The 212308-nt window shown below is 44.5% G+C and overlaps 11 protein-coding genes, 2 non-coding genes and 2 pseudogenes across 25 annotated transcripts; 10 read left to right on the forward strand and 5 right to left on the reverse strand.

Moving 5' to 3' along the window:
• Window positions 1-10631: 10631 nt before the first annotated feature.
• Window positions 10632-10703, forward strand: TRNAQ-CUG. Its single transcript has one exon. It is a non-coding gene; the product is annotated as a tRNA-Gln (tRNA).
• A 1278-nt stretch (window positions 10704-11981) lies between these two features.
• LOC122901350 lies at window positions 11982-12145 on the reverse strand. Its single transcript, XR_006383450.1, has one exon. It is a non-coding gene; the product is annotated as a U1 spliceosomal RNA (small nuclear RNA).
• Window positions 12146-24943: 12798 nt separating this feature from the next.
• Window positions 24944-25302, forward strand: LOC122898831 (annotated as a pseudogene).
• A 4709-nt stretch (window positions 25303-30011) lies between these two features.
• On the forward strand, window positions 30012-49286 carry CTXND2 (cortexin domain containing 2). Its single transcript, XM_044239182.1, has 2 exons — window positions 30012-30071; window positions 48084-49286. The coding sequence occupies exon 2, from the start codon at window positions 48157-48159 to the stop codon at window positions 48322-48324; it is 168 nt and encodes a 55-aa protein (XP_044095117.1). The 5' UTR covers window positions 30012-30071; window positions 48084-48156; the 3' UTR covers window positions 48325-49286.
• LOC122901573 lies at window positions 34179-34277 on the reverse strand (annotated as a pseudogene).
• A 7208-nt stretch (window positions 49287-56494) lies between the features above and the next one.
• SETDB1 (SET domain bifurcated histone lysine methyltransferase 1) lies at window positions 56495-88854 on the forward strand. Of its 6 annotated transcripts, none has more exons than XM_044239175.1 (22): window positions 56495-56600; window positions 57659-57929; window positions 58735-58886; window positions 70403-70437; window positions 71269-71368; window positions 72479-72604; window positions 72773-72974; window positions 73480-73553; window positions 74603-74793; window positions 75937-76066; window positions 76720-76894; window positions 76978-77136; window positions 78619-79245; window positions 79680-79796; window positions 84045-84214; window positions 85058-85686; window positions 86532-86560; window positions 86669-86801; window positions 87031-87196; window positions 87584-87795; window positions 88058-88146; window positions 88295-88854. In XM_044239175.1, the coding sequence occupies exons 2-22, from the start codon at window positions 57670-57672 to the stop codon at window positions 88410-88412; spliced, it is 3894 nt and encodes a 1297-aa protein (XP_044095110.1). In that variant the 5' UTR covers window positions 56495-56600; window positions 57659-57669; the 3' UTR covers window positions 88413-88854. The 6 variants fall into 6 exon arrangements, with proteins under 6 accessions (XP_044095110.1, XP_044095109.1, XP_044095113.1 ...); XM_044239174.1 differs by lacking the exon at window positions 56495-56600 and adding an exon at window positions 56615-56797; XM_044239178.1 differs by lacking the exon at window positions 56495-56600 and adding an exon at window positions 56615-56797 and having other exon boundaries at window positions 76981-77136.
• Window positions 88855-89036: 182 nt separating this feature from the next.
• CERS2 (ceramide synthase 2) lies at window positions 89037-98063 on the reverse strand. Its single transcript, XM_044239180.1, has 11 exons — window positions 97952-98063; window positions 92818-92991; window positions 92280-92397; window positions 91964-92082; window positions 91685-91742; window positions 91528-91578; window positions 91208-91300; window positions 90885-91013; window positions 90572-90678; window positions 90287-90440; window positions 89037-90103 (listed from the first exon to the last, which is right to left on the reverse strand). The coding sequence occupies exons 2-11, from the start codon at window positions 92988-92990 to the stop codon at window positions 89963-89965; spliced, it is 1143 nt and encodes a 380-aa protein (XP_044095115.1). The 5' UTR covers window position 92991; window positions 97952-98063; the 3' UTR covers window positions 89037-89962.
• A 6513-nt stretch (window positions 98064-104576) lies between these two features.
• On the forward strand, window positions 104577-112266 carry ANXA9 (annexin A9). Its single transcript, XM_044239184.1, has 12 exons — window positions 104577-104651; window positions 104834-104930; window positions 105679-105773; window positions 105937-106050; window positions 106261-106351; window positions 107316-107395; window positions 107605-107664; window positions 108209-108293; window positions 108424-108519; window positions 108604-108662; window positions 111754-111876; window positions 112108-112266. Exons 1-12 carry the CDS (start codon window positions 104577-104579, stop codon window positions 112168-112170), a joined length of 1038 nt encoding a protein of 345 aa, XP_044095119.1. The 3' UTR covers window positions 112171-112266.
• An 803-nt stretch (window positions 112267-113069) lies between these two features.
• MINDY1 (MINDY lysine 48 deubiquitinase 1) lies at window positions 113070-123069 on the reverse strand. Its single transcript, XM_044239183.1, has 11 exons — window positions 122234-123069; window positions 118612-118714; window positions 117896-118463; window positions 117453-117510; window positions 116981-117045; window positions 116409-116567; window positions 115958-116060; window positions 115276-115418; window positions 114292-114483; window positions 113824-113967; window positions 113070-113597 (listed from the first exon to the last, which is right to left on the reverse strand). The coding sequence occupies exons 3-11, from the start codon at window positions 118346-118348 to the stop codon at window positions 113517-113519; spliced, it is 1398 nt and encodes a 465-aa protein (XP_044095118.1). The 5' UTR covers window positions 118349-118463; window positions 118612-118714; window positions 122234-123069; the 3' UTR covers window positions 113070-113516.
• A 1067-nt stretch (window positions 123070-124136) lies between these two features.
• On the forward strand, window positions 124137-145148 carry PRUNE1 (prune exopolyphosphatase 1). Its single transcript, XM_044239185.1, has 8 exons — window positions 124137-124302; window positions 132715-132807; window positions 133357-133559; window positions 134921-135105; window positions 135745-135903; window positions 137383-137477; window positions 140978-141136; window positions 143233-145148. Exons 1-8 carry the CDS (start codon window positions 124264-124266, stop codon window positions 143632-143634), a joined length of 1335 nt encoding a protein of 444 aa, XP_044095120.1. The 5' UTR covers window positions 124137-124263; the 3' UTR covers window positions 143635-145148.
• An 87-nt stretch (window positions 145149-145235) lies between these two features.
• Window positions 145236-154078, forward strand: BNIPL (BCL2 interacting protein like). Its single transcript, XM_044239186.1, has 10 exons — window positions 145236-145832; window positions 146663-146758; window positions 147190-147254; window positions 147713-147937; window positions 150974-151156; window positions 151329-151431; window positions 151713-151844; window positions 152621-152707; window positions 152892-152990; window positions 153452-154078. The coding sequence occupies exons 1-10, from the start codon at window positions 145717-145719 to the stop codon at window positions 153486-153488; spliced, it is 1143 nt and encodes a 380-aa protein (XP_044095121.1). The 5' UTR covers window positions 145236-145716; the 3' UTR covers window positions 153489-154078.
• Window positions 154079-154377: 299 nt separating this feature from the next.
• C2H1orf56 (chromosome 2 C1orf56 homolog) lies at window positions 154378-156433 on the forward strand. The gene is made up of 2 exons (XM_044236513.1): window positions 154378-155394; window positions 156138-156433. Exons 1-2 carry the CDS (start codon window positions 154378-154380, stop codon window positions 156156-156158), a joined length of 1038 nt encoding a protein of 345 aa, XP_044092448.1. The 3' UTR covers window positions 156159-156433.
• A 266-nt stretch (window positions 156434-156699) lies between these two features.
• On the reverse strand, window positions 156700-164751 carry CDC42SE1 (CDC42 small effector 1). The gene is made up of 5 exons (XM_044239187.1): window positions 164599-164751; window positions 160934-161245; window positions 160287-160397; window positions 159284-159372; window positions 156700-158993 (listed from the first exon to the last, which is right to left on the reverse strand). Exons 2-4 carry the CDS (start codon window positions 160985-160987, stop codon window positions 159298-159300), a joined length of 240 nt encoding a protein of 79 aa, XP_044095122.1. The 5' UTR covers window positions 160988-161245; window positions 164599-164751; the 3' UTR covers window positions 156700-158993; window positions 159284-159297.
• A 777-nt stretch (window positions 164752-165528) lies between these two features.
• MLLT11 (MLLT11 transcription factor 7 cofactor) lies at window positions 165529-171599 on the forward strand. 2 transcript variants are annotated; one of them, XM_044239189.1, is made up of 2 exons: window positions 165529-165719; window positions 170280-171599. In XM_044239189.1, the coding sequence occupies exon 2, from the start codon at window positions 170286-170288 to the stop codon at window positions 170553-170555; it is 270 nt and encodes an 89-aa protein (XP_044095124.1). In that variant the 5' UTR covers window positions 165529-165719; window positions 170280-170285; the 3' UTR covers window positions 170556-171599. The 2 variants fall into 2 exon arrangements, with proteins under 2 accessions (XP_044095124.1, XP_044095123.1); XM_044239188.1 differs by having other exon boundaries at window positions 165534-165765.
• A 1158-nt stretch (window positions 171600-172757) lies between these two features.
• On the forward strand, window positions 172758-202389 carry GABPB2 (GA binding protein transcription factor subunit beta 2). 7 transcript variants are annotated; one of them, XM_044239190.1, is made up of 9 exons: window positions 172758-172927; window positions 179095-179234; window positions 181141-181308; window positions 181847-182041; window positions 183854-183992; window positions 191356-191472; window positions 193798-193983; window positions 200423-200550; window positions 200708-202389. In XM_044239190.1, exons 2-9 carry the CDS (start codon window positions 179127-179129, stop codon window positions 201005-201007), a joined length of 1341 nt encoding a protein of 446 aa, XP_044095125.1. In that variant the 5' UTR covers window positions 172758-172927; window positions 179095-179126; the 3' UTR covers window positions 201008-202389. The 7 variants fall into 7 exon arrangements, with proteins under 7 accessions (XP_044095125.1, XP_044095126.1, XP_044095127.1 ...); XM_044239191.1 differs by having other exon boundaries at window positions 191359-191472; XM_044239192.1 differs by lacking the exon at window positions 191356-191472.
• Window positions 202390-212308: the final 9919 nt, after the last annotated feature.

Below are 212308 nucleotides of genomic sequence, written 5' to 3' on the forward strand. Positions count from 1 at the left end.
GGAATTCAAGAGAGTGCAAAAGCTAACAGTCTCTACCAGGCTAGGAATTAGCCTAACCCTATCGGAGACAATAAATCAATGGTAAAACTCCCAGTACCTTTTCCAAAAGTAAACAAGACCCTATATTCCTTACCAGAGATAAGGAGCCCTAGACCCCACCCAGCATGCCCAGAGCCCCTCTCCTCCCTGGCCAACTATCTCTGCTTCATCAAAGTGTTATTCGCGGCCCCAGGAGGAGCATCAGCCTCATTAACATTAACATTAGACGCACCTTAGAGGCCTGTTTTCTAAGTGCGATGCAACATTCTGTCTGCCTTTACAGTCTATGACCAAATCCCCTTTTTCTGAGAATTCATCCTAATCCTAGGTAAAAAGAACCTGCTGACCCCTACCTGGGGAGCCGCAGCTTTAGAATTTATTCCCCCTCCCCTTCCCCATGATGTCCTTATTTGCGACAAAGTTTCCTTTGTGCGGCAACTCCACTTGGTCAAGTCTCTACCTGTCACTCACCAAGGAGGGAAGTCATGTTAGTTTGGTTACAACTCATGCTTGGACCTCCTGAACTCATCCCTCTTTTCCTGAACTAAATGTCTGGGGGTTTTTTTGCTTGTTTGCTTGGTTTTTTGTTTTGTTTTGTTTTTTTTTTTTTTTTTTTTTTTTAAGATTTCATCTATTTATTTGACAGAGAGAGAGAGAGAGAGATCACAAGACGACAGAGAGGCAGACAGAGAAGGGGAAGCAGGCCCCTCCCCCCTGAGCGGAGAACCCGATGCGGGGCTCGATGGTGGGATGATGACCTGAGCCGAAGGCAGAGTTTTAACCCACTGAGCCACCCAGGCGCCCCTAAATGTCTGTTTTTGACTTCCTTGCTTTTACTTTGGTTTCTAGCAAGTGTTCTGGAGGTCAACTTCCCAATCTGATTGAACCTGTGAATGTCAAAGAAAGAATCAACGGAAGCTACAGAGAACTACAAAGTGGTAAAGCGAGAGTGGCACTAGTGCCTTAAGTTGTTGTTGTTTTTAATTACATCTCTCGGTTAAATTGACTTTGATCCAAAGAAGGGGCATTGTTAAAAAGCAAACTGCAGACCCAGAATGGCTTCACTTAGATTAAGATGCCAAGTCAGGAGAGGAGGAGGACTTAATAAGCTAACTGACGTTTCACACTGTCCCGTCAGGGATGTAATCTTGAACCAGTCACCATGGACTTTCCTGGTCAATACTAGGAAGTGGTTTGTTTGTTTGTTTTTAAGATTTTTATTTATTTGTTAGAGAGAGAGAGATACAGAGCGCAAACACAGGCAGACAGAGTGGCGGGCTAGAGGCAGAGGGAGAAGCAGGCTCCCTGCCGAGCAAGGAGCCCGATGTGGGACTTGATCCCAGGACTCTGGGACCATGACCCGAGCCGAAGGCAGCCGCTTAACCAACTGAGCCACCCGGGCGTCCCACTAGGAAGTTTTCTGATAGATCCCCCTTTTTCTCCCCTTGCCTAACATTACATTCCTTGTTAATGATTAATTCCCTCCTCCTCCTCCTCCTCGTCTCCCCCACTCCCTTCCCTTCTTTAATGCCCTCTCTCCTCCTCTGAAACCTTTTTGTTTCAACTCAGTGGAGCTCTCCTCTACTTGCTAGGTGGAATGCTGCCCTATTTGTGAATTTTTAATAATAAAGCTAATTAGGTTTTTAAATGTACTTGGTTGAATTTTTAAATTTTTATTTTAACATGTACTTGACCGCAGAGAGAGGGAACATAAGCAGGGGGAGTGGGAGACGCAGACTCCCCACAGAGCAGAGATCGGGACAGACGTGGGCCTCCATCCCTGGGACCTGGGAGCATGACCTGAGCCAAAAGCAGACACTTCATGACTGAGCCACCCAATGCCTCTGAATTCGGTTTTTAAACAGGTATTAGGGTCAAGTTTGCCTCCTAGAATTAGTCAGGGAAAGTTCTGTCTTCTATTTTCTGAAAGATATTGTAGAGAACTCGTATTGTTTCCTTAAATGTTTGGTAGAATTCAGCAGTGAAACTAGGTCTGGTTTTGTTTTCAGAAGCTTATTGAGTCAATTAGGCCTTATTCCTCCCTGTGAGAGTCTGCGTAAATTGTGTCTTTCAAGGATCTGGTTCATTTCATCTAAGTCATCAAATCTGAGAGCAGTTGTTCCTTATAGTCCTTTACGGTAATTTAATGTACGCGCGATCGTACTAAGGGTCTTCCATTTCTGGTATGACTAATTTCTATCTTCTCTATTTCTCGTTTAGTTTGGCTAGAGGTTCATCAATTTGATTCATCATTCCAAACAAACTAGCTTTTGATTTCACTGATTTTTCTCTATTGTTTCTAATTTTTATTGCTTTCTGCTCATTTTTATTTTCTTCTCATCTTACTTTGTTTTTTGAATTTCCCGAAGTGAAATCTTAGATTATTGATTTTAGATCTTCTTTGCTAACACACGCACTTCCACGAACGAACTACTCTTGCTACATCCCACACGTTTTTTAAAAAGGTTTTGAGAGAGGGGGAGAGCAAGCAAGCAAGCCAGTGTACACCCTGTGGGGAGGAGTGGCAGAGGGGGAGAGAGAAGCTCCATCCAAGGACCTCAGGATCATGACCTGAGCTGGAGGCAGACACGTAACTGAGCTACCCAGGTGCTCTCATCCCAGGCATTTTTTTTTTTTTTTTAAGATTTTATTTATCTGACAGAGAGAGAGAGAGAGAGAGAATGTGAGCGAGCTAGAGCATGCACAAGCAGGCAGAGCAGCAGGCAGAGAGAGAGGGGGAAGCAGGCTCCCTGCCCGGCAGAGAGCCTGACTCGGGGCTCAATCCCAGGACCCTGAGATCGTGACCTGAGCAGAAGGCAGAGGCTTTAACCCACCCAGGCGCCGCCCAGACACTTTTATAAGCAGTATTTTCATTTTCATTTAGCTCATAATAATTTCTCGAGAATTTCTCATGTAGCATTCAAAGTGTGTTTTATAATCTCCAAATTGGGGTTTTCCAGCTGTTACTGATTTCCAGTTTTGTTCCATTGTGGTCTGAGAGCGTGCATTGTATTTCTAGTTGGAAAATCTTCAACTCCAATCACTAGTGAATCTGTTTATTTCTCCTTACAGTTTCTATCAGTTTTTGCCTCATGTATTCTGTTCTTAGGCACTTATTCATCGAGTATTATTATACCGTCTGGATAACTGACCCCTTTATTATGTAACACCACTTTTTATTCCTTGTAGTTTTTCTTGCTCTTAAGTATATTCTGTCTGAAATCAATATAACCACTCCAGTTTTCTTTTAATTAGTATCAGTATGGTATACTTTCGCTGTCTCTCTTAATTTACCTGTGTTTGTAAGTTGCTTTTTAAAATGTTTTGAGACCGAGAACGAGAGAGAGATCAGGAGCAGGGGGGCAGGGGTAGAGGAAGAAAGAGTCTGATGTGGGACCCTACGTTCCTAACCTGAGCCCAAGGCAGACGTTTAACTCACTGAGCCGCCCAGGCATCCTAAACTAAGCTTCTTACAGGCAACATCGAGTTGGGTCCTGTTTACCACTCTGATGGTCTGTTTTTTAACTGATGTATTTAGACCATTTAAAGTGATTACTGACATAGCTGAACTAGTATCTTCCCTATCTGCAACCGTTTCTATTCACTGCCTTTGTTCATTGTTCCTTTTCTCTTCCATTCTTTTTCAGCCTTCTATGGTCTTCGGTGAGCATTTTACAGGATTCTCTTTTCTCATCTCTTAGAATATCAATTCTGTTTCTTTTTAAAATGTTTGAGTGACTGCCCTGTAGTTTGCAATATACATTTCCAAGCAATCTGGGTCAACTTGCAAGTAACACTGCAACCCTTCACAGACAGGGCAGGCGGGTCCTTGTAACAGAGCATTTCCAAATTCCCTCCACTGCCCTTTGGAATGTTGCTGTTTGAGCACTTAATTTCTCTACAAGCTATAATCATCTAAGACACACACACACACACACACATTCTTTTTAAAAGATTTTATGAGAGAAGAGAGCGAGCGCTCGAGCCTGAGCAGGATGGGGGCCAGAGGGAGCAGCAGACTCCCTCCTGAGCAGGGAGCCAGATGTAGGGCTTGATCCCAGGAATCTGATATCATGACCTGAGCCGAAGAGAGCCACTCAACCTGCCGAGCCACCCCAGCGCCCAATATAATTATCTAATATAGTTTTGCTATATTATCATTCTGAACAAATTGTTATCTGTTAGCTCAGTTAGTAAGATTTTATTTTCATTTATTCTCCTTTTGTTTAGTTGGTGGGGATTTTCTTACAGCACTTTAAATATTTCACTGGACTCTCTCTTCTTGATTGTATGGTTTCTGCAGAGAATTCTGATGTAATACTTAATCCTTGTTATTCTATAACCAGGATGTTTTTTTCTTCAGGCTTCTTTCAAGATGTGCTCTGTGTCTTTGATTTTGTGCACTTCAAGTATTATATGCTGTGATGGTTAATCTTATGGGTCAACCTGACTGGACCATGGTGTCCAAGTATGTGGTCAAACGTTATTCTGGATGTTTTCTGTGAAGGGAGTTTTTTGGATGGGAATAACGTTTCAATCAGTGGATTTTAACTAAAGCAGAATACTCCCTATACTGCTGCCAGGTCTCCTCCAGTAGGTTGAAGGCTTCCCCAGAACAAGCGAGGAGGAGCTCAGCCAGCAGACTGCCGTTAGACACCAGCTCTATCTAGCCCTTCTCTGAGTCTCCAGCCGGCCGAGCTCTCTCATCACATGGGACTCATCAAGCCTCCACAGTCCCATAAGCCATTTTGGTACCAGGAGCTGCTCTAGAGGAACAGAATCTTCAGAATGTCTTTTAATGGGTCCGGGGTTTCTGGAATTGGCTCTCTGATCTGATTCGATTGAAAGACACTAAAAACTCTACTTCCAGTAGCAAAAACAGTACTGCTAGTCCATGGTATAACGTGGCAATAGAGATATGCAAAGTATCACTGGATACTCCTGCACAAGCACCTAGAAAAGGCAGGGATTTGGGGGACTATGTACATGATACTTGAACATTTTGGTCAAACTAACGAAGGAGACTGGCTCACTCCATCATCAAATAGAAATGGTACATACGAAATAGGGCCCAAGCAGGCCCTGAAGGAAGGTACAAGAAAGTTACATGAAGAAGGGGCACAAATGCCCATGGTCCCCATTCCTGCTACACGACCCCTCTCACGGCCTGCACCGTGAGAAGTGCCTCATGGGGCATTCCCTACAATTCACATAGAAAGAGAAGACTGGAGCCCCATTTGCATATGGTTCTGCCTGATATACAGGCACTGCCCAAAGGGGGACAGCCTTAGGATGACAGCTCTTTCTGGGACAGCCCTGAAGGACAGTGGTGAAGGGCAACCCTTCCCGTGAGTGGAACTCTCAGTAGTATACCTGGCGTTTCATCTTACTCAGAAGGGACATGTTGATCATGTTGATTGGTGACAAGGGAGCCCGGGGAAGAAGTATGTGGATCGACTTCTCAGAATGAGCGCAGACACGAGGATGTGAATAATCGTGTGGGTAAGAGGACCTGTTCTGTGGATACCAGTCTGCTTCTTTCTCCAGCCACCCACTCTGGCATCACCCAATGGGCTCCTGAACAAAGCAGTCATGGTGACAAGGATGGAGGTTATGGGCAGGTTCAGCAACATGGACCTCTACTCACCAAGGCTGGCCTGTCTACAGCTACTGCTGAGTGCCCAGTCTGCCAGGAGCACAGACCAGTCACCAAGACAGCACCATTCCCTGGTCAAATACGGACAACTCCCTAGCGGCAGATCCGTGACATCGGGCCACTTCCATCATAGATGGCACAGTCTTTCTTCTCACTGGAACACTCTGAGCACAGGTTTGCCTTCCCTGCCCGCAACGCTTCTACCAAAACTCCTGTCCATGCACTTGCAAAATGCCTTATCCACCCCTACAGCATGCCACACAGCATTATTTCTGGTTACGAACTGGATTTTGCCTCCCCGGCCACCAAACTCATAGGTGTGTGCCTGACTCCCAATGTGCCTGCTTGGAGATAGGGCCTTTAAGGAGGTAACTCAGGTTATGAGGTTCAGTGGGGCCCTTAATCCAATGGGACTGGTGTCCTTCTAAGAAGTGGAAGAGGCATCCGAGCTAGCAGGGTGTGTGTGTGTGTGTGTGTGTGTACATGCACACACGCCCGCACACGTACACCTAAGCACAGAGGAAAGGCCATATGAGGACACAGAGAAAAGGCAGCTCAGGAAAAGAGTCTTCACCCAAAAAAAGGCTAGCACCATGGTGTTGGACTTCTCACCTCCAGAACTCTGAAATAATTGTTGTTGTTTAAGCTATGGTATCTCGTTATGACCGCCCAAGCAGACTATAAACTCCTTCTGCTCAGGGAAGTCACCTCACAGAATACCAAGTGCAGGAGCCCACGCTTGTGGAATTCACGAGTCTGACCATGATCCCCACCATCCGGAAGCAGCTAACGGGAGAAACCAGTGGGACGGCCTCCTGAAGACTTAGTTGCAGTGCCAACTGCCACCTGGGTTGCCAACACCTCGAAGGGCTGAGCGAGATTCTCCAGGAGGCCGCATATATGCTCTGCGTTGGTGTCCAAGACGTGGTGCTGTTTCTCCCACGGCCGGGATGCATGGGTCCAGGCCTCCAACGGTAGAAACAGGAGTGATATCGTTCACTAGGACCTCTAGTGACCCTAGCAAAACCTTTGCTTCCCGTCCCTGCAGCCTTTTGCTCTCTTGTTTGACCTACGCTTTTTCCTGTATGGCCACGCTTTCCAGCTCAGGTGTGCTCTTCTAATCCTAGAACCGGCAGGATCAGCAGCCTTGCTAACGTTAACTTAGCCCCGTCACCAGGCAAGTGTCACAGGATTTGACAGGTCAAGAATCACAGGACTGTCCCTGTTGTTTGGTGTTAGGGACTGAACTGTGCTCCCTACCCTCACCCCGAATTCTTATGTTGAATCCTAACGCTCCATGTGACTGTGTTTGGAGGTAAGGCCTTTAAGGAAGTAATAATCGTTAAATGAGGTTAATAAGATGGGGCCCTGATCTAACAGAACTGGTGTCCATACAAGAGGAGGAGGAGGCACCAAAGCTCTCTCCTGTTCACAGAGAAAAGGCCATTCAGGGACAGAGTGAGAAGGCAGCCTTCTCCAAATGCCAGAAAGAAGTCTCATCAGAAGCTAACTCTAGTCTTCTGGCCTCCGAAATGGTGAGATTATGTCTGTTGTTTAAGCCACCCAACCTGCAGTACCTCGTTATTGAAGCCCAAGCAGGATGCATGTAATCAGGATGCATTCACGGACTCCGGCTATGTAACTGGAAGTCAAAGTATGTTTTGGAATAAGCACTGTCCAATTTCACGGTCTGCATATCGTGTCTTTTGCACTGATAGTGCCTTCCTTAGTTACACGTATATTGAAGCCCCAGGCAAGGACCACAGAAACGGGCAAAATGGTGGGGCGGGGGGTAATAATGGAAGGGGGGAAAGATACGAAGTTTCATGACTGCATCCTCTCATCACCTTACAGATCGACGTCTGCACTTTAGGTACCCTCAGATTCAATCTGAATACACAATCATTTAAGCAACTGAGCCAGTTTTTCCAACTTGCTCCTCACATGCTTGGAGAAACAAGTACTTCATTTACCACTGAGAGCACCAGTCTAAGGGTTATAAAGCTGTGGTGTAACATTATGTCACATGTAAGGGTGATAAGGAGATGTAATATTATGTCTCTTTGCCTTTTTTTTTTTCTATATCCAGAATCTCCTCTTCATTCTGCTAGCCCTGATCTGACCACAAACTGGAATCCCAACCATTCTTAACTGCCTCTGAAAAATCTGACCTAATTATAAACCCCCATCTCCAACTAGTACAGAGATTAAGTGTGGTGGCTAAGGAGTTAAGAGCCCCATTACAAAAACTCACCTATAGCTGCGGATGGTGGTTACAAGTTCCCACAGGCCTATCCCGAGGTTTCTGTTCAGCACCAAATGCACAGGCATTTGGTGCTAATTTGCCTAGCTCCTCAAGGTGCTCATCTGCGCCACCTAAAGGCCCCATGAGAAGTTGTCTTCCGTTAAAGGAATTAAAACAGTACTGAAGGGAAGTTAGTCCAGACACACATGAAAAGATACAGATTTCATAAAACCGAAGTGCAATTCCACATGTGCTTAAGAGACAGGAAGCTGTAAGAGGAAGGAGTTTCCACTCGGACAAGAGAAAGCTGGATGATCTACCGAATCATTCCTCTTTTGAGCTCAACAGAGAGCTGAGATTCCAAGACCACTGGGTAGACTGAAGTCCAAAAGCCCAGTAACGCTCTCCAGGGAACCATTTCCTGCCTGGCAGAGAGTGAAAAGGAAAGATGGCAGCCATAAAAGTTTGAAGGAGAAAAGGACTGCAATTTTAACCATTTCTTACAAGCCAAAGCTATCGCGACAGTTTACAATCCCAGAGGCTCCTGTGTAAAGTGGGGTTTTGCCTGTCTTTCAGGATTTTTTTCTTTTCCAAGATTTTATTGATTTACTTGAGAAAGAGACGGGGAGAGGGACGGAGGAGATGCAGACTCTACGCTGAGGAGGGCCCCCAACGTGGGGCTCGAACCCAGGACTCTTGGGATCATGACCGGAGTCAAAGGCAGATTACTTAACCGACTGAGCCACCCGGGCACTCCATCAACTCTTTTTCCTCAGGCTTCTGCCAAGGGATCTGACCTAATATAACCCCCAACTCTAACTAGAACAGGGCACAGCAAGGACTCTGGGGTGCCTCAGTGGTGTGGGCACAGAGACCAGGATCAGCTACCGCAGGCACAAAACCCAGTCACTTCTCTCATTTGTAAGAAAAGTCACCTATCACTGATGTTAGAGCGAGAAACCCTGCCAACCCTTGCTTCCAAGTATAGGTCAGCCTCAATAAAGGGGTGAAACGGGCTGGGGAAAGGGGCTGAGGAGAGAGAGCTGAGGAAGCTGGGGAGAGATGAGAGGTGCAGCAGCAGAATGGGAGGAGAAACAGAGGGAGGATGAGGAGGCCTTACATTTCTGGGGCCCTTCTGTTCAGGACAGCCCCCCACCACCACCACCACATCCCCATCTCTCACCTTGGGCTCTCAGACCCCACAAGGACACTCTCTTCACCCATCGCAGTTTCCAACCTCATTGCTCTCTCTTCCCCGCTCCTCCTCAGAGCCTGGTTCTCTGGCTTTCCCGGCCTTTCTGTGATCTCTTAATATCCTTTCAACAGACTTCTTTCCTTTTGAAATCAGTCACAGCCCATTTCTGTTCCTTGCAGTCATAAAGCCTGACTCACTTCAAGCTTTCCTGGAGGAATACTTGGTGATGTTACGGCTCAACTTTTTCGTTTTCCAGAAGGCACTTTCATCTTCTCCTCAGACTTTGAGGAGAACATCTTCTTCTTCATAACAAAGTAGACCCTTTGCCTTCTGCCTCCATTCAAGCCTCACCCAGTCTCGAGGAACAAAATACCTCTTCCAGAGCACCGGGCATCTTTCGTTGTTTTTCAGGCAGCGGCTTTTTTCTTTCAATGTCCATTTTTTTTCTCTTCTGTGTACTGAGTAAGGGAAGGAATGGCTTTGGGATAAAATGAGGAGGTAAAGGGGAAATTAAGTACACAGATGGCTATTTTGAATGTAATATGGATTTACATCTATTATGTGCATATTCAGTGTGGTGGTATTTTGTGTACCTAAGTCACGTGCACACTCTAAGACACCTTGGGTACACATACCCTGTGGCCCAGTCCTGGGTGCTCTTGGGTACATGGATATTATGTTCGTTGTTTTGTTTTGTTTTGTTTTTTAAGCGTGCAGTTTCCAGGTTATGATATATTGAGAAACTGGAATGGAGCGGACTTGGCCAGACTCTCCGAAAACAGTCTTCAGAGTCAGAGCCCTGCCTTGTGGCTTTAATGGTATGCTGTTGATTCTGAGTCAACGCAAGCCAAGTTTGGTTTGGTTTGTCAGAGTGTTTGATGTTAATGTTAAACACGGCTGATTACTTTGTATTGTAGGTCTAACAAATACAGAAGCAGAAACAGAAGAAAAGCTTACAACAACAGCAACAACAAAACCCAGAAATGTGGGGGGGGGGGAATCCCCCTGCCTCCCAGTCCCACTCCACTGCTGACACACCTTTACCTATTGCATGTAGGAGTCAGTTGGTGGCTTTGGAGGGTGAGGGTGCTTTGTGACCAAGGGACCCAGGAAGTCCCAAGTCTTGCCTTTTCTCTGGGCAACGGGAAAAGTGTGAAGGCAAGGAAAAGTCAAGTCACTGTACTCTTCACAGAAATTTCACCTCTGGACAGAAAACTGGATAAAACTGGGGTAGAATCTGTGGTTTATGAACTCTTCCCTAACCCTAAGCCCAGAGTGGATTTTCCTTATTTTCTGAGGTGGAAGAGACATGATAGAAGTCAATCAAAGGAGTCAGACAGAGGGAAAGCAAGGTGGATGAGCACCGACGCGGGCCAACTGTAGTCTAGTCTAGTCCCGCCAGTACAGAGAACAGACTTGGGATTGCCGACAGGCCTGTGGATGCTGGATCAGTATTTAGGCACCTCTGGCGAGGGACAGCACACCACTTCTGTAGGGGTTCCATGGTGTAATGGTGAGCACTCTGGACTCTGAATCCAGCGATCCGAGTTCAAATCTCGGTGGGACCTTTCCCTTTAAGGGGACAGGGTGGTTTTTTTTGTTTTTTGGTTTTTTTTTAACTCTTCAAGGGGGACAAGTGCCTTCCCGCTCCTCACCCGCTCCTCACCCCGCCCCAATCCCGCGGAGGGAAACCCCGGGCACGTCGCCCCCCCACCCCACGCCTGGACCCCACGCAGCCGCGTCCCTCCGCGCTCCGCAGCCTCCTCAGGAACCGGGAACCCAGAAACTCGCATCTCAGAGTGGCCCTGGCTCTCATCCCCACTCCCACCCGGCGCCACGGACACTGCAGCCACGGGGGGGGGGGGGGCTCCGGGCCACTGCGGCCTCTCATCCCCCACCGCCCCTCGGGCCTCGAGTAAAACCCGGCGGCTGTGACCACTAAATGCTGTGACCCCGAGGGCGTCTCGCCGCGCGACTTGTCGTTGCACCACTTGTCTTGTCAGGCAGGTTTTGCTGGAGGGTGCTCTGGTTTTGATGGTTCATAGACCTCAACCGGAAGTGCACTGGCCTGTTTTTGAAGCAAGGCCTTGAATCCTCATTCCGCTTTTACCGAGCCGGTCGGCTGAGCTAATGTATTAACTCTGAGATGCTTCCAGCCCAGGAGATTAGAGTCATTCTGACCACAGAAAGCGTTACTTCACTGTCCCTGGGGGGCGGGGGCGGTGTCCACAGCCACTGAACAATGATCCCTGGTGTAACTTTAATAAAATCCGTTTTCATTACGTCCAGTGTCTCTGCAGTGTTGCGCCCCAAATATCTTGGGTCCCAGGCCCAATCTACAAATGTAAATGTGCTACTCACTGACTCCTTCGACAGGCCCATCTCATACCATAGTCCTCCTTTCCTATAAAATAGAACACTGAGATAAGGAGAGGAGAGAGTAGGTAATCTGTGCAGTCACTCTGGACACTTGAGCGAGAGGGATTTGAAAGCAGAAAATTGAACCGAAGACAGCCGGGCTCCAGAAGAGAGGCTCAGAACCACTGGGTTCAAAGTTCCCTTCACTTAGAAAAAAGAATAGCATTGCTAGACAGGAAACTAAGGCTGTGTACTTTTTCTTTTTTTTTCCTTCTCGGACAAAAGACCTAGGAAGATTCAGACCAATAGCAAAAACTATCCTACATGGCACAGCCACCCTTCCTAGCTAAAGCCACAAACTCGGGAAAGGAAGAATCGTTCACGCTTGTTAAACAGACGCACACGCGTGGCCCTCTCCACGAGCAGCTACTATAAGCACCGCCCTAGCAAATCAAAAGCCCCGGTCCTGTTTTTCAACAAGGAAAAACCAGGGGAAAGCGCGAACGCAGTCCCCCACTACCACAAATTATGCAGTCGAGTTTCCCACATTTGGGGAAATCGCAGGGGTCAGCACATCCGGAGTGCAATGGATAAGCCTCGCCCTGGGAAAACCACCTTCGTGATCATGGTATCTCCCCTGCCAGGTAAGTATGACTTCCAGACCCTCCGCCCCACACCAGCTACACACGCCTTGCACTCTTCACACACGGCCACTTCGCTCCCCAACACTCTTGAGCCCCCCGACGCCTTCCACGCACGCAGCACAACGAACCTCCGTCAACCGCCCCGCACTGCTTCCCGTAGCCCCGGAGATCCCATTGTATTTAGGCGGCAGGGGTCGAAATCATCAGTCCCTGCGCTTCCATATTTACATAGACACGCCCTCTGTGTGGCGTCACAGGAGCACCTCCCTCCGGCGCACAGCCCCGCCCCTGTCCTTGTCCCCTCTTTCCTGCCCACCTCGAAACCGTGGGGAGGCGGGCGTGGGGTCTGAACCTCTGGCCTGCGGGGAACCTGTCTGGCAGGTTCTTCATACCTCTATACCTTTCTTCAAATATAATGCCTTTCGGTGCGTAAAACAAAGCAAAGGGAAGAGGCTCCTTTTAGATCCAGTCAGTTTTAACTTTGTGATCCAGGATTTCAATTTCAATTTAAGTTTGTCCAGAGGCGCCTGGGTGGTCCAGTTAAGCACTGGATTCTTGGTTTCACCTCAGGTCTGGATCTGGGTGGGGATGGTGGAGTCAACCCCGAGCGGACTCGCGGCTCACCGCAGTCGGCTGAGACTGTCTCCCGGTCTACCCCTGCGCTCCGCGCCTTCCACCCCCCCCCTCCCCGCGCATGCGCACTCTCCAATAGATAAATTTTTTAAAAAATTAAAGCTATTCAGTATCCGAAAGCAGCTGAATTTATGAAACTATAGAGACAACAGGTGACTGAAAAACAACGCTTCTGGGTTTTTGTGTTGTTTTGACAGAGACAGAGAGCAAGGGAGGGGAACACACGCAGGGAGAGGTGGGGACAGGAGGAGGAGAAGCAGGCTTCCCGCCAAGCACGGAGCGCGATATGGGGCTCGATTCCAGGACCCTGAGACCATAACCCGAGCCAAAGGCACACAGACGCCACCCAGGCGTCCCCCCCCACACACACCCCGCCTTCCGTTTTCACCGCTAGTGGCGCTCCGGCCTGGGAAACCCAACTGAAAGGCTCTTTATTTTAACATTAAAAGTAGATTCTGTACTGTTGCTCCGGTCACAATGTATTCATTGAAGGATTCTCCTCTGGAGACGGTAAAGCAAGCGGTAAAGAAGTGTCTCTGGCCAGTCAGGCCAGGAGAGGACTCGGTAACAGGGATTAGGTGACAATGGAGCCAGTGAATGTGAATGCTTGATCCAAGCCCCATTCCTTGAATCCTGGCAGCCAGACGCATTGTCCAGGCGGCAGTGAGGAATACCTCCTGGGGAATCTGACCAGCCTCGTAACAGAAAGGGCATGTCTTCCTCTGTATTGCTTCTATTTCCTTGCTGCTATGACCTATACCGTCAGAATATTGGCTTGCGTAGCTCTGCTTGTAGGCATCTGACAGCTAAGTTTTGCAAAGACTGCTTTTTACCTGACATCCACCTCACCTGAGAAGGTAAGAAGTAGGTACAGAAATGGCTATGCTATGTTTAAAGATTTACAGGATCAACACGACCAGATTCCTGGACGCAAAGATCAGCTGACCAGGGACAAAAAACTTAACAGGACCTTCCTCAAATGCCACACACACACACACACACACACACACACACACACATCATCATCATCATCATCATCATCATCCAGCTCTTGACCCCCTCTCGCTTTCCTCTTTGGTAACATAAAAGAAACCTGAATTTCTTGCCAAGAGGAAATAGTTCTTTGGGTTAACAGTCTACCATCTCTGGGGCGCCTGGGTGGCTCAGTGGGTTAAAGCCTCTGCCTTCTGCTCGGGTCATGATTGAGCCCCGCATCGGGCTCTCTGCTTGGTGGGAAGCCTGCTCCCCCATCTCTCTGCCTGCCTCTCTGCCTACTTGTGATCTCTGTCAGTCAAACGAAAAATTTTTAAAATCTTTAAAAAAAAAAAAAAAAAAAGTCTACCGTCTCCTTGGTTTGCTGGCTTTCTGTATGCAGTCCCTTTCCCTGCCCCAACATCTTGCCTCTTTACTGGCCTGGCATGGGGAGGAAACGAGAGGAGCTTGGACTTGCTATCAGCCTGAGTGGAAAGACCTGGCGTGGTCCTGTCAGAGAATGTGCAGGCACTTGTTAAAAATGCAAGGCCGATTTTTTGCTTTAGCTACTGCAGTAGGGGAGAGACTTCAGTATAAACCTGATGGCAACTCCCAAATACAGCAAAGACAACTGTGGGTCAGTGATTGGAAAATTACTCACAGAAACTTGGGTTAGACATCAACAGTGAGGGGCTTCTTGCTAGGACTGGGCCTGGAGGGCCGAGGACTAGGACCAATGGAGGAGGGCTGAGGAGTCCAAGTAAAGGAAAGCGGATGCTACTTATTCAGAGCTTGCAGCTTGTGGTTTTGCAGAGACTGAAAGGAAGGCAGAGGAGTCGGAGAGCCTTCTAGCAGAAAATGGGAAGGCTTCGTGTGCGCCGTGACTGGAGGCCGATAGCACGGGTAAGCTACAGGCAGGTGTTAACTTTAAAAATAAGTTATTTTCCCAGCAAAAATGGGCTTATTTGGAAACAGCAGAGAATTGCAAATTCACGATATGCATGTTGTGGCAAAACCACAGGCAGGCTGAGTAAACAAAGGAGGGGAATGTCCTCTTATGGAGGAGGAAGAAGTTGGGAGGGGTTGTTTTGAACAAAAATCCACTGGAGAAAAAGCACGAGTTCAGGGTGATGACGGCTTCTCACAGGCTGAGTTGGTGGGGGGGTAGTCAGTTTTAGGTAGGAGATACAATCCACATTTTTTCCTTTTGGGACCTGTCACTGTGAATTCTTTCCTGTTGAGAATTCTTCTGTTGGGGAGTCTCCAACTGACAATGCTTCCTGTAATTGATGCTGGTGGTATGGCTCCCCCTTCTGGCCTCTATTTTAGTGAGGTTTCCCTTTATTATTTTTCACACCAACTGAATTTAGGCATCCTGTGAGATTGGTTGGGGCACACCGCTCATCTGGCTCTCTCTGGTGGATCCCACATGGGAAGCAGGAACGAGAACCACGGAAATTGTCAACTACCAAGTCCTGGCATCCCGGATGGGTTTCTTAATATGCTCACACTGTTATCACGAAACACGGCGGCCTGGGTGGCTTAAACAATAAAAGCAACTTATTTCTCCCAGTTCTGGGTGTTGGAAGTCCCAGATTCAGGCGCCACCAATGTAGGGGTGGCCTAATAGGGCACCCCAAAATATGCCACTCTGGCATAAGGATTATTTTGAGCTAAAGACATACTTGAAAAAGAGCAGACTCAAGAAGGGTGCTCTGACCGACCTCCTCCTTCCTAAGCAGAGGAAGATAAAGCTCCCCTGTGAAAGATGCTCTCCCCTCTACCAGGAGCTAAGAAACATTCTTGTTACCAGAGACAGGAAGTTGAGGCCGAGAGAAATCTCTGCAAATGGACCTTGTTAAATTAACTCTTATCTGTCTTTTGCCTCCTCCTGTGTTTTGGTTACTTTTTCAAAATTTCTACTATTGCTAAACCTCCTACGCAAGCACGTAGGCCTTAGCACTTTTGGGGTCTTTATTCTTCCTTGACAGCTTCCACATAGTGTAAAATACCTCCGTGCTTTTCTCCTGTCAAAGTCTGTTTTAGGGCGCCTGGGTGGCTCAATGGGTTAAAGCCTCTGCCTTCAGCTCGGGTCATGATCTCAGGGTCCTGGGATCCAGTGCCACATCGGGCTCTGCTCAGCGGGGAGCCTGCTTCTCTCTCTCTCTCTCTCTCTCTGCCTGCCTCTCTGCCTACTTGTGATCTCTGTCTGTCAAATAAATAAATAAAATCTTTTAAAAAAAATAAATAAAGTCAAGTCTGTTTTACAGCCAACTTAATTCTCAGGCCCAGTCAGAGACCCTAAAGGAGACCCAGGAAGAGTTTCACCTCTTCCGCCGCTTCCTTCTCAGGCGTTCTGTCTTGGCTTACATCAGCCCCCATCTCTCGCTGTGTGCTCGCTCACGGGGCCTCTTTTTAGGAAGGGGGGGGGGCGGGGACGATGTTGAAAAAATATCCTGGCTTTTAACTTCCCCAAGTGTCAATCCAGGTTTAGTAGGGGGTGTGGCCACAGCACAGACCCGTCTTTCTGCAGCTGGAAGAGGATGGAGGGCTATTTCATTATCCAGAACAATGGTGGCCAGAGATTTTACCAATCTTTGCCTAGCAGCTACTGCGTCAGCAGCAGATTCTGTAATAACTTCAAGAAATTAAGAAGTTCCTGATCATCGCCTTATTTACTTTTATCCCTTACCAGGAAGAAGGGATCCGCCAACAGGAGTGAATCCCGAATCACAAAAGCCTCCTGGTAGGTCCTCTCTCTCAATGTAAATAGCGATTCCACCAATGAGGTGCCTGCCTTCTTTTGCTTATGAAAAGCTGGGGGCAGAATTACGGGGTTGGGTGGAGTCACTCCCCACCCCCACCTCAGCCCGCCTGCTCTGAGAAACTGACCAATGAAAATGCCAAGAGGTTGGGCTAGCCACTGTGCCCGCCGGTCCATTGGAGGAGGGCGGGCAAAAAAAGAAGTCCAGCTGTCTCTCTAATCCCGCCTCCTGTGCGTCAAAGGTCAGTGATCGAGTGACGTAAGTGAAAAAAATTTTACTAAAAATCTCAGGTAGGTGGTGGATTCCCCCGGCTAACAACTAACTGTGCGGACGAGTAAATCCTCTTTAGGTGCTCTAATGCTTCAACTTTACACAGTGATTTGTAATCCTTTCTAGAATCTGGTCTTCCTTTCAGGACCTTTGTCCCTGGTGAAAAAAAACTCAATAACTAATTTTTGAGTGCCTGGTATGGAATTCAGTCGTGGAAAACAATCTGGGCGCTTAAGGTGAGGGAGATACCGACAGCCAAAACAGAAGGCAATGTATGAAGCAGGTATTTTGATGAAGAGTGGGATGACTTCCTTTGGTCAATGATAGGGACATAATGATGGGTTTTTAGTAGGGAATTGATAAGATGAGGACTGAACAGATTTTTTAATAATAGGAAGCACTAAGCATTCGAGCCGGACGCTACCCAAACTGTCTTTTGTGTTTACTCATTTAATCGTCACAACACGTAATGTAGATTCTATTACTATTCCCATTTTGCAGATAAGAAAACAAAGAGATTAAGCAAGTGATAACTGGTAAGTAATGGCCTGCGATGCAAAATGAAGAACTCTGACTCTAGGAACAAGTTTTAACACTACAAGATACTGCCACCTTTACATGTATTTCTCAAATTATTTAATATAAATTTAAATCGAATTTTAACAAATTCCATTACACTATTGAGCATATTCACATTCTTATAGGTTACATATGGACTACAAAGATTACATTGATCCTTTTCTCTCATTATTTAACAGTACAATTTATCTCTACTGAGGTATTTTAACATAATTTTGTATATTATTGTTTACATTGTTAAAATTATTTTGCACTTTGTTGCTATTTTGTTGTGTTGTATTTCCTGTTCATCAAAAAAGAAAAATTATCCACTCAAAAGAAGTTTGCTGGGGCACCTGGGTGGCTCAGTGGGTTAAGCCTCTGCCTTTGGCTCAAGTCATAATCTCAGGGTCCTAGGCAGAGAGCCTGCTTCCCTTCCTCTCTGGCTGCCTGCCTATGCCTACTTGTGATCTCTGTCTGTCAGATGAATAAATAAAATCTTTAAAAAAAAAAAAAGGAGTAAACTGACACATAAGGAGTAGTGATGAAAAAAGTAACAAATAATTTCAATTCAAAATTGTGTGGTAAAGGTAGCTAGCTATTAAACAAGACTACAGTTCAGATATAGACTGCAAGTTTTGTGCCTTTACATAAGTTCGACCAAGCAGTGATAAATAAATGAATAAATAAAAATGTAAATAGAAAATACAACTATGACTGTGGGACACCTGGATAACTTCGTTGGTTAAGCAGTTAAGCGTCTTCCTTTCTGCTCAGGTCATGATCTCAGGGTCCTGGGATCAAGCCTCATGTTAGGCTCCCTGCTCAGTGGAGAGCCTGCATCTCCTTCTCTCTCTGCCTCTCCCTGGCTCATGCTGCTCTCTTTCTATCTCAGGTAAATAAATAAAATCCAAAAAAAATAAAAAAGGGAAGAAAAAAAATACAACTATGGACATCTAAAAATTGGATTTTATTGGACCAGTAATCTATCTGTTCACTGCCCACTACACCTTGGCTGTTAGGAACTTTTGCCAAACAGTGACTCAAAAAGCCATCAAAGCTTACAAGTCATTTTTGAACTAAACATAATAACCTCATTGCCTTGTAAAATGTATTTTTCCAGAACGAATGTAAAATAATGTTTTCCAGTATGAAATGAATGAATTTTTGGATTAAAAAAAATCAAGTAACATCCCTGGTTAAAAAAATGGCAAAACTCATTTTTTGTTTCAGTGATGCTTGTATAACTAGCTACAGATGTTTTGCTTGGAGAAAGTATAACAAGCTACTGGCAAAAATCCCTGATCAAATACCACATAAAATCATGCATAGTATGCAACACAAAAAGGCAATATTAGCCCTGTACTTCCGAACAGTTGGACACCACTGAGGCACATAATATGAATCATTTCATAGCATATATGCAGTACATAAGGAAAAATGCCCAGAAACTTCTTGTTTGGTTTATCATTCAAAACTGAAGCTACACTAATTCTAAAAGATATATACACTTCTGTGTTTAATGCAGTATTATTTGCAATAGCCAAGATACAGAAGCAACTCAAATATTCAACAACAGATGAATGGATAAAGATGTGGTATACAATGGAATATTACTCACCTTTAAAAAAGAATGAAATCTTGCCATTTGCATAGGTGGATCTAGAGGGTAAAATTCTAAATGAAATAAAATAAGTCAGTCAAAGACAAATACTATATGATTTCACTCATGTGGAATTTAAGAAACAAATGAACAATGAAAAAAGAGGCAAAAAAACCAGACTCTTAAAATATACAGAACAAACTGGTGGTTGCCAGAAGGGAGGTTGGGGTGGAAGGTAGAGGAATGAGTGAAATAGGTGAAGAGGATTAAAAGTACACTTACTGTGGTGATCACTACCACAGTGAGATACCAACTCACACCAGTCGGAAGGGCTAAAATTAATATGCCAGGAAATTACAGATGTTGACGAGATGTTATTCAGGATGCAGAAAAAGGGGAACCCTCTTAAACTGTTGGTGGGAATGCAAGATGGTGCAGCCACTCTGGAAAACAGCATGGAGGTTCCTCAAAAAGTTGAAAATAGAGTTACCCTATGACCTAGCAATTGCACTACTTGGGTATTTACCCCAAAGATACAAATGTAATCCAAAGGGGCACCTACATCCCAATGTTTATAGTAGCAAAGTCCACAATAGCCGAACTATGGAAAGAGCCCAGATGTCCATCAACAGATAAATGGATAAAGAAGATATGGGGTATGCATGCGTGTGTGTGTGTGTGCGCGCGCACAGTGCATGCGTATGAGTATTATGCAGCCACCAAGAAAAATTGTAATCTTGCATTTACAATGACGTGCATGGAACTAGAGGGTATTATGCTAAGCGAAATAAGTCAGTCAGAGAAAGACAATTATCTTATGATCTCACTGAACATGGAATTTGAGAAACAAGGCGGAGGATCATAGGGGAAGAGAGGAAAAAATGAAGAAGAAACCAGAGAGGGAGACAAACCATAAGAGACTCTTAATCTCAGGAAACAAACTGAGGGTTGCTGCAGTGGAGGGCGATGGGGGGGTTGAAGGGATGGGGTGGCTGGGTGATGGACATTGGGGAGGATATGTTGTTATGGTGAGTGCTGTGTATTTTGTAAGACTGATGAATCACAGACCTGTACCCCTGAAACAAATAATACATTATATGTTAATAGAAATAAAGTAAAAAAATGACTAAAATATTCTATTAATATGTATATACTTTTAAAAAGGACTGCTTTAGGGGGCCTGGGTGGCTCAGTGGGTTAAGCCGCTGCCTTCAGCTCAGGTCATGATCTCAGGGTCCTGGGATCGAGTCCCATATCAGGCTCTCTGCTCGGCGGGGAGCCTGCTTCCCTTCCTCTCGCTCTGCCTGCCTCTCTGTCTACTTGTGACCTCTCTCTGTCAAATAAATAAATAAAAATCTAAAAAAAAAAAAAAAAAGGACTGCTTTAGAGGAACTCACTATATAAGATATGCAAAAATTGGAAAATTTTAACTCAACTTGTTTTAACAAAAAATGCAGTTGTGACCAATTCAGAATTGTTATTCATTTTTCCTTTCTTGTGTTACTGTTTAATTGTTCTGATTGTCTATGCTACTTAAGTATTTATTCTTAAACTCTTTTTTGCTAGAAAATGGTGTACAAGAAAATGATGTGTCAAACCTTAAAAAAAAGAATTGTTGAATCACTATCTTATACACCTGAAATATAGTGGAATTCAAAAATAAATAAAAATTTGTTTAAAAATAAAGTAAAAGTCTATTGCTATAGTATGATATATGTCATAATAAAGATAAGAAAAAAAACTTTTGGAAGGATACACAGAAAGCCATTACCTACACTTAGTTCTGAGGCAACAAATTGGAGTCTAAATGGGAAAAACACTTACTTTCCACTAAGATTTTTTTGATATTTGAAAAGGTAAAAATTATATGTAGGTTGGGAGAATGCTAAGAGAAATAAAAATATTGACACAGTAAAAAAAAATTGAAGTTGCAGAACAGGACATTTTCATTCATTAAAAAATTCATTTAAAAAATAATTATTTTGAGGGGCACCTGGGTGGCTCAGTGGGTTAAAGCCTCTGCCTTCAGCTCAGGTCATGATCCCAGAATCCTGGGATCAAGTCCCACATTGGGCTCTCTGCTCTGCGGGGAAACTGCTCCCTCCTCTCTCTCTGCCTGCCTCTCTGCCTATCTCTGTCAAATAAATAAATAAAATATTTAAAAAATAAAAACATAATAATAATAAATAATTCTTTTGGGGAGGTGGCTGGGTGGCTCAGTGGGTTAAGCCTCTGCCTTCGGCTCAGGTCATGATCTCTGGGTCCTGGGATCAAGCCCCACATCAGGCTGTCTGCTCAGCAGAGAGCCTGCCTCTCCCCTCTCTCTGCCTGCCACTTTGCCTATTTGTGGTCTCTCTCTGTCAAATAAACAAATAAAATCTTTAAAAATAAATAAATAAAAATAAAAAAGAATTATTTTGTGAGGTATGAGAAAGTCTGAAAAAGATATCTTGGGATCAGCACTGAAGGAGTTGTAACCTTCAGTGTAGAAAGGTCATTATTCCTATAATAAACAAAATGTCAGTCCTCTTTCTGTTTTATTCAAAGAACAGTTGTTAGCCAAATAGCATTCCTCCTGATTCTGATAAAGCATAGAACAAGTTAATACAAACTGTAAATATAGTAAAATAATAGCCAATAAGCATAATGTCTGAGAAGAAATAGGTAAATATTAGAAGAGAGCTTTTTCTGTAGTGAAGTGAGATAAGTAATGTGGAAGATGTTTTCACAAATTTTTGAATAATGACTGAAGTAAAAGATGCCCTTTCAGGATGCTCAGGTCATGATCCCAGCATCCTAGGATCAAGTCCTGCATGGGACTCCTTGCTCAGTGGGGAGCCTGCTTCTCCCTCTGCCTACCACTCCCACTGCTTGTGCCCTCTCTCTTTCTCTCTCTGACAAATACATAAATAAAATATTTTTTTAAAAAGATCCCTTTTCTCCCATAAGATAATACTAACAAAAACCATTTTTTCAACTACGTTTATCTGAGCCCTGTTTTCATTATTTTTATTAGCTTGAATTTATTACTTCAAGTTCTAAGTGACCTGATTTTTTTTTTGTTTCCAAATGAATACTTTATCAGATCATTTGAACATTAAATTTATCCTCCTTTACAATCCAAAATAGTTCCCTGAAGTTTGTTCTATGTGCTTACTTTGCTTATTTGTTTTCTAAACTCTTTGGCACAATTTCTGGGGGTTCAGACCGCCATGATACAGGTCAGGAGAGAACTTTTCTTTTGGGCTGCCAATTCTGATAAATGCCACAATTTTTAATCTTAAGAACAAAGTATCAGGATTTTGTAAGAAAACCAGACTATTATGCAAATGCCTTGACTGCCAAGAGTTTATTATTTCTCAATACACGATAATTTTGTTTCTTCATCAGAAGAAAAAAAAGGCATGACACATTATTGAACGTATTTTGGACCACATCAAATTGTTACAGTCGAATGGGGAAAAAATGCTTTCAGAGTTGAATGCAACCCTTGCAACAGCATACAATGCCTGCTCTCTCCCACGTTGAAACATTCAACTTTAAAGGTTGCTGTATGCCCTCTGCATAAGATCTAACAAACTACTGAAAGCCACCTTCAATTAAAAACTCTCTATAGGGGCGCCTGGGTGGCTCAGTGGGTTAGGCCCCTGCCTTCAGCTCAGGTCATGATCTCAGGGTCCTGGGATTGAGCCCCGCATCAGGCTCTCTGCTCAGCAGGGAGCCTGCTTCCTCCTCTCTCTCTGCCTGCCTCTCTGCCTACTTGTGATCTCTCTCTGTCAAATAAATAAATAAAATCTTTAAAAATAAAAAAAAATAAAAACTCTCTATAATTCTAGGTCCATGTTAGATCCAACTCTTCAGAAATGATCTGAGTGAGTGGTAGCCATCACCCATTGCAATACCTGACAAACCCACTGCGAATTCAGATTTTCTAATTTTAATAGAAATGAAAATTTAAAAGTTGGTTAAGAAATGACCTACTGTGGGTCACCTGGGTGGCTCAGTCGGTTGAGCATCTACCTTCAGCATGACCTCAGGTCATGACCTAAGCTGAAGGTAGATGCTCAACCGACTGAGCCACCCAGGTGGCTCCCTACCAAGCACGGAGCCTGATGCAGGGCTCCATCCCAGGATGACGCTGGGGTCACAATCTGAGCTAAAGGCAGACACTTGACGACTGAGCCACCCAGGCGCCCCCCACATCAAGCTTCTTGCCCAGCGAGGCACCTACTTCTCCTTCTGCCTGCCTCTCTCTCACTTTCTCTATCTCTGACAAATAAATAAATCTTAAAAAAAAAAATACACACACAAAAACAGGCTGGCCAGTCAACTTAAACTTAAGATAAATAACAAATGACTTTTTTAGTATAAGTATGCTCTAAATGTTGCATAGGAAATATTTATATTTTTTAAAAAGTCATCTTTTGGGACGCCTGAATGGCTTAGTTGGTTAAGCATCCGCCTTGGGCTCAGATCATGATGCCAGAACCCTGGGATAGAGCCCTGCATTAGGCTCTCTGCTCAATGGAGAGCCTGTTTCTCCCTCTGCCTAATGCTCCCCTGCTTTTGCTCTCTCTCTCTCACTCTCGCTCTATCTCATAAATAAAATATTTAAAAATTTTTTAAAAATTAAAAGATCATCTTTTATCTGGAAACCCTATTCCTGGAGGTTAAAATTTTAAGGAAGAGTAATCCAGATTATTTGGGAGGTGGGCAGAGACTAGAAACAGAAAATCCACTTAGGTAAATAACTACTGCAGAAATCCAGGGGAGGGGCCCCTGGGTGGCTCAGTGGGTTCAGCCTCTGCCTTCGGCTCAGGTTGTGATCTCGGGGTCCTGGGATAGAGCCCTGCGTGGGGCTCTCTGCTCAGCAGGGAGCCTGCTTCCCCCACCACCCCCTCCCGCCTCTCTGCCTACTTGTGATCTCTTTCAAATAAATAAATAAAATCTTAAAAAAAAAAAAAAAAAGAAATCCAGGGAAACAATTACAAGGATCAGACATAGGTCAGTGAAGCTGAAAAGATAATGATTGCCATAAATACTGTTGTGACAAAATAAGGTTTGCCATGGGATTCTATGCATAGGGAGTGAAAGGAAGTGGTGATGTCAAAGAAAGCTTTTGGATGATATCAATATCAGAGACTGGTGATGCAGGAAACAGAGGCAGAAGAAAAGTTATTAAATTTTCTTATTGCCTACAGCCCATTGACAAGTCCTTGAAATAGAGTGACTTTATGCTAGGAACTCAGCTGCCTCCATGCTAATACTTTGCTAATACTTTACTAATAGTTTGCTAAGGGCGAAAGGCCATCTTAGCCCAACCCCCAAGACCCTGTAAGTCTACCTTAACATATAAAAATTACTGTGGAAACTTCCTTTATCTCTACCCGCCAAGATACATGTTGGCAATCATCCCCCAAGTATATGACCCACAAATACACATCTGAAGGGTCTCATGACTTGGGTTTTACTAGACAGTAAAAAATGACCTTTTCCAAACAATAGCTAGCCCCCTAAAAGTCCTGGAAACCTTCCTTCCAAAATTCTTTAGAGACTCACATTCTCCCTAACCCCCTCCCAGTGTGAAAGTTTATAATAGGCCACTCCTCATGACCCTGGTGCAGCTTTTTCTGCCCACAGGTCCTATCCCCATGGTTTAATAAAATCACCTTTTCCACCAAAGACGTCTCAAGAACTCTTTCTTAGCCATCGGCTTTAAACCCTAATGTCTTTTCCTAACTGGAAGTTCAGGTTTCTTTGGTTGAAATTTATTTGTTGGATTGGTTGGTGGGACTTTCAGGTAAAAATGCTTATTAAGCATATGAAATCATAGGGCATCTGCCCAAAAGAGAGATTGGGATCTAGACCTAAAGTTATGCATTAGTGCAAGAGACTATAGTTGCAGAAAATGACAGCACCTTAGTTAAAAGAGATAAGCAAAAGGACGCAAAGAATGCTTCATGAAATACCTGTTTCAGGCGTCTGAGAAAATTCAACTATTTAAGATGGAAGCAGAGATCAATAAGATGGAACTTATGTTCCAGAAAGCTGACTCTGATCTGGATTATATTCAGTACAGACTGGAATATGAAATCAAGACTAATCATCCTGATTCAACAGGCAAGAAAAATCCCGTTATACTCTTAAAAGAATTGTTAGCAATAAAGTCTCAATATCAAGCTTTGCAAGCACACGTTAAACCAATTGCTGTCAAGCAGAAAGAGACTAAGAGCTGTGTTTGTGCTTCTGTTCTTAATGACCATAACACAACACTACAAGGCAACCAGACCTGGGGCTATCACCATGGACTAAAGAAGAGAAAACTGTAGCAGAGCAATTAAAGTCTCACACATCAGACTTATGAAGAATAGACTTGCAAAAGAGAACTCTCATGGAGAAGAGATCCATTCCAGAAAAATTTAGGAAGGTGTCTTGTTAGCACTTAATGACTAGAGGTGGGGGGATGGCAAAGGAGAAGGGGATTTGGCTTGAGTGATTAGGTAGTTGATACCTTTCACAAAAGAGAGCAGTATAGAAAGGGAAGATATTAATTAATAAAGTTCAGCCAAAAGGATGGAATGGGAATCAAGGGATTTTTAAAATATATGCACACATACTTAGTCTTATAATTTCAGGCAAGGAAGTTTCTTAACACTATTTTGCATCTGTTTTTGTGTAACTGGGATAACATAGATGTTCTGATCTATTGTAAAAGAATATTTATGTACTATCAGTCAGTCAAATGTGAATGGACATGCTTCGGAAATTAAAGGATAGAAAAAAAAGAGAGAGAGAAACATCTGTTTCAGATGATGGGAGAAAGAAGACGCAGTCTGGAAAGAGCAGGACAATATAAGCCAATAGAGTTTCAAGATAAAAGAGTTTGGGCAGCAGCACATGTTCAGAGATGAGAAACAAATCTAAGGAGAGTAGATGAAATGGAAACCATGGTTCAAGTGAGTGAGGAACGTATAGAAAGTGAGTAAATATAGGCAGATAGTTAGCATACGACACTTTTTCAAGAAACATGGCAATGAAGAAAAACTAATCAAATGGTACCTGGGATGCGAGGTAGGATGGGGTAGGAATAGAAAATTATGTCTTGTGAAAGTTGCAAATTAAAGATGAAGAAAATATATATGCCCAAGAAAACAAGTAAGACTGGTGCTGGGGGAGACAAGGAAACAAGTTAGGGCTGTGTGTGGAAGTATTACTCTCGGAAAAATCAAGGCACCTTTTTAGAGAAAATGTGTATAGACATTTTGAAGTGGAAGAGGGAGAAGCTGACAACTCACGTGCAGTGGCTTTGATTCTCAATGAATAATAATAAGTCAAACTGCTACAAACAAGAGGTAGAGATGGTGTTGGTTCTAGCTTTAGAGATGTGGGTAATTTGGGGAAGTGTGTGACTAAAATTGTATGAAGAAAAAGACTGTCTAATGCTCTGAGACCCCAGAGTGAGAAGGTATAAATGTTCATGAAACTACGGAGCATTTCTCTGCCAACACCCAGAAGCTAGAGGAAAGAAAGTAAGCAGAGGAATTACCCAGAATTGGAGTACCAATTGACAAATTAGATCAGTATCTTGAGATGGAAGATTCTAGAGCCCCAGAAGAAGGAGATGAGACAGGGAAACAAGAGAAGCTAGAAGGAGTTTGTTGGGCTGAGGAGAGAGGTTAAATTCTGGAAGCTGATGTTGACAGCAGCTTCAAAAGTGAAGGAGTGGGAGTAGCAAAGGATGGGCAATGAGAATATGTATCCAAAAAAATTATAAGTAAAAATATATTGTTGGGACGCCTTTGTGGCTCAGTCGGTTAAGTGTCTGCCTTCCACTCAGGACATGATCTTAGAGTCCTGGGATCAAGTCCCACATTGGGCTCCCTGCTCAGCAGGAAGCCTGTTTCTCCCTTTCCCTCTGCCCCTCCCCCGGCTTGTGCTCTCTCTCAAATAACTAAATAAAATCTTTTAAAAACAAACAAACAAATAAAAGATGAAAAGCCCTATGAATATTAGGCATAGTATAGGTATAGGAAATCTGAGTAAGATGTACAAACAATAAAATCTCAAATACCATAGCAATTAGGGAAATGCAAGTTCTTAAAAACTGAGATGTTATTTTTGCCTACTAACTGGACAAATACTTTAAAGATTGAGAGTAACGTATTGGCGGCACTATGAAAAAACAGGCACTTTCATACCTAGTTTGCACATTGCAGTAACCTTTTCAGTGTGTAATTTAGCAGTACCTATGAAAATTCTACCTGTTTATATCCTACAACCCAGCATTTATATTTTTAATATTCTGAGGCATTTATGTCACAAAAACTTTTTCACAAATGCTCAGAGAAATATGTGCAAGGTTAGCCATTGCAATGTTGGTACACTATTAAGAAATTTTAAACAACCCAAATGCAGATTAATAGTGAAAATAAATCAGGGATATGTACGTAATGGAGAACTTGCATACTTAGCAGCCATTAAAATGAATGAAGCGGATCTAAAGGTATTAAAATGGGATGATGTCCAAGGTATACTATTAAATGAAAAAAGCATAAAATAAGTATTGTCTGGAGCACCTGGGTGGCTCAGTGGGTTAAGCCTCTGCCTTTGGCTCAGGTCATGATCTCAGGGTCCTGGGATCGAGCCCCCGCATCAGGCTCTCTCCTCAGCAGGGAGCCTGCTTCCCCCTCTCTTCCTCTCTGCCTGCCTCTCTGCCTACTTGTGATCTCTCTCTCTGTGTGTCAAATAAATAAATAAAATCTTTTTTAAAAATAAGTATTATCTTATAAATAATAATAATTATACTAAATATACAAATTAGAGTTGGAGAAATCTACCGAACTGTTAATAGTTTATCTCTGAAGAGTGGGATTACTAGGAGATTTCTACCTTTTCATAGTTCTGTAATTTTAATGTGCTATGACTTTGTATTACCTCTATAATTATGTAAAACAGAAATATAAAACACACACAAAAAAAGAAATATAAAACAATTTTGTTTTAAAATTCATCACTAAACAAACAGTAGCTGTTATAATGGGCCCCAAAGCCTGGTTTTGCTTCAGACTTTAGTTTTCCCTACCATGGAATTTGTGATTGTATGCTCAGGGGCAAGAGAAATTTAGAAATTAAGAAACTGAAAATATATTTAAATTGCTACTTTCGTATTATTTGGGAAGATGAAAGTGAGAACTGGGACCATACTTCATTCTCCATTCTGTCCCCAGCATCTAGTACAGTGACATATAACAGGCATGAGGTAAAATTTATTATTTTTTTAAAGATTTTTATTTATTTATTTATTTGACAGACAGAGATCACAAGTAGGCAGAGTAGCCGGCAGAGAGAGAGGGGGAAGCAGGCTCCCTGCTTAGCAGAGAGCCCGATGTGGGGCTCAATCCCAGGACTCTGGGATCATGACCTGAGCCGAAGGCAGAGGCTTAACCCACTGAGCCACCCAGGCGCCCCATCATGAGGTAAAATTTATTAAATATAGAACCTCTTTCAGGAGAGTTACTTTTTAAAAGTGTGATAATATTTTGAAAATGTATCTAAATTCAAAAAAATGTTTTGAGTAGTTAATATGTACACGGTATAGTTTGAGACACTCAATTCCCCATCTTAGAGCCCTGGGTTATATCTCTCCAGAACTATTTTGTATATTTATAAAACCTATGTACGTACAGAGAGAAAAGAGTGTGTGTGCACCTACCTTGGCATGCAGGTGTCCTGTAGAATTTTTTGGGGGGGGGGAACTGCATAAAACCTTAGTGGATGGGCATCTGGTTGGCTCAGTAGGTTAAGCTTCTGCGTTTGGCTCGGATCATGATCTTGGGGTCCTGGGATCAAGCCAGGAGCTTGACTTCGAGCTCTTTGCTCACCAGGAGTCTGCTTCTTCTTCCCACTCTCCCTCTATGCTCTCCCAATGTCTCTCTCATAATAAATAAATGAAATCCTTTAAAAACAAAAACAAAAAAACCTTAGAGGAAATGGTGATAAGTTTTGCATTCAAGGTATATGTGAGCATGTATAATACCTAATACTAAGTGAAATAGTTTTGACTTTTCTGATTCAAATGTTCTAAGTAAACTCTTTTTTTAATTTATTTTTTAATTTCTATTTATTTATTTATTTTTAAAGATTTCATTTATTTATTTGACAGACAGAGATCACAAGTAGGCAGAGAGAGGCAGGCAGAGAGAGAGGAAGGAGGAAGCAGGCTCCCCGCTAAGCAGAGAGCCCAACACAGGGCTCCATCCCAGGATCCTGGGATCCGAGCCGAAGGCAGAGGCTTTAACCCACTGACCCACCCAGGTGCCCCTATTTTTTTAAATTTTTTAAAATATTTTTATTTAGTTATTTGGGAGAGAGAAAGAGAAAGCAGGAGAGGAGAGAAGGTCAGAGGAAGATGCAAATTCCCCACGGAGCAGGAGCCCTATGCGGGACTCGATTCCAGAACTCAGGGATCATGACCTGAGCCGAAAGCAGTCACTTAACCAACTGAGCCACCCAGGCACCCCTAAATAAATTTAAGATTTTTTCCAGGAAAAGAGATTTTAGAGCTTCACTGATCTTGTTGACAAATAGTTCTCAAATTTGAGCATACATCACAGTCCCCTAGAGGGGCTGGTTAAAGCACAGATATGCAAACACCTCCAAAGTTTCAGATTCATTAAGGCAGGAACCCAGGTCCAAGAATTAGCATTTCTAACAATTTTCCATGTGATGCCACTAATCCAGAGAACCACTGCATAGACCAAAAAACTGGCTCGTGACCCATCTTCTCCCACTCATGTGATCCACTTACAAGGTATTACTTGAGCCATTAACCTTGGCTGCCCCAGTCCTGGCAGAGCTGTGGAAATATTCTTCTACTGACCTGGGCTCCAATTTAATCTAGTGGGATCATTTTCTCACTCACTATGGGAGTGTCTGAAACTTGATCCTGTTTTAGCTGAAGTATTCATGAAGCTTCTTAGTTCAGCGTGAGAGTGGGGAAGGATCAGAGCTACCAACCACTTGCCTTTTTGTAAGAGTGGGTTGATAAAAAGGGGAGAGGCTGCCAAGAGATGGGCTTGAGTAGGAGGAGACTGGCCTGCCAACAGCCAGCCTTGGATATCACTCTCTCAAAAGGTAAATAACTGTCCGTATTGTCTTTCTGGTGAAGTTTTTCTGGGAATAATTCCAATAATTCTTCTGAGTTTCATAACACTTCTCTACAAGCCTGGGGAGTACTTCGGGAAATTACTGGGGGAAGTAAAGAAATTTTTCTTTCCTCAGAGCTTTTTTGGAAAAGTGAAACTTTAGGTAAGAGGCACAGTGTGGTTTTGAGGCAAACTGGGGGAACCTCTGTTGGTCTCATCGCCTAGAGGATGTCTTTGATTTTAGGGATTATAGGAAGAGAGCTTCATTTTTCTATTTCCTCACAATCGCCTCTCCTTATTTTGTCTTTTAAGATTGTATTTATTTTATTTGATACAGAGATAGAGTGAGAGCACAAGCAGAGGGCAGAGGGAGAAGCAGGCTCCCCATTGAACAGGGAGCCTGATGTGGGGCTCGATCCCGGGACCCCGGGACCATGACCTGAGCTGAAAGCAGACAGTTCACCAACTGAGCCACCCAGGGATCCCAACCTCTCCCTTTAGAGTAAACTTATGTCAATGAGAGAAAAGTTGTATCTTTTTAGGTAGTTTTGTTGTTGTCTTCTTTTGTTTTTTTGTTTGTTTGTTTGTCTTTAAGAAATATAGGGCAACAGATGGGGAAAATGAAGTGATTTGGAAAGGAAGGAAGGATTGGCAGGGGCAAAGGAAAGAAGGAAAAGAATAGAAGAGGGACTGATCTTTCCAGGAAGTGTTAAGTGAAAAGGGACAAACTTCTGCTGCAGATTTATAAAAGCTGTTATTCTGCTTCCTACTTTAGCAGTTTCAGATTTTATATAAACCCATAAATTCATGCCCTTCCTCCTTTTCCCTATTATAGTTCCAAGCAGTACTCCTGCTCATCTCAAACAAAACAGGAACCCTTTTTCTTAAAATATTTATTTATTTATTTATTTGAGAGAGAGAGTACAAGCAGGGGGAGAGGTAAAAGCAGAGGGAGAAGGAGAAGCAGACTTCCTGCTGAGCTGAGAGCTGGAAGCGGGATTGGATTCCAGGACCTGGAGATCACGACCCAAGTGGAAGGCAGACACTTAACCATCTGAGCCACCCAGGAGCCCCAGGAACCTTTTATTTTTTAAGATCTTATTTATGGGGGTGCCTGGGTGGCTCAGTGGGTTAGGGTCCTGGGATCGAGTTCCGCATCGGGCTCTCTGCTCGGTAGGGAGCCTGCTTCCTCCTCTCTCTCTCTGCCTGCCTCTCTGCCTGCCTCTCTGCCTACTTGTAATCTCTCTCTGTGAAATAAATAAATAAAATCTTTAAAAAAAAAAAGATCTTATTTATGTATTTGTCAGAAAGAGAGGGAGCACAAGCAGATTCCCCTGCTTGTGAAGAGGCCGAGGAAGGACCCCAGGGCAGGACTTAATCCCAGGACCTTGGGATCATGAACTGAGCTGAAGCCAGATGCCTAACCAACTGAGCCACCCAGGTGTCCCTAAAACAGGAACCTTAAGAACAATTAAAAAAATTCTAGGCCCGGTCTTCACTTTAGAAAACAGATTTTAGATTTACCATGGTATCTGTCACTTGAATCTGTCAAGAAAAGTGATTTTGCCTAAGAGGTCTTAGAAGAAAGGAAACTGGATATCCAAGGCTACAATAATTTGTGATTTTTTTAAAAAGATTTTATTTATTTATTTGACAGAGAGAAATCACAAGTAGACGGAGAGGCAGGCAGAGAGAGAGAGAGAGGGAAGCAGGCTCCCCGCCAAGCAGAGAGCCCGATGCAGGACTCGATCCCAGGACCCTGAGATCATGACCTGAGCCCAAGGCAGCGGCTTAACCCACTGAGCCACCCAGGCGCCCCTGTGATTTTTTTTATTTTAAAGAAACTTTTTAGCTAATTTTGTGTTCAAAATCTTGCATTCCTTTTCTGAAAAAGAGATCTCCAACTTGGATAAATTTTTGGACCTATAAAACCTAGATCTGATCCCTGCATATGAAAATAAGAGCCAAAAACATACAAGACATACTTGGAACCAAAACAACAGCAGTCTTCCTCTTTTCTTTTTCCTTTTTTTTTTTTTAAGATTTATTTATTTATTTATTTATTTGACAGAGTGTGAAATCACAAATAGAAGTAGGCAGAGAGGCAGGCAAATAGAGAGGGAGAAACAGGCTCCCTGCTGAGCAGAGAGCCCGATGCGGGGCTCGATCCCAGGACCCAGGGATCATGATCTGAGCTGAAGGCAGAGGCTTAACCCACTGAGCCACCCAGTCACCTCTATTTTTTTTCAACAAGAAAGTATTTTACTTTTTGGTGTGGAGAGAGGAAAGATACCAGCCTAACCATAGCAAAATTAGCTTACTGGAATTTGGCAGTAATGAGTGAGAGGTTTAAATAAGTAAACTAGAGACCTTTCATTCAAAGTTCAGGAATTCAGGGGCGCCTGGGTGGCTCAGTGGGTTAAGCCGCTGCCTTTGGCTCGGGTCATGATGTCCTGCATCGGGCTCTCTGCTCAGCAGGGAGCCTGCTTCCCTCTCTCTCTCTCTCTCTCTGCCTGCCTCTCCATCTACTTGTGATTTCTCTCTGTCAAACAAATAAATAAAATCTTTAAAAAAAAAAAAGTTCAGGAATTCAGATTTAATTAGATAAGGAGAAGAAGAATCACAGATGACCTGATGTTTTCCAATTTCCAGATGCTGAAGGTTTCCATCTCTCTATAGCATCTGAGACTGTTGACAATACCCCTCCTTGAAATTCTCTCATCTGTTCAATTTCATGACTCTACACTCTTCAGCTTTTCCTACTTCTAACTATTCCATCTGTGGTTTCTTGATCTCTTTCCAATGGCATAAAAGTAGACATTCCCTTGTTTTGAATTCTCCTTTGGCCACCTCATCTACGTCTACGATTTCAACTACCCTGCACTTAGGTGACTCAGCTCTAAAGATCTTGCTTTTCTTTACTTCTAAACTTCAGTCCCACATTTCTGCCTCCTGAGCATATCATACCAGTACCTTTAAATTCAACCTACTCCAATCTTAATTCATCAGAGTCCCTTAAAATATCTGCTAATTCCTAAAATAAATAATTCTACGAATGACAACATTTCAGCCATCCAAATTCAAACCCCAGAGTTTTATCATTTTCTTCTTCCTCCCACTATATGTCCATTTAACTTATATATCATGTAAAATCCTCTTTCTCATCCATTCCTTCCTTCTTGTAACTGTCATCCTAGTTTATACTTTTGTTGCCTTTTACCAAGACGGCTAAAACTCCTAATTGTTTTTCACTGTATCGTGTATATTTCCTGTATCCAATATTTTTTGTATACTGTTGCTAGTTATCTTCCTAAAGTATGGCTTTGATGATTTACCTTTCTTCAATAAACATGAATTGTGATTGCTTAATATGCCAGGTACTGATCTAGATATTAATTTATTTATGTAGGTAGACTGAACACCTCCAATGTGCCAGCCCTGCACTAAGTGCTGAAGCTATGCCTCCATGGGACACAGACTTAAGGTTTAGAGCTCATATTCCAGTTAGAGTCAGTGGAATGTACAGTAAGATATGGCCGCCACTCTCATTTATCTGCTCAAATTCCTTCAGTGGTTCCCCCATGCCTGGAAGAATAAAATTCGAATTCTTTTTTTTTTTTTTAAGATTTTAGTTATTTATGACAGAGAGATCACAAGTAGGCAGAGAGGCAGGCAGAGAGAGAGAGGGAAGCAGGCTCCCTGCCAAGCAGAGAGCCTGATGTTGGGCTCGATCCCAGGATCCGTAGATCATGACCTGAGCTGAAGGCAGAGGCTTAACCCACTGAGCCACCCAGGCGCCCCATCGAATTCTTTTTTTTTTTTAAGATTTTATTTATTTTAGAGAGAGAGAAAGAGAGAGAGAATGAGAGCATGAGTGGGGTGAGGGGCATAGGGAGAAGAAGACTCCCAGCTGAGCAGGGAGCAGAGCATGAGTGGGGCTCAGTCCTGGGACTCCAGAATCATGACCTGAGCTGAAGGGAGTCACTTAACCAACTGAGCCAACTAGACACCCCTAAAACTCAAATTCTTTATGCTGACTTTCAAGGATCATTATGATTTTTTTTCTTCAGAGTTTTTAGTTAAATTCCAGTTAGTTAAAAATATGGAATGATTCATGAATTTGTGTGTAATCTTTGTGCAAGGGTCATGCTAATCTTCTGTTATTCCAGCTTTAGCACAAGGCTCATTGTGATCTTATCTCAAGCAATAGAAGTATAGTACCTAGATGAATAATCTTAAGTTCACGTGGGTCTTCTATTCTGCATTGGGCGCCGCATTTTATTTTATTTTATTTTAAATATTTTATTTATTTATTTATTTGACAGATGAGATCACAGGTAGGCAGAGAGGCAGGCAGAGAGAAAGGAGAAGCAGGTTCCCCACTGAGCAGAGAGCCCGATGTGGGGCTGCATCCCAGGACCCTGAGATCATAACCTGAGCAGAAGGCAGAAGCTTAACCCACTGAGTCACCCAGGCACCCCTGGGCACCGCATTTTAAAGTGGGATGTAAACACACGAGAGTATTTTCAGTGGAAAAGGGCTAGAGTGATAGAAAGACCATGTCCTCTGAGAAATTATTAAATCATGAAATGATTGAAGAAATGAGTTAACAAGTATTTGAAAGGTGTCTCACATCCTGAAAATCTTGTGTGTGGAAGAGATATGTGTACCCTATATGGTCCTAAATTAAAAGTGGAGCATGCTAAGGAGACCGATTTGGCTCAATGTAAAGAACTATTTTTATTACTGTAGCATTATTTACAATATCCAAGATATGGAAGCAACCCAAGTGTTGGATAAATAAAGAATATCTATATATTTATACAGATGCATTATATAGATATGAAGAATATAAGTATACACAAATATAGATATATAATCAAATATTACTCAACCATGAACAATAATGAAATCTTGCCATTTGCCACAACATAGATAGACTTAGAAGATACTATGTGGAGTGAAGTAAGTCACAGAAAGACAAACACCATATCATTTTTATGTGGGACCTAAAAAACAAAACAAACAAAAAGCAGAAACAGAATAAGAATAAACTGGTAGTTGCCAGAGGAAAGGGAGGTGAGGGAATGGGCAAAATGGGTGAAGGGGAATGGGAGGTCCAGACTTCCAGTTATGAATGAATAAGTCATGGGGATGAAAGGCACAGCACGGGGAATATGGTCAATTGTATTATAATAGTGTTGGATGGTGACAGATGGCAGATACACTCGTGGTGGGCATAGCATACACAGAGAATTGTTGAATCACACTACATTGTCTACCTAAAACTAATAACGTTGTGTGTCAGCTATATTTCAATTTAAGAAAAGGAAAAGAAAAGAAAAAATAAGTACTTTTAAAGAATGGGCCACCTTGGAAGATAGGCACTTCTGACCCCTAAAGGCCCAGGAGGAACTTACTCAATAATCAAAGCACAGACTTTGCAGAAATGATTAGAAGGCTAATGCCACAACATGACTTTTAAAGGTTCCTTCCACTATGAGATTCTATGATTTTATACCTTTCATTTTCATGCATTTTGAGCTTTACCATACTGTATTAAGCAGTACTTCCCCCGAAGTTACCATGCTTTTTTGACTCCATCACTCTTCCTTGATTGAAGTGTTCTTTCCTTATCCCAGATTGAGCTCAGGCATCACTTTTAGAAAGAGTCCTATGACTAATATTATCCCATCTGAGTTTGTTCATCAGACAAAGGTCAAATTGTACATTCTCTACACCCATGAGAAGCAGTGTTCCTTCTGACACTGGTCTCCACATCAACAAACATTTCCTACTGAGTGCAAGCACTATGCTAATCTAAGCTGTGAGAAGTTTAAAAAATCAAAACGTGTAGATTTTTGCCCTCTGAAAACGGCAGAGAACAAGAATTCCTGTCTCCTCGGAGGTCCTTCTAGCTGGACTAAGAGTCAAAATGCTATTTGTTATGCATAACAAATAGCATGGAGGACAAGGGGCATTAGAGAGGAGTAGGGAATTTGGGTAAATTGGAAGGGGAGGTGAACCATGAGAGACTATGGACTCTGAAAAACAGTCTGAGGGGTTTGAAGTGGCGGGGGAGTGGGAGGTTGGGGTACCAGGTGGTGGGTATTATAGAGGGCACGGCTTGCATGGAGCACTGGGTGTGGTGAAAAAATAATGAATACTGTTTTTCTGAAAATAAATAAATTGGAAAAAAAAAGAATAAGCATTTATTAAACAAACAAAAAAAAGAGTCAAAATGACATGAGACAGTATATAACAGGAGAAAATCAAATTTAGTAAGTGTATATAGGGAACTCCCCATAGACATGGATTTCCAAAGGCAGGCAAGATGAGATATCTAGGTCATTCTGAACTACAGAGAAGGGGGTAGGGATCTGGGATTTCAGAGGAAAAGAATGCACTTCAAAGGGTGATAAGAAGAGCAGAGGACTCTTATTTTGGGAAAGACCCTCAATTTAGATTTTTCTTTGTGGTTGAGAGAGACAAAAGTTTCTCTTGAGCCCACAGAGTTTCAAGTGCCTTCAGCTCTGAATGATCCACTTGCCAAAGTGACACAGTAGGAGGAGGGAGCTGTCCTGAATCCCTTCAAAGCTTGTATTTATGGAAGAATATCAGGTTAGTTGTTGTCTCCTGTATCCTCCACATTCCTACCAGTCTGATATTTCTAACACAAATATCTAATGGTGTAATTTCCTTATTTAAAAACTTTCCAGGGACTCCCCACTGATTGCGAAGTTGAGTCCAGAGTTTTTAATGTGCCACGTAAGGGCCTAGGCTATGGTTCCTGCCTGTTCTTCAATAGAATACAATCCCAGTTCTAAACTGAATACTCACTGTTTCTCAAACATACTATGCTGTCCTCCCTGAAGCCCTCATGTTTGTACTTGAAATATCTTCTCCAGCTTCTCCTCTTTCCCACCTTTATCTGCTTGGTTAACTCCACTCTTTCTCAGGCCTCAGTGTAGTCCAAGTGTTTGCCTCTTCAGTAAAACCTTCCTTGAGTCTTCCCTTTGGGTTCCTTCCCCACTTCTACCAGCAGATTGCTATAGGACTATTTGTTTTCATTCAAAAAGTACATATTTTTGTTTATTCTTTTCTGCAACTTAATATAAAATCAAGACAGTTTACATGGTATAAAATCATACCTAGAAACCTATCTTAAAGAGAATATAAGAAAGAAAATTGAAGAAAGATACAAGTCTCTTAAAATGTACTAATTAAGAGAAGTTGAAAAATCAATGAAATATTCAGGCTATAAGGGGTCTAGTGTGATATGTAGATGCCAGCATGAAATAATATGGTCTTTTTAAGAAAGTGTAGTAATGAATAAAGGGAAGAGATGTGCTGGCATATTTAATGAGATATTAAAGTGATATATCCAGGGAACCTGGGTGGCTCAGTTGGTTAAGCATCTGGTTTGGGTTCAGGTCATGATCTCAGGGTTCTGGGATCGAATCCTACCTCAGGATCCTTGTTCAGTGGGGAGCCTGCTTCTCCTTCTGCCCGTCTCCCCCCCCCCTACTTGTGCCCAATCTCTCTCTCCAACAAATAAATAAAATCTTAAAAAAAAAAGAAATATATCCAGAAAGTGGCTTCTGATGTGTACACAAATGGATAAATCCAGAAGCAGGATATTAAAATTGCAATGAAATTCCTTTTCTCATTACAACTCAATTGTCAGCAAATATGTATTAAACACCTAGTATGGCCCAGGCTGTTTCCCATTCCAGTTACAAAAATTCAAGAGAAGACCTTCAGCCTAACTTTTTCCTACCCCAGACCATTGAACTGTGGCAGCCAGCATGGTGGGGATAAAGTCAGAATATGGCAGCTTCCGCAGTAGCCGTATGGGTGGACAGGAAGGGAAGTATGGGGCAGAGGATTTCAGAGCAATTCACTACATTCTGTTTTGACACTTAGCACTTTATACCTACTTCATAGTTATGTGGACATGTCATCTCCCATACCAGACTATAAGCTTCCTAAAGACAGAAGAAACCAGACCTTATGTATTGTGTTATGACTATAGGACCTAGTTTTTGTATTGTACTATTTAAATGGTAAATGGTGCATTCGAATTAAATTAAAGTTGGTAGAGTTCAAATAGTGTTAGAGGGAGAGCTATTTGTAATCTCCATTTCCCAAACCACACGGGAATGTAGGTAAAATAAAATGACAACAGCAACTATGAAGGAGTATTTACTGATCACCCTGGGACTCAGGTTTCTGAGAGCCCAGGGGAGGTGGGTCAAACACCGCCTCACAGACACATAATAGTATTAGCAGGATATTTCCTCAACTCAGACCCCAGCCAGACCCAGGAACCCAGACTACATTTTCACTTGGGGCAAATTTTTCATCAAGAAAATTTCTAGTTAGGGGGCGCCTGGGTGGCTCAGTGAGTTAAAGCCTCTGCCTTCAGCTAGGGACATGATCCCAGGGTTCTGGGATTGAGCCCCGCATCAGGCTCTCTGCTCAGCAGGGGGCCTGCTTACTCCTCTCTCTGCCTGCCTCTCTGCCTACTTGTGATCTCTGTCTGTCAAATAAATAAATAAAATCTTAAAAAAAAAAAATTCTAGTTAGAGGGACGCCTGGGTGGTTCAGCCAGTTAAGCATCTGCCTTCAGCTCAGGTCATGATCCCAAGGTCCTAGGTCCAAGTCCCACATTGGGCTCCTTGCTCAGCAGGGAACTTGCTTCTCCCTCGCCTCCCCACCCCCGCCTGCTCGCGCTCGCGCTCTCTCTCTCTCTCTCTCTCTCCCTCTGTGACAAATAAATAAATAAAATCTTTTTTAAAAAAAGAAAGAAAAAGGGGCACCTGGGTGGCTCAGTGGGTTAAGCCTCTGCCTTCAGCTCAGGTCGTATCTCAGGGTCCTGGGATCCAGCCCCACATCGGGCTCTCTGCTCGGCGGGGAGCCTGCTTCCTCCTGTCTCTCTGCCTCCTCTCTGCCTGCTTGTGATCTGTCTGTCAAATAAATGAACAAAATCTTAAAAAAGAAAGAAAGAAAATCTCCAGTTAGAAATAAACCAAATGGCTGCAAGACCCATTTCCTACTATTATAAAGACTTGCTTTGAGAGTTAAATTCTGGGACACACAAAACCTAAGCTCAACTTGGAATTCTCTCTTCAGGTTATACCATACATTGGATAGCTATTCCATTCCTAGCACCAAATGAACTGAAATTTGGAGTACTTGTCAATGCTTTGAACTACAGATTCCAGGCCTTTTTACCCTCCCTTCTCTGTTGATGTGAGACACTTTGAATTCTGCACAACTGTGACACGTGAGAATATGCTCTGGAACTCCACCTAAATGAAAAATTAAAACAACATTGACTTCCAGGCACTCCATAGCAAGAGAAAAATTGCAAATCCAAGAAGGATAATAATAGCAAACATTTAACACAGCAGTTGTTGTGTACAAGGCTCTGTTCTATGTGTTCTACATGCATTTAATTCTTTTACCTCAACATCTATGTAACAGGATTTTTCTATTATCTTAATTTTACAGATGGGGAAAGCAAGTCTCCAAAAAGTAAAGTAACTTGCTTAGGATCACCTAGTTCTTTTTTTTTTTTTTTAAGATTTTTTTTATTTATTTGAGAGAGAGAGACCAAGTGAGAGAGAGCATGAAAGGGGAGGTCAGAGAGAGAAGCAGATTCCCCATGGAGTTGGGAGCCGGATGCAGGACTCCATCCCAGGACTCTGGGATTATGACCTGAGCCGAAGACAGTCACTTAACTAACTGAGCCACTCAGGTGTCCCAGGATCACCAAGTTTTATTAGAGTCAGAAAGATTGGCTCTAGAATCCATGTTCTCCACCACCGTGCTATATTTAGTGATTGCCATTGCATTATTCTCTTTGGGGGTTAACTTATCTGGAAGGAATGTCCTTTGCCCTTTGTTTATCCTTGGGTTTGTCCACAAAAAAAAAAAACAAGAATTGTGTGGATGAGCAAGAGTTTCCAATGAGCTCTCCCTAAGCTGTTTCTTCTTGGGCTCTTTATTGGACACCCCTCCCGTGCCCCCCATCCCCACTATACACACAGAAACACACAGTGATCTCTGGAGTCAATGAGCCTTGTATCCGAGTAACTTTTTTTTTTTTCAAGATTTTATTTTCAATTAATCTCTGCACCCAACGTGGGGCTCAAACTCACAACCCCAAGATGAAGTCTCATGCTCCACTGACTGAGCCAGCCAGGCGTCCCCCCAATGAACTTTTTGATCTCTGATAAAATATTTGCAGTGCAGGAACTTTTCCCTGCCTCCCTTAAACCTAATTCTGTTTTTAAAAAATGTTGTAATATTTGGTAATTCGAAAGAAGTTATACAGCATGTTTAAGTTATGAAACACAGGAAGAAATAAGCCGCTATGATTCCATGACACAATTTAGGAAGTACACACTTGCCATTATTTTTTTAAAGATTTATTTATTTTGGCAAGGGAGCACACATGCACAATTGCAAGTGGAGGAGGAGGAGAGGGAGAGAATTTGAAGCAGACTGCTGAGGGTGGAGCCCAATGTGGGGCTCAATACCACAACCCCAAGTTCATGACTGGAGTCAAACCAAAAATCAGATGCTTAACCCACCTAGCCACCCAGGTGCCCCTATCAGGATACCATTATTATTTTTTTTCTCTGTCTATATATTTTTAATTAGATCAAAAATGCATTTATTATTGCATGTATTATTTTCACAAAGTGTTCTATTAGAAAACATGCACAAAAATTTTTAAATTAGATTTTACAAAGAGAAATAAAAGTTTTTGTATTTTTAAAAAATCTTAATGGATCACTGTTCTCCTACAGGCTGCCTTGGAAACCCCAAATAAGAACTATCATTTACTTTTAGAAATATCTGATTTTTTTTTAATTTCTTTTCAGCATAACAGAATTCATTGTTATGCACCACACCCAGTGCTCCATGCAACATGTGCCCTCCATAATACCTACCACCTGGATCCCCCAACCTCCCACCCCGACCCCTTCAAAACCCTCAGATATTATTATTTTTAAGATTTTACTTATGTGACAGAGAGAGAGAGCACCAGCAGGGGGAGCAGTAGTCAGAGGGAGAAGCAAACTCCCTGTTGAACAAGGAGCCTGATGCAGAGCTGATAGAAGAAAAAAATTAAAAAGAAGCAGCCTGGTCCTGGGACCCTGGGATCACGACATGAGCCAAAGGCAGATGCTTAACCGGCTGAGCCATTCACCCACCCTACCATCAACATTAGCATATACCTCTGTGCTCATTCCTTTAGATCATCCTCCTGCCTCTCTCCCAGAAGTAACCATTACCATTGAATTTTTTGCATCACACCTTTGTTTCTCAAAAAATAGATTTGTCACATATGTATGTACCTCTAAATAACTTACATTGTTTTGAGATTTATAAAAATAATAATGTATACAATTTTCTGTAATTTGCTTTTTTCACTTAATGACATATTTCCAAAGTTCACCCATGTTCTCAGATGCAAACTCTAGTTTGTTCATTCTTTTTTTTTTTTTTTTTTTTTTGCTGCTTATAATATTCAGCTGTGGACTATGTCACAATTTATATATAATTCTCCAGAGAGTAGTCATTTGAGTTGTCTGTTTTTTGCTTGCACATATGATGGTACAATAGCATTGTTTCTTTTTAAAGATGTATTTATTTATTTGAGAAAGAGAGGGAGAGAGAATGTGCACGAGAGCACGTGCTGGCAGGGAAAAGGGCAGAGCGAGATGGAGAGAAGCAGACTCAGCTAGGTGTAGAGCCCAATGTGGGGCTCCATCTCATGGCCCTAAGATCATGATCTGAGCCAAAATCTAGAGTCTGATGCTAAACTGGCTGAGCCACTACCCAGGCGCCCTCACAATAGCATTGTTTTACATTTCTCCTGGTATATGTGCAGAAGTGGAATTCCTGGGTGACGGAGAATATGTAAATTAAACTTTACCAAGTAATGCTAAAGGGCTTTCCACAGGGGATTTTACCAATTTATACTCCTGTATTGCTGGTAGGCTACATGTAAGAGTTTCAAGGGCACTTGGGTGACTCAGTTGGTTAAGCATCTGCCTTTGCCCCAGGTCATGATCTCAGTGTCCTGGGATCTGGCCTGAGTGCGGCTCCCTACTTCGTGGGGAGTCTGCTTCCCCTACTCCCTCTGTGGCCCCCACTACACATGCTCTCTCCCTCTCTCAAATAAATAAAGAAAATCTTTTTAAAAATTTTAAAAGAATTTCAGATGACTCACATTCTTTTTTTTTTTTTAAGATGTTATTTATTTATTTATTTATTTATTTATTTGAGAAAGAGAGAGAGTAAGCTGGGGGGGGGAGGGAAAGGAAGAGGGAGAACCCTTAGGCAGAATTCCCGCTGAGCTTGGAGTTGGAGATGGGGCTCAGTTCCCTGGATCCCAAGATCACGACCAGAGCCAAAATCAAGAGTCACCCAACCAACTGGCTAAGCCACCAAGGCACCCCAATACTCAAATTCTTGCCAACATTTTTTGTTATCAGACTTCATAATTTTTAGCAATCTAGTGGATAAAAAATTGATATCTGTATTTTTATGATACTAGTGAAATTGAACACCTTTTCATGTATTTATGTACCACTTACAATTCTTTTTTTGTGGAATGCCAGTTCATGTATTTTGCTAATTTTCCTGTTGAGTTATTCATGTTTTTAAAATTAAGTTGAATGAGTTTTCTTCTAATTTTGGATACTAATCCTTTCTTAGAAACATGTCTGGCAAATATCTTCTCCAAGTTAGTGATTTGTATTTTTTCTTACTTTACAGTGTCTGTGGTGATCAGTGTGGTGGTGATCAGAAGTTCTTAACTATAAAATTGGTCAACTTTTTTAATATATGTTGTATTATTTGTGTCTTGTTTAAGAGATCTTTTCCTACATTTTCTTCTAAAGGTTTTTAAGTTTGCTTTTGACATATAACTATAAACTCGTTTTTTTTTTTTTTAAGGATAGCTATTTCCCAGTATCACTTACAAAATAGTCTGTTCTTTTCCTGTAATCAACAGTGCCCTTTCTGTTATGATTCAAATTTCCCCAAATGTGTGATTGTTTCCAGGCTCTTTCTAGTCTGCCAAACGGCTTATTATGTATGTCTACACATAAACTCCACCGTCAAAAATACTATGGATCTATAATAAACTTTAATAACTGATATGGGAAATGTCCCCACCCTATACTTTTTTTTTTCAGAATGTCTTCTTTATTTTTTGGCCTGTGAGTTCCCATACACACTTCAGAAAATTAGTTTGTCAGTTTTCTCAAAAAAACCCTGATGGGATTTTGGTGAAATTGCATTATATCTGAAGATCAACTTGGGGAGAATTAACAATTTTACCATATTGAATCCATAAACATGGTATATCCCTTCATTGATCTAGGTGATCTCTTAATGCCTTTTAGTAAAGTTTGATAATTTCTTCCACACATGTCCTGTTAAAATTTTCTTAGATTTATTTTTAAGCACTTTGTGTATTTTATGTCATTGTAAATAATGGCTTTTCTGAAACTACATTTTCATATTGTTTGTTGTTGGCATTTATAAGTGCAATTGACTTGTGTGTCTTATCCAGATTCTTGTGCTTATTTTTCATATTTTCCTTCGAGTATCTATAGACAATGATAACTGTGTATAATGGGTTATTTTTTCCTTTTAATTATGCTTTTTTAATTTTTAAAAAACTTTTTTAAAGATTTTATTTATTTATTTGACAGAGAGAGAGGACAAACAGAGGGAGTGGCAGGCATAGGGAGAGAAAGAAGCAGGCTCCCCACTGAGCAGGGAGTCTGATGCAGGGCTTGATCCCAGGAGCCTGGGAATGTGACCTGAGCAGAAGGCAGATGCTTAAAGAAGTGAGCCACCCAGGCGCCCCCTAAATCTTTATGCTTTAAAAAAAAACAAAAAAACAAAAAACAAAAAAACTTATTTTACTCTGCTGGCTAGAATGATGTTGAATAAAAGTGAAGAATGTTTTTGTCTTATTACTGATTTTTTTTTTGTCTTATTCTTGATTTTAAAAGAAATCTTTCAGGGCACCTGGGTGGCTCAGTCCATTAAGCATCTGACTTCAGCTCAGGTCATGATCTCAAGGTCCTGGGATCAGCCCTGAGTTAGGCTCACTGCTCAGTAGGGATTCAGTCTTCTTTTCCCTTTGCCCCTCCCCTGACTTGTGCTCTTGCTCGCTCTCTCTCTCTCTCTCTCTTTGTCTCTTATAAATAAATAAATGATCTTGGGCACCCAGATCAATTGGTTATGTGTCTGCCTTCGGCTCAGATCATGATCCCAGGATCTTGGGATTGGGTCCCTCATTGGGCTCCCTGCTCACCTGGAAGTCTGCTTCTCCCTCTTCCTCTGCTGTGCTTGTTCATGTTCTCTCTATCTTAACTTGTGTCAAATAAATCAAATTTCTTTTAAAAAGTAAAAAAATACTCTTTAAAATAAATAAATGAATGAATGAATGAGTGAATAAATAAATAAATGAAATCTTTCAACATTTGGCCGTTAAGTAGAATGATTGCTATACATTTTTGGTTAATACCCTTTATCTGGTTAAAGGTGTTCCATTTTATCCTTCTTTTGCTAATATTAATATGGGTATTTTACATTAGTATTGAATTTTGACTTTTATCCAATGCTTTTTTACAACCACTGAGATATTTATATGGTTCCTTTATCACATATATATGATATATATGATGTCATTTATAGATTTTCTAACATTAATTACACTTGCGCACCTGTGATAACTCAAACTCAACTTGCTATTTGTATCCAGCAAGGTTTATATCAGAGAACAGAAACCATTCTAGGTTTTTCAAGTAGAAATAGATTTAATACACAGAATTAGGATTCCTTTAGTATTACATGACCAAAGGCCCAAAAAAACTCAATTCAAATGGGATTAAGCAATACATGCAAAAATACAGATTTGGGATGCCTGAGTGATTCAGCCAGTTAAGCAGCTGCTTTCAGCTCACATCATGATCATAAGGTCCTGGTATCTGAGTTTCACTTCAGGCTTCTTGCTCAACGGGGAGCCCACTTTTCCCTCTTCCTGACATTCCCCCTGCTTGTGCTCACTCTATCTCTCTCTCTTTGATTAAAAAATTAAAAAAAAAATACAAGGATCAACTTTAAAAAAGTATAGATTTGCTAAGTGTTGGGTGCAGAGTTCTATAGATGTTCAATAAATCAAGTTTGTTATTTGTATTATTCAAATATTCCTTATCTTCACCGATTTTTGCCTGGTTAACCTAGTAATAATTGAGAAAGATGTGTTGATTATTGGGGTGCCTGGGTGGCTCAATAGGTTAAAGCCTCTGCCTTCTGCTCAGGTCATAATCCCAGGGTCCTGGGATCAAGCCCTTCATTGGGCTCTCTGCCCAGCAGGGAGCCTGCTTCCCCCCTGCTCCCGCCTGCCTGTCTGCCTACTTGTGATCTCTGTCTATCAAATAAATAAATAAAATCTTTTTAAAAATGTCATTATAGTGAATAACTAACACATCTTTTTTTTTAAAGATTTTATTTATTTATTTGACAGAGATCACAAGTAGGCAGAGAAGCAGGAAGAGAGAGAGGAGGAAGCAGGCTCTCTACCTCTATGAATGCTTTCTTTTTTTTATGATTATTTATTTATTTGAGAGAGAATGTGTGCAGGCAGGCACGGGGCAGGGGGGTGGGGAGAGGCAGAGGGAGAGGGAGAGAGAGAACTTCAAGCAGATTCCCTGCTGAGCACAGAGCCTGACTCCAGATTGTCACTTGACTCCCAGGACCCAAAGATCATGACCTGAGCTGAAACCAAGAGTCAGACACTTAACTGACTGAGCAACACCTCACCCTCAGAATGTTTTCTATCTTAAGGTCTATTTTGTCTTATATTAATACAAGGTCTCAGTTTTCTTTGGGTTATTATTTACCTAGTATACTTTTTTGTATACCTTTTACCTTCAATATTTCCATGCCTTTAAATTTTAGATGAGTCTCATATGCAGCATATAGCTGGATTGGGGTCACAATCCAAAAATAGATATTTATCATTTTTTTCTCTACCCAAATCAAAAAATGCTCTTATTTGAAGAAAATCTTCCTTTATGTGAGTCAGTAAGAGACAGAACCTTATTCCCACTATAGACGCTCCCCTGGTGGTTAAGGTGCTGGTACATAACTCAGCCTTGACCAGTCAGATGCACCAGCCAAGGGACTGGAATATTGAGTGATGCAAAGGTGACTCAGTTTATAGTTCAAGCAGGGCAGAAGCAGTGACTTCCAATGACACTAGCAGTGGTGCTCAGCAAAATCGTCCAGTACCAGCAGTGCCCTTAACCAGATTTTTTCTGTGCTGACCTTGGCTGTGGTTTCCAATGCCTCCTCTCTCTTGATTTCTGCTGATAAGACCAGTTCTCCTTCATTCTGGATGGGACCTGGTCTCTTTGCAATAAATACTTTTATGCTTAGGTGAGGGAGATTGTCTCTGTTGCTTGCAAACAAGAATCTTGACTAATACAATAGTATTCTTTCTTCCTTTGGAATCGGGAGGAGGAGATACTGTGAAGAGGGCATATGAGAGGTAGGGATTTGTTGGAGCCATTCTTGCTACTTCTTGCTAGGGAAGTCAGCCTGTATAGAAAACCAGCACAGAAAAAGGTGAAAGTGGTAGACATATAAAATCAGAACCCTGATAACAACTTGAATCTCTGGATCTAATGATAGCTAAAGTTAGCCTTACTCTGGACTTCTGCCTCATAAGTTAATAAATTCTACATATTGTTTACTATCACTTACGTGGACTTTTCTGTCCCTTACAACCAGATGCATCCTACCTGATTCCTTTTCATTCTGCCTTTGAAATGGAATCCTTGGGACATCTGGGTGACTTCACTGGTTAAGTGGCTCCCTTCTGCTCAGGTCATGATCCTAGGTTCTGGGGGGATCAAGTCCGGCATTGGGAGTCTGGTTCTCTACCTGCCGCTCCCCCTGCTTGTGCTCTCTCTATCTCTCTGACAAATAAATAAGTACAACCTTTTTTAAAAAAAAAAAATGGAATCCGGGGCACCTGGGTGGCTCAGTGGGTTAAGCCGCTGCCTTCTGCTCAGGTCATGATCTCAGAGTCCTGGGATGGAGCCCCAAATCGGGCTCTCTGCTCAGCAGGGAGCCTGCTTTCTCCTTTCTCTCTGCCTGCCTCTGTGATCTCCGTCTGTCAAATAAATAAATAAAATCTTTTAAAAAAGTTAAAAAATGGAATCCTTTGCTAGATTCTGCAATAGGCTCTTAACTGCTCTTTGACTTCTCTTCTTTCTTTCCTAGTTGAACTTCTTATAAATGACTTAAAATTTTAGTGTCTTCGTTTTCTCACTGTCCTTTCCTGCTCTATCCACTGAGAGAGAGAGAGAGAGAGAGAGAGAGCGCATAAGCAGAGGGAGCGGCAGACGGGCAGGCCGAGGGAGAGGGAGAAGGAGGGTCCCTCTACTTGTGCTCTCTCTCTCTCTCACTATCTCTCTCTCTGTCAAATAAATAAATAAAATACTTTAAAAAAGTAATAAAAAAAGAAAAAAGGAAAATAATTTTACGTTTATATAGTCTTTATGTTAAGACTCCAGAACAAGTTAATTATAATAAGTACTCAGAATTTGAAAAAATCATAGAGAGGGATTTGGACTTAACACAGAACTGGGATATTTAAGACAGTTTTACCTGGATCTTACAGGGCCAGGAAGTCCCAGCTGATGTCTGAGTTATACATGTTTGCTCATGTTCTGCTTTGGAGTAATTTTCCAACAATTTTGTGCTTTATGTGTGTATATATTTTGAAAATCCCTCATACTAACTTCATTAGTTTCATAAGCGCTTCTTAAATAAATCTTGCTATTTTGTTTTTGTTTTTCTAATCCCTCTTTGGTTTTGACATAGTGTTATTAAGAAAACACATACATACACATGCAAACCAATAAACTTTGTTTTGACCCCTTTTGTCCAGGAATATGACAAACCTGAAGCTATACCTGAGGAGGTAGCTACAGCTGAACCAGGGTAAAGAGGCGTGTGTTCCCATGGATGATTCAACCCTGTCTAGCAGTGTTGATGTAGACAAAGGCTTTGCCATTGCCTTTGTTGTCCTTCTATTTCTGTTCCTAATTGTGATGATTTTTCGGTGTGCCAAGTTGGTGAAGAATCCCTATGAGGCCAGCTCCCCAACCACGGAACCATCTCTGAGCTGAACTATGAAAAAGCCTGATAGACTCTCCATCCCAGGAGATTTGAAATCTACTGTACAGATATTTAGGACCCAGACTTTATATTATTTCACCTCTCTATGTGTCAGCCTTCTCATTCTTGCATTCCACAATAGGCACATGAGGGTGAGTTGAAAATCACAAAAAGGATGAAACACGAGCCAATTTATATTGTTCCTTTTCAGGGAAATGGTTACAAAATAGGATCGAGACAGGCTGAACTCATTGATTAAAATAAGGCCATGGGTTTCAACTCTCCAGTATCAAGTGTCCTAAGATACAATAGTTGGACATAACTGTATGATGTAATGTAATACAATGATACTTGGTGAGTCCTACCGAAAGCCAGAACTCCTAAAGGCAGTATTAGGAGATGATCCCTTTAGCTTAGCAAATATAAAGCCAGCAGGAATCAATTGTCCTATGATAAGAGTCTAAAACGACCTTTAAAAAAATTTTTTTAATTTATGCATTTCTTTGAGAGAGAAAGAGAGAGAGAGAGAGATGAGTGGGGCAGGAGCAGAGGGGAAGGAGAAAGAATCCCGAGCAAACTCGTGCTGAGCACGCAGCCCTACTCTGGTCTCAGGCTCCATAAGGGGCTCAATTCCACGACGCTGAGATCATGATCCCAGCCGAAACCAAGAGTCAGAGGCCTACCGACTGATCCACCCAGGTGCCCTTAATAGGAGGAGCTTTTTAGTGTGTATGGTTTTGTAAAATCTGCTGCCTTTCTCAAGTGGGTAGAGCTCTGTGACAGAGGGGGAGGTAAAAGAGATTTACCTTTAGTGAATCCCTCATTCTTTTTCACCCCACAACCCTTCATCTATAAAATAACATCTAGGAGATTGAAAAGGGGCCCTCCAAAAGATACAACCATGTCCTTACCCTTGAAACCTATGAAAGTGACCTTATTTGGTAAAAGGATCTTTTTTTTTAAATTTTATTTATTTGACAGAGAAAGAGACCACAAATAGGCAGAGAGGCAGGCAGAGAGAGAGGGGGAAGCAAGCTCCCTGCTGAGCAGAGAGCCCAATGAGGGGCTCAATCCCAGGACCCTGAGATCATGACCTGAGCTGAGGGGAGAGGCTTAACCCACTGAGCCACTCAGGTGCCACTGATAAAAGGATCTTTACAGATATAATTAAGGATCTCAAGATAAACATCCTGGATTATCTGGGTGAGCCTTAAGACCAAAGACAAATGCCTTTTATAAAAGACAGCAGAGAAGATACGGAAAGACAGAGGAAAACGCCATGTGAAGATGGAGGCAGCGACTGGAATCACACAACTACAAACTAAAGAACCGTTGGCTGGATCCACCAGATGCTGGAAGAAACAAGGGACTATTTGCCTCGGAGGCTTTGGAGGGAACTCAGCCCCGCCAACACCTTGATTTTATTTTTCTTTGAGATTTTATTTATCTGTTTGAGAAAGCGTGAGAGAGAGCATGAGAGGGGAGAAGGTCAGAGGGAGAAGCAGACTCCCTCTGGAGTCTGGAGCTGGGAACCTGATGCAGGACTGGATCCTGGGACTCCGGAATCATGACCTGAGCTAAAGGCAGTCACTTAATCAACTGAGCAGGTGCCCAATACCTTGATTTTAGATTGCTAGCCTCCAGAACTGTGAGAGAATAAATTTCTGTTGTTTTAAGCAAATGAGTCTGTTGTAATTCATTATGGGAATCGCAGGCAACATGTACATAACACATGATGATGATGGTAGTGGTTATTATCATCATCATCCCAGGGATCTTTTAAAAGAAAAGGAAAGGAAATCATAGTCTGTACTCTCCAAAGTCTGAAGTTAGGGAAATTTGATATAGTAGACTATGGCCAACTGACAGGAAAGTCTGTAAGAGAATTCACTGGAAGAAAGAGGGCAGTGAGGCCATGGACCAAGGCCCAACACAGGTCTGGCTGAAGAAGATTGAGTCTGGCCCAGTAAGTAATAGGTATAGTGATTGTAAAAGCTCTCAGGCTCAGCCATGCTGGGGCCAAATGTTCTGGGCAACAGGGACCTAGCACGTGACTGCAAATTCAGAGAGCCCTAACCTTGGAATCTAAGTGTGGGGCATCACTTGTGTTTGTGCAGGGACTTGGACTGGCATGCAGTCATTTCAGAGGTGACATGTTTCTCATGGACCACGCTGAACCAGGCTTTAACACCCATACTGAATGGTATGGAGACATAAACCTACCATAAGCACTGTTAGTAGAGACTTGATCATTGACTCTGTTTCTGACTCCTGGAAACAGGATTGCCCACTCCTTGGCCTGAGTAAGTCCCCAGGGTTATTTGAAAATGGAGACAGGGGAACCGCAGGTTGGCAATGTGGTACTAGACTTTGCCTTCACAAGAACTCTCTTCTGGTGCTATATTGGTTAAACAAGGAAAGAGAGAGAGCAAGGGAGGGGGAGAGAGATGATTTGTACACTGTTTCAATAAAAAGAAATTCAGGACAAAATGCAGAACAGAGTCAAAGGCAAGCAGATTAAGATTGATGTCAGTGCATGAAGGCTCCCATGTATCCCCTCCAGGAGCTCAGGGGGAGCTCACCTTTCCCCCACCTTCTAAAATAAAATGCAAGCATGATTAATGAGAGCATCAATATGTAGCTGCAAGAGAATCACAGGTTTTAGTTTTTACAGTAACCTGTCTAAGAAAAAAAATGCAGCAGCCAGAAGTGAATTATCTGTGGAAGAAAAGAAAGGAGGACTAACCCAAGGCCAACTCACAGGTCTAATGTGCATGCTGTTCAGGGGAAAGAGCAGATTAGCCACTGGTCAGTAGAGCGTTTCCAGTCTCTATGGCTAGATCGTCCTTGTTGTGTGGATTCAGGGAGTTGCAATCCACATACTTTTGGTTTCTGTGTTTTGTTTTGTTTTGTTTTAATTGTTGTTGTTGCTGTTTTTGCTCAGGGGTGGGGGGGCAGGGTATCTCTCTGGTTTTATTGCTCATATTATCTCTGTTAATCTGATGTCCTTAAACATTCCTTTCGCTCACTTTAAACTGACAGCTTACAGGTGTAATCAGTCTGGGAAATTTTATTGGCCACTTTCCAGTGTTTAAAACCTACAAAATGTGTGTCTGTGTGTTTTGGGAGTCCCAGGATCATTCAAGACCCAAATCAGACTCCTTACTCAGTAGGGAGTCTGCTTCCCCCTCTGACCTTCACCCTGCTCATGTTCTCTTTCTTGCTCTCTCTCTCTCAAATGAGTAAGTGAAATATTTAAAAACAACAACAATAACAGCAAAAACATTACTGAAGGGTAAAAAATGCAGGAAGTTCCTAGATGCTGTCATGTTTCCCAATCCTTCTATCCTAAGGTAACTGCTGTTAAGGTAGCTTGTTTTTGCACACATGAGGGTGTATCTTTCCAGGCATGTTCCTTTCCTTTTAATTTTTTTTTTAAAGATTTTATTTATTTATTTGACAGAGAGAGATTACAAGTGGGCAGAGAGGCAGGCAGAGAGAGAGAGGAGGAAGCAGGCTCCCTGCTGAGCAGAGAGCCCGACGCGGGACTCGATCCCAGGACCCTGAGATCATGACCTGAGCCGAAGGCAGCGGCTTAACCCACTGAGCCACCCAGGCGCCCGTTCCTTTTAATTTTTAATGTAATAATATTGAATGAACTATCTATTTTCATGCTTCAAAATTCAAAAGGTATAAAACAGTGTACTGTGAAAACCCTTACTCCCATTTTTGTCTGCCACCTTCCATTTGCCTTCTTCTCAGTGAGTATTAATCTCTTATGTATCCTTCCAGGGATCTTTTATGTATACATAAGAAAAAAATGGTTTTTTAAAAATTTTATTTATTTGTTTGAGAGAGAGAGAAAAAGAGAGAGCATGAGCAGGGGGAAGGGCAGAGGGAGAAAGAAAAGCAGCCTCCCCGCTGAGCCGGGAGCCTATCCCAGGACCCTGAGATCCATGACCTGAGCTGAAGGCAGGTGCTTAATGGACTGAGCCACCCAGGTGCCCCAAGAAAAAAATTGTTTGAAATTTATTATTTACACAAGTATATATACCATGTTCTACATCTGCTCTCCTCACTTAGTAATTTTTTTTTTAAGATTTTATTCATTTATTTGATGGAGAGAGTCAGCATGAGTCCGCAGAGCAGCAGGCAGAGAGAAGCTGACTCCCCACTGAGCAGGAAGTCGGTGACTTGGGGCTCCATTCCAGAACCTTGGGATCATGACCTGAGCTGAAGGCAGACCCTTAAACAACAGTGCTACACAGGCACCTGACTTATTTATTTTAAAACTAGAAGTTCATGCCTCTTTTTTTTTTTAAAGTCTACTTATTTAAGTCATCTCTACACCCAATATGGGGCCCAAACTCACAACCCTGAGATGAAGAGTCACACACTCTCAACTGAGCCAGTTGGGCACACTGTGAAGATCTTACTTCTAAAACCCCTTCACCTGTTTTGCCCATAGCCCCCCAGTGCCTCCCATCTGGCAACCACCAGTTTGTTCTCTGTACTTACTAGTCTGCTTCTGTTCTTCATTTGATTTTTAGATTGTACATGTAGGTGAGTCCATATAATACGTGTTTCTTAAGTTCTGGTCCCCTTACCCGTAGCACAGGCATTACTAGGAAAATGTTAGTTATGCAAATTCTCAGACTCCACCCAAATCTACTCCAAGGGTGGGTTGGGGATGGCAATCTGTGGTTTAACAAACCCTCCAGGCGATTCTGATACACAATAAAATTTGACAACTGCTGGTCTATTAAAACTTCACAGAGGAGACATTTGAGTTGGACCTTAAAGAATTCATATTACAGCAGACAGGAAGAGAAGGGGCAATTCAGAAGACAGACCACAATGAACAAAGGTATGGAGGTGTAAAAGTGAAATGTGTAATCCTGGGGAAATAGCACTTAACCCGGAGTATAAAGGGAAAAATTGGAAATATGGCCAGAGAGCTAAGTCAGTAACAAATTCTGAAGAGCCTCAAATATTGTACTGGGAAGTTTGTACTTTATTTTATAGATGTAAAGAAAACAGTTTTAAAGCAGGGGAGTGACATGATCAGAACTGTATTTTAAAGCTCTGTGTGGGGGCACCTCGGTGGCTCAGTTGGTTAAGCAACTGCCTTCGGCTCAGGTCATGATCCTGGAGTCCCAGAATCAAGTCCTGCATCAGGATCCCCGCTCAGCAGGGAGTCTGCTTCTCCCTCTGGCCCTCACGCCTCACCGCGCACTCTCTCTCTCATTCTCTCTCAAATAAATAAATAAAATCTTTTTAAAAATAAATAAAAAAGCTCTATGGGCAGTCCTACAAGAAGGCTACCAATTAGAAGGCTATTCTGTCCTGGGAAGATATGAGAACCAAACAAGAACAGTAAAATTAAAAAAGAAAGGAGGAAAAATATACAATAAACATCTCCAAACTAGGATAAGCAAACTGTATTGCATAATGGTTTAAGACCATAAGCTCTAGGGCCAAACTGCCTAGCTCTGAGACTTAATGTAATTATATGTTTCAGTTTTTCTCATTCATAAAAAAGAGGCAATAATAGTTTTTCCCTTATAGGACTGTTGTGAGGATTAAATAAATTAATAATTGTTAAGTGCTTAGAACGGTGCCTGGTAGGAAGTAAACATTCAATAAATATAGTATGTGTGTGCATGTGTCTTTTTTTTTAAAGATTTTATTTATTATTTATTAGACAGAGATCATAAGTAGGCAGAGAGGCAGGCAGAGAGAAAGGGAAGCAGACTCCCTGCTGAGCAGAGAGCCTGATGTGGGGCTTGATCCTAGGACCAGCGGGACCATGACCTGAGCCGAAGGCAAAGGCTTTAACTCACTGAGCCACCCAGGCACCCCATGCATGTGTCTTTTATAGGGAGTGGTATATCTAAAATTTCTAGCTCACATTAGAAAATAATACAATAAGATGAGTTAGGAAGATGCTGAATTTGTAATATCTAGAGGACACTTTCATGTCTCTGTACCTCAATTCCTAGTGTCTTAACAACTGGAAATAGGGACTTAACAGGAAACTGGTGGACAGGTGAAATGAGCACAGATAAAATGTGGTCACAAGGAGAGGATTTCCAGGCTGCCTGGCCCTGTTTCCATTATTACACAGATGGTTCTGGTTTATACCTTTTAAATGAAGTTAGGTGTGGGTAGTATAAAGATAGTGAACAAATTAAAGCAATAATGAAATTATGTAGTAGTCAATAGTGCTGGTTCATCAAATACACCCCATTCTCTCCCCTTCCAGATATGAGACATGACTGTTCTTCCTGGCCGGCCCCCTTGTGATTGGGTAGGGCCTTATGACTCAGTCAGAACAACTGAGTTATTAACAAAAGTGTCCTGAATCTCTTTAACTGCCAATGTGAGACCATTCGCGGTCTCTCCCTCTGGCCTGACTTACTCATCAGCCTGAGTTCCTGAATAGATAATCTAGCAGAGGTAGCAGAGCTCCAATGTCGGCTTACTAGAGATGATTATGCAGCGTGAACAAGAAATACCTGGTTTTTGTTGTAAGCCTTTGGAATTGTTTGTTTCCACAACAGAACTTAGTCTACCCTGATGCAGCTATTATTTTAAGACCTATCAAATGCTTAAAAATTAAATAGTTAACATCCAATCTTAATGAGGGTGTGGGGAAACATACTTTCAGAGATTTGCTAGTGGGAGTAAAAACTGTTTCAACCTTTTTGAATAGTAATTTGACAGTAGATCGTATTAAAATGAAAAAAGTATGTGTATGTATGTGTATGTGTATGTATATGCATTCTTTTTATTTAGATTCCATTTGGGGGAATCTTCAACAAAAATAAAACTACTACTTCAAATAGTACAACTTGTTGTACAACTTATTGTTGTACTATTTGTAGTAGCTAAAAACTAAGAACATGTTTCTTTTTTTTTTTTTAAGATTTTATTCATTTATTTGACAGAGATCACAAGTAGGCAGAGAGGCAGGCAGAGAGTGGGGGGGGGCAGGGAGCAGGCTCCTGGCTGAGCAGAGAGCCCTATGCAGGGTAAATGTGGGGCTCATGCGGGGCTTGATCCCAAGACCCTGGGATCATGATCTGAGCCGAAAGTAGAAGCTTTACCCCACTGAGCCACCCAGGCGCCCCTGAGAACATCTTTCTAAATATGATTTAGCCACACTATAAGGTATTATCCAATTGTCAAAAAGACAAATATTACAGTTTTTATTGACTTCAAGTGATGTCCACATGTGAAATAAAAGCAAAATAAAACAAAATCCACATTCAGGGATGCCTGACTGGCCCAGCTGGCAGAGGATGCAACTCTTTTTTTAAGGATTTTATTTATTTATTTGACAGTGAGAGAGGGAACACAAGCAGGGGGAAGTGGGAGAAAGAGAAGTAGGCCTCCCCATGAGCACAGAGCCCTGGGATCATGACCTGAGCAGGAGGCAGACATTCAACAACTGAGCCACCCAGGCACACTGAGCACACAACTCTTGATCTCAGGGTTGTGAGTTCAAGCCCCACATGGGGTCAAACAATTACTTAAAAATAAAATCTTTAAAAAACCAAAAACCCAGGGGCGCCTGGGTGGCTCAGTGGGTTAAGCCGCTGCCTTCGGCTCAGTAAAAAAAAAAAAATCCATATTCATGATCTTGTGCACACAAGCCTAGAAAACTAAACTCAAAGAACCAGAAATAAGTGATGGAGGGAGGAGAGGATATTATCACATTTTTCCTATGACATCTTTTTTTTTTTAAAAGATTTTATTTATTTATTTGACAGAGAGAAATCACAAGTAGATGGAGAGGCAGGCAGAAAGAGAGAGAGAGGGAAGCAGGCTCCCTGCTGAGCAGAGAGCCCGATGCGGGACTCGATCCCAGGACCCTGAGATCATGACCTGAGCCGAAGGCAGCGGCTTAACCCACTGAGCCACCCAGGCGCCCCTTCCTATGACATCTTAATATTCCTCCACTTGTTACAATTTGTAGCACCTGTGTAAGAAAACCAATGGGTGAGAAAAAGAAATCTAAACCTAAGTGTTTGCCTACTGAGTCTTGATACAATAAACTTAATATTGCTGCCATTACTTGGGGGTGGCGGAAGAGGCGGAGCTTCTACAATATACTCCATGCCACGCCTACTTTACCCGGCCAGTTGCCTCCCACGTGCGCCCCGGACGGCTCTGCTTTAACGCATGCGTACTTGGCTGAGTTTTCCTGGCCTTGAGGGGCGTCTGAGGCTTTTGGGTTTGACCCCGTCAGGCTACCGTCTTGGCGACCGGAACAGCACCTGAGGTTTGCTTCCGGGCGTCTGTTTCGCTTCCCTTTCCCTCCCTCCCTCACGCTTCTTCCCCTCCCCCTGCTCCCTTTCGTTTACGGTTTCGTACTCTCCCATCGAGGCCGACCCCTGAGTCTCGAGTGTGGGGTTTGGCTGGTGAAAAAGGATTGTTGTAGCTGGAAGCAGGGAGGTGTGGGAAATACTGTTAATTGAGGTATTTGGAGACCAGGGGCCTGTATGGAATGTTTGTGGGAGGAGGTTGGGCGAGGGTGGAAGGAAGTCTTCCCCGAGAGGCGAGCGGGGGCGGGGTTGCCCTGGGTTTGCGGGGGTGGGTGGGACGCACCCCCAAAAACGATAGCGCGGGGGTGGGGCGCTGTGCGGGCGAAGGAAAAATGGAGGCGGTGAGAAGTGGCCCTGGGGTCGCACGGCATTCTGGCATCAGTTTTGCTTTAACCGTTTGATTTAAAAAAAAAAAAAAAAGGCAGTTAACTCCAGTTATTTGTATTTTTTAGGTAGCCACGTTTTATTCCCAGATTGCTTTAATTTCCCTTTACTTGGGGGAAACCTCTTCGCTTTAGTATGCCTAAAGTGTTAGTAGACTTTAAAAAAAGTAAATTTCCACTTAGAAGCTAAGTAACATAAGGCGAACAAGTAGTTAAAGAGGAGACAACCAGTTAGTGAGTTATAGACCAACCGCTCCCCTCCAGCTGGAGATAAGTGTTCAGACTGGCATAGCCTGCAAACAAGATTGATCTCTTTAGTGAGTTAAGGAATACAGGTAACAGAAATACCTTCCTCAGTAAATTGGTTCTCTTCCGTTTCCTAAAACATTTTCGGTAGCTCCCTGTTGCATAATATGTGTTCTCCATCCCCTCCAACCTTTAAATCTTAGGCCCATAGTCTATAGGATAAGAATGCTGCAAAATTTTAGCGTCAGATACAGGAGAATGGAGAGAACATAGAATCAAACTTAACTGTATTTGAATAACTAGTAGTGTAGGAATGAGTTTTATTAGGGTACTGAAATTTGGTGATTATGACTCCAAAGGTAATCTTAGTTTTCTGTTCCTTTTAGAGGACAACAGCATGTCCTCCCTTCCTGGGTGCATTGGTTTGGATGCAGCAACAGCTGCAGTGGAGTCTGAAGAGATTGCAGAACTGCAGCAAGCAGTGGTTGAGGAGCTGGGTATCTCAATGGAGGAACTTCGGCAGTTCATCGATGAAGAACTAGAAAAGATGGACTGTGTACAGCAGCGTAAGAAGCAACTAGCAGAGTTGGAAACGTGGGTAATACAGAAGGAATCTGAGGTGGCCCATGTTGACCAGCTCTTTGATGATGCATCCAGGTGAGGACTACATGGGAAATAGGAAATCTCCCTTTGGGCAGACATTTTAGAAGTATAATTGTTCATGTTATTGTGCCAAGCATTTTCTACTTTACAAGGTACAAATGTGTAGAACCTTCCCCTTCTTTATAGGTTAGGGTCCAAAATCTGACCTCACAACCACCCATATATAGAATATTCATCTATCAGATGCTAATGTATGGTCAGCAATAGAGGAGTCCAGATCTTGAGTCCCTACTTCTTCTTTCTCCTCTACTCTGCTTCCAAATAATTGCTTTGTTTTCTTAGTAGGATGATCTAGGGAGTGAGGATTGTAAAGTGTTGCTGTCTTATGTAACGGTGGAGCATGAGCCCTGTATCTGCTCCTAAATACCCAGAAGATTTGTGTCTGGTACCTTAGTTGTCACTTAGGACACATTTTCAGTTAACAAGGTAAATGGTGAGATGTGGTAGACAGGACTATACTCAGGGCTTCTTTTGTATTTTTGAGGAACTACTCCAGAAACCACGATTTAAACATTTTTCTATGAGAAAAGCATTTTAAATTCTAAATGGACGGTGTCTGGGTGGCTCAGTTGGTTAAGCGTCCGACTCTTGACTTTGGTTCAGGTCTTGATCTCAGGGTGGTGAGTTCAAGCTCCGCATTGGGCGTAGAGCCTACTTAAAAAATAAAAATGAATTCTAAACAGAAACACTTGGCCTATTTAAATTGAGGCTTGTGTATTTTTAAATATATATAAATTCTGTTGACTTTTACACCTATTTTTGCTGGCTTTGACCTTTTCTACATGTGTTCCAATATTAGGGCAGTGACTAACTGTGAGTCTTTGGTGAAGGACTTTTATTCCAAACTGGGCCTACAATACCGAGACAGTAGCTCTGAGGATGAAGCTTCCCGGCCTACAGAAATAATTGAGATTCCTGATGAAGATGATGATGTCCTCAGTATTGATTCAGGTAAGAGATAAGGTTCCAGGTAGAAAGTCTCAGGATAGAAATTGAAAGACAAGAAGTTAGGCAAATAAAAGAAGAAAGGAGAAACCATTGTCACTGACTACATATTCCAAACTGTTGGGCTTGTCTGTTACCAAAAGAAATAGAACATTATTAGTATCATAGATGTCCTCTATATACTACTTCCTGATTGAGTGACCTTCCTTTTCCCATTCTGTGTAACCTCTATTCTGGACTCCCTTCCTTTTCTTTATAGGTGGCTTTAGCACCTATGCATATATCTCAAAATGGTAGATTGTTTGGTTTTGTCTATTTTTGAGGGTTTTTTTTTTTAAGTATAATTTACATACTATAAAATTCACCCACTTTTAAGTGTATAGTTTGAGTTTTAGTACATTTATACAGTAGTGCAGTCTTCACGGTCTTTGGGGAAACATCTACTCAAATCTTTAGTCTTCTCATTTTTTTAATTGGGTTGTCTTTTTATTATTGACTTAAAGAACTTAGGGTCTAGATACAATTCATTTATTAGGTATATTTTACACTTTCAGATGTGGTCTTTTCATATTCTTAATGGTGTCTTTTAAGAGTAAAACTTCTCAAGGTAAGGGTTGAGTGTGGTTTATTTATTTTGCTTATGGCTATCCAGTTGTTCCACCACCTTTTGTTGAAAAGACTATCCTTTTGGTACTCTTGTCAAAAATCAACCAGCCATGTATATGAGGGTCTGTTCCGGGTTCTTTTTTGTCACATTGATCTGAAATTTCTCTTTATACCAGCACCACATGCTTGTATTACTGTAACTTTATGGTACATTTTAAAATCACTTAACGAGGGGCGCTGAGTGGCTCAGTGGTTTAAAGCCTCTGCCTCTGCCTTCAGCTCAGGTCATGATCCTGGGATCCAGCCCCACATCGGGCTCTCTGCTCAGCAGGGAGCCTGCTTCCCCTTCTCTCTCTCTGCCTACTTGTGATCTCTGTCTGTCAAACAAATAAAAAATGTTTAAAATCACTTAACGAGACTACTCCAGACTTACTTGTATTTCATATAACTTCCAAATAAATTTTGGAATCAACTTGTCAGTTTCTATCAAAAATGGTTTTTTAAACCTGTTAGGATTTAAAAACAAAAGAAAACAAAAACCTGTTAGGATTTTTAATAGGAACTTTATTGAATCTAAAGGTCAATTTGGGGAGTATTACCTTTCAACATTCAGTCTTCTAATGCATTAATATGGTACATCTCTCATAAGTGTTTCTTTTTTTTTTAAAGATTTATTTATTTGACAGACAGAGATGGCAAGTAGACAGAGGCAGGCAGAGAGAGAGGAGGAAGCAGGTTCCCCGCTGAGCAGAGAGCCCGATGCTGGCTCGATCCCAGGACCCTGAGATCATGACCCAAGCTGAAGGCAGAGGCTTTAACCCACTGAGTCACCCAGGCGCCCCACGTGTTTCATTTTTAATGCTAACATGAATGAGATTATTAACTTCCCTTTAGGATAGTTTGTTGCTAGGATATGAAAATTTAGTTGATTTTTATGGATTACTTTTGTAGCCAGTGACCTTATTAAGTTTACTATTAGTTCTAGAAGCTTTTTGTGGACCCTTTGGGATTTTCTATATCCCTCATGCTGTCTGCAAATAAAGTCAGTTTTACTTCTTCCTTTCTAATCTAGATGTCTTTTATTTCTTTTTCTTGCCTTATTGTACTCTCTAGAACCTCCAGTACAATGTTGAATAAATGTTTTGAGAGCAGACATCTTTTCTTTGCTCCTGATCTCAGGGGGAAAGCATTTGGTCTTTAGGCATTAATTGTAATGTGAGCTGTAGGGTCTTTGTAGATACCCTTTGTTGGGTTGAAGGAAGGTGATTCTGTTCCTAGTTTGCTGAGAGTTTTTTATCATGGCTCAGTGGGATTTTAGGTTTTGTCAGCTACTTTTTCTGTATCATCCTCAGATAAGCTTACAGGTTTTTGGGGGGCACCTGAGTGACTCAGTCGTTAAGCATCTGCCTTCGGCTCTGGTCGTGGTCCCAGGGTGCTGGGATCAAGCCCCACATCTGGTTCCCTGCTCAGCAGGGAGCCTTCTTCTCCCTCTCCCACTCCCCCTGCTTGTATTCCCTCTCTCATGGTCTCTCTCTGTCAAATAAATAAGTAAAATCTTTTAAAAAAAAAAATCATTGAGGGTGCCTGGGTGGCTCAGTGGTTAAGCTCCTCCTTCAGCTCGGGTCATGATCCCAGGGTCCTGGGATTGAGCTCTGCATCGGATTCCCTACTTAGCGGGAAGCCTACTTCACCCTCTCATACTTCTCCCGCTTGTGTTTCCTCTCTCACTGTGTCTCTCTCTGTCAAATAAAATAAAAATCTTTTTAAAAAATCATCGTTTTTTTACTTTTTCTTATTAATAAGGAGCATAACAATAGTGATTTTTTTGGATGTTAATCCAGCTTTATATTTCTGGGATAACCACCCCACCCCACCCCTGCCTCTTTGTCTTAGTGTATAATCCTTTTTATATGTTTCTGGATTAGATTTGCTAAAATTTTGTTAAGAATTTTTGCACCTGTGTTCATGAGAGCTGTTGTACTTTTATTGTGATGTGGTTTTTTGTTTTTTTTTTTTTGCTTGGCATTAAAGTATTATGGGCCTTAACGATGAGTTGGTAAATGTTCCGTTCTCTGAGTTTGTATGAAATAGTATTATTCTTCCTTAAATGTTTGATAAATTGAGCAGTGAGGCCATCTTAACCTGGATTTTTCTTTGTGGATACTTTTTTTTTTTTAATAAGCTTATTAGTTTGGAATAGTTTTATATTTTTGTATAAATTATAAAGATAATACAGAGAGTTCTTGCATACTTTTCATCAGTTTTTTCTAATATTAGTATTTTATGTTACCTTGGTACATTGGTCAAAACTAAGAACCAAATATGGATACTTTACTTTTACCTAATCTCTAGACTTTGATTTCTGGGCTTTTTCCATTACAGGATACCACTTTGAATTTATTGTGGGAAAGTTTTTAATTACTAATTACGTTTTTTACCTAATAAGTCCATTTGGATTTTCTATTCCTTCTCAAGTCCTTTTTGTTAATTTGTATCTTTATAGAAATTTTTCCATTTCATCTAAGTTGTCTGGATTATTGCCATAAAGCTCATAGTATTCCCTTAGGATTCTTTTGAATTTCTTTATGTTCTGTAGTAATGTCTCTTCTTCTTTCATTCCTTATATTGGTTATTTGGATCTCCTCTTTTTTTTTGCTTGGTTAATCTAGCTAATAGATTGTCCTTTTGTTTGTTTGTTTGTTTGTTTTTTTCAAGGAACCAATTTTTGGGTTCATTAATTTATTTTTCTCTACTGTTTTCCTGCTTTCAATTAACTGATTTCTACTCTGACCTTTATTCCTTCCATGTACTTGGGTTTGATTTGTTCTTCTTTTTCTAGTTTCTTAAAATTAAAATTTTAGATTATTGGTTATTGATTTGATTTTAGAACTCTTCTTGCTAATGTAAACATTTAAACCTGTAAATGTCCCTTTATCGTTGCTTTACTGGATCTCATATATTTCTGTGTGTTCTATTTTTTTTTAAGATTTTATTTATTAATTTGACAGAGAGAGATCACAGGCAGAGAGGCAGGCAGAGAGAGCGAAGGAAGCAGGCTCCCCATTGAGCAGAGAGCCCGATGTGGGGCTCGATCCTAGGACACTGGGATCCTGACCTGAGCCGAAGGCAGCGGCTCAACCCACTGAGCCACCCAGGCGCCCTTAAAAAAATTTTTTTAAGATTTTATTTATTTGACTGAGAGAGATCACAAGTAGGCAGAGAGGCAGGCAGAGAGAGAGGAAGGAAGCAAGCTCCCCGCTGAGCAGAGAGCCCGATGCAGGGCTCAGTCCCAAGACCCTGAGATCATGACCTGAGCTGAAGGTAGCAGCTTAACCCACTGAGTCACCCAGGCGCCCCTACTTAAATGTTTTTTAATAGGCCTAGTGTATCGTCCATCTTGGAGAATGATCCATATGTGCTTAAAAAGAATTTGTATTCTACTGCTTTTGGGTGGAGTATTTTATAAATGTTGGTTAGGTTACGTTGGCTGAGAAATTGTTAATTTTCTGTCTAGTTTTAACAGTTACTTGGAAAGGAGTTTTGAAATCTTGAACTAAAATTGTTGAATTATTTGTCCTTTCAATTAACTTTAGTTTTTGCTTCCTGTATTCTGGAGTCTGTTATATATACATTTATAGTTGATTTTTTATTATTAAAAGATATTTCTGTGTGTCAAATGATACTCCTTTTCTTGAATTCTGTTTTATCAAATATTAATCATTTTTATTATGGTTACTGTTTGCATGTTGTGTCTTTTCCTGTCATTATTTCTTAAAATCTGTTTCTGTCTTTGAATTTCGTGTATCTCTTACAGGCAATATATAGTTAGATCTTGTGTTTTTTTTAAATCCAGTCTCACAGTTTTTGGCTTTTAGTTAGTGTTGAGTCCATTCATAGTTCATGTGAATCCATATGGGTGGATTTACATCGATCATTTTGCTCTTCCCCCCATATTTTTTGTATTTATCTGTTTTTTTACTGCCTTCTTTGTGTCAGATAAATATTTCAATAAATCATTTTAATTCCACTGATTTTTTCTTTTTAGATCTTTAGAAAGTGCTTGCATAGTTATCTGATTCTTATCTACTACAAGTTAATACTGACTAAATTCTGGTAAAATATAGCAACTTTGTACCGGGTTAGCTCCATTGTCACTCTCTTCTTGGGAGATACTGTTGTCAAATAAATTGCATTTACATATATTTAAAGCCAGCAGTTTAGTGTTGTAATTATTGCAAGGACCAATCTTATTTTTAAAGAAGTTACGGGAAGAAAAGAGAAAAATACATATTTACCTAGATGTTTACATTTCCACTGCTCTTCATCACTGCTAAGGATCTAAGTCTTATCCATTGTCCTCTTTTTTCAGCCAGAAAGCTTTCCTTTAATATTTCTGGTAGTTCTGCTAAAAGTGGATTCTCTGCCTTTGTTTACCTGAAATACAGAATTATTTTAAAGATTTATTTGTATTTACTTTTAGAGTTGGGGGGAGAGAGCCAGCATGAGCGAGCACATGCACAAGTTGGGGGGCAGAGGAGGAAGGAGAGTATCTCAAGCAGACTCTGCATCGAGTATAGAGCCTGACACACAGCTTGATCTCACAACCCTGTGATCATGACTTGAGCCAAAACTAAGAGTCGGACTCTTAACTGACTGTGCCATCCAGGCACCCTTGGGATATAGAATTCTTATTTTTTTTTCCTTTAAGATTTTATTATTTACTTGACAGAGGGAACACAAGCAGGAGGAGCAGTAGGCAGAGGGAGAGGGAGAAGTAGGCTCCCTACGGAGCAAGGAGCCCAATGTGGGCCTTGATCCCAGGACCCTGGGATCGTGACCTGAGCTGAAGGCAGACGCCCAACCAACTAAGCCACCCTGGCATCCCATGGGATATAGAATTCTTGATTGACTGTTTTCTTTTGACACTTCAAATATGCCATTCCAGTGTCTTCTGGTCTCCGTGATTTCTGATGGAAAGTCAGATGAAAATGTTTGTATCCTGGATATGAGTCATTTTTGTCTTAACTGCTTTTAAGATTGTCTCTTTTGATTTTAGTAGGATGTGTCTATGTGCAGTTCTCTCTATATTAGTCCTACTTGAGAGTCACTGAATTTGGACTGTCGGTTGAAGTTTTTCATCAAATTTAGAAGTATTTCAGTCATTATTTCTTTGAAATATATATGTATTCTTAAGATTTTATTTTTAAGTACATTGTGGGGCTCGAACTTACGACTCCGAGATCGAGTTGCTCACTCTACCAACTGAGCCACCCAGTTGTGCCAGCCAGTAAGTTTTTCAGAGGTGTGGGGAATGCATTCAGAGTACTTCTAGTTCTCAAGTCTCCATTGACTCTCCTGGGTCTTCTCTGCATGTGGATAGTTTAATAGTTACTCAGGAATGTATAGAGAATTTATTTAAGCCTGTCCATGGCTCTCTCATTTTCAGGATCTCCTTGTTAGTCTTCTAACTGGTTTGCGGCTCACTCTAAACAAGATCTGCAACCTCAGAGTAACAGCGCTGCTCCTTGTCAGGCTAGCACCTCAGTGATAAAGCTGTAGTTTCCACTCATCCAGCTAGAGGTGGAATAGGTAGGGATGGGAGCTGCCCCAGGCAAGAGGTCCACAAGCTTAACCTTCCTTGACAGAATTTTAGCAGTTTTTCAAGAACAAATACTTACCAATTTGTTGTTTGTTTTTGGTCAGTTTCCAGTGCCCTGAATTGATTGTTTCTAACAACTTTTTCTGGTTTTAAACTTGTTTTCTGCGTAGGGGAATCACTCTTTTCATATCACTATTACCACTGCTACAGTTTTGCCTGTTTTTTAACTGTATAAATGGATTCTTAGTATATGCATTTTTCAATAATTTCTTTAACATCATGCCAATGTGTGATGCTTAGTTCAATAACTACTACAGTATACTGTTCTATCTTATGAATATGACACAATATATCTATTCTCCTTCCAGTTGACATTTCATTTGTTTTCATTTCAAATAATGCTCTGAATATTCTTACACATGACTCCTGATCCATTTTCTATTAATTTATTTATTATTTTTTAATTTAAGTTCTTTTTAGTTAACAGATAGTGCAGTACTGATTTCTGGAGTAGAATTCAGTGCTTCATCACTTAAAACACCCAGTGCTCATCACAGGTGCCTTCTTTAATACCCATCACCCATCTAGCCCATCCCCTACCCATGTCCCTCCATCAGCCATTGGTTTGTTCTCTGTCAAGAGTGTTTTGTGGTGGGGTGCCTGGGTGGCCAGTCATTAAGCATCTGCCTTTGGCTCAGATCATGATGCCAGGGTCCTGGGATGGAGCTCCACATTGGGCTTCCTGCTTGGCGGGAAGCCTGCTTCTCCCTCTCCCACTCCCCCTGCTTGTGTTCCCTCTCTCGCTGTGTCTCTCTCTGTCAAATGAATAAATAAAATCTTAAAAAAAAAAAAAAAAGAGTGTCTTATGATGTGGAAGAATCTTTCTATTTTGGCAGTCTTACTAAATTTTTAGGATATATATACTTCTAAGAGAGGAGTTGCTAGTTCTTAGGATACGGAAATTCTTTATTTATTTATTTATTTATTTATTTGTCAGAGACGGAGAGAAAGCAAGTGAGCACAGGCGGACAAAGAGGCAGACAGAGGCAGAGGGAGAAGCAGGCTACCTGCCAAGCAAGGACCCCGATGTGGGACTCGATCCCAGGACCTGGGATCATGACCTGAGCCGAAGGCAGCTGCTTAACCAACTGAGCCACCCAGGCATCCCAGGATACAGAAATTCTAATATTACTGGATAAATAACGAATAGCTTTCCAAAGCAATTGTACCATTTTATGTTTATAACTGCCCATGGAATAATGTGTCCTGTGCTCCACATCCTTGACAACACTTGGTATTGCAGTTTTAAAATTTTATTTTATTTTTTAGGGCCACCTGGGTGGCTCAGTGGGTTAAAGCCTCTGCCTTCGGCTCAGGTCATGATCTCAGGGTCCTGACGGGGATCGAGCCCCACATCGGGCTCTCTACTCAGCAGGGAGCCTGCTTCCCCCTCTCTCTCTGCCTGCCTCTTTGCCTACTTGTGGTCTCTCTCTGTCACATAAATAAATAATCTTTTTAAAAAATTTATTTTATTTTTTAAAGATTTTATTTATTTATTAGAGCACGCACCAGCAAGGGGAGCAGCAGGCAGAGGGAGAGGGGAGCCATCCAGGTGCCCCTTGTGCCCCTTGCAATTTTTCTTTGAAATCTGTTCATATTTCTTGTTTGTTTGCTCAATGATCATTTGTCTTTTTCTTGATTCATAGGAAGTCTTTATACGTAACAAATACTAATCCTTTGTAGTTACGAATTGGAAATACCGTTCCCAGCTTATGATTTATCTTTACTTTTCATGTTCTTCGTTGATAAACAGAAGTTATAATTTTAGCATTTCCTTTTATGGTGATTGGTTTTTATAGCCCTTCTGCCCTGATGCTTTATGTTGCCTTTGAAAGTTTCATAGTTCTGCTTTTAATCCAACTGAAGTTTATTTTTTATGTAATATTTGAGGTAAAGATCTGAATTTTGTGTGTGTATAGTTATTAATGTTCCAGTGCCACTTACTGAAATGAGCCCCTTCTTACTGAAATATCTGCTTGTCATAAATTATTTCCATGTATTTGTGGATTTATTTCTGGACTTTCTATTATGTTTCATTGCTCTGTCATTTTTTCTTAATTCTATATTGTGTATAACTGAGCTTTGCAAGTTTCTACATCTGTTAACTCCAGTAACCTCACTTTGGTTTTCCTCACTTTCATTTTCTTCACAATGTCTTGGCTCGTTTTACCTGTCATGCTTTTATATATACTTGAGAATCAGCCTGTCATGTTCCTCACTCACCTCTCCCCCAAAAAACTATTGATAATATTAAAGAGCAATATAGGGATAGCTAATAATTTCATGCTATTTAGTGCTTCTACACAAAAACAATTTATTTAGGCCTTAACATTTTTAAGTAAAGTTGTTGGCTTACACAATGATATCAATATACTTAATACTATGAACTGTTTGCTTAAAAATGGTTAAGGACTATGCAGCCATCAAAAGAAATGGAATCTTGCCATTTGTAACGACATGGATGGAACTAGAGGGTATTATGCTTAGCGAAATATGTCAGTCAGAGAAAGACAACTATCATATGATCTCCCTGATATGAGGAAGTGGAGATGCAACGTGGGGGGCTTGGGGGGTAGGAAAAGAATAAATAAAACAAGATGTGATCGGGAGGGAGACAAACCATAAGAGACTCTTAATCTCAGAAAACAAACTGAGGGTTGCTAGAGGGAGGGGGATCGGGAGAGGGTGGTGGGGTTATGGACATTGGGGAGGGTATGTGCTATGGTGAGTGCTGTGAAGTGTGCAAACCTGGTGATTCACAGACCTGTACCCCTGGGGCTAATAATACATTATATGTTTATTAAAAAATTTTTTTAAAAATTAGTAATTAAAGGGCGCTTGGCTGGTTCAGTCAGTAGAACATGTGACTCTTGATCTCATGGTTGTGAGTTTGAGCCCCATGTTGTGTGTAGACCTTCCTAAAAAAATAATAAAGAATGAGGGACGCCTGGGTGGCGCAGTTGGTTGGACGACTGCCTTCGGCTCAGGGCGTGATCCTGGAGTCCCGGGATCGAGTCCCACATCAGGCTCCCAGCTCCATGGGGAGTCTGCTTCGCTCTCTGACCTTCTCCTCGCTCATGCTCTCTCTCACTGTCTCTCTCTCAAATAAATAAATAAAATCTTTAAAAAAAAAAAAAAAAAAAAAGAATGAACGCCTGGGTGACTCAGTGGGTTAAGCCTCTGCCTTTAGCCCGGGTCATGATCCCAGAGTCCTGGGATCGAGTCCCGCATCGGGCTCTCTGCTCGGCGGGGAGCCTGCTTCCCTATCTCTCTCTCTGCCTGCCTCTCCGTCTACTTGTGATTTCTCTCTGTCAAATAAATAAATAAAATCTTTTTTAAAAAAATAATAATAATAAAGAAAAAGGAGTATTTAAAAATTAGTAATTAAGAGTCAAGGGCAAAAATCTGTCCTGATGTCTCAAAAGATCTCAGCTAACCTATATGTAAAATTAAGTTGGTAGTCAACACGATCTTCCTTTTAATAGTCTTTAGAAAGATTAGGGAAATGGGCCCTCAGATATAAAAGTGAATTAAAACATGTACCTATTCTTCTACATAATGAACAAACCAAATAAAATGCTAATTACATTTTAAGTGTATGAGGTAATTTGAGGTTATGATGTCCAGTTCTTTATCAGAAGAGCTGGTGATCTGAATGATGGTAAGTGTAAAAGATCCAAAGCTGTTATATCCTTAATCTGTATACAGTGTTTCTCTCACTTGAAAATCTCAAATTATATGTTTATAAATCAGTCTCTAGTAAAAACTTTAATATTCAATTTTCTCATTTTTTCTAACTTTTCTTAAATATGCAAAATCTGGCTGAACCTACCATGTAAATTTTTAATAAACTTTGTACATACCTCTCTAACAAAAAAAAAAGGTTAAGGAGATACATTTTATGTTATGTGTATTTTACCACAATAAAAAAAATTGAGGGAAAAGAAAGATTTATAGATACTGAGAGGGAATACTGAGATAAAAAGCAACATCAAAACTGCATGTTGAGGGGCGCCTGGGTGGCTCAGTGGGTTAAGCTGCTGCCTTCGGCTCAGGTCATGATCTCAGGGTCCTGGGATCGAGTCCCGCATCGGGCTCTCTGCTCAGCAGGGAGCCTGCTTCCCTCTCTCTCTCTCTGCCTGCCTCTCTGCCTACTTGTGATTTCTCTCTGTCAAATAAATAAATAAAATCTTAAAAAAAAAAAATTAAAAAAAAAACCTGCATGTTGAATATGAGTAAAAGGATGGAGAGGGGAAAGAGTACATATGTACATTTACAGAATATCTGGCTGCAGAAGAAACTGATATATTGGTTGCTTCTAAGGAGAGTAACTAGAAGCAGGAATATGAGGGAGGTCTGTTTTATTTTGTGTCCTTTTATAATGTTTTAGTTTTTTACCACATGAATATTTTTACTTTTTAAAAGGCACTTTCAGGGGCGCCTGGGTGGCTCAGTCATTAAGCATCTGCCTTCTGCTCTGGTCATGATCCCCAGACCCCGCCCTGCATCAGTCTCCCTGCTTGGCGGGAAGGTTGTTTCTCCCTCTCCCATGCCCCCTGCTTGTGTTCCCTCTTTCACTGTGTCTCTCTCTGTCGAATAAATAAATAAAATCTTAAAAAAAAAAAAAAGATAATGTAAATGCCACTAAGTATATGGAAAAAATGCTTGACATCATTAGTCATTAAGGAAATGCAAATCAGAATCACTTTATATTAATTAGGATGGCTGTAATCAAAAAGAGAGACTATATCTATCACAGCTGGAAGTTCTGTTGGACAGCGCTACTCAAGAATAAACATTTTTGCTTCATTCACTGACCACATTTCATTTTTCAAATCATTCACATAGTCTCTAGGCAAATTGTTGTTATAAAAACTTAAATATACAGGGTACTTGGGTGGCTCAGTCAGTTAAGTGTCTGACTTCAGCTCAGATCCTGATCCTGGGGTCCTTGGATCAAGACCCATGCTGAGCAGGGAGCATTCTCCCTCTCGTCCCCTTCTGGACCGTTTAGTACTTTTACATACATATTTACATGTGGTTGTCAATAGTTGTTAGGAATAGTTCCATGATAATATTTTTAAGTAGTTTATAATATAATACATGGATACAATGTAATATATAATACAATACAATATAATATAATACATGGAAATAGAATGCCTCAATGAAAAAAAAAAGTAGCTTAGTTAATTGATTTCTTGGAAATTCTTATGTGTAAGGATCTTACACTCATTAGAGCTTCTCTCATCCATAGGTGATGCTGGGAGCAGAACTCCCAAAGACCAGAAGGTGAGTTGGGATGGGGAAAGTAAACTGAAAGATAAGGATATGAAGATGTTGGGGCGCCTGGGTGGCTCAGTGTGTTAAAGCCTCTCTGGCTTTGGCTCAGGTCATGATCCCAGGGTCCTAGGATAGAGACTGGCATTGGGCTCTCTGCTCAGCAGGGAACCTCCTTCCCCCTCTCTCTCTGCCTGCCTCTCTGCCTACTTGTGATCACTGTCTGTGAAATAAATGAATAAAATCTTTAAAAAACGAAAAAAGAATATGAAGATGGGAGAAACTTCTGGCCTGATCATTCCATCACTTCAGCCATCAAGATAATCAGCCCTGTGGGTTCCAGTCCCCTAATAGGTGTTCTGAGGATGCAGCAGAGGTTCCTTAGAGATGCATGCACTAAGTGCTGTATAAATGTAGAATTTAGCAGCAATCCACTAGGTGAGATTAATCAAGGAAGGTTTCTAAAGCTGATTTCTGAACCAGATTTATAAGGGCAATTTTGCCTAGTAAAGTAACCATACCTTCTCAACCGTAACTCATTCTATTCGGTTTTTTGAAAGACAAAGTTCTGGGGTGCCTGGATGGCTCAGTCGGTTAAGCATCTGCCTTCAGCTTAGGTCGCGATAACGAGGGTCCTGGGATCAAGCCCCACATCAGGTGCCCTGCTTGGCAGGGATCCTGCTTCTCCCTCTCCTGCTCCCCCTGCTTGTGTGCTCTGTCTTCCTCCCTCTCTGTCAAATAAAATCTTTGGGGGGAGAAAAAGAATTTTGAAAGACGAGTTCTTACTCTCAGGGCTAAGCCATGCTATTTTAAACCTTGTTTCCCTCATCACCTTTCTTACAGCTCCGTGAAGCTATGGCTGCCTTAAGAAAGTCTGCTCAGGATGTCCAGAAGTTCATGGATGCTGTCAACAAGAAGAGCAGTTCCCAGGATCTACATAAAGGTTAGGGTCTGGAGTTATCTCAGCATAGAGAGTGGGGGCAGAGATGGGAAGTGAATTCCTACAGAGATTTCATGGGTAACTGGCTCTGTTTTAGCATCAGAATTCTCTTCCACCTATGTGGGGTTCTTTAAACACCACAGGTTTTCCTTGTCTTGCTTAAGTCTTGTCTGCTGATTTTCTAATGTGTGGTGGCTTTATCCAAATATTTTCTTAGCTCTGTGCTCATGACCACTTCTAGATGGCATTTAGAAGAGAGGAACTCAAGGGCGCCTGGGTGGCTCAGTGGGTTAAGCCGCTGCCTTCGGCTCAGGTCATGATCTCAGGGTCCTGGGATCGAGTCCCGCATCAGGCTCTCTGCTCAGCCAGCAGCCTGCTTCCTCCTCTCTCTCTCTCTGCCTACTTGTGATGCCTCTCAGTCAAATAAATAAATAAATAATCTTTTAAAAAAAAAAAAAAGAAGAAGAGAGGAACTCAAACTCTCTCTTTTTTTTTTTTTTTTTAAGATTTTATTTATTTGCCAGAGAGAGAGTGCACATGCACAAGAAGGGGGAGTGGCAGGCAGAGAGAAAGGAAGAAGCAGGCTCACCACTGAGCAAGGAGCCTGATGCAGGACTCAGTCCTAGGACCATGGGATTGTGACCTAAACCAAAGGCAGGCATTTAACCAGTTGAGCCACCCAGGCCTCCCGCAACTCAAGATCTTAAAAAGAGATCTAAGGGAAACTTTGTCCAATAGGGCTGTTGATAGCTCTCCAATGGAAAATTGTTTTATAAATACTACTTAGCACTTAATGAGTGTAATTAATATTGTTAAAAAGGAGTTGGAGATACTTGGTTAAAGTGAGATGTTCTTGAATTACATGTGAATTGCAATTATGCAAGTATTTCCTGTTAGCAAAAATAGTTGAGTGCTCGCTTCGGCAGCACATATACTAAAAAAAATAGTTGAGTCAGCTATGCTTTTTGTCTGCTCGAGAGAGCAGCAAAAGTGACTAAGGATCAGTGATTACCTCCATTTTCATCAGTTACTATATTACACTCTCTTTACTTTCCCATTTACTTCCCATATCTATGTCATATTTTTTTAGAACATCTTTGCTTTCTTTTGTAGGAACCTTAAGTCAGATGTCTGGCGAACTGAGCAAAGATGGTGACCTTATAGTTAGCATGCGCATCCTGGGCAAGAAGAGAACTAAGACATGGCACAAAGGCACCCTTATCGCTATCCAGACGGTTGGTATGTTCAAGCTAGAAGAAGTGCTAATGAAAGGCAACCTGCAGGTCTCCATTGCTGATCATTTCTTTTCCCCACAGCCTTGCCTTTTGTCTCTCATGTAGCAGTCAGGATTTACACAGAAACTGATGGTTTTTAAAAATTTTTGTTCATTTTTTTCCCTTTACTCAGGACCAGGAAAGAAGTACAAGGTGAAATTTGACAACAAAGGGAAGAGTCTCCTGTCGGGGAACCATATTGCCTATGATTACCACCCTCCTGCTGACAAGCTCTTTGTGGGCAGTCGAGTGGTGGCCAAGTACAAGGATGGGAATCAGGTCTGGCTCTATGCTGGCATTGTAGCTGAGACACCAAACGTCAAAAACAAGCTCAGGTACCTGAACAGAGGATTGTAAAGAGAGTGGAGACCAGTAGCAAAGCACCTGCCCTATTCAAACCATAGTCCATATTTCACAATTAGCTTTTGTGACCAGAAGCCCTTGCTTTTTTTTTTTTTTTCTTTTTTTGCAACAGAGGTCATGTGGGTGATTCTTCCTCTTTTTTTCTCAAGAAAAACTTGGAGGTAAAACTAGGAGGAGAGTCATTAAGATTGTTTAATGGCTGTTAGGGGAATAGGAAGGAAGGGGAAACTAAATGGTTTTAGCAAAATAGGAGTCTGATAGTGAAACAAGAATGAGTAGGTTTTGGAAAAGTGGAGGTAAATTGGTTAGATTGAGGGAGAATTCCTAACTCTTGGAAGAGTAATAGGAAGGAAGTAGTACACCAGAACATTTTCCCAGGAGTATGTCCTATTGTGATCAAGAGTAGGAGCTATGAAATTTCTGTAGGTCGTGTTAAATATAACCCCTGATCTTTCTGCTATCGCTCTTTACTTACAGGTTTCTCATTTTCTTTGATGATGGTTATGCTTCCTATGTCACACAGTCTGAACTATATCCCATTTGCCGGCCACGTGAGTGTCCCTCCTTCCTTTCTGAGTTTTATCCATTTCCTGTTCTACCTTACATTTCTTCTTAAGATAATCAGTTGAAAAGCCCTGAAAGGAAAAGAAAAGAAAATGGAGGGAGGAAGGCAGGCCCTGATATTTGTGGTGCTTCCATCTCAAAGGGTGTAAGTTTGATTAATGTCTTTTGGGAGATAACAGTTCTGTTTGCTTGTCTCTAGTGCTGGATCTTTGTAGTTGAAGAGTGGGATACTAGGAAATCATGACTGACCTTGGGTGGATTCTCATATTGTAGTTGTGTTTTGATTTTGTTTCTGAGTGATTTAGGTTTAAGGAGATGTTGTTTCTTTCCTAGTCTTGTCCTTCATCTAACATTTGTATAAATCTGTAGCTGCATAGTGCTCTCTGCAGAAGCTGAGTTAGATGGAGTTTTCATAGTGCCTTCCATACTTGTGTCTCTGGCTTGGGAACAGACTCTACAAAGCAGTTGTTTTTAATTACAAAAGAGTTAACTAACACTGATCCCTTTCCATATAACAGGGCGGTAAATACATTCTGGGTCCCTTAAAAGTAGCCTGATATAGAATGAGAAGGAAGGACAATTTTTTTTAATCAATTTCATGATGCCACCTGATCTTTTTTATTTATCTCTAGTCTTATATCAGGTTAGCAAGAATTTTCACTTGAATTTTCCTAAACAAAACATCCATTTTTATGAAATAAGTGACTCACCTATATTTGCATATTGCATATTGCTTAGTTAGTATTGATTTGGTTTTGCTTCTCAGGTTATGTTTTCTTTCTTTATTTTTCTCTCCCTCCCAACTTGAAAAATGGCCAGCATCTCCTTGCCAACCATTTGTTTTTTTCCTATCAAGATAAGCCTTGGGGCGCCTGGCTGGCAAAAATGGTAGAGCATGCAACTCTTAATCTTGGTTTCATGAGTTCAAGCCCCACATTAAGCACAGAGATTACTTTAAACAAAAAAAAAAAAGAGAGAGAGAAAGAGAGGCCTGCTCCACTTGCCCTCTCTCAGCCCTCCTTCTTCCTTGGGACAGTGAAAAAGACTTGGGAGGACATAGAAGACATCTCCTGCCGGGACTTCATAGAGGAGTATATCACGGCTTATCCCAACCGCCCCATGGTACTGCTCAAGAGTGGCCAGCTTATCAAGACTGAATGGGAAGGCACATGGTGGAAGTCCCGCGTCGAGGAGGTGGATGGCAGCCTAGTCAGGATCCTCTTCCTGGTACTGTTCTTCCCGGAGTTTTGGACACAAGGCTCAGAGTGGGATGGGGGCGCATAAGAGGCAGTAATGAGGATGATTTTGTAGTCCTCCATAATTTTCCCTTTTCTTATGCTATCTGTTTTCACTGTTTGGGGGCAAATTTTACTTTATCTTTTTGTTTCTCTCTGGTGGTTATTGAAAATTCCTGGGGCACCTAGGGTGGCTCAGTCCATTAAGCTCAGGTCTTAATCTTGGGGTCCTGGGAGCAAGCCCCACATAAGGTTCCCTGCTCAGCAGAGAGTCTGCTGCTTGCTCTTCCTGTGCCTCCCCCTTGCTTCCCTACTCGTGTGCACACATGCTTGCTCTCTTTTAAGAAAATCTTAAAAAAAAAAAATCCCAAATTTAACTGTGAGCTAATTTGCATATTGGTTTGTTTTTCTCTCTCTCAGAATATTTACATTGCATATAGGCATAGAGAAGACAGTTCCAATTGTCCAGGATCAGGGTTTTGGTAGCATAGTGAGACAAAAAGGAGGCATCAAAGAATTAGAGGTCCTGATGATCTTTTTTTTTTTTTTTTTTTAGGATTTTATTTATTTGAGAGAGAGCGTACAAGCAGGAGTTGGGGAGGAGTGGAGGGAAAGGGAGAAGCAGACTCCCCACTGAGCAGGGACCCTCCCCACCACCCATGCAGGGCTCCATCCTGGGACTTTGCGATCATGACCTGATTGAAAGGCAGATGCCTAATTGACAGCCACCCAGGCTCCCCCTGATGATCTTTCAAGGCCCAGTTTAACTCTTGGATCTTCTGTACCTGTCCTCTTCTCCCCTTTCATGCCTTTCTTAGAGTTCCAGTCTTTGAGCTATCCTCAGTCTTTTGTTCCTTAAGGCCTTAATGATCTGTGTCACACCACTTATACTCAATATAAACATCTGTCTCTCCTGTAATTTTTTAAGTGAAGAATATGTGATTTTCTTTTTCATTTTCCTGATGGCTGTCATGGAAACTGGAACATAAGTTTATTGAGTAGTTAGGGAATTTGGCATTCATCAGGGAGATTTCTTTCAAGGAGCACATGGAGGCATATTCTGCACAGATGGCAGGATATAGATTCTAACCTTTGCTTCATTTCCCTCCAACCTTCCTTCCTCCCAATCCCCCAGGATGACAAAAGATGTGAATGGATCTATCGAGGCTCTACGCGGCTAGAGCCCATGTTCAGTATGAAGACATCCTCAGCCTCTGCACTGGAGAAGAAGCAAGGAGGACAGCTCAGGACACGTCCAAATATGGGTATGTCTTGAAAGACACCGAACGGGAGGAAAGAAACAGGCAAAGCAGCAAAGGAGAGTGTGTACAATAGCTATCCTTTGTTTACCAGGATGACACCACTGACTCATTGGAAACAGGAGGTGTGTCCTGAGTAGTTTCCAGTAGTACGTGGTGCCTCCACTTAGTGCAATGGCTCTGATTCATTCTAAATGACCCCATAAAAATCTGAAACAACTGGCTTAGGGGTGGATGTGGTAGTATAGTTACCTCTGTTATCCACATGAGAATTATCTGCTTTGTATGTGATTCATTGTCAGTTCTTTTAAAAGCCTGGACAGCTTTTGTTTTTATATGTTCCTGGCCTACTTTTTGGTTGATTTTTCCTGATATCATTAGTTGATCAAAGAATTTTTTTTAAAATTTTTCACCAAAGAATAATCTAATTACCAGCATAAACTGTGTTTGAGGCAGAAAGATAAAGCCTTACTGGGTTGAAGCCAGCCTGTGCCAGTGTTTTCACTCATTGGTTTAAATAATGGAACGACAGTCTTGACACTTACTCAAAATGTTTCCATTGCTGCTTGTGTATATTATGTAAATTGATGATTGGGTATGTGCATGAGTATACATGACACAGCTGTCATCTTCAGTGGTCAGTTTCCTCTTTTCTCTAGGTGCCGTGAGGAGCAAAGGCCCTGTGGTCCAGTACACCCAGGATCTGACCAGTACTGGGACACAGTTCAAGCCAATGGAGCCCCTGCAGCCTACAGCCCCTCCTACCCCCCCTGTCCCTCCTGTCCCACCTGCCCCACCTGCACCCCCTCTGTCCCCACAGGCAGGTGACAATGAGTGAGTGATATTCTTTCTTATTTACTAATTTCTTTCACATTGCATTTTCTGTATTCTTTACTGTATGATGTTTAATCTCTTAGCAGCTTAGAAAGTCAGCTTGCCCAATCTCGGAAGCAGGTAGCCAAAAAGAGCACATCCTTCCGGCCAGGATCTGTGGGCTCTGGTCATTCCTCCCCTACATCTCCAGCACTCAGTGAAAATGTCCCTGCTGGGAAGCCTGGTAGCAACCAGACATACAGGTGAGAAACTCCCAGGCTTTCTGTGGGGAGGTGGCAGCATGGACTAAATACTCACTGGGGACATTCTTGGTTCCAAGGGGCTTAGTTAAGGCTATGATGGTGAGGAGTTGGACTTGAAAGCTTTCTTGTTTTTTGGTTTTTGTTTTTGCCTTTTTTTTTTTTTTTTTTTTAAGATTGATTTATTTGAGGGCACCTGGGTGGCTCAGTGGGTTAAGCCTCTGCCTTCAGCTCACGTTATGATCTCAGGGTCCTGGGATCAAGTCCCACATCGGGCTCACTGCTCGACAGGGAGCCTGCTTCCTCTCTCTCTCTCTCTCTCTGCCTGCCTCTCTGCCTACCTGTGATCTCTCTATGTCAAATAAATAAATAAAATCTTTAAAAAAAAAAGAGAGAGATTGATTGATTTGAGAGAGTACACCCATGTAAGTGTGGGGAAGGGCAGAGAGAATCTCAAGCACACTCCACACGTGTGGAGTCTGATACAGGGCTTGATCTCAGGATGCTGAGATCATGACCAGAGCCAAAATAAAGTCAGACATTTAATACTCACTGAGCCACCCAGGTGATCAGAAAAGAAAGCTTTAACTTGGGAAGTTTCCAACAAACAGGGTGTGAAAATAATTAGAAATGAGGTGCCTGTGGGGCACCTGGGTGGCTCAGTGGGTTAAGCCTCTGCCTTCAGCTCAGGTCATATCCCAGAGTCCTGGGATTGAGCCCTCCATCGGACTCTCTGCTCAGCAGAGAGCTGCTTCCTCCTCTCTCTTTCTCTGCCTGCCTCTCTGCCTACTTGTGATCTCTGTCTGTCAAATAAATAAATAAAATCTTAAAAAAAAAAAAAAAAGGTGCCTAGAAATACGGAATCACTAAAAGTCATTTATTTAAAACTTTTCATTGAACGTGGTGTCATAATTGGTTCAGTAGAAAGGGATTACTCCTGCCTCTTTCCTTGAATCACAGTCTGTAGGACACATAAAAGGGGGAAAATACTGGTAGTAAACTGGACTGTATGTCTGTAACTCACAGGCAAAAAAAATTTAGGAAAAGGTATACTGTTGTGGCGCCTGGGTGCCTTGGTTGAGTGTCTTCCTTCAATTCGGGTCATGATCCAGGGTCTTGAGATCAAGCCCCAAGTTGGGCTTCCTGCTCAGCGGGAAGCCTGCTTCTCCCTCTCCCACTCCCTTTGCTTGTATTCCCTCTCACACTGTCTCTCTCTCTGTGTCAGATAAATAAATAAAATCTTAAAAAAATAATAATAATAAGGTATACTGATGAGGTGGAGATATTTTCATTCAGTGAAGAGTAACCAGGACCTCTTAGTGTCCAAGTTTGTTAAAGCAAGGGAAAACGTGACTTCCTTGTGTCATCTGTGGCTTCCCGGGCACAGCTGTTTGAAAGATGAGTGAGCTAGCCAGCTGCAGGGGGCCTTCTGCAGCAGAAGGGTCCTCTTGCCCTCTTACCTGATCTCTCACGTGTCTTTTGCAGACCACCATTAGGCTCAACAGCCTCTGCCCCAGCAGCACCCCCAGCACCCCCAGCACCTCCCGCCTTCCACGGCATGCTGGAGCGGGCCCCAGCAGAGCCCTCCTACCGAGCCCCCATGGAGAAGCTCTTCTACTTACCTCATGTGTGCAGCTACACCTGTCTGTCCCGAGTCAGACCTATGAGAAGTGCGCAGTACCGGGGCAAGAATCCTCTGCTGGTCCCACTACTCTATGACTTCCGGCGGATGACAGCCCGCCGCCGAGTTAACCGCAAGATGGGCTTTCATGTTATCTATAAGACACCCTGTGGCCTCTGCCTTCGGACAATGCAGGAGATCGAGCGCTATCTTTTTGAGACTGGCTGTGACTTCCTCTTCCTGGAGATGTTCTGTTTGGATCCTTATGTTCTTGTGGACCGCAAGTTTCAGCCCTATAAACCTTTTTACTATATTTTGGACATCACTTACGGGAAGGAAGATGTTCCCCTATCCTGTGTCAATGAGATTGACACAACCCCCCCACCCCAGGTGGCCTACAGTAAGGAACGAATCCCGGGCAAGGGTGTTTTCATTAACACGGGCCCAGAATTTCTGGTCGGTTGTGACTGCAAGGATGGGTGCCGTGACAAGTGAGTTGGTAGGGTAATTGCTGGCCCTGCCTCCAACTTTGTTATCCTTGTCTTTCCTTTACCTTGTTTCTCCATTTGTTTCCTATTTACATCCTCCCTCAGCTGGAGCTCCTGCCATAAGGCCTCCAATGAAGCAGTGAGAGAGGCTTGGGTCTGACATGTACCCCACTGCATGACCCTGGGTACACATGCCCTGTGTTTGTTTTTCTCTGATTCTCCCCCTTTTTCCTTTGTGTCCCTCCATTGTGCTTTCAGTTGCCACTTGGTTTCATTCTGTCTTCCTTGTGGTCTGTCATGTTCTTACTGTCTTTTCCCTTCTCATTTACATGTATGACAAGAAAAATTTCACTGTTCTCCCTATTCTTTTGTAGTACTTCCTACCTCTAAAGAAAGTCTCACAGCTCTAGCCGTCATACCCTTCTGTCTTAATTCAGGTCCAGATGTGCCTGTCATCAACTAACTATCCAGGCCACAGCCTGCACCCCGGGCGGCCAGATCAACCCTAACTCTGGCTACCAGTACAAGAGACTAGAAGAGTGTCTGCCCACAGGGTAAGTAGGGGAAAGTGAAGCACTTCACAGACAGAGTTCTAAAAATTGGAACCAAAAATAGAGTAACCGAAACCAAGTGTTTTATCATTTAAATCTTACTGAATTTCCAGCACATGTTTCTTTTTTGGGCTTTCTTTTAAATGAAGACTTCTAATGATTGAATAGGATCTAGCAGTTGCAGTTAAAAGTGTTCTCCATTACATAGTTGTATGTATATCTTAACAGACTGCAGTTATGGTGGCAAGGGAGATGTGTTCAGAGAGAAGCATGCAGGGACCTGATTATATAGGACTTAGTAAACGAGAATAAAAATTAGAAACAGGGGTGCCTGGGTGGCTCAGTGGGTTAAAGCCTCTGCCTTCAGCAAAGGTCATGATCCCAGGGTCCTGGGATCGAGCCCCGCATCGGGCCCTCTGCTCAGCGGGAAGCCTGCTTCCTCCTCTCTCTCTGCCTGCTTCTCTGCCTACTTGTGATCTCTGTCTGTCAAATAAATAAATAAAATCTTTAAAAAAAAAATTAGAAACAAATCATGGTGCAATAGGAAACTGTTATAGAATTTCAAGCAGGCAAATGATGCCATCTACTTTTTGAAGGTTACCATGGCTTTGTGGAGACTGGGTCTTAGGGCAGCAAAAGTAAAACTGGGAAATCCACTTAGGAGATTAGGCAAGAGGTGGTGGTTGCTGGGCCTTGTTCTAGAATGCACACAGCAAGTAGAGCTGAAAGAGGGTAGAGTTGGGCTTCATTTGGAGGTAGAGCTGCAGAACTTGATTGATGGAGTGGGAGGGAAGCAGCAGAATCAAGGTCAAGTCCTCTGAATTTTATACTTCAGCAATAAAGTGGGTGTTGGTGCTTTTTACTGAGATGGAGGTCTGGAGGAGTTGCAGGTCTGGAAGAAACTCAGCTTTTTCTCTGGCCATATTATGTTTGAGGTCCCTCCTAGGCACTCCAAGGAGAAATATCAAGAAGGCAGTGAGACTTCTGGAGAGAAGTATAAGGACTGGACATAAGGAATTAGGAACCCTGAACACAAGTAAGAGGCAGTATTTAAAGCCTGGATGAGTTTACCTAGAGAAAATATTGATACTAGATAAGAAAAGGGGCCCTAGCAGTCATCCCTGTGTTCTCCAATCAGAGACTGGGCAGAGGAGGTGAAACCAGTATATAAGATTGAAAAAGGCAGGCAAAGACTCAGACAATGAAAGAGGGGGATATAAAACTTGGTAAAATGGTTATATACAAACATGGAAACAAACCTGGTACTCAAGATACATAATTAGCAGAGAGAACAGAAGAAGAGAAAAACATCAATGAAATAATGCAGAAATTTTCCTATAATTGAAGAAGGGTCTGTTTCCAAATGAAAAATGCCAGTCATGTCCCAGCATAACAGATGAAAATAGATCACCACTAAAAAATATTATAATAAAATGAATTCATTGTGTCCACAGAACACTGAAGACAAACTATAAATCCTAAAAGCTTCTAGAGAAGAGAAATAGAACAAAAAAATAAAGACTCAATGTCTTTGGCCTTCTCAAAATGACATGGGAAGCTAGATGGAAATTAAGGACCCTATTCAGAATTCTGAGGAGAAATTACTTATAACCCAGAGTTCTAAACCCCAGACAATGAGTTTTAAGTGTTAAACTAAAGACATTTTTTAGACATGAAACACTTCAAAATTGTCAATTTAGTTTCCTTCCCAGAGAAAGTTAATTGGAGGGGCACCTGGGTGGCTCAATTGGTTAAGCACCTGCCTTTGACTCAGGTCATGATCCCAGGGTCCTGGGATGGAGCCCCATGTTGGGCTCTCTGCTCAGCGGGGAGCCTGCTTCTCCCTCTCCCTGCCGCTCCCCCTGCTTATACTCTCCTCTCCTCTCTGTCAAATACGTAAATAAAATCTTAAAAAAAAAAAAAGAAAAGAAAGTTAACTGGAATTATTTGCCATAAGGGGAAAAGTCAAGAGAGGGGAAGACATTCTGATCTAGGAAATAGCAGCTCCAACACAAAAAGAGGATTGAGGGAGAACCCTGGAGGTGGTGGGGTGAAGGGGACTTGGCTGACAGCCACACACCAGATGGGACAGCCAGTGTGCGAGCAGTGCAGATCCAGCTGCAAGAGAAGCTCCGGAAGAACAGGCTTAGTAGAAAACCTGTATGTCTGAGGATCTTCACAAGAGATGAAGGATGCCAGGGAAGTCAGGAGATGAATTTGTGCTGAAAGCAAATTGAAAGCTAAGCAAAGGGAAAGACAGTTACTGGCTTCAGCTGCATCACTGTGTCATTTATGTTTTAATTATAATAAAACTTGAGTCTTGTAACAACATCCAGATTTGCTAATTCTGGGCAGTAGATGAATGTCCATTATGTCCTTTTTCGTGTTTGAAATGTTTCATAGAAATATTTTCAAAGAATCACAAATAATATGTCACTTCCTTGCCTAAAACTCTAATAGCTTCCCACTGCATTTTGGATTTCATTCTAACTCTTAATCTTGGGCCACAAGACACTGCTTATCTGGCCCCTTCCTATCTCTCTCCCTCCAAAACTGTTCTAACCACGCTGATATTCTTCAGTTACTGAATCTAGTTTGCCTGGTGTTAGCCAGTCTACCTCAGGGGCCTTCGTACATGCTGTGCCCTCTGCTTGGCGTCCGTCCAGTGTTCGTTGCATGGTTATCTTCTTTAACCTTGAGCTCTCAGCTTTAATCTTACCTCCTCAGAGAGACCTTTCCTGACGCTAAAACTAGGTCATTTTCACTCCCTTAATGCTCTCATTGAGCAGTCCTTTTGTGTTTTTTATAGGATCTGGAGCAGCTTGAATTTATATGTTGACTTGCTTTTGTTCTTGCTTTTGTTTTTGCTTTTCCATTAGCGCATAAGCTCCATGGGGATGGGAACCTGTCTTGCTCACCGTGGTATGACCGGCATCTAACTGACCCAGTACCTGGCACATAGGAAGCATTGTTGAATGAATGAGTGATACAGTATACCTACTGTGAAAGGTTCCTTTGGTGGTGATTAGACCTAAATTCAAATTCTGACTTCATCCATTCTAAGCTGATCTTGTATTTTAGCTGTAAACAGGAGAATTGAACAGAACAGCCCCATTGAGGCTTTAGGGGACCTAACGAAGTTGCTTCTTGAGATGGTGCTGGTTACATGGTGTGTTCAGTTTGTGAAAATTCATTGAGCTGTAGACATGTATATGTTCTTTCCACTGTGTACATTATGCTTTCATTGTTTTATTTTTAAGGAATCTCTACACTCAGTGTAGGGCTCCAACTCAGGACCCCCGTGCCTAAGTCGCATGCTCTACCCACTTAGCCAGATGGGCCCCCTAGTTTCCATGTTTTTTTGAGGTTAAAAAAAAATCCTGTAGGGCTGCTCCGAGGTTAGAATAGAGAACATATATGAAGCATATTGGCATAATGCCAAACACAAAGTATATGTTCAGCAGGTAGGAGCTGCTTTAATAATCTTTGTCCAAAAGGATAGGACCAGTGTCATCAACTCTCTAATTATACTGGTGTCCTCTTTCCAGAAGTAGATGTCTCCCAAATCTCCGTGTCAGGAAACTTAAAGTGAAATCCCAATACTGAACAAAGTAGATGGAGCAGAAATATTGATGCCTGAGAAGATGGCAGTTTTCTCCGTAAAACTATTTGCTAGATAACTTTGATAGTTTATTTTTTAAATACTTAATCTATGCAGTCCTTAAACTTAATAGATCGTTGAACTCCCTGAGAGGAAACGTTATGAGTTCCAGTATGTAGAAAGCCCTGGGTGGTTAGTAAATGTTCACAGAGTGAAAGAGTGAAAGTCTGCTATGCCAGAACTTTTGTTCCAATTCCTCCTCTTTCCATATCTATTATATTGGCTTCTGCCTGTCCCACTCATCTTTATTTTATATATCTCTTTCTATAAATTGATGTAGTCTGTCTACATATTCTAACAGCTCTTAATCTTTATTCACATCAGTTTGCTCGCTTTCCTCCAGGTGTTTGGCGTTCTGCTATTCACTGTTAACTAGTGTGATAAATACCTCCATGAATCACTTTTCCCCCTTCTGAGTTATTTCCTTGGGCTCTATTTCCAAATGAATCAAAGAGCATGGACAGTTCAGTACATTGACTCGCTTAGATCACTACCTATTAAATGATGATACCTTAAGAATTGTTACAGTTCTGTGGGCGGAACGGATCTAGTAATCATGTTATGATTGAGTTTATTGTCCCTCCTCCCAGAGTCTATGAGTGTAACAAACGCTGCAAATGTGACCCAAACATGTGCACAAACCGGCTGGTGCAGCACGGACTCCAGGTTCGGCTACAGCTGTTCAAGACACAGAACAAGGGCTGGGGTATCCGCTGCTTGGATGACATTGCCAAAGGCTCCTTTGTCTGTATTTATGCAGGTTGGTGATGAAATGAAAGAGTGGCCTCTGGGGTTAGGACATGGTAGGGAATTGAATCAGAAGCTAAACAGAAGAATGAAATGCTTGACATGTGAACTTGGGAGAAAGAGGAGGCCAGGATGTTCTTATGTAAAGAACAGGACAAGTGATGTGCCTGTCTGGGTAGACTAGGAAGGGACAGAGAGCTTTATAAGAACAAGAAGGAAAAGGGATGAAAGTGGACATGAGGATTTTTTTTTTATTATTAACATATAATGTATTATTTGCCCCAGAGGTACAGGTGTGTGAACCATCAGGCTTACACATTGCACAGCACTTGCCATAGCACAAACCCTTCCCAATTGGACGTGAGGATTTTTCAGACGAGGGACATGGGAGCAGGGCCTGGTGTGTCATTTCCTCCCACGTCTCTCCACCCAGAGGCTTTTAGCATAGCTGCAGACACCCTTTTGGTAAACCAAGTGAAGAGGAAGACGGGATGGCAGAAAGGGCAAGATTTAAAACTAGAGTTAAGGGGCGCCTGGGTGGCTCAGTGGGTTAAGCCTCTGTCTTAGGCTCGGGTCATGATCCCAGGGTCCTGGGATTGAGCCCCACGTAGGGCTCTCTGCTCAGCAGGGAGCCTGCTTCCTCCTCTCTCTGCCTACCTGTGGTCTCTGTCTGTCAAATAAATAAATAAAATCTTTAACAAAAAACTAGAGTTAAGACACTGAGGTGACAAGGGAGAGCCTGTAATAGAGGTGTCTTGACTGCGTGTCAGTGTCTGGGTATTGCTGGAAGGACCCCTATACTTTATAAAAGATCCTCATAACCATGGAATATGCCTTTAATTCTCTTCATTCCCAGGCAAGATCCTGACAGATGACTTTGCAGACAAGGAGGGCCTGGAGATGGGTGATGAGTACTTTGCCAATCTGGACCACATCGAGAGCGTGGAGAACTTCAAGGAAGGCTATGAGAGTGATGCTCCCTGTTCCTCTGATAGCAGCGGGGTGGACTTGAAAGACCAGGAGGATGGCAACAGTGGTACAGAGGATCCCGAAGAGTCCAATGATGACAGCTCTGATGATAACTTCTGTAAAGATGAGGACTTCAGCACCAGCTCTGTGTGGCGCAGCTATGCTACCCGGCGGCAGACCCGGGGCCAAAAGGAGAACGGACTTTCTGAGACCGCTTCCAAGGACTCCCGCCCCCCAGACCTTGGCCCCCCACATATTCCTGTCCCTCCAGCAATTCCTGTAGGTGGCTGCAATCCGCCTTCCTCTGAAGAGACACCCAAAAACAAGGTGGCCTCGTGGTTGAGCTGCAATAGTGTCAGTGAAGGTGGCTTTGCTGACTCTGATAGCCGTTCATCCTTTAAGACTAGCGAAGGCGGGGAAGGCCGGGCTGGGGGAGGCAAAGGGGACGCTGAGAAGGCCTCTACCTCAGGGCTGGGCTTCAAGGATGAGGGAGACATCAAGCAGCCCAAGAAAGAGGTAAGTGGTGGCAGGAGACTCAAGAGCAGTGGCTTTTGTGTAACTGGTATAGTAATGTAATGTAACTTACTTTCACTCTTCATTCATTTTACTGGGTGGATATTTCTGTGGCAAACTGGATTATCGCCCCGGCCACCTGACCACTCAGCACATTCCTAGTGCTTAAAGAACCAAATTATTTTAAAAATCAACTTTGGGAAGAAGCATCTGGTTCATTCCAAAGTAAAGGATTTATAAGTAGTTTTTTAAAATTAAATGTTATATTTCAGGTTATCTGCAGCATTGATTCAAATTATCTGCAGCATTGCTGTCTTTTGTTATACTTAAAAACCAAGAATCGAGGGGGTTTTGGTGGTTCAGTTAGGCATCCAACTCTTGATTTCGGCTCCGGGCGTGATCTCAGGGTCATGAGATTGCGCCCTATGTTGGGCTCAAGTCAGCTTGAGAGTCTCTCCCTCTCTCCCTCTGCTTGCATGCTCTACCTCCATCCTGCCCCCCCCACAATAAATAAATCCTTAACGGGGAAAAAAAATGTTGATTCTAGATGTATTTTTATTGATGTTGGAACTTAGCACATTATGGGTGGTGAATTGTGTCCCTGTCCTTGTAAGATTCTACCCACAGTATTTGCCTTGAGCATCTTACGTCTATCATTGGAAAGTGTTAGAAACTCCCTTTTAGGTGTTGTGATGAGAGTATCACTGTTACTGTCAAGCTGCAGAACAGTCTCTAGCTAGCATACTTTTTTCTCACTAGCTGAGATCTTTGGGATCAAGTCTGATTGCTGGATTTGTTACCCAGGACCACTGAAAACACTTTTTAACCTTTCACTTGCTCTCTTCCAGGACCCTGATGACCGAAACAAGATGTCAATGTAAGAGCCTCTCTTTCTGACCTGTTTCCAAATCTGCCTTGTTTCAAGCCTATAAAAGACACCGTCATCTGACTCCCTCTCATCTCTCATTCCTTCCCCTTCCATTAGAGTTACTGAAAGCTCTCGAAATTATGGTTACAATCCTTCTCCCATGAAGCTTGAAGGACTTCGCCGCCCACCTAGTAAGACTAGTATGCATCAGAGCCGACGACTCATGGCCTCTGCTCAGTCCAATGCTGATGTAAGTGGCCTTCTCCCTCAAGCTGTACCTCACCTCTTCAGGGCCTTACTGTTAATTACCAATAAATGCCTTGGTTCTTTGGCTGTGACTTCTTGCTTCCTTTAACTTCAGCAAGCGTCTCATCTTTCTCTTGCTGTACTTAGTTTCTTCCTACCTAACTGTAGAAAGAGCAAGAACTTGAATGGGTCCTCTCCATTTATTCGTTTCTTCTCACCTTTGTGTTTCCCAGGATGTGTTAACATTGTCTAGCAGCACAGAAAGTGAGGGGGAAAGTGGGACCAGCCGGAAGCCCACCACTGGTCAGACTTCAGCCACAGCAATGGATAGCGATGATATCCAGACCATCTCCTCTGGCTCCGAAGCGGATGACTTTGAGGACAAGAAGAACATGTCTGGTATTCTGGAAGAATGTTGGGGGTAGTAGGAAGGAACGGTAGGAAAGCTGGGATAGGGGCTTTTTTAGGGAAGCTAAAGAAGTTAGAAAACATTCAGATCTTAAAGAGTTGATGTATGTATGTCTGGGAGGGTTCTCTGATTCCCAACTCAACTGCTAATGTTCAGCACATCCCCTTCTCTCTCCTTTCCATTTCCCCACTCTTTTGCCTCAGCTCCTTTACCCAGCAGATCTAATCCTGCTTGAAAAAAACTGCCAGTTAGAATCTTTGCTTTCAGGGTCATGGCTAATCAGTATTCCTACAGTGCAATGAGTGGGATGGAAATGGAAGTAGAGGATCCAGTCGTGACGTGGGATGGTGCCTAACCCTGTTCTCCTTCCTGTCCAGGTCCAACAAAGCGCCAGGTGGCAGTAAAATCAACCAGAGGTTTTGCTCTGAAGTCCACTCATGGGATTGCCATTAAGTCCACCAACATGGCATCTGTGGAAAAGGGGGAGAGTGCACCTGTTCGTAAGAACACACGCCAGTTCTATGATGGGGAAGAGTCTTGCTACATCATTGATGCCAAGCTAGAAGGCAACCTCGGTCGCTACCTCAATGTGAGACCCCTCTCCCTCCACTCTAAATGCTGAATTATCACACTGTCCTCAAATTTCTAGTTCTTTTAACACAACTATGTAAACCTACCTTTACTCGTTAGAAATTCTTGATCTGTAGGATCTTAAAGACGTAGCTTTCTTTTAGAACTTCTCTATGATGGGGAGGATCAAAGGGCATTGTTTTTTGTCCAACTTACACTCACCCCCACAAAGCTGGGTTCTGTTTTCTCTGTTCTTATGGGTCCTGTCCTTAAACCCACAGCATAGCTGCAGCCCCAACCTGTTTGTCCAGAATGTCTTCGTGGACACTCACGATCTTCGATTCCCTTGGGTGGCCTTCTTTGCCAGCAAGTAAGAGGGGGTCAGGGAGAGGGGGAAGGTTGGGTAAGAGCACCAGCCAGGGTTAAAGAGGGGGGAAGGCCCCCACCTTTTGCCCCAGCTCTGCTCACACCTGGTGGCATGCTGCCTTCACCACCCCCATCCCTGTCTTCCTGTCCAGGAGGATCCGGGCTGGGACAGAGCTCACTTGGGACTACAACTACGAGGTGGGCAGCGTGGAAGGCAAGGAGCTGCTCTGCTGCTGCGGGGCCATCGAATGCAGAGGGCGTCTTCTTTAAAGGATAGCCGCCTTCTGAACTTTCCGAACCCTCCCTGAACCATCCTTTCCTCAGGAACTGGGTCTTCCTGACTGTTAAACTCTGACCCCCACGTCTCCAGTCTAGCTCTTCCCCCAGCTCTTAGTAGATAGAAATGGGAACTCTGGATCAGGAGATCCTTTCCCATGTGGTGCTAGCAGGCAGGGTCCCTCCTCCCACCTCCTAAAGCATGGAGGCAGGGAGAGGTTGCCACACTGACCTGGGCCTGATATCCCTTGGTCCTCCTGTGACCCCTCCCTCCCAGCCTATATTTGTTCAAGTGTTCGTGCTTCTGACAGACTGTATTCCTGGAATGAGTGCTGCATATCTACTATCCTTGATTTGTATGGATTCTTTTTTTTTTTTTTTTTTTTTTGATTTGTATGGATTCTTGAACGTCTTTTTAACAAGATGTTAAAACGAAGATTGTGATTTGGTTCATCTTCCTCAGCCCCCATTCTCCCAGTTCTGGGTCTTCCAGGGACAGAGCTGTTTCCACCCCTTATCTTTCCCAAGGGGCAGCTGTCATTAATCTCACACCTTCTCTACCTTTGCTGTTTCTTAATTGCCATGTGAAATTTTAAAAAAGAAAACATTACATAACCATGAGGAAGACTAACTTAGTTTATTTAGTTGATCTCCCTTCTCAGTTCCTATTAGTCTCAGACACTTATTGCCATGTTTTACTTAATCTTTAATATATTTTAATTAAAAAAAAAACCCATTAACAGTACATTTTGGTCTGAAGTGGTCCCTCTGCTGAAATGCCAGGTGCTAGCTGTAATTCTGGCTTTAAACCAAAACACCGAATGTTTAATAAATAAAAATTAGAACTAGTTGCCATTCTATTCCAAACCAGCTAGCCTAGGGGATGAGGCCAGAGGAAGGAGGCAGTTAAGATCTCGGACCTGTGACAACAGAGAGCTGGCAGAGAAATAACACGTAGACCACCTGAGCAGTCCCAGTATGCGCCCCCCCCCCTTTTTGGCAGAGGTAGGGGTCATATGTACCCTCCTACACTCAAATCATTTGTGTCTCAGGAGGGGAAAAAGTTAAAGCTCAGCTTTGGTTTCTGGCCCAAGTTAGGGAGCCTAGAAAGGTGAGCCTTGGTCCGTCTTTGGCAGAATGAGGCCCACAGATGGGATAATAAGGCACAACCCTGGCTCTGGAGGTCAGGGAGTCTGAGGCAAACAGCTAGGGCCAAATTCTGAAGAATAAGGAATGTGAGTTGTAATTGCCTCCCCCAGAGCTGAGGCAGGCCTCCAAAGCAATAGAAAGGACAACTCAGAATAACAGAGGGAAAATAAGTCCATCCCCCCTCTAACAAAGGATATACCAACCTCCCCTCTACCTGGGGATAGGCTGGTTAGAGTTTGGTTAAAGGCAACTGGGTGACAAAGAAGCAGGAGGTTGGGACATAGAAGAACTCTCTCCTTGCTTGCTTTCTCCCCAGGGCTTAAGTGGTCCTCTGGGGAGGACAGGCTAGTTCCTTGGCTTTATGCGTTAATCTGAGGGGCAGCAGGGACAATGGTTCAGTCATTCTTACGATGGTTGTTACTGAGGACAGGGTGGCCGTTGGCTAGGGGCCGGCTCTTTGCTCCTCCCCCGGCTACAGCCTCCTCCCCCTCTGAGCTCTCGGTTTCTTCCCGGTCACTGCGTTCATCCTCTACCAGCTGTGGAAAGGGAAAAGAAGGGTTACATGCTATCCTCAAATGCTTAAGGAATGCCTCTCTCAGCAGGCTTGTCTTGCTGTACCCAGGGCCCCACAGTAGTTTCTTAGCAGGATGCCTGCTCATATGGGAGGGAGTCTGGGCTGTTTCTAGAGTTGAAGGGTGTAGGGCCTACAGAGCAGTCACCTTTCCAGTTATGAACTTGTGGGCCATGCGCAGAATGAGGTAGGCCCAGAAGATATGCAGCAGCTGTAGCACTCCCATCATGGAATTGAAGAAGTAGTAGCCGAAGAAAGCAGGATAGAGCTCCAAGGGGTAGACCACCGTGCAGTGCAAGATCCTGCATCAGGAAAGGAGGGACAGAACTGGAAACACAGAGGAGGTGGAGGAGGCAGCGGGGATGAGAACAGCTAAGGGGAGAGGCAAGGCTCCTGATTCCTTGAGGAGAGGAGTATAGACTGGCCTACTCACCAGAAGGGCAGGATGACCAGTCGGGTAATGATGAAGACGATGGCGAAGACGATGAAGATGTTGTTGCAGGTGTTTTTCCATCCCGCATAGTTAAACATCTTGGCTGACTGTACAGATAGCCCCCATCCATCATAATGGGCTCCTGACTCTCCCATATACATTTATATATACACTGGCTCTGTGCCCCCACCGCCTTGGTCCCAGGAAGGTCAGCACCCCCCACACCACCACCACCCCCCCCAAAAAAGGGAGAGGGACAGGAGAACCTGCACCGGAGTCTCTTAGGTTTGAAGAAATGCCCAGCGAGCCTGACCTCTAGCAGGTAGTCGGAAGAGTCATGCAGAGCCATGATCAAAGTCCCTGCTCGGATGTAATTGGCAAACCAGGAGAAGCTGATGAGAATGATGGTTGCCACGTGGTGGATGATCTGTTCCTTAAAATCCTGCAAAGAAGATGCAGGCTCCAGGGGACTTTTCATGTTCCCCAGCCCCCACTCTAATCCTACTTCTTTGCCCTTCCACCTAGTTCCCCTTAACCCACAGTTCCATCCAAATACCCATAAATCAAAGAGAAAGGCTCTCCATCCCAGGGCTTTGTTTTGGCTCCTAGGCTTAGGGGCACAGCTCCCTGACCTACCTTTCGCTTGACATCAGAGGCAATGCTGAAGAGCAGCGACCAGTAAAAAGAAAGTTCAATCATGTAGTACCAATACTGGGAAGGGATGGTGCTCTGGGAGAGAGGAGAGAAACGGAAAGGTGAGGGACCCTGAACAACAGGACCCGAGGGTCTCGCCTGTCCAACCCAGCCCTTCTAGCCCTTGTTTAGCACCGTGACTACAGTGCCTTCTGCCATGTGTCCCAGAGATGATCTCTTCACACAGGTGTACATGTCCTAGTCCTGTCCTACCTTGATTCTCTTAATCATCCCAGATAAGGAGTCAGGACCCCATCTCATACCTGTATGGGATATCCCTCCCAAACCTTCTTCATGTCATAGAACCAGGGTTTCTGCAGAGAGACAGCGAGAGGTTAAAAGAGGAGGGGCCCACGCTCTATGGCTTCACACCACCTTGACAGAAAACCTACTCCCACCTCCCAGGAACCCCGCACTCACATCCACGATGACAGCCATGCCAGCAATGAACGCAACCAGGTAAAAGGTGAATCTCCAGCTGGAAGAGGAAGCAGAAAGGATGAGGAGAGTGGCTGGGAGAGTGGCACAGCCCTCCAACCACTCCCAAGTGCTCGAAGATCTCCCTCTCAAGAGTATCACTGATATCCAAATTCGCCTCCTCACCAGGGCACAACCTCTCCCTGCACACAGCCCACCCCTCCAAGCAGGACATCAGACCTTCCTCTGCCACCCAGCTTCTCCGGCCCCAACCTCCCCTACCTGGCTTCTCGGAACTTCTTGAGGAGACTGGGCCGATCCTGGTTGCGGCGGCGGCGGAACCAGCGCTCTACCTGGCGGCCAGAGAGCCCACTCTGCCGCGACAGGAGCTCTACTTCTGCCTGGGTGTCGTGAAGAAGCCCAGTATGTTCAACTGTGGAACTCGACAGCACCCCCATCCTCCCGCCACCGCCTCCCAGCAAGAACCTGGATCAGTACCACTGCCCTCTCCTCTCGTCGCCTGCCCACATGGCGTTGCAACCTGCGCCCTCCCCCAGCAGCACCCAGCAACTCCCAGAGCAGGGCCTGCGGCTCACACCTGTTTGGGCTGCTTGCCACTGGTTAGGTAGAAGTGCTCCAAGGTGGGGTTGGCTGGTGCCCGCAGCCGAGTTTTCTCCTTTACGTTCAGGAGGGCGGCCAGTGGTGTAGCCACATAACTGAGGAAGGGAGAGCGTGAAAAGGGTCTGTCTCCTTTAAAGCACCTCAGTTTCTTGGTAGCCCCTAAGCTGGGAGGGGAAAGGGCTGCAAGCTCAGGCAACTTTATCCTGGGCCTCAGTTTCCCGGCAACTCCCTCTTTGGCCTGCTTCCGCTGCCCAAAGCTGACAAAGCTGCCTGTGTTCACGAGTGACCAGGCGGAGTGGAGAGGGAGAACAAATAACCATTGAAGGAAAGGGCCTGGGGGTGCTGAGCCCTCAGGAAGACAATACTGCGTTCAGTGGGGGGCACACAGTAGGCAGGGATCTGGGTGGCCAGAACAGGGGGGTCTGGGACCAATTAAACAGCAAGAGACAAACTTGAAGTGTGAGAAACTGTGGCTGGCAGCCAAGGCAGGCATGGGGGAAGGCTGGTATGCTCACAGCTCAAAGTAGTATCGAACGATGAGGAAGAGCAAGGCCAGGGGTAGTGTGATGTAGAGGTCTGAGGCTTTGGCGTAGACACGTCCATCCCGGTCTTCTAGATCAGCCCAAGTTAAGTTCACAGGCAGCCACAGCCGTTCCCACCAGAAGTAGTCATACAAGGTCTGGAGCATCCTGAGTGAGGAGGGGGGAAGTCAGAGGGCATCACAGGGGGCAGCTATGGGGGAAGAGAAAGATGACAGACTCAAGCCCTGGAGTCTAGTCCCAGCCACATGGTGTTGGGCAAATCAGTTTCCTTGTCTGTAATATGGTGGCTTTCCAGTTCTAACATTTACCATTTACTGCAACTGAAAATGCTGCTGATGACCCCCAGGAGTCCCAGTCCTCTAGAACTAAAAACCTTGGGGTCTCCCCATCACTTTGCTACCCCAACAGGAAAGACAGGCAGGATCTGGCCCTGGAAGATGTAACAATCTGAGTAAAACCGGAGGCACCTTCTCCTCCCCTGCCCCCACGCTCCAGCTACCCCTCTATCCCTCAAGCCAACCCACAGTTAAAAGCCTCCATGCGAAGGAAGCCCAAAAACAGATTGCAGGGCTAAAGCAAACCCTACCTCCTTCCCTACAATCCTTCTGGGCCAGCAGGTCCCTGGGGAAAATTAAAGAGGCCAGAGTAAAGCAAAATTATGTCCCTAAAAGATGCTGAGCTCCAGGACAATCTGAACATCAAACTATTCCACCTGAGATTAACACCCCATGCCAAGCCATCCAATTCCTGCACATAAGGTAGAAGAACTATCTGAAGCATCTTTTCAAAAACAAAGTGAAGGCAAGGCTGTAAAGTATTAGGGATGGGGGGAGGGGTGCCTCAGTGGCTCAGTCATTAAGTGTCTGCCTTCGGCTCACGTCATGATCCCAAGGTCCTGGGACTGAGCCCTGCATGGGGCTCCTTGCTCAGCGGGAAGCCTGTTCTCCCTCTCCCACTCCTCCTGCTTGTGTTCCCTCTCTTGATGTGTCTGTCTCTGTCAAAAAAATAAAATCTTAAAAAAAAAAAAAAAGGATTAGGGATTCATGGACAGACAATGGAATCAGAAAGCCAAAACATCTGGTGGAAGTAAGAGCTATTTATTAAGGCTCATCCATAAAATAGTAACTAGTCTGCAGGGGAACACCCATCCCAAGGACTCAGGGAAAAGCTGTTACTTCCCATCTCCCTCCTCCTCCCCAGGGTCCACTGGGAGGCAGTGACCAACCCCTGGCCACTTGGATACTGGAATGAGGGAGGGTACAGACCTCCTTTGAGGTTCCCTCTAAAGGCATTGTCCAGTGCTCCTGAGGGGGAGAGCAGTTGCTGGGAGCTGAGAGCAGCAGCAAGATGGTCCTATGGAGTCAGTGATGCCAATACCAACAGAATGCCTGGCAGTCCTGGGACTCAGAACGCCAGTGGGATGACAAGGGCAGAAGTTTCTGGGCCACCTAGCCCTCATCCTCACAGGAGGGAAGAGAGGTGCTGGTATTCAGGCTGGCATGGAACTAAAAGCTGACGCAGAAGGTGGTCTCCTCCCACCCGGAGGGAAGAGAGTGGGAAGACTGTTCTCACCAGGAGACCAGTTGGTGCCACTGGCTGAAGGCTGATCAGATCCCAGCTGAGCTGGGCCGGTCCACAGCCTGCTCTTCCCATGGCTCCGCCCACACCCACCACAGTACTTGCGAAATCCCTCTCAGAAATCCCTCTCAGCCTGTTACGGGTCAGTATTCCAGCTCAAGGACTTTACCCTCTTGTCCCCACTCCTGGTCACTGCTCTCAGATGAAGTCAGAGGTCAGCACTGACAATAAAGGAGCTTCAGCTCCACCTTCCCCTAGTAACACTCATTCACACACACACATACTCTAGGCTCAGCTCCTGAGGGCACTGCCCCTTCCCCCTCTACCTTAGCCAGAATAAATATTTAATTAGTTAAAGAGATGGAAGCCTTTTGAAAAGAACAAAATTAAATATACTTCTTCACGGTGGAACTTTCCCCACACAACCAAGTGCACAACACACTTTCATAGAGAAAAGATCAAGAAAGTCTAGCAGAGAAGGAAAATACAGAATGCCTCGATGTGCTAGCATGCCTCCTGCCTCTGGCTCATCCTTCCCACCTTTCAGCTTAGCTAGATTGGGGGTGGGGAAAGATATCTGATGTGTCTCCTGGGCTCCACATCTCTTGGAGACCACATTGTCCTCTACTGAGATCTAAAGCAAAAGTATACAGACAGGCCTGGATGTCAGGCCCCATCCCCACCCTGGTCAGTGGAAACTGGCAGGAAGCTTCTCTGTCAGGGACATTTTTAGGATTAAAGATTCAGAGGGCTGGCTGGGGTCCCAGAGGGTGTGAGTGGGGCCCCGCTCCCTGACTCCTGGAACCCAGGACTGTCTTCTGCCGGTCTAAACCTACAAAGAAGGTGAGGAGCTGGGGAAGTTAGCAGAAAAAGGGTCAGAGAGTGGTCGAGGGCAAGCACCAGGATAGGGCCATTATCTCAACCCCAAGACAAGATGACACCTGTCTACCCTTCCCATTGCAAGCAGGGAGAGCCAGAGAACGTGGTGTGTCTGCAGATCAGAAATGCAGATTAATGGGGGCTTTCTCATACCTGGGTTGCAGGCTTTCTGTGGCCACAGCCCTCTCTTGCTGCCCTGTACTTCCATTAGCAGAGCAAAGCTACCCCATCCCTGCCCACTGTACCCCACCCCCAGGGCCTAGCCCAGCAGGGAGAGGCACCAGATTCAGCACCGTCAGGGCTTCTGACTCAACATGGGGTGGGGGGCAGGGTCAGGGAGGACAACAGAGGGTCCCAGCAGCCTCACTTACACAGCCCCACAGAACCAACAGGTTTGCTCCTGAGGCAGCTCTCGTGGCTTCTTGGCACCAGCGCACCAAGCCAAGCACGGGATCCCATAAACAAAAGGCTGGGGCAAGAAGAGGAGATGTGAACTGGGCATAGAGAAGACAACCCTGCTTTTCTGGCCAGTCGGCCCTCAGGGTAGGTATTTGATTTTCTGATGGAGAAATCACACCAACAGATATTTTCCCACTCACAGAATGTACTCACCCCACACATGGAGAGACAACAGAGTGTGTGTGTCTTGTGTGTGTCTCTCCCTCCTCTCTCACACACACACACCTGCCTCAGAGACACAGACACCACTCTGAGGCACAGGCTGGACAGGGGCCAAGAAAGCAGGGATTTCATGGGCATTGCATTACCAGGAACTTGACTAGGGCTCTGCCCAGCCCCCACTCTCCACTCCATCTCTTGACTGACCCCTCCCAACCCCTCAGAGCGGGATGTAAAGGGGGCAGAGCCCTTTACAAGGCTCTGGGGGCTTGTAAACCCAGAATGCTGAGAGAGCAGAGGTCTGAGTCCGTGAGGAAGGGATCTCACAGACTCAACACGAAAATAGTCCTGCGGGTCTCTGATTTACTGAAGAAATAATTGAGAAAACCAGGATCAGCAAAGGAGGAGAGACGGACAAACACAGGGTCCCACAGGCTTCCTAGCTGCCACTGAAGCCTCAGAGACTACAAAAAAAGGGGGAGGATCCGAGTAGTCTTCTTGTTGAAAACTTTCTTTTGGCAACAGCACAGAAGCAACTAGAAGGCTGCAGCACGGTTTAGACAACAGGAGGTGTGTCATTGCTCTAGGCAGCCGTGTAGGTCCCCAAATTTAGCATGTCTGGGCTGCCCCACTAGAGGCCCCAACACACCCAAATACTGAGTGTGACTAGAGCCTCCAGGGGCAGGGAGAGGCCGGCAGGTTAAAGAGGCAGTGCGGGGACAGTGCTGAAGAGCACAGTAAAGTATCCGCAGGCCTGCGGCTCCTGGCCAGTGACAGGGAGGCGAGGAGGCCCTGCCTCCAGGAGGAAAGCTGGCCAGAGGCCCCAGTGAAGGGAGTGGGCTATGGGGTACCAAGGGAGACAAGGAATTCCCCTTAGGACAGAGAATCTGTGCAGGTCACTTTATGATTAGGGCCAGAGAGACAAGGCTATGACAAGTCCTTATCCCTAGGAGCCCCATTACAAGTGCAGTCAACCACCCACATTTAGACCCAGTCACCTGGACTTTGGTATTGGGCAGAGACCCCTCCAACACAGACGTGGGAGTGACTGCCTGTTGGAGGCCTTTCCAGATTCATTTCCCTGTGAAGAAGGCATCATTCCTTGGGATCCTCAGAACCCCCTGCGTACTGAGTCTAGGAACTCAGGTAACTAAGCCCAGGTTGTGATGCCAGGAGCCTGGCTCCGGGAGACAGAGAAACCCCCAAGCTGAGGCCAAATATTAGTGCCACACACCTGCAATTAACCTACTTGCCAGAGAGCCTCCGGGCCGGTAATTAACAAGCTGTGGCCCAGAAAACCAGTTTCACCAGCAGCTTCCCCCCTCTTCGCCCCAGCCACACACACCCCATAACGGTATAGGAGCCTTAGCCTTGGGGGGCCGGGGCAGACAGAGACGCTCCTTCCTGTTTCCCGTTAAGCACATGGACGCTCTGACCTCGCTCCTGGAGTGGGCACAGTGGGCCGGTCCGAAGAAAAAGCGGCAGGACCCTCCCCACCATCCTACTCCAGCCATGGGACCCGTGCAGGCCAGGAGCGACGCCGCGGGCCCACTGCCAGGCTGGGGCTCTCGCGCAAATGGTCACCAAGCTCCTCTCCCCAACAAAGGGGGCGCCTGTGGCTCGGGCCCTCCGCGAGCAGCCCCGGGCCCCTACCTGTTGCCAGCAGGGCTTGCCTCGCCGGGCTGGGGCGGCGCGCCCCACAATGCCGAGGCGCCCGGCCAGCGTGCCCTCGGGCGGCACTGGGGGCCCGGCCGCTCCCGCGAGGCGCTCCGGCCCGCCCTCCCCCAGGCCCGCCGCCATGAGCGCGCCGGGCACAGGCCCCCGAGCCCGCGGCCGCCGCCCCCCGCCCGGCCGCCCCGAGCCCGCGCCCCGCTCCCTCTGCCCTTGTCGCCCCCCACTCGCTCCGCAGCCAGGGCCCTCTCCGCGGAGCCGCGTCGGAGCCGCCCCCACTTCTCCCAACTTTTCCGCTGCCGCTCCCCGCCCCACCCCTGCGCGCAGCGCCCGCGGCTCCCAAGCTGGGGTCCCGACTCACTCGGCGGCGGCGGCGTCGCGGACCTGGCCGGGCCGGGAGCCGCTGCTCCGTCTCTCCAGGCGTCCGCGGAGCTCCGGCTCCCCCCCGCTCCGGACTGGCTAGGCTCGCTCCTCTCCTCCCCCTTCCGCCCGCCCGCCCGCCCGCTCCCTCCCTCCTTCCTCCTCCGCCCGCCGAGCCCAGCCGAGCCGCGTCCGAGCCCAGCCCGGGAGAGCAAGGCCGCGAGCGGGGCAGGAACCGGGAGGCTGGGCGTGGGCCTGCGGCCCGGCGACGACAGGGAAGAGGAGAAAGAGCAGCGGGGCCCGGGCCTCTGCGCTGGGCAGCCGCGCCCAGCCCCCGCTCCCCGCCCCCCGCCCCTTTCCGGGCTCTGGGACCCGAGCCCTCGCTGGTCAGCCCCGCGGCCGCGCCCACTGTAATCTCAGCACCTGGAGAAGCCCCCGAGGAGGGAAGGCAGTGCCGGAGCCCCGCGGCCACTCTGGGCTCTCCGCGGCCCTCGGGGACAGACCCCCGAGATGCCTGGCGAAGAGCGGCCGAGCGCCTGCCGCACTCTCCCGCCCCCAACTGCGGTCGGCGACTTCAGCCCTGCTGCGGCCCCCAGTTCCCCCCGCCCGACCGATTGCCACACTTCCCACCTCTAGCCCCACGGAGCGGCGGAGGGAGGACGGCGCCCAGGCTTCGGACGAGCGAAGCCTGGGGGAGACCTTTCCGAGTGCGGTGCGCCCAGGCCAAGCTCCTCTCCCGGCCTGACCCAGGCAGTGGACCCTCATTCCCTTGCCCTTCCCTGCGCAGAGCCTGCGGCCCCTGCGAGGTCCCCCACTCCATCCCCAACACAAAACCCTCGTTTCCACCCAAGAATGTAAAACCTTCCCGCAGCGGCACTTCTAACCCGCCATAGTTCTATGAAAGAGTCGACTGCCAACTTTTGTTTTGTAAAATGTATCTGAGTTTGCCATCTACACTGTTTTTCCCTCTTCTAATTCATAGTTTTAAGATGTCTTTTGTAAAACTGGCGTTTCGGCAAGATGCGACATTGTCCTAGAAAACCGACCTGGAATCCTAGCACGGACGGAATGCGGCTAGAATGTGTTTGAAAGTTTGTTTAGAAAGAGAGCTGGCGTTTACTCCACTTAGGGGTAACTTCGTTTTTTACCTCGATGAAATGTTGGTATTTTTGTCCTGTCACAGTTAGAATCTCGGACAGTAGCTTCTTTCATGGTTTATCTGGTCAAGTTCAGGTGTTTTGATAGCTCTCAGGAAGGAGAGCGACCTCCCCACTATGCCAATTGAGAGCTTGGCCCTCACCTAAGGCTCTTTCTGCAAAGGTAGAGAAGCAGAAGCTGACTGATATCCAAGCTATTTGTTCGTTTGCTCTCTGTAGCAGAACCCTCACCCCATTCATTCCTACCCGTAGAGAAATGAGAACTACTGGCCCAACCCCTGGCCCATCTCCACCCAGACCAGCCATCTTTTTTAGCCCCACCTGCCCGATTTTACAATTCTCTGCAAGCCCTCCAGCTCTGTTTTCATTTGCCCCAGGCTGAATTCCTCCCTGATTAGCACTGCTTACATCTTTTTACCTCTGTGTAACCCTCTTCTGCCTTCCAATCCAAAGTTCCCTCTACCTTTCTTGAGAGTCCTCCCCAGATTCCTCTCTGCTACGTACCCACACATCCTTTTCCAGAAGGGTTGTGTCTCTGCTTAGAGCTCCAGCTAACCTTTGGGTCCCTCTCTAATTCCTCATGCCTCTGTACTGTTTGGTTCTTTTCCTTTAGCTTCAGAGCCCTTTTCCCAAGAAGTTTTCCTAGATGCCAAGTTTCTCCAAGGTGCCCACAAGACTTTTTAAATAATTCCTTAGAGGACTGAAGACTGTTCAACTTACTTTTAAGATAGTAGTGGGCAGGGGAAGTTTGGGGACAGAAGTCGGATAGTCAAGGCCTGAGAAATAAAGATAAGAGGGGGTACCCCTCCCCCAGGAGACAAAAGAGAAGGTGGCTGGAGAAAGGGAAGTGCCTTTAGGCAGCATTAGAATGATGCTACTAGTTCTGTCAACATACTTAGGACAGTAGCTCGGGTCTGCGCGCCACACACACACACACACACACACACACACACACTCCCCACCTCAACTGGACCAGGGGATTTTGATCACCACCTTTCTGACCCATCCCCCAGTGCCCTGGGCAGGCATGGCCACGCCCACGGTGCCCCAAGCTGCCTGCCTTGCTGTGACTCACTTCCTCTGTAAGGGCTGCTGAGGTGGCCTGAGGCAGAGGACACCATCAGCCTTCAAGCTGGGATTTAAGTATCTGGGCAGGCTTCTAGGACAGCAAAAGACATGGACCCCAGCTGAGGAAATTCTGGGTGGCTTGTGCAATGCAGAGGCCTGTTTGGGTAAAGGACTAGAGCATGGCTACTACGTGAGCAGAGGAACTCAGGTGCCAGGAGCTCTGGGGAGAAACGGTTTCATAAAAAGAGAAAAATACCCAGGAGGAATTTCTATGCGTTCAGAAAGCATGCAGTGCGAGATTTTGCAGAAGAGCAATATGGAGTTGGAGTTGAAACCTTATTCATGAGTCAACAGCTGAGGCTGTATTTTTTATGCCTGTCCCCTATATCCTCCACTCAGACCCCAAATCAGCTATGCCCTCATCCAAGTAATGAAGAAAACACAGGAGAAGTTAGGAGACCTGGATCTGCTTCACTCCGCTTCCTGAGTCAGTAATAAGAGGGTGGCAGACCAGTCATCTCCAAGAACCCCTCCTACTCTGAAATTCTAAAATATAGAGCATGGGGGTGAAAGGTGATTAGTAAATTGGAAAACAACCTCAATCTGGCCCTGGAGTTGAACAAAACAAAACACCGGGGCAAAAGGAGTGAGATTCCACCAAGTTTCAGTGAAGCAGCTGTAAACGCATATTACATTCTCCCTTCTCACGCTCCTGGACCCCAATGATTATTCTTCTGCCCTGTGGTTGCGGTTCAGCGTGCCGCCTTCAAACTCGGGATTCAGCCCTGCTGATCTGCCAGGAGTCCCTCACAGAAGTTTGGACTGAGAAAATAAGAGCCCTCTCTCTTTCCCTTCATTTCCCTCTAAACCTAATTGGAACGTGTGCCCAAAATGGACTCTAAAGGGCAGAGAAGGCCAAAGGCATGGGACTGGGGCTGCGAAGACACTCTGTTGGGGTAACCCAGCCTAGGAAGTCTCCTGCAAGTGTCTTGAGGTCTCGGGGGTGGGAGTGGGGGGACCCTTGAGTAGGTGTCTCCTTGGGGGCTCTTTTGCTGACCATGCCTGCCCGCCTACTCCACCTAGAACCTGACGTTCTCCGGAGACTGCACTTTCTAACAAGTGCGCAAAAGGAGCCCGGGGACATCTGTGGGTGGAGCCAGAGCCTTGAAGACTTCAAGTGGCCACTAGGGGGCTCTCGGCTCTCGGTGGCTTCTAATGCCCTCCTGTGGCCAGATTGAAGATTGGCAAGATAGAAGTTGCAGAACAGAGCCAAAACTGGACTCCACAGGGAGACAAGTTAACAGTAACAGTTATCATTATAAAATAACATTATATCAATATTTATTGTTACATATAAGTTAATATTTTGAAATGTGGACCTGCTAGTCTGTGCAGAGCACTTTTCTAACTGGTTGCCTGGGTGGCTCAGACCATTAACTGGTTGGTTAACTGGTTGGTTAACCATCTGCTTTTGGCTCAGGTCATGATTCTGGATCCTGGGTCCTGGGTTCCGGCCCCACATCGGACTCCCCGCTTGGAGGGGAGCCTGCCTTTCTCTCTCCCACTCCCTCTGCTTGTGTTCCTTCTATCGCTGTGTCTTTCTCTGTCAAATAAATAAATTAAAATCTTTTGAAAAATAAAAAAAAGTGCTCTACATGTATCAATTTATTTAATTCTCACAATAGCTTATAATATAAACACTATTATTACCTTTGCTTTGAAGATGAGGAAATTGAGTATGGAAAGGTTGAGGGAGGGATAACTGGGTAGCTCAATTGGTTAAGTATCTGCCTTTGGCTCAGGTCATGGTCCCAGGGTCCTGGGATCGAGCCCCACATCAGACTCTTTCTACTCAGTGGGGAGTCAGCTTTGCCCTCTGCTGCTCCCCCTGCTTGTTCTCTCTTTCTCTCTCTCTGTCTGATCGATAAATAAAATATAAAATAATATATAAAATATATTTAAAATTTTTTAAAAGAAGAAGAAGAAAGAAAAGTTGAGATAATTGCTAAGGTCACATAGCAGACCAGAATTCTGAGTTCAAGAAGTCTGGCTCCAGAACCTTTGCTTTTAATCACCATGCTGAAACTGAGTCCCATCTTCCAAGTTGCCAGGTAAATTACAGGATGCTCAGTTAAATCACAGTTTCAGATAAACAACAAATGATTGCTATCCTAAGTATATCCCATGAAAAAGTTGGGTCATACTTAATACCAACAAATCATTTGTTGCTTACCTGAAATTCTAATTTAACTGGGTGCCCTATATTTTTATTTATTAAATCTAGCAGACTTATTTTCAAAGACATTTTTCTCTGCCAAATGCAGTCACATATATTTCATAATTCAGTCCGCCCAGGATGCCCTCTCCACACACTTCAGCCTCTTCAGCCTCTCCCAACAGTCCCATTTTTTCTCAGGTAAAGAAACAGACACAGAGACCTGAAATGACTAGCTGGGATTACAGAACAGAAAAAGCTGCAGAACTGGGCCTTGAACCCATATTCTCATGGTAAAAATTGGTGGATGTTTTCCACTTTAACAGGACACAAAGTGAGAAGCAGTGACTGCCACCCAGGAAATTTCCCTTCATGCATTCTGAGGTCTGGTCTGCTCTGTGGAAGAGAGGCAGATCCCTCCTCAGGGATGTAAGAGAACCAACAAGGGCCTTCCTTGGCGGGGAGAGGGACAGAGGAGTGGGAACAGCCCTCCAGCTTCTGTGCCCAGTCCCCACCCAACCTCTCTAAGGAAGCAGGAAGGAGACAGCTTCTAGGTCCCAGGGAGCTGGCTGTAGGGATCAAGTGACTGCCTGCTCAGGGGCTCCCTGGGCTCCCCAGGGCTGTTCAGCTGCTACTCTGTGCACCGACAGCCCCAAACCTAGCTGCTGCGGTTGCGTCGCAGCCAAAAGGCACCAGAAGGAATCTAAGACACAGGAACCCAGGGAGCCTCTCCCATCTGCCTGTCGCCTTTTGGGACCATGATGCTTCTGTCCACAAGGAACACCCTTTGCATTTTTCTCTCGTGACTCTGCTGATCTGCTCCCACTCTCAAATACCTGCTCTCTTTCTTCTTCACAGATCCAAACAGTCCCCCTGCCCTTCCCACCCAGGCTGGCTGGCTCTGATAAGTTAATAGGGAGTTTGGGGGTTAGGACCCCTCTGGGGTGTGCAGGCTGGGGTGTCCCGCTGGTATGTGCCCCAACAGGTTTTTCTCTATCAGCCTCTAAATCAGCCTGGAGCCTGTCTGACCTGTCCCCCCAGGGAGCTGGGGCCAGAGGCAGAGCCAGGTCAGAAGCTGGACTCGAAGACTGGGCTTCTGTGGTCCCACCTGGCCCCACGGGGAAAGCGACGCACAAAGCCCCTTGTGTCCCGCTGAGCGCCCAAAGGCTTAGGAAAATTCTCTCCAGGGTCTGAGGCCCGGCTCCTGGAAGGAAAGATGCTTGGGAGGGGTTTGCCTGTGGGACCAGGTATGGCCTGGTCCTCTCCCACATTTGGGAGGGGCTGGCGGCGGGAGCTGACAGCTGGGCGGGGCTGCTAGAGCGGTCATCTGACTGGCTGCCCAGCCCAGGCTGCACACGCCCCCTCTCCTCTAGCAGACCACACAGAAGCTGGTGCCCACACCGGCAACTGCCAGGCTGTGACAGCGGCCACCTCGCCCCCAGCACCTCTGGGTAAGCGTTGGCCCTGGGCCCTCGTGGGGGAAGGGAGGAGGGAAAGCTTGTGGATCCCTTGGGAGAGGGAGAAAGGAGTTTTCTTTTTCTAAGGTGAGGGCTTGCTCCCTTGTCAGGCACCTGTGCACCCATAGGAACACGTACATCAGCCCCGGAGTCCCACCTGCTGAGCTGAAGGTCACTGTCAGAGACTCTGAAGGGGAAAGGCCAGCAACAGGTAGGCAGCCTGGTGGGCAGGGTGACAGGAGCTTACTTACTTCTGGGCTGGGGCTGAAGGGGGGTGGGTGTTTTCGGAGTTATTATCTCCCACCCCACACACTTCATCCAGCCACATCACCTCACCTCCCCTACACCGCCTCAGGAATCCCTAGCCAGAACACCAGAAGGAAGGGATGTGGATCTCAGAAGGGGGTCATCTCCCTGAGATCAAAGTTTGGAAGCCTTGAGATCCACCCTGGAGTCAGGGAGGGTTTGTTTGGTGCTTATTCTAGCAGCATTCCTGATCAATCCTTCCTGAAGGAGGGGTAAGAGGTAGGGAAGATGGGGACTTCCATTTATCCCTCTATTTGGGCTCCCAAACCGGCCAAGCTGGTCGATATTTTCTTTCTGCAACATGGGAAAGGAACAGCATGGGACATGGGCCTCAGGGGTCTGGGGGTCATAAAGAGGCCCAAAGGGCCAGGAAATTCTCCACAGTTTGCTCCTGTTTCCCTCCTTGGGACAGCCAGTCATACCATGTCTGTAACCAGTGGGAAGACAAAACCATCCCTGACCCAGGAGATCCTCAGCCACCTGGGCCTGGCCAACAAGGTAGGGACTGTGATCATCAGAATCATTGTTACTATATCAACTCCAGGGCTGTGAGAGAATAGGGGATGGGAAAAGGGAGAGCGGGCCCTGAGACCAGGCCAAGGGCCCTGCTGAGGCACTGGGGCAGGCATGTGCAGACATGTGACGCTCCCCCCAACCCCCCACCCCTCATGTTCTTACAGACTGCAGCTTGGGGAACCCTGGGCACCCTCAGGACCTTCTTGAGCTTCAGCGTGGACAAGGACGTGCAAAGGCTGCTGAGGGCCATTGCAGGCCAAGGTGAGCCCTTTTCCCTCTGCCCCTGGGGATCCACCTTTTAGAAACCAGTCTGCAGACCAAGAAGGAAGGAGGAAGTGATGTTGTTCAGTAAATGTTTGTGGAATGCCTTAATTCTTGTATGTCAAGTACCATGGTAGGTATGTCATTCCCATTCTCAGGACACCCTTGTGAGGTAAGTCTTATTTCCATTTTACAGGTGAGGAGACAGGCTTGGTGAGGCAAAGAGGCTGGCCCAAGGTCACACAGCTCATAATGGCAGGGCTGGGGTTCTAATCTAAGTCTATGATCACCAAGCCATTTCTCCCCCACCACACCAGGTCAACTTCACCTAATTTTGGATCAGGTTCACATGCCATTTTGGCATCTTATTTGGGTCTTCTTTTTTAATTCTTTTTTTTTTTTTTTTTTTTTTTGAGAGGGAGAGAGAGAAAATGCTCAGGAGCGGTGAAGTGAGGGGCAGAGGGGGAGAATCTTAAGCAGACTTCTGCTGAGCACAGAGCCCATGACCCTAAGACTGTGACCTGAGCTGAAATCAAGAGTTCTAGCTGAGACCCCCAGGCAGCCCTGCATCTTCTTTTGAGGCCAAATGGAAGTGGAGTTGTCACAACCCCTGCTGTTCACAGCCCTTTCCTGGATCGCCTTCTCTCCTCCTCAGGAGGCTTCGAGTCTGGGAAGAAGGAGATCCCTGCCCTGTATAGATTCTGTTGGCTTCTGCCCAGCTGATAGTCCAGCCCTCATCTCTGTTCAGGTGTGGACCACAGTGCCATCGTGGGTGTACTGACCAACAGGAGCAGAGAGCAAAGGCAGCTCATCTCTCGAGCCTTCCAGGAGCGCACCCAACAGGTGAGGCCACTGGCTTCCCAGGAGCAGCAGACTGGGGTGAGCAGCCCCCTAGAAGACGTGGAGTAAGCCAACAGCAGCCCACCAGATCTCCCCAGAGATCCCCACACATCCGGGGCCCTCCCCATGGTTTCCACTCCTCTGCTACGGGGACCATTTATTGTAGGACCTACGGAAGTCCCTGCAGGCGGCACTCTCTGGCAGCCTCGAGAGGATCGTGATGGCTTTGCTGCAGCCTGCTGCTCAGTTCGATGCCCAGGAATTGAGGACAGCCTTGAAGGTACCAGGAGTGGAAGCTCGCTAGCCATCAAGGAAGTGAGGACACCAATGAGGGGAGGAGAGGGTTGACCAACTTGCCTTTGCCTGCTCCAGAAGGTCAACTTGGCAGGGGTCCCCTTTACACAGCCCACACTGACAGGTGGTCAGCCTCTGCTCTCTACCATCCTCATGGCATGGCCCAGTGTCAAAGTGGTCTCCCAATTTCTTGTAGAGCTCTGGGTCTCCTGAGGATGTGGCTGTGGAAATTTTTGCCACCCGAAGCCCAGCCCAGCTGCAGGAGTGCCTGATGGTCTACAAACATAGTAAGAGCATAGGAGGAGGGGGGAAAGGGATGGCAGGACAGCCCCTGCTCTCCCACCCTCGCTACAGGCAAGGCTTCTGGGAACCTGTTTGCCCCAGCGCTATTCCCTTGGGGTCTTTTCCCCCCACTCACCCTTGCCAGTATTCAGTCTCCCAGGGGCAAGAGCCAGATGTGATCATTAAAGAAAGAGAAGCAATGATTAGCCATCTTAGTCGGGGGCTCCGGGGCAGATTCCAAGGTAATGACAACGTTGGGCACTGTGACAGTCCTGAGGGTACCCATGTCATCTTCCCAGCCCCTTCCTGATTTTGCCCTCACACCACATCCCAGGCTGAATGGAACCTTGCTGCATCCCGGGGGGAGGGTGGGGGAACCTGCTCTCTAAGTTATCGGTACTCCCCCTCAGGCCCCTGCTTGACTGCCACATGCCTCAGCCACTAATTGCTTACTGGCCTTCTCTCCTCCGCATCTGAACACCCCCCCTCTTTTTTTTTCTTTCCCCAGTTTTCCTTTGTGTCCATTCTCAGCCTGTCTTAATCTATCTCCTACCTCTCACTTCTTGCTTCTGGTTTTCTTTTCCTTCTTCTTTTTCTTTCACTTCTTCACATCCTTCCACGTCACTTCTCCTTGCCTCAGTGAAGGGGTCAGGCCCTAGCCATCTGGCCTCACACTGGAGGTGTCCCTGTCCCCGCTGACTGCCTGCCTACCACTCAAATAACAAAGGCCTCCTTCCCCAAGCAGGTTGTCCCCGCTTGATGCATGACCCTACAACGCTTGCTTTACTCGTGGCTTCGGGTTGTTTTCAGGGTGGCCATGATGGTGCTTCTGCCTTCCATCCCGGGAACTGGCAGCCATCAAACTACCCCCAGCCAGAGATGACAGTGTAGGCAGTGGGCTGGGCATATGACAGGGAATAGCTACACTGGGAAAAATCAGACTTCAGAGAGCTCCTAACCCTACCCCAGATTTCCAGGTTGAGGCTGAGGAGGACATCAAATCTGAGACCAGCGGCATCTTGCAGGAACTGCTCCTGGCCCTGGCCAAGGTGAAGAGGACTGGCCTGTGGGGGAGCGGGCAGCATTGCTTGGGGTTATTATCTCCCACCCCACACACTTCATCCAGCCACATCACCTCACCTCCCCTACACCGCCTCAGTAATTAGCAAGAGAAGGTTTTGAGGGGAGGAGTGTGGTTGGTTGTCCTGGAGGTAAAAAGCTCCCCCTCAGAGAGTTCTCCTGAGAGAGTTTCTTCTAGGGGGGTCGCGAGAGCTACTCTGGAATCATCGACTATAACCTGGTGGAACAGGATGTCCAGGTGAGCAGGGGCAAGGAGCTTGCCTGGCCGTGCACATAAGACACCCTCCTCCAGTGGCTCCTAGAGCCAGGGACAGGTGTACCCGCTTGTCCTACAAACCTCTCTTTGCCTTGGGGAAGGAGTCCTCAGGGACAGGTAAGGACATGAAGTGTCAATTAGTGACCATTTGAAGCCCGTTCACTTACTTAGCCTCTGATTCCTGAACTCACAGGAAGTGAGCTCCTCAACTGGCACAGTATCCTCTCAGGGGCATCTGGGTGGGGGAACCCTCCTCAGATTTTCCCTTGGAGATTATTTAATTCATTGAGTGCCAGGATTTCCCCACATTGGTGAATTGAGCTGTGAGGGCAGAGTCCCTATCTTAGCCCTATTCCTTTTTTGTTTGTCTGTTTTAATCATAAATAGAAGCAATAGCTTCACAGGTCCCATTAAGCTTTTCCACTCTGAATCCCATTTCCACCACCATGATGATGGATTCTGGGAACATCACAACTGTGGCTCCTTTACCCCCAACCAATGATCCCGGTTTACTCCTCCTTCCCAGGCATTAAAGCAGGCTGAAGGGCCCAGCACAGAGGGCACATGGGTCCTAATCTTCACCCAGCGAAATCCTGAACACCTTGTCCGAGGTACACACAAGACTTCTTGTCTTCCCAGCTTACTGTAATGATGAGTTTGGGCCAAGGGCTTATCCTTCTCTGTGATTATCAATCTCCGCTCCCATTTATCTTTCTAACTACCTCCCACACCTACCACAAGTGTTCGATCAGTACCAGCGGTGTACTGGGCACGAGCTAGAGAAGACCGTCCACCACATCTTCCACGGAGATGCTCAGAAGGCCCTGCTCAGCCTAGGTAGGGCCTGCTGAGCACATGTGGGGTAGGGCTCTCGCCTGGCTCGGAAGCCTGCTCTCTCCATCTCTCCCTCTCTGCTTCCAGTCTCGGTGATCAGGAACACACCGCTGTACTTTGCCGATAAACTTCATCAAGCTCTCCAGGTGAGAGGGAGGTTTCTTTTCCCTCCCCTTGGAACAAAAACTGGGGGGAGACATCTTCTAGGCAAGAAAGAGGAAGTTTCATGCTGTTGATCATGTGACAACCTTCTATTTAGCTTATAAACATAGTGCAGCTCTCTTTTCCTAGGCTTGTTAACTGTCTTGTGAAGAAGAGAGGCAGGTGTGGACTGTGGTTAAAACTAAATGAGTTTAACTCAAAAGGGCACTGATGCCAAAATTTGGGCCTAATTGATGGCTAGGTGGCCAGCTATAGGTATGAATTTGCTCTGGAGGACAGCACCATGTCCAATTTCACCAATTATCACCAGAGTAATAATGGTGTCAATGCTAACAAGAATTATGACAAGAGCCAGCATTTCTTGGATGCTCATTGTGTCCCAGGGCCTATGCTGGGCTTGTTATACACATTCCAATTAATAGATGAAAAAACTGAGGTACAGAGGTTAAGTTCTTTGCCCAAGGTCATATACAGCTAATAAATAATATAGGCCTCCCATAAAACATATAATGGCTATTATAACATGATATGTTATTTATGCTGGAATTTAAAAATAATTAAAAACCACACACACATAATGGTCCTATAGGACACTGAACTGCCACGTGTCAACTCCTGGTCTGTACCATAGGTGTTGGTCTATACTATAAACTATACCATTAGAGTCCTAGCACCCAGGACCACCTTCCTCCACAATAGTTGGACTTTGTCCCATATTATCCACACTTAAATTGGTGACGTTGGTTTTAAGTAATTCCATACACAGAATCTAGTCATTCTATTCATTGGGCGAGGCCTCCTAACATCTGTCCCCCAACATCTATAAATAAAAAAACTCATCCAAATTGTAAAGATAAAAGTAGTTATCATTTTGGTAGGTGGCATAGCTTCTTGTGTACTGATGAGAAATCACCATGCCTTATTGGCAATTATTCAAAAGATAGTACATATATGTCCGTATTTTATCATCAATGGAGATTTCAACTTTGACAGTAGAAAAATATTTTACGGGGCGCCTGGGTGGCTCAGTGGGTTAAGCCGCTGCCTTCGGCTCAGGTCATGATCTCAGGGTCCTGGGATCGAGTCCCGCATCAGGCTCTCTGCTCAGCAGGGAGCCTGCTTCCCTCTCTCTCTTTGCCTGCCTCTCCATCTACTTGTGATTTCTCTCTGTCAAATAAATAAATAAAATCTTTAAAAATTATAAAAAAAAAAATATTTTACTTCCCCAATAATGTCTGTACTGTTACACCAAGCCAACACTAAGACTGGTTTGAAGAGTTGTGGTTATCTGTCTAGATTCCTGTCATCAATAAACTTATATCCCAGCAGTAAGTGATTATAATATAATTGGATTGTAGGACCCACGCTCTTGGCTGTAAATGCCAGGTTTATCCTAGAAGTAGGAGTCAAAAAATAATATAGGTCTATTTTTCTGAAAACTTCTTTTAAAAAGGAAAAACTCAATAATATGCTTCAGTTTTATCCTCTCATGAGAAATATATGAAAACATACGTTGTGACAAATATTTATTCAGAAAAATGACCTTCAAAAAAAAAATGACCTTTAGTGAAAGCCTATCTAGGAAAATTTAGACCAGTCTGAACCAGAGAATGAATGCTTATTAAAAGTTCCCAGGGAAGTATAAGATGCCAAGCACATTCTCAAGGAACAAGGCAAGAATTATGTTTAATGTAGGCTTGCTAGAAAGGGTACTTATGCATCAGTAAGAACATTCAGTTGGGGTGTCTGTGTGGCTCAGTGGGTTAAAGCCTCTGCCTTCGGCTCAGGTCATGATCCCAGAGTCCTGGGATCGAGCCCTGCATCGGGGCTCTCTGCTCAGCAGGGAGCCTGCTTCCTCCTTTCTCTCTGCCTGCCTCTCAGCCTACTTGTAATCTCTGCCTGTCAAATAAATAAAATCTTAAAAAAAAAAAAAGTATATTCAGTTAGTGAGGACATTGCCCCAATTCTATGACTTTGAAGTAATAAGAGTTGGAAGAAGGGAAAGAATGGAATATTGGGGAGCCATCAATAATCTTTATCACAATTCAAAATTGATAATACATGAAATTTAAGATAAAGCAGACATCAGCGCAGACAATGAGGTAATGATTCCAAATGAAATACAGCATCCTGTTGTTACTTCCTCATTTTTCTTTTTTTTTTTTTTAATGGGAATTTATGATCTGTGTAGATGCCAGAAGTGTGGGTATCAGGCAGTTCTGGGAAGGGTCTCGTGAGTCTAGTAACAGGAAACACTGGGAAAGAAGCTATTAGGAAATTGTGACAGTGCCAGCACCCAGCCCATGACATAAATAGAATTTTTGCAACCAACGTTTTTATTTAGAAATCTCTCATGATAACACATTTATTATGATCCATTAGCATTCATGATTTGATCTAATCAATTATAATTCATGATTTATAATTATATTCACATATTATACCTCTATTATTTCTAAGCCAAACCCTGCATTACCTTCTTTAACCAAAAGGCGGGAGGCTTGGTGCAGGTTTAGGAGGAAGACAGTGATGTTGGACCCCAGGGGTCAAACCAGGAGAAACTGGTTTATACAGATGGGGCCATGGGGTGGCCCTGGTAGGTCAGGCTCAGAACCATAAATCACATGACCCTGCACCCTCTCAGAGCTCCATCAGCTCAGTGTGGGGATAGGCTGGGTATATCGTCCCTGGACTTGGAAGTTAAAAACTTCCTGGCTTTCATGCTGGAAGTCTTTATAGGTAGCAAGTTTCTCCTATCCTTTTTGTGAGTAGCTGACTTTGGAGCCGCCCAAGATCTGGAGGAATGAGGCTCTAAGCTAGTGGCATGGCCAGGAAAGACACGAGGCCAGAGGGAGAGCTACCCCAGCTGCTCCCAGAGACTGGTCTTTCCCACTTATCACCTTCCATTAGGGTGGACAAGGATAAATTTTCCTCTTACATAAAGTACACTTCTCTTTTGCCAGGACTCTCCCCTCACTTCCCCTTTCTAGAGTAATTTACCATGCTGCCCTGTCTCCACTCTGTGAGAATCTAACTACTATCACCCTTTCCCCCTTCTGTTTCTCCCTCTACCAGAACCTCAAGCCCAATTACCAAGTCCTGATGCGTATCCTTATCTCCCGAAGTGAGACTGACCTTCTAAGCATCCGAGCTGAGTTCAAAAAGAAATTTGGCAAGTCCCTCTACTCTTCTCTCCAGGTGAGACTTGGCTAGTTCTTAACCAAGAGCCCCAGAACTTCACCGATCAACTCCACTCTACCCTCCGTGCACACCACCTAACATATTCATGCCTTGGAGAACTCATGAGTCTTTGGTTAATTTCATACACAACTCTTGACATCAGATAGTTGTGGACCAGCACAATGGAGGAAACAGAATGCCTGGGCCATGGTGGTAGTGGGATCGAACACTTGACCCTTTTTTCTGCAGGAAGCAGTGAAAGGGGACTGCCGGTCAGCCCTACTAGCCCTGTGCAGGGCCGAAGACCTCTGAGGCCTCCCTGGGCTCCTACCCTTCCTACCACGCCATGACATCCAAGGATCTGAGAGCCCTGTGTTTGGCTGAGCCTGCAGGAAATCAGCTGGACCTCCAAATAGGATAACCCCTCACTGAGCACCACATGCTCCAGCTTCTTGTTGAGGCTAGAATCTTAATTTTTTTTTCAATCCCTTAGTTTCCTCATCTCAAAGTGATCCCTGCACCAGGGTACCCCATCTCTGTCTTGGGTATAGACAGCTCTTTGATGGTTTCTTCCCTACTCATCCTTCCCATACCCAGACCAGAACATCTCCTGATTTCTTTAATTCTTTTGGCAAACTTCACTGTTGTTTGTGTTCCCTGATTGAAGTTTGGGTGGAGCAGGACATGGGCTGGGAGGAGACCTTGAAGCTGAAGGTGCTTTGATATTCACTTGGATATTCCGCAGGGATCCTGTTTGAGGTTCTAGGGCTGCAATAAGTGCCCCCCTCAAGGTTCTCCCCACCTCTCAATTATTCTCTCTTCCCCAGGAAATTTCTGGCAAAGTAACTGAGAAACAGGAGCCAGAATAAGGTCAGAAATAGAGGTAGCAAAGGACCATCTGATCAATCTGCCCTCCCCTGCCTGGGAAGTCTTAGGTTAGCAGGGAGCACAACCCCCAAACTGCATCTGTCCAAAGCAGGGACTTGGAAACTCACCTCCCAAACCAGATTACCATTTCGAAGACCTACCAAAAACTAGTAAAAAGAGACATAAAAGAAAAGAGGCAGGCTTTGGTTTCCCCTGCTGGCCCTATTAGGAATGACATGCAAAGACCCCCTGCGGGCCTCTGTAACCTCCCCCACCTTTTTGTATTCCTTAATTGGGTCAAATACTTAACCCCAAGAGCCACAGGGCAAGGCAAACAACAGATCTCAGGAACAAAGTTTTATTTCCAAACCCCTAGGAAAGCATTACAAATAATGGAGATAGAAACCCAAACCAAACCCTGAAACAACTGGAGACAGGCCAGTAGGATCGGCAGGAGGGCCTGGCCAGGGGAGGTGCATTCTAGACAAGGACCTCGCCCTGGAGCCTGAGTCCGTCTGTGGGTGTGACTGTTCTAGGAAAGGTGAGCTGGCAACCAGAAATCCACACCCCACCAACCCCAGTGTTGCCCTGGACGACTGGGAGGCAGAGAAGGCAGCAGCATAGGAGGGCAAGATGTTACCAAATCTGACCTTGGCATTGACCACCTGCTTGGATCCCCCACAGTCCATAAATAAGTTACCCTGCATATCTCAGGGGTGGAGCTGGGGGAAGCAAGCAGCACAGCCATGGCCTCCAAGAAAGAGGCAGGGCAGCCCCAGCACTGGGCAAAGCTATAGGAGGACACAGTCTGACTCTTGTTTGGGCCTCTGTCGACGCTCCCCGACTGGGCGACCAGATGTGGCTCCTCTCCCCTGTATGAGATTTAACAGTGGGTCACTTGTCAGCCCAGAAGAGTACAAGGACAGAGGTTCTAGAAGGTCCTGGGGGCCGGATCAGGAGGGTTGGTGGGGAGAGAGAAGAGGGGGCCCTGGGGGGAGGAACCCCTTAAAGAGACAAGTGCAGGATTTGCAAGGACAAGTGTTGGCACTGCGGGAAGAAGCAGAGTGGGGTTCAGGGCCTTTGGGGGCAGCTGCTCACCTGTGGTGAGGCCCGCACCGGCGTGGGCAACATGGCTGCTTGCTGCTGGTACTCCTCTTGCTGAAGCTGCTGGGCCAGCTCCAAGTCGCTAAGACCCAGCGTGCCCTGCGGCTGCTGCTGCAGGGACAAGGCGATCAGGTAGTCCTAGAAAGAGGCGGAGAGAACAGGAGCAGTGAGGTGGCCGTGGCTTGGGGGACTTTCAACCTGGCTTTAGGTTTCCAAACCCGTCTTGCTTCTCCTTCACATTCACCAGCTCCCCCTCCAGGGCAAGACCCACAGCCAAGTACATCATCTGTGGGGACTGAGAACACACTGCTCCAAGTGCGGAGGTGGTCCGGAGGTGACAGTAAGTGGGCACGGGTATCGTGGGTCGTGACATCTACAGGAGGAATCGCATCTTACTCGCCTCCAGCAAAGAGCTCGTGAGCAGACTAGCTCTCCGCACCCCTTCCCAAAGAGCCCACATACCTGGTCTACCTGGCGCTGCTTTTCAGGGGAGCCCCCGCCACCCCCTGCTCCAGGCTCCCTGCCGAGGTAGTGATTCAGGTGGAAGTCAGAGTCGCAGAAGCAGCTGTCTCCGTCGACGGTGTGCAGGCTCTCCCACACCACCTGCTCCTCCTGCAGAAAGCCCTGGTCAGTGACCAGGAGGTACAAGTGACTCTGCAGAGAAAAGGACGAACTCGTTGGCGGGAGAGCCGACCCAGAGGCACTTTACTACCAGGAATCAGCTGAGATGCAAAGACCATTTGACTCGTCTGGTGTGCTAGTTAGATCGTGTCGCTGTGAGCACACGCATCCTTCACACGTGTGGCTGCGGGGAGAAGGCCCAGATGTCTGTGCATGTGCCATCGGCTTGTTGGGGGGGGGGCGTGGAGTGTGGCAGTCCCTGTGGTCCAAGTGTGAGACCTCGGTGCTGGGGTCCCACACAAGATGTTGCTGTCTACCCTACTTCCAGTGGCTCTCGGGGCTGGCCTGATGGCTCTGAGGAGAAATCCTTTGCGAGCCAAAGACCTCTCCATCTTCCATGTACTTCCATTCCCTTCTGGGGAGAGGACTTTACTTTGCTGTCCTGTCGAGGGCAGGCTGATTTCTTAGGGCTTGCTGTGTCCAGTGAGAAGGTAGCAGAAACGAAACGTGTTGTCTCTAGACAGAAGCGTTAAAAGTGGGTGCACGATGTCCCTCCCCCTCTCTTCCCTCCCATATTCCAGATTAAGGCTGTTTTGTCAGCCTGGGTCCCAGAGCGAAGACAATGTGGGACAGAATGGCAGCCAATCCACAATGGCCATCCAGCATGAAGAATAACTTTGGCTGTGGTAAAGCACAGGGATTTTGGGGGTGATTTGTCACCTGAATTTAATCTACCCTATCCTGTCTGACACACTGACCCGGAAGAAGAAACCACGAGGCAGTGACAGCACTCTACCCCCACCCCCATCTCCAAAGCCTCATCACCTTGTGCTTAGTCATGGTGCTGAAGTGATTGTTTCGGAAAAAGACACCAAGTTCACCCTCCTTGGCAGCTGCTGTTAGCTCACACAGTCCGTGGTAGGTCAGCTGTGCTGCAGTGGTCTCCAGGAACTGCTCCGCAATCAGGCCTGTCAGAAGGGCATAAGGTTGGGGGACGAGGGGCTTGGCTTCAATCCAAAGTCCCCAGTAGGAAGAAGGATCACCCAGAGAGTCCCTGTCAGAGCTCTGCGGATAGTCCCACTTTCTGAAATCCCTTGAAGCCTGGCTGTATTCATTCATTCAACAAATAGTTACTGAGCGACCACCTTGCGTTACGTCCTGAACGCAACAGACAATTCCCCAACTCTCTCTCTCTTTTTTTTTTTAGATTTTATTTATTTATTTGGCAGAGAGAGAGAAAACACACAAGCGGGGGTGGGGTGGGGGGGAGGGGAAAGCAGGCTTCCTGCTGTGCAGGGAGCCCCAGGCAGGGCTCAATCCCATAATCCTGGGATCCTGACCTCAGCTAAAAGGAGACATCTGACCACCCAGGTCCCCCTCCCAAACTCTCTCATGGGGTTTCCACTCTAGGGTGAGGCGGTGGGGGGAGACAGATGATAAACAATAAACGTAGGCAGCCATCATTCCCTCCACCTAAGACCCACAGAAGAGAGAGCAGGGCCGTCACCTTCTGTCACAAGGTTGGTGTCTCTAGAGTGCTTGCAGGTAATGATCTTCTCCACCAGCTGGTTGTAACTCAGTTTCCCAACTGCGCTCACAGCCTCAGGACTCTGCACCAGTGGTGGCAAGGGGTGGTACCAAAACAATGAAGATCTTTTTAGGAAGGAAATGAAGCCCGCCCACAGGATTGCAACCCTACAACCAAAGGTTCCTGAAACTTTCCATTTCTGAAGAACTGACCTACTTGCATACAGTTTGCCTGCATTTGAATGTTCACCCCCCCCCACACACAAAAAGGTTAAAATTCAAGGAATTCTGCACTGGGTTCAGCCTCTGAAGCCTATTCCATTCCCAAGCCAATCTAACCCCTAACTCCCTAACACCCACCCCGTAAAATTTTGCTTTTCTATCTCGCTTTGAGCTGGATGCGAGTCTCATTTGAGCCATCCCACCCTCACCTGTGGGTCAACAAGCCAGCCATGGTACAGAGGTATGCCCAGGAGGTCAAAGATGCTGCACTCAGGAGTGTACTCAAAGTCAGAGACCCCTGTGAATCGTACGTTGACATCCAGACCCGTGGCCAGTTTAGGCAACACTGTCATTGCATCGTCCACGTTCTGGGGTTAGAAAAGAAAATGATGCCTGTATCACATCAAAACGTTATATGCACCTTCAGCTTCCACAGTCTTATATGCCAGTTATATCCCAATAAAGCTGGTGGGGGGGGGATAAAATGATGGCTACTCTAGCCTCCCGTCCTGACTCCTAGCTCCACAAATAAAAAAAATTAATCCTGTTGCCTCTTTTCCCTGGTTCTCTTACAGGCCATGCCATTCCTCCCTTGCCTCAACTCTTCTTTATCTTATATAAGGGAACATATTTTCTAGGACAGAGATATATCCTCCTCCTCCTGCAGAAAGAAATCATAGTTAAGGGGCCTTCTTGAGAAGTAAAAGAAAGGCTTCTCCTTGTAGCCTACGTGTCCCCTTACAAACCTGCAAATTCCTGTGCCCCGAGACCTTTGCCTCACCTGCTGAAAATTAAGCTGAAGTCCCTCTGACTTCTCCTGGGGCTTGATGGACAGGAGGCAGTCTCCTACAAGATAGGATCCCCTCATCAGCTTTCCCCAATTGTCCCAAAAGCTGCTTCCTTTTCTGGAGAATGGTCATGGACCACAGACTTTCAGAGCTGGAAAGAGCCTCAGAATCTAATCCAGACCTTTCACTTCTCAGAGGAAGAAGTAGACTGACGAAGGTGAAAGGCCCACCCAAGGTCACATCGAAATCTCAGGGCAGAAGTAGGGTTATAATCCCCGACTCCTGATGCCTTGATTTTTGCTTTTCATTCCCCAGCCTTGCACAGAAGCCCTGTAGACCTTCACCCTCCTTGCCACATCAGAGCCCCAAATGGGAAGTCCCTCAATATTCTGGATTTCTGGCTGAGTGTAAAGGGTAAGCTCTTGAACCTTCTGTGTAATTCCTCTCCAAGACCCAATCACTCACCAAGATGGGCCATGAGCTCATCTGACGTGATCACTTCCTTCTGAGGGGGCAGCTTCACCTGGAGGCAGAAGTGGTGACCAAAGGGTTAGGCATGTGTGTGTTTTCTTTCACAGATCACTGGAGGAGAAACACACAGAAGGACAGGGGGAAGGGGAGGGCGTGGTGGAAAAGAAGGCTTGCAACTGCAGTGAGGGAATGAATGTGAAGGATTGCGAGACATTCCCATTTGCGAGACAGTAGAAGATTCGAGAGTAGGACAGAGAATTGTTTTGTTTTGTCTTGTTTTTATGAATTCTTATCTCACTTGTTCAAGCTAAAGAAATACAGAGAATAATCTGGAAAGTTTTGCCTGGTCTGAGAACAGCAGAATGATCAAGGAGGTGGGTCACAGAAGAGGACTTTCCTCAGCAATTTCTGAGCCCCTCATCCAAATTCTCTCTTACCTTCCACTGAAGAAAGAGGATGTTCATGATGGCAAGGAGAGGGCAAGGGCCGTTAGTGCTCTGCATGATGATAGGTGTCCGTTCCCCCTTCCAGGGGATCCACTTTACACAGTAGAAATCCAGCTCAGGCTGTCGGGCCCTGAGGGGTAGGGGGAGCTCCTGGGGCCTGGAGCAGGCCCCCACTGTTTCTACCTCGGGCTGTATCCCAGGGGCCAGCTCCAGTTGGCTTGAACTCATATCAGGTGGAGGAAACTCAAGGTTATCCTGGCCCTGGGCCAGCAGCGAAGCTTGGCCTACAGGCTCCTGTTCTTCAGCTGTCCCATCAGCATCTCCAGCATCCTTGTCTTGGGGCCGCTCCTCTGGTTGTGAGAGGACCTCCTGGTTCTCAGAGCTGACTGCTTCTGGAATCTTGGCCTCACCAGAGTCTGGAAGCTCAGCTTGATGGTGTTCCATGGTCAGAAGAGGTCAATTGAGGGGCACCAAAGGACTTTCCTGCCCTCGGGGAGTTGCCTAATGTAGGCTTGGTATGGAAAAAAGAGACTGATCCACTAAGAAGGAAGTCATTGGGCTGGAAAGCAAATGAACCCAGAAAAGTCTTATTAAAGGACTATAGTATGGAAGGCTAGATAGCATCTACACAGTCACTCCTGGTTATAGGGAATGCATGTCTTTCTTAGCTGGGTGAACAGAAGGGCCCCAGCCTGACCTCCCCTCACCTCTCACAGGCTGTGACCACATGGGACCAACGAGAGTACAGGGCTTTCAGGTTGGGAGGGAGGATTCTGGTGGGACTGAAGTCATTGGATGGAGTCAGCTTCCCTGAAATGATAAGGACAAGGAATGGAAAAAAGATGGAGAAAAAGAGGAAAATAAAGTAGAAAGACAGAAAGAAAAAAGAGAAAGAAATGTTAAAACAGTACAGTTGATCCTTAAACAACAGGGGTTTGAACCACGCAGGTTCACTCTACATGGATTTTTTTTTTTCAGTAAATTTTTTTTCTTTTGTAAATGTAAATGTATTTTCCTTACGATGTTCTTCTTTTTTCTTTGAAGTATAGTTGACATACAATTTACATTAGTTTCAGGTGTATTCCTTATGATTTTATTTTTTTTTAAAGATTTTATTTATTTATTTGACAGAGATCACAAGTAGGCAGAGAGGCAGGCAGAGAGAGAGAGGAGGAAGCAGGCTTCCTGCTAAGCAGAGAGCCCGACCTGAGCTGAAGGCAGAGGCTTTAACCCACTGAGCCACCAAGGCGCCCCTGATTTTCTTAATAACATTTTCTTTTCTCTAGTTTACTTTATTGGAAGAATATAGTGGAAGAATATATATGATATGTCTAACACACAAAATGTGTATCAATTGACTGTGTTTTGGGTACGGCTTCCAGTCAACAATAGGTGATTAGTTCAGTTTGGGGGGAGTCAAAAGTTATACATGGATTTTCAACTGTATGAATGGTCAGCGTCCCTAACCCCTATGTTGTTCAAGGGTTAGCTGTACAAATCGTTATTAACTCAGTGGTCTTTAGCTCACCCTGTAACAGGCGTCATCCATCCTAGCCATGATGGTAGTCACTCCCACTACCCTACACCAAACCACACCCCCCAAGCTGTTCAGGGGCCATCCAGAGCTCAAACAGGTATCCTTAGGGTTCCCTTTTCTCCACTCTACCCCAAGGATGACAAGATTAACAGTCACGGAGTGCTCAGGGTGAAGAGCGGAGATACAGATAAGACAGAGTCATGTCCCGAAAGATAAAACACCAGTGAGAAAGAAGTCTTTCTCCTCACAGGTCTCTACTGAACTTTACACAATCCCAAACCACAGCAAAAAAGATTTGGGAGGGACTTCCTGTGGGCCCGAGAGGGGAAATGTAGGCCATGGGGACCTGGGTCAGAGACTGGCTCTGGTAAATAACTACGGCACAAAAACCAGTCCTCCAACAAATTCTGTCAGTAAACTTTCCACATCTGGAGTTGAGGCAGCAACTTCTCTTCAGTTCCTCTCTGCTCCCCAAATCAACTAAACCCAGAGATACTCTCTTGCCCACTCTTTATATGGAATGTGACAGTGCTGATTACTGATTTACATAAGAAATACTCACTCACAGGGGTCCCTGGGTGGCTCAGTTGGTTGGGCTGTCCACTCTTTTTTTTTTTTTTTAAGATCTTATTTATTTATTTGTCAGAGAGAGAGAGAGAGAGCACAAGCAGGCAGAGCGGCAAGCAGAGGCAGAGAGAGAAGCAGGGTCCTCACTGGGCAAGGAGCCTGATGTGGGACTTGATCCCAGGATACTACGATCATGACCTGAGCCAAAGGCATCGGCTTAACCAACTGAGCCACCCAGGTGTCCCTGGGCTGCCCACTCGTAATGGTGGACTCGACTTCGGCTCAGGTCACCATCTCAGTGTTGTGAGATCGAGCCTGTGTGTGTCTGTGTTGGGCTCCATGCTCAGGGAGAGTCTGCTTAGGGATTCTCTCTCCCTCTCCCTCTGCCCCTTCCCTCCACTCGCCTTCTCTCTTTCTAAAATAAATAAGAAAACCTTTAAAAAAAAAAAAGAAAGAAAGGTATAGAAATACTCCCTCATGATGAGCACTGGGTGATGTATGGAAGTGCTGAACTGCTATACAACACAGCTGAAACTAACATAGTACTGTATGTTAACTAACAGGAATCAAAATAAAAACTTAAAAAAAAAAAAAAAAGTAAATACTCCCTCTACGGTCATCTCCCTACCCCTCCGTATGTTCTTTCTGTCTAGTCCCACCTAGGTCATCTTAGATGTAACCCTGGACCTGTTTAACCTGCTCTCTATCAGCACTAAGCATCGAGTCCAGCACAGACATTTAATTAAGGCTATAGATAACAAACAGTAAAAAGCCATAAACTCTGTCCTCTGGGAAATATCCTCCTTCAACCTCCTAGCTCCCCTCCCTGCCTTACTCGGGGTGAGAAAAGGGGAGAAATTAGACGTTAGAAATCTTGTCTTCTCCCCAGAGTCCTACTAACCTGATACTATGCTTCCTTCTTATAAAGTGGCAGGAATTCAGGACTAGGTTAAGGCCTGGGAGGTGAAGTTGAAAGATAGAAATTTGGGGTGTCTGGGGGACTCAGTTATTTGGGCGTTTGCCTTCGGCTCTGGTCATGATCTCAGGGTCCTGGGATTGGGCTCCCTGTTCAGTGGAGTCTGCTTCTCCCTCTCCATCTGCCCCTCCTCCTGACTGTGCGCACGCACTCTCTCTCTTTCTCTCACTGTCAATAAATAAATAAAATCTTTAAGGAAAAAGAAAGAAAAGTTACCAAAAGAAGGCTGGTCACCCAAATTGATCCTCTTTTTGCTTCAAATATAATTTATGCTAGCTGTGTCTCATTTACATGTTGTTCACTTAGAATCAGACTAGCCAAAATTGCCTGCACACCTTACACTTTTTTTTTCACTCTCTCACCTCCTTTTCCCCCTCCGCTCCCAAATGACAGTTAGGCTGAGCCTTCAAGCAGAGCCTGAGAAAGTTAAAAGAGCTTGGAGAAAAGCAGCATTCATTTCTTATCTTTTCTGTCCAACGCTAGAAATGATCAATAATTAAGTGGGGGTTAGGCGGCTAGCTGGTGAGGGGGTGAGTCAAAAGAAACCAGGGGCTAGAAACCGGAGGGAGCTGGGTGTCAGAGAAATTGGGCAAAGCCCAGTGGGCTAAGTCTTAAGAGATGGAATGGAGGATTTCCACTCTACAAGGTGCACTCCTGGTGGGGTGGGCACGAGTGTGTCAGAGCAGGAAAGGATGAGGGGGAGGGCACTCAAACAAATCAGGATTTCATTATCTTCCTCTTTTTTTCTTAAGTCCCACGCATTCTCTCCTGCCGGAATTATCCTCTGGCGGTGGGCGAGGCAGTTAAAATAGCCCTCGCCCCTCCCTCGCATGGGCAGTAAATAGCCAAAAGTTGGACGAAGCATAGAAAATGGGCAGGTACTTCAATAACACATGCACACCCCCACGAACTTTCCCACCCCAATCTCCTTCTCAGTATGACCCAAATCTTCATGCAACTCCTGGTTTAAAATTTTGCCCCCAAATAAGTCCATCACCTCTACCATGCCCTGTCTATTTGCTTGCAAGCAACAGAGGGAAGTTTTCATTAAATGAAGGAAATGAAGGGACAAGCTAGTCGCTTTTACATATCCCTCCTGCCTTAGCTCCTCTCAAAATCTAGACTTGTAGGCACCAAAAAAGTGGTGAGACATTCCATGACATCTCCCCAGAGCTGCAGAGGAAAACGAACCCGGGTCGAGGTGGGGGGAGGGGTGGCATAAAGGAAATGGTTAAAACAAAGTTTTTACCTCAAAGAAGTGGGTGCTGTTCCTGGATAGAGCAAGAGGGTCCAGTAGTGGCAATTCGATGAGGAAGGTGGACCCAAGGAGGGGTGTTTCCACAGTCCCAGCTGCCTTCCAAGCTGTCAAGGCCAGAGCTTATCCAGGTCTACACAGGTTTATGAGCGGCTGTCCAGGCTTGGTGGTGGCTACTTCCGGACTCACGCCCACAACTGGGGTCACCAGAGGAGGGTGCGGGCAGGCAGAAGGGCAGCCCAGGTGCTCCCAGGTTGCTCAGAGCGTCTTCGGGATTCCTGAGTTGCAGAGTCTAGGGCATACGCTCCAGGCCCCGACTACAAGCTGATTTTCAAAGGAAGTTTGTGGTTTTTCTTTTTTATGTCTCTCTCTCTCTTTTTCCCATCGGGACAAAGAAAAATTAGTCAAGGACAAGCTCCCTGGAGGAGCAAGGGCCCGCCCAGCCCTGGAGAATTTCCATCAGGGCTTTCTGACCTGGTCAGCAGCTTGGTGATCGGCAGTGAGGGAGAGAGAAACAACGAGAGAAAAACAACAGACCCTTTCTCTTCCCTCCGCCTGCCGCTGGAAGGGACGGTGCGCTTGTGCCTCTCTGGTGAGAATAGGGAAGAGCAAGTGCCCTTGCGGAGCGTGGGGAGGAGCAGGGCTGGACAGCAGCGGCTGGGTGGATTTGCGCTTTTTCGGTGGCTATGGCAAGCTTTTGCTCTGGATCCACAGAAGCAGGGCCAAAGAGCATGATATTTACATATTCACCCATTTAAAGTTTAAAAAAAAATCCTGCTACTTTCCAAGCCCTTACTGTATCTCGTCCTCCTCCTCCTCCTCCTCCTCCTTCTTCTTCTTCTTCTGTTCTAGAAATGGATCTGGTCGGGCAGAACTGCCCCTTGTGGTGCAGAAAGTTTGGAAGACTCCTCAGGCTCTGGGAAGAGAGGCAGCAGGGAGAGAACTAGCTGAATAAGCAGGAGATCCCAAACCCTTCTGCTCTGGTCCTTGTTCCCACCAGCACAGGCCTGCTTCCCATCTGTCACCTCCTTCTAGTTCTTGCGGCAGGAGAGAGGGGAGCCAGAAAAGCTGGCAGTAAGAAATAAAGGGATGGATCAATAAGAGAGGGGGCATTTAATGATGACAGCACACTTCTTTTCACTACTCTGCACTACCGTGGGGCTGGAAGCTGGCAGTTAAGGGAGGTTGGAACCCAGCTCTACATTCTGAAGGGCCCTCCTAACTTGACTTACAGGGCTGCGGCAGGATGAAACTTCAAGCAACTCTGAAGGCTGAAAGGGCAGTTTGAGCAAAAAACCCCAGGTTACAATGGTCCGGGAAAAAGGAAAAGAGATTTGCCGGGGCTATAGACAAACAGGCTACTGAGTTGTAAAGGAAGTAGCAGCAATAATTGGCCAGAGACCGTTAAGTATTAGGTAAAGAAGAGGAGTCAAAGATTATTCTAATGTTTTTATAACATGGTCAGCAAAAAATTGGGGGCAATGAGTCAGTATGGTAAAAGAGAGAATTCGAGAAAGGAAGACTAAGAACTATTTCTGCCTTTTGTAATTTAAGATGCCAACCAGATGCTCGATGTACTTTACAGAAAGATGCTATACTTAACCTAACTCGAGAGTGAAAGTTCAGATGCCACAAACACAGGTTACTGTGACACATATATATTTCTCTGTCAAATGAGTAATCTCAAAAAATTCTCCTTCCCTCCACTCTTGGGGCCTTTTCGGAACTCCTGGACTACGTTTCCCAGGACACCCTGCGCCAAGCCCCTCTTCGCGCGTCTGGGAAGGGGGTCCCGTGAGTCTTTGGGCGCAGAGCTCCGCCTCCGCCAATGCGGGCGGGGCGACGTCGCACTCCAGGAGTGCCGGATTACGCACTTCCTCCGGGGGGTTGGGACAGAATAGCTGTGTGACGGGTTCGAGTCCCGCCTCCTGACTTTCGCCCCTAGCCCCTGAGTCCCCGGGCGGGGCGCATTCGCCTGGTAACCTCTCTACGGCCAGGGGCGGTGGCACACCCGGGACTTCACCATGGAGGACTACCTGCAGGGTTGTCGAGCCGCTCTGCAGGTAACGAATCCCAGTCTGTGATCGTAAGGAATGAAGCATGAGGTCTAGAAAGAAAATACGGAATCTGGGGAGCCCCGATGGTGTGTAGGGAGGGAACACCGCATTGTGGGGTGGGGGCTTGGGATCAGATCAGGCTTGGGGTCGGGGGAGTGAGGCAAGAGAACCTAGCTGAGGGGAATGCTGCTCAGTCTCCCCGTTTTTGGCTTCTGCCTTTGGGGTCTCTCCTAGAGCTGGGAGGAGGAATCGTGGATCTGGGACCTGTGTCTGAGCCTCTGCTCGCGGTCGCCTGGTCAGTTCCGTCAAAAGGTGGAGGGCCGTGCCACCGCCTGTCGTGCCGCGCTAGGTTTATTTATCCTTTTCTCCCCGCCCCTCTTTCAGTTCGCCGCTTACCCGCCCTCTTTGGCCCTTTGGCCTCCAGGTGAGACCCGGGGGTGCGAGAGAACCTTTGCCCACGGCCTTACTACCTCAGAAGAGCTGTTTCCGTCCGGCGGGCCGAACTCCTTCTAGATTAGAAAATCATGATGTTTTACTTTAAATCTATTTTTAAGCTAAACATGCTCAGTATTGCAGGCATACCTATTGTTGACCCCAAACTTGCATTCCTTTGCCTCCAGTTTTCTTCCTTGGCCTTAACGCACTTAAATTATGTAAGAATCCCCTGCCTGGAAAGGATAAGCGCGAAGTGTGTTTGGAATCAAAACTATAAGCTTAAAAACAAAACAAAACAAAACTATAAGCTTGACTTATTTTGGGTACTTATTTTGGCTTATTTTTGGTACTGTAAGCTAGTTGGAATCTCCCAGCCATGCGGACTGATCAGGCATTAGGCTCTTTACAGTTAGCAGCAAAAAGCTGACCAGAGCGAGGCTCTAGGAGGTCACCTGGCCCTCTACTTCAAGTGACACTGCCCATGTGGAGACCTAGACAAATGGTTGACTATGCTTTCCTTTTGAAGTGGCTTTTTTTTTTTTAAAGATTTTATTTATTTATTTATTTATTTATTTGACACACAGAGAGAGATCACAAGTAGGCAGAGAGGCGGGCAGAGAGGGGGAAGCAGACTCCCCACTGAGCAGGGAGCCCATGCAGGCTCGATCTCAGGACCCTGAGATCATGACCTGAGCGAGAGGCAGAGGTTTTAACAACCAAGCCACCCAGGTGCTCCCTTTTGAAGTGTCTTAAACCCTGCAAATTACCCTGGTGGATAAATCCTGGTCTTTAACAAATCCTAGGGGCGCCTGGGTGGGCAAAGGACCATTTTAATATTACCAGTTGCACCGAATTTTTCCTTATGAGATGCAGTTTTGGGGAACATTGATTTAATGCATAGGGCAATTTGTTTTGTTTTTAAAGGTTTTTAAAAATTTATTTGACATAGAGTGACAGTGAGAGAGGGAATACAGACAGGAGGAGTGGGAGAGGGAGAGCCAGATGCAGGGATGGATCATGACTTGAGCCGAAGGTGGGGGTTTAACGACTGAGCCACCCAGGCACCCCAGCATAGAGCAATTTGGAGCCAGTTTGTTTCATTACCTGTGATTTCCACTGTAGGGAGGTCATTGAAGGACCAGTGTAGATTCTTTGTGGCAGTCTTCTGAGTGCTAAGCAGTGGAATTCCCCCCCTCCCAACAGTAACCCAAATGATGGGTCTCCTTTCCACCATTTGGTAAAGAGCCCTTGGACCCAAAACCTCACCAAATAGCCTTTCATTGCATGCATCCATCCTTCAGCATCTACGCTTTTGAGTCCCTCCAGGCTAATAGCATATCTCCTACAGCAGTCTGAAGCTGAAAAATACTGGGTTTTTCCAGTATTGGTGGTATCCTGACCCCCCCCCTTTTTTTTGGCCGAATTCATCTCCTAAGGAGCAAAATCTAGATATTTCTTTAAACACTTTTTTTTAAAATTTTTTTATTGATTTATTTGACAGACAGAGATCACAAGTAGGCAGAGAGGCAGGCAGAGAGAGAGGAGGAAGCAGGCTCCCCGCTGAGCAGAGAGCCCGATGCGGGGCTCGATCCCAGGACCCTGAGATCATGACCTGAGCTGAAGGCAGAGGCTTTAACCCACTGAGCCACCCAGGCGCCCCTAGATATTTCTTTTTTCCAAATTTGTGATGGTGAAGTTGTATCTTGGAGATCTTTTCACACGGCCTAGGTAGGGCTGGGAGAAATAAGAAAATCGAACTCTAGGACTGTTAGTAGAGGAACTGGTGGCAAGACATACAGGCGATGGCCAACGATTTAGCTAGCTTTTAATTGTAGAAATGGTAAATACACACAGTGAAAAAACTTAAATACAAAGAAGATCCGAAATTAAAAAGAACAAGATCTTTTTTTCTTCTCCTCATCCAGTCCCCAGAGGCTGTACTGTTGTTTCTTGTGTAAAGAAAGACAGTTGTTTCTTGTGTAAAGAAAGACACAATTTAGACAGAGACTCTGTTAAAAGTTTGAGTGTTTCCGTTAAGCTATGTTAAACTTTTCGGGAAATGTGGGTGCTTGACTTTTACACAGGATAGAGACAGCTTATAACCAGCCAACTCTCCTGTTGATATATTTTTTTCCTCTGGCATCTGATACCAGATAAATTTTCCACAGCCTCTGCCATAAAGATAGTAGGATGTTCCATTTAGAAGAAATCCTGTTTAACTAAATGTCCTATTCATGGTGACTCATCTTTCACTACTAGTGGGGGAAAACCTTTGCTTCAGGGTGGAGCCGCCTTCAAATGTAGGCAAAGCGTTCATCCAGCAGCCCTCAGATAATCTGTGTTGTCTACACTGCTCAATGCAGAAGGCAGGCAGAAGGCAGGAATCAGGAGTGGCTGGCTCTTCTTCAGACACCACAGTCCTTTCCATTTTCTGTGCTGGGAGGGCTTCTCTGGTTCTGGCTCCCTGTCTCCTTTTTTCCCCTCTCTCATTAACTATTTCGTAGAAGAGGCACAAGATCATATTCGGCTTCAGAAGGCAAGTGGAGCCCATCCTCACTCCCCGCACTGAGATCACAAAGAGCCTTAGGATCTAGTCATTGTGACTAGGGGGTTTGGGTGTATTTTTTTGTTTGTTGGTTTCTTTGTTCGTTAGGCAGAAAAGTTTATATTTACTTGGGGCTCTCAGATTGTATTTCTTCCATTGGCAGCTCAGGTTTCCTCATGCTCTAAGTATAGCTGGATCTGCCCTCCGCTCTTCCTCTGACAGTAAAAAAAAAAAAGCGAGGCTGTTTGGTTTGTGCTGTCAGCTGGTGGAGGATAGGGTGGGGGTGGGGTTTAAGAGTTAACCTGTGTTCTTCCTACATGAAGAGGAGAAGGGTATTTTATAAGTGGGCAGCCCAGGAGAGTTTCAGTTTGTTCACGCATAACGGATAATTGCACCCCTTTTCATTCGCAAAGTGTCCCTCTTTGAGCAGCAGAGTGTTCAGTCACCAGAGTCATAAACTATGTTTAAAGATTAAGACACATGCCCACGAAAAGATAGCGAGTTCCATATGAGAGCCACAAGTGCTGGCAGCTGGAGGTCTGGAGGAAGAGGATTGCTATGGTGCGGGTGGTCAGGGAAGGCAACACAGAGTCAGGGGCTTTAGGTGGCATGCATGGACCAGGAGGGACAGGTAGAGAAAGAAGATGGAAGCTAGCTCATCTTTCCAACCACAGAGTAGGCACTTCTGGGTTATCACATTTAATCCTCAGAACAACTTCATGAAATTGGTTACAGTACGACCATTTTTTTTTTAAAGATTTTATTTATTTATCTGACAGAGAGAAATCACAAGTAGGCAGAGAGGCAGGCAGAGAGAGAGAGAGGGAAGCAGGCTCCCCGCCGAGCAGAGAGCCCGATGCGGGACTCCATCCCAGGACCCTGAGATCATGACCTGAGCCGAAGGCAGCGGCTTAACCCACTGAGCCACCCAGGCGCCCAGTACGACCATTTTTTTTTTTTTAAGATTTTATTTATTTATTTGACAGATCACAAGTAGGCAGAGAGGCAGGCAGAGAGAGAGAGGAGGAAGCAGGCTCCCCGCTGAGCAGAGAGCCCGACGCGGGACTCGATCCCAGGACCCCGAGATCACGACCCAAGCCGAAGGCAGCGGCTCAACCCACTGAGCCACCCAGGCGCCCCAGTACGACCATTTTTAAAACCAAAAATGATGGGGTGCCTGGGTGGCTCAGTGGGTTAAGCCTCTGCCTTCGGCTCAGGTCATGATCTCAGGGTCCTGGGATCAAGCCCTGCCTCCAGCTCTCTGCTCAGCGGGGAGCCTGCTCCCCCCCCCCACCTGCCTCTCTGACTACTTGTGATCTCTCTCTGTCAAATAAATAAAAAAAATCTTAAAAAAAAATAAAAAGAATAATAAATTTAAAAATAAAACCAAAAAATGAAGCTTAGAGAGGCCCAAATCCCACAGCAAGTAAGAAGCAGAGCTGGACGTGGGGGGAGCAGTGTGGACCTGGGTGGCTCTGTCATTTGGGTGTCTGCACGGGTCATGATCCCAGTGTTCCGGGATCGAGCCCTGAATTGGGCTCCCTGCTCAATGGGGAGTGTGCTTTTCCCTCCCCCTCTGCCACTCCCCACTGCTTGTGTTTTCTCTCTCTCTCTGTCAAATAAATACATGAAATCTTTAGAAGCAGTAGCAGCAGCAGCAGCAGAGCCAGGATTCAACCCTAGTCTGTGATATCTTCAAATGACAGTTCTGCTGCTTTCTGACAGAAGAACAAAGAGCTTGAAGGGCAGAGCTGGGGATCTGCACAGCATGTCTTGTGGGTGATGCATAGACTGGACAGACTGGGGTGACGGTGGACCCTGATGGCGAAAGGAAGGCCACCACAGTCACCTGCTCAGTCCTCTTCCAAGATGTGGCAAAAGTGCCAGAGGATTCCTCTTGTATTCATTTCTTTTGGCTGTTCTCTTGGCTTGCCTGAGCAAGGGGTTAGTTGTTCACCTTCCCATGGATTCCCTTTCTCCTCAGAGTTGGTTGTCTGTGGTCCCTTCTTTCTGCTTTTCTGCTTAGCCTTCTCTCTGTGCTGGGCATCTGACTTGTCCTGATTCAGCTGAACCAGCCCTAATGGGAGTGAGTTTTGGAAAGTTCCTTTGGGGGTCTAGCACTAGGTCTGTCCCGCTTGCTCGGCCTTCCCGCCGTTCCACATCCCTTTCTTCTCCAGAGTCAGAACCGTATGGCCACGCGTGTCTATAATACGGTTCCCTTTCTAGGGACCATGGTGCCCGTCTTACCACTTCAGTGAGCTCCTTATCTCTGCAGCCACTCACCTCAACTGCTTTGTTGTCCCTTGGGTCCATAGACATCTGGGCAGTTCTTGATATCCAGGGAATGGGGGGGCGGGGGCTGCTTTCTCTTGTACCAGAAGGAGGACTTGTGAGTTAGTGGAGTTACCATAGGACTGAATTCTCATATTATATAGGAAAAGAGTTTAATGTTGGGGAAGAACCTCTGCTCTCCCCTCCTGTTCAGTATGAGTGAGTGTGGGCTACCACTTATGAGGTGCCTTGGAGAAATGGGTGCAGGGAAGAACCAAAGGACACACTTTCCCCAGAGGTCCTTTCAGCAAAACCTCAACAGGTAACCTCTGCATTTCGTACTTCTCTGGGGTGTTGGGAGTCAGAGACGCGCAAAAGGTAGCTTAAAACAAAAAAACTTGGGGTGCGTGGCTGGCAGAGTTGAAGTGCCTCTCACTCTTGATCTCTGGGTTGTGAGTTTGAGCACCATGTTGGGTATATAAATTACTTAAATAAATAAAGCTTAAAAAAAAAACCTGTCTAGTCACTAGATAGGGCAATTTATGTCACCAGAGGTCTTGTAAAATTATCCCTTTCTGGCTGTAGCTTTCTGGGGGAGGGAGAGGAGTGGGTAACAGCCAAATAGGCAAAATGATTCTAGGTTCGCTTAGATTCCCTTTCCTCCTATAGCACATTACTTGATAACCATTCATTGCTGTTTTGCTCCCCTGAACCCCTTTCCTACTTTTTGAAACTCTTGCTTCTAGCAAATCTTTCCTGATTGAAGCAGAGTGTTTGGATTTTCACCTGTCTGTAACCCAGTAGTGTTCAGCTGGTAGTGATTTTTGCCTGCCCCTCCCCCTCCACCCCTGGAATATTTGGCAAATATGGAGACATTTTTTATTGTCATGCCTGAGATTGCTCCTGGCATCTAGTGGGTAGAATCGGGATGCTGCCAAACACCCTCGCTTGCACAGGGCAGCCCCCACCCGCAGCAAAGGATGATCCAGTCCAAAATGCCAATAGTACTAAAATTAGGAGACTCTGCTATAACTGGTATGTCTCATTTTGTCTCTTACCCCTTCTTTTGTCAGAGGGCGGCTGAAATAGAAGTTCGAAAGTAAGAGAGAATTCTTGTGCCCTAAGCTGAGCCATGGACTTTATGGTCTCATTGTATCTGGCAGAACGCTCATTCCTGGAATGAAATAATAATTCCTTTTTTTTTTTTTTTAAGATTTGTATTTATTTCTTTGTCAGAGAGAGTTGAGCACAAGCGGAGGAAGCAACAGGCAGAGGGAGAGGCAGACTCACCACTGAGCAGGGAGCCCAATGTGGGTCTCAATCCCTGAGATCAAGACCTGAGCCGAAGGTAGACGGCCAACCGACTGAACCACCCAGGCCTCCCTGAAATAATAATTCATATATATATATATATTTATTTATTTATTTTTGACACAGAGAGAGAGATGATCACAAGTAGGCAGAGAGGCAGGCAGAGAGAGAGGGGGAAGCAGGCTCCCCGCTGAGCAGAGAGCCCCATGTGGGGCTCAATCCCAGGAACCAGATATCACAACCTGAGCCGAAGGCAGAGGCTTAACCCACTGACCCAGGCTTAACCCACCCACCCAGGTGCCCCTAAAGAGATATATATTTTTTTAAGATTTTATTTATTTATTTGATAGAGAGAGAGAGAGAGAAAGCAAGAGCAGGAACACAAGCAGGGGAGTGCAAGAGGGAGAAGCAGGCTTCCCGCTGAAGAGGGGAGCCTGATGTGGAGCTTGATCCCAGTATCCTGGGACCATAACCTGAGCTGAAGGCAGACACTTAATGACTGAGCCACCCAGCCGCCCCCTGAAATAATAATTCTTAAAAGTATCTACCTTAGGCCTCTGCCTTCAGTTCAGGTCATGATCTCAGGGTCCTGGGATTGAGCCCCACATGGGGCTCTCTGCTCAGCAGGGAGCCTGCTTCCTCCTGACTCTCTGCCTGCCTCTCTGCCTACTTGTGATCTCTCTCTCTGTCAAGTGGATAAATAAAATCTTAAAATAAATAAATAAATAAATGCCCTTTAAAAAATAAATAAATACTACTTGTTGATCTCTGTCTGTCAAATAAATAAATCTTTTAAAAATAAATAAATAAAAGTTCCAGCACTAGCAAGTGTTCTTGTTCTGTTCTGTTTTGTTTTGTTTTGTTTTGTTTGTTTTTAAGATTTTATTTAATCATTCGACAGACAGAGATCACAAGTAGGCAGAGAGAGAGGAAGGGAAGCAGGCTCCCCACTGAGCAGATAGCCTGACTCGGGGCTCTCTCCCAGGACCCTGAGATCATGACCTGAGCCGAAGGTAGAGGCTTTAACCCACTGAGCCACCCAGGCTCCCCAAGTGTTCTTATTTTAATCTGAACCTGCTGGGGAAAAGTGTCTGGGTTCTGGGTAGTGAGAGTGTTGGTTGTATCTGGTTGTTATCAGTGTGGCTTCTCTGGGTTGGGGGAGTTTTCATGGGCTAGATGACTAGACTAGATTTTATTTTTACCTTTATTTTCAAGAGCTCTTCACCTCTTAGGATTCAGAACTATAAGGATGCTTTTCCCTATTTTGAAAATGTCAGGGGTTGGGGAACAAAAAACAAATTGGGTTGTTAATGGCTTGAATACGTCAGCTACCTCAACTGCTCTACCTTTGAGTTCTCCAGTGCCCAAAGAAGCGTAAGAAGTTAGAGAATTATTTATTGCTGTTCTTTTTTTAAGTTGACAATCAAGGAGACGGTGTAGTAGAAGAAAGGGCACTCTTCTACTTATGGGGTGCAGGTGGAATGCTTAAACTTAGCTGAACTTGGCTGTCCTCTCAGCTAGTCAATATCCTCATCCATGAAATGAGGACCTGTAAGATTATCTGGTCTACCTCCTCTGTGAGGATCAGTGAGAAGAGGTGTGTGGGGCATCTGGGTGGCTCAGTGGGTTCAGGTCATGATCCCAGGGTCCTGGGATTGAGCCCTACATCAAGCTCTCTGCTCAGCTGGGAGCCTGCTTCCCCTTCTCTCTCTCTGCCTGCCTTTGCCTACTTGTGATCTCTGTCTGTCAAATAAATAAATTAATTAAAAAAAAAAAAAGGTGTGTGAAGCCCTGCTCTCATGTAAGGTAAATGGAAATAGAGATGCTTCTAGTGTCCCATTCTCTTTCCTCACCAGGAGTCCCGGCCGCTACACGTTGTGCTGGGAAATGAAGCCTGTGATTTGGACTCCATGGTGTCAGCTCTTGCCCTGGCTTTTTACCTGGCAAAGGTGAGTCCTTAGTGACAGAGTCCCTTAGAATGAAAAGATCTGGATACAAGACCCAACTCTGCGACTTAACACTATTTAGTCTTGGGTCAGTTAAATTCCTTAACTTTGTGGAGTCTTAGGTTACCATCTGTAGAAACTGAAATGATACTATTTTGCAGTGTTGCTAGGAGGATCAAATGAATAGAAGTATTTTGAAGAATTTATAAATCATAAAGCAATATTCAGCAGTTGATTATTGAATTCTTCTGGGTACCAGTGATGTCATGCCCAGGTCAGGTCTCGAAGACTGATAATCCCTTCTCTGCAACATCTAGAACTAGGTCTTTTCCATGAGTTTTCTTGTTGACCTTCATGTTATGCTAAGAAGGAGAGAGGGCAAGAGTTGTCCTTTTATTTTTATCAACTGGGTAATTGTGGCTTTGAAAAAGGCAGTGACTTACCCAAGATCACATCTCCTTTAGTCCCAATAATCTTGTTATTTTTCCCATTTACCCCCAAACATTTTTCCTGTTTATCCCCAAACGTGTTCTTTTCACTTTCCTTATCCAGACGACAGAGGCTGAGGAAGTCTTTGTGCCAGTCTTAAATATAAATCGTGCTGAGCTACCTCTACGTGGTGACAATGTCTTCTTCCTTCAGAAGATTAACATTCCAGAGTCCCTCTTGATTTTCCGGGATGAGATCGACCTCCATGCCTTGCACCAAGCTGGCCAACTCACCCTTATCCTTGTTGACCATCATGTCTTACCCAAGTAAGTAGAAGGAAGTTAAGCCGATATTTATCATGTGCCATGTTGAGTTCTGATGAGTAAGAAATAAAGAGAGGAAGAAAGAATTTCTTCTCTTGGGGATCTCGCAGGCTACTTGTGATTGCTAGGTCATATCAGATACAGAAAATACTGTTAGTTCTTCAGTTATGCAAGTAAACAAAAAGAAATAGAAACATGGAGAGGTCAAACTGAAGGAGAACTCAAATCATTTAAATCTGCCTTTGGTATCATTATTTTGTGGCAGATTTATTGTAGTAGAAGCCTTTGAATAATGCCTGCAACTCTATTTTTAATTTTTTAATTATTTCCTACATAAGGCAATATCTCATTAGTTGTATTGTGATGGGTATTAGAGGTGTATGATAACCGACACTATAGAGGACAAGAGGTGCATGAAGGATGGGGTAGTTAAATGTACTCAAGGGGAGTGGAGGGTGTGAGGAAAGGTTTCCTAAGAGAATTGACCCTTGATCTCATTCTTGAGTGTTTGCTCCTGGAGTGGGGAGGCAAAGTAGTTAGGAAGAGCATCCAGGCGGAGAAAGGAATTAATATGAGCAAAGCCAGGCAGGCATGAAATAGCATAGTGAATGGGAGAACTGGAATTTGTTTTGCCTGACTGGAGCATAAAATGTGACAGAGAAGTAGGATAGATGAAGAGGTGAGACCAGTGAGGTCAGTGGGGACCAGATGGTGGAGACCCTGTAGGCCCTGCCAAGGAGACTAGACTTGGTGTTAGGGTAGTGGGGGACTATTGTGAGTTATATTTATTCCAGATCCTAACAGAATCAAATCTGCATTTTTTAAATGATCATTCAGCTGCTTTGTGGCCAAGCAGCTTCAGCTGCTTTGTGGCCAAGGGCGGGTGTCCAAGATTGGGAGTAGGTCTTTGGTTAGGAAAACTATTGGAATATCTGGGTGAGAGATATTGAGGGTCTAGAATAAGGCAGTAGCAGAGCCATGGTGGGGGGATGGGGATAGAAGCCATAGAATCTGGTGAACTGTATGGAATTTGGGTATTAAGTGAATTGAGATGACAGGAGAGATTTAAATGAGAGATTGGATGTCAAGGGTGTCAGTCAGAAAGAAAACTGCGAAGGGCATCAGATACATGGATAAGATACTTGTGGCTGATACTTCACCAAATTCACTTACACACTATTTAAAGATGACTTCAGTTACAGCATGAAAGAAAAGAATTGAGATCAGTGAGGCAGAGGTGGAAGTGCCCAAAGTTCCCTGTGGTTTGCCCAAGATGTGCATTTTCCTTCATGGGTGAGGTGGAGATTTGGTTAGAACCGGCTGGAGTGCCCCTACCTATCTTTCTTTCTCTTTCCCCCCCACAGAAGTGATGCAGCCCTAGAGGAGGCAGTGGTAGAGGTGCTAGACCATCGGCCCATCGAGCAGAAACACTGCCCTCCCTGCCACGTTTGCGTTGAGCTGGTGGGGTCCTGCGCTACCCTGGTGACTGAGAGAATCCTGCAGGGGGCGCCAGAGATTTTGGACGGGCAAACTGCAGCCCTTCTGCATGGTGAGGGTGGCTTTTGGTTTAGGAGAGTAGAAAGGCCTATTTTCTTTTTTTTTTTTTTAAAGTCTGGATCCTCATTCATTCATTCTTTCTTTCTTTTTAAAGATTTTATTTATTTATTTATTTAATCTCTGCTGAGCCGAGAGCCCAATGCGGGGCTCAATCCCAGGACCCTGGGATCATGACCTGAGCTGAAGGCAGAGGCTTTAACCCACTGAGCCACCCAGGTGCCCCCTTTTTAAAGATTTTATTTGTCAGAGAGAGCACAAGCAAGGGGAGAGGGAGAAGTAGACTCTCCACTGAGCAGGGAGCCTGATGTGAGACTCTATTCCAACTTCTAAGTTTCTTTAATGGAATTTGGCCTACAGAAGGGAGGTCATCTCTCTCTGACTTGGTTTCAAGATCTCCAATTATTGGGACCCTAAAAGGCACCCTTTCTGCCTTTTCACCGTTTTCCTGCTTACATTTTAGTTTGGATTTGGGAAGTCTTACTCAAGACATAGTCCCAGTTTCTTGTTTCATTTTCAGTGAGTTTGCCACATGGTCTTCTCTGTATTATGTCCATCTGGTTCGAGGGTTATGTGTGTTCTAGAGGTCGTGAATGGAAGGCCATAGGATTTGAGTTCTGTCTTGTCTCTACAGGAACAATCATCCTGGACTGTGTCAACATGGACGTGAAAGTTGGAAAGGCAACCCCAAAAGACAGCAAATATGTGGAGAAACTGGAGGCCCTCTTCCCAGATCTGCCCAAGAGAAATGACATCTTTGACTCTCTACAAAAGGCAAAGTTTGATGTATCAGGTGTGAAACAGTAAACTGACTTCTCTCCCTTCCACGTGAGAAAACAGATGGGCAAGACTTGTTCATTGTACTTTTTTAAAGATTTTATTTATTTATTTGACAGATATCACAAGTAGGCAGAGAGAGAGGAAGGGAAGCAGGTGCCCTGCTGAGCAGAGAGCCAGATGCGGCCCACTATCCCAGGACCATGGGATCATGACCTGAGCCAAAGGCAGAGGCTTTAACCCACTGAGCTACCCAGGCACCCCCATTGTACTTTTTTTTTAGAGAGACAGAGAGCATGCAGAGTTGGCAGGGAGCGGCACAGAGGGAAAGAGAAAATCCTGAGCAGGCTCCATGCTCAGCACAGAGCCCAACATGGGCTCAATCTCATGACCCTGAGATCATGACCTAAGCCAGAATCCAGAGTCTGCTGCTTAACCAACTGAGCCACCCAGGCACCCTGATTGTTCATTGTATTCTTGAACACCATTGAAACAATTCCAGAGTATGCATAATGATTTAAGCTTTATGGCAGAGAGAACCAAGGTAGTATGTAAGTCTGATCATGAACTTACCAATCATTTACTAGGTTGTTCTATCCTGGGTAGGAATAGGAGGAATATATAAGATTGTCAGGTTTTGGGGCTCCTGGGTGGCTTAGTGGGTTAAAACCTCTGCATTCAGCTCAGGTCATGATCCCAAGGTCCTGGGATAGAGCCGCACATCGGGCTCTCTGCTCAGCGGGGAGCCTGTTTCCCCCTCTCTCTCTGCCTGCCTCTCTGCCTACTTGTGATCTCTGTCTTTTAAATAAATAAATAAAATCTTCAAAAAAAAAAAGATTGTCAGGTTTCTAGTCTAATCAGGGAATATAGGTATATAAGTAAAATCTGCTGAAGGAATACTAAATTATCTGAATGAGATCTAGATGATTGTTTAGGGAAGTAGAAGAAACATTGAGGGTGAATATACAAAGGACAAAGGAGGAGAACAAAAAAACTTTTTTTTTGCCCAGATACCACCTGTTGACATAAAAAAAAAAAAAAAGTACCACATGTACTTGTAGAAAGTTAAAACTGTGAAGAAAGGGGAAACAGCAACTATTGTGACTTAGTTATTTAAAATAATTTTTTTAAAAGATTTTATTTATTTATTTGTCAGAGAGAGAGGGAGAGCGAGCGAGCACAGGCAGACAGAGTCGCAGGCAGAGGCAGAGGGAGAAGCAGGCTCCCCGCCGAGCAAGGAGCCCGATGTGGGACTCGATACCAGGATGCTGGGATCATGACCTGAGCCGAAGGCAGCTGCTTAACCAACTGAGCCACCCAGGCGTCCCTAAAATAATTTTTTATTATGTAATTTACATTCTTGGTTATCTTCCTATTGCCTCCAAAAAGGGGCTATGTTTTTCCTCATCCTTGACCCAACTTGGTGTCCTCACCTTCCTGGTCAGGGGATCCTGGGCTCTCTTATTTGACCTCTGGTCTCACATCCATTGTCTAGGACTGACCACTGAGCAGATGCTGAGAAAGGACCAGAAGACCATCTTCCGACAAGGCACCAAGGTGGCCATTAGTGCAATATATATGGATTTGGAGGTAAGAGCAAGGTGGAGGTGTGGGTGGGGAGAGAAAGCCCTCAATTATATGTGCAACCTTGCCCCTCACTCCTGGCTCTCCTCCGTAATGTATCTCATACCTGTGTACCTTTTGTCATGTCTGCTGTCACTCCAACAGTCCATGACCCCTCACTACACCATCGTGATAGGCTGCATAGTGATTTTTCTGCTTTTGCACCCTGCAAACCATGTTCCCCACAGCAGCCAGAGTGATCTCTATAAGATGTAAGTCCAAAAAAAAAAACCAAACACAAAATAAAAAAGATGTAAGTCAGTTAAATCAGCCCTCTCCCTCTGCTGCCTTTTCATTGCATTCCTTTTTTTTTTTTTTTTTAAAGATTATTTATTTATTTATTTATTTATGAGAGAGAGAGAAAGAGCACACACAGTCGGGGAGCAGCAGGCAGAGAGGGAGGGAGAAGCAGGCTTCCTGCTGAGCAGGGAGCCCGATGTGGGACTCAATCCCAGGACTCTGGGATTATGACCTGAGCTGAAGGCAGATGCTTAGCTTAACGACTGAGCCACCTCGGCATCCCTCTTTGCATTCCAAATAGAGTCTAAAGGCACTGGTATGGTTTACGGGGCCCTCCTTGTTCTGGCCTTCATCTCTCTCTCTGTCCTCATCTCCTTCCAGCCCCACTCCTGCACTCACAGTGCTGCAGCCACACTAATTTTCTTTCTGTGCCCTGGAACCGTTAAGCTCATTCCCATTTCAGGGCCTTTGCACTGGCTCTTCCCTTTGCAGAGCTGGCTCTTTCTTATCACTCAGATCTTAATTCAGATGTCCCCTCTTTTAAGAAGTTTTTCCTGGGGCGCCTGGGTGGCTTAGTGGGTTAAAGCCTCTGCCTTTGGCTCAGGTCATGGTCCCAGGGTCCTGGGATCGAGCCCCGCATCGGGCTCTCTGCTCAGTGGGGAGCCTGCTTCCTCCTCTCTCTCTGCCTGCCTCTCTGCCTGCTTGTGATCTCTATCAAATAAATAAATAAAATCTTTAAAAGAAAAAAAGAAAAAAAAAGTTGTTTAAAAAAAAAAAGAAGAAGAAGTTTTTCCTGACTGCTATTACTGACATAATATCCTCTGTGCTCAAAAATCTCTTAATTTCTGGGGCGCCTGGGTGGCTCAGTGGGTTAAGCCGCTGCCTTCAGCTCAGGTCATGATCCCAGGGTCCTGGGATCGAGTCCCGCATGGGGCTCTCTGCTGAGCGGAGAGCCTTCTTTCCTCTCTCTCTCTCTCTCTCTGCCTGCCTCTCTGCCTACTTGTGATCTCTGTCTGTCAAATAAATAAATAAAAAATCTTTAAAAAAAAAAAATCTCTTAATTTCTGAATTTTGTTCATAGCATTTAATGGACTGAAGTAATCAATTTTGTGGTTTCCTTGTTTATTACTTATATTCCTCTGGTAGTTTATCAGCTCCACCAGAGGTGGGACCCTGTCTCTTTTGTTTCTGCTGTATCTCTAGCACCTTTGACAGTACCTGGCAACAGTGGGTGCTCAGTAAATTTTGTTGAATGGGTGACTGAATATAACTTTGATAATGGTATTTTATTGCTGGTTCTATGTCATATTGATTTAAATCATTTGACAACCTGATCTGAACACATTCCTTCATCATCTGTACAGCTTTCTACTAAAAACTATGTAAAAATACTAAATAAATTCAATAAGACAAGAAAGCCAGGTCTCTTCCCTTGCTGCCTCATTTGAGAAACAAACATAAGAACAGAAAAGGCTTGGGATGCCTGGGTGGCTCAGTTGGTTAAGCAGCTGCCTTCGGCTCAGGTCATGGTCCTGGCGTCATGGGATCGAGTCCCACATCGGGCTCCTTGCTTGTCGGGGAGCCTGCTTCTCCCTCTGCCTCAGCCTCTGCCTGCCATTCTGTCTGCCTGTGCTTGCTCTCTCCCCTCTCTCTCTGACAAATAAATAAATGAAATCTTTAAAAAAAAAAAGAACAGAAAAGGCTTGCTAAATAAATTGACACAGTACAAATCAACACAAATCAACACATTAGAAATGTGTCAGCAGGGAGCCTGGGTGGCTCAGTGGTTGAGTCGCTGCCTTCGGCTCAGGTCATGATCTCGGGTCCTGGGATCGAGTCCCGCATCGGGCTCTCTGCTCAGCGGAGAGCCTGCTTCCCTCTCTCTGTCTGCCTCTCTACCTACTTGTGATCTCGGTCTGTCAAATAAATAAAATCTTTAAAAAAAAAAAAAAGAGTGTCAGCAGGGGCACCTGGGTGGCTCAGTGGATTAAGCCTCTGCCTTTGGCTCAGGTCATGATCTCAGGGTCCTGGGATCAAGCCCCATATCCGGCTCTCTGCTTAGCATGGAGCCTGCTTCCCCCTCTCTCTCTCTGCCTGGCCTCTCTGCCTACTTATGATCTCTCTGTGTCAAATAAATAAGTAAAATCTTAAAAAAAAAAAAAAAATGTGTCAGCAAAGCCCGGTCTGAAATAGCTGATGGTAGTATCCAGTAGAGAAAATACTACCTGAGACTTTGCGAAAGAGTCGAGATTGGCAAAGAAGGAAGAGTCAAGGACACAGCTGGCCGGTCTGTTGTTATTTGTATGCCCCATTGTTCTGTCTTAGAATAAAAATACCTCTGAGACAAAGGCCTTGCTTGTTTGATGGCAAGAGCAGGAGAACCTTGTACATGCTAGGCATGTTCCACACGTGATTGTGCTTTAAGTTTTAAAACAAGCACTTTTTTTTTTAATATTTATATAATTTTTTATTTTTTTATTAACATATAATGTATTATTAGCCCCAAAGGTACAGGTCTGTGAATCTCCAGGTTTACACACTTCACAGCACTCACTCCCCCATGTCCATAACCCAACCACCCTCTCCCTACCCCCCTTCCCCTTGGCAACCCTCAGTTTATTTTGTGAGATTAAGAGTCTCTTATGGTTTGTCTCCCTCTCGATCCCATCTTGTTCCAAATGAATATATTTAAATGTGAAAAATTTTAAGTGGTAAAATTATCAACATTGCCTAATATCCTTTTGCTGTTCCAAGATCCCATCCAGGATACCATATTACATTTAATCATCATATCTCCTTAGGTTTCTCTTGGCTAGGAGGGCACGGATTGCATGGAGCACTGGGTGTGGTGAAAAAATAATGAATATTGTTATGCTGAAAAAAATCACTTTTTAAAAAAATAAATAAAACAATCACTTTTAATAACGGTTTAATCCTCATTTTACAAATGAAGAAACTCAAGGCCGAGGTGCTTAAAGAAACTCCTTGAGCATATAGCTAATGGTCATAGAACTGAGTTTCAAACCAACTCTATCTGAACCCAAAACCTATATTCTCCCTGTCCTACCTATTGCTTTGATAACACAGAGTAAATATGAGATGCCTTTCTTAAGGAGTATAAGCCATAGGTTAAAATGGGAAGAAACCCTTTGTGAGCATATTTTGTTGCTGATGACAAGGAGGGTCCTGCTGTAGCCCTTATCGCTGCCCTGTTTGTTTTCTTTCAGGCCTTTCTGCAGAGGTCTGGCCTCATTGCAGATCTCCATGCTTTCTGCCAGGCTCACAGCTGTGATGTCTTGGTCACCATGACTATCTTTTTCAACACTCATAATGAGCCAGTGCGGCAGCTGGCTATTTTCTGTCCCCATGCATCACTCCGAATGACGGTGAGTCTGTCTCTTCTCCAGCCTGAGGTTTGTATAGAGAGCTCTGCTTGTAAGCACCACCCTGTGCTATAAAAACCTGTCCTTGGGAAGCGCCTCGGTGGCCAGGTCTGTTGAGTGTGTTGTATGACTATTGATTTCCACTCAAGTCATGATCTCATGGGTTGTAGGATGGAGCCCCTCATGGGTCGGGGGGTGTGGGGGGGTTTGGTCAGTGCTCAGTGGGGGGTCTGCTTGAGATTCTCCCTCCTGCCCCCCTCTCCATGCATGTGCACTCACGCGCTCACTTGCTCTCTCTCTCTCTCAAATAAATAAATCTTAAAAAAAAAAAAGGAAGACCTCCTTGGTTCTTTTATATATATATAAATATATATATATATATATATATTTACTCATTTGAGAGAACACAAACGGGGGTGAGGCAGAGGGCAAGGGAGAAGCAGACTCCCTGCTGAGCTGGGAGCCTGACATGAGGTTCAACATGGGTCTGGATCCCAGGACATGGAGATCATGACCTTACCCAAAGGCAGATGCTTAACCATCTGAGCCAACCAGGTGCCCCTTGATTCTTATATTCTTATATAGGAGTCCCTTGACCTTTTTCCAGAATCCTCCCTCCTTGCTTTTTCCCATTCTCTCTAAATGTGAATAGCCTTAATCTTACTATTGTTGAGAAAGAAAGATTCCAAAGAGACTTAGACACACAGTTCCTGTCTAGAAGGAACTTGAAATAAGATTAAAAAGCCATGTTATAGAGACTCCTGGGTGGCTCAGTCATTTCTGGAAGCAAATGTAATTTCATTCAGTGGAAGGTAGTTTGGCATTGTGGGAAGAACTACAGTTTTATTTATTTATGTGAGAGAGAGAGAGCGAGCGAGCGAGCACACACAAGCAGGGGGAGTGGCAGGCAGAGGGAGAGGGAGAACCAGACCACCTGCTGAGAGAGAGCTCAATTCGGGGCTGATCCCAGGGTCCCAGGATCATCACCTGAGCTGAAGACAGATGCTTAACTGACTGAGCCACCCAGGTACCCCAAAAACTATAGTTTTAAAAGGCTAGACATGTTTTCTGTCCCAGATTTGCCACTTACCTGCTCCTTGGGCTCAAGCAAGTCAGTTGACTTCTGAGTCTGTACATAGCTAATATTATCCACTGATTAGTCTGATGTCATCATTAAACATAAGGTCGCATGGCAAGCGCATTGCTCAGCTCAGAGTAAGCACTCAGCGAATGGTGGCTCTTACTAATCATGTCATGAAGGAATGGGCCATGGGAAGGGCCTTCCCCACCTTCTGAAATGTCCTTGCCTTCTCGCCATCACACCCCACTTTGCTGTTCTCTGAAGCTGTGCAGATAGCGGAAGTCTCCCCCAGTGTACCCCTCTTCTCACAGTGTACCCCTACCTTCTCTTCTTCCTCCCATGGTAGAAATTATATAAAAGAGTGGTTTGGAACACTGGCTTCGGTGGTAGTTCTGGGTTCAAGTGTTAGCTCTACTTCATTCAAACTATGACCTTAGGCAAGTGACTTAATCCATCTAAGCCTCTGTTTCCCTACCTGTAAATGAGGGTAATACCAATCTTACAAGGTAGTTGTGACGATTCTATGAGATGATAACTGTAAGTGGTCAGACCCCACACGGTGCCTGGCGTACCTTCTGCCCCCACTTTAATCTTTGATCTGTTCATTTTTTATGCCTCTGTCTTGCCCCTGACCTCAATCTAGATGCTTGTCCCATTGTAGCTAAGGATCAAGATCCATCCAGTTTTTAAGCACTTGAAACAACACTATGTCAGGAGCTTGGGGTCCTGGGTTGCAATTCAGACTCTCCCATCATCTACATGATTTTGCTCAAGATACTTAATCTTTTCAGGCTTGGGTTTACTTATTAATTAAATGAAATATATGATCTCAAATGCGTCTTCTGTTTCCAAATATTATTAGCTAATGGGCCTTTTTTTCAAAGCAATAGTACTGAACTCTGGGTGATTTAATTTAAAAAAAAGAATGCTTTTCTGTCAAAGAAGTCTCTAACTTGGAAACCACAGCTATTTGCTTCCCCACCTTATGCACCATCTCCCCGCCCCGTCTCCTCTGTAGATCTGCGGAGTTCTGGAACGCTCCCATTCTCCATCCCTGAAGCTGACCCCAGCCCCCAGCGCCCACCCGCACCTCCAAGCCTATCTTCAGGGCAACACCCAGATCTCTCGGAAGAAACTTCTCCCTCTGCTCCAGGAGGCCCTGTCAGCATATTTTGAATCCATGCGGATCCCTTCCGGGCAGCCGGAGACAGAGGGTGTGTGCCGGGAGCAGGCCGACAGGGAACTGGACAGGGCGGGTAACTCCCTGTTTCCCGGACTGAGTCAAGATGAGGAGGAGCCCCCACTACCCCCGACACCCATGAACAGCCTGGTGGATGAGTGCCCGCTGGATCAGGGGTTACCCAAACTCTCCGCCGAGGCCATCTTTGAGAAGTGCAGTCAGATCTCGCAGTCACAGTAAACCACAGCCTCCCTGTCTACGAAGTGATTGCTGGGAGGGCACAGGATGGAGAGAGGTTTCTTGAACCACTTCAAATGCATGTTTTGAGATGTGTCGGCTGTTCTGTCTCTGTGGCTCCGGGATCTGGTGTACTGTGTTTGTGAGCTGGGGAGAAGAAAGAAGTGAAAGAAAACAGCTGCTTTAGGGATAGCTTCCTGCTTTTTCCCCAGATCTCTACCAATCAGACAGATCATATTAATTGAATTCTTCAAACCTGTGTTGACTCTCCTGTATTTCCTTTGCTGAGGGTACAGTGTGATACCCACACAGTTCCAGCAAGCAGCTCAAGAAGGCGCCCCCTCCATAAGGCTCTGTGACAGAACCAGTATCTCTCATGGAACCATTCATTGTCTCCGTGTATTCATTTATGCTCTTATTCATTCAGCTATCGATTGAATACCTACTTTCAGCTAGCTAGAAAATAGAGTGTGCTTTGCAAACTCCTCTTCCAGTTTTCAACCTTCAACAGAATCCATCTCCATGACCTCTTTCTGTCCCCAGTTAGGTATGATAGCCAAGGCCGAGATGGCTACTTTTGTATTCTGAGCTGATGATGACTTTTCTAAGATCGGTGGGGAGCAATTAAGAGACCATCATCTTTTGTCCTGATCAGCTGGCCTGGCTCTCAGTTTCTCTGGATCCCTCGGTCCCAGACCACGGGGACCCAAGAAAGACCCAGAAGACCCCTGGTGCTTGAGAGTTCAGGAGACATCCAGGAAAGCCTTAAGACCCCACAGGCACTCTTCCCAAAAGGCCGAAGAACTGCAGTTGGAGCCCTGCTCTGGGCTGTGCCTTGGAGACCCGGCAATTTCCTGTCCATCTCGTTCTCTTTTTGCTCCTATTGAAAGGAGGTATGGAGTTCTCATATCGACTGCCGTGAACTGTGTCTCTCTTGGTGAGACACTTCATTTCTCTAGGCCTCATCTGCCCCCATCTGTAAAACTAAAGATCTGAACTGGATATTCTCTGGTATTCTGTGAACTGCCTCTTGTTGCCATCACTCTCTCCTGACTTCTCTGTATTTGTTCATTTCTCTCCTCCCTGGGAATGCTTGGGGTGGCCAAATTGTCTATATTTCTATGTGATTGTATCAAGGGACTCAGCCTCACGTAGCATGTACAGGGGTATAATTCATCCCATCGTGACCCAGCAGAGAACTCCCCCACCGACTTGTTTTGCATGTGTAGAGTCTCCCTTTTCCCTTCAGACCAACTGGTCCCATCTTCGTCCTGCCCCACAGCCCAGCTTCTTGTAAGTCGCCTGTGGTTCCACTGGGCAGTGGGGTATGTGAGATAGTTTTGGCATGATGTCTTCAGTATGAGGGGGATGGTGTGATTTCACTTTGAGGGGATGATGTCTGTAGCCATTGGAAGGTAAATATAGTGGTGTGATTACTGAACCAAAGGAATTTATGTTTTTTAACTTGGGTACTTTATTTTGCATTTTGTTAAAGTATTAAATACATTTTTTTTTCCTGTTTGGGGTCTTATTGTCTCTTTTTACCTCCGATAATGGTTTCAGCCTCCTCGAGATTCATCTCCCTTCTTCCTGCCATATGGAATGTCTCCCTTCATTAACGTTTTTGGGGAATGGAGAGCAACAGCCTTTCCATCTCTCCGTATCCTCGGCCTTTCATTCATTTCTTCTTTCAGAGCGCTCTTAATAACGGCGTTCCCAATCTTGCTTATGCTTTATAAGCATAGTCTTAAAACCAAAATTTTTTTACCATTGCCTTCCCCCCCTTTTCTTTCTTTCTTTCTTTTTTTTTAAAGAGCAGCTTCCAGAAGTTATAAGGAGTCTGGAAGAGAAAACAAATTGCCTTCCTCAACTCCCCTAAGACAAGACACTTTAGAAAATGTCCTCTCTTCCCTAAAACCCGCCCCCACATAGGCAGGGTTTTCTTTTGGGCAAACCTGCTGCTTGGGAAGGGAAAAGAAGGGAGGTGGCAAAACCTGTTTGAAGGTAAGGTTACCTCCCTTCCACACCTCGCTCCTCCTTGGAGGCAAGAGCAACAACAGTGAGACAGAGAAAAAGGACACAGAAATGCTGGGGAGCTGGGACAAGGAGCTCCCGGACAGCTGCAAAGTGGCTGAGGGAGGCAGGAAGACCCTGAAGATGGGAACCACACAAGAAGCAGGAGAAAAGACGTTAGCCCTGGGGTAAGTAAGATCTGGCTTACTTGATTGGAAACAAGCTACGAAGAGTCTTGAGGGACTTTGCCACCGTCAAGCTCTGACCAAGGCAATTCTCAGCTTCCTGGAAGAGACATGACTGCAAGAGGGCAAATCTGCAGGGAAGGGGTAGTTTGTGGCTCTAGGCAGGAAATGGGGAGCTGGGGGGTTTCAGATTAGTTCCCTATTGTTTTGTTTTTAAAGGAAACTTACCTATTTCATGTGTATAAAACTACCCCTTGTTGTCTGCTTTCTCACACCCACTCCCCAGAATGGCCCTCTGGAATGCTGATCTAGAAAGAAATTTTAGGTCCCGGTACTCCTTCCCAGCAAATCACTCTCACTCTTCCTCCTTACCGTCTTCCCCGACCTATCTGCCTCTCGTGGTTTTCCCTGACCACTCCCCAGCTGGTGGAGGAAAGGCAGGCTTAATGAGGTACTGTCTTCCCCAACTCTGCCTAGTGACAGCTGGGCAGGTCTGTCAGGTTCCAGCCAGCTGAACTGGGGACTATCTCTACCCACTCTGTGTAGGTGGAGCAATGCCATAGAGGTTAATAGGCTTAGCTCTACGTGTCCCATCTTTCCTCCCATCTTCCCTTGGCTCCTAAACCCCACTGGAGGGTTCATCTGTCTCCAGGTAGTGGTGGGTGTGGTAGGGGTATCTGTCCAGGAGACAAGAGCCCACGTCTTTTTTCGGGCCTATGCTCTGCTCTGTACCTTCATTACTGTTCATTCCAGTGTCTCCTACCTACAAACCAGCTCCCTTAAGACACGGCCTAGTTTATCTCATGATCATCCCTTCCTCGGGGGACTTGTAGGGCCGGGGAGAATGCCGAGGCAGCGCACCCAGCAGCATCCCTCAGACTTGGGGAACTGGAGCTGAAGGAGGAGTGGCAGGATGAAGAATTCCCCAGGTAAGGACCGGAGGGATGCTCCTGAATGGAAGGTGGGAATGAGAAATTAGGACTTGAAGGAAGGATGGGTTAAAAGAAGGCAGAGGCAGTAAGATTGGTAAGATTTTATCAGGGCTGGTGCCGGGTGGCTCAGTCAGTTGAGCGTCTGACTCTTGTTTTTGGCTCAGGTGGTGATCTCCGAGTCAGGGGATCAAGCCCTGCCTTGGGCTCTGCACTCAGCAGGGAGTCTGCTTCCCTTCTTTCTCTCCCTCAGTGCTCCCTGCCCTCCCACCCCCCAACCCCAGCCCCCTCGGCTTGTGTACTCTCTCTCAAATAAATAAATCTTAAAAAAAAAAAAAAAGTCATATCTTGGTGAGAGGATTGATAAACTGATAGCTGGCTTGATTCATTTAACCTGCATTTCTGCCCCCTTTGTAATCTTTCCCCTCTAGATTTCTTCCTGAAGAAGCCGACCCTTCTGAAGGTTTTGACGATCCTGAGAGAGGTTCACAGGCAGGTAGGTAAATTTGGAATCTAGGCCACAAGTTCTTGATGCTAGGCCAGTGAAGGGCTGTGCTGCCCTCACCCCGTTGTAGTTCCACTGCTACTTTCCCAAATAGCCCCCGTGGAAGTTTGTTTGTTTTTTTTTGTTTGTTTTTTGTTTTTTCATTTATTAGACAGAGATTACAAGTAGGCAGAGAGGCAGGCAGAGAGAGAGAGAGGAGGAAGCAGGTTCCCTGCCAAGCAGAGAGCCCAATGCGAGACTGATCCCAGGACCCTGGGATCATGACCTGAGCTGAAGGCAGAGGCTTTAACCTACTGAGCCACCCAGGTACTCACCACCGCCGTGCCCCCCCCCCCCCGCAATGGAAGTTCTTTAGAATTCACCCCATATATCACTATCATATGCAGGAATTCCTAACTCCCCTGCCAACACAGACTTTTCTATTCTTTTCTCCCCTATCCCAACCCCAGGTACACCCAGCACTTTAGCCCTGTGTGGCCCACGCCCCATGCGGAAGCGTCTTTCTGCCCCAGAGTTGCGACTGAATCTGACCAAGGGCACTGGAGGCGATGGAACTTCTCCCACAAACTCTGTACCTTCGTCTCCTGATGGTAGTTCTGACCTGGAGGTAGACGAATTGGAGACACCTTCAGACTCCGAGCAGCTGGACAGTGGACATGAATTTGAATGGGAAGGTGGGCAAGAAACCGAGGCCTGAGCTGGTAAAAGTAGAAGCTAGAGTTAAAGAAGCTCAGGGTGGATTTTATGGGACTAAAGTTAGAAACAATTAGGTGGGGACCAAGTGGTAAGGTCAGCAAAATTAATTTCCTCAGAATGGAAAGGTAGAGTCTGTAGATCCAGTGTGAGAGTAGACAGTAGAGGGGTGGGAAGGGTCCTTTGTTAAGGAAGCTTTCACTGAGTGACTGTGATATGCTATTACTGATCGAGAACCGAGTTATAAGGATAAATAAGATTGTCCTACCCTCAGGGAGTTCTCTGTTTAATAAGAAATTAACACATATACAAGTAAGTGTAGTTGAAGATTATGGTCTACATACCTATAGGGATGTATGCAGGGGTAAGGACAAGGTCAGTTCTGCCTGAAAGGCATTAGGAAAGACTTCACAAAAGAGGTGATTCTGAGCTGATCTTTAGGTAGCTGGGGAGGCATTCTAGGTAGAAGCATCAACTTGGGTAGGAGTATGGCTTGTTGGACATGTTGGGGAGTTCAAAGTATTAAGCATGACTATTTTAATATTAAGGAAAACTTTGTTTCTTCTCTACTCACAACGCTTCTGACACCAAATGTATGAGTTTTACCCACAAATTCTCCACTTTTCTAGATGTCAACAGGGTATCCTAGAGTTCACCTGTGATGCTTGACTGGAGTTAGTACAGACCTCCCAGGTTTGCCACAAGATTGCTCTCGACTTCAGAGCAATCACATGTCCAAGCTGTTACCTGAGCTTCTGAATGAGCTCAAATGGGCTTCTGAATGTTGGTAGGAGTCAAATCATGGGGATTACCACACTGAGTAGTTTAGATTTTATCCTGTAGGCAATGAAAAATCACTGAATAGTTTTATTTATTTATTTACTTACTTATTTAATTTGTTTTTTATTGTTAACATATAAGGTGTTATTTGCTTCAGGGGTACAGGTCTGTGATTCATTACACAATTCACAGTGCTTACCACAACACATACCCTCCCCAGTGTCCATCATCTAGCTACCCTATCCCTCCCCACCCCCACCAGCAGCCCTCAGTTTGTTTCCTGAGATTAAGAGTCTCTTATGGTTTGTCTCCCTCTCTAGTTTCATCTTGTTTCATTTTTTCCTCTCTTTTCCTATGATCCTCTGCCTTGTTTCTCAAGTTCCACATATCAGTGAGATCATATGATAATTATCTTTCTCTGATTGACTTATTTTGCTTAGCATAATTCCCTCTAGTTCATCCACATCATTGCAAATGGCAGGGTTTCTTTTGTTTTGTTTTTTTGGTTTTTGGTGGCTGGTACATATATACCACATCTTCTTTATCCATTCATCTGTTATTGGACATCTGGGCACTTTTCATAGTTTGGCTATTGTGGACATTGCTATTAGAAACAATGGGGTGCATGTACCCCTTTGGATCACTACATTTGTATCTTTGTGGTAAATACCCAGTAGTGCAGTTGTTGAGTCGTAGGGTAGCCACTGAATGGTTTTGATCAAGGGAGTAACATGATCCGATTTAATGGCTCTAAAGAGGTTGGAAACAACCAAAAGGTCTGTCAGTAGAGTATTAATTCTTACATGGTGTATCCATGTTATAGAATACTTTTTAAAAAAATTTTTTTAAAGATTTTATTTATTGGGGCGCCTGGGTGGCTCAGTGGGTTAAGCCGCTGCCTTCGGCTCAGGTCATGATCCCAGGGTCCTGGGATCGAGCCCCGCATCGGGCTCTCTGCTCAGCCGGGAGCCTGCTTCCTTCTCTCTCTCTCTGCCTGCCTCTCTGCCTGCTTGTGATCTCTCTCTACCAAATAAATAAATAAAATCTTTAAAAAAAAAAAAAAAAGATTTTATTTATTTATTTGACAGACAGTAGTAGGTGAGTAGGCAGAGAGGCCGGCAGAGAGAGAGAGGAGGAAGCAGGCTCCCTGCTGAGCAGAGAGCCCAATGGGGGGGCTCAATCCCAGGACCCTGAGATCATGACCTGAGCCAGAGGCAGAGGCTTTAACCCACTGAGCCACCCAGGCGCCCCAGAATACTTTTTTTTTTCTTTTTTAAGATTTTTATTTTTTAAGTGATCTCTACACCCAACATGGGGCTCAAACTCACAACCCCACCATCAAGGGTCAGTGTTGCATGCTCCACCAACTGAGCCAAACAGACAACCATTTTCTAAGATGAGGCAGCTGTTTCCATTGCTATGGAAGGATCATGAGAACTATTGAGTATGGTATATTGCCATTTGAGTAGGAAAGGTAGGGTAGAAAACAAAGCTTGCTCTGTCTGTAGGATAGAGGGTAAAATGGAGTAAACAGACTAAAGACATGGAAACCAGTCAGGAGGCTAGCACTAAGGCCAGATGAGAAATGCTAAGAACCTGAATCAGGACAGTAGTAGTAGAGAGAATGATAAGAGAATATAGTGGAGATAATATAGAAGAAGATTTGGAGTCCAGTTGGCTGACAGAGAAGAAAATCTTTGATAATACCAGTTTTCTCTCTCAGCCACCTAGATGGATGGAGTCATTCATCCAGAAAGGAAATATGGGAGAGAGGAGGAAGAGAAGGAGTTTGAATTACACTTGGGTCTGGTGGCTTGGAGATGACAGAAAGACACAAACTAAAGGTGTCCACTCTGAGCATTTAGGGACATGGGTTAGAGGGGCAAATTTGGAATCATCACCTTACTGGTGGTTATTGAAGATATGGGAACAGAGGATTTCACCCAAGGAAAGGCACAAAAAATAAGGAAGAATCTAGAAAAAAACTAATACTGGCAAGGGAAATGGACCTACCATAGTGCAGGGTTACCTCACGGCCAGTGTCTAGCGAAAAAGTGAGGATTGTGAGTCAGAGGAAAGAGAAACCAGCAAGGCACTGGACAAACTAGCGCTGGAATCCTAGAAAAAAACTGAGGAATGAGAGGTTAGAGCAATCCACTCTAGAAACCTGGGGAAGTTAGAAGATACTGAAGGTCTGTACTATGCCTTACTGACCCTTCCCCATCCCTCTCTTTCAGATGACCTGCCCCGGGCAGAAGGTCTGGGGGCCAGTGAGGCAGTGGAAAGGCTGGGCCGGGGTTGTGTGTGGGATGTGGCTGGAGAAGATGGTCGTCACTGGAGGGTGTTCCGGATAGGACAGCGGGAGCAAAGAGTGGACATGACTGTCATTGAGCTCTATAAGAAAGTCCTCTCTCATGGAGGTAATTGCTCAGATATGTGGCAGGGAAAGACCTGCGACTTCCTGAATAGAACATCAAAGTTGGAAACTCAGTCCCTGGGTTTAAAATCCTCAGAGTCCTTCAAGCTAAATAGATGTACTGTCTGTCATTCCTAGTTGTTGACTGAATGAGTTTTCCCCTCTGTCCGCTCCAGGTTACCATGGTGATGGCCTCAATGCGGTTATCGTCTTCTCTTCCTGTTACCTACCCAGCAGCAGCATCCCCAACTACACCTATGTCATGGAACACTTGTTCAGGTGAGATAGAAGCCCTGAAGGCTCCAGGGGGGATGTTAAGGAGGGAAAAGTGAAAAAGAACCCCCTGGGATGCCTGGATGGCTCAGTTGGTTGAGTGTCTGCCTTTGGCTCGGGTCCTGATCTTGGGGCCCTGGGATCAAGCCTCACCTCGTTGGGCTCCATGCTTGGGGGAGATCCTGCTTCTCCCTCTCCCTCTGCTGCTTCCCCTGCTTGTCCCTCTCGCTCCCCAAACCCCAAGCATGTACCTCCCCTGACAGTTGTGTCCCCTCCCGGCCCCCCAGGTATATGGTGGGAACTCTGGAGCTACTGGTCGCTGAAAATTACCTGCTTGTTCACTTGAGTGGAGGCACGAGTAGGGCCCAGGTCCCACCTCTGGGCTGGATGCGCCAGTGTTACCACACTCTGGACCGGCGGTGAGCCACGAGGGCAAGAGGGCCACAACTACGCCTTCTCTTTCCCTCTTTCTGCTATTTCCTCTTCCATTTAGTCCCTTTCTCTTTTCCTTGTTTCTCTCCAACCCTTTCCAGGCCTCTCCTGTCTTCTGTACTCTCAGAGTTAGGGAAACCTGGTTTCAGATCTTGTCTCTATCATTTACCTTGGACAAGTCACTTAACTTCCCCGGGACGCGGTTTTCTTCTCTGCATAATGGCAATGATAATAGTTTTGCCACTGGCCATGTGTGAAAATCCAATAAATCGAGGTGGCATACCCCTTCCTTTTCTCCCCATCTTGCCTATTAGTTTATTGCCCAGGCCGCCATTTTCTGCTTCTGTCCGCCTTCTATACCTGACCCATATGGCTTTGTTCCCCGAGATGTTCCTTTTCCCTTTTTCTTTCCCCCATCTTCCCTTTGCTCACTTTTCTAGCTCATTTCTTTTTTGTTTTTGGTGTCCCGGTCCTGGGAGCTATGGGAAAAGGGGAGTAGCCAAGAATTTCTGTGAGGGTAGGGCACAGGAGGGAGATGGGACAGGAGGATTCTGACAAGAGGAATGCCTAAAAATGAGGAGCACAAAGGGCTAAACACAATGGGTGGAGCTCAGATTACAGGCCAAGGAGGGGGGACTAGACCCCACTGCCGGAGAAATCTAGAAACTGCAGATGTGAAGGAAGTTAAAGCATAGAACGTAGCCCCACCTGCTCTTCCAGCATGAAGGTAGAAGAGTAGAATGATCTCTTTCCTATTCTTCAGGCTCCGGAAGAACCTGCGTGCCCTGGTGGTTGTTCATGCCACCTGGTACGTGAAGGCATTCCTGGCACTGCTGCGGCCCTTCATCAGGTACCAGCTCTGAGGACAAGGATGTCTTCTCTCCCATTTTCAAAATCAAGATGAAGATTTTTCCCCAGCCTGGCTCTTTCTAGCCTTAACCATGCTCTGCTTGTTACATTGCCCTTTGTAAGGATCTCCAGGAACCCTCTTCCCAGTACAACACACAACCTGGTTTATCCTCCTCTCTTTTCAGTTCCAAGTTTACAAGAAAGATCCGTTTTCTGAACAGCCTGGGAGAGCTGGCCCAACTCATCTCCTTGGATCAGGTTCACATCCCTGAAGCTGTCAGACAGTGAGTCCCGAGCTTGAGGAGAAAAGTTTGGGGTGGGATGTATAAAGCCAGTTCCAGCTTTCTTAATGCCTTGGGGGAGATGCAGAGGAACTAAAAGATAGGGGCCCTGCTTCTAGATGCTTCGTTGTATCTGGGAAAACTGTGCTCACCCAGAGAAGAAATTAAGGCCTGCACCCAACAAGAACAAAGGAAAAAAAACACACACACAAAACTATACATATAAGTGCTGAGGCATCAGAGATAAAGGAATATTCACAGCACAGAACTTAGTCGTAGAAGTTAAGAAGTCAAGAAGGGCAGCAAAGCAGAGAAAATACCCAGTGGGGAGGGCCTAAGGGACAAAGGAGCCTGAGGACCACCAGTTCAAGCAGCCAATCTTTTGACTCTTGCAATTCTCTGGCTTCTGTCCCCAAACCAGTGAGTAAAACCCAGGTCCTACTTTTTTTGTTTTTCTCTCCTAGGCTGGATCGGGAGCTCCATGGCTCACGAGGGACCTAGAGGAAGAAAAGAATCAAGGGCCTTAGAACCAAGCAAAGATTAATCTGCCTATGCTCTAACCCTGAAACATCTGGGCTGTTCCCTAAAACACCTCCTCCTCAACCCCAGTACCACAGGACCTTCACATTTCCCTGGGGTCTCATTCCTCTCATGACCGTGCCTTCAAAGCAGGGCTCCAAAGTCTGGAACCTCATTTGCCCAGTGATCATCAGTTCAGCTATAGGGGTGTATGTAGTGGCATCTTGTAGGGGAATGGGGAAGGCTGCAGAACCTTGGGCAAATATAACCGCATTTCTCTGAGTGTCCTTTTCCTCCCCTGTAAGTGGAGGTGCTGAGACCCTTTCCACCGGGGGCATGCTAGCAGTCTGTGAAGCTCTCAGTAAGAGGTGGAGGGGAGGCCAGGGCTTAACTCACTGCGCAGCCTACTGGGAACCGGGAGTCAGCTCCCTAAACCTGGAAGAACTGCAGCTCCCTTCTTTGTCACAGCTGTTGCCTGTGGGTCGGGAAGGAGTGCTTTCCAAACGTGTACTTTTGTCCTCTTTAGTAAATTCTGATCCGTAGCGGCTAATAAACTGCGATGCGAGGTTTAAGCCCGGTTCCGAGAAGTGCCCTACTTGCCCAGGCCCGTAGCATCACAATGCGTCGGTCGGTTCTGGCACGGCGTTCTGGCCGCGGTGGTTCCTCGGTTTTTGATCTCAGCCCTGGGGGCTGCTCTGCTAGGGCCCAGGGGGAGGGGCGTGGCACGCGCATACGAGGGCCCCTCTTCCCTCCCCATCCGCAGGGCGCGGTTCAAACGACCCGCTGGGTCGCGAGCGGAAGGGAGGGAGAGAAGGTAGGAGTCCCGGCCTCCCTCGCTGGCCTCCCTCTCAGCCGCACACCGGCCGGCCCCATGGTCCCCGCCGCCGGCGCGCTGCTCTGGGCCCTGCTGCTGAGTCTGGGGCCCCGGGCGGCGGGGGCCCAAGGCCTGACTTCCACCGAGACCCAGCGGGTCAGTTTCCGCCTCGGGGTCCCTATGTCCCGCCACTACCGGACCACCCTCCGGACCGGTGGCCCCAGGAGGATGAAGGTAACAATGGAGGATGAGGATGACGTCGGGGCCACTGTCGAGCGCCTAGCAGGCCCGGCTGCTGCGGAGCTCTTGGCCTCCACGGTGGCCACAGGCGTAAGCAAGTCGATTGTGTCGTCTGCCGAGGAGGATGAGTCTTTGGAAGAGGGGGTTGTGATTAACGCCAGAAAGAATAACATCACTGCAGCGTCTTTCAGCAGGGGTTACAATACAGCGAGGGTGCCCAGCTCGAAGTTTAAAGCAAATACCCAGGAGGCGGAGATCAGGATGTCTACAGACGTGCCGGCCAACACCTGGCAGCCTACTGGGGGGGAAATACAGCACCCCGACAGTACCATGAGCCAGTGGTCCACAGCCGGGTCCACCCCTAACCGGTGGCAGCAGCCCTCGCAAACGGCCATGCCCCCTCCCGAGGATCTGCGGCTGGTGCTGATGCCCTGGGGCCCGTGGCACTGCCACTGCCAGTCAGGCACCATGAGTCGGACCCGGTCTGGGAAGCTGCAGGGCCTTTCTGGGCGCCTTCGAGTTGGGGCACTGAACCAACTCCGTACAGAGCATCGGCCGTGTACTTATGAGAAATGTCCATGCAACCGGCTTCGGGAGGAGTGCCCTCTGGACTCCAGTCTCTGCTCTGACACCAGTTGTACCACTCAGACCACCACCAGTACTACCACCACCACTCCCACACCCCCTCTCAGCTCTAGAATCAGACCTACACCCTTCCTCTTCTTTGGCCCCAGCCCCAGCCCCAGCCCAGCCCTTGCTTTTTGGAGACGGGTCAGGATCGGGCTGGAGGATATTTGGAACAGTCTGTCTGCAGTGTTCACAGAGATGGAACCAGTAAGTGTTTGCATGAAGTGTTACTTACCTAGTTTCCCCGCTGATGTGTAATATACTGGTTACATCGTTGGCTGCTGATGCCACCTATTTCTTGAGCAACTGCGGGTTGGTTAATGGGCAACATATACTACTGGTCATGGGAGGGTTATGGCCCAAATCATGAGAATTATAGCTGTATCAACAATTCTTGATGCTGATCATAGATATGGAAGATATTAATAGTTCTCAGCTTATTAATAGTTTAATAGTAACAACATCCAGTATTTGAGGTCTTACTATGTACTCTTTACCTGGATCAATCCTCACAGTGCTGTGAGGTGTAATTATCCCCACTTCACATAAGGGATGGGGGTTTACAAAGCTACCAAATGACAGTCACAACAGGATTGACACTAGTACTGATGTCCCTGACCACCACTATCCCAAAGGACTCCTGGGATTATTTCCAGCAATTTCAGAATTCTTCAGGAAGGATAGTCCTCTGCCTTTCTCAGTTGACAGGGTTTCAGGAACTTTGGGGAGAAGGGAAGGACAATAAAATAGTATACGTGGTCTGTCATTTTGCTAGTTTTTATCTTTCTCCTTGGGTATTCAATACCGTTAATTCAGTATAAAAAGGCAGCATAAACGGGGCAGTGGTGTTGAGGGAATGAGGGCTTCTGGGGAGGGAGACGAAGCAAGGAAGGGAAAAGAATACAGATATAGTTGTAATATTTTCCCTTTTTTTCTGTTTCCTCACCCAGCTAGAGAAAAACCGCAGGTAATGGCCACTTCATCTGCAAGAGGTTTCAGCATCTCAACCTATCCACCCTTTTTGATCCCAGCACCCACTGGATATTTTTAGTACAGAAAAACAAAACTAGAAAAAAAATTGTTTGGTCTTGTGTCTTTTTACAGAGGTATCTGAGGTGGAGACCAGAAATCTCTTGAACCTTAAAACTGAACTGTGTAACCAGCAGCATTGGGCCTGATCCCTCCCCTTGTCCCCCAGCATATTTTATCCCCCCCTCCATAATGTTGATGTTCTTCCTCTGCTTCATTTCCAAAGTCATTTTTAAACAAGTGATTGTTTAAAGACTTGAAAAATCTCAGATAAATGCCAAGAGGAGGGAACAGGAAGAATAAGGAGTTGAGCCCTTGGAAGATACTGGTGGTCTTCTCCTTGCCTTCACAATACTTGGCCTTCTGTCCTTGCAAAGGGCGAAGATGGCACAGAATTCCACGTCAGCTACTTTTTAGCAGTTACCTTCATCAACTGTATTTATCCTTTGACCCCAAACATGCCTGTAGTGATTACTCTGCGACTACTTTGCTTAAACATTTTTTATTTGAAAAATGTATTTAAAAGTCCAACACATTTTTAATATAAATTATGACTCTCAAACCCTTTGCCATCACTCTTAAATACAGTTCAAGTGATGGTAGCATACACGTTAGAAAAGGTAGCTAAAGGCAAGAGAATACCAAAGACTGTGGCCAAAGAAGAGGCATTAGGATAAGGCGGTAGATCGTGGTGACCAGAGTCCATGAGTTCCCCATCCTTCTCCCCTATGACCCCATCAGATTGAATATAACCCTCAGGCTATTAAGCTACTTTAGGACAACCTATGAGCTACTTTCAGAACAACTAGCTACACTGGAACAGAGTAAATTGGGAATGTATGACCAATCTTAGACCCTGAAAAGTGGCAGGAAATACACTGAAATTGGAACAAAATCAGAACCTGTCACTATAGGTAGGGCAAACTGGGTGGATGGTAGACTCAGCAGAGTGGATCCTAGTTCCCACCTTCCTGACACCCTCACCATCAAATAGGATGCTTCTTGTTGCTGAGCTAATGAGAGACCCCCATCCTCTCAGTCAAGAGCTGGCAGGAGCTCACCGGTCTCGTTCTGCCTTTCTAACCACTCTGAGGGAAGGGGCCAGAAGAAAAAAAAACACCTGAGAAAACAAACTGCCTAAAGACCCTCCTCCTGCAATATTTTCCCACCTAACACAGACTCTTCAGCCAGGTGGGGAGTGGGACCTGGTCTTCAGACAAAACTCCCTGAGTCTTATTTGTGTCTGGTTCTAGGACTAGAGCACAGAAATGGAGCTTAAAGTTTGCAGAGGATAAACTTGGGTGTCTATGGCTCTCCTTTTTTCTCCCTCTCTTCCCCAATCTCACCATGCTCAGTTCATGCCTCCACACTTCAGGAACCCCTCCTCCAAAGAAGAATGGAGAACAGTACAATCCACCAGAGACATGAACCCATGCAAAGCACAAGCAACACATCGAATAAAGGGCTGTTTTCAACATTGTGTGCGGCCCTAGTAAGCCTACTTTGCAAGAGGGCCTGGTTCATCTGTGGCTCAGGCTTAGGTGAATGATGGGATGAGAGGAGGGTGGAGAAAACACTTTGGAGAAAAATACCTGGACTCTTGAGCAGTGGTTCTCACTTAGGAGTGATTTTGCCTCCTAGGAGACATTTGGCAATACCTGGGGGCATTTTTTGCTGTCATAACTAGGACATACACCCTACTGAATGTCCTATAATGCGCAGGACAGTCCCCCATTAAAAAGAATTATCCAACCCAAATGTCAGAAGTGCTGAGGTTGAGAATCCTTGCTCTGGAGGTTTCCCTGCTCCCATGTGGTGAGGATCTAATATCCCTAACCTCACAGATTGTTTTCAACCTACCATGCCTCTCATCCTCAATGGTTAGGATATACATTCTCAGACATACCTCTTAGTTTTGCAGCATTCTGAGTTTCTCTCCAGATCCCTCTTCCACCTCACCTGAGCCAGCAGGGAGATTGGCAGAGGGCAGGCCAGGTCCCCAAGACTTAAATGGGATCCCATCAGGTTAAGACCCACTTCTTACCTTAGCTTTCATTCAGTGGGAAACAATAAGGTTCCTAATGGGGCTGGGCTGAAGGCAGAGGTAGTAGAAAGAGGGGGGTAATTAAGAGAACTCATCTTAAATTAAACTTTTAATTAATTTAAAAAGATGTTGGAGAACTCACAATGCTGCAGAAACAGGGTTAGAGGCCTCCTGGAGAAAGAGCTGGTAGTGGCAGAGAGAAATCGAGCTTAAGTTTTGGGACCTAAAGAGAAAGAATATATAAACTAGGCAGTGGTCACCCTCCTACCCCCTGCTTGACGTCTGCTTCAGTTCATTCCAGGAGGAAAATGGAGAAGGGCAGGGAGGTAAGGAGCTTCTCGGAAAAGCCGGCTTCAGCTTTGGTAATCTCACCCACCTACCCCATTTAAGGAGTTCCAGGTTAAGAGTTTAAAAACAGATGGCACCTAGACCGTCATTCAGGAGAAGGGAATGCCTTCCAGGTTCCCAGAAAACTCCTATCTCAGATCTGAGAGTGTCCAGGGCTTCAGCTGAGCTCCTCTGGCCAACCAGTAGTCACATGGTCAGTCCTGCTGCCTTGAGCCCATCTCCAGGAGGGGCTAGAGCCAGAGGGAAGAGAGGGAGTCCAGCCCCCAAGCCTTCTGAGGCACTAATAGGCAAAAAGGGAAAAGAGGGGCCCTGGGGTCACTGGTTCGAGGAGGGGGCACCATCTCTTCTGGGCTGGACACGGAGCAGAAGCTTCAGACAGCAGAGCCTGATTAAAAAAGAAATTGAAGAAGGTAAGTCTCAAGGAAAACTGAGGCAGTCAGGGAGAAGGCACCACCTAGCACAGACTCTAGACTATTTCCAGGGTGGTGTTCTCTTGATTTCTGTCTGTACCTCCCTCTCTCTCTGCCTTTCTACATCCGAAATTCTTGACCCCTCCATTCTTATTCATCCTTCCTCCTCTCACCTCCCATTCTGGCAGAGATCAGGGTTCCGAGGTAAGGCATCAGGATGCTGACAGGGGCTGGAGGTACTGAACAGGTTTCTCTACTCACTCACCGTTTCTATTGGAGCTACAATCCCCTAGAATTGCTCCATGGCCTGTCTCGGTTTCCCTTGGATCTCATCTGCTCCTGAACTGCACCTGTCTGTGAAAAAGCACATGGGAGACCCTCACCCCAAGTCCAGGTATCGCACAAGCAATCTCCCCTGTGCCCTCCATGAAGAGGCTCACCCCATCTCCCTGGCAATATAGTCAATCTGAAAAGGTTAAAACCAACAGCCATTCTTCCAAGGAAGTCTCAAAGTCTCCCTTCATACTGACTCTCATGAGACTGAGATAAAATGGGTCTTCGGATACTAAGAACTCTCATGAAGGACTCTCATTTTTTTTTTTTTTTAAAGATTTTATTTTATTTATTTGTCAGAGAGAGAGAGAGTGAGCATAGGCAAACAGAGTGGCAGAGGGAGAAGCAGACTCCCTGCAGAGCAAGGAGCCCAATGCGGGACTCGATCCCAGTACGCTGGGACCATGACCTGAGCCAGAGGCAGCTGCTTAACCAACTGAGCCACCCAGGCATCCCCAGGACTCTCATATTTTTCTGAGTTTTGCAATCAGTGAAAAGCCTCCTTCACTATGTCCAGGCCCGTTTCCCTTATGTTGAGAGCAGAAGAGAGTATCTGGCGTTATTTAGAACAGGAGTATGCAGCCTTCTTCCTGCCTCAACACACCCAGCCATGATATAACTTACTATGGCACTGGAATAGCAGTTCTTAATTAACAGAAGGGTTTGGGTTGTTGGCAAAAGCCCTCCAAATAACTCCTGGGTCATATATATTCCCCATCCTGATGATGAACAATCTGCTAAGTGTAAAAATAAGGGAGCCTAGGCCAGAGACCTGAAATGCCAGGTCTCAGGTTTGTGCAGCTGGTGGCCAGGACTAGAATCCTAGCTTCTTACTTCCCCACCGGGTATTTACCATGTCCCCAGCCCACACTTCAGCAAAGGGGAAAGGTTCTAGGCCACAATCCCATATCACTCTCTCCCCATTCTCTCATTACCATGGCAAGTCCATCTCCGGCCCCCATCTCCCCAGAGCCAATGTGAGTCAGGTGGACAAAATTCATTGGTTCCCCAATCATGGTCCGGTCAATTCGTCTCCTTTTCTTCTTCTGTTTAGAGAAGACAGGGGGGAGTTAGGTCTGCAACTGGAAAAAGGGAATAGAGTCCTGAAAATCACTAGGGGTAGAGCTAAGGGCCCAATGGGCAAGGGTATGTGGCATCACAACAAAGAAATCACTAGAGTATGAAAGCCAATAACATATAGACAGAAAGGACATAGGGAGGGTGGTGAGGACAGGGGCCCGCAGAGGGAATACTAGACAAAGAAAGGACATATCCAAGTCACCTCTGGCTGATGAGGAAACAATGGGAAAAACTGACAGGTATTTAGCTCCACCTACAACCCCTGCCCAAGTCAGAATGGACAAAAACAGGAAGTGATAGCTAGGACAATTCACTTCCTCCATCACACAGTCCCCCTTGATTCCAAGTACACACCTGCCTGGCCAGAGAGACTATCCTGACGGAGAGGGAAGCAAGCAGCGTGCCTTCTAGGCACCAGATCATAGGTGGTATGTCTGCCTCACAGGCCCGGGTAACTAGATTCTTTGTGCACCAGGGTGGGGGTCGGGGCTGGGGGACTCACCGGCTGGGGTTTCTCTACCACACAGCAACCCAATTTATGCCAAAATTCACTCATGTTCCCTGATGGTTCCAGTTTCACTCCTCTGCCTGAGGCCCCAGAGGGCTCTTGCTCTGGTGCCTTGACTGCCCACTCTTCCGTCCCTTCAGGTGTGACAACAGCCTGAGTCTACTCAGCTGCACGGGTCTGGAGACAGCAGTGTCCAAGGTACCCTTGGCTGGGCAGGGAGGGTCAGCGTCTCAGACTGAGGGTCAGCAGGGCCAGGCCAGGCTGAGCAAGCAGGCACAAGGTTATGTCTTCCTCAGACGCAGAACCCTGGATGAGCAGAAAGTGAAGAGAAAAGAAAGTTAGTGAGAAATCCTACCTTTACCATGTATCCCACCTTGACAAGTCTCCTGGTGAGGCCAGATCTTCTCCTTCTCCCTTGAAGGCCCAAGTCCTGCACCCAACACTAACCCCTCCAAACAAAAGGACCTCCCATTTTGACTCCCAGAGAAAGAAAAGAATCAGAAGGGCACCAAGGGGTAGAGGCGCTGCAGCTGCTGGAACCAAGGGAGAGGAAGGGGACAGAAGCATTTAGGGTGAGGATGGGAGAGGCCAAAGGCTAGTGGCAGAAATGAGCACAGTTTGGGGGTGCTACAAGCCCCACGTTCCTTCTCCCTGGGTTTAGGGCAGAAAGGGAGGGGCAATTAAGTGACTTTGAAGAGGAAATGGTGGTTTTTCGTTCTCACAAACAAGACCTCCGCCCTTGTCCCTCCCTTTTTCCTTACCTACCCTGAACATCTCTTTAAGACTGAGACCTTGACTGCCAGGTTGTGGGTGATTAACTGCAGCAGTTTGGACCTCAAAAAAGACTTTTCCTACACTGAGGAATTTCTTCCCTTTCGATTCCCTGACCTTGCTCCTCCTCATTTCCCTCAGCTGAGATCCAACCTCTCCCAGAAGCCACCGAACATTTCCTTTATTACTTGACCTTGAGATCCTTCCTGAAGGCTGTCTGCAGCCTGTTTATCTGTGTCCTGTGTGTGCACTCTGGTGGCACAGCCATTTCTGTGCATGTGTGTCTGGTACAGACCATTTGCACACTGGTTGTAGGTATGTGTACTTGGTGTAATCTGTTCCACGAGGAATCTTCTTCCGGCCTCCCCATCCTCTTCACATGTCCTATCGTGCCACTCTGCTCTGCCCCACGCCCCGTAAGGCCCAGGCCTCCCCACCTGTCTCCTCCCCTCATGCTGGAACCTGTTCTCTCCTCCCTTCTCACCACTTCCATTCCCAAGCTTCATCAGCCAACCAGACACAAGGAACTTTATAACAGCGTTAGTGTCCAAGGAAGAACTTCCTCCCCTTTTCCTCACTGCCAGCCCAGATAGGGCCCATCTGGGTTTCCTCTGTGCTCATGGCACTTCCCCAGGCCTATGATATAGGCAACCTCAAAGATTCCCAACAGGGCGGGGCACCTGGGTGGCTCAGTGGGTTAAAGCCTCTGCCTAGGTCATGATCCCAGGGTCCTGGGATCGAGCCCCGCATCGGGCTCTCTGCTTAGTGGGGAGCCTGCTTCCTCCTCTCTCTGCCTGCCTCTCTGCCTACTTGTGATCTCTGTCTGTCAAGTAAATAACTAAAAATCTTAAAAAAAAAAAAAAAAAAAAAAGATTCCCAACAGGGCAGTTTCACAATTACACTCCAGCATGAACAGAAATCTCCCTCCTTTCCAGGCCTGGAACCCCAATGCTCTGACATCCTAAACTCATCTAAGAACTGACAGGACTTTTTTTAATAACCCTGGAATGAGATCACAGGCACACTGAGATACAGCCTGAAGGGGAGAGAAGAACCCAGAAGCCTCGGCCTTGGCTTACTCCCCTTCCCACCACTGGAGGGGAGGAGTAATGAGACAGGGCAGAAGTCAGAACACAGCTGTCCAGAGAGGGGAGCTGTGGTCAGTGGGGAAGTCAGTCAGTCAGTCACAGGGTTTGTCGCAAACCCAGTGGCAGCTGGTAAGGGCTGCAGGCAGGGGAATGAAGAAAACAATGAAGAATCAGAGGAAACCCCCAATACCACCAGACAGACTGTACAGACTGTGGACTCTCTCCCAACACCCGTTCTGAACAAAGCTGAGTGGACAGAAGTGGAGGGTGGGAGGGGAGAGGAGAGAAGAGAGGAGAGAAGAGGGGAGAGGAGAGGGAAGGAAAGGGGCAGTGGAGGGAACAAGGACGTTTCTGTTCCCTTTCCAGGGACCTAGCCAGAGCTGGGTGGAGGGAAAGTGTATGTGGGACTTGGCACGAAAAGGGCCAGTGATGATGAGAAATGACCAGGAAATTCCATTCCCTACGACATAGAACATAAGGGTCTCTGAAACTTGGCAGTGGGGTCAGAGTGCGGAGAAGACTGGGCAGGGTGAATGTGGGCGGTGGTGGGGGGACAGGGCCAGAAAAGGAAGTAAGAGCCACTCTCCTCTTTACAAATATCTAGAGAAGAGTGGGTTGAGGAAAAATGAAGTCCTGAGCTGGTAAGCGCAGGAAGAAAAGGCACCCAAATTCAATGCCCACTATTTTAGGGCCCCCCACCCCCAGGGGAGGGGAAGGGGCTGGGAAAACAGCAGGAGGAATCAGGATTGGACTACATAAGGCCTTATCCTGACAGACAAGCAGCACTGAGAACTGGGCCAGAGTCCCAAACAGGAAGGGTGAAATAGGGAGCTAGGAGACACCAAGGTCACATTGGGGCTTAGGGAGCTTCCAAACTATTGGGGAGTGAGCAGGAGGAGGGATGGGAGAAAGGTTCCAGAGAGGAAGGATGTACAGAGGTAGTTCCCGGGTCCTGTCCTAGCCTGAAACCGGTTTTCCCGGTCCCGCTGCCTTCAGCCTCAAGGCCTCCAACCCGCTGCCCGACAAGCCTTCACAAGAAGCAGCTGGAGAAAGAGAAAGAGAAAGAGAATTGAGAGAACAGAGTGGGCAACTCTGGCTCCAAGCCCGGGGCTGCAGCTGGTTCCTTGTAGAGACCTCCAGACGTGGAGGGGTGCTGAGGGGCAACAGAGAAGTAGCTGGACACGCACTTTTCAGTCAACTGACAGGCATCTGCCCCAGCACCAACTCTGTCCTCCCCCCACAAGAAAGGTCTTGTGGGGTTGGGGGGGGGGGGACTTACGAGCAAACAGGGCTAGGCCCTAAGCTCCCTGCCCAGCAGATTCAGTCCGACAGACTCCATTTCTGCCCACTCCCCAACTCTACCCAGAAATCCTCCGCTCCTCCCAAAGCTGAACCAGGATTGGGAATCTCGCTGTGAATTTTTCGGATTCTGTCACTGTCTTCCGTGGTTGCTTCGGGCTCGGGCTCAGCCCTTCCAGGACCCAACTGGGCTTGCTCTGTCCGGCCCACGCCACCACGGAGTTCGGTGAGTCTCGAGGAGAACTTCTCCCCCTCTCGCCTCCCCGCGCCCCACCCCCAGCACCCCGACACCCCAGTCCCTTCCTGCCCTCGACTCTACAGCGGCCCGGGCCTGAGCAGCACACGAACGGTGGAGGGGACGGAGACTGTGTCTCGGGGAGCGCACCCCTTCTCCCACCGACCCAGCATCTGGGCGGCCCTGGCCTCCCTCCTCCCCCACCCCCAGCATCCGGTGCGCCTCCGCCCCGAAGCACAGGCGGGGCACCCGGGCCCGAGTCTCACCTGCGGCGGTCTCACCAGCAGCGCTCCGGCATCGAGGCGTGCAGCTGCGGCGGGTGGGGGGCTCCGGCGTCGGGCCCTCCAGTGTGGGCTTCCCGGCCTGGCTCCGCAGCGCGGCGGGGGAGCCGAGGGCGGGCCGGCAGAGGTGGGGCTGGCTCAGGGCGGAAACGGCGGCGACGCGATTACGAAACCCGTCCGGACCGGAGCTGGGCGCACTGCTCCCCGCTGGACTGGTGAGGCATTGCACCGCGCGGGGCAGTGGGAGGGGGCCTGGCAGCCCCCGACGGCCGCCGCCCCTGCTGCACGGACTGGGGACTTGGAGCCTACGAGAGGGCTTTCTCCTGAGCCGGACCCCGGAGCTGCGCGGTCCGCAGTAGCACGTCACCTTTGCGCGCCAGGCCTTGCGGGGCAAAACCAATAGAAGCCCCCCCCCCCCGACCCCCCGGAGCCAGCCAAGTTGAGAGATTCGCGGGGGCACCCCCCAACACACACACACACACACACACACCCCTCCAACACACACACACACACACACCACCCCACCCCCCCTCCACCCGCCCAGTTCTCTCGTGCTCTACCCAAAGTGGAACGGGGCTAGGTTTACTCATTGTGAGGGTGCGGAGGCGAGCCGCCAGAGGAGGGTAGGGATTGGAGGGAGGGGTAGAGGGTTTTTCTGATTCTCAAAAATAAAACACTTCGTAACTTGAAATCCTTAAATTGGGGAATAAGGGAACACTCCTTTATTGTTATCTAGAGCTAAGCTTTTTAATCCATAATCCTAAAATTAGGGGACAATTAACTGCTCATTCATTGCACCCCAGTCAGCATGGGGGTGCTGTAAGAGCTCGGGAATAATTGTGCCGACCAATAAGCCTACGGAGATGCTTTAATCCTTTCTCCCTCCCTAAAGTGTTCTGGAACCTATCATTTGAATTAGCCGAGTCAGGCAAGGAGGGGGCGGGGAGTCCTTCCGCCCTTCTTAGGAGGGGCTGCATTGCAGGGGGAGACTGAACAGATAGACTCAGCCACGGAAGAGGGAGAGGGAGTGAGAAGACAAAGCCGTCAAAACCACAACAGCTTTCTTTTTCTCCAGCCCAGAGCAGACGCCGGAGCCCCCCCCCGAGGTACTCCTTCCGTCTTTGGAACACATTAGTAATTCACTGATAACAGGTAAATTAATTGAGGGAATGGGGGCAAGGGGTTGCAAAGATAGAAGAGTAGCTGCTTCTGGTTAGGTTGAAGACCCTAAATAAGGATAAGGTTGGGGGACAACTCAAGAGGAGAGAAGGGGGCGCTATGAACAATGAATGGTTTTTTGGTCCCCTTGTTATATCTCTTTGCTAAGATCTCCATCCTTGCCTTCTAATCCACAGACATTAATTTCTAACAATATACATGTAGCTATCATTTCTCAGCATTTATTTCAAGTATCTATTTTCCTATAATCTGTCTTATGTATTTTATTATCCTCAGTTGTTATCTGTATCTTTTTCAAGCTATAATTTTTTGATGAATGTTTAATGTTTGTTGTGTTTTTTGATGAATCCCTAGTCTTCTGTTTTGCTCTAACCTGTACTTCCCCATATTTACTTTTTTTTTTTTCCCCATCTTGTTCCATTGTGTGTCTACCTTCACCCCAAACTGATTTGTCTCCATAGAAGGGAATTTGCGAGAAGGGATGAGATAATATTGAAAGTAATCCCCACCTCTCTTTTAACAGTCTCCCGCTCCCTGTAACAAACCTTTGCTCCAAAGAAAGAGGCAGCTTGAAGTAGGAAGGTGGGGGCCTTTGTGTTGTGTTGGAGAATTGCCTGATCCCATTTTGAAAACAGTACATCCCACAAAAGGTGCATAGGGTCCCAGATTCTGGAAAGGATTATTTGCAGCTCATTGGGAGTAGATGAGGGAAGGACATGACCAACAGGAAAATCCAAGACCAGAATGAGGCAAATATAATGAGATGCCAGAGAGCTTCCATCCCCTCCAACCACCATCCCTTGTCCTCCTCCCTACCCCCCCTTAAGGTGGCAGCATGACACAGCAAGGCCCTGTTGGGCAGGCCTTGGATTCCCACAGACGGTCTAGACAAAGGGTATTTGGGTGTGTCTGTGTGGCTCAGAGTGTGTCTTTTTATACTATACATTTGCTAATCATGTATCTTTAAGAATAGATGGTGATATTTAGAAATCACCTTTGCCTAAAATATCTGGCTAATTTAAAATGAAGGACAGTTAGACGTATTTATTGAGTGTATATTGTGGTCCAAGCCCTTTAAGGAATGTAAAGAAAGATGAGGTATGTATGGGTGGAGAACATTTGGGGAGGGGAAGAGAAAGCTTACTGGAAAGGGACCTCTTGCAAAATTTGGAAATTAAATCCATACTATATTAAATACCAAAAGTTCATTACTAATGAATGTAATGTAATGTAGATGGTGCTTTGTTTCAATTTTCTGTGTAGTCAGTGTTCTTGACTTGATTTTAAGTGCCATACATGCTTGTGTGAGTGTCTTTCTAGAATGCATTTGTACCCTCTGTACAGCCTCTGAGTCAAGGCATAGCCAGAGATTTTAGGTCTTGTAACTTAATACTTCATAGAATTTCCTTTAGCATTTTTAATTTGCAAGATACATTCTGCCAGACATTCAGGGATTGTTCGGACACTTTTTATATATACTCTGGTTTTAAGAAAAGGCGTTAGTTTGTCAAAGAGCTTTTTCCCTGTCTCAGATTCTACCTTGCTCTCTACTGCCTTTTTTGCATTTTCATCATTCAGATCAGAGTCACAGGGAACATTCAACACCTAATCCACTGAATATCTGTTTTTCAGGAACCAAAACAATTCTTGCAAGTTTTGAGAATATTGGTATAGGATTATATAAAACTGTGGGTAACTATCTATTCACAGTACAGCAAAAAAAGACCAGATTGGGAATGAGACCTGGGTCCAACTGCCTAGAAGGCTTCAGAAGTCACTAGATAATTTCTCACATTCTTTCTTTCTTTCTAAATATACTCTATGTTATAGCACAGAATATATTTATTTTATTTATTCCTTTTTGAAAGTAATCTCTACATCCAACATGGGGCTCACTCATAACCCCAAGATCAAGAGTCACACAGTTCAACGACTGAGCCAGCCAGGCACTCCTAACATGTTCCTAGTTTTAAAATTGTATGTTCTTTCCCCCCCCTATGATTCTATTTTTTAAAGAATGTACATGCGGGGGCACCTGGGTGGCTCAGTGGGTTAAAGCCTCTGCCTTTGGCTCAGGTCATGATCCCAGGGTCTTGCTCAGCAGGGAGCCTGCTTCTCTTCAGGCCTCTCTGCCTGCTTGCGATCTCTGTCTGTCCAATAAATAAATAAAATCTTGAAAAAAAAAAAAGAATGTACATGTACCCAGCATTTATACTGAGCTTGCTCTGGAGGGTACTGGTAAGGGAGGGGATATTAAAAAAAAGCCAGCAAGGTAGGCAAATAACTGGTAATCTTGGGGAGGGGGGAAGAAAGGAAGGAATGAAAGAAGGGAGGGAGGGAAGAAGGAAGGAAAGAAAGAAAAGAAAAAGGAAAAGAAAAGAAATCAGAAAAAACAAGGGGAAAAAAATCCCTGTGGTCAGTCTGTAGTCAGTAACACTGACGATTCCTGAGGTTTGCATCTTGGAATCTCCGTAGTCCCAGATTGAAGCCTGGAGTTGGTAGGCTGAGAGGTACAACCATTTTTTGTAGCTCTCTTTCTGTACATGTCTCTGCAAATTACTGTGGAGATGATCAGAGCTGAATAGCATAGGATGATGACCTCACCTTTCTAACATGCTCCCCCACCCTGTTCCAGTCCCCACATAACCCTCCTTCTAAGCAGCTTCTCTGCTGAGTAATGCTCAGTTCCCAGGGTTTATTTTGGAGCCTAAACGTCAGAAGAGAAAGAGCAATTGACAATTGACTTTTAACATTAAAAACATCCTAGTCTGCCCACTCTCCAGTCCTGAAGCCCCTACAATCACACATAACCACGCTCTAGATTAAGGCTTTCTTTTTTGGCCCTAGTTGAGATGGTTCACATTATCTGGGGTTATAGAATTTCTGTAGTATAGTGGTTATCATGTTCACCTAACGTTTTATGGAGGCAGTTGGGAACCTATTTAAGGCCACTATTTTTGAGCCTCAAGGTCTGGTAAGAGCCAATGGAGTGCGTTGGGAGGAAGGCCTTTTCAAACGGGGGTTCTATTTTTGGAGGCAATGGAACGTTCTTTCTATTTCTTTGGGAACATTTCAGCTAAGTCTTTGGCCCTTTCCCTTGGCCAGTAACCAGCGGGGGGAAGGAGATATAATAGTCATATAACATCAGGGTGTGGGTGGAATGAGCAGAAAAGGTGATAGGAGCACTCCTTAAAGCATGGAAAAATATCTAATTCTGAAGAGGGACTTTTCTCCTTCCAATCTAAGCTCTTACTCTCCTTACCTGGGATTTCCAATCCATTTGCTCTCAGGTATAATCTAGCATTGGGATCAGAGAAAAAAAGATCTTGTTAGAGCGTGGGAAAATTCTTTTAGTACCTGGGTTTTGTTTTGAAGGAGAGGTAGGCTAGAGAGAAATAGAGACTATTAGGGCTTATCTGTGGGCTAATAGGTGGGGGGTGGCAAGGTATGGATTGTATTAAATGGAGAAAATTAATCAGCAGCCTTGAATGTCTTATTGTGTGCAAAGCCCAGCACTTGTGAAGAAGGTGTAAAGTCGACTGGTTTTCACGTTTAGGGAAACTCTGTTTCTTGAAGGAGAGAGATTATCCCTATTCAAGACACATAACAGTGATCTGTAGCCCCAAACTGGTAATAGTGGGGTAAAACTATACAGGGTGTTGGTGGAGATGCTGGGAGATACAGAATAGAGAGAGCTGAGTAAGTTTAAGGATGTTCTCCTGGAAAAGTTGAGTTTATAGCAGGGTTTAGAAGGCAGGGAGGAAAACAGAAAGCAGAAATCTCATGGAAGCCCTTTTTAGAGGTACCTATTAAGCCAAAATCAGGAAAAAGTCAAGGATTTACTAATATAAGGATTTGGGGGAAAGATTCCTCTAAGGACTTGAATTCCTAGGGAATTCTAGGGACTCCTCCAGTAGTCTTGAAACTTGGGTACTTATTTTAAGACGGAGAGTAGAGGAGCTTCCGGTTGGTGAAAACATGTGGAGACGTGGGAGAGCAGTGCACCTGGGGAGGGAATGGAAGCTCTGCACCCTTTCCCTATACCCCTGGCCTTGTGCATCTCTTCCATCTGCTGTTCTTGGTTATAGTCTTTTATAATAAATTGGGAATCTAGGATATTAAAACAAAAAAAAAATGGGAGAATAGAGGGAAAAAGCAGAGAGTAGAGAAAGTTAAGCAAGACAGGAATGAGCATAACTAGCAGAGAATGTGCTACTGCTAGGAAGTTTGGGACCAGATTCTAGAAGGCCTTGAGAACCAGACCCAAATTGACTTGAAGAAGTAGGCAGTGAAGCAAGTCATTCCAAGATGGGGAAAAGTTAGGAAATGGTAGAAAATGGTAATAAAGGTAGGGGGTCCCAAAGCTTGTTCTACGGAACTTGGATCATGTACAGAGGAAATGAGGATGTGAAGTTTTTAATAAGGAAAGGCCATGGAACATGAAGAGGTTGCTGTAGCATGAACACTAACAAGTGCTTTCTTTCTAGGAAGTTATGAGGGATCCTGTGAGTAGCCAGTACAGCTCCTTTCTTTTCTGGAGGATGCCCATTCCAGAACTGGATCTGTCGGAGCTGGAAGGCCTGGGTCTGTCAGATACATCCATCTACAAGATCAAAGACAGCAGCGCTGGCAAAATGACCGGGCAAGCAACAGGAGAACAGGAGAAAAGCTCCGAAGGCGATTCCCTCCTTGAATACAGCACCTTCAACTTCTGGAGAGCTCCCATTGCTAGCATCCACTCCTTTGATTTGGACTTGCTTTAAGCCCAAGACTTCTCTTTCCCACCACCTGCTGTCACGGTCTTCCCTTTCAAGCCCCTTCCTTTCCACCCTTTCCTCCTATTAATCTTGCTCTCTCCCCTCTATTGTGTTGAGGTGGTGCTGATTAATCTGCCAGAGTTGTGTTGTATTTATTTATTTATTTATCTATTTATTTATCTATCTATTTATTTATCTATCTCTCTATTTTATCAGTTTCTCTCAAAAGCCCTTAAGCCACAAAGAAAAGGGTTTGAGCAATGGAGTATTGGATCACAGTGGCCCTCCACCACGGCCCCAACTAATTCCAGAAAACAAGCCTGGTGGGGGCACCAGAGAGTAGTACAATGGTACAAAATGGAGGGTGGATTTTTTTACTTCATTTTAATCAGCTTTAGAGATTGCTTAAACCTAATTTCCTGCTCCAGATCAGTAAACATAAATCTTTCTTCCACCGTTGTTGAAAACCTTAGAAGTTTTCATTTGAGATTATCTGCGATAAGACAGTAGGATTTCTGAATGGCTAAGGTGATAAGTCTCTTGCTATTTGATCCTGCTCCTTGTAATATATGTTTTCTCAGAGAAATTGGGGATAGTTAAAAGTATAAAACAAAGGAAGTAATACATCATGGAAAATTAAAATAGGAGAAAGCACTGAATCATTTCAGAAATAACTACATTCTCAAAAGGGTGTTCCTCCTTCAAGCCTACTCACTTTGTAGCTTTGCTCCTAACTGAAAACTCTGAGGAAAATGACTCCAATTTCAATTCTTAAGATGCAATCTTACTGACTACTGTGATAATCTGTAAGGTTTTGATTTGGCTTCTGAAAGGCATAGGGTTTGGCCTTTAGTGTTTTAGTCTTGCCTTGCATCTGCAATGTGTAATACCGATCAGTGGGCCTCAGGCACACTTCTTCAGCTACCTTGAGACCATGAAATAATCACATTTATGACCATACACCTTGTCCCCTCATTCCTTCCAAAATTATTGCTGCTGATTTGTGCTGCCATTTACTCATTTCTTTAATAAAGACATTCGATCCCAGGACTGGATTCTAGTTTTCTCTCTCTTCAAAGAAAAGCAGTATAGATCCCTGAAATTAGCCTTTCTTTCCCCTTCCGCTAGGAAGAAAGGGGGCAACCAACCACTTTTCTACTTGCACACTGGCTACCAACATACTGAGGTGGTAAGTCTAGTTGCCTAAGAAACCAATTCACCCAAATGTGTTATCTGTCTCATCTCATTAACAAATAACAAAAAAAACCCTACTATTTGAACTTTTACAGAGGATGTAAACAGGAATGAAACAAGATTTTGACTCTCAAAAAGGGAAGCCGTAAATATCAAAATGGATCTTAGATGGGGAGTATACTGTAAATACTTTAAAGATGACACTAGCAAGTTAAAAAACAAAAACAAAAAAACCCCACGAAAATCTTGGGCTTTGAAAGGCCCACCATAAAACACAAAAGCCAAAATTTAATACAGAGTGGAGCCGTGACGTGTCCTTTCCTATGTTCACTTATTTTTGAAGGGCTTCTTTCCCAATTTCTCGCAGCCCTTAGGTAGTGACCATGGGTGGGGTGAAGAGAATCATTTGGTATGTAAAATCTGTAAGTGGACCTGCAAACTCAAACGGTATCCCCTTCCAAGCCTCTAAAAAGAAATGAATCCATTATCTGGTCCACGGCTCTGAGGAGACAGCTTAGTTCGGGGCTCCCTATATTCATGCTGTAAATTTGGAAATAGGACCGTCAGGGTACTACCGTTCAATTCGCGCGCAAAGCCGGGGACGTCCCAGGTGCTTCACCTGAGGCTGAAACAGGGAAACAAGGTTTTCTTGTCAACCTTAGGGGCCCCCAGTCAGGGTACCAAAAAAGCTCAGGACCCACACTGGCCCCGAACCATCCTCTACACGTCCCCGGGTTCTTGGCGCCAAAAGGAACCATCAGGTCCGTCCCCTACCGGAACTATACGACACGTAAGACACGTAATCAACAATCCTCCGCCTCGTTAAATAGTCCCGCCTGGGTTATCTTGGATACACACTTTTCCACCTCAAAAACCCTTCGATGGATAGACTATGATCCTCGAGATGCATTGCCCTTCGGTTCGAGTGTAAATTTGGCTTTTCTGATCATTTTCTCTTCATAGATCCCTCCGCCAAAGATTGTATTCGCTTAGTCTTCACTTCCGGGTCCGCCATTTTGTTGCCTCCATTTCTCCACGAGGGGGGGTTAAAGGCCCCCAAAATATGCATATATGAAAAGGCCAAAAAGTAACCGTCAGTGACAGGGAGTGTTAACTAGAGAAAGAAACGGGACCAAACTGGCGGGCTCGGTGAAAGCGCGGCCGGCAGCGTCCCGGACGAGGAGGTGAGGGGGAAGAAGACGTGTGGACTCTGGGGGGCGTCGGGGCTGGAATGGAGACTGCTGTGAGAAGTTGCAACGCGTCCCAGCCCAGCCCCGGACTTCTGGGTGCAGACAGAGCGGCGCCCCTCACGGGAGCGGGGGCAGCTCGGGAAGGGGGGATGAAGAGGAAGGGGATGTGCTGGGAGGAAGGGGAGGGGACTGGGAGGTGAAGAAGGGGGTGGGTGTAAGACCTGGGACTGGGGAGCTGGACCCAGGGAAGCGAAGGCCATGGAGGTGACCGCCAGGGGGCAGCCCGGAGTCCGGGCTGGGGGCTGCGGCCTTGGCTCTTTGCCGCCGTTGACTCTTCTTCCAGAAAGACAACGTTGCTGTTTGGAACTGGAGGATTTATAATGAAGGAAAAAACGGGGACTCTCAATTCTCTGACCTCAGTAACAGCCTAATGATTTTGAGTGAGCTCGGTAATCGGAGCAAGAGTAGTACGGGCTCCGCCCCCAGTTGATGCACAGTTGTTTGTACAGCTGGCGACCGGTGGAGACGTATGCAATAGAAAAAGTGGGGGGGGGAGGAGTCGTCAGAACATGGACTCTTCAATTCCATTTCTCCTTCTCGTTAGGTTTCTCCTGTCCTCACAGATTTCCTCGAGCCAGCAGAGATTATCCCATTCTTTTCTCTCTTCCCAAAAGTACTTCTTTCTCTTAAACATATGTAGAAAAAGACATTCCGTGGCTTACCCCCAGCAATTTTAACATTTTTGGCTGTCGGGACCACATCTTCATGGTGCCATTTGACCCACCCAGTCCAATTGAGATGCTCTTAAGCATCTATTTTCACACACGCTTTGAAACTGTGAAACAACTGCCCCACCCAAATTCTTACATCAACAAGTGTAATTACTCAGTGATAATAGAGTACTTTGTTGTCGAGAGCTCAAGCACTTCATTAGTTATTAAAACACAGTTATTCAGAGTTCTAGTATGTTTGTTTGGGAAGGGGAGTGGGTGCTTTGTTACTTTATTAATCCCCAAAATCCTAAGAGACAAGTTGAATCAGATTTTGTCTTTTCACCTTATGTATAGGGAAAGTAGAGGTACATCCAGTAAGGGAGAATGTTTTCCCCGTGTTTTTAATAATCAATAATTAAGGTGCCTAGACTGTCCTTCATCTCTTTTCTGGTGGATATTGTCAGTGTTTAGGTAGGCTATGGGAGAATGGCACATAATACCCTCTCCCCCAAATGCTGTTATTTTAAAAATACATTTTGCTTTTACTTTGGAGAGATGCTTCAGGTAAACTCAAAAGAGTCAGGGTAGAGGAGAAAAGAGCCTTGCACATTTCTAGGAGACCTCTTTTATATCAGGTGATAAATACAACACCCTGCTTCTTTTCTTTTTTTTTTTTAAGATTTTATTTATTTGACATAGAGAGATCACAAGTAGGCAGAGAGAGGGGGGGAGGAAGCAGGCTCCCTGCGGAGCAGAGAGGACCCTGGGATCATGACCTGAGCCCAAGGCAGAGGATTTAACCCGCTGAGCCACCCAGGTGCGCCTCACCCTGCTTATTTTCTAATCCCAGAGTTTAACTGTATCTTTGTATAGTAAGAAATAAGACTTTTCATGGCCTATTTAAAGAATGGGGTTACAAATCTGGGTCAGCTGCCATTTAATGATACTGATACATGGGCTCACAAATATGGTTAAAAGTGGGGGCGCCTGGATGGTTCAGTGGGTTGAGCATCAGACCCTTGATTTTGTCTAGGGTCATGATCTTGGGGTCATGGGACCAAGCGCAGTGTCAGGCTCCACACTCAGTGCGGAGTCTACATGTCCCTCTTCCTCTGCCCCACCCCACACTTGTTGTCTCTCTCTCTCTCTCTCAAATAAATAAATAGAATCTTTTTTTTTAAATATTTTATTTATTTGACAGAGAGAGATCACGAGTAGGCAGAGAGAGAGAGGAGGAAGCAGGCTCCCTGCTGAACAGAGAACCTGATGCGGGACTCGATCCCAGGACCCTGAGATCCTGACCTGAGCCGAAGGCAGTGGCTTAACCCACTGAGCCACCCAGGCGCCCAATAAATAGAATCTTTAAAAAAAAAAAAAAAAAAGAAAGAAAGATAAGTGGGGTTCCTGGGTGGCTCAGTTGGTTAAACATCTGACTCTTGATTTTGGCTTAAGTCATGATCTCTGGGTTGTGCAATTGACCCAGCCTCAATCTCTGCACTGAGCACAAAGCCTGATTAAGATTCTTCCGCTCTTTCAGGACACCTGGGTGGCTCAGTTGGTTAAGCAGCTGCCTTTGGCTCAGGTCATGATTCCAGCATCCAGGGATCCTTGCTCGACAGGGAGCCTGCTTCTCCCTCTGCCTCTGCCTGCCATTCTGTCTGCCTGTTCGCTCTCTCTCCCTCTCTCTTTCTGACAAATAAATAAAATCTTTAAAAAAAAAAAAAAAGATTCTTTCTCTCTCTCTCTGCACCTCCCCTCCCCTGCTCATGCACTCAAGCTCTCTCTTAAATAAATAAATAGTGATACAATTAATGTATGTTTGAAGGCAGACTATGGTGAGAAAAATTGACCTCAGAAATACTTGGCAAGGGGCACCTGGGTGACTCAGTCTTAAGTGTCTACCTTTGGCTCAAATCATGATCCCAGAATTCTGGGATTGAGGACCGCATTGGGCTCCCTGCTTGGCGGGAAGCCTGCTTCCCCCACTCCCCCTTTTTGTGTTCCCTCTCTCTCTGTGTCTCTCTCTGTCAAATAAATAAATAAAATATTGTTTTTTCTTAAAGAAGTACCTGGCAAGAGTTCAGGTGCTGAAGACAACAGTTGCAATGGGATAAAATAAACTTATTTAAAGGCTCTGTTTTGGGTGCCTGAGTGGCTCAGTGGGTTAAAGCCTCTGCCTTGGGCTCAGGTCATGATCCCAGGGTCCTGGGATCGAGCCCCACATCGGGCTCTCTGCTCCTCGGGGGATCTGCTTCCTCCTCTCTCTCTGCCTACTTGTGATCTCTGTCAAATAAATAAATAAAATCTTTAAAATAAATAAATAAAGTCCAAAAAAGTTTAAAAAAAAATAAATGAAGGATCTGTTTTCTGGATGTATCAGCCTCCCCAGAATGTGAAGCAAACCAGATTTCTCCTTAAGCAGATACCTCAACCTTCAACTGACTATTTTTTTATGGTAGAGAATAGCTGAATTTCACTATTAGAATACTTCTGCTTTTTGCCAGCATTTCTAAACATTCCTTTGTAGGGAATTCTTTCCCTTTGTGATCAGTTATGTTGAAAGTGTTTGAGACTTGGTGATACAACTTTTATATATAGTGTAATTTGAGAAAATGTGAGGGAGTCATTTATGACTAATAAACCACCAAAAAATTTGCTCTTTTTTTTTTTTTAAGATTTTGTTTATTTATTTGAGAGACAGTAAGAGAGAGCATGAGATGGGAGAAGGTCAGAGGGAGAAGCAGGCTTCCCATGGCTAGGAACCTGATGTGGGACTCAATCCCGGGACTCCAGGATCATGACCTGAGCCGAAGGCAGTCACTCAACCAACTGCCAGGCACCCTTTGCTCTTGTTTTTAACTGTTAGTAATTAAAAAAAAAAAAAACTAGATTGAAATTTTAATTTGATATTATAAAAGGAAGGCAATCATGGAGAAATGCAAAGTGTCGGTTTTCTGTAATAAGGCTTTGCCGTCATTTTTTTCTCCAGCATTTTCTTGAGTTGTAAAGCCTGACATAGAGGTTCATACTATTAAAGTCCATCCTCTTCTCTTGAACATACTTATTCAAAGGGTCTGGACTGGCGCCTGGCGTATACTCATTTTGAACAAGCTCTTGGTGTTCTCCCAGACACCCATGTTTGAGGACAATGTTCAGTGATACAGACTGGAAAATTAAATCCCATAGTACCTGAATGATTTGCCTAAGCCAGTGATTCTCAAATTTTGTGGTTTCAGTATGTGTGTTTGTGTATCTATCTGTCTATCTATATACACACATTTATATGTATATGTGTATATATATATTATTTTAAGATTTTTTTTTTTTTTTACAAGAGAGAGACAGCAAGAGAGGGAACACAAGCAGGGAGAGTGGGAAAGGGAGAAACAGGCTTTCCACTGAGCTGGGAGCCCAGTGGGGGGCTGGATCCCAGGATCCTGGGATCCTGACCTGAGCCGAAGGCAAGCGCCTAATAACTGAGCCACCTAGGTGCCCCAGGACTCATTTATATTTCTAAAAATTATTGAGGATTCCAATGTGTTATATCTGTTGGGATTTACTGTTTTAGAAATTAATTTTTAAATGCTTACTAGTTAAAATACAATTGTAAATCCTGTACCTGTTAACATAAATAACACATGTTTTTTAAAGATTTTATTTCTTTATTTGACAGAGAGAGAGATCACAAGTAGGCAGAGAGGCTGGCAGAGAGGAAGGGGGGCAGGAAGCAGGCTCCCTGATGAGCAGAAAGCCCAATGCGGGGCTCGGTCCCAGGACCCTGAGACCATAACCTGAGCTGAAAGCAGAGGCTCAACCAACTGAGCCACCCAGGTGCCCCTAAATAACACATTTTTAAAAATTTATTTGTCAGAACGAGAGAGAGCGCAAGCAGAGGGAGTGGCTGGCAGAGGAAGAAGCAGGCTCCCCACTGAACAAGGAGCCCAATGTGGGACTCTATCCCAGGACCCTGGGATCATGACCTGAGCCAAAAGTAGTCACTTAACCTACCTACTAAGCTACCCAGGCATCCCTAAATAACACATTTTTATGAAAAATACATCTTCCAAGTTAAATAATAAGAGGAATAGCATTGTTTATTATTTTTGCAAATCTCCAACTTCTAGCTTAATAGAAAACAGCTGCATTCTCATATTTACTATTTCATTTAATCTGTTGCAATTGTACTTGGAGAAAGGAGGAGTAAGTTAAATGGCTTTTTCAGGTAATTATGGGTGTTCTTTGGTGCTACACAAACACTGGACAAAGTGGCAGTTTATTTATTTATTTATTTGACAGAGAGAGAGAGACATAGTGAGAGAGGAAATACAAGCGGGGGAGTGGGAGAAGGAGAAGCAGGCTTCCCATGGAGCAAGGAGCCCCATGTGGGGCTTAATCCCAGAACCCTGGGATCACTACCTAAGCTGAAGGCAGACAGTTAACGACTGAGCCACCCAAGCGCCCCAAAGTGGCAGTTTGTTTGCTTGCTTCTTTCTTTCTTTCTTACTTTTTTAAGATTTTATTTATTTATTTGACAGATCACAAGTAGGCAGAGAGACAGGCAGAGAGAGAGGGGAAAGCAGGCTCCTTGCTGAGCAGAGAGCCCTCGGGGCTTGACCCAGGACCCTGAGATCATGACCTGAGCTGAAGGCAGAGGCTTAACTCACTGAGCCAGCCAGGCGCCCCAGAAGTGGCAGTTTCTTAAAAGTTAGTTGCAGTGAGGAATCTGAAACCATATCAATGAAATTATTATACTCTGTTACCTTAAAACACCCTGATCTTTCACTTTGTTTGTACTTACACATGATTTTATAACATGCATTGGTCATTTGAAAAATATTGGTTAAGCAAATTATGCAGGCGATCCAAATGTTGATGCATTTTATTATACAATACTTAAAAATCATATTCATTAGTATTACCACTAATTTCATCAGAAAAGTCTGTAGTAAGCTGTCAAGTCATAGTGGTAGATTTAAGTTTCCCAAAATTCTACTTTTGCTTGAAAACTCAAATTATAAAATTAAAATTAATAATTGTTAGTAAACGCTGCCAGTTGTTTTCCTTGAAATGGCAGCTCACTCTGTTCATTTTTTTATAAGTATCTGCCATATCTGAGTCTGCCTAGCCTCGGTGTTTGTTCATCATTCTTTCATGTGCCGTAACATTTCTACTCACAGTTGTTTCAAAGGGATGAAATGCTGTTTTATTGCTTCCTTAAGCTAGAGAGGTGGTAATGTGTTGCACAGATTTCCAAAGTATTTTTCTGAATATTGAACATTAAAGACCTATTTAGGGCCTGAAACTTTGCCAAGTATCTGATTGTGTTAGGTGAGGTAGAAAGGAAACGCCTTACTGGATAGTCAGCTTGAGAAGTGTCTTGCATATGTTTAAGTACAAGAGGTCTTCTAAAAGCATTTACAGGCAGCTTTCCTTATGTTTGAGTTATAGCTTCCCGAAAACATTTGTTCCTATGCATAAAGATGTCTTTGGTGGATTTGGGGAAGAGGTTACTAGAAGCAGCAAGAAAAGGCCAAGATGATGAAGTGAGAACATTGATGGCAAATGGCGCCCCATTCACCACAGACTGGGTAAGTTCTTTTAACTATTCCCAATGTGCACTGTTACCAATTTCTTCCTTTTTTTTTTCCCCAAAGATTTTATTTTTAAGTAATCTCTACACCCAGTGTGGGGCTTGAACTTATAACCCCGAGATCAAGAGTTGCACACTCTACTGACTAAACCAGCCAGGCATCCCTCCAACCTTTTCCTTAAAGGCTAAACAGACTTTATTGATTTTTCTTCATTCCCGTTCTGCCTCACTCTCCCTATAAGAGTTTTATTTTCTTTGTTTCATCTAAATATGTAGTTGTCTTCTAGTTTCCTAAATTGCAGGCGTCTCCTGTGGATATATAGGTGGTAATTATAAGGTATTACAAACTTGTGATTTTCTATAATGCTTTTTAGAGTATTTTCTGAAGGTTTAATTCTCCCTGGAATGTACTTGGGCTATAGGTTTCTGTAATTAGCTAGAAATTAAACAAAGTCAGTATAATAAGAGTGCATTTCTAAACTAAATGAATTACGTGTTTCATTTTCTCTAAAGTGTGCTGGTTAATCAGAAATAGTCTAGGCATTTTGTTTCCTTTTTACCACTGCTAAAAAAACATTAAGAGGAAGGTATAATTTCACGAGCCCAGGCAGCCATCTTGAAGAGATAGATTTTAAAAGGGTTGCCTAATTTAATTATTTTTATTTTTTTAAGTAATCTCTGCACCACAGACTGGGTAAACTCTTTTAATTATTCCTAATGCGTGCTTTACCACTTTCTTCCTTTTTTTTTTCAAAGATTTTATTTTTAAATTTTATTATTATTAAAGATATTATTTATTTATCTGACAGAGAGAGATCACAAGCAGGCAGAGAGGCAGGCATAGAGGGGGTAGGGAAAGCAGGTTCCCCTAGAAGAGAGCCCGATGTGGGGCTCTGGGGCTCGATCCTAGGACCCTGAGATCATGACCTGGGCTGAAGGCAGAGGCTTAACCCACTGAGCCACCCAGGTGCCCCTCAAAGACTTTATTTTTAAGTAATCTCTACACCCATTGTGGGGCTCAGATTCACAACCCTGAGATCAAGAGTCATGTGCTCTACTGACTGAGCAAGTCAGTTAGCATTGCCTAATTTTAACAATTCAATGAACCGGTGTCCTCTCTCCTGGGGTGATTAATTCATAACTTTAGAGGCCAGCAGGTACTTAGCACTTCACAAAAAGGAAGAAAAGGAAACCTATGAGATTAGCATTTCTATTAATAGACCTGAAAAGTGCAATGTGAACTAAAGTCAGTCAGACAGAGAGGCTGAACATATATGGAATGCAAAAAATAAACAGCATAGGCTTAAAATAAAGGACCTAACACAAAGAAAGGAATAAATCTCTGGGTAAGTGGCCAAAGATAGAGAATTCTTACAGATTTACTTTGAGACAATCCAGGCTTCTTATTGCTATTGACACACCATTGCTAAAATTTTATTGCCTCTTCATCTCTCCAGTCTTTTTGCTTTGCTTTACTGTGTCAATGGACTTCTGTTCAGTCAGTTAAATTTGCACACCAAATCTCAGTGACTTTCTAGTCTCTGCCCTTTTCCTAAGAATTGTTTTGAACCTACCTACCCCTTTCCACTACTCAATGCAGAATGTTCTTGTTTATCCATTTTTTTTTAACCTTCTTCTAGGCTTTGCTTTAACATCATGTCCTTTAGAGAATCTTTCCTAATATATATGGAATCTTTCCATCTGACTTAAATCCATTATACTTAGCACTTATGTAATTGGTGGTATATTTATTTGCCTTAATATTCTTTATGCCTGTTGCACAACCAGATTGTCACTCCAAGGACAAGAACCATAGACCGTACCTCTTGTTCATTTGTGTCCCTCCGGCAATGATTTAGGACTCTGCACACAGTTGATATTCAATGAGTATTATTTTCCTGCAGCTTGGAACATCACCCCTCCACCTTGCAGCCCAGTATGGTCATTATTCCACAGCAGAAGTGCTCCTTCGAGCAGGCGTTAGCAGGGATGCCCGGACCAAAGTGGACAGGACCCCTTTGCACATGGCTGCAGCTGATGGACATGCACACATCGTGGAACTGCTTGTTAGGGTAATAGTGGCAGATCTGTATTGTAAAAAAGACACTCACCTCCCTGTTTTCTTACTTAAACGGGTGGTAGGAAACTAGGCTGGGAAAGATTAAGTTTAGGACAGTTCATAGCATAGATTTGTGTCTCTTTTAAGAGACATCATGGCTATAAGGATTTTGTTTTCTAATCTTTTACCAGCTAAGCAGACTTTATTGATTTTTCTTCATTCTCTTTCTGCAGGTGTTTTCTGTACTTAAGCCTATTTTTGTAGGCTCTCAGCTCTCTGTTAATAAATGCAGCAAAAATCTGTTCTTTTCCCCTTCCTTTCCCATCTGTTGTAATTTCCCAGTTGTCCTTAAAAGACCCACTCATTGAAGATATTATGTCTGTCATCATTCAGGAGAATTTGAAGAATGTTTTTCCATTTGATATTTCTATGTGATCTAAATTTGAATATGTATAATCTCCATTGAAATTCTTTTTATTTGGCTGATGGGATCTTGCACCTGTGCTACTATAACCAGTGTCTCTTTGAAAAAAATTACGTCTCTGTGATAGAATGGTGCAGATGTGAATGCCAAGGACATGCTGAAGATGACAGCTTTACATTGGGCTACAGAACACCACCATCGAGATGTTGTAGAGCTACTTATCAAATATGGAGCTGATGTCCATGCTTTCAGCAAGTTTGATAAATCTGCCTTTGACATAGCCCTGGAGAAAAAGAATGCTGAAATTCTGGTCATCCTTCAGGTCTGTTTCTTTTTATACCCCCAGAATACATTTCAATTGAAGTTGAGAAATTTTTTTTATAGGATCTGAATCAAAATTGAATTTGCACCGTTTATGAAGGTAGTACTTCTAAACTTCTGATATGTCTCAATCTTGTGACTCAGTGTCATTGGTATCTTTAAAAAAAAATAGCATTCTGGGGTGCCTGGGTGGCTCAATCAGGTAAGAATTTGCCTTGGGCTCAGGTCATGATCCCAGGGTGCTGGGATCGAGTCCCACATCGGGCTCCTTGCTCAGCTGGGAGCCTGCTGCTCCCTCTTCCTGCCACTCCCCCTGTTTGTACTCTCTCTCTGTCAAATAAATAAATTATTTTTTTAAAAAAAGCATTCCAGGGGCGCCTGGGTGGCTCAGTGGGTTAAGCCTCTGCCCTCGGCTCAGGTCATGATCCCAGGGTCCTGGGATCGAGCCCCGCATCGGGCTCTCTGCTCTGTAGGGAGCCTGCTTCCTCCTCTCTCTCTGCCTACTTGTGATCTCTGTCAGATAAATAAAGAAAAAATCTAAAAAAAAAAAAAAAAAAAAGCATTCCAGGGGTGCCTGGGTGGCTCAGATGATTGGCATTTGCCTTGGGCTCAGGTCATGATCCCAGGGTCTTCGAAGAGCCTGCTTTCTCCCTCTCCTTCTGCTGTTCCCCCTGCTTATGCACGCTCTCTCTCTGTGTCGAATAAATAAATAAAATATTTTTTTAAAAAAACAGTAACCAGTACATGGATAATCTGTTTCAACTGAGGCTCTTAATCAAAGGGATAATTATATGTAAAAAATGGGTATCCATTTCTGCTGCATTTTCAGGAGTTTGTTTGTTTATTCCTTTTTTTCTGACTGATGGTTCTCTATAGACCGGTTGTCCTCTTTAGCTTTCAATTCCTTAATTAGAGCTCTTTTATATTTGGACTTCATAAGTAGATACCATGTTTGTAGAAAACTGCTTCTGAAAGTCAGAAAATAAAAATAAGTATCTTTACACCTAAATTGTACAGAGAGCCCTGGAAGCAAAATGCTGTATATGGAACTAGACTTTAAAATCTGGCACTCATTTATTTGCTTGTTATATATTCTCTTAGGAATTTCTTCAATGGCAAAATGGAACAAGTAGTTGGACAAAACTCTGGAGAATATTGTTCTCTGCAGATTTGCTGCAGGGATCTTCGGCTAGCACATTGACATATATATAATTGATAGAATGTTCATGCTGGAAGTTACTTCTTAGGCTCCCCACCCTCATTTTCCAAATAAGAAAAAAACAAGTTCCAGACAGGTTAAGTGAATTGTCTAGAAGTTTTTGCAAATGATACACTTTTTTGGAAATGATAATACTTTTTTCTTTAAATTAGAAATAAACTTGGGAAAGCAATCTAACATCTCTGTCGCCCTGATCTGGAAAACTAACAATCAAACAAAACAAAAAAGAAAATCAGAAGTCTTTTTTTTTTTTTTTTAAGATTTTTAATTTATGTATTTGACAGATTACAAGTAGGCAGAGAGGCAGGCAGAGAGAGGGGAAAGCAGGCTTCCCGCTGAGCAGAGAGTCCAGTGTGGGGTTAGATGCCAGGACCATGAGACCATGACCTGAGCCAAAGGCAGAGGCTTAACCCACTGAGCCACCCAGGTGCCCTAGAAAACCAGTAGTCTTAATGAGAACTCTGAGCTCCCTGGGACATTGTGTTCCACCACTAGTTCTGCTAAACAGAGCATTGGGGTGGGAGTGGCTGTTCAGTAACTGTATAACTAAGGCTAACAAGTTCTGATTTTGAAATATCCTGCCTTGTTTGGTAGGAAGCGATGCAGAATCAGGTGAATGCTAATCCCGAGAGAGCCAACCCCGTGACTGTGGCTGCCCCATTCATCTTCACATCTGGAGAAGTTGTGAGCCTCGCTAGCCTTGTTTCTTCAACCAACACCAAAACAACCTCAGGTAATAATCTGATAACGTGGCATTTATTTTAGACTTAAAATGAACAGAACCCCAGTTTTTCCTATGAGATGAATTGATACTCTATCTGATACCTACTCGTTTATTAAAATATTTCCCAAATAGAAGATTTATAATAGATTTTAAAGCCAATGCATTTATTCTTCCTGGGGGAAGAGGAGATCATACACAGGGATTACACATCAGTGCTTACTGTATTAAAAGTAAAATATTCTACAGATTGATCTGTGGAAGGGTTATATATGACTGCAAAATGAAAACACAAGGGTGCTTCAGTATGGTTACCACTAAGGAAAATAGTTAAATACTCATAATCTAAAACAGTGACAAATAAACCAGAATAAATGTAAATGGATATTGGAGTGCTGATATAAAAGAGGTACATGTGATCTTTTGAATAAAGTATAAGAGCTTTGATTTATTCTTGGAAACATAAGTAAACAACAAAATGGCAAAGAAAAGCTCATTTTGAGATTTGTATGTTTTTAACAAAAACATCTATCTAAAAAGGAGCAAACTGAGCTATTTTCAACATTTCTTTACAAATATTTGTTTTAGGGGCACCTGGGTGGTTCCGTGGGTTAAGTCTCTGGCTCAGGTCATGATCTCAGGGTCCTGGGGTTGAGCCCTATGGTGGGCTCCCTGCTCAGCGGGGTGCCTGCTTTCCCCTCTCTCTCTGCCTGCCTCTCTGCCTACTTGTGATCTCTCTCCCTGTCAAATAAATAAAATCTTTAAAAAAACCACAAATATTTGTTTTACAATGAGGGAGTTTGTGTCCTAATTTACATCAGTTTTCTTACTGACTCGGTTTCTTTTTCTGTTTCTGACTTTCACTTAAAAATAAGACACTGTATTCTAGTTAAGTTTGTATAATATTGGGATACCTGGGTGGCTCAGTTGGTTAAGCGTCTGCCTTCAGCCCAGGTCATAATCCTGGGGTTCTGGGATCAAGTCCCGCATCAGGCTTTGCTCAGTGGGGAGGCTGCTTCTCCCTCTCCTTCTGCCCCTGCTCATGTGTGTGCTCGTACTCTCTCTCTCTGTCAAATAAATAAACAAAATCTTTAAAAAAAAAAAGGTTTGTGTAATATCAAAGAAAGATCTTGAATGAGGTGTTATAATTGAGGGGCAGTGTGGTTAAATAGAAAGAACATACACAATATACATAGAATTTTACCTTCAGAACTGCATTCAAATACTGATTTATTAATTGACTACATGCTTGACCTTGGAAAACTCTTATTTCTCTAAGCCTTCCTTACTTTTCTACAAAATTGGGATATAATAATACCTAATTTATGAGGTTATGAAACTTTGTGTTTCCATTTTATAGCAGGACTTCAATAATAGCTAGGGTTAAATATAAATATAACTCCTCAATGAAAGTTCATTCTGTTATGCCCTCAAGGGGGCAGTAGTGACCTTCATTTTTATAAGCCATCAACTATCATTTAAAAATCACTGTGCTTTGCTTTCAGCTTGATAATTCAAAAAAAATTAGGTTAAATATACATAAATATGTAATCAGAACATTCACAGACTTTTGGATTTCTTGTAGTACATGCCACAGTGATTAGAACAAGTACCTTTAGGATCCAAAATTCTTTAGAAGCCAGTAAAGTTATATGTTCATAAACATGTAAAAGGAGCTAGAGTTGGTCATGTAACTATTGAAATTCTTCAGACCCAGATCTGAAATGATAAGCAAAGCTGAAGATATTTAGGATATAGCTTCGTAGCCTTGGTTCCCATGGGCCTATATCATGTTTGTCATGTTCCTTTTGGCAAACCTATTGTTTCTCTCTTTTGTATGTTGCCACTATGAATTAAGATTGCTAAACCAGGGGCGCCTGGGTGGCTCAGTGGGTTAAAGCCTCTGCCTTCGGCTCAGGTCATGGTCCCAGGGTCCTGGGATTGAGCCCCACATCGGGCTCTCTGCTCAATGGGGAGCCTGCTTCCTCCTCTCTCTCTGCCTGTCTCCCTGCCTGCTTGTGATCTCTGTCTGTCAAATAAATAAAATCTTTTATAAAATTAAAAAAAAAAGATTGCTAAACCATCACATAATAGAGCTGATCTCTCTAGTGTTGTCTTACCCATGAAACCATTCTACCTGACTCTCCCACTTCAGGGGAGATAATTAATGCAGATAAAAGAAAGGAGAAAAGTTATAAGAAAAATTCAGGTTGGGGGCGCCTGGGTGGCTCCGTGGGTTAAGCCACTGCCTTCAGCTCAGGTCATGATCTCAGGGTCCTGGGATCGAGTCCCGCATCGGGCTCTCTGCTCAGCGGGGAGCCTGCTTCCTCCTCCTTCTCTCTCTACCTGCCTCTCTGCCTACTTGTAATCTCTCTCTGTCAAATAAATAAATAAAATCTTTTTAAAAAAAAAAAGAAAGAAAAAAAGAAAAATTCAGGTTGTATTATTCAACTAGGTTCAAGGATTTTCTTTTCCTGAATGGTGGGAGGGTGGGTGGCTTGCTTTTTACCCTGTTACCCAATTTTTTTTTTTTTTTTGAGGGAGAGAGAGAATGTGTGCAGTTGCGTGTGCAAGCGGAGGAGAAGAGGGTCAGAGGGAGAGAAAAAATCCCAAGCAGGCTCCATGCCAAGTGCAGAGCCAGACACGGGGCTTGATCTCACCACCCTGAGATCATGACCTAAGCTGAAATCAAGAGTTGGATGCACAACCAACTGAGCCACCCTTCTTTTTTCCCTCCATCATCCAGTAATATTTTTTGTAATTTTTTAAAAAGATTTTATTTATTGATGGAGAGAGCCAGAGAACACAAGGTGGGGGAATGGCAGAAGGTGAGGGAGAGGCAAGCTCCCTGCCAAGCAGGGAGCCCAATGAGGAGCTCAATCCTAGGGCCCTGGAATCGTGACCTGAGCTGAAGGGAGACACTCAACCGACTAAATCATCCAGGTGCCTCCATCCAGGAATAGTTTTAAGTATCCTAGGATAATCATTTTGATGGATTTTTTTTTTAGATTTTATTTATTTATTTGACAGACAGAGATCACAAGAAGGCAGAGTGCCTAGAAGAGTGAGAGGGGCAAGTAGGCTCCCTGCCAAGCAGAGAGCCTTATGCGCGGCTCAATCCCAAATCCCTGGGATCATGACCTGAGCCGAAAGCAGAGGCTTTAACCCACTGAGCCACCCAGGCGCCCTGGTGGATATTTTGTTGTTGTTAAGATTTTTATTTATTTATTTATCTGACAGAGATCACAGGTAGGCAGAGAGGCTGGCAGAGAGAGAGAGAGAGAGAGAGAAGCAGGCTCCCTGCTGAGCAGAGAGCCTGATGCGGGGCTCGATCCCAGGACCCTGAGATCATGACCTGAGCCGAAGGCAGAGGCTTTAACCCACTGAGCCATTCAGGCACCCCTGATGGATATTTTTGATAACAAAATTTGTATTATAAAGTTTGCTTTCAGTTTTCCATTTGTGACTAAAGATATCACTGGTCGTCAGTGCTACCATCACAATGCAGCAGTTCAGAAAGGCAGACTAAATTAAACATTAATCAGGGCAAGCAAAGAGTTACAAAGATGAATTTTCTATTTCTGTAGGATCTACAAAGATGAATTTCCTATTTCTGTAGGATCATAAGATGCACCCCAAAGTAAAATATAAATAGCTTTGTATTGGTTCATAAAGAGTACAGGCTTTGAGAAATCTAACGAAGTGCATTCTAGTCTGGCCTCTGACATTTACTACCTATGTGACCTGGGCAAGTTACTTAGTTTTTCACCAGCTCACTGAGATTGCCTATCCTACCATAGCATACTCCCCTTAATCCTGATATGATGAGTTTCTCTAAGCCACATTCTGAATAGATACATTATATATATATGCATATATATATGGATATAATAGAGTATATATTATATATATTATATGTAGAAATAATAGAGTCATCCCTGATAGTGCCATTTTAAAACAACACCATCCATGTGCATTTTACTTTGATTGATGTTGGGTCTTATACTGAGAAGAAGGAAAAAATTAATATTGTTTAGCAATAAAGTACCTAATTTTCCTAAAATTTATAGGAATAAGTCTATGGAGGTAATTTGAATCATTGCTTTTCAGTTTCAACTGTGTATATCAGGGTATTAAATCCAATTTTCCACAAATGTTCTTTCTTCCTTTTGCTGTTAAGGGGAAGTTGAGTGAGTCATGTCTGAATCAAAGGGAGAACAGCCTTAGCTTGGTATCATTATGTGCTAAAAAGTATACAATGCCTTCTCAAGAAGCATTACCCAGCTATTCTACTTTAGTTGAGTGACCTACCTGATACCTGGCCTACTTGAACTTCAGTTACAACAGCCCTGGTGTGTGCGAGTGTTTTAACTATGGTAAAATAATAGCAGCCTTGTTTTTAGATTGCTAGTGACTTACTGTCAGATATATTCCAACCTCCTCAAGGGCTATATATACAAATATATTTAAAAATTGCTTGTTCCTTGTTTGTTTCATTTGTGAGTTCTTATGCCAGTGTTTGGTGTAATAAGCTGTGTGGTGGGAAAATCATGAATTTAGTGGGAACATTAGGGAATAGGCTATAGTTGGATCTTGCTCTGTGTGAAGTTGTTGGATAGACATAGGTTCCTTTCTGGAGGACAGGCACTGTGTTCCACTCAGACTGTTTGGTTTCCTGAGTATTATGTGAGAGAATGAAAGAATAAAACAGAGTTATCGCTGTCTCCATGGTAATTCCCCATTGCTACCATCATCATCCGGAAGCTAGATTAAGATCACTTGTAGCTGGGGCACCTGGCTGGCTGAGATGGTAGGGCATGTGACTATTGATATCAGAGTTGTGAGTTCATGCCCCATATTGGGTGTAGAGATTACTAAAAAAAGAATAATAAACTTAAGATAGTTCATAGCTATTAGGAATACTATGTAAGTAATCTGCTTTTTGAAATTTAAATTTATAAAGCAGTTAAATTACCTACATTAATCATATCAGAAAAGGATTCTTTGCTCTGTGGATGGATTTATTATAAAGAGTGTTAAAAAGGAATTTCCTTAGGGGGCGCCTGGGTGGCTCAGTGGGTTAAATACTCTGCCTTTGGCTCAGGTCATGATCCCAGAGTCCTGGGATCGAGCCCCTCGTTGGGCTCTCTGCTCCGCAGGGAGCCTGCTTCCTCCCCTCTCTCTCTCTGCCTGCCTCTCTGCCTACTTGTGATCTCTCTCTCTCTCTCTCTCTGTCAAATAAATAAAATCTTTAAAAAGAAAAAAAAAATTTCCTTAAGTATTTTAAAGTGTTTTACAGATAGCTGACTTTTTGATAGACGAAAGGCTGGAAAGAATCTTTAAGCATAGTTAGTGGGAAAACAAAAATTGAGAGTACATTGGGGCACCTAGCTGGCTTAGTCAGTAGAACATGTGACTCTTGATCCTGGGATTATAAATTCAAGTCCCACATTGGGTACAGAGATTAGAATATAATCTTGAAAACATATCTTAAATATAAAAACCTTAAAAATAAAATCTTTAGGGCGCCTGGGTGGCTCAGTGGGTTAAGCCTCTGCCTTCAGCTCGGGTCATGATCTCAGGGTCCTGGGATCGAGTTCCACGTCAGGCTCTCTGCTCGGCGGGGAGCCTGCTTCCTCCCCTCTCTCTCTGCCCGCCTCTCTGCCTACTTGTAATCTCTCTCTGTGTGTCAAATAAATAAATAAAATCTTTTTAAAAATAAAATAAAATCTTTTAAAAAATTAAGGGGCACCTGGGTGGCTCAGTCAGTTAAGCATCCAGCTCCTGCTTTTGGCTCAGTCTCATGGATTGTGGGATCGAGCCCCACATCAGGCTTGTGCTCAGTGTGGAATCTGCTTGAGACTGTCTTTCTCCCTCTGCCCTTCATGTAGGTGTTCATGCTTGCTCTCTCTCAAATGAATAAGTAAATCTTTAAAAAAACTAAGAGGGACTCCTGGCTGGCTCGGTCAGTGGAGTGTGCGACTCTCAATATTCAGGTTGTGAGTTTGAGCCCCACATTGGGTGTAGAGCTTACTTTAAAAAAATAGAATCTTGGGCACCTGGGTGGTTCAGTGGGTTAAGCCTCTGCCTTCAGCTCTGGTCATGATCTCAGGGTCCTGGGATGGAGTCCCACATCAGGCTCTCTGCTCAGCGGATTCCCCCTCTCTCTCTGCCTACTTGTGATTTCTCTCTCTGTGTGTCAAATAAATAAATAAAATCTTTTTTAAAAAATGGAATCTTTAAAAAAAATTAAGAATACACTTAGAAAGAAGGTAAGTGTATTAGTCAGAGTCCAGTCAGGCAACAAAACTACATGGTGATTTGTATAATTTTATTGTAATATATAATATGTATGATTTCTAAAATATCTAAACTTACATGTACAATTCATGAAAAATTACCAGTAATAGTGGATTAACTACTATTAGGAGTTATGAGGAGAACCCTAGAGAATACAGGAATAACCAATATAGGAGCAGCCACAAATTTTGTATGACAAAACTTAATTTCATGCTAACTGTCAAGAAATATTGTTAGGGTCCATGTTAGGGTTTCAGTATGACAAAGAAAGGCAAAGAAGGGTGGATTTGGAATAAATTCACAACTGGCACAAAAGTATCTTTGAAATTATAATGAAAGACATAGGGAAATACAATTCATTTTATAAAAGTTATATTTATGCAAAACTGTCGAGTAATACTTTTGGTTCATAAAGTTAGGCGTGTGCCTGTTGCCAGATCAAATGTATTTTCCTCCTGGAACTTAGCTGTAAGCATAGCACACAGATATAAGAAGAAAAGGTTGTAAACAAAGTTTTTTTTTAAAAAAAGGATATCATGACAAAATTAAAGTAGATAATTATTTTTTACCATGAATCAGTTGTACTACCCTTTGACATTCAATAAATGAAATGTCCAGGTTTTACTGGTCCTTGTGTTAGAGGTCATCCCGAGTCTTCTCACCTGTCTGGCTTATGGATAGATGCAGTATCTGCAGGCCCTCTTCCCTCAGCACCACCTAGTTTAGGGTAAGCCTGCTGCCAGGGAGAGCTCTGTACAGCCAGCCTAGGGAGTAGGCGGCCCTCTGGGTCTGTTGGCTCCGAATGCTCAGCACTGGCAGTGCCAAGAAAATGAGCAAATGTGGGCAATGTAGTGGCCCTATACTAAGCATATTACCTTAATCCCCTTTAAAGGAAAACCTTTCTAAACCTTCCAAGAGTGTTAACACCATGATCATTGGTTAATACCAGTTTGTAATGGAGAGCAAGAGGAAGACATTAGAATGCAAAGCTGAGGTTTTGATTTAATAAAAGCCATTTTTAGTTAATCTCCCATTTATTCTCTCTGCCAGACCTCATTTGCCTTTTTTACCAAAGTAGGTGACCCCCATGCCTCCTCAGCACCACACTTGTCACATTCCACCACCTCAGTGCTGGCCACCCTTGCAGCTCTTGCTGAGGAATCAACCCCCTTGAACTCTCACAGAGCCGCAGGTAGGTAAGGGATATCTGCTGGGTGAATCAGCATTTCTTTTGTTTTTACATTTCCAGCAGATTTAGTCTGCATGAAATATTAAAGAATTATGGTTAATTAGAGACATCTAAGAAAGAGGACTGTAGAGTCACTGAACTTCAGAAAGAAAAATCACTTAAGCAATATAATCAGATGGCTGAATAATATTAGAGAATGACTCAGTCATTTCTTTGTATTTTTGCAGTTTCAAGTTTGCTCCAGTTGCTTCAGATTGAAATGTTTAGTCTTCTATTAGCAGATTATTTGGGAAATACTCTATGTTATGTTTTGACTGGTGCTATCATAGAATGATTCAAAATAGCAGCTTAGATATGTTGTATTTAAAGCATCAAAATAGGGTTAAAGCCTCTGCCTTTGGCTCAGGTCATGATCCCAGGACTCTGGGATCGAGCCCCGCATCAGGCTCTCTGCTCAGCGGGGCGCCTGCTTCCCCCTTTATCTCTGCCTGCCTCTCTACCTGCTTGTGATTTCTCTCTCTCTGTCAATAAATAAATAAAATCTTTAAAAAAAATAATTTTGACAGTACGTAACACTGCTGCGTCTCTCATTGTCATATTCTGTGTACTTTAGGGTGGCTTGCTTTTATTTTCACTGGAGATGATATTTTGACATTTCCAGTGGAGTTGGGCAGATATATGCTGTATAGTGGCCTTCCGATATACAGAACAAAAAAGGGTCAAGTGACTTAGCTAAAGCTGGTAGCCTGTGGGGAGAAGGCTTAGGGCTTCATATAAGTAGGGGCAAATAGTATTAGTTAGAGCTAAACAGTCATCTAAGAATCTTTCTGGAGCCTTCTGACAGTCTGCTCCATCATAGATGAAAGCAGATTGTTCTGATTTCTTTCTGCCATTGACATTTGGGTGGTGAGAACATTCCGCCAATTCTGTTTTTCCAACTGTCAGCAATCATAAAGATCTCTATCCAGACATGTATGAGTGAGCAGCATGGCAGAGGGAAAAGCAATGTATTCAACTTGTGATTGTTAATTTGATTTGCTTTTGGATTTTGGATAAATTACTAATCCTCTCCAGGTCTCAGTCTCCTCATCTCTGGCTGAGGTTGGTTGGTTGGATCAGATTATCTTTCGAGGTCTTTTCAGCTAGAACATTTAACTGTTCTTTGTTTTTAAGAGATGTAAATGCTCTGTTTCCATTAAATCGCCTGAATGTGTCTCCTGTGGATAGTCCATATCACACTTAGTACAAAGTCCTACCTGCGCCTCTTTAGTGAGAGAAATTCTGTAGTGGATTAGTAGGAACTCTTTTTCCTAACAGTTATTGGGGATATTGACTAATCAGACTTAAAATCTTTTTTTTTTTTTTAAGTTTTATTTATTTACATAATCTCTACACCCAATGTGGGGCTTGAAGATCAAGAGTTTCATCCTCTTCTGACTGAGCCAGTCAGGCACCCCCCTCCCCTTTTTTGATTTCCAAACTGAAAATTTTGATTCAACATTATATATATATATAATATTATTGTTTGTCAGATGGGAGAAGCCACCTACCATTTGTGTCTGTCAGACTTCATCAGTGTTTCGATTCTTAACATACTATTTTGTTAATACATTTTCTTTTTTTTTTTTTTTAAAGATTTTTTATTTATTTATTTGACAGAGAGAAATCACAAGTAGATGGAGAGGCAGGCAGAGAGAGAGAGAGAGGGAAGCAGGCTCCCTGCTGAGCAGAGAGCCCGATGTGGGACTCGATCCCAGGACCCTGAGATCATGACCTGAGCTGAAGGCAGCGGCTTAACCCACTGAGCCACCCAGGCGCCCCTGTTAATACATTTTCTTATAGAAATAGATCTACTCTGTAATTATTTTTCTAACTCCATAGATTTATTTAGACTTTCAAGATGCTTCTTGAAAAAAGAACTCCAAGATCAAATATGCTAGGGAAACTCAGCATATCTTCTGTCCTTTTGGAGAATCACAGTGCTCATTAGCCTGTTGGGGTTTCTGATATTTTTTAAAAAACAAACAAAAAATTTAAGCATATATAAACTGGCATTTTGGAAGTGTATTTGTGCATAGAACCCATTCTTAGTGAAAGCTATTAACATCTCAGTGAAGACATTTTTGAAAATAAAGTTTATTGCATTTACTATTTTCTTTTCTCCTCCAACTTAGCATTGTTCGCTAGAACTTGCATTAGAAACTTTAATCTAACTTTTTTTCTCAAGTTTTCCTATCCCTGATATAATCAATTTCAAGAAGGTTGAAATTGTTATACTCCTATTTTTTTAGAAAGCTGAAATTTCCAATTCATTTTCGTCATCTTTAGCTAATTCAGAGGAAGTCATAGAGGGAAATTCTGTTGACTCATCAGTCCAGCAAGTGGTGGGGAGCGGAGGCCAAAGAGTCATCACTATAGTGACTGATGGAGTCCCTCTGGGTAATATACAAACTGCGATCCCTACTGGAAGCATTGGCCAGCCATTTATTGTAACTATGCAAGATGGAGAGCAAGGTGAGTTATCCCATTCAGACAAGTGTGTATGAAAAGATATATATTTTTTTATTTTTATTTTTTAAATATTTTATTTATTTATTTATTTGACAGAGAGAGAGATCACAAGTAAGCAGAGAGGCAGGCAGAGATAGAGGGGGAAGCAGGCTTTCTGCTGAGCAGAGAATCCAATGCAGCTCGATCCCAGGACCCTGAGATCATGACCTGAGCCTAAGGCAGAGGCTTAACCCACTGAGCAAACCAGGCGCCCTGAAAAGATATTTTAGACATTCCACAGTCCTCTAAATATGAAGCATTAAAGTAAGTGGGACTAAAAGAATGCCAGATACCAGGTTGGCTTTAAGAAAAAAAGAAATGGAAACTAGGCTGGCAAAACCTGATTTCCCTAATATATATAAAACATGTGAGTAAAAGCCAATAGTCTGGTAGATAAAAGAGGAAATAGTATGAACTAGTAGTTCACAGAAAATACTGATGCGTTTTAAAAACATAGAAATATGGGGGCGCCTGGGTGGCTCAGTGGGTTAAAGCCTCTGCCTTTTAACCCACTTTTAAATATAATATATATATTAAAATATATATATTATATATATTAAAAATATATATTAAAATAGATATATATTAAAAATATATATTAAAAAATATATATTATTTTATATATATATTAAAATATATATATATATTAAAAAAACACTGAAATGTGTTCAACCTACTTCATACATAGCAAGAGAAATACAAGTCAGTTCTGCACTGAGATACCATTATAACACTGTGTTGTCAGAGGTGTGGGGAAATAGGCACTCATAAATCACTGGCTGGCTCAGTCAGTATAGCTTGTGATCCTTGATCTCAGAGTTGTAAATTCTAGTCCCATGTTGGGTGTAGAGAGTATTTAAAAATAAAATGTAAAAAAAAAAAAATCACTGCTGAGAGTGTAAATTAATGTATCCTCTAAAGAATTGATTGCAATTATCTATCAGCATTTTTTTAAAATTTTATTTATGGGAGACAGAGTACTTATGTGCTCTCAAGCAGGGAGGAGGGGCAGAGGGAGAAGCAGATTCCCCAGTGAGCAGGGAGCCTGAAATGGGGCTTATTCCCAGAACCCGGAGATCATGACCTGAGCCAAAGGCAGATGCTTAACCGACTGAGTCACCCAGGAGCTCCCAATATCTATCAGTATTAAAGATACACATATCTTTTGGCTAAAAAGTTCTTTTCTAAGAATTTATATTCACACAGAAATGAAATATATACTGAGTTATTCATTATAGCACTATTTATAATCGTCCAAGATTTAAAATAACCTAAATAGATGGTAGCTGTATGTGGTGAACATAACATAATATATAAAGAGCTTGAGTCACTGTGTTGTACACCTGAAACTAGTGTAACACTGTGGATTAACTATACTCCAATAAAAAATGAAAAAAAGAACATAAGTATATGTCAGTAGGGAACTAGATAAAGAAATTATGGTACACCCATACATTGGAGTGCTGTGTAGCTGCTGAAAACAATGAGGAAGTACTTTATATACTAGCATGGTCTCATCCCAAAACCATATTGTTAAGTGACAAAAGTAAGATGCAGAACAGTGTGTAGAATATGCTACACTTGTATTTTTTAAAAAGGGGGAAATATATGTATATTTGCTAATATATTCATAGACTTAAACCATTTCTGAAGGAATATTCAAGAATAACATCGATAACATTGGTTACCTCCTTGCTTGTGCTCTCTCTGTCAAATAAATAAATAAAATCTTAAAAAAAAAAAAAGTGGGGGGATGCCTGGGTGGCTCAGGTAAGCATCTGCCTTCGGCTCAGGTCATGATCCCACATCCAGCATCCTGGTCAGTGGGGAGCCTCCATCTCCCTCTCCTGCTCCCTCTGCTTGTGCTCTTTCTCTCCGTCTTTCTCTGTAAAACAAATAAATAAAATCTTAAAAAACAAACAAAAAAAATTGGTTGCCTCCTGAGAAGGTACCTGAGTAGCTGGGGATGGATGGGAGACTTTTCACTACATATGTTTTTATAACTTTTAATATATTTTTAAAGATTTTTATTTTTTTGAGAGAGAGAGAGAGAGAAACTGAAAGCAAAAGAGACAGAGCACGAGCAGGGGAAGGAAGCAGAGAGAGAGGGAGAAGCAGACTTCTCTCTGAGCGGGGAGCCTGACTTGGGGGCTTTATTCTGGAACTATAAGATCATGACCTAAGGGGCACGTGGGTGGCTCAGTAGGTTAAAGCCTCTGCCTTCGGCTCAGGTCATGATCCCAGGGTTCTAGGATCAAGCCCCACGATGGGCTCTCTGCTCCGCAGGGAACCTGCTTTCTCCCCTCTCTCTCTCTGCCTGCCTCTCTGCCTACTTGTGATTTCTCTCTGTCAAATAAATAAAATCTTTAAAAAAAAAAAAAAAGAGAGATCATGACCTAAGCTGAAGGCAGGCACTCAACCAACTAAGCCACTCAGATGCCCCATAACTTTTAATTTTTGAACCATGTGAATGTATTACTTCTTCAAGAAATACATCAATAGTTTCGTTTTTGTTTTTTCAAGAGTAGCTAATCATTATAACTTCATTCCTTAAAAATACTGGAGTTTGAGGTCCTTGGGTGGCTCAGTTGGTTAAGTGTCTGACTCTTGATTTTGGCTCAGGTCATGATCTTAGGTTGGTGAGATTGAGTCCCGCCTTGGGCTCCATGCTAGGAATGGAGCCTGCTTAAGTTTCTCTCTCTCCCTCTCCTTCTGTGCTGCCCCTCCTTTGCTTGCACTCTCTCTGTCTCTGTCTTAAAAAAAAAAAAAAATTGGAGTTTGAAAGAGGAGGGTTGGTTTATTGCATTTGAGTCACCAAAATTTTGACTTGGCCTCAATAATGATGGGGATTTTATAATTTTCAAACTATTTAACTTGGTGGATCTTTGTAGCATAGAAAGAAAAAACAGATATTAAACCCATATAATTGGGGTGCCTGGGTGGCTCAGTCAGTTAAGCTTCTGCCTTGAGCCCCTTATCTGACTCCCTGCTTGGTGGAGAGTCTGCTTCTCCCTCTGCACCTCCCCCTACTCAGTTCTTATATTCTTGCTTTCTCTCTCTGTCAAAGAAATAAAATCTTAAAAAGAAAAACCAAACCCTGAATAATTCAAGTTTTAATATCATAAATTCCTATTTTTTGGGGGGAAATATACTATTGATGTTTTTGTGAACATGGTTTAAAGCTTTGGGGCTTCCTTGGGTAGGTGAGAAACTCTGCTTATAATGGAGTCAAATAAATGAGAATGGAGTTGTTTTGAGGGGACAAAATATTTGAAGTTTTGCCCAGATGAACTATACCACCTTTTACAAATGTATTTAACCAGGCACAAAGAAGGAAAGCTGAGATTTTATGAATTATCTTCAGGATGTTTTAAAATCCCAACTAAACTGCCTTTTCCACCTAGCAGATATCTAAGCTGTTTTCTTTTGCCATCAGTTGATGAGTAACCAAGGAATACAAGCTAAATTTTAAATCAGCCAAGCCAAGTAACTAGGTGAATTTTCTGTTTTAAACAAAAATCATAATGTAACCTAAAACCTAAATAGAATTTTAAAGTTTTTAATTTTGTGATCATTGTAGATATGTGTATAGTTTGGGGTTTTTTTTTAACGATTTTATTTATTTACTTGATAGAAAGAGGGAGAGTACAAAGGAAGAGTGAGAGAAAGAAGCAGACACCCCACTTAGCAGAGAGCCCCACAGAGGTCTTGATCCCAGGACCCTGAGATCATGACCCGAGCCAAAGGCAGATGCTTAGCCAACTAAACCACTCAGGCACCCCTCTAGTGTGTTTTTTATGTAGGCTCCACAGCCAGTATGGAGTCCAGTGTGGGGCTTGAATTCATGACCTATGATCAAGACCTGATCTGAGATCAAGAGTCAGACATTTTTTTTTTAAAGATTTTATTTATTTATTTGACAGAGAGAAATCACAAGTAGATGGAGAGGCAGGTGGAGGGAGAGAGAGAGAGAGAGAGGGAAGCAGGCTCCCTGCTGAGCAGAGAGCCCAACACGGGACTCGATCCCAGGACCCTGAGATCATGACCTGAGCCGAAGGCAGCGGCTTAACCCACTGAGCCACCCAGGCGCCCAAGAGTCAGACATTTAACTGACTGAGGCACTCAGGTGCCCCAGTGTGTACAGTTGTGAGAAATAATACAGAGAGATCCAGTGTCCCTATCACCCAGTTTCCCCCATTGGTAACATTTTGCAGTAATACAATATCACAGACAGGAAATTGACATTGATACAATTCGCCAACCTTATTGAAAATTTTCCAATTTTATATGTATTCATGTATGTGCTTGTGTATGCACTTAGTTCTCTGCAGTGAATACAAGTGTAGATTTGTGTGAGCACCACCACAGTTGAGACAGAGAACAGTTCCAAAGCACCTGGATGGCTCACATGGTTAAGTATCCAACTCTCGGATTCAGCTCAGGTTATGATCTTAGGATGATGAAATTGAGCCCCATGTGGGCTCCAAAGAGTGTGGAGTCTGCTTGAGATTCTCTCCTCTGGCGCCCTGCCTCCCTGCCTACTCCCTCTTCACACGTGCTCAGGTGCTCTCTTGCTTGCTCTCTCTAAAAAAAAAAAAAAAAAAGGGAGAGAGAGAGAGAAAAAAAAGTTCCATCACAAGGATCCCTTGTGCTACTTTTGTATCTATAGGTACCTCACTTCCCAACCCATTCCTGACCCCTGGCAACCACTAACTCATTTGTTTTCTAACTCTATACTTTTGTCATTCCAAGAATATTATAATAAATGGAATCATGTAATATGGAACCTTTTGAGATTGGCTTTTCTTCTCTCAGCATAATTCCCTTAAAATCTATCCAAGTTGTTGTTTGTATCAATAGTTCACTCCTTTTTATTGCTGAATAGTATCCATGGTATGAATTACCACAGTTTGTTTAACCATTCATTGAAGGACATTTAACTTGTTTCTAGTTTTTTGCTATCTGTGAATAAAGCTGTTATGTCCAATAGTATACATGTTTTATGGGAATATAGATTTTGAGTTCTCTGGGATAAATGCCCCAAGGTGCAATTGCTGGGTTGCATGCTAAGTACATGTTTAGTTTTGTAAACATGTCTAATTTTATAAATATTTTGACAGAGCGTGAACTATTTCCTAGAGTGACTGTACCATTTTATAGTCCCACTAACAATTTATGAGTAATCCAGTGTTGCCACATCCATGTCAGTGTCTGGTGATATCACCATTTTTTAAAATTTTAGCTGTTCTGATAGATGTGCAGTGCATTGAACTGTTTGTTGACCCTTTTCTCATTTATCTACAAAAGAGAAATTTATTAAATTGGATATAGTGAGTGGTAAACTGCTTTCATGTGAAGTTCCTCAAAAATGTTATGTAAAGACATTAGGCCTTCATTAGACAGGTTACTCCCAAGGAATTGTAAGCTTATTGGCCATAGTTAGACTTCTTTATTTTAGAGAGAGAGAGAGCAAGCAGGGGTGGGGGTGGGCAGAGAGAGAAACTTAGGCAACCTCCACACTCAATGCGGAGCCCAGTGCAGGGCTGGATCTCATGACCCTGAGATCATGACCTGAGCTGAAATCAAGAGTTGGATGCTTAACTGGCTGAGCTACCCAGGTGCTCCTAGAGTTACTTAGACATTTTTTTTAAAGGTTTTATTTATTTATTTGAGAGAAAGAGAGCACAAGCAGGGGAGTGGCAGAGGGAGAGGGAGAAGCAAACTTCCTGCTGAACAGGGAGCCTGATGTGGAGCTCAATCCCAGGACCCTGGGACCATGACCTGAGCCAAAGACAGACGCTTAACCGACTGAGCCACCCATGTGCCCCCCCGAGTTAGACATCTTTATATAAGAGCATCAGACCCGGTGTTAACTGCATGGCTTCCAAATTTGATACTCTAATCTTTCCTGTTTCTTTCTGTAGGCCATGATTTACCTGTTGATTTTAAGATCCAAAGAGATATGAATAAGATTTCAGCTAATATATTTCAGTTTATGTTCTAATTTAAAGCAAGCAGGGGTGCCTGCCTGGCTCAGTTGGCAGAGCTTGTAATTCTTGATTTCAGGATTGTAAATTTGAGCTCCACCTTGGGTGTAGAGGTTACATAAAAATAAAATCTTAAATAATAAAGTAGGCGGGCACCTGGGTGGCTCAGTTGGTTAAGCATCTGCCTTCACCTCAGTTCATGATCCCAGTGTCCTGGGATTGAGTCCCAGGTTAGGCTTCCCAACCACAGGGAGCCTGCTTCTCTCTCTCCCACTCCCCCTGCTTGTGTTCCCTCTCTCACTATCTCTCTCTGGGTCAAATAAATAAATATAATCTTAAAAAAATAATAAAGTAGGCAAAACCTCTTTGTTTCACTATGTATTCATTACCTCCAATTGGTGTCCTTTGGCTTTTAGTTCTAACTGTACCTGCTGGTCAGGTTGCAGAGGAAACTGTAATTGAAGAAGAGGAAGAAGCAGAGAAGTTGCCTCTGACTAAGAAACCAAGAATAGAAGAGAGGACAAACAGTGTGGAGGAGAGCAAGGTAATGTTCTTAGCAGCAGTAGATAGAAGAGAAAGGAAAGAATCAAAAGCCAAAAAACTTTTAAGGCCTGAACCCTTCTTTACGCTTTTTGTCTACTCTGCGGATAATCTGGGATCAGGAATTCTTAACCTGGTGGTGACATTGTTTACCTTTACAGGAGGGCACTGAAAGAGAGCTACTCCAACAGCAGCTCCAAGAGGCCAATCGAAGAGCCCAGGAATACCGACACCAGCTCCTAAAGAAAGAACAGGAAGCAGAGCAGTACCGCCTCAAGCTAGAGGCTATGGCCAGACAACAGCCCAATGGAGTTGATTTCACCATGGTTGAAGAGGTGGCCGAAGTAGATGCTGTAGTAGTGACAGAGGGGGAGATGGAAGAGAGAGACACGGAAGTGACTGGGGCAGGAGGGACCGTAGAGCCTCATTCTGGAGTTTCCTTGGAAACTGTTTCATCTTAATGTGCGAGGGCCGCAACTTGTACTGTGTCCATCTTTTTCCTCTTTCCTCTTTTTAAAAGAAAATACAAAGGACAGACATTGTATAAAAATTAAGAATGTCCTTAAGAAGAAAACTATAGCAGGGTAACAGTGCTTGGGCTCAGGAAGGCTTGCTAGCAACTGGAAAATTCAAAGCCAAATTTAGGAAATACTTCTTTTGAAGGACCAAAAGAATAAGGACCAATTTTCTCAGCTCACATCCCCACTTTAAACTTAGAGGTAAAAGAATGTTGGATGTTGTAGGTTGATTGTTTTTTAAATAACTGACTTTGTATCAGAAGATTTTAAGATAACATTCCTAGTATAGATACGCACAGAGCTTTTTATAATTGCATCGTCAAGTGACCTTAAATTTTGCCTTATATTTATGACGTGTACATGGTAGAGAAGAAAACTAATTAGGAGGTGGGTGAGAAGCAAGCTTTTGGGAAGAGAAAATATATGTTCTGCTTCCAAAGGAGCAGGCATTCCCCCGATCCTGATTTAATTTCACCAAAAAGAAATTGGTAATTGCCTAACTCTGCATCCATTATGTGTCCATAATTCAGATGCCAGTTTAAGAAACTGAAGTGGAATATTTAAAAACTGGAAAGGAAAGAAACTTGTTTATGTGGGAGAAGTGTATGTAAATCCAAAATCCTCCAGGCTGTGCTTCACAATGCTGGAAAGTGGCCAGGAAGAGGCTTGTGGGGTTATGAAACAATCTGGTCCCGAGATACAAACTTTGCTCTGGCTGGATTTTATAAAATTGAAATCAGGAAGATAGTCTGTTGCTAGAACAACTTGCTTCCACACATTTATTTATATAATATCAAGCTTTAATATCAACTTTTTAATTTTATAAAATTTTATTGAGTTTTCTAAGTGTGCCTTTGTGTGGAGCTTAAATGGTATCCTTCTCATTGGAAAAAAAGAAGTCGGGGGAGAGGCAATTGCTGAGGGTGTTGGTGGAGTTCTGTTTCTATTTGACCTGGGATGAGCAGATTGTTCTGTTCCTTAAGGTCGGCTTTTTTGCAGAGCTTTTGTGCCTTGTAGGTGCTCGGTGTGTGTTGGCAAAAGAGTGAAAAACTAGAAGTGCCATAAAGTAAGGAACCAAAAATTCTGGCTCAATAACTTCATCTGCCTGACTCCGTTCTCTACCACTGTGCCTGCTCCCTTTTCTTAGATGCTTTTGTAAAGTGTTTCATTACTGGGTTTTCTTTGTGCACCAGTTTGGAGTTTTTTCAGAAGGAGGGGTTATGGATGGAAAGAGAGAGGTTGTGGAGAAGTTACATTACAGAAGTTACTGCCTTTGACATTGGGCCCCCATCATTCTAGACCTGCTCTCTTGCTTTATTGTAAATGAGAAGAAGAAACCAGAGGATGTGCCAAGTAAACATTTGAATGACTGTTTAGAATACGGTTTTCTTAATTAGCAATCATGGGGAAAACATATATTTTTAATTTGGAATAAAACTTGACAGTTCACATGGTTCTATTTATCTTGATTAGTGAAGTAATTTGCTGCAGTTTTCCAGAGGTGCAGAATCACTTGGGGCTCAAAATAGACCTAAAACATAACTCGCCAAACCAAATTTGACAAACAGAATTGGTTATTAGAGGCTTATAGGCAAAAATACCAGTTTGAAATTAATCCTGGCCATTGGCCACCACTAGGAGAAAACCACCACTAGGTTTTCTCCGTAGGCTTGAGAGATTTCTCTTGGTTTGGGGGGAAGACGAGAAGCCCAGGTAAGGGCTAGGGTGAAATTGTGCCATTTTCTGTCAAGTTGTCCTTTTTCGGCTTGCAATGTTTTTCTTTTTTCTGACCCCCTTTGTGAACCAGATGCTAACAATAAGATGCTATTGTGTGCCATTTCGGAGCTTTAGCCTAACCATAGAGACAGATGGACCAAGTGTCATTTTAGATGTGTTTGGTTTATTTTCTTTGTTTATAAATTGACTTTAATTCCTTTTTTCCCCCCTCTTTCCTGTTAAGGGAGAGGAGGTTAACTCTGCAAAGGATAGCCAGGCCCAGCTACCTGTCCCTGGGATAGCTTCTGACCGGGGCCATGAGTTGCCATCCAATACCCCTGCTGAGCATACAGAGTTCCTACTGTTTGGGGGAACTTCAGAAATATTATCATTCTCTTTCTGTAGGAGGCTGTTACCCTCTCTAATACAGCCCAAGTCATTTTTGATGATGGGATCTCTGAGATAGGGAGTTGGGATAGGGAAAGAGAAAAGAGAAATATCTGGAAAGGGAAGAGTAGCAAAAAGGTATTTGTTGTTATTTACTTGAAATACACCTTTTATCATCCCAGAGAAGGGAAATAGGATTTGATCTCCAGTTGTATTGCCATGGAGAAAATGGCAGGTCCAGATCCCTTGAAGTGGGTAGAAATTAAAGATGAAATGCATTAATGGCAAAAACATTTTATGATTTGCATCTTTCAGGATCAGCAATGGAAGTTGGGAAAATGTTGCTAGATCCCAACTGTTGTGTTGGCAAGATTGGATTACAGAGAATCAATTAACAGACAGGTGGTTCAGACTTGGTACTTAAGCAGAAGAAACTTGGAACCTAGGATGATTGCCTACTTTAAAATAAAGCTGCTTTAACAATATCAGTATTAATTTATGAATTTTAGATTCTACATTTGCATTTTGGTTTTAAGCCTTCCCTGAAAAAAGAAAAAGAAAGAAGCCTTAATATTTCTGTTCTTATTCCTAGCTTCAGGGAAATTCTTATAAATATATAAATGTACAATTCCCTTCCTATCACTACCTCTGTGGGATCTCTTAATTGTAATGCCAGAGTTGAGGTTTCTTAATGGAGATATGGGAGAACTTGACTTTAGGTTTTCTATGTTTTGAACTCAGTGCCTTAAAAGATGTTCTTTTTTTCCTGTCAGATCCATGTATAGTTATTTTTGGCTTTGTCTTTCCCCCTTCTTCAGCCTTACCATTGCATTATTAAAATTTTTGTATCTGCTCAGTAATGTTAGAAATCTGTGGCATACCAAATTTCTTTCTTTCTTTATATTGATATAAAAGAAATGAATTTACCAGAGGGCTCTACAGTCAAAGTTAGGTATTGTGTGACCAGGGCATTTTTAGTACCCATTTGCTGGGTGCATATTGGTGTGTACATTTATAAATACATATGGATCTTCCCACTTTTTGTTTATTTGAGGTTCAGCTTTAAAATACTTGGTATAACCTGGAAATATTTTCATTCCATTAAACACATTGAAGAGGGTTCCTGTAGCTTCATTAAGGGGGCAGAGGAAGAAAAAGCTCACTCCAGCCCTTCTCTGAGGGGTATGCTTGAACCTGGTGTAATGAGAAACCTGAGGAGTAAACCTTGGGGAGAAGCAGTGTCTGGCTTTATAGAGACTTGTTTAGCATATGGTGTGATGACACCATGTAAGCTAAACAGTTCAGAGCAGTGTCAGGGGTGAAGACAGAGCTGCCCTTCCACAGAGCAAGCCTCCTTTCCCCTCCTATGGCAGCTGTTTTCACTGGCACTTGGAAGATCTCTTACACCTCTGAACAGGAAAGAAATCTTAGATAAAAGGGTCATGGCACAAGGAGTGGGCATTCTGTACATCTGCTTTCCCAGTTTAGAAATCTTATACTTTTGAGAAATCATTTTGAAAAAGCTTTTATGGCTCTCTCCTAACAAACATCATACGGACTTCCAGAGCTAGATTTCAGGCATATAGTAAACTCTTCCCAGAAGTTGAATATTGAGTAGAAGTCAGTTTTTATCCAAATTTATTGGAGAATGGCCTCCTTGTGCAGACATCTCTGTATGGCCAGGAAAGGAGCTTTTAAAATGAACTATATGTCAGCACTGCCTGTATCCTGTTCCGGACTCTTATCTATCTCCATTTTATGTGATGAATATTTTCCGAGTTAGTACTCTATTTCCTATCCCAATATATTTAATATGAGAACAGGAGTAAGAAGAATATGAATTTGGGGACGCCTGGGTGGCTCAGTTGGTTAAGCAGCTGCCTTCGGCTCAGGTCATGATCCTAGCGTCCTGGGATCGAGTCCCACATCGGGCTCCTTGCTTGGCAGGGAGCCTGCTTCTCCCTCTGCCTCGGCCTGCCACTCTGTCTGCCTATGCTTGCTCTCGCTTCTCTCTCTATGACAAATAAATAAATAAAATCTTTAAAAAAAAAAAAAGAATATGAATTTGAACTAAGTAGCTTTGAGCCTCTGGTGCTGCCCTTTTTTTTTTTTTTTTTTTGGAAACTCTCTAGGCTTAGTGGGTGGGGTGACATTCCTAGACTCCACAGTAGCAATTTGGCTGGCTAATGGCAGGAAATTGTGATTCCCTATCTCTCTCCCTTACTTTCCCCTCTAAACTACTTCTGCTTCTGTGACCCCATTGTTCTTATCTCATTGAGTCTTTCCCAGGCACTAGAACTTAATTAGTAGGTCATTTCTAATCTATGGGCCTTGTCTTTCCTCTTTCCACCCCCCTCCTTCCCTATTACATGTATTTTCTGTTTATTCTGAAGTGGTTTGTTTCTGAGAATTAATCTAGGTCATACCCCATATCCTGTGCTTCCTAGTTGGTTTTAGCCATCTCAGCTGACCAACAATAATGACTGCAGCTCCCTTCTCTGGCTTTGTCCTGTAGCCTGTCCTCCTACCAAGGCCATTTATGTTGGCGGAGAAAAAGAGGGTGGGTGGGGGTTCCTAGATTCTTCTCAAAATGTCCTCAGTTTTTCAGGTTTTCTGACAGCTTTATGTACAGTATGTTTTAGGAAAACAAATGTACTTCTCTTTTTTTATTTAGGATTTTAATAAGATTTGAGTTTGATGAGGAAGTGTGTGTGTATATGTGTGTGGGGGTGATCATTTGTGTGTATATACACTTAAACAGATCTATATTATATATACAGTTTTTGTACTATCATTTAAAATAAAGATATTTCTTAATAAAAATGTCAAAGTCATACCATTTCAGTGTCACTGAAAGTTTTTTCCATCTCCTGGGCAAAAATTGTTACCTAGTCCCTGATCACAATAGGGATCTCAATAGGAAGTTTTCTGTCTGGCTGAGTTAATTATGGTGGAGCAGGGGTAGGGTTGCATGTGTGTGGGAGGGTCTTCTTTCCCCTGTTGTGGTCTCTTCTAACTCATTCCCACCCTCTGCATTTTCCTTATCCTAGCTCCTCCTTAGGTAGTATTCATAATAGGCAGAGCAAGTGGAGATAAGGACTGAAGGGAGAATGGAAAGATCTTTTGACTGGTTTGTTAGATTGACATCTTCCTCCCTTTTGTCATCCCCCAACTCCCTTCCCTAAAAGCAGACAACCAGGAGAAGAGCCCAGTAGCTGAAGGAAAGGGTTCTGTGCCTTGAGTGGGAGTAAAATCAATGCTTAAGATATGGGTTGGGGAGAGGGGACGGGACATCAGGTTCAGGGAGGGTTGGAAATTGATTTGCTTTGCTGGCTTCTCAACTATTCTTAGTTAATAAGGTGCCCGTTGCTATCTCAGTCCAATGCAGCATACATTTATTAAGTAAATACGAATAGCAGCGTGGTGGTAGCACAAACACCATTGATACCCAGGACTGAAGAGACCTATCTAGCTGACTAGACGGGATCCCCATCCAGAGTATAGAGTTCTCAAAAGCTGCTCCACTGGCAATATGAATGCCTTTCTTAAGTAAAGGACGGTATTACCAAAGTCAAAGACATAAAAGCATCTGTGTTCAGCAACTAGAATCTCCCAAGTCAGTATTTAGGAAATTGAATGCTTACCATGTACTAGGCTGCATATAGATAATTGCTTTTTGGTAAATACATATAATAAAAATCTAGTATGGGGCGCCTGGGTGGCTCAGTGGGTTAAGCCGCTGCCTTCGGCTCAGGACATGATCTCAGGGTCCTAGGATCGAGTCCTGCATCGGGCTCTCTGCTCAGCAGGGAGCCTGCTTCCTCCTCTCTCTCTCTCTCTCTGCCTGCTTGTGATCTCTCTCTGTCAAATGAATAAATAAAATCTTTAAAAAAAAAATCTAGTATACATATTAATTTTAAGGTACATCTGACAGAGTACCTCATAAATGCATATATGGTCTTTTTGTTCTCCTGAGAGAAAAAGAGCAGGCAAAGAAAAGAGAAAAAGAGGGACGCCTGGGTGGCTCAGTTGGTTAAGCAACTGCCTTCGGCTCTGGTCATGATCCCAGCGTCCTGGGATCGAGTCCCACATCGGGCTCCTTGCTTGGCAGGGAGCCTGCTTCTCCCTCTGCCTCTGCCTGCCATTCTGTCTGCCTGTGCTCTCTCTCTCTGACAAATAAATAAATAAAATCTTTAAAAAAAAAAAAAGAGAGAGAAAAGAGAAAAAGAGCAAGGACTTGAGGAGGCTTGAGAAACAACTAAAAGTCTTACTGAATTAAAATCCTAGTGAGGGAAATCATTAGGAATGTGGGGAAGTTGGAAGGGAATGGGGAGATAGGAACTTAGAGTTCTCTGAAGGGTGATCTTCTTAAACGATGGGAAAGAAACATGAATGAGGGCAACTCTCCTAAGATTTCCTCTGTGAAAATGAGCCCTTTACTCCAAAGAAATCAGTAGGTAGAGGGCGCCTGGGTGGCTCAGTGGGTTAAACCGCTGCCTTCAGCTCAGGTCATGATCTCAGGGTCCTGGGATCCAGCCCCGCATGGGGCTCTCTGCTCAGCGGGGAGCCTGCTTCCCTTCCTCTCTCTCTGCCTGCTTCTCTGCCTACTCGTGATCTCTCTGTGTCAAATAAATAAATAAAATCTTAAAAAAAAAAAAGAGGGACGCCTGGGTGGCTCAGTTGGTTAAGCAGCTGCCTTCGGCTCAGGTCATGATCCCAGCGTCCTGGGATCGAGTCCCACATCGGGCTCCTTGCTTGGCAGGGAGCCTGCTTCTCCCTCTGCCTCTGCCTGCCTCTCTGTCTGCCTGTGCTCGCTCTCTCACCCTCTCTCTCTGACAAATAAATAAATAAAATCTAAAAAAAAAAAAAAGAAAGAAAAGAAATCAGTAGGTAGAAAATACAAGAGAAGGTTGAAATGGGAGCATCTTAGTGATAACCACAGACTTGTCTAAGGTTTATGTAAGATATCTGATAGGTTATAGATTAAATCTGTTAAGACTATAGGGGATACCTAAAAAAAATGGAAATAGGTAACTGCTAAATTAATAGTAATGTCCAGTAGATACTTTATTATTATTTTTTTTTTACAGAGATAGAGAGCACAAGTAGATAGAGTGGCAGGCAGAAGGAGAGGGAGAAGCAGGCTCTCTGCTGAGCAGGGAGCCCGATGTAGGGCTCGATCCCAGGACCCTGGGATCATGACCTGACCCGAAGGTAGCCACTTAACCGACTGAGCCACCCAGGTGCCCCTCCAGTAGACACTTATATGTGTTATAAAAATGTTTTGGAGGAGTACTTGAGTGGCTCAGTCTGTTAAAAGTCTGCCTTCGGCTCAAGTCATGATCCCAGGGGCTCAGGTCATGATCCCAGGGTCCTGGGATTGACCCCCACAACAGGCTGTCCACTCAGTGGTGAGTCTGCTTCTCCATCTCCCTCTGTGATCTTTCTCACTTTTGCTCTCTCTCAAATAAATAAAATCTTTTTTTAAAAAAATGTTTTTTTAAGAAGACTGTAAAGGACCCCTGAACAAGGTATGGAGCTGTACTCTGCTAACATAGCCAGTCCTAAAGTTTGAAGAAGTTCTTACTGTAAAGGAAAGTGATATTTGAGAAGCCAATATTATAAATAATAACAGTAGCTTCTATGCCTAAAAGGGTATTTTTGTTTGCTTAAGTAAGCTTTTCACCTAATGTGGGACTTGAACTCATGACCTGAGATCAAGAGTCATATGCTCTACTGACTGAGCCAGGTACTCTCTATGCAGTAAAGTTTTGTTACATGTCTGGCATTGAGCTAGGCATTTCAAATATACACTAACATACCTATCTTGCAAGGTATGTATTATCTTCAGACTATAGATTAAAACAAAACAAAACAAAACAAAACAAAACAAGAAACAGGTTGTGACTACCCAGAGTCCCTCATCTTTTAAAAAAAAAAAATTGTTCTTTCTAAAACTACGGTTTCTACATAGTTTTTGGTGTTCTGCTGTAGTTTGTCCTTTCATTGGAATATGATCTTACTTGACTTTGGGCAGGTTAAGAAACTGCAGTGATGTAACTTCAAGCAGCTTTTTTGCAAACTCCTTAAAGTCAGTTTTGCTCCAAAACTGATTCAGGAGGCATCTCCACAAAGTTGCTGGCCAGCAATACTTGAGCAAGGAGAGTCAAAGATAAGCCCTCTTGCAGAAAATGGATGCAGTCTTCAGCTCTAGGTATGTTGGATAGCTTCTGTCTTTCCTTCCAGATCATACTCCTCCCTTTATATCTTTTTCTCTATCCTGGGAACTAACCTGCATGAAGTTCATCAATGGGTTCCCTGCACTTTGGCTTCTACTTTGATTCCACCAACAGGGGCCTCTGGAAGGAGAGGAGGGAGAGAAAAAACTGGAATCAGTATATGAATTTCTCAGGTATCCTTTGATTAAAGGTCACTGCTCCTCTCAGTGCAGCCTTTCCTTCCAGTTCCAAATACCCGCTATCTCCCTTTGTCCTTTCAGGCCTAAGGCTCTTACTCGCCTCCAGTTACTGACCTGTCCTTTGCCCACACTTTTTAAAATCAGCCCTTCATTATTTTGAGCATGTTGTCTGTTTTCCTCTTGGGACCTTAATACATGTGGTAAAAGTAGGCAGTCTTTTGGATTCCTAGGCTTTTTATTTTATCCATGTACTTCAACCTTACTCTCATATATGTAACCTTAAATTCTTATGAGTCAACATATCTGAAGGTCAGCTACTGGATTAAGTAGCAGAAAGTGACTCATACCTGTGTGGTTCCCAAGTGTTGGGTAGTGGCATCAAGGAGACATAAATTTGAGAGACAATAATAGCTCTGGCCCCTGTGACTTACCTCCCAAAGAACCCAAGATGCTAAACAGCTTTTCAAGCTTTGTGACTGTGGAACCTTCTGTGTTTCAGATCCCTAAAGTCTTACACAAGCTGATGGACTCTGCCCACTGGGGCCCTGGTTTCTCCATAACCTCCCAGGATGCCTCTGAGAAATCAGCTTAGAAATCCCTAAGGGTGAGGACTTTATCCTCTTGTTGGAACACGCAGGTTTTTCTAAAGACAAAGTTTGAGCTAATACCCTAATTTAAAAAAAAAAAAAAGTATCAACAGTATCCTTAATTATTTAAGTATCCTTAAATTAAGGAGTCATGTTTATCCCTCTGTTGTCAGGGACAATAATTTCTTTGAATTCATTCCCTTAGTTTATTATTCACTACTCTCTACTAGGATGAGATATTTCATGAGTATTATTGAATTGCGTACTTCATAGCCGTCTACTTTATTTTGAGCAAATAACCTTTTCCTACAAAGCGCTTAATTTAAACCTATATATTTATATGGTGCTTTATGACCTCCTATTGGCATAGATCCTTTACATGCTTTACAAAAGAAATCGAGGCACAGAGAAGTTAGTCCCACACAGAACTATTAAGTGGCAGAGTCCAAGGACTGTTGCTCTCACTGCAACATAGCTGCTTTCGCTAGAACTGAGAAGGTTCTGAGTCCAGCTTAGGCTCCCTTGGCTAGAGAAGTCACTATACTTTGTAAATAATCACCCTTCTTGATTAAAATGAAACAAGGACTTTAACCTATAAATTGCTGTTGCCTGCACCAAGTCAAAAGATTAACTTCTCTTTTGAGTCTATATTTAAACGTAAAGATGGGGCGCCTGGATGGCTCAGTCATTAGGCGTCTGCCTTCGTCTGCCTTCCGCTCGGGTCAGGATCCGTCAGGATCCCAGAGTCCTGGCCTGGGATCAAGCCCCACATTGGCCTCCCTGCTCAGCGGGAAGCCTGCTTCTCCCTCGACCACTCCCCCTGCTTTGTTCCCTTTCTGGCTCTCTCCGTAAAATAAATAAATAAAATCTTTAAAATAACAACAAAACAACGTAAAGATCATTTACCCCTTTGTTGTGACCACCTTTGGGACAAGAACTGAAGTATTTGTGAGACTTGGCCCTCAGAAGGCTGAGAACAGCAGCAGCCCTAACATTTTTCTTTGTTCTGACTTCAACACCTTGGTTTGAAGAGGATAATGAAATTAGGTGATTGGAGAGTTGCTCCACTCCTTCCCTGCTCTCCTTCACTATCTAGGAAACTAGCGACGGTTTTAAAGCATCTTGGTTTAAGTAAGACATCCAAAGAGGGGGAAACTAAGACCTAAAGGACCTCTCCAACCTGGGGAAACAAGCCCCAAGCAGAGGCAACAAATTTGGCAGAACAAGGTGTGAGGAAAGTTCAGAGGGCGATTTTAAAAAACATCTTGAGTGTAAAACCTGTAAGTGAAGATCCTAAGGTTACAAAAAGAAACAGATTGCTTGGTAGAAGAGCGCAAAGTTAGGACGCCTAAGCATGGGTTTGGAGGAATCATCATCTCACAAGGTACCATGCTTTCTCCTTTAAAAACATTTTTACATACATTATAATTACTTGAGCCTCTCAAACAACCCCATTTTTTCAGATGAGGACATTGAGGCTTAAGGCAAAGTTCTGACTTGTCAGGATTACAGGAAATAAAGGGCGGAGCTAGACACAATCACGGTCCTTCTCCAAATTGTTTTCAGGGGTTTCTTACTCAAGGCAGGCCTATGGCGAACGGGGAAAGGGGACTGCCAAGGCTTCCTTAGCTGCGGGGCTTAGGGCGGCCTCCAGGCGGCGCCAGTGCGACAGCGACCTAAGTCTCCAACTGAGCGGATACTCGGGCCACGCGCCGGTCAAGGCCCGGACCTGTAAATCCGCAAAAGCAACCACCGCCCGCGTGAGGCTTTAAGTGTCCTTAAACTCGAGGTGGTGGGCGGGGCAGATGGTCCTGTCCGCCCCTCCCATTGGTCCCCGGGATAACAGACAGGTATCTTCAGCCAGCTCCAGCCAGAACGACAGAACAGACACTCGCTAGTTGATCCTCCGAGCGCGGGGCTGGAGCGCAGCCGGAGACTCCGAGACCAGAGGTTACGCATGCGTGCAAAGAAACACGCGCCCTACACCCCCTCCCGCTCTGAGAAAGGGAACTAACTGCTCCTTAGGGAACTACCAAGCCTAGACCCTACCACCAACAGGGCCGAATCCTTTGCCGTTCTTTGCAGCCTATCCATCCTAAGACCTATACTCTCCAAATTCTTTAGGACAAGATTTCC

The sequence above is a fragment of the Neovison vison genome, chromosome 2, assembly GCF_020171115.1.
Source record: "Neovison vison isolate M4711 chromosome 2, ASM_NN_V1, whole genome shotgun sequence".
In the NCBI taxonomy this organism is placed as follows: Eukaryota; Metazoa; Chordata; class Mammalia; order Carnivora; family Mustelidae; genus Neogale; species Neogale vison.

Bases quoted from the DNA above. Each gene is read 5' to 3' on its own strand.
- CTXND2 (XM_044239182.1), top strand. From the start codon at position 48,157: ATGGATGATTCAACCCTGTCTAGCAGTGTTGATGTAGACAAAGGCTTT.
- SETDB1 (XM_044239175.1), top strand. From the start codon at position 57,670: ATGTCCTCCCTTCCTGGGTGCATTGGTTTGGATGCAGCAACAGCTGCA. The intron at 71,369-72,478 runs GTTAGGGTCTGG...TTTCTTTTGTAG, and splicing joins TTCCCAGGATCTACATAAAG to GAACCTTAAGTCAGATGTCT. The intron at 85,687-86,531 runs GTAAGTGGTGGC...GCTCTCTTCCAG, and splicing joins TCAAGCAGCCCAAGAAAGAG to GACCCTGATGACCGAAACAA.
- CERS2 (XM_044239180.1), bottom strand. From the start codon at position 92,990: ATGCTCCAGACCTTGTATGACTACTTCTGGTGGGAACGGCTGTGGCTG. The intron at 91,014-91,207 runs GTAGGTCAGGGA...TCTTCTTTGCAG, and splicing joins CCTCTGATGTCAAGCGAAAG to GATTTTAAGGAACAGATCAT. The intron at 90,679-90,884 runs GTCAGGCTCGCT...CTATCTGTACAG, and splicing joins CTTCCGACTACCTGCTAGAG to TCAGCCAAGATGTTTAACTA.
- ANXA9 (XM_044239184.1), top strand. From the start codon at position 104,577: ATGTCTGTAACCAGTGGGAAGACAAAACCATCCCTGACCCAGGAGATC. The intron at 104,652-104,833 runs GTAGGGACTGTG...ATGTTCTTACAG, and splicing joins ACCTGGGCCTGGCCAACAAG to ACTGCAGCTTGGGGAACCCT. The intron at 104,931-105,678 runs GTGAGCCCTTTT...ATCTCTGTTCAG, and splicing joins GAGGGCCATTGCAGGCCAAG to GTGTGGACCACAGTGCCATC.
- MINDY1 (XM_044239183.1), bottom strand. From the start codon at position 118,348: ATGGAACACCATCAAGCTGAGCTTCCAGACTCTGGTGAGGCCAAGATT. The intron at 117,511-117,895 runs GTAAGAGAGAAT...TTCTGCCTCCAG, and splicing joins TCCTCTTTCTTCAGTGGAAG to GTGAAGCTGCCCCCTCAGAA. The intron at 113,598-113,823 runs GTGAGCAGCTGC...AATCTCATACAG, and splicing joins CGGTGCGGGCCTCACCACAG to GGGAGAGGAGCCACATCTGG.
- PRUNE1 (XM_044239185.1), top strand. From the start codon at position 124,264: ATGGAGGACTACCTGCAGGGTTGTCGAGCCGCTCTGCAG. The intron at 124,303-132,714 runs GTAACGAATCCC...TTTCCTCACCAG, and splicing joins GTTGTCGAGCCGCTCTGCAG to GAGTCCCGGCCGCTACACGT. The intron at 135,904-137,382 runs GTGTGAAACAGT...TCCATTGTCTAG, and splicing joins GGCAAAGTTTGATGTATCAG to GACTGACCACTGAGCAGATG.
- BNIPL (XM_044239186.1), top strand. From the start codon at position 145,717: ATGCTGGGGAGCTGGGACAAGGAGCTCCCGGACAGCTGCAAAGTGGCT. The intron at 145,833-146,662 runs GTAAGTAAGATC...GGGGACTTGTAG, and splicing joins GAAAAGACGTTAGCCCTGGG to GGCCGGGGAGAATGCCGAGG. The intron at 151,157-151,328 runs GTAATTGCTCAG...TGTCCGCTCCAG, and splicing joins GAAAGTCCTCTCTCATGGAG to GTTACCATGGTGATGGCCTC.
- C2H1orf56 (XM_044236513.1), top strand. From the start codon at position 154,378: ATGGTCCCCGCCGCCGGCGCGCTGCTCTGGGCCCTGCTGCTGAGTCTG. The intron at 155,395-156,137 runs GTAAGTGTTTGC...TTCCTCACCCAG, and splicing joins TGTTCACAGAGATGGAACCA to CTAGAGAAAAACCGCAGGTA.
- CDC42SE1 (XM_044239187.1), bottom strand. From the start codon at position 160,987: ATGAGTGAATTTTGGCATAAATTGGGTTGCTGTGTGGTAGAGAAACCC. The intron at 160,398-160,933 runs GTGAGTCCCCCA...TTCTCTAAACAG, and splicing joins TGGTAGAGAAACCCCAGCCG to AAGAAGAAAAGGAGACGAAT. The intron at 159,373-160,286 runs GTAATGAGAGAA...GCTTTTTCACAG, and splicing joins CCGGAGATGGACTTGCCATG to ACAGGTGCAGTTCAGGAGCA.
- MLLT11 (XM_044239189.1), top strand. From the start codon at position 170,286: ATGAGGGATCCTGTGAGTAGCCAGTACAGCTCCTTTCTTTTCTGGAGG.
- GABPB2 (XM_044239190.1), top strand. From the start codon at position 179,127: ATGTCTTTGGTGGATTTGGGGAAGAGGTTACTAGAAGCAGCAAGAAAA. The intron at 191,473-193,797 runs GTAGGTAAGGGA...CGTCATCTTTAG, and splicing joins GAACTCTCACAGAGCCGCAG to CTAATTCAGAGGAAGTCATA. The intron at 200,551-200,707 runs GTAATGTTCTTA...TTACCTTTACAG, and splicing joins ACAGTGTGGAGGAGAGCAAG to GAGGGCACTGAAAGAGAGCT.